This window comes from Ovis aries, chromosome 24 (genome assembly GCF_016772045.2).
Source record: "Ovis aries strain OAR_USU_Benz2616 breed Rambouillet chromosome 24, ARS-UI_Ramb_v3.0, whole genome shotgun sequence".
Classification (NCBI taxonomy): domain Eukaryota; kingdom Metazoa; phylum Chordata; class Mammalia; order Artiodactyla; family Bovidae; genus Ovis; species Ovis aries.
Window position 1 is genome coordinate 35,653,266 of NC_056077.1, and position 227,731 is coordinate 35,880,996.

Here is a 227,731-nt window from a genome sequence, read left to right on the forward strand (position 1 = left end):
GGCAGGAGCGTGGCAGGTATGGGTCTCTCTGCCCAGGGCCCAGCACCCTCCCCACGTCACTCGCTCCCACTAGCAGAGCTGGCCCAGGGCCCAGCCTAGACTGGAGGGGGGGGCGGCCTCTGAAGAGCGCCCCTCACTCTCCTAGCCCCCCTCATGGGGCTCCCAGGGGGCAGAACCAGGCCACCCTGTCTCGGTCCCCTTGACTCCCAGGGGCTCCCGTCAGATCCCCCCGGGGCTGGGCCTGGCCAAAGCTGGCCCGGCCTCCCCAACGGCCAGCTACCGTGTGACACCAGACCACAGGGTGAGAGCACCTTTATTGTGGGAGGGTTGCCGCCCCTCCGTGAAGACAGGCTTGCGAGAAGCCACATCCTGGCCCCCCACCCAGCCAGCCCTGCCTCCTGAGGGGCAGTCCAGGCCTCGAGGGCAGGGAGAGGTTACCAGGGCCCAGAGGGAGGGGGCACAGCCTCCCAGTAGCACCAAGGGCGGTGGGGACAAGTCACTCCTGCCACAAGGAGAGACCACGGGGGCGGCGCCAGCACCTGGGAGTGTCTGCGTTTGCTGCTGTGGCCGAGGTGGCAAGAGAGGAGCACCAGGGCGGGTCCAGGGCAGAGAGGACCTGACGCCCAAGAGGCCTTGAGGGCTGTGGTCTGAGCTGCTCTGGGGCACTGGGACCCGGGACCGGAGCCAGGCTGGGCCTGCAGGACCAAGTGCAGAGCGTCTGTCCCCAGCAGGGTCTGGGAATCAGGTGGCAACCCCTCCTTCTCCTTGGGACACAGGACTTGCCTTGTAACTCAAACTAACCCTAACCCTGCTGGTTCTCAGCAAGTCTGGGAGAGGCCAGGGCTGGAGGGACGCCCCCAGCAGGTGCACCATCCCATTCAATCCTCCTCCTCGCTGCTCAGTGATGGGAGGCCCTGGCAGGGTGGGTGGGGTCAGAGGGATTAGGATGCAGCGGGGGGCGATGCCAATTCAGTCTGAGGATCCTGGCACCCCAATGCTCCTCTCTCACAGTCTCCAAGTCCACTGACTGTCAGGGGTTTATTCAAGGTTTCCCGGGCCTCCAAGAGCAGCTACAGGCCAAGCTGCCCACTTCCCCACCTGTGAAGCAGACCCCCAAACCCAGGGAGGGGTGTGAAGGAAGGAGGCCGGAGGGTCCCCAGGGTCTCAAGCAGGGCAGGGCCTGCCCTCCTTCCCGGCTGGAGCCTCCAGGACCGCCCGGCCCAGCGCCTGCCCCGTCTGAGTGTCCCCGTGAAGAGGGGAGCTGGCAGATAGAGAGAACACAGGTTCAAATCCTGCCCTGGTCCTCCACAGTCCAGGGGCCTTGGGCAGGTGATCCTCTCCCAGCCTCTGCCCCCATGTAAAGTGGAGGGAACAAGCCTACGTCCTAAGGGTTAAATGAGACAATGTAGGGAAGTTCCTCAGATGGGCCCAGACGACTCAGGGACCCAGTAAATGACGAGTATTATGACGATTCCTGCACCCTGCCCAGCCACCAGACCCCGTCTCCAGCAGGGAGTGGGGGTGGGGAGGGCAGGGACCAGGGCAGGGCTCGGCCGGGGGCGCTGGGCCCCTCTGGCCCCTGCCTCTGGCGTTGCCATATGTCCCCAAGGCCCCTGGGAGCCAGTGTCCCTGACGGGCACCCAGGCCTGGAGCCCAGTCCCACTCGGGGCGTCCTCAGTGCCGACAGCAGCATCAGCCTCGGGGCGGGGTCTCTGGCGGAGCCGGGGCTCCTCTGGGAGAGCTGGCTTCTTACTTCCCGCCACTGGCCCGGCCAGCGCTCCTCTGCCCGGGGTCAGGCCCGAGCAGGGCGGCCAGGGAGCCATCAGATGGGGGGCCTCCGCGCTTCATCTTGAGGTTGGCTCTCAGGGCAGCGTCCTGGCCAGAGCCCCCCTCAGGGGTGGCCTGGGGATCTGGAAGGAAAGCAGGAGGGTGGGCTCATGCAGGGCCTCCGGAGCCCACCAAGCCCCTTCATTTCCAGTCCCGCTAGCCAGGGAAGCTCTGTGCCCAGTGAGGGGGCACAAAGCGGATGCCAGCATCTAGTCCTCACGCATTCATTCCCTCACTCATTTATTCATCCCCTCACTCATTTATTCATCCATGCACTCATTCATCCATTCACTCATTCATCCATTCATTCACCCATTCATTCATCCATTCACTTATTCACTCACCCATTCATTCACTCACCCATTCCTCCACTCATTCACCCATTCATTCACCCATTCACTCATTCACTCACCCATTCATTCACTCACCCATTCCTCCACTCATTCACCCATTCATTCACCCATTCACTCATTCCCTCACCCACTCATTCACTCACCCATTCATCCATCCATTCACCCATTCATTCCTCCATTCATTCATCCATTCACTCATTCATCATCCATTCACTCATTCATTCATTCTTCAAATAATGCTGACCAGGGCCAGGTTCCAGGCACTGCAGAGGTGCCAGAGATAAAGACACCCCACCCCGTAAGGGAACAGAAGGCTCAGCGGAGCACAGGGAGAAGACAGGAGGGCGGCTTCCCAGAGGAAGAGATCCTAGAGCAGGCCCTGAGGCTGCAGCTGGTGTTCAGGAGGCGGAGGGACCAGTCTGAGCAGAGGTGTGGAGGTGGGAGGGGCCCGGGGCGCCTGGATGACGGCTGAGTCACCGGACACCAGGCTGTGCTAGGGGCACCGGACGCCAGGCTGTGCTAGGGGAGGGACTTTGGAGCTGTATGTCAGTCTCGGGCAGCAGGGAGCCACGGAAGGTTCTTGAGCAGGGGTGGGACAGGGGCAGACTGGCAGCCAAGTGCAGGGCCATCAGGGCAGGGAGAGAGGGGACCAGAGGCAGCACGGCGAGGGCAGCAGGGGAGGCGGGGCGGAGGGAGATGCTGGACTCGGCGGCCCGGGTCACTGCTCACCGTGGATCCCAATCATGTGTTCCAGGATGAGCACTCTCTCGGCCAAAATCTTCAGGGCCTCCCGCAGCTGCTGCACCCCCTCGCCCTGGGGTGGAGGAAGCCGTGGGGTCAGGGCCGCCCTGCTCCAGAGTCCTGTCCCAGCCCTCCACTTCCCTCTTGTCACCATCATCAACACAACGGCCACCACATATAAGAGACACCCCGGCACCAGGGCTGGGGTTCGAGCTCCAGTTCACAGACAGGAACTTGAAGCCCAGATGGGGTGACCAGAGTCCTGCAGCCCCACAGCCCGGAAGCGGACAAGCCGGAAATGGCCAAGCCCGGGGCTTCACACAGGCCTGTCTGCCTCCAGCCTGAGCTCGCCTGCTCCCGTGGCTGCCAGCTGCCTCCCTGTGCGCCCTTCTTTCCAGAAAGTATCCTGCTGTGGGCAGAGCACCTCATACGGGCCCATGCCGGGGAGCCGCTTAGCTGGTCTCCTTCCCGGTCCCACCCACCCGAGGGCAGAGCCCAGGCTTCCAGAAGGCCCGTGGGAGGGCACAAAGATGGCACCTCGGCGTTCCTGGGGCCCGGCCTACACACGGCGAAGGGCCTCGTGTGTCAGGACACGTGAATAGGCTGATTAATGGAGGAGACAAGATGACAAGGTCACTTTGAAAAAAAAAAAAAAGTGATGGTAGAGAGGCAAAGCCCCGCCCTGGCGTCAGCAGCAAACAGGAACCTTTCTGGCTGGTGGAGCATGACAGCTCTGTCATGACACTCGGATTAATTGAGCTTAAAGCCGAAGAAAACCAGAAAGAGTGCTACTGAGTTACACAAGGGCGCTCTTCCCATCGAAGACCATGAGAAGCTGGGCTCTGCGGAGTGTCTGGGATGGGGGTGTCCCCAGTGAGCAGCAGCGGCCACAGGAGGCACGCTGATGAAACTGGGCCGGGGGACGTCGTGGGTGCCCTCCCAGCCTTCCATCACAAGTGACCCCAGCATTCAGTCCTCCCACTGCCTCTTGTGCCCACCATGGCGCCATGGTTCCAGCCTCTTCCCCCTTCTCTAATCCCATAAGGCCCTCTGGAAGGTCCTCTGATCCCAGCTTCAGCCCCTCCAGCCCAGCCTGCCTCAAACAGCTGCCCACCTCCAATGCCCACTGCCCATCCCTCCAGACACCCCCAATCCCAGCTTAGCATCTCCCCAAGCTCACTCAGGAGGTGCTGCATGCCTGCTGTGCTGGACGTCTGGCCGAGCCCTGTCACACCAGGTGACTCATTCTCAGCTTGCCCCACTGGCCTCGCTCCCTTCTCACCATCCTGAGAAGGATGGGAAGCCAGCCACCCTTCCCAGCCATCCTGGGAAGCCAGCCTCCCCTCCGCTTCCCAGAAGGTAAGGTCCCTACAGCCACACTCGCGCTCCATCCATGCCCCCACCCTGCCCTGTCTTGCTCTGGCCACTGTGTGCTCCCAGCCTTCCTCTTCCATCCATCCTCTCCCACATCCACCAGCCAGCTCTCCACCTGCCCATACACCCTTCAGTCCACCAGCACTGCGACCTTGGGCATGTCCGTGTGCCAGGCACTGTCATGGGAGGGTCCTATCCCTGGAGAGAGACCCCACAGCCTGAGGCCTCCTTCAAACAGAGGGTCTCATCAGCAGGTCCGTGGTTCCTCCACCCTCTCCAGCGGGGTCACCCCACCCTCAGGCCCTGGGCCAGTCATCCCATCTGTGCTCCCCAACTGCAGCTGACTTTACTCGGGGCTGCAGTCACTATTCACTCCACTGCCTCCCCCGCTGGGTGGGCCCCCACACGTCCTGGCTGATGCTCAGGAAGAGGTGTTGGTCCAGCTCTACTGGACTGTCCTGCAAGGACACAGCCAGGGGGCAGCAGGGAAGCACGGACCCAGGGGCACAGTTACCTCAGCGGCAGCTTTCTCCTCCTCTTCCCCCTTCCCGCCAGGTTCCCCCTGGGAAGAAAGTCACGCAGTCAATGATGGGTGCCCAGCTTCTCTACCCGGGACCTCTGCACAGGCCAGCATGGGCTTGACTTTAGGGGCTTAATTCTATTTCTAGGGAGGGAGGAGTCAGGAATTCAGGTTCTGGCGCTTTCAGGGATCAAGTGCCCTGCCCTTCCCCTCTGTTTCCCTGACTCTGAAATTGGGGCCAGGGACTTCCCTGGCTGGTCCATTGGTTGAGAATCCACCTTCCAGTGCAGGGGGACGTGGGTTCAGTTCTTGGTCAAGGAACTAAGATCTCAAAGGCGCACTGCAATCAGAGAACCTACGCATTGCAGCAAAGACCCAGAGCAGCCAAAATAAATAAATAAAATGTAAAAAATTTAAATTTAAATAAATAAAACGGGGCCAGTAATATCAGCCTCACAATAACACCTAGGAGGCCAGTTACTCTTATGTGACTTTACCTCTCTGTGCCTTAGTTTTTCCGTCTCCAAAATGGGGATAATAACAGTGCCTGCCTCACAGAGCTATTAGGAGGATTAAATAAATCACTCTCAATAACAAGCTTGGGGAAGGCCTGCCTTTGGAGGTTAACACTCCTGGGTTTAAATCTTGGCTCTACTTTGGTCTAGCTGTATGACCTTGGGCAAGTTGGTTAACCTCTCTGGGCCTCAGCCGCCAGTTCTGGCAAAGAGGGAAAATAAAGCACCATCTCGTGGGGGCACTGTGAAGCTTAAACCCACTATGGATGAAGAGGGCCTCCACATAGAAGACGCTCAGCAAAGAACTCACCTTCTCCCCCAGCCTCGTGCCTCTGACATAAGACGTGGGCATGTGCCCACTTCCTTAGCCCTAGAGTTAGGGGCTGAGTCTTGTGAATTCTTATTTTTAAGATGGGAATTGAGTGGTCAGCTGTCTATATCTATTCCTGGGAAGTTTAGAGAAAGCAAGGGACTCTACAGGTCACACAGCACATTAACCCAGGGGCCTGGGCTCCCCAGAAGAACCTCAGGACTCTCATCCGAGCCCTTCAATAGGAGGCTATTTCAGTCCTTACTTCATATGCCCGGGGGGTGTCCCACTTCCCAAAGTCACCCCTTCCCAACTTGGGCAGCTGGCACTGCACCCAGGTTGCCCGATTTTCTCCCTCTGCTCCATCCTGGCTGGGCTGGATCTGGCCATGCCCGGGGAGTCTGGGGGCCTGAGCTCAGCCAGGCTGCCTGGGGCAGACACCCACCCAGTTGGTACCCTGCGCCTGCACTCGAGCCCATCACCCTGGGGGTGGCCCACACACACGGCCCCACACTTACAGACGGCCCCATGGCGCCCCGCTCTCCAGCCAGGCCCTGCAGAAAATCAGACAAAGCAAATTAGGCTTTGCCCCTCACAACCCCTTAGTCCTCTGCATGCCCTCCCCCTGCACTGGGGTCCAGACAGCTGAAAAACAGGACAGGAGGAAGGTGGGCTGGAGGGGAAATGAGGGGAGCCCCAGCGGGGCCCGTCTGCTCCTGGAGCCCCCGCCACTGGCCAGTGGGTGACCGTGGGCCTCCACCGAGTCCTCCATCTTCTCGTCTGTGAAATGGGCCAATGCCAAGTATGGTCATCACTTGGAGAAGGCACGTGTGTGTGTGCGTGCTCAGTCATGTCCGACTCTCTGCGAGAGAGCCCCCCAGGCTCTGGACTGCAGCCCCCCAGGCTCCCCTGTCCATGGGATTCTCCAGGCAAGAACACTAGACGGGGTTGCCATCGCCTTCTCCAGGGATCAAACTCAAGTCTCCTGTGTCTCCTGCACTGGCAGGCAGGTTCTTCAGAGTCTGAGCCACCAGGGAGGCCCTTGGAGAAAGGGACCGGATGGCCATCCACACATCCCCCCAGCACTCGGAAACAGCCTCCGCGAATGAGCGACAGCAGTGGGGATCTCAGGTGGGTGGCTCAGACGGTAAAGAATCCACCTGCCAATGCAGGAGACCTGGGTTCGATCCCTGGGTCGGGAAGATCCTCTGGAGAAGGGAATGGCAACCCACTCCAGAATTCTTGCCTGGGAAATCCCAGGGACAGAGGAGCCTGGAGGAGCTGGGCAGACTACAGTCCATGGGGTCGCAAAGAATCAGACACAACTGAGCCACCAACGCCACTCCTACTAGTGGTGAAGGCGAGGGTCCCCGCATGGGCTCCCTGTCAGCACTGAGGCCCAGTCAGAAGGCTCCCTGGAGCCCCAGACCTGCGCATCGAGCCGTCCTCCAGCACCCCGACCTGGCTGCCCAGGAAGCACCCCCACTCAGCCTCTCCAGAGTGGAACTCCTGGTCTCCCCCCGGCCCAGCCGTGCGGCCCCCACCCTGCGGTCTCTCTTTTCCATGAAATGGCTCTGCGGTCCACAGCTGCTCCTGTAAGCACCTCGCAGTTAACCTTCCGCTTCCCGCCCTCACTGGATTTATTCCATCAGCCAGACCTGTCAGGTCCACTTTCTAGATACGTCTGTTTCCTCTGCGCTGCCCCAGCCTCCTCCCGGGTCTCCCTGCTCCACTCCCCCGCCCCCGCCTTCCACTCCTCAAGCCACAGCCAGAGGGGCCCTGGAAAGACGAAAATGGGGTCCCAAACGCTCCCTCCCTGACACTCGATAAGCCCCCCTTTCACTGTGACCCAGGTCTATGCATCAGCTCTGCAGGTAGCCCCCTGCCCACTTCCCTCCCACCTCGCCTCCCCCGACACCTTTGCCTTTGCTCAGGACCCGCCTGGCATTTCCTGGCCCCAGAACCTTTGCACTTACGCTTCCCTTTACCTGCAACGCTCTTGGCATCTTTGCGTGACTGCTCCTTTCTGGTTCCTTGGGTCTCAGTCGAATGAAGCCTCACCTTCTCCTGTCTGTCACCCCGCTCCGGCCACCCCCCTCCTGTCGCTGCAGGTCCTGCCCCAGTTACTCTCTATCACATCTGCCTCTCCCGTCAACTACCTGCTAGCAGAGGGCAGGGACCCTGAGAAAGCCAGAGTGGGACCTGGAGTGACCCTGGCCCTGCCGGGCCCCCGCTCTGCTCCCCTGCTGGATGACTCTGGCAAATGACAGAACCTCTCTGAGCCTCCACGTCCCCGTCACTGCTGGGATAACACGATGGGGACCCTGAAAGGAGTTGGCACGAGCAGGTAGGTGGAGGAAGGGTCGGGCACACCATCCTCTCTGACCTTGCCTGTCGCTGTGGGCTTGGGCCTCTGGAGGGGGTCCTGCTGCCCCCAGCTCTTCTCATGAGAGCCTCTGTCAGCCTCACACCCGCTCCTGCCCTTTTGTCAGGGGTGAGCTGTCTAGCCTTGCAGTGGGAGCCCCGCTTCTCAGTCACCCCCGCCCCCCAAGGAACCTGAAGCCCTCGGTCTGGATGAGCTGCAGGAAGCTCTGTGCGGACACCCCCAAATGAAACCCTTCCTGCCTTGGTGTCCAAAGTCCCCCCCTCCTCTGTGTGACATCCCCCACAGACCTCTGGGGCCCTGCAGCACAAAGCACTCCCCCTGGCACTTTATTTCTCTTTCACTCCCTGTAACAACCCACCGGGGAGGCCCCTTCTTAGCAGCCAAGGAGCCGGAGCCCAGAGAGGCTGCCTTTCTGTCCAAGGTCACACAGCTGAGGAGGCAAAGCAAGCTGGGGGTTGGGGCTGCACCATCAGGCTTCAGAGTGCCCCCCCACCACAGGCAATTCTCACAAAGATTGGCCTTGGCTGTGATCCTGGCCCAGCTCCACACACCGCCTGCATGGCCTCAGGTTAGCTCATCTATGAAATGGGAATGATGCTAACTTCTCTGGAGCTCAGGTAGGGTGGGCAGCAAAGGGCTGTTGTTGCTAAGAAAACCATGATCCCATGCCTGCCTTCCCCTGGGGCCCACCTGGACCCAGGTGGGGATCAGTCAGGTGGCCTGGTTCCTTCCTGAGCAACTGTGCTGGTAAGAAGCCCGGTTCCTCTCTTCCTGGGGAGACAGTGCCCTCACCCTCGCCAGAGATGGGCGAGACCTTACCTGGGATCCAGGCGCACCCGGGGGTCCAGGGGGGCCGTGTGGTCCAGGAGGCCCTGCCGGCAGAGTCACAGATGGTCACCTGGAGCTGGAGACGCCCCCTGCCCCCTCATCAGTTCTGGAGAGGGGCCCTCCCACCCTCCTACCCTGGGCCCTGCCCTGGGTCTGTCTCCTTGGGCAGCACAGAAAGGGGAGGTGAATAAATGGTGAGGGAGGGGGCATGGGTTCTGCGGCCCCCTGCCCACCCCCAGAGGGGAGAGCCCACTGCAAGCCCCTCTCCCTGCCGGCAACCCCTACACCACAACCTGATCCTATTCCCACAGCTTCATCCACAGGGTGGGAGTGGGGGTGGGGGCGCCCTGCAGCCCCTCCCCAGCCGGTCAGTCCTCTGGCAAATCTCCCTCGAGCCTGCCCCGCCTCAGGACCTCGGACCTCACCTCCCTGAGGCCGTCCTTGCCTGGGTTACTACAACTGCTGCCCATCATCCAGAGTGGTGGTCACCCATCCACAGAGCAGCCCCCACCAAGTGGCTTTTCAGACAGGTCTCTCTCAGCCCAGCCTCCTCCACCTTCATCGGTCAAACACCCTCCTGGAAAGTCCCTCTGGGTCCATGCCTTTGTGGTGGCTGTCCCTTCCTCCTGGAGTGTCCCCATCCCCTCCACATCCCAGCAAACTCCCACTAGTCTCAGGCTGAGCGTCACCTCTTCCAGGAAGCCTTCCAGGCACCTACCCCTGCCTCTTCTTTAGGCAAATCCCTGACAGTGACCAGCCGCTGCTTCTGGCCACTACTGGTTTGAATGCCAGCCTCCCCTCTGGGCCAGGGAGCCCCCAGAGGATCAGGCCAGGACTGATAGGTGCAGTGCAGGGTGTGGTGTTCGTGACTAAATGCCCCGAATATTTGGAAGAGTGAGGTCTCTGTGCCCCCTGGGCTGCTAGCCTGTACCAGAGTGCCCCCTGGCATGCCTAGGGAGGACCTACAGGAAAGTGACCCCTGGGTGGGGTGACGGCCTGGACGCGGTCTAGCTAAAAGGCAAACACCCTCCCAGCGCCCTCCTCAATGCTGCCTTTTACATGGGGCCACCCTGGCCCAGCCGTGATCCCAGCCCTGCTTTCTGGGACTCTACGGGATTCACTGAGGGTACCGCCCACTTTCTCCACTAGAATGTAAGTACCATGAGGACAGAAATCTTTTGTTTATCTAAGGATCCCAAGAACCCAGAACACGGGCCAGCTCGTAGGAGGTGCTCAGTGGGTATTTCCTGACTGCGTGAGACACTGAACAACAGGAAGGAGTGCCCGGCCTGGAGCCAAATCAAAGGCGCCCCCACCCCCGTGAGTGCCCAGGACCTCTGTTACTCATTCATTCAGGGGTAGAACCTGTCAGAGAAGACAGCCACACATCTGGGCTCTGGCTCCCCGCCTACACACCCCACCTCCCCCAGTGAGTCCCATCCCCTCTCCCAGGACGCTGCTTTCTGCCTGAAGGCCCGGGGCCTCCTATCTCTCCCAGGCACCTGTCCCAGCAGCTCCCTCCGTCTCCCCACCCACCATCACCTGTGCAGACCTCCTGGACCTAGGCCTCTGGCACCCAGAGACCCCTCCTCTGGCTCACTCGAGGGCGGCCCAGGGCTGCTTCATGTGGGTGTCAGGACACCCAGAAACACTGTGCCCAGTTCCAAGGGAGCTGCCACCGACAAGCAGCAGGCCCCCCACTCAAGCCACTGCTGGCTGGGGCAGACCCAATGCCCTGCCAAGGCCGTGAGCCCCCAACTGGCCCCCTCAAGACCGCCAGCCCAGGTGAAGCCCAGGAGTGGGTACCAGTGGAGACCAGCTGCTGTTGCTGCCCTCTGCACTCACCTGGGGGGCCAGGGGGACCCCGGGGCCCTGGGACACCTGCCAACACTGTGTCCACGGCCGCTGAGGCCAGCTGCACATCTCCACCTGCGGGAAGGGCAGAGTGGCCTGTGACCCACGGGACAGGGCCGGCGGGGCCTGGGGGGCTAGAGCTGAGTCCCCCAGAGCCTGGAAGAGCAGCCCCGACCCTGCTGGGCCTCACACAGCTACTGCTCCCTCGGCTCAGAGGAGTTCCTTCATGTGTAGTCACTCAGCCGTGTCCGACTCTTTGTGACCCCATAGACTGGGGCCTGCCAGGCTCCTCTGTCCATGGGATTCTCCAGGCAAGAGTATTGGAATGGGTTGCCATTTCCTTTTCCAGGCGATCTTCCCAACCCAGGGATTGAACCCAGGTCTCCTGCATTGCAGGTAGATTCTTTACTGTCGAGCCATTAACACGGAGGCCAAATCAGAGCACAGGGGAAACTCTGTGGGCTCTGTTTAAATTTCACACCTCTTCCTGAAAATTCCAGGTCCTGAGACTCCCGCCCCACCTTGCTCACCTCCCCGCTGTCCAGTCCGGACTCTATTCCAGGCTCCCCTCCACATGCCCATCCTGACACACCTGACTAGCTCACTCTTGTGGGGCCTCCTCCAGGAAGTCCTCCCTGACCACTTGTCTGAGCCGCAGGGCCCTGGGGCTGGGTGGGGTCTGTCTTGTGGCCTGGGCCCCTCCAGGGTGAGCCCCATGTGACCTCAGACCCAGAAGCAGACATCCAGGCTTGGAGACATCCGGGCTGGGGGTGGCTGCCTCTGCCTTTCCCCGCCTACCCCCATCACAGAAGCCTGGGCAGCCCTTCCATAGGCCTCCTGGCCAGTGGGCCTGCTACAGCTGCTCAGTGCTGGCTAACCAGGTGCCTCCACCGTGAAACCAATCCCCCCTACCACTCTTCCTAAACGTTCACATCTGCACCCTCCAGGCAGTCTGCCCTCTCTTGGGGACCCCAGGCCTGGGGAAGGAGGGTCCTGTCTGAGGGGGACTCTGAGCACTCGAGGCGGGCAGCGGCAGATGTGGGGCATCACGCCCAGGCTGGGCCGGCTGAGCTTTCAGTGGCCCAGGGATGCCGGGTGGTTGAACCCTTAGACACCCAAGCATCACCCATCCTCCTCCACCAAGGGGCACCACTGAGCCCACCACGAGAGTGAGACGTTTGGATTGCCAGTGACTTCTTTGCTCTGGCCCCTGCACACGGGGAAGGCCGACAAGGCACCCCGATCCCCTTGGGAATGAGTCCTTCCCTCGTGGCTGGGGGCTGGGCAACCCAGAGCAACTCCGTCAGGGTGTATTACCACTTTTGCTCTAGGGATGGGGAACCGGAGGCTCGGAGCGGGCCCCTGTGATTCAGACGTAGGTCTAACTGCGGCGCTGCCCGGGGAGCGGGGCGGACAGGGCGGAGGGGGGCGGGGGACGCGGAGCGGGAGAGGGCTCGGGTTTCTCTGACGGCTGACCAAGAGGCCCCTGTGCCCCCACGGTGCCCGGGGTGCCACCCACTCAGAATCCCAAGTCAATCTCATCACCCGCTTCTTAAAAGCTTTCTCAAAACCTTTCTCGTTTCCCAGGGCCCTTAAACAAAGCCACGCCCTCCATGGGCCGCAGGCCCCACCCCCGCCCCGTCTCTGGGGTGCCCTCCCTGGACCCTCCCTTCCCCCATGCTCCGGCGGCGGGTTCTGTGTGTGCTCAAGGGCGCCCTCTTGTGCTAGACTGTGGCCCCTGCAGGCAGGAGACTTGCTCACTGCTGTATCCCGGAGGTTAAAACACACAGTCCCACACGTGGGAGGTGCTCCATCCATCAGCGCCTGTTCAGGACATCATGGGGTCAGACCCCAGGGGCAGGAGCTGAGCACAGAGGCAGGGACAGGCCCCTGGGGCCAACCTGGGGTTGGGGGGGACCACCCCCCACCTAGGGTACCCTGTCCCCCCGCCTGGCCAAGCCGAGGCCCCACTCACGGACAGTCTGCTTCACAAGGTTCTTTTGGGGCAGTGGACCCTCCAAATTCTGGCCCTCCTTCCCACCCCAGCCCTCAAGCGTGACACTCACTGTCCTTGTCCGTCGGTGGCTGCAGGGAGTAGAGGACGCCTTGGGGGCCGTTTGGAGGGAGCCCCGGGCTGCCTGCTGGGCCAGGGGGGCCGGGGGGTCCAGGGCGCCCCATCTCTCCAGGAAGCCCACGGGGCCCTGGCGGCCCCAAGAGGCCTGTGGGGGGAAAAGAGGAGTCACAGGAGGGCCGGGCCTCGTGACTGACATTACAGAGATGAGAAATAGACCCGAGAGGGCAAGGTGGTGGCCCCTAGTCCCAGAGCCTCCCTGGAGGGCTCTCCTGGGATGTAATGAAATGACTTCCCCTCCGCAGCCAGTACAGAGGGGACTCGGGGCAGCCAGGCGGGAGGTCAGGGAGGTCAGGTCAGGTCAGTGAAGTCAGCGGGTGCTGTGGCCAGATGACCTCAGCCCTGGGGTAGGGGCAGCAAGGGTGGTTGCCAGCCTGGCCCAGCCCCGTACCTGACCCCGACAGGGTCCAGGAGCAGCCGCGTGACCTCTTGTCATTGTTTACATGGCGGAGCACAACCTCCAGCCCTCAGCAGCCCCACCCCCGCAGCTGGAGCCTTCTCTTCCCATAGTCCCGGGTGAGACCAGGCCCCAAAGTGCTTGGAAGGACGCTGCCCTGGGAGGTGGCGGTGGGAGGGAGGCAACCTGGAGCCCTGCTAGATGGCAGTCATCAGCCCCACCAAGAAAGAGGCTGTCTGGGATGCCTCACCTGCTCGGACAGGGGAGAAATCCCAACCCCCTTCCCCCACTGGACGAAGTCACATCAGGGTATGTATGTGGGTGGGTGTCCTTACCAGGAGGCCCCGCTGGGCCCTTTTCTCCTGCCTGACCCCGGTCACCTTTGGAGCCTGGGGGACCCGCAGGCCCTGGTGGTCCCGTCTGTCCAGGGGGCCCTGTGGATAGAATGAAATGAGGCCTGAGAACATTGTGGGCTGAGCTGCCTCCATTGGCTCCAGGCTAGATGACATTGCTGTCTGGTCAGATCTGCCCCCTCACCTGCCATGGGCAAAGGGACCACATCATTCATCACAGTATACAAACCAGTTTTGCTCCTGTTCACTTCTATGATCTCAAGAGGTACTTGTGTTCCCATTTGACAGGTGGGGTAAACTGAGGCTCAAAAAGATGTGGCCCCTTGCTGCAAGGTAGCAGCACCAGGCTGTAAATGAGTCAGAACCCTCTCTCCACGTCCTGCTGTCTCTTTGCTCAGGCTCGGGGACTGGGATTCAGGCAAAGATCGTCCCAATAAGGCCTCCTGAGAGGCCCCAGGAAGTCCTGGAGGGGTCGCCTGACCTCTGGGGATCTCCAGGTCCCAAGGGTGGGCAAGAGCAGATGGAGAGACAGGAGGCCCACTGTGTGGTCTGCAGACATGCCCCTTCTCCCTAGGGAAGGCCTAGGCCTGGGGAGGATGCTCAAAAAATGCTTCCTGAACAGATGGAGGGCTCTTTGGGGACCCCCCTGGGGCTGCCAGTTTCCAGAGATTCCCACTTGGTCTCTGGGATTCCAGGATGCACCCAGGTATAACCATTTGTAGGGTTTGTGCTCCACCTGGTGGCCATATTGGGAACTACATGCCCCCCATAAGAAGAAAGTTGCCTTGGGAGAACAGAAGCCCCTCCCAGCTTCCTCCCTCCCCTCCAGGGGACACTGAGGCCTGGGTCCTTCAGAAGAGGAGAAACCCCCTTACTTCCCCTTGACCTGTGCTCCCTCTTCAGTCCCAGAAGAAGGATTTGAAGAAGACAGGCCTTCTGGGAGTGAGACTTTGGGGAGAGTGGCTAGAGAGGTGGACCCAGGGCAAGTAAGATGCCCCTCCTCCCATAGCAGCCCGAGCTCACCCTCCGCACAGCCTCCAGGCCCTTCAGAAGCCTGCAGAGTATCTGCTGCTTCCCTGGCCTTGGGACTGGCCACTGGCGGTCAGTTCTTCCATTGCCTGGGCTCTGCAGGCAGCGGAGGGGTCAGAGTTGGGTCTGGGCGGGATTGCTAAGAAACTGGGGGCTCAACTGGGGGACAGCAGGAGGAAGGGCGTCCCCTGCAAAGAGCTCTGGTGGGGCTGTGAATTATTGAGTCAAAATGGCACTGGATCGCTGGGTAACCCCAGGGGTCACTTCTCTGAGCCTCAGTTCTCCTGTGACCTGAGCTTTATGAGCTCACTGGAATGATTAGCCATGATATCTGTACAGACTAGAGTGATATAAAAATCCTTAATAACTGGCACAACACAGATCCTGACCAGTCAGATGAGACCTCAGCCTTAAACCCTGGAGTTCAGCCACATGGACGGTGGCGGCTACACCGCCACTCAGGGTAAAGTCCCAGCACAGTGCCCAGCGTGCAGCAGGCATTCTAACAATCCTGACTATGGTATTAGAGTTACTATTACTGTTCTGCAGTCCCAGAGAGCAGAGCTCAGTCCAGCGGAGAGACTGCAGAGAGACTTCACAATGTGGTGGGAAGAGTGAGAGCAATAGGCCGGTGGGTGTCCTCCAACTCTGGCCAGAGAATTCAGAAGGAGTCCCCCAGAAGGCTAGGGGAGGCAGTAAGCCCCCACCGCTGGCGGTATGCAGGCAGGGGCTGCTGTAAATTGAGCCAGTCAAGGATGAGCTGGGCTGGGGGCCTACGTGTAGATGCTAAGCGGCAGCAGGGCAGCCAGTGCAGACAGTAGCTGGACTGCGAGACAGTAGGGAGTGGTGAGGACTGTGGCAGGCTGCAGAGTTTGAATGAGATCTGTGGGGGCAGCCGTGACTTAGCTGCAGCCAACTGTTCCTTTTTTTTTCCATTATTTTTTTGGCCACATCACAAGGCATGTGGGATCTTAGGGACTGAACCTCATCCCTTGCACTCGAAACATCAGGGACGTCCCAGCCAATTGTTTCTGTAAGGGACTGCCAACCCCAGTGGCCAGCTCTTCCATTTTTCTAAGAGAAATGAGAAATCCTGACTTTTATGTGAAACCCCCCAGGTTTCAGTTTTCTAAAATGCCCTTTGGGTGTGTATGACCTACTGGTGGAGACCCTGGGAGGCCTTCCCCCCAGCCAACTCCTTGCCCCCTGCAGGCCTCACTCACCGGCCGGGCCTGTGGGCCGTCTCTGGGGCCCGGGGTGGGCAAGCGGGATGGCGTCAGGGAGGAGACCCTCGTTCCAGGGCGGTGGGGTGTTCTGGGGCGTCGGCAGGTCATTGTCTGGGCCCGAGGGCCGCTCCGCTGCTTCCAGAAGGAGAACCTGGGCCGGAGAAGGGCAGAAGGTCAGGCCCGGGGCACGGGTGAGCAGGGACGTGAGCACCAGGGGACCAGCACCGCCCGCTGCTCGTGGGACCACCAACCCCCTACTGGGATGTTCTCCCACCCCCACCTCAGAAAGCCCTCCGACCCTCCGGCTCAGGCAGGGCCCCTGCGGACACATTCAGAGCCACCATACTTTGCTCCTGGAGTTGCCGTCACTGGGATTAGACTGTGCTTGTCTGAATAATGACCACGGTCACTCCCACTTCACTGGTTCTTCCCTAGAGAGGGACTGGGCAGGCTTGTCCCCCACACTGTCTGGCTCAGGGCACAAACAGTGTGGTCAGGGAATGTTTGTGGCTGGCTGGCTGGGTGCGAGCAGGGAGAGATGGACAGAGGGAAAGAAAGAAAAGGAAAGAGAAGGAAAGAAGAAGAGAAAAGAAAAAAAAGAGGAGAAAGAAAGAATAAGCGGGCCCAGCTCAGGGCCTGAGTTTAGCAGGAGCTCCAGGGAAACAAAGATGGCTACGGTCACTCAAGGTCCACCTGGAAAGCAGCCCATCTTCTCCCCCACAGGAAAGCAGGGGTTAAAACCCCAAAGGACAGAGCCTCAGTAGGGAGACACTTCCTAATTCACGGCACCTGGGGCCCAGGAGGGCTTCCCTGGAAGCTCAGCTGATAGAGAATCCACCTGCAGAGCAGACCACAGCTTGACTCCTGGGTCAGGAAGATCCTTTGGAGAAGAGATAGGCTACCCACTCCAGTACTCTTGGGCTTCCCTGGTGGCTCAAACGGTAAAGAATCTGCCTGTGATGCAGGAGCCACAGGAGACGTGTGTTCGATCCCTGTGTGGGGAGGGTCCCCTAGAGGAGGGCATGGCAACCAACTCTCCAGTATTCTTGCCTGGAGAATCCCACGGACAGAGGAGCCTGGCGGGCTACAGCCCACGGGGTCGCAAAGAGTCAGACATGACTGAGTGACTAACACTTTCACTTATCAAAACTGTACTTGGGGCTTCCCAGGCGGCACAGTGGTAAAGAATCCGCCTGCCAATGCAGGAGAGGTGAGTTCGATCTCTGGATTGGGAAGATTCCCTGGAGGAAGAAATATCAACCCACTCCAGTATTCTTTCCTGAAGAATCCCATGGACACAGGAATCTGGTGGGCTCCAGTCCATGGGGTCACAAAAAGCTGGACAGGACCGAAGCCACTTAGCGCACGGCACAGCACAGGGAGCCAGGAGGTCCGGCTGTTCCCAAAGATGCCAGCAGGGGGCGCCGCACACCGGGATCTGCACAGGGCCGGCGGGCAGGTGCTAACCCACGCGGACCCACCCACCCCAGAAAAGGGGGGCACTGGGGTTCCCCCGCCATATCAGATGGAGCCTGGTTTCCCGTCCCGATCTGCCAGACAGGAAGGAAGAAGTCCAGTGTCTCATGTCTCCCCCCACCCCTCCCTCCACCCTCCAACCCCCCGCCCGCCTTAGAAACCCGAACCCCACATCCAGCTAGACTCTCAGACTCAGCGCCGCCGAGAGATGAAAGCGCTCCAAGCCTGTCTGGGGGCCGCTGGGAGTGGAATCGCTGGCGTCTAATTCTGCAGATGCTGCTGCCTGAAGGCGTCCAAGCTCCAGCCCCGGTTTATACCCCACCCAACCCTACCTGCACCCACCCCAACCACCAGAGTCCTGGAGCACCTTAATTCCAGGAGGACCCGATGGGCTCCCGGGCCTCTCCCAGGGGCCTTCGGCCTGTCTGTGGTCCTCGCTAGCCCACCTGCCTAGAGCCCAATGCCCCTCCCCTCCACCTGCCCCCGTCCCCTCCTGCAGCCCCCCACAACGGCCATGGGTGAGGACCTCATGCAAGGTAAACCCAGCCGAGCTCCCCCAGCAAAAACCACCAGAGACGCCATGCAGTGCGTTCACAGGTGACCACCTCGGCCTCCACTGGCTTCCCCTGCGTCTCCTCCACCAGCTCTGCTCCAGCCGCCCTGAAGGCGCCAAGCCGCTGAGGCCGCGACCTCCCCACCCCTCCAAGCCGGGGCTCCAGCAGCACCCTCCACCAGCGCTGTCCCTGCCCCCAGCCCCTGGAAGATTCTGAGACTCCGGAGAGCTGTCCCCTCCTCCCTGAGTCTGTCTGACCCTCAGGGGAGAAGGGGTGTCCCCGCAGCCCCTGTACAGTCACTCTGGAGCAACAGCACCGGCCCTGCCTTTGGGTGTCAGGACCACCTGGGCAGGGGTGCCCTCCTTGCTCTCGGTCCCCAGGCCCCTGCACACATTAAGTACCATGTGATGGGGGAGGAGGCTCAGGCCCTGCCACCAGCCAAGCTGGTTCGAATTCCGGCTCTCCCACTAGATAGCCATGATATGCAAGCATCGTGACCTTTGTGGGCCTCAGTTTTCCCATCAGCAAAATGGGGGTGATAGCACTGACTCTGCAGGGCCACAGAAGATCAGGGGCACAGCACGTGGGCACCCAGTTACTCCTGCTGATGCTGGAGTGGTGTGCGGGGGCGGGGGGAGTCACGGGAACAAATGGCTGCCTTCATAGCGCCCACGCCTGGGCTGGGCTGTGGTTTCCTGGGTGCACAGAAAGGGTCCTTCTGAGCATCTCCTCCCACCAGCTCTGCAGCGTCCCCGGGGCCTGGGTCACAAAGTTCCCCAAGACCCTTGGGAACAAAGTGGCACCCCAGATCTCAGGCCCCCATCTGTACTGGGTGGGTGGGCTCGGGCCCCATGAGGCTCTGGCAACCCCCAGGGGCCCTGTCTCTCAGCCCCTCCCCCTCCTGGTCCTGACAAGCGCTCATGACACAGGAAGGACCACTGCAGCCATGCCAGAGGCGAGGTGGAAAGAGAGGCTCATAGACCGCAAGGGACTTGCCCAGGGTCACCCAGCCAGTCGTCGGTGGGGCCAGGGCCCCGTGTGGTGCCTCGTCCACCTCTCCACAGCTGGGCTGCAGCCCTGGCCTCGGTGGAGCTTCACGGAGGCCCTGAGAAGTGGAGCGGCGGGCTCAGGCCACACAGCGGCTTCGGGGTGGAACCTCCTCATGGAGGGGAGGGTTACAATTCCTGCCCAGCCCCTGAGGGGACGTCCACTGGGAAGCTGACCGGCCGTGGCCAAGGGGTGGAGCTGGGGGGACAGGCCAAGGAGACTTGGCTGTCCGTGTGGGGGATGGGAGCCCCGGGGCCATGCGCGAGGGGCTTGGGGTGGGAACTGTCAGGACCTGTGGCCAGGACTTGGGGGCAGGACGTGAAGACAGGGGTGGCCCTGTCTCGAGCCTGGCTCAGGGGATGGTAGGATCGCCACCATTCAAACAGCGGCACAGAAGAGGCCAGGTTTGGGGGTGAAGGTCACCAGTTGGGGGGACGAGTTGGATACAGCATCGTGGTGGGTTGGGGAGGACTCCTCCAGGTGAACAAATGTAACAGGAAGGAGCCAGGAGCAAGGGGAGTGTGACTTGGAGGTATCAGGGTGGGGTGCACCCAGACTGGGCTCCTGGGCTCCTTTCGTGGTAGGGTTCCGCCCCTTCAAAAAAGACCAAGCTCACTCCTTCCTGGGGCACCACCCTCACAGACACCAAGGCCCACAGAGCCCGTGGATCCAGGCAGAGGAGCCACGGGCACCGTCAAGTTAGAAGCAGCCCACTCCTGAGTTCAAGCCCTCATGGTCTGGCCATGGCAAACCTCCTGGAGAAACTGAGCCGTCTCTGCTGGGCTGAGCTCACCGGGGCCGGCAGCAGTGGGCGGTGTGGGGACTCAGCTGAGAAAACCAGACTCCAGCCAGCCTTCCATCTCAGGGGCTCTGATGACGTCACTGTGGCCTGGCTGATTGGCCAGGACACCACCCTCCTGCACCAGACACCAGTCGTCACCCAGGGAAATCCCCTCGGGCTCCCTCCCACTTGGTCTGGTCCTTGGAGTCAGAGTGTAAACTGAGGAGGAGGGGAGGAAGGAAGGCAGGAAACTTTTTTTCTGCTGGCTTTCTACCCCATGATCCCCCAACAGCTGCTCTAGCCTATCCCAGGAAGGGGGTGGGAGGAATCTAGATCAGATCCCAGGTTCGGATCCTTAGGCAACTCGGGCGCTGCAGGGAGTGAAAATGGGGCAGTCATTTGCAGTTGCCTGGCCTCCAGCCACTTTCTCTTCCTTGGCTCTAGAACCCTTACTGTGAGCCAGTGAGTATGCCCCAGAGAAGGAATCATCACTGGTCAATTACTCATTTTCCAAGCTCCCTTGTACCTAGGAGGTGGGCATATAGCCTAGTGTTGGCCAATGAGACATAGTGAATTTCTTAAGATACTTTGCTTCACCCTCTACTTCCTGCCTTTGAACAATGTATAAGGATGTGAGGCTTTGAGCTGCAGCAGCCACTTTGTAACCATGAGGCACTGACCATGAGGCACTCTGGTGGCTCAGACAGTAAAGAGTCTGTCTGCAGTGCAGGAGACCAGGGTTCAATCCCTGGGTCAGGAAGATCCCCTGGAGAAGGACATGGCAACCTACTCCAGTATTCTTGCCTGGAGAATTCCATGGACAGAGGAGCCTGGCAGGCTACAGTTCTTAGGGTCGCAAAGAGTTGGACACGACTGAGTGACTAACCCTTTAGCACTGACTGACAAGAGGACAAAAGCCAATTCACTAAGAAGGTGGAGAGGAAGGCTGTGGAGGGAGTCTGGTTTCTTGAGTCTCCAAGCCAATCCCAAGACCACTAAGTCTGGACTTCCTATTGAACTAACAATAAATGCTAAGAAATAAGCTGCCAATGGCTGGGTTCACATTGCTTGCCACTGAATGTATCCCTCTTGATATGTCAAAACAGGGTCTTGAGGAAGCAGAAGTCAAAGTTTCCAGGCCTTGGACTTACTGCTAGCTGCCCAGGTTCTAACTCCCCGTTGGGGATCTGCCTGCCCACTTCTGCCTTCACCCACCTGACCCCAGCCCCCAACCCCAGCTCCATGCTCTCCCTGACCCCTGTGGGCTCCCCTGACCTCACCCACCCCTGAGGCTGCAGGGCTGGCCTGGCTGCTAGCCTGGCCCGTGTCCCCCGCTCTCTGCAGGCTGCTGCCCATCGGGGCCCTCTGATGGGGTGGGTGAAGCTCCCAGGGGCCCTGCTTCTCCAGGGGACACTTGGGCACAAAGCAGTCAGGTGGGCAGCTGGAAGGTGACCCAAAGAGGACACAGGGGCTGAGACAGGAGTCTCCCATCACCATCCGGAAATCCAGAAGGGACCCCGCAGCTGCCACCTCTCTGGACACCTGTCTCAAGCTACCTCGTCTATCTCCCCACCAAAAGCCATCTGAGGTCATCTCTCTGTATGAGCCAGGGAGGGGCTGGGAAGTGACCCCTTCCGTTTCCACCTTATAGGGCAGCAGGCTGAGGCCCAGAGCTGAGAAGGGCCCTGTTGTCACTGGACTATTACTGGGACATCCTGACCCCCACAGAGTCTGCAGGGCTCTGAGGTCTGCGGAGGAGTCACGACCCTCACTCTCAGGGCCAGAGAGTAAGCCCACCTCCAGCCTGCTGCTCTGGCCAGGCTGGGGTGCGGCGTCCCCAGGCAGAGGGCGGCGCAGGGTGGGGGCATCAAGGGAGGAGTTGCTCATGGCGGGAGGGCACGGGTGAGGGCCGGGGGGGCGGGGGGCAGCTGGCATGGTGCTGGTCCTGCCTCAGAGCTGTGACTTGTAACACCCCGAGGTGCTGGGCCGGGGCCAGGCCAGGCCGTCAGCCGACGCTCTGCCAAACCACGTGGAGGTTTCAGGTGCCTGGAAAATGTCCGTCAGGCCAGTGAGCCTGAGGAGCCCGCCTTTTCTAGAGTCTCGGGTGCGACGAGTTCCTTCTAGCATCTTTCCCAGCATCTCTCATCCCTGCCAGGGCTGCCCCAGCTCCAGCTTGGCTCATGTGGCAGCATCTGCTCCCTGAAGCCTTCTGCCCCCACCCCGCAGAGCCGTGACCCAGGGAGCACACGGGTCTCCACCCCAGCCTGTGCCCAGGCACCTGGGCTGCTGGGGGGACCCTCCTGCCTGCCGGGACAAGGGAGGCCATTCACGCTTCTGCCATGAGGCTTCTCCCATGTACCTGTACCTCCATCAGGAAGACGCCACAGCGACAAGGCATAAGTGATAACAGAGCCTCACACCTGTCCAGCACGGGTTCCCCCACTGTGTCACCTGAGGCCCCGAGCGGTCCTATGAGGCTGGCACCTCAGCTCACTCCACAGAGGAGGAGGAAGTGGGGTCCGGTGAGTCACCCAGCCGGTGCGGGGTGGTCCCACACGTGCCTGCCTCCAGCTGCCCGTCAGCACAGCCCCCATCACACCGGGCAGGTGTCCCCACAGTCAGGCTTCCAAGGCAGGCGGCCCGGCCGAAGGGTGATAACAGCGTTGGCCAGGGCGGCGAGTGTCTGTGTGCGTCTGTGTGTAAGTATGTGTGTCTCTGTGATTTCGTGTGTGTTTATACATGTGTTCATGTATGTGTCTCTCTGTGTGTGCTTACAGGGAGGCCCTGTCTGTCAGGCTCCCCTGGGCTGGGGTCCAGCCTCTGGGTCTGCTCCGTGTTCTCGCGGTGGGGGTCTCGCAGCCCACCTCGGCGCTCTGTCCTCACTTCGGCCTCCCTGCCAGCCGGCCATGCTCACAGCGCCCTCCCAGGCAGCGCCCAGAGCCAGATGTTGTAGTCTGCCCTTGAGAGAGTGCTGCCTCCGCTCGGGTCAGTCCAGCCTCCCGGTGCTGGCTCTGCCCTGGGCCAGGAGCCCCCGGCAGTCCCGCTGCCCCCAGAGGCTCCTTGGAGGTTGGAAGTACAGCAGCCTCAGCCCTAAGCTTGCCTCCGCCAGACCCAGACCTTCCAGCCAATTGCTCTGCGCCTGCTTTCCAGGTGAAGGAGGTGGGGCTTGTCCGCAGAGCACGTGGTAACGGGGAGTGCGGCGCAGAAGCACATCCCAGCGAGCGCCAGGCCAGCTCTGAGGTGGGCTCTGCACTGTCTCCCAGGCGCCAGGTGGGACAGAGCCCCAGGTGTCCCCACAGGGCAGCTTCCCCGACACACTTGCACCTCACACATCCTCCCCTTCTCTGAGTCCTGTCCTCCTCCCCGCTGCTGCCTGGGGCCACTCCCAGATAAATGGCCAGGCTTTACTGAGCCCCTCTGCCTCTGGGGTGAGCTGCTCCACCCCTCTGCCCCCTGATGAAGACAGGGAGAAAGCTCGCAGGTGCCAGGCGGCTCCTCCTCCATCAGCTCCTGAGCCCAGCCCCGAGCAAGACCAGGAAGGGGGAGCCCGAGTCGGGGCCAGCAGCCCTGAGGGGACAGCGACTTCCCTCCTCTTTCCACCGAGGGGTCAGCATCTGGGCTTCCGGTCTCCCAGCCATCGAGGCCCACACCCAGACCAGCCTGCTGCCTGGGACCCTCGGGTTTCTTACTCATCCCACCCCCCTCTCCCACCCCAGGAGGCTGGCCCAGCCTAGAGAAAATTACCCAGAGCCACTGAGGCCCCAAACAGCACCCAGCCCTGGGGACCAGGCTGCTCAGGCCTGCTGGGCTCCCTGGGGCTGACGCCAGCTCCTCCGTCTCCAACTCCCTAGGCCCAGGATCCCCAGACCATCTGACCTTGGCCTCCAGCGTGGTCAGCCGCTCGCTCATGTCGCTGAGCCGGGTACAGTTCATGCATTCTGAAAGAGAAGAGGTGAGAGTGGAGTGGATCCTGGGGAGAGAGCAGCCTGGCCAGGCAGGATAGCCTCTGCTCAGGCAGGCAGGGCAATCTCTGAGTTGCTGCCTGGAGAACTCCTATGCATCCTTCAGAGCCTTATCTTTAGTGCCCCCTCCTCCAGGCAGCCTGCCTGGCCTCCGAGCCTCCTTTCTGGGCATCCACAGCAGAGTATTGTGAATCGTCTGAGCCAGCACCTGGGATGCCTCATCAGCCTGCGAGTGTTATATGCTCAGGGTCGTTGTCTATTTTGTTTGTTCTTGAATTTCACTGCCTGGCCACAGAGTAGTGGGTCAAAAAATATCTGAGGACTTCCCTGGTGGTGCAGTGGATGGGACTCCCCTTGACAGTACAGGGGGCCTGGTTCTATCCCTGGTCTGGGAGGACTCCACATGCCGCGAGCAACTAAGCCTGTACGCCCCAACTACTGAAGCCTGCACGCTCTAAGGCCCTCAAGCTGTAACTAATAAGCTCCTGTGCCAAAACTACCAAAGCCCGTCCCCTGGGGCCGGCAAGTCGCAACTACTGAGCCCGCACGCTGCAACTGCTGAAGCCTGTGCATCTAGAGCGTGTGCTCCACAGCAAGAGAAGCCGCTGCAATGAGAGGCCCATGCACCGCCACTAGAGTAGACCCTGCTTGCCACAACTAGAGACAAGCCCGCGCAGCAGCAAAAACCCAGAGCAGCCAAGGATAACTAGTAAATAAATAAATAGAGCAGTGTACACACGTCAAAAATTTTTTTAATAAACTCCACCATTTAAAAAAAATATCTGATAGTTAATGACTGGGTAGTAAATGAGACACACTCCTTGACTTTGAGAACTACAGTCCGAGGAAGGGGACAGGCAAAAAGACACAGGTTGGTAAGGGCTGTAAGACCAGAACATGCAAAAGAGCAACAGGAAAGTGAAAGTGAGAGTCACTCAGTCGTGTCTGACTCTTTGAGACCCCCTGGATATATAGTCCACGGGATTCTCCAGGCCAGAATACTGGAGTGGGTAGCCTTTCCCTTCTCCAAGGGATCTTTCCAACACAAGGATCGAACCCAGGTCTCCCGCATTGCAGGGGGATTCTTAACCAGCTGAGCCATCAGGGGAGTCCAAGAATACTGGAGTGAGTAGCCTACCTGGGGTTGCCAAAGCCCATCTGGGCTGGGAGTGGCCCAGGAGGGCTTCCTGGAGGCAGTGGCATCTAAGGTGACGACTGAGGGATGAACAGTGATTGGTCAGATTCCATAGAAGGAAGAATTAGTGCTGACACCAGAGGAGAACAGAACTGGGGAGGGTCTTCCAGCAGCCTAGAGGACAGGAGCACACCTGGGGACCACCAAGGCTGAAGCAGGAAGCCTACGGGGAGGAGCCCGGCAGTGTCCTGAGACCAATGGGCAGCTGCTGGAGGGGGTAAAAGCCAAGGTCAGATTTTCATTTTTAAAAGCACACTTTGGCAGCAGAGTGCACCGTGGGAGGCTATGGGAGGGCCCCGGAGCCGGAAGGCCAATTAGGAGACCAGTAATGTTTAACCTCCCAGGCACATATCTCCCTGGGCTGTAATCATCTATTTATGTCTGTCTCCTCCAGAGACCCGGAGCTTTAATGAGGAAATAGATGGTTCAAAGCTGTTCCTAAGAGCTTTTATTGCTCTGGAAGTCAAGAGATGCTTAGATTCCTCCCTCGGTTCAAAGCCTGACCCCAAAGGCACCGCATTCTGGTCAAGCAGACACACGAGAGGTATTAGGGTAACTTGGCACGTCCCGCTTGGTGTTCAGAGGCCCCCTGGCTGCAGCGAGGCCCCCCTGCTCACCAGCGGGGTCCCCATCCCCCATCATCAGCCTTGTCTGTCTTTGGAGAAGTCCTGTATCTTTGTCACTGAACACAAACCACCTTGGAAACATCCCTGTTTTAAAATAATGACCATCCTGTGAGAGATGCAACAAGACTCCCAGCATCTTAGGACCTTGGGAACAGGTGGTTCAGGCTGTGATTTCCCCAGGGGTGCCCAGCCTTGGGGCCACGGGGGCTGACAGCCCCTTACTTTCTGCTCACCAGCCCTTCCTGGGTTTCTGTGGGTTGGCAGGGGCCCCCTCATCCTCCTCGCCTTCCCCATCCACCCTGGGCTGTGCCCAGTCTGTGGTTTATAAGCCTTTTTTTTAGAAACAGAATTCTTTTTCTTCCCCCAATAAAACCTTGTCAGTAACCCTGATACATAAAAGAGATTAAAGACTGAGGTATAAACACTGGAACTTTAAAACAACTAGAAGAATGTATACAGTTGTCTGACTCGGGGATGGGGCAGGACTTCACAAAGGACCAGCAGGAAAGGAGGTGGTTTTCTGGTTAGACGCGGGGGATTGAACACACATGTTTCCCTCCAACTCCTCCCAGTAAAAGGGACAGTAAAGAAAGAAAGAGGTACAAAGCACAGAGCGGAGAGACGGGCAGGGGGGCTTCTCAGGGATGAGTCACCAGGGGAAAGCAGAGCGCGACCACGTCCCAGGCTGGCAGACACTGGAGGGCTTGGAGAGCAGCGAGGGCTGATTGTCCTCTCTGGGTTCTGGGATCCACCCCAGGGGGAAGGCCCATGGGGACTGAAATCTGGGGAGGCCCCCAGAACAATTTGGCAGGGAGAGGGCGGCTCTCTGGAATGGCTCTGCGGGTAAAGAATCCACCTGCCCGGCAATGCAGGAGATGCAGGTTCAATCCTATGTTGGGAAGAGGCCCTGCAGGAGGAAGCGGCAACTCGCTGGAGTATGCTTGCCTGAAACATCCCACGGACAGAGAAGCCTGGCGAGCTAGAGTCCAAAGGGTCGCAAAGAGTCGGACACAACTGAGCGCGCACACGTACCCTGTACAATGTTCAGGCGCCCAAAGGCCCCCAGTCAACAAGGCCAGACACACGGGAGGACTCCCAGGGGCCACTCACTGCCCCCTCCTAAATACTGCAGGATCCTGGTGCCTCTGAAAGCGGCCTTTCGTGGGAAAGACAGACAGTGAAACAAAACAAGGGTCCCAGGTGTCATGCCACCCACCCGCCTCCCCCCATCCACCCACCCACTCATCCGTACTCCACCCCGACATTCACACCCCACCCCGTCCCCTACCCACCCCCGGCCACCTCCTCCTCCACCTGGAGGCCCAGTGGGTGCCGGTGAGCCCCTTGGTGACCCTGTGCTTGTATAGTTTTGTTTTAGATGTGGATTATTTTTTAAAGTCTTCATCGAATCTGTTACATTTCTTCGCTTTTCATGTCTTGGCATTTCAGCCACAAGGCATGTGGGATCTTAGCCCCTCCACCAGGGATCGAACCGGCACCCCCTGCATGGGAAAACGAAGTCTTAACCAACCACCGGACCGGCAGGGGAGCCCCACCCTGTGCTAATACTGATGGGCAGGGGGTAGGGTGGCGGGAATGGGGTGCCTGCCCTTGCAGCAGAGGCCCGAGAGCATCTTATGGGGCAAAAACGGCGTTGACTCTGGAAGTGGGCTGGCCTGGAGAACTTTCCGGCTTGAGCTTCGTCACCTGCACACACAAGAGGGCGTCTCCCCACCCTGGGGACCCCCCTCCCAAAGGAAGACGGTGGGGCAGGATGGCCATGGGTGAGGTGTCAGTAGGGCCTCATCTCCACGCAGTGAATGTTCCCGAGGTGTTCGCGGCCCGTGAACATATTTCCAGGGTCTGAGGCAACACACAGGATGCCCTGCAGGGGGGACGGTCAGCAGAGCGAGGGGCAAGCCTGGGCTTGCACGGGAACCTGTTTCTGGAAAGCGGGCAGGGCCCCAGGCCTAGTCTGCGCTGGCACTGGGCATCCTGGTCGGCCGGCGGGGAGCGGCTTGGCTGTCAGCTGGCATGGGGAGGGCTGGGAAGGGGTCCGGCGCCCCAGCTGCAGAGAGAGTCCCAACTAGCGGGCAGGACCCTAGGCTGCCAGCCCGGCCTCCCGTGCCACCTGCCTGGGCAGGCGCTCTGAGGCCGGGCAGGTTTTATGGCTCCCCTAGCACCCTGTCATCGACAAGCAATTACATTATACATGTTTAACTTTCTCTAATTATTCCTCGGGGCAGTGGAACTATGGAAACGGGCCTGGCGGGGCAATGCTGGCTGTGTGACCAGCCGAGGCCCTGCCCGCCTGGCTCCAGGCCTCGGTTTCCCTCCCTGAGAGACAGACTCTTCACTTTCTGGGGTTCTGAGGATTCCCACGTTCCCAGCACACGCGGGCCCGCGAGCATTTCCTCGCAGCTAGGATACAGAGGCAGAACTTGAGCTTAGAGATCTTCGCCAGTATATGTGGGTTGGAAGTGAGGGGGTGTGTGGGTGAGAGAGAGACAGAGGAACTGACTGCTCAGTGTGGTCAGTAGAGAGAGAGCTAGAGAGGCAGCTAACTCACTGTGTGGCTTGAGGCCCACTTTCTCTCTGTACCTCAGTTTCTCCATCTGTAAAAGGGGTCTATATAATTTTTTAAGTTAGTTTTATTTCTGTATTTATTTTTGACTGTGCGGGGGTCTTCGTTGCTGCATGAGGGCTTTCTCCAGTCGCAGGAAGCGGGAGCTACTCTCACTGCAGTGCATGGGCTTCCCCTCACAGTGGCTTTTCTCATCGTGGAGCACAGGCTCTAGGCTGAGCGGGCTTCAGTAGCTGTGGTTCCCGGGCTCTCAAGCACAGGCTCACTAGTTGTAAGGCACGGGCTTAGTTGCTCCGAGGCATGTGGGATCTTCCTGGACCAGGGATCAAACCCATGTCTCCTGCATCAGCAGGCAGATTCTTTACCACCGAGTCACCAGGGAAGCCCCAGAGGGGTTTATGCTGACCAGCTCCAGGGGTCTCAGGCTCTTTGCTCCTGCCCTCTGCCCCCTCAGCCTCAGACCGCCCACTGCAGAGGGTGGTTGCCGGTCTACCCACCACGTGCCTTTGGCCAGCACTGCTTCCAGTCATGGCTCTGAATCTTGAAGTCAGGACCCTCCCCCTGAATGAGATCGGACTCCCAAGGTCTGGGCTTTGCTGACAGGGCAGGAGTTGGCTACTGCGGAGACTCCTGAAGAGGCAGAGTCGGTCCACTGTGCAGCTGAGATGCCGATAGCAGCAGCCAGGGTGGCCCTCCCCCAGAGGCCCATCTACCCTCTCAGAGGTGGTCTGCAGGCAGGGGGCATACACAGGGTGGGTGTCACCCGCAGCCCACCCAGTGGGGCCCGGCTGGAGGAGACCCCCCCATCCCCTGGGAGACCCTTGACCCCAGCCAAGACTCCAAGGGGAAGATGGTTCCAAGGAGGTCAATAGGGTAAGATGCTGCGGGGACAGGGGTGGGGCAGGCCAGCTAGACTAACCGTGAGTTACCCACAGGGCACCGCAGGAAAAGAGGGGTCCTGAGCTGCCTCAGTTTCCCTAATGTGATGAGAACGATGGAGGTAAGCTTTCCACTCCCACCCAAAAAAGCCAGACTATAGGGAATGGAAGCTGGTGGTAAAGAGGGGTACTGAGAACTCTTTCTCATGGTAAGCCTTGAAGGGCTATTGGCCTTTTTAAAACAATATACATATTGAATATATTGAATACATGCGTGCGTTCTCGTCACTTCAGTCGTGTCCGACTCTTTGCAAACCTATAGGTTGTAGCCCGCCAGCCTCCTCCATCCCTGGGATTCTCCAGGCAAGAATACTGGAGAGGGTTGCCCTGCCCTTCTCTAGAGGATCTTTAATTTAAATGTTTAACTGGGTAAAAACACAGAACGTGCTTATGATGCTGCGTGGAAAATATACAAAATTGTATCTCTTCATGAGCCGGCGGGAAACAGGCCAGCTGCAGGCTGGAGTTCCAGGGTCTCTAGGGACCCCCAGACTCCTGGGGCCACCAAGACATGATCATTCTAGATTTTTCCAATCCTAATGTTTCCAATCCTGCCTGAAGCTCTTAACCGCCCTCTGGTGCTCTGAGCCTAGCCTCGTGGGTCGCAGAGAGGCCCTGATGGGAATTTTGTAAAATATCAATACCTCCCCTGGGCCTGGGAAGTCACCTCTCCTGTTAACTTGTAGAGAGCTGCTTGTCCAGGTAACCGCAGACAGATGGGATTTTTCTAAGACACAGACCCCAAAAGGAAGAGTGAAAAGGGCGAGGCCAGGCTGAAGGTGGGGGCCCTGCCTTGGGTCTCCCCTGTGTTCCCTCACACATGCCAGAGCAATGAACCCCAGCGGGGCGGGGAGCCTGCTGGTCGGACAGAGCAGTGGCTGCATGCCAGGCCCAGCCGTGGGGCTCGTGGACAGGACAGAATAATTAAATTCCATCCTTTTCTATATCAGGGATCACAGAGAAGGCCAGAGTTTTTCAGGAACTTCTGCCAAGAGTTTTTATTGAAAAGTAATTTGAGTTCCTTCTTGAAGAGGGGCAACCTTGCATGGGTGTTCTTGCCGTGGAAATAAAAATCCCCAAAGGACCAGCTGCACTGAAGCTGCTCAGAGCACGGTGGGAGCTGGCCACCTACCCCACCTCACACCCTCCCCCACCAGCATCCTCTGGACTGCAGAGATTTCCAGCAACGTTCAGAAAACCCCCACGGGGAAAAGAGACAACACAGGTGAGCGAAAACTATTCACCAAGGTTCATCAGTCACCTGTGAGGTGAGAGGCAGAAATGCCCTGGCATGCGTCCCTCCTTTTGTGAGTGAGGAAGGTGAGACTCAAGAGAGGTTTAACAACATAGTCAAGGTCACCCAGCTTGCTGATTAAAGGCGGTCTTCCCTTCCCGTACAGCCATGGTGGGCTAGGCTAGGTGCCCTGGCTGGGGAAGAACTCTCCATGCGATGTGCAAACAGCGTCTGGACCGCGACTAGACATGGGGGAAGTCTGTGGGTTTTGCATCCCCCCAGTTTCCCAGGTGGTGCAAGAGGTAAAGAACTCACCCACCAATGCAGGAGACATAAAAGACGTGGGTTCGATCCTTGGAAAGATCCCCTGGAGGAGGGCAAGGCAACCCACTTCAGTATTCTTCCCTGGAGAATGCCGAGGACGGAGGAGCCTGGCGGGCTATAGACCATAGGGTCACAAAGAGTCAGACACGACTGGAGCGACTTAGCACGCGTGCGTGGCCCTACAGACTCTGCCAATCTGACTGGTCAAGTCCGTCTTCTTCCCTCTCAACCTCCAAATCCAGCCCAGAGTTCAAGATTGTTGAGTCTTGTACCACGGCTGGACCACACCCCAAAACATCTTTGCCCTAGAAAAATCTAAAGAGGAATTATTGGAATTACTAAACTAATTTAGCAAGGATTATAGAGTTTTCAAAAATCAACCATATTCCTATACATTGACAATGACCACGTAGAAAGTGAAATTTTAAAATACCATTCACACAGCATCAAATTATCTAGGAATAAGCCTACTAAAAATTATAAAAATCAGTGAGAGAAATTAAAGCAGATTCAAATAAATGAAAAGATATACTATACTCGTGGATTGGAAGGTACCATACTATGTACGTTAAGTCTCTCCCAATTGATCTATCCATTCAATGCAATCCCATTCAAAATCTCAGGTTTTTTTGTATGTTGTGTGTGTGTGAATTCTCAGGTTCTTTCTGAAATATATACAAAAACGCAAAGGTCCAAGAATAGCCAAATGCGAAGATGAAATAGAACAGAAGTGGAAGACTTACACAACCAGAACTGAGATCGCTTATAAAACTACAGTAATTAAGACGCTGTATTATTGGTGCAAAGACAGACAAATAGATTCACACTTACCACGGTCACCTGGTTTATAAAAGAGGTATATATGAGTACAAGAGAGAAAGGAAGGGCTTCAGTAAAGAGTACTGGGTCACCTGGATACCAAAATGGAAAAGTGAAATAAAAGAATCTGACCCCCAACCCACGCCACGCACGAAGGTCGATTCCAGGTACATTGTGGATCTAACTGTTAAAAGAGAAACAACAGTTTTTTGGAAATTCCCTAGTGGTCCAGCGGTTAGGACTCCTTGCTTTCACTGTGGAGGGCTCAGGTTCAATCCCTGGTTGGGGAAATAAGATCAGCAGCCACAACAAAAACACAAAACAAACAAAATAACACCCAATCCAGTTTTTATAAAATATAGGTAACTTACCTTCATGACCTCAGAATAGACAAAGATTTCTTCTAATACAAAAAGCACTAACATTAAGGAAAGCTTTGATAACATGAACTGCATTAAATGTAAGAATTTCTTTTCATTAGAAGACAGCATTAAGAGAATGAAAAAGCATATCATCAAGCAGAAAGGTCCTTGGAATACATAAAACCACAAAATAAGATGCCAAATGGCTGAGTCATACGTAGAGGGGCGCAACTCCTTAGCTCTATCAGGAAACGCAAATTAAACTACACCCAGGCAAGACTAACAATGCAAGTATCTGAGTATCCAAGAGGGTGTGGGGCACTGGAACTCTAAGACAGTATCAATGCAATGTCCATGGAATAACCACGTCTTAAAAATGTGGCTGTTTCTCCTAGGTATGAGCAATTTCATCTAATAGGAGCAATTCTACCTCTAAGTACAAAAATAATACATAATTTCACCAAAAGGCTTGTGTAAGAATAAGCAGTGTTGCTCAAAATAACCAAAAATTTTAATAATCCAAATTCCCATTGGTGGCTGATGGGATAAACTAAATATTCACAAAATGGAATATTACGCAGAAACCATATGCCACCCAGTGGATGAACTCACAGAGATGACAGACCCCAAAGAGCATACACTCATGTGAGTCCATTTCTTGAACGTTCCATCACAGGCAGGACAGCTCGAAGGCTGTGGCCTGTGCGTCAGTGGTTAGCTTGAGGAGGGCAGTTATCAGAAGGGCAGGGGGAGGACTTCTAAGATGATGAAAATGGTCTCTTTCTTGACGAGGATGCTGGTACACAGGTGTGGTCTGTGTAAAACATGTCTAACCCTGACCTTGCTCACCCTAAACCACCAATCTGACATGTCACCCTCCATGCTCCCCACCGCCCTGAGGAAAACCCCTGTCCCCCCTGAATGGGCTGCTTGCCATGATCTGAGCACCCCTCACTCTTCTAGTTCTTTGGCCTTTGCCTGTCTTGTTATCGTATCCAGAAAGAGATTCTAACCCACTCCAATGATTAGTAAATTCCTACTGAAGCACCACCTCCTCCAGGGAGCCTTCCTTGACCACTCCAGGTGGACCCAGGCAGCCACCTTCCTATTAATTGCCAAGAGTACAATATACACCTTGCTTAGAGCACTCAGCAGCCTGGCTGGGGAACATCTTGTGCACCCCTCTTCCCTGTGGGTCCATGTCTCATCCATTCTTGTATTCTGAAAAGTGGGGCAGCCATATCCCTCTGTCACACGGGGCTGCAAAGAAGCTCATGTGTCCTCTCGGACAGAGGCAGTGCCACCCTGGGGCAGGGGGTGAGCAGATCTAAAAGGAGACCCTCAGCTCATTGTCCAGGTGGCCCACCTTGGAGGATCTCAGGGAACTTGGGCAGGGGAGGGAAGGGACCGTCCTCCTCCTTCAGGGGGCAGAGGTCATGTGTCCCAAGCGAACCCTGGCAACTCTGTCCCTGGACCTTCCTTCCTGCCCCCCCCCCCCCCGAACAGCTGGTTTCCATTTCCACCAAGGCCAGGAGAAGTGGAAGGGGCTTAAGGTAGAGATAAGAAAGCCGTTTGGACGCTGAAGTTCATTACCTTCTGGCTCATGTCTCGGTGGGAGGGGAAGAAGGGAGGAAACGCTCTCTTCCGATTTCACAATAGCAGAGAGGGCCTGGCCTATGTGGAGCCACGCGGGCCATAATAACGATCAAAAGAAGAAAAAGCCACTCGCATTCATGGGGCACTCACTCTGTGCCAGGCGCTAACGGAAAGGCGAGACCCACTACACCCCTTTTCATGTATACTTGTCTGATTCCTACAACAGCCCAGCGAGGGAAGAACCTTTATTATCTCTGTGTTGCAGATGAAGCAACCCAGGCACAGAGAGGTTAGGTAATTTGCCCCAAAGTCACACAGCTACTAAGTGCCAACGGCTGGATTCAAAGCAGGCAGTCGGGTAGTGGCGGTGGGGGTGGGGGGACCACCGGCTCTTAGCCAGCCTAGTTGCTCCTCGTGTGCTGGATCTAAGTTCCCCAACCAGGGACTGAACCCACGTTTGTTTGATGCAATGTCTTTCTCATCAGCACTGTTTCCAGTCACTGCGGAGTGACTTCCCTTCAGACTGACTGGCACGGCCGGGAGAAGTCTCCAGAAATCCACGAGTATGCAGCAGCCAGAATTCTGGAAGATCAAGGACTTCTTGGTCCTTCTCAGAATTCTCCTGGAGCGGGGTCCCCACAGTTGGGGGTACTTGGATTAAAGAGGTTGTGTGCCCGTCTGCTCAGTGGAGGGATCTCCCAGACTCCTAGGACTGTCCCACAGGACTCGAGAGGGGGTTTATCCAGAAATAAGAGAGTCAGAGGCTTTCTTGATGGCTCAGTGGTAAAGAATCTGCCTGCCAGTGTGGAGACATGGGTTCGATCTCTGATCTGGGAAGATCCCATACGCCTCGGGGCAACTAAGCCCGTGCCCCACTACTGAGCCTGTGCTCTGGAGCCCGGGAGCCACAGCCGCTGAAGCCCTGTGTGCCCTGGAGCTTGTGCTCCGAAATAAGAGAAGCCGCTGCAATGAGAAGCCCCCACACTGCAAATTCAGAGCAGCCCTGACTCGCCCAGCCCTGACTGGGAACTCGACTAGAGAAAATCCCGAGTGGCGACGAAGGCCCAGGGCAGCCAAATAAATTTAAAACACACTTTTAAAGAAGTAAGAGATCCAGTCTCTGCAGCCATTTGGGGGGTTGAGAAAGGGGAGGACACCCCTGCATACATTTTATTGTTCAGGGTTCACCGATCCGGTTGCTTCTCTTGGGTAGATTTCTGAGGTTCGCGTTGTGAATCTGAAGTTATTGTTTGAAGTGCTCTCTCTCTTTTTTCCTCATCCAGAAATAAATCATAAATATCTTCAGGGTCCCAGGACTCTGGCAGGCGGCCCTGCCTGGGTCTGAAAGATGACACCAGGCACAGCCCAGGGAGACCAGCTCTGACTCCCCACCCCCGGACCTGGGGCGTCGCTACTATCGTCCTGTGTCAGTGGGAAAGGATCCTTTTTAACAGGGCTCCGAGCTCCAGGTCAACGTTCAGGAGTCCTAAAGCAAAGCGGGCTGACTGAGGGCCTCCAGAATATGGGAGAGGCTGCCTGATTCTGCTGGGCGCATCACCCACGGCATTGGACCCGAGGCAGGGCCTCCCCCTCCTGCATCACTGGTCCAGGCTCAGGCGGGTGCTGAGCTCTAATCTTAGGGAAATGGACGAGGTGCCCCAAAGACAGCCAGAAGTGGGCAGAGTCACTTGGGGTTTGGGGCTTTCAGAGGAAAACGGTGGTAGAGTTCAAAGTCCCCAGGCGGGAGGTCTAGGGGACCCCCAGGCATCGGAGGACCTCCTGGGAGCAGCTCTGATCTTTCCCTGCGTGCACTTGGGCAGACCCCTTCCCTTCTCAGGGTCTCTACTCCTCCAAAGGTATGGGAAGGCCCAAGGTGGCTTCAGCTTTAATTCATGGATCAGCTGGGCTCCAGGGAAGCCCTTGGTCTCCTAACAGCATCGTCTACCTCTTGAAGGTTGTTCAGAGGAGCTGGGATGTGAGTGTGGGGTGCTTCCTCTGACACCAGGTCTCCCAAGCTCTCTCTCTCTCTCTTTCGGTCACACCACATGGCTCGTGGAATCTTAGTTCCCCAACCAAGGACTGAACCTACACCCTCAGCAGTGAAAGCACTGAGTCCTAACCACTGGGCCACCAAGGACATCCCAAAGGCTCCCAAGTTCTTTATCAGAGGAAGAATCCCAGGCTAGAGAGATCACAGGCCTGACATCCTACCAAAGAAGGGCTCAGAGCAGCAGTTTTCAAATGCTCTTTTTATAAAATAATAATAATTTTCTTTAGTTTGGCTGTGCCAGGTCTTAGTTGCGGCATGTGGGATCTAGTTCCCTGACCAGGGATCGAACCCACGTCCCCTGCATTGGGAGTGTGGAGTCTTAGCCACTGGACCACCAGGGAAGTCCCTCAAATACCTTTTTAAAAAGAAGAGGTGTTTTTTTCCCCTATACACATGGCTTCTGGGGCCATCAAAGGATAACAAGTCAAAGAGACGCTGCTCTGACTGCATGGGGTGGGAGCCCAGAACCCCAATGTCAGGCACCACCTACCCATGGGCTCAAGGTGGGCAAGAGGGAGATGCGTCTTGGTGCCCCCACCCCCAATTCTCAGCCACTCAAGGGAACAGCACGTGATGAGGCCCATCCCATGTCCAGTGGGGGATATAGTGACCACACAGAAGTTTCCTGCCTCATGACATGGGGCAGTCTGGGCTCAGCCCCCCTAGGCAATGTCTGGGGTTTATATTCTTTCAGGTCTGACCTGCTCGCTCCATGCATACCCATCTCTCAGGGACCACCTTGCACTAGCCAGCTGTCCCCTCCTAGCCCAGGCCACCTGGCCTCCTGTCGAGACAGGGGGTGAGGGAAACCAGGAAGGAGGAGGAGTGGGCAGGTGACAAGACTCCGGATTCCCAGGGTCACACCTGGACTGCATCCTTCCCCACTGGAGGAGGTTGTCATGGCAACTAAAGGACCACTTGACAGAGCCAGTCCCCACATCAGACACAGACCTTCACTGAGGGTGGATTTTTCTGCTAATTGCCTGTATTTTCCAGCCTGGACAATTACTCAAACACAATCTGGCTCTTTCTTAGAGACATTTTCCCTCCCCCGACTGACCCGATAGTTTAAAACACATTCGAACAACCGAGAGGCATTTGTTCAGGATTTACGGTGTTTGCCTAATAGCTCAAGGCTTAGTCATCTCTCTGGGCCCTCCACCTCAACAAGCTGTGTGACCTTGGGGAAGTGACTTAACTCTCTGAACTTCAGCTACTTTGGCCCAGAGGATGAGGGTAATCAAGGCCACCTCCTCGGGCAGAGAAGGGGCAGCTATATTTGTACCCATACTAGAAAACAAACCTCCCATACAATTGTGAAGACCAGAAGGGTCTCAGGCCTACCTCAATGGGCCCTTTCTTTTAACAGCTGAGAAAATAGATCTGAGGTGGTATGAGGTGATGGTCCACCCAGGGCCAAAACTCAGTCCTGGGTATGCACCTTCTCACCATCCCAGGGCAGGCACCCCATGACTCCCCCTTAGTCATTTACGCTATAGTAAGAATGAATCCATACAGCCCTATTGGAAGCCCAACACCATGCAAAGAGTTCTGCCGTCCCTTTCTCCTGCCAGGAGAGCCTCCCAGGGAGATAAATGTTATCCCCATAATTAAGGAGAGGTGAGAGATGGTTCAGCCCCCAAAGGTAAAACGTGGCCCAAGATCTGGAAATGCCAAGCCTCCATGGTCACCTGCTCCACGTGCGTGCAGATTAGAGGAAGGGGCGAGAAACCTTCTGCTCAGGCACGAAGCGTGGCCCCTGGATCGGGCTCCTGCTGGCCCTGCATCCAGATGCTAGGCTAGAGCCGCAGGAGAAGCTTCTGTTCCATGAGCAGGGCTCTCGTCCACACTGGTCCTACCCCAGGCTCCTGGGAGCCCACCTGGACTAACCAAGTGGCAGATGCGAGAAGGCTCGGGCCACTGCAGGGGAGGTGAGGGGTCAGCCCTAGGAGGGCCTCGGAGTCTGATGCTTGCTCCCTGCTCACAGCTGGGCTGCCCTGTGCGGGGTTCAGAGAGCCCCGCCCTCCTCCCTCCAGCCCCTCCGAGCTTTAGGGATGCGGTGGTGGGGTCTGGGGTGCAGATTCTCTCGGTGGAGGGGTCAGTCCAAGTGCCAGGGAGGGGCGGTCTGACCCAGTTACCCCCAGTTCCTTTCTCCCTCTCTTCTTCCACCCAGCTCTGCATACCAGACCCGGGCGCTGCAGCCAGAGACACATCTGGCTGCCTGGGAAGGGGCCTTGACGCCAGCAGAGTCCAAGGAAACAGTCTTGGAGACCCCACGGGCCTGGGGTGGGGGCAGGGAGTCGGGGGAGGGGCTGGGGTAGGACCCAAACAGCTCAGGACCCCTTGGTGGCCAGCCTCAGCCAAGTCCTGAAGGACAACAGGAGTCCAGAAATGAGCCTCCCTATTAGTGGGGGCATCCGGTCCCCCTTCCTGCAACACCACCCTCTCAGCCCTGCACCCCGGAGCCCCGAGAGGCAGCGATCCAAGACTTCTGTAAGTCTGCCAGTCCCGTGGGCGTGAAACACCCTCGCACTGTGGTTTGGATTTGCATTTTCCACACTGCTAATGAGGCTGAACATCTTTTCCTAAGTTTTTGAGCCATTTGTCCCCACCACTTCCCCTCCAGCCTGTGAAAGTCCTGTCCATGTTCTTGACCCATTTCTCTGTTGGCTGTTTCTTATTGATTCAGAGGAGTTCTTTATTTCTGATGCCAACTTGTTGCCAGTTTTCTGCGCTGCAAATATCTCCTCCCAGTCGTGGCTTGTGCGGCTTTTTTTTTTTTTTTTTTTTTTGCGTTTGGTAACACTGCCTTTTCTCAGACAGAAGTTTCCCAAACCATTTGCTTTTAATTCCTTTAAAGGTATGGTGTGGAGTTGTGATAGGTATCTCCATATCCCACTCACAACTTTCAAAGGGGGGCAAGTTTACTGACTCACTCACACCAGCACGTGATGCTGGCCGTCGGATCGGTGGCGGAGGTCTATGAAGTCCTAAGTGTCTTCCTCTGTCTTGTTTGCCAGGAGTTTCCATCATGAAGAGGTGTTGAATTGTATCCTTAAACTGTTTGTGAGCTGAATCACATGAATAGATTTTCTAAATTCTCCTCGGTCACGATCTATTTCTTTTCGTGCATGGCTGGATTTAAAATAACTAATATTTGGGATTTTTCACTTGACTCATCTATAGTTTCAACCAACCTGGTGGTCCCAGACAGAGGGTAAATTTCAGTCCCGAATTTGGGGGAGGTTGAGGCCCAAGGCTTTGATTTCTCAGGCTTATTTTTTCCTTTCCTGAGTCCAGACACACAAGCTTGCTTGTTGTCCTGAGCCAGGGGTGGACTTTTCCGGTCTCCTCTTTCACCACGTCTCAGCTATCACTTAACACAGGAGCCCACCCCATCGCCCTCTTCTGGTTCAGGTATAAACCTTGGTCCACATCCCCACCTACCAAACGGCAACCACAGCCACAGGGTCAGAACCCTCTGCTTCTTTGGCTTACTGGCCACCGGAATTTCAGGGGGGTCACGGAGCCTGGATAAGTCCTGGGGGCCCCCACTTGGTCCCTGCCCTGGAGGGGAGGTACAGAAGGATTGACAACTTCTTCCCTGATTTTTTTCCAAGTTGAAGTTCAATTTAAAATGTAAAAGAAATGGTTCTTGAACATGCTGATGAAAAAGGCAAAAGGCTACCATCTTCCTACTGGTCCAAGCGCTGTTGCTGCTGCTGCTAAGTCGCTTCAGTCGTGTCCGACTCTGTGCGACCCCACAGACGGCAGCCCACCAGGCTCCCCCGGTCGCTGGGATTCTCCAGGCAAGAACACTGGAGTGGGTTGCCATTTCCTTCTCCAGTGCATGAAAGTGAAAAGTGAAAGTGAAGTCGCTCAGTCGTGTCCAACTCTTCGAGACCCCATGGACTGCAGCCCACCAGGCTCCGTGGGATTTTCCAGGCAAGAGTACTGGAGTGGGCTGCAATTGCCTTCTCCAGATCCAAGCACAGGGTAATAATAATACATGGTGCATAAATGCTGGTGGAACTCATAGTGTTCTAAGGCAGAGAGATCATCTGGGGGCTTCCTCAGCTGTTCAGTGGTTATGACTACACCTTCCAGTGAAGGGGGCACAGGTTCGATCCCCAGTCGGGGAACTAGATGCTGCATGCATGCTATGACAAAGGAGTCACAGGCTGCAACTGAGACTTAGCACGGCCAAAAGTGATTAATTATTTTTTAAAAAGATAGAGTCCCATAAAAAGACCCTCACTGAGTGGCCTCTGGACTGTCCAGTCCATCTCCCTCGCCTCTCTCCTCTCCACAGCCTCCCTCTGCACCACATCACATGGCCTGTGGTCCCCAAAACAGGCCTTGCCCTTCTCTGGCTCCTGAACTCTGCACATCATCTCTGTGACAGGGGCCTCCTTGTCCCCATTGACAGACTCCTCCATCGCAGCCAAGCAACGGGCATGGAAGGACTGGGGGCCCATGTGGGGAGGTTAGAGGTCCGGGGGGACTTCGAGGAAACCATTGTTCCTTGATGCTCTGGCCAGGGCTGGACTGTGCCCATGTTTAGCACCACTGTTCATAAGCCAACTGCAGCCCCACCCTGGGACAGGCCATGGGGACTGCAGGTTTGATCAAAGGCTACAGCACCCAGTGAGTGAGTGGAGTCGCTCAGTCGTGTCCAACTCTTTGCGACCCCATGAACTGTAGCCTACAAGGTTCCTCTGTCCATGGAATTTTCCAGGCAAGAGTACTGGAGTGGGTTGCCATTTCCTTCTCCAAGGGATCTTCCCAACCCAGGGACTGAACCCGGGTCTCCCACATTGCAGGCAGACGCTTTACCATCTGAGGCACCCCAGCCAAGAGCAAATGCCAGGACGGAGCAAAGCATCCTTTCCTTTGTGAAAAAGGACTGTTTATCTTGAATAAAGATAAAGAGATGGACTCAGATAGAAGGTGTATGTATCCATCATATATATGATGGGTAAATAACAACGTTCTACTGCATAGCCCTGGCTTCCCCGGTGGCTCAGCAGGTAAAGAATCCGCTTGCAATGCAAGAGACAGAGGAGACTCGGGTTCTATTCTTAGGTTGGGAAGATCCCTTGGAGGAGGAAATGGCAGTCCACACCAGTATTCTTGCCTGGAGAATCCCATGGACAGAGGAGCCTGGCAGGCTGCAGTCCATGGGGTCACAAAGAGTCGGACACGACTGAATGACTAAGCACGCACTGTATAGCCCAGGGAATGCTATTCAATATCCTGTGATAAACCATAATGGAAAAAAATATGAAAAGGAATACATATTCACGTACGTGTGCCCGAATCACTTTGCTGTACAGCAGACATTCACGCAACATCATAAATCAACTATATTTTAATAAAATAAGATTTAAAGAAAGAAATGGACACAGAGACTCAGACAGGAGATGGGAGTTAGACAAGATCACCTAAAAGGAGCCAGGGCAGGGTGGTGAAAAATAAATGAACTCATTTTTTAAAAGTTGCTGTTGGAAGGTGGTGCCGGGCTGAGTATGGGAGGTGGACGGGGTCCATTTTCTTAGAAGAGGATCCTGCCCGCTTTTTCTGGACACACAGTAGGGTATTCTGGGAAACCTTGCTAATGGAGTGAGAACTGCCCCTTCCCTTTGGGAAAACCTTTCCTGGCCTGCCCTGAGTGGGTTCCAAATGCTGAGGGCACTTCCTATGGAGAAGCAAGACTTCCATCACTTGTAGCCTCAGCACCACTTGTGGCCGGTGACCCTGACATCTCCCAGGCCCACACGTGACCCCCTGGGACGGGGCAGCTGCAGGGAGCTGGTGGCAGAGCCTGGCCTGGGAAGACCAATGGCATCTAATATTCAATCTGACATCATCTGGCCGCGGTTTCCAGAGACTAAAATTAGGCTGAGGAAATTTAGGATGCTGCTTCGAATTTCCAAAAAAAACAGGGGTGGGGGCCAGAAAATGGATCATAAAAGAATTTTTGTGACTCAGTCCCAGCTAGGGAAAACAGACATGAGCTCCACTTATGGGAAGAGGCAGAGGAACCTTTGATCCATTCACTATAAAGGGAGAAACCCAAACTCTCTGAGCTAGTACGCTCCCAGTAGGGGGTTCCTGGTTTAGCCCCCTTTCATCAGTGGCTTCCTTAGTGGCTCAGATGGTAAAGAATCTGCCTGCAATGCAGGAGACCTGGGTTCAATCCCTGGATTGGGACTATCCCCTGGAGAAGGGAATGGCTACCCATTCCAGTATTCTTGCCTGGAGAATCCATCCTATGGACAGAGGAGCCTAGCAGGCCACAGTCCATGGGGTCGCAAAGAGTCGGATACAACTGAGAGACTACACCTCCACTTTTTCTTCAACGGATCAGACAGACACCAGGCCCTGTCCCGGGTCAGCCAGCAGCTGGAAGGGCTCCATCTTGAGCCCAACTGCTTGATACAATTCTCTGTCCCCCAAGGACATTCGGTTTCTTCCCCAGTTATGAGGGATGAGGAGGGTCCCCAAAGTCCTGCTGCTCCATTAGAATGAAGTGTTTATGCCCAAGGATCCACTGAGAAAGGTCCAGGCCACTCTGGACCTGAGAATTTGAGAAGTGACCCCTGTCCCATGTGGAATTAGAGGGTGTCTCCTTGTTTTCCCACCGAAGCTGAAGGACCTTGGATACAGGTTTCTTACTGAGAGATGAGGGAACCCTTGGAAACTAGAAGCAGGATGATGGGTCCTGGGCATGTTTTAGGAGAAACTGTCTGAAGTTTTGTCCAGTTCTTAGAGTTGGGGATCCATGACTCCTCTAAATATCAAGACCACTGTCTTGATTGTGCAGTTCAGTTCCACCCCTGACAGATGAGGAGCGAGGGAAGACTGGCTGGAGATGCTGACACATACACGCAGTGCAGCAAGTCAGAAATGGGGGGAGAGGTGGAGGAGGGGAAATTCTTGGGCAGAAAGGTCAAGAAACCAGAGGTAGGCTTCTGTGATGGTCCAGAATCCACCTTGGTGGTTAAGAATCCACCTGCCAGTGTGGGGGACAAGGGTTCAATCCCTGGTTCAGGAAGATCCCACATGCCGCAGGGTCACTAAGCCTGTGCACCACAACTCCTGAGCCCCTGCTCTGCAACAAGGGATGCCACCTCCATGCAAAGCCCACTCACCACAACTAAAGAGTAGCCCCTGCTCAGCTACCGAGCACAGCCAAAAAAAAGAGAGAGAGAGAGAGAAAAAAATCAGGGGGGAGTGAGCGGATGAAGAAATGGAACTGGGAAGATTGCCACAATTGCCAACCATCCGATACAAATGGGGCGCTAGGCTTTTTAAAAGGAGAGGCAGAGAATCACATCCTTAGAAAAGAAACCACTAGCTGCTGGAGGGAAAATGGAATTTGCACTTCTGGCAAAAGTCTGAGGAGCTCCTTCAGGGGCCTCCTAAAAAGAAGGGTAAGTGGAAACGTGATGTTCCCAACACCTCCACAGCAGAAAACCACATCAGCGCACAAAGAGCCTCTCCCAGGGACTTCCCGAGGCTCCCAAGAGCAAGCCTGGGAGAGGCAGCGCCCTTACCTGTCCTGTGGGCCATTATACTGCCCTCACATGGCTGTGGTGGGAATTACAGGAGCAAGCTGGAATGAACCCCTGCTCCACCCTGCACAGAGCCAGGCCTAGAGTAGGCAGGAACCCTACACAGATGTGAATTTTCTTCCTTGAAATGAAAAGAACAGGACAGTGACCTGAAGGGATAGGAAATCCAAAAAAGAGGGGATATATGTATACAGATCGTTGATTCACTCTGCTGTACAGTAGAAACACAATGCTACAAAGCAACTATACTCCAATAAAAATTAATTTAAAAAAAGAAAGAAAATAACAGGACAAGTCACCATTAAGAACTGTTGAGAGGGAGGGAGATGCTGGGTGGGCACTGGTCACGAATTTTCTGGTATCTTCAGGATCGCGGTATTCTGAGTGTACCCCTGGCAACACAGCAAAGACTTGGGCCTGGTTTGGGGATTTCATTTCTGACGTGCTGGGCAAATGCTTTCAGAGCTGCAGAATAAATAAACAGGAATCTGGATGGGGAACTGGCATCTCCCAGTCACTGCCCCCTCCACCCTAAATAGAAGGTTGGAAGCCTGACTCCAGCTCGAGGGTGCTGGGAGGCTGTGCAGACCAGGAGGATTTGCAGCAGCTCCACTCACGGGCCAGAGAAGCCACAGAGAGATTGGCAAGGCACGGGGGCCAGGAGAGGGCGACCCCCGTGTGGCACAGGCAGAGCCAGCCAGAACCAGCCTGCCCACGGTGACTACAACTCAGAACACGGAGCCCCTGGGGCTGCCAGGCCACCTCAGGGCTGAGCAAACCCAGGGATTCATCTCACAAACAAGGAAACGGAGGCTCAGAGAGGGAGAGGCCCTCCCCACAGCACACACCGGGAAGTGGCAGAGCCAAGAACCCAGGCTTTTAAAAATGCTGAACTGGGACTTCCCTGTGGTCCGGTGGCTGAGCCTCCGCACTCCCAACGCAGGGGTAGGGGCGAGGTTCAATCCCTGGCCAGGGAACTAGATCCCACGCGCTGCAATGAAGAATTTGTGTGCCACACCGAAGCCTCCGCATGCAGTGACTGAGACCAGGTGCCGCCAAATAAATAATATTAAAAAAAAAAAAAGTCAGAAGATCATTCAATGGAGAGAGAAGAGTCTTTTCCACAAATGGTGCTGGGAACACTGGATATCCATACGCAAAGAATGAAGTTAGACCCCTACCCCACACTATATACAGAAGTTAACCTGAAATGAGTCAACAGCCTAAATGTGAAGCTGAAATCATAAGACTCATAGAAGAAAACACAGGATAAGCCTCTGTGACCTTCAGCTCAGTTTACTTCATTTCAGTTGTTCAGTCGTGTCCGACTCTTTGTGACCCCGTGAACTACAGTCCATGGAATTCTCCAGGCCAGAATGCTGGAGTGGGTAGCGTTTCCCTTCTCAAGGTGATCTTCCCAACCTGGGGATCGAACCCCAGTCTCCCACATTGCAGGTGGATTCTTTACCAGCTGAGCCACAAGGGAAGTCCCTTGTGACCTTAGATCTGGCAATTAATTAGAAAGTACACCAAAAGCATAAACAGCAGAAGAAAAATAGATAAACTGGATTTCATCACAATTAAAACTGTTTGTGCATCAAAGGGCATTATCAAGAAAATGAAAAGGCTACCGACAGAATGGGGAAAATATTTGCAAATCCTGTATCTGAAAAGGGTCTAGTGTCCAACATATCTTACAGAGCAACAACAAAAAGACAAATAACTCAGTTTGAAAAGAGCAAAGAACTTGAATAGACAATTCTCTCTTCTCTGTATAGAGAAGCGATACAAGGGAAGCCCAAGAATACTGGAGTGGGGTGCCTATCCTTTCTGTAGCATGTCTTCTCGAGCCAGGAATCAAACCAGGGTCTCCCGCATTGCAGGCAGATTCTTTACCAACTGAGCTATCAGGGAAGCCTATTTTCTGTATAAGAATGGCCAAAAAGTATGCGAAAAGATTCTCAGCGTCACAAGTTGTTAGGAAAATGTGCATCAAAACCACAGGGAGCTGCCTCTGCACACCCTCTATGACAGTTAACAAAAATGATTTTTTTGGAAAAAAAAAAAGAGCAAGTATGTATGAGGATGTGGAGAAATATGGAACCCTGTATATTGCTGCTGGGACTGAACAAATGGTCCAGTTGCTATGGAAAACAGTTTGGTGGTTATTCACTAAGGTAAACATTGAACTACCCTATGACTTCGCAATTCTACCCTTAGATAATGCCGAGAACTGAAAACAGGTCCTCAAACAACCACACATACATACTGGCGATTCAGAGCAGCACTACCTCCAAAAGGTAGGAATAGCTTAAGTATTCATCAACAGATGTGTGGATAAACAAAGGATGGAATACTATTCAGCAATAAAAAGGCTGGAATAATATGGACAAACTCCAAAACATTATGCTAAGTGAAAGAAGCCAGATAGAAAAGGTTACATATTGTGTGATTCTATTTATAGGAATAAATATGATAAACCCTCAGAGACAAAACATAGATTGGTGGTTGCCAGAGGCAGGTAGAAGGGGGCAGTGCAAGGTAGAAAATAATTGGTTAAGGGGGGACAGGTTCAATCCCTGATCAGCAAACTAAGATCTCACATCCCACATGCAACAGGTCATGGCCAAAACACAACACACACACACACACACACACACAAAACCCAGTATGGAATAGCAAAATGCTCAAAATGAGCTGGAAGTGATTTTCAGGAAAAACTCCGGGAAGTTCCTGCTCTGAAGCCAACACTGAGCTGGGACCTCAACATTCATGGCCTAGGAAGACCTCATTCCTGCTGGCAAGGAGCTCACAGCTCAGGGACATCTAAGGGATAAGGGCTATGCCTGAGGGTCACTCAGGGGCTGGGGGAGCCTGAAGCAGGGAAGGGAGGGGACTTGCCTGGCCTTGCTCAGGAAAGGCTTTCTAAGCCTTGAAGGATGAGTAGCTGAATGAAGGATGAGTAGCTGACCAAGCAAAGAAGGGCAGAGTGCGGTGGGAGAGAGGCCCTCTCCCAGCAGAGGAATGCATGAGAGGGACGGAGATGTGAGACAACCGTGACGCTGGGGATGATGACGACAAACGATACTAATAAAACATTTCCATGCACCAAGCCCTATTTTAAACATTTTACAAATATTAATTCACTTAGTCCTCCCCAAAACCCAATGATGACAGTCTTCCTCTTATCCCCATTTTCCAGACAAGGAAACTGATTGGATGCAGAGGTTAAGGAACTTGACAGCAGGTGCATGGTTGAGCTGCATCCTGTCTCCCTAATCATCTTTAACCACCTTGCATTTGGAGCCTGAGACAGCTCAGTCTCCTTGGAGGGTAGGATGTGAGAGGGTCAGAGGCATGGGACACAGGAAGGCCCTTAGATGTCTGGATTCAGGACACTGCATGCACAACCCTATGGGGTGCCGTCACTACCCACAACCCTATGGGGTGCCGCCACTACCCACAACCCTATGGGGTGCCGTCACTACCCACAACCCTATGGGGTGCCGTCACTACCCGGTCAGCCGAGATTTGTGTATTCATTACCACCATTTCCCAGCAGATGGCGGACAAGTGCCTTGAGAAAGAATCACCTTTTCCTAATCTGCACAGACACGTCTAGTGGTGGTGCCATTTGGCTTCTGTCCAGAAGGATTTCAAACAGGGAAGAGGGGAATGTTCAATTTCCATCTTGGACTGGAAGCTGCTGGGGCGGTCCAGGTGATAGGTGGGTGAGGTCTAACCAGGGGCCAGAGAAGAGAAGATGGGTTCAAGGGCTGTGAATACACAGGACTTGGGGATCCCTGGAACTGTTGCAAAAGAAAGTATTGGGGTTTTGAGGTTTCTGGACTCAACAGTCAATAGAGTAACATTCACCCTTAAGCCAAGAAGAATCTGGGATTTCCCTGGTGGTCCAGTGGTTGAGCCTCTGAGCTTCCAATCCAAGGGGGTTGGGTTTGATCCCTGGTTAGGAAACGAAGATCCCTCATGCTGTGCGGTGCAGCCAAGAAATTATATTTTTTTAAAAAAAGAGGAGAGAGAACCTGAAGTGGTTCTAGGGAGTGTTGATGAGTTGGGTTTTGGACATGCAGGGGGTGAGGGGATCGTGTGAATCTAAGCAGAATGTCTAGAGGGTGGTTGGATGAAAAGGAGCGAATCTCAGCGCTGCTGCTGCTGCTGCTCACTTCAGTCGTGTCCGACTCTGTGCGACCCCATAGATGGCAGCCCACCAGGGTCCCCCGTCCCTGGGATTCTCCAGGCAAGAACATTGGAGTGGGGTGCCATTTCCTTCTCCAATGCATGAAAGTGAAAAGTGAAAGTGAAGTCGCTCAGTCGTGTCCGACTCTTAGCGACCCCATGGACTGCAGCCTACCAGGCTCCTCCGTCCATAGGATTTTCCAGGCAAGAGTACTGGAGTAGGGTGCCGTTGCCTTCTCCGAATCTCAGCACACAACCCATCAATTTGAGATGCTAGCCCTCTGGCTGGGAATCCCATCTGGTCTTAACCATCTTGCAGAGTTATCGCGGGAAACCTGGCAGGCAGCGGGATCTTTCTGGGGTCTTGGAGCAAGTCAAGGTAAAGCCAGGGTTACACTTCTGTCCCACCCGAGTGGGACCCTGAGTCATTATCCCCCCTCCTGTGCCAAGAAGATCCTTAAACATACTCTCTCGATGAAGGCTGCAGAACCCACTTACTAATAGGAAGGAGTCCGTGTTTCTGGGAACACACAGAGTCCAGACACTCCTGCTGCAGCTGAACCGAAAGAACAAAGCGATCCAGAGACCCACAGCCTGGATGCAGCAGGCACAGGCTGGCACCGAGGACCCACCCCCAACGCCTGGCCTGCCCAAGGTCTGGGGTCCCCTTCTCAGGTCCCTTGGGCCTGAGCCACTGTCACTGTCTGTGGGGGCCGGGAGGGCAGGTCTGGCCTGGGATGGGTTTGGTTTCTGCTAAGAGGCCCCCACGGCTCTTTGATTAGCAGCCAAGACATGCTTCTTTCCAAGTCAAAAATAAAATAAAAGAAAGCATGTTACAAAGCGACTCCGTCTCCCCGGCTCATTTTAATGTGGTTTTCGGCACTGGCTTATTAGGGAACATGTGCGTGCAATATGGCTGTCACAGCCGCGATCCCGGGAGGCCGCCGGCCGCGCAATCAAGACGGGCAGGAAGGAAGTCGAAGGCATGTCTTTGAGGATCAGGTAATTGGTGACTCTCAACTATTTGTCCTCGAGGCTCTGAACGGGTCCGCCTTCACCGTGTCCTTTCCCCTTGTAAAACCAAGGCTTTCTGGAGCCTGGCAGAGGGGAGGGGAAAGACAGAGAGGTGGGGGGATGGTCCCGGGTCTGGCTCCTCCTGTCTTCGGGTCCTCAGATGAGGACAAGGTGGGGAGGGAAGAGCGCTCCAGCAGGCGATCAGGAGACGGAAGGTGTAGCCTCTAACGACGCTGTGTTATCTTGGACAAGTGCCTGTTCGACTCTGGGCTGCTGGGCCTCAGTCTCCTCATCTATTAAGAGAAGGCGGGACTTCCTGGTGGTCCAGTGGTTAAGAATCCGCCTGCTAATGCAGGGGACACAGGTTCGATCCCTGGTTTGGGAACTAAAATCCCACATGCCGAGAGGCAACCAAGCATGAGCGTCACAACTCCTGAGGCGGCACTCTAGAGCCCAGGAGCCAAAACCGCTGAAGCCCACGTGCCCTAGAGCCGGTGTTCTGCAGCAAGAGAAGCCCGCACTCGCTGCAAAGAGAGGAAGCCCGAGCACAGCAACAAAGACCTACAGCAGCCACAAGGAGATGTTATCAAGAGAAGGTGCCTGACCTAGCTGTCAAAAGGTGACTTCCATCTCTGACACTCCCCGGGTTCTCTTGGTTTGAAGGGGATGCAGGGAGGGAGGAGGGTGAAGCAGAGCTGGAGGTGTGGCCCCCATCCTGACTGGACCTTGGCGGGGGCGGGGGGAGTCCTTGGAATTCTGTAGAGTCAGAAGGTGACTTAAATACAATGGAACCCACCCTGTTGTGGCACATGACTTTCGCCTCAATGTCCCTCCACCAAGAGGAAGTCCACTGCCTCTCTGGGGACCTACCAGCGGGTCATCTCTCCCTCTCTGCCCCCTGGCCCCACATGTGCCCTCTGGTCCTCCTTCCCGATCCATGACGCAGCCCTTCAGATGTCAGGGGGGCAAGGACGAGTCTCCCCTGAACCCGTATCCTTGGCCCAGCAGCCCCCTCTCTCTGCCCTCCATCTGCAGGTCTGGTGCCCACCTGGGGCAGGCTCGTGCAGACAACAGCCTGTTCTGCTAACAGCTGCCCCACCTAGTGGGCGCATCCAGAGAGACGAGGCAGTGGAGGGCAGTGCATCCCTCGAGCACCTGGGATTTGCCAGGCATGCTTCCAGACCCCTGTTCTGTAGTCTCGTGACTTGCCCAAAGCCACCTGATCCGTCTGTAGTACTCAGAAGTCTCAGGCGGCAGTGGCGCCCAGTGGCTAGGACCCAAGTCCAAGTCCGGCCTCACTTCTATTCAGCTGGGTGAGTCCAGGCAGGTCGCTTAGCTTCTCTGAGCCTCAGTGGCCTCACGTGTAAAATAGGAGCCACTTCCTTGGGCTATGGTGGGATCCAGTTCATGTAAAGCACAGCATTGCACAGGGCATGTCAGTGCTGTGCTGAGGCACCACGTGACCCCGGCTCCATCAGACTCGACTAGATCGCTGGGGGACCACCAGCCACCTCGCAAAAGACCCCTCTGGGGGAGGGGGTGAAGGTTGCATTTGCTTCTCTGAGAAGTGACAGATCCCTACAGATTCTAGAAGGCTTCCAAGAATCGGAAGCACCGATTCATCATCAGAGCCCCTGTTCCCCCGGCTGTCAGCCACGCCCCACACTCCCCACCTGGCAGGCTCAGCCCAGCAGTGGGGCCCCATCACAGGTCCGGTCCTTTCTCCTTGCTCACCTCTTCTTTGTTCTCCCGATGCCCTGCCCCAGCTTAGAGGCCCTTTGGGGGCCTGGCTCCGAGGGAGCTGCACTTGCTGTGGCTGTCCAAAGGGTTCCAGGGTGGGATGCAAAGAAAAACAGCAAATACTGCACAGTTGGCGTTCCCGTGATTACCCCCTGTCCCCGGGCCATTTCTTCATGGCCGGAGAAGGACAATGCCACACACGCGCTGTGTACAAACACTCACACACACGCATGCACACACACACACACACGCATTCAGGCACACACACAGCAGACTCACACGCACGGCCACTTCCAGACCCACTCAGGCCCATCCACACAGGAGACTGGACACACAAGTACACACACAGGCCACACACACACAGTGGGCAGGGCTGGAGTCAGAGAATCTGAACAACAATTAAGAGCCCAGGCTGTGCCGCTTGGTGGAGGGGCTGCGCGCAAGTCGCTGAATTCCTCAGAGCTCTGGTGCCTCATGGGTGTAACATAAAAGATCATAAAAACCCTCTGTGCCCTGATGGCTTCTCAGGACCCAGGGAGAAGGCAGCAGACGGGGACGTTTTATGAATCACAGACTCTAGCACACACAGCAGAGCCCAGCATTGGCGTCGCCCAGACAGACAGACAGAAACATTGGCATCTCAGACGTGGAGGGGAGCATGGCGGAACCCCCCCTCCTCCACCAAATGAAGGAGGGCACACAGCCTGGATTCCTAAACCTTAAAGCGTGATGAGGGGCCATATGGAAACAAAGAAGGGGTCCTGGCTCAGTCGGGCTTCCCTGGTGGCTCAGACAGTAAAGAATCTCCCTGCAATGCAGGAGACCTGGGTTCGACCCCTGGGTCGGGAAGATCTGGTTCACGCCTGATTTTCCAGCCGCGGTTTCTGAGATACAAAAAGCGAGGAACAGGGAGACATCAGGGTGGTGACAGCTGTGCCGCCACCAGTGCCCTGCATCCCCGAGGCTGCAGGAAGGGAAGCGTTGCAGGAACAAAGCAGAAGGGGAGCCCCGCAGAGCCTCTGCTCCCAGGACCCTGGGCCCCGGGATGAAGTCCCATCGCTGATGAGAGAAGAAATAAAATAGGTGTGTGACAGGAGGGACCAAGGACATATAACCCAGGCCTGATTCTTTGGGGCTGATGGGCAAATTGGGGTAGTTCAAGGGGGGAGCAGGCAAGCGAGGTCCTAGGGAGCCACAGGAGGCACCGGGCCAGTTCACCCTGGGGGAACAAGACGGCACGGGCCAGCAGATGAGTTCTGGGGACAACCAGAGTGAGTGTGCAGACACCATGCAGGGTCCCAGCCCCATTGAGGAGATGCGCCCCTCAGAGGGCTGGGGCTGTGCCAGGAGGGAGGGGGGAGTGCCCATCCCTAGAAGTGCCCATGAAGAGGGTAGACAGCTATTGGAGGGCATGCCCAGAGGAGGACTGTTTTCCCAAGAATGCATGGGCTGAGCCACACCCCCACAGGGGGCCAGGGAAGAGGGCTTCCAGCCAAGCTGCCCTCCCAGGCTGCAGCTGCCAGGCCCTGTTCATGGGTCCCCATGGATGGTGGGGCTCCTGCTCAACTCCTTCCCAAACCCCATCTCCTCCCTGGCAGCCTCCAGCCCATTAGAAGGCTCAGCCTCCAGTTTTGAAGGCGTTTGGAATCAGGGCCAGTTCATGTAGAATGCCCAACCGCCTCCTCTGAACCTCGGTTTCTCCACCTGAACACAAAGTAGGTTGGGCCAAAGGACCTCTAAGGCTTTTCAGGCATAATACGTCGCATGTGTATTTTTCTAAAGAGCTGTTTGAACTAAGATTGCAGAACCAGGTACACACAGCTCACATACAAGCTCACACAGAGCTTGTATATGTACACACATCCCAAGGTCACACACCTCCCAAGCAGGCATACACTAGGCACACAGCCCAGGCTTGCACAAGAGGCGCGGGTACACACCTGGCTTATGCACACACATCTGCACACACACCTAGAGTCTGAGTACCAGTGTGGACCAGGGTCTGTGGCAGGCCCTGTGGGGATGAACCCAAGGACCACCTTGCCCAGATGGAGCGTGTGGCTGAGCAGGGATCCAGACCTGGGGCAGAAATAACAGGCAGAGAGTGAAAGAGCCAAAAAGAGGGGCAACTGCTAGGGAGAGCTGGGCTTCCACCTGGAGAGACCCAGGTAGGTGTCTTGCAGGAGGTGCCCAGTGAGTGTGAAAGAAAGAGAGGACGATCTGGGGCCCAAAGAGATGGGCCATCTCCAAGGGGAGTCACCTCTGAGCTCACAGCCCCTCCTGGCCTCACCCCCACCACCACTGCTACCTCCAGACCCTATGGGGCAGCAGTGGGGGATGGAGCAGGGCCGGCCATGAGGCCCGCAGCTCCAACGGCCACCAACCCATTTCCTCCCTAATACTGCAGGCTTATTTCAGTTGGCAAGTCCCTGCGTGATATTTAACGGCCGTGTTTAAATGATCAGGGCGATTTTCTTTTTAATAAGAATAAAAATAAAACACCTCCGGATACGAGCCCCGACTCCCAAGCCCTGCAGTGAGGGTCTGGTTCTAATGAAGCTGATGGCCCCACCCCAGAGGCCTGGCTTCATCCCAGAACCGATGCTGCTGGACCAGTGTGAGCAGATGGTCGGCTCACACAGAGGATGTTAAAGATGAGTGTCAGTGACACAGGATGACCCTGGACGCCTGTCACCATAGGGTTTGTCTGAAGACCCCTTCCACTCCAGACCAGGGGGTGTCTGCATAAGACCAGGTGCAGCACACTCCTTGGGCCTCACTGTGATCTGGAAGAGATGCCACCAGCTCACCAGGCCCGGTTCCATGCCCACGGGGCCGTCTATCTACTACGTGGTTCCTGGAACCTCTGATACCTAAGCCCTGACACCGGGCATGTCAGCCAGTGGAAAGAAAGCCCCCACTGGGCATTTTATTTTTGTACCCAAATGTTCACAACAGCTTCATTCACAATGACCCAAACCTGGAAAACCTGGAAATAACCCAAAGGTAAATGCCCATCATGGATAAACCGTGGTTCCTTTATACAGCGGAATGTCACTCAGTAATAACAAAAATAAACTTCTAAATGCACGCAGCAACGTGGACACGGACACCGAATGAATTAAGTCCTATATGAAAGACGACATATTGTAAAATTCCAATTATGTGTGATAGTTTAGAAATTGCAGTGGCAACCCACTCCAGTATTCTTGCCTGGAGAATCCCTTGGACAGCAGAGCCTGGCAGGTCGTGGTCCATAGCGTCGCAGAGAGTTGGACACGACCGAAGCGACTTAGCACTAGAACTTGCAAAGTCAATCTGTGGTTTTAGAAGTCAGGATAGTGATTCCCTTCGTGGGGTAGTGAGTGGAGAGGAGCACACGGAGGTCTTGTGGGAGGACCGGAAGCATCCTATCAATATTTCTTGAAGCGTTGTTGATTTGTCTGTCCTTTTATGTACGCGTGTGTGCCCAGTCACTCAGTCCTGTCAGACTTTTTGCGACCCCATGGACGTAGCCCGCCAGGGTCCTCTGTCCATGGGATTCTCCAGGCAAGAATATTGGAGTGGGTTGCCATTTCCTACTTCACCCACCGGGCATTTTCACACACCCTCCCAAACACACCAACTTCCAGCAGAGCCTGAGATGCTCAGATACTAAGGAGGGAAGAGAGAGGCTTGCAAGAACAGCCCTGCTCCTTCTGGCAAGGTGCAGGTCAGCCGCTCAGTTGTGCTAGAGTCTCCAGGCTGCCTCATGGGCATGAGCGGGTTCCTGCGTGTGAACTATGGAAAGAGGCAGATTTCCTCCTGGCCCTTACACCTGGATCGAGGCAGACAAGCCCGGTGGGTAAACAAAGGCCTGGCAGCGACTGGCCACAGGCTAGCTGTGTAGACTTTGGCAAGTTACTTGATTTCTCTGAGTCTCAGTTTTGTCATCAATAAATGGGGATAACAATTATATGACAGGGACTTCCCTGGCAGTCCAATGGTTAAGACTCTGTGCTTCCAGTACAGAGGGCATGGGTTTGATCCCTGGTTGGGAAACTAATGCCATATGCTGTGCGGTCTGGCCAAAAATCAATAGGCAAATAAAATGAAAGGTTTAAAAAATTTAATAATAAATAATAATATATATTGTTATGTTGGGGCTTCCCTGCTGGCTCAGATGGTAAAGAATCTGTCTGCGATGCAGGAGACTCAGGTTTGACCCCTGGCTTGGGAAGATCTCCTGGAGAAGGGAATGACTATGCCCTCCAGCATTCTTGCCTGGAGAATTCCATGGACAAAGGAGCCTGGCAGGCTACAGTCCATGGGGTCGCAAAGAGTCGGACAAGATTGAGCAACTAACACTTTCATTGTTAGGTTATGTAATTACCCATATATTAATGGGATGAAATGATATAACATACATAACATAGAATAGCCTGCTTCATGGCATTGTTGGGAGGGCTTCGTGAGAGAATCTCAGCAGAACGCTTTGCACGGTGGCTGGCAGTGAGAAAGAATTCACTCGCTGTGGTGATGTTTCCACTGTGAATATTCCCACTGGAAGTCCCACTAAACCACCAAGCTGTCAAACACCAAAGTGAATTTACAAACAAACAATCATGTACAACCCTCCAAGCGGGTGATGGAGAGCTTCTCAGCTTGCCTCCATCAGAGCTATCCAAGGGTTGAGAGGGTTTTTGAAGTTTCATTCAGAGAGGATGGGGCATGCCGGGGCCACCCAGAGGTGCTCACCTCTCACTCAAGACTGGTGAGTAGGCTTCCACAGGACCGCTGGTCCAGCCACGTGAAGAGTTCAAGGGGCGGTGGGGGGGGGTGGTTCCCTGTCATCACAGGACACTGAGGCTGTTGGATGGTCTTTGCCCTGGAAATCTAGAAGGCTGGTTGGCTGGTTGGTTGCTTTGGTGGTGGCACCAACAGGAATTGTAGGATCAGCCTGTGTGGGCATCATTTCAGCTCTTATCCATCCATTGTGGAGGACCAAACCTCAGCAGAAGTCAGCGGTGGCTTCCGAATGCCTGGCCTTTGCAAAAGGCAGCAGCAGCTGCCAGCAGAGAGTGGATCTGTCCAGGTGATGGAATGGAGGCACGCCCCTCCAAAGAGAGAGGCCACTCCAAGTACGGTGGCCCCACACGAAGAAGCCACAGGGCGTATCCCACAGGGAGCCACTCTCCTGCCCTTCTGGCTTCACCTCAACCCTGCACCCTTGTTTCCCCCCCACCCTGGAGAGGCTGAGAGAGGCGGGGGCATGGCAATGAGGCAGAGAAGGTGAGAATGCCCACTTCACTCTGAACTGGTCAAGAGACCAGACAGAACTCCCACTTTGAATACATTCTAAAGGGAGTATAGGGACTTCCTTGCAGTCTACCAGCTAAGACTTTACGCTTCCAATGCAGGGGAGGCGGGATCCATCCCTGGTCGGAGTACTAAGATCCCACATGCCTCGCTGTGTGGCCAATAAAATAAAAACAGCAAAAAACAAACAAAAAATTGTTATCTGTAAAAAACTTGAAAACATCAATGATGGAGTATGCATGCACGCTCAGTTGCTCAGTTGTGTCCAACTCTTTGCAACCCTATAGACTGTGTAGCCCTCCAGGCTCCTCAGTCCATGGGATTCTCCAGGCAAGAATATTGGAGTGAGTTGCCACGTCCTCCTCCAGGGATCTTCCCGACCCAGGAATCAACCTGGCATCTGCTGTGTCTCTTGCTTTACAGGCAGATTCTTTACCACTGAGTTCCCGGGGAAACCCAGGATGGAGCGTGGGAGACAATAATCAAGGCGCTCCCTGACCCAGAAGTCCTGCTTCTCATACCTTCCAGGATAAAGGCGTCTGCCCCATGGGAGGGCATGTCTACCGCTTGTTTTCCAGCATCCCTAGAGGGATGATCAACATTCCAGTGAAGAAAGAGAATTAGCAAGATAATTAATTGCTACTTAATTAATAATAGTCAATTATGTGGCACACAACATATGTTGGGGGTGATACACACCATGGGGAGAAATAAAGCAGAGTGAAACAGAAGGTGAGGTGGGGCAGGGGCCACTCTCATTAGATAGCTTAGATGCGAGAGTGTCCTGGCTAGAAGTAACTGTAAGTGCAAAAGCCCTGAGGTGGAAGGAGGCTTGTGGTGTTAAGGTAAAACCAGGGGGTCGGTGGGGCTGAGAGGGAGGGAGCAAGGCGGGCTGAGAGGTGGGGTGGGGGGTAGGGGGCAGACGCCAGAAGTTGCCCTGTTCCGTGGCTGATTCCCAGGGTAGGCGGAGGCCAATTGGAGAAAGGCCTCCACGTACCTGACAACAGATCACACAAGAGTTGGGCTCTGCGAGGCATTTCCTGAAGCATTTCTAGGGCCAGAAGTGAGGGGCCCGGGAGGAGACAGGAGCCCCCAGTCAGTCCCCACTCAGTCTGTGACTCGGACCCCCGCAAGGTCCATCACCACCATGGCTCAGCCATAAACCCAGTCCTAAATAAAGCCCACCTTCCAGGATGGCTGGGAGGGTGCAGAGACCACAGCTGGGGATGCCAGGTCTTGGGGTCAACCAGTGACCCTGCATCCATGCAGGGAGAGGGGCTCCCCCTCTCCAGCCCAACCTTCCCAGAAACAAGCATACCTCTGCTCCCCCAATCTGGAAAGCATTGAGACCTGTGGCTGCATTTCCAGTGCAATTATTGCAAACCCTTCAGGGAATGTGAGTTCCAAAATGAAATCTCTCTGTCAAAACTTTCATTAATGCGCCGTCGCCGTGCGCAGATCAGCTTACACCCGTGCCTGCGAGCGCTCGATGGAGACCAGATCCTCGGGGGTGCCACATGCAGGGAGCCAGCGCCCGGCCTCTCGGTCCCCCTTGAGTTTGCAAACCCCAGAGAACCCATCTCCAGTCTGTGTCTCTTAAATAGCCTTCGCCCTGGGAACATGTCCACCGGGGATTTCACCAAAGCCGGTGACAAGCAAGTCAAAGAAAACACGCTACTGCTCATTAGCCTCCAAGAGCCCTCAGTGAACTCAAACTGGCATCAGGAGGGAACTCGTGGGTGGGCAGTGTGTGGAGGACACCACGCATGTTGCAGGCACACACGTGAAGCTTCATGGTGTAGGATGCTTCCCAAGGCATGCCAGGTCCCTCAGAGCCAGTGTGAGAATCCAGAGCTCCCAACCCCATGCCCAGTTCTCACACCTGGATTTCCTCTCTCCATCACTCTGATGCAATGTGGACGGTCCCCGAGGATGGATGCCCAGGGAAGCACCAGGGAACCCAGCCCAGGAGGCAGCCCCGGGGTTTAGTTTTCCTATAAAGCAATCTGAGGGCTTTAGTTTGCAGCAATTTCTAGACTAGAAGCTTTCTTCCACTACATGGCTCTTTTCACATGGACGTGCTAAGGGAGGAAAAGAGCAGAGCAGTGACTCCCACTGTCCCTGAATCCCCTCCCCCATCTGGAATCCTCCTTTTGGAACTCCATGGCTTCTTTCTGAAACGTGGGTCTGAGTTCTGCTCAGTCCCTGCTCATTGGTCTTGAATGGCTCCACATCTCCGACAGTTAAAGTCAGCCTGGGCAGGCGGCATCCCGGTGTGTGGCCATGCCCTCCACACACCCAGAGAACCTCTCACTTCTCCTGGAATCTGCATCCATATTCCTGCATTCACTGTCCCCCCACCAAGAGGACTTTCCCAAAGCATCTCACCTGGCCAGTTCCTCCTCAGCTTTCCAGGTCCACCTCCTCAAGGAACCCCTGTCAGGTCCCTGGGGGAGCTGGCCGCCCCACCCCATGGCCTGTGTCCTCCTCTGTTACAGTACATATAAAGCTATAAAGGGCTTCTGTGATGGCTCAAGATGTAAAGAATCTGCTCCTGCAAAGCAGGAGACATAGTTTTGATGCCTGATTCAGGAAGATCCCCTGGAGAAGGAAATGGCAACCCACTCCAGTATTTTTGCCAGGGAAATCCCACAGACAGATGAGCCTGGTGGGCCACAGTCCAGGGGGTCGCAAGGAGTCGCACACGACTCAGCACTCACGCACGGAAAGCCGTGTGTAGTTTACCCGTCTCTGTGCCTGTCACCTTACTGACTGCCATGAGCTCCTCAAGGACAGGGACTGAGTCTTATTTTCCTAATTTTCTATTTACTACCTTCGTGCTTTGGGCCATATAGATCATGACAGGTTATGAGTTCAGGTCCTGGGCCTGGCCCTCGCTTAGGTGCTGGGTGAGCTCGAGCAAAACTATTCAGCTTCTCTTGGCCTTGAGAGATGAGCTTCCCTGGCTACAAAGTGGTGTCAGCCTCTCACGGTAGCTGCAGGATTCAGTGAAGATTCAATGTCTTCATAAGGCTGAGCCTGGTTCCTTGCATGCAAGGTGCTCGGGGACAGCCGGAATGAGAGGAACGTGAGACAGGATGAACTTCCCGCCGCCCTTGCCACCAAGCGCAGCTCAAAACCCTGGGAGTGCGGAGCGATCACCTGTCAACGCCCAACTTTGCTTCCCAAATGCTGCAGACCCATTTTCATAACAAACTAGATCAAGAAGAAGAGGAAAAAAAAAAAATGAAGGATAAAGATGATGAAAGTTTTCCAGACAGCCGAACAGCATGCTGTGAGCCATGAGCACCCACCCCCTGGGGGCATCTTACTCTGATGAGGCCACGCTGCCTCTGGTGCCCAGCAGGTGTACGTCGTGCGTGTGTGTGCTTACCCGCTCAGTCATGTCTGACTGCGACCCCGGGGACTGTAGTCCGCCAGGTGCCTCTGTCCTTGGGGATTCTCCAGGCAAGAATGCTGGGGTGGGTTGCCATGCCCTCCTCCAGGGGATCTTCCCAACCCAGAGACTGAACCCAGGTCTCCCGCACTGCAGGTGGATTCTTTACCGTCTGAGTCACCAGGGAAGCCTGAGAATACTGGAGTGGGTAGCCTATGCCTTCTCTAGGGGAACTTGCTGACCCAGGAGTTGACCGGCGTCTCCTGCATCGTAGGTGGGCTCTTTACCAGCTGAGCTACCGGCGTATATGTTCCTTCCCGCTAACCCCTGACAGAGGTCAACAGCCGAAGCCACTCTGCTCCTGAGACCTGAATGGCTCCTGCTGGACTGGACGTGGCCTGCCATGAGACCCACGGCCCTGGCTACAGCCTACGGGTCCAGGAGTCAGCTGGTTTAAGACCCTGCTCCATTCCAGACAGTAGCAAATGATCTTGGAAAGTGTAATGTCAATTCTGCCCAGAGACATAGGGCTGATGGGAGCCGGGTCACATCAAGGGACGTCAAGCCTCTTCTGGTTTATGCAGGGGACCTCGGAAGGCCCCGGGCCCAGAGTGTCTGGGTCGGGTGCTCAGCACCCCCGAGGCTGTCCACAGAGCCTGCTTGTGCCCTTGCGCCGAATCCCATGGCCAGAAGTCCTCTGGGAACTTGGAGAGCTGGACAGCTTCTCTTGGGGAAAAAGGGAAATTGAGGCCACGTGCTTTGCAACACCACGAACTGTGAGAGCTCGGGTAACATTACGGCCTGGTGCTGCGTGCCGGTGACAGCAAGGAGGGACGGCTCCTCTTTCCGGGCAGCTCCCTGACAGTCTGACATTCTCAGCAGATAGTGTAATGCCTCTTTAAGACAGCCCTCAAAATCTTTTCTTCGCTGGGCCAGAAGAGTATCAGGTCAATTAATTCTCCAACCATGGCAGCTCCTTCAGGCTGTGCTTGCCAGGGGGCAGGTTTAGAGGCAGCGGGGAAGCTGGGGCATGATAAGCGCAGCCCCCCTCCCCCAGAGATAAGATGAATCACAGCCAGTGCGGGGCAGCAAGTGACAAGTTCTGATTCAGAGAGGGGGTCTTGCTTGCAACCTGCGGTGATCCGGGCAGCCAGCGTATGCTCCCCATCAGGCAGCAGGGCCAAGCCAAGTCACGTTCACGCCATTAAACCAGTGCAGCTGGGGAACCAGAGCCTGGGGAGGAGCGAGGCCTGGCCCCCTGCCACGCCTCTCTTCGCTTAATTCGCTCACTCACTCATTCAACAAACCTGCCGTTTGCTAGGTTTGACTCGGGTGCACAGTCCAAATCAGGCACAACTCAACGTCCTGGAAATTACAGGCAATCTTGGCCCTCAAGGAACCCCGACTCTGGAGCACAGGTTCTTAGCCAGGGTCTAAGGATAGAAATCAGGAATTTGTGAACCATGATGGGAAATAGAATTACATCTTAAAAAAAAAATTTTTTTTTAATTTATTTTTGGCTGTGCTGGGTCTTCGTTTTTGCACGGGCTTTTCCCCACTTGCGGCGAGTGAGGGCTACTCCCTAGCTGTGTGGTCTGGCTTCTCACTGCCGTGGTCTCTCTTATAGGGGAGCATGGGATCTGGGTTGCGCGGGCTTCAGAAGTTGCAGCACATGGCTCAGTAGGTGCGGCTCCCTGGCTCTAGAGCACAGGCTCAGTAGTTGTGGCTCACAGGCTTAGTTGCTCTACGGCATGTGGGATCCCCCCGGATCAGGGGTCGAACCTGTGTCTCCTGCATCGCAGGCTGATTCTTTACCACTGAGCCACCAGGGGAGCCTTTTCACCAACCTCTAACTGAAATTCAGCATTTTGTTTCATGGTGATCACATCAACAGCAACATGAACCATGCAGAGTTGGAAATATCTGTATTTTATATAAATATATATATACTTACTTATTTGGCTGTGCCGGGTCTTAGTTGCGACATGTGGGATCTAGTTCCCTGACCGTGGATGGAACCGGGCCCCCTGCATTGGGAGCACGGAGGCTTGGCCATTGAACCACCAGGGAAGCCCTTGTTCTTGTTCTTAAGAAAAAACAAAGAAGGCTTTTCCTAGAAGGTCCCACTGTCTGAGCAAGAAAGGAGAGAGAAAGAAATGTCACTTCCACAAAAGTTCAGTTCTTATCCTCTCAAGGGCTTCCCTGGTGGCTCAGACGGTAAAGAATCTTCCCACAATGTAGGAGACCCAGGGTTCTGTCCCTGCGTCGGGAAGATCCCCTGGAGAAGGGAATGGCAGCAAGCTCGAGTATTCTTGCCTGGCGAACCCCCATGGACAGAGGAGCCTGGCGGGTTACCATCCACGGAGCTGCAAACAGCTGGACATGACCAAGTGATTGAGCTTGCACACACACGCACGCACACACGCATGTGGTGGAAATACTCCCCCTGTGCCCCAAGCCACCAAAACGGCATCACTGAATGCAAAGGCGGGAGGGGAAGTGAACAATCGGCCCTTTTGAGCAAGCAGGCAGGGGCTCCGGAACACAGCTGACAAGACCACAAGGGGGAAAAGCACAGCTGCCCCGTTTTACAGATGAGGAAACTGAGGCTCGAAGAGCTTCCCTGGAGATTTCCCTGAAATTGATGTCTTTCTCCTTTACCACTAGGCCTCCAGGAAAAGCGCATTCTTCTCAGAACCACCCTGGAGAGCTGGCAGAGGAGACTAACAGACTATGGGGGATGCTGTGACGGCCAGGAGCCAGCTGCAAGGGGGGCTCCACCATCCGCAGGCCCCTGGGCAGAGGGGCCAGCCCGCCACCACCCACACCGCCCCCTGCAGCCCTGGGCCCCAGGTGACCTGCCGGCTCACACAGCTGTGGAAGGGACCAGCCTGCAATTCCCCTCGGTACAGATACATTTTTTTAACCACATGAGCAGCCACCCAGCAGGCGGTATTTACATTTCCCCTGCAAATGCTTTTTATTGTTTTGGTTTCTTCTTTAACAACCGCCTTTCTTCTGAACCAAACAAAAGCTCTTTTGTCTGAGCAGTCCCAGTCACCCTGGAATGTTGTCTGCTCCCCTGGGGACCACATGGGTCCCTCTGCCTCTGGACAGTCAGCGGGAGGACAGAGCTGGAGGCTGGGACCTGACCGTCCTTGGGATGTTCATCCCCACACCTCATAGGGATGTCCAATGGTTAGCAAGACAGATGTGATGGGCTCAGAGTGGGCGCTGGCACACGGGGAAGAGCTCGGAGCCCGGCAGTGTCCAAAGTGGCCCTGGGGCCTTGGCAGGGACAGGAGCAAGTTGGCAGGTGACTTGGTCTCAGGGTCGTGTTGAGCTCTGGGTGGCTGACTGTGTAGTTACTGTCATTTTCTCCCAGGGTGACAAAGGATGGAATGTATCTGGCATCTCTTTCCCCAGCTCTGACAGCTGAGAAGACCCCTGGCCTCGCACTTCCTACAGCTGGGTCAAGCCTCACACCCCCCAGCACCCCCACCCCCACGTGACTTTCTCACCTGTCAGACCTGAGCTCAAAGGTTCCCAGTGAGGCTACAACAGAGAACATCCCCAGCCCAGCTGAGTGTCCACACATTCCAACTCCATGAGGAAACGTGACTTTGGCTGAGAAATTCCAGGGTTGAAACCACAGCGCCCGTGGCTCTGCAGACTAAAATCTTATTGCTAAAGGATCCATTCTAACAAAAGGGGGGAAAATATGGTTCTTGTACAAACATTAAATGAGCATGTGTCAAAGAGTTTATTTAACACATTAATTAAAGAGGGAACAAACCATTAAGACACTACAAGCAGTTCAAAGGAAAGCTCTTTAGAGCCATAAGCCCATATAGGCAAATAAGGGATGCTGGGATGAATTTACAAAGAAAGGCAAACTGGCCCATCCCGAGGGCGATAACCAGCTGCATTCCCCTGGACTCCATTAATTTACATTAATACGGAAAAGGACTGTTTGCGTTATTCCTGGTGTAGTACAGTTTCAAGGGCTGTAAAATACCTCAGAGACATTGAGAGGTGGAGATCACCCAGAAGAACACATTGGACAGGAGACATGGTCAACTTTTTCCCCCTTTCAAAGTCTGTAGCTTCACTGGGATGATGGAAAAGCTCTGGAGACCAATGCCGGGCGGTGGTTGCACAACAAGCGTGAACAGACTTAATACCCCTGCCCCGTGTGCTTAAAACTAGTCAAAATGGCCAATTTGTTCTGTACATTTTTGCCACAATTTTTTTTTTTAAAAGGCTTCCATGCAAAAGATATGGTACCCGTCGCATCGGTGACATGGTGGGTTCGCTTTGTGGCCAAAGAGACCAGAGTTGCAAAGGGCTTTGACCTGCCCTGGGGGCTCCCTTCTGCCCAGAACCCCTCCATACCCAGCTTTAGAGGGTAAGCATCCCTCACAGAGGGTGGGCAACTCAAGGGCTAGGGTGTGGGCTGGAGGCCTCAGGCCTGCACATGAATTTGACCATCCTGGAGGAGGGAGGGGACCCCTGGACTCCACTCTCCTTGAAGTCCCTCAAAGCATATCCCCAGGCAGGGCAGCTGGTCCTAGCCCCTCCCTTTCTTATCAAGTGCACCCAAGAAGGTGTCCACGTTGGTGGGGAAGAGCACTGAATGCTTGCTCAGAAGGGAAAAGGTGAAGGGTCATGTGGAGGACACGCCCCCATCCCACCCCCGGGCGCCAGGTCAACCTCTAGCCGCCAGGCTTGGCAGCAGGCAGAGGGGGCAGGCATGGCTGGGGAGCCCATCATGGGATCGGGGCACTCAGACTACAGCCCAGGCTGCCTGGTGAGGAGAGGGCTCAGGATGCAGACAGCTGCCTCCTCCTCAGCCTCCCAGGTACTAAATACCCTGGGGAAGGGAAAGCCCCTGAGATCTGGCGGGCTGTGTACCCCTGGGCTGAGAGTCTGGACTGCGTGTAGCCCTGAGGCACAGAGTACCAAAGAGACCTTTGGGTCTCCTCCACTCCCAGAGCCTGGAGGGAGAGAGGTCCCCAGAACCCATGCTCCTAGAGGCTCTTTCCCTGAGTCACAGAAGGCACCCTGGGCGCAGGGGACCTGGTAGAGCTGGGACAGGCTGCCCTGTGCCCTGGACACACTCTGCCTTCAGGATCGAGATCCACAGGCTTGTCCAGGTCTTGCACATGCCTGCAACACCTCTGCTGTCTCTCTAGAGCTCAGTGATGGTGCTGGGCAGAGAATGCCAGGCTCAGCGAGGAGCAGTCACCATCCCAGGGTCAGCCATGAGCAAGAGGACTCAGGTCACCAAGCTCAGCCTCAGGTCCAGGCCCAGTGGCTCCCAGGGCAGTGTTCCTGCTCATGTGGCCTTGCCCTCCTCCAGGAGACACCTCCTAGGGGCTTCATCCCTCCTGAATGTCCAGAGTCCAAGTTCTCTTCCCCAGGGGCTCAAAAATCAGGGTCCAGTGTCTGTGACCGGCCCCACAGAGATTCTGCTCATCTCTGGGTTTTTCGAACATCTGTACCTCCTCCTCCCAGCCCTGCATCCTTTCGGCTCCCTTCGTCTGTCTCCCGCAGCACCCTCTGGCCTCCTCTCCCACGCCTGCCTGGAATTCCCTTAATTGGGAGCTGTCGGCCTGGGCTCCCTCCCCCTCCAGCCCCTGGACTGTGTTGAATTCCCAGTGCCTGTCTGATGACCACGGGGGCAAACAGAGAACTCTGGCCTCCCTGGAGATTGCCCAAAGGCTTTAGAATTAATAGTACAGAGTCTGATTCCAAAATAGCATAAATTACATCCTGGAATCCATTACATTCTGATCTGTTAGGCAGGAGGAAACGTGGTCTGTAGCAAAATAAAAGACATCCTGGAACCCATTATGGACTCTGATAGAAGACAAAGGCAGCAAAAAAAAAGGGACATTATGGGATCGACGTGCCTTATAAACGACGTGTTGGCATCCCCCTTCCACTGGGACGTGGATTAACAACAGATGTACTACACTAATGTCGATTTGTATGCTAATCTAAAACAACCGCATGGCCTTTGCAGACAGAAATGCTATAAATGCAGCCGGGGTCTTGTCCCCCACAGCTGCTGGGGACAGAGGCAGCAGTCGGCTGGAGGGGTGGGGGTCTGGCTCCAGCTCTTCCCTGCAGAATCGCCTGTGGGGGACCCCCAGCTCAGGGTCAGAGCCCCCAGCCTCCTCCTATCTCAAGGTCTGCTGAGCCTGGTCTGGGAACCCCGAGGCCCAAAGCAAACCCCAAGACTGTGGTAAGGTAGATATTGGCAGGCTTGGGCTCTGGAGGAGACTCGGAATCAAGAATTCATTAAGGTCCTCTGCGGGGTTTGATCCCTGACCAAACCTTTTCCAAGTTCAAGCAGGCTGGAAGGTGAGGACAGATGCGAGAACCTCAGAGAATCTCAGATCTGCTGGGACGTCTTTGCTGCCCACACCACCATCCAGGATGGGAGTCAGAGGCTGAGCGAGAGCATGGAGCCATCCCAGAGCCACACGAACGCAGCGGCCAGGGGTGGACCTTAGCCTCCCCTGCCCGCTCTCTGACAGCCTAGGCAATACAGCTTTGTAACAGCCTGCTCGCAAGAGTGTCAGAACAGTCAGTTCTGTCCCACCAAAGAGCCTTTCCCGAGCCCTCTTCAAGGTCAGGCCCTGTCCTAGATACTGGGATAAACCAGAAGATGATACCAGCATCCTGGCCAAAGCAGTCATGAAAAAACAGGTCAGGGGACAGAGGCTGAGACCACAAGGACCACATCTGTGCTGGTCCATGAGCTCCTAAGTGTATGTCCCAGTGGAGTCTGGGCATCCTCTGATAGCACAGTAGCCTATGGCACAAAGGACCTGAACTCACACTTATCACAGAGCACTCACACCCAACTTTAGAATGTGTCTACAACTACACACATTTCTGGTACGGCATGACATGACTAGCCCTTGAAGCCAAGCGGAGTATCCCCCACACAGGGGCGCTGAAAGGCTAACCAGGCTCCTCTGCTGTTGGGGCTCCGCCAGAGGCAGCATCGCCTCTCAGGGCCAATGTGTCCAGAGCTGACCTCTGGCTGCCTCCCACCCCCCTGCGTGTCTCTCGCCCTTTTCCTCCCCTGGTAGAAACAGACAATATGGAGTCAGAAGGCAGAATCCAAATTTTGGCTCTACCAGATGAGAAGTGGCATCTCACATGAGTTCCTTAATCTCTCCAGCTCCTGTTTCTTCACATGCGATGCTACCTTGAAGCATTGCTGAGAACTGAGAAAGTAGGACAGGCTTCACAGTGACTCAGATGGTAAAGAATCTGCCTGCAAAGCAGGAGGCCCTGGTTAAACATCCCCTAGAGAAGGAAATGGCTATCTACTCCAGTATTCTTGCCTGGAGAATTCCATGAACAGAGGAGCCTGGTAGGCTACAGTCCATGGGGTTGCAAAGAGTCGGACACGACTGAGCAACCAACACTTTCTTTTTTTCAAGAAATAGGACAATTTCCTGGCATACTGCCAGACACTTAGAAGGTGTCTGAGAAAAGTTCCTACCTTTCTATTCTGCCTGAGGCAGAGACAGATGTAATCACCCCAAATCCCTCCATTTCTTTGACCCTTTGGAGTTGACCAGGGCCACACAACTAGCTTCGGACATTAAGTTGTAAGAGGTTGAGGCAGTGAAAAGTCCATGGCTTTTCAGTTCCCGACTTATACTGGGGGCAGGTGCAAGATGGTGGAACTTCTGTCAACCTGGAGCCTTTAGGAGCTCTGACATGCTGAGCCCTCCACTGCCCTGCACCAGACGTGCAGCTTGAGCAAGAAAGTAACTTTTGTTGGATCAACTCCCCTCTAAAATCATGGGGCTGTTTGTTACCAAGCGTAACCTGGTCTATCCTGACTGTCACAATATCCTATGTCATGGGGTTATTATATGGATGATATGAAATAATATATATTATTGTAACTAGCATACCTTTGAAAACAAAGATCTGTATAGTCAAAGCTATGATTTTTCCCCTAGTTATGTAAGAATGTGAGAGTTGGACCATAAAGAAGGCTGAGCACCAAAGAATGGATGTTTTCAAACTATGGTGCTGGAGAAGACCCTTGAGAGTCCCTTGGACAGCAAAGAGATCAAACCAATCAATCCTAAAGGAAACCAACCCTGAATATTCATTGGAAGGACTGATGCTGAAGCTGAAGCTCCAATACTTTGGCCACCTGATGCTAAGAGTTGACTCACTGGAAAAGACCCTGATGCTGGGAAAGATTGAAGGCAGGAGGAGAATGGGACAACAGAGGATGAGATGGTTGGATGGCATCACCGACTTGATGAACATGAGTTTGAGCAAGCTCCAGGAGATAGAGAAAGACAGGGAAGCCTGGCGTGCTGGAGTCCATGGGGTCACAAAGAGTCAGACAGGACTTAGCAACTGAACAACGAACAACTAGCAGACCATGTGAACACTAACTTTTAGTTTATTGTTTTTTCCTTAATTATTCCCTCTTAGAATAAATTTAGCAAAACTAAAGATTACAGTCTGCACTGGGAGAAAATTAGTTATTTTATTTTCAAAGACCTCCAACTAGGCTACCCACAAATATCAAAAAGAAAAAACCACATATGGTTTCAATGTAACAGTAATAATTACTGCTAGCATTTATTGAGCACTTACTCTATGGCTAGATCAATTATGTAAATCCTTACCTGATTCTGATTACTCTTTGTAGAAGGCAACATTATTCCTACGTTCTAAGTGGAGAAATTGAGACAAAAGGAAATTTGAATAGATTTCAGGTCTTAATAGATGGTGTATAAGAAAATCAGAAACACTTCTTTCTATAAACACTTAGAAATACTGGATTAAAGAAGAAATGCTGGATAAAATAATATGAAAATTATTTAAAATGCATAACTGAGTTCCAAAGAAAGAAAGGAAGTATTTACAAGAATGAAGCAGAAACTGAACATGGAGTAGATACTATACAAGCAGATGCTCTAACTGGACTTGGGGAACGAGGGAGGGGGTTATCACAACTGTAACACTGGCTGCCTCACTGTGATGCTTACATGCCATTCTGCTGTGAGTGTCCATGAAGGGGGAAAGGGCAGCATGCCCCATGAGAGGTTTCCTAGAAGACTATCTGTCAGTCAGCACAGGGAGGGAATAGTGAAGCTTCTCTCTTCTCCCTAGATTTAAACAGAAAATCTCTCCTGACGCAGCCAAATCTCAAGCCTGTGCCTTGTGTGGATCTGGGGTTTGAACTGAGATTATAAGCCCAGAACAATTTACCAGAAATCCGCAAACCAAGAAATTAACATAAAAATCTATTTCTAGCTAGTGATATTCTGGAGTGCCTTATAACACTCTGTGGTGAGAATGGTTCCACAAACCAGGCTACAGGGGATTCTTACAAACAAAAAAGCTGTAACAAAAAAGAGCTCACTATTAAAAAAAGATACATAAAAAAACAAGGAAAACAGCGACCATAAGTGAGAGAGCAAAGACAACAACCAGGAAGATTTAATCCCAACAACAGGAGAAAATAAAATTCCAATAATAAAGAAAATATGAAACAGCTGATTCATGTTGAAGATTTACAGAAAACAACAAAATTCTGTAAAGCAATTATCCTTCAATTGAAAAATAAGTAAAGAATATTAAAAAATAAATAAATAAAATTTTAATGTAAAAAAAGAAAAAATATAGATATATATGTTTTAAAATAGTATAGAGTGGGGACTTCCTTGGTGGTCCAGTGGTTAAAATTCTGCACTTCCAAAGCAAGGGGCGTGGGTCTGATCCCTGGTCAAAGAACTAAGATGCCCCATGATGCATTGTGCCCCAGCTAAAAATAAATAAGATTAAAATATATATATATTAGAGAGCTAAAAGGAAAACACTAAAAATTGGATAGAAATAGAAAAGAACAAAATATAACCTATGGAAATGTAAAAATATGCTATTAAAAATAAAAATGAAATGGACAGGTAAAAAGGCATATTGGATACTGCTGCTACTGCTAAGTCACTTCAGTCATGTCTGACTCTGTGCGACCCCATAGACGGCAGCCCACCAGGCTCCCCCATCCCTGGGATTCTCCAGGCAGGAACACTGGAGTGGGTTGCCATTTCCTTCTCCAATGCATGAAAGTGAAAAGTGAAAGTGAAGTTGCTCAGTCGTGTCCAACCCTCAGCAACCCCATGGACTGCAGCCTTCCAGGCTCCTCTGTCCATGGGATTTTCCAGGCAAGAGTACTGGAGTGGGGTGCCATTGCCTTCTCTGGGATACTGCTGAGGAGAATATTAATAAAAGTTGTATCTGAGGAAATTTTGTCCAAAGTGCAAAGGTGAAACACCACAAAGAATGAGTGGTTAAGAGACATGGAGGACAGAATGAGGATGTTATCTTTCTAAAGAGTTCCAGAAGCAACAGATAGAGAAAATGATAAAGAAGAAAAATCTGGAAAGATTATGACAGAATTTTCTAGAACTGATTTTGAAATATATTAATCCTCATATATCAAAGATTCAAGGATTACAAGGAGTCACAAACAGATAAATAAGCTGACCCATACCTAGACAAATCACAGTGAATCTGCAGACAAAATCTTATAACCAGCCAAAGCAAAAAGATGAACTATCTCCAAAGACATCTTCAGTAGACCTCTCAACAGCAACAATAGTCCAGAAAACAGTGGTATAGTATCTCCAAAGTGCAGGGGGAACATGATTATCAACCTAGAATTTTATATCCAACTAAACTATCATTCAAGAGTTGGGACAACATACAAACATTTTTGGACAAACAAAAACTGAAAGAAGCTGAAACTAAGATATACTAGGTGAATGAAGATCTTTAAATCAATATACAATTTCTCATCTACCAGAGTACCAAAAAAAAAAAATCACATTTGACAACACCAAATATTGGTAAAAATATAGAGCAATGGGGAACTTTCATACTGATGCTGTGGAGTGGAATAGAAAGAATGGGACTGGAGAGCAATTCAACACTATCTAGGGGCTTGCTCTAGTCTGAGCAAGCTCCAGGAGTTGGTGATGGAAAGGGAAGCCTGGTGTGCTTCAGTCCAGGGGGTTGCAAAGAGTTAGACTGAACTGAACTGAACTGAGGGGCTTCTCTGGTGGCTCAGATAGTAAAGAATCTGCCTGCAATGCAGGAGGCCCAGGTTCAAACTCTGGCTCAGGAACATCCACTGGAGAGGGAAAATGGCAAACCACCCTGTACTCTTGCCTGAGAAATCCTATGGACAGAGGAGCCTGGTAGGCTACAGTCCATGGGGTTGCACGAGTCGGACACAACTGAGCAACAAAACCAGCATCATCACAGAAGAGTTAAAGGTCAGCATTCTCAGGCTGGGCAAGCCCTTGCCTGTGTGCAGAAGGATCTGAGGGCATTCTCTGCAGTCCCATTTGCATTTGTGAAACAGTGAAAGCAATATGTCTTTCAGTGGAAGAATAATAAATAAACTGTAGTACATTCATGCAGGAGACCCCTAGGAAGTAACAAATGAACTAGAGGTTAAAAGGTCATCATGGGGACTTCCCTGGTGGTCCGGCAGATAAGAGTCCAAGCTCCCAATGCAGGGGGTATTGGTTCAATCCCTGGTCGGGGAACTAGATCCCACATACCGCAACTAAGAGTTTGCATGCAGCCACTAAAGATTTCACAGGCTACAACAAAGACCCAGTGCAGCCAAATAAATAAGTAAAGATCATTACAAACTGAGCTCACAGATATTCTAAGTGAAAAAGCAAACTGTAAAAGCATGTATTCAGCAGAACACCATGTATGCAAATTTTAAAACACACAATCATATATACTATGATACATATATACATATCACAGTCACCTAGTCATGTCTGACTCTTTGTGGCCCCATGGACTGTATAGCCCACCAGGCTCCTCTATCCATGGAATTCTCCAGGCAAGAATACTGGAGTGGGTAGCCATTCCCTTCTTCAAGGGATTTTTCTGACTCAGAGATCAAACCTGGGTCTCCTGCATTGCAGGCAGATTCTTTACCATCTGAGCCGGGAGGGAAGTATAAATACGCAAAATAATAATACAGAAATTTGCCTCAGAAGGGCACACACCAATTTGAGGTTAGTGTTTTGCCCAGGAAGGAAAAAGAGAAAAGGCATGGATGGTGGGACTTCAGTTGTACCTGGCTTTAGTCATACCTGTTAACATTTCATGTCTTTAAGACACTGTTTTGAATTATTTTAAAATAAAAAATTTTAAAGTTCAAAAAAATTGTTTTGAAGCAAATAGGACATAATGCTGACTGCCACTGTTAAATCTCAGTAGTGGGTACCTATGTCTCTTATGGGGTACTTTTTATGCACTTTTTAGTTAGTTTGAAACAGTTCCTATGTATAATTTTTAAATTAAGAGTTTAACTTGACTATTTGGATGGTAAGAGGTACTAAGGGTTACTGAGCCAAGTTCACCTGCCTCCACAGAGGAACAGTGTGCCATTTTCCTTGGCTTACGTGTTTTCTGCAGAGATGGAAGGTACACATTTATCAACACTCTCTGAGGACTTCTTTGGTGGTTTGGTGGCTAAGACTCCACGTTCCCAGTGCAGGGGGCCCAGGTTTGATCCTTGGTCAGGGAAGGAGATCCCACATGCTGCAACTAAGAGTTTGCCTGCCTCAACAAAAAGATGCCCTGTGCCACAACTAAGACCTGGCACAGCCGAAAAACAAACAAACAAACAAACACTCTCCCGAAACCCCACTGAAGTGACAGGAAGCATTCTGGGGGTTGGGTTTTTTAAAAAGATATAAATTGACAAGGATGAAGAAAATAGGAGAGAAAGCGACTGCAGCAGAAATGTGAAAACTGAAAAACAAATGCAGAAATGGGAGCTGCCTTTGCTGACCCAGGGGTTGCCTCCTGAGTCAGCAGCGAGACGGGCCGAGGAAAGCTCGTCTCCCTTCCACAGAGGGCGGTGCATCAGGTGCTGAGAAAAGGGATGTTCTACAGGGGTGCTAAAAACAGGACAGAAGTGAAGTCTGCAAGGAAGAAGACGTTTCAAGGTACTCACATCCTCTCAGGCAGAAAATTGGAAACTTACTCTCCGGAGAGGAGAGAAGAAGGATCTTGTGATGGAATGATACCAGGTGTGAAGGAGGGTGAGGGAGCCCTTCTGAAAGCCCGCGGGTTAAGTGCAAGTTAACACCGAAGGGTCAGACCTGTCCCACCCATCCCTCGCTCCCCACACCGCCTGGCCTCAGCTTCCACTGTGCAGGCGGCCAGACGCACACCCTCCAAGTCCAAGATTAGACAGATTATCTCACGGGAATCTAACCAGTCCACGAGAACATCACAGAGGGTTTATTACACACTCACTGCACATCTGCACACTCACACACAAACCTCACACACTAACACACACATGTGCACAGACTTTACACACATCACTACGCACACAGCACACATATACCACACAGATGCACAGTCCACTCACCAACACACATATCCCCCATGTGCTCACATGCATCACAGGCACCCACCATGCACAGACAGCGCAGCCACCCCTCACACACGCCTGCACTTGCACCAGTGCTACACATACACAGACCATATGATAGTCACCGCACACATCCCATACTCACGAGGCACACGCACGCATCATGAACACAACACAGATGCGAACAGCCCTGCTCTGTGAGCCCACCCTGTGACCTTGACCCTGGCCCTTGGTCTCTGAATGAGGCCTCTGGAGACCCATCCTTCTGCCAAACCAACCCAGCTGGCGACCTGCTTTTCTTCACCCTGCCCAGGGCTTCTCCCTCACAGCTCGGGGAGCCCAGAGCTGGCTACAGCCACGGAGCAACCCTGCATATAATCATTCATTCACTCATTCATTCATGCCTTACTGAGTGTGGAGGAAGTCCAAAGGCAGGACCTGGTTGTGATGTCCTCTTGGAGCAAAGTGACTTGCTCCAAGATCAATCACTTACTAACCGTGTGGCCTTCATCTACCCACTTAAGCATGTAGCCTCACCTTTCTCATCTGTAAAATGGGAGCACCGTGATGCCTGCCTGTTCCATGGGGTTACCAGGAAGGTAAAAGGAAATCATGTCCCAGGGCCAGGTGCCAGGCAGCACGTGTTTCTCGTGGGCCAGGCCCTGGTCTGGTTCCCTGGGTGCTCCCAGGAGCTGGGCACTTTTCAGGAGCCTCTAGAACCTCCTAAGACCCCTGCAGAGTAAGCCTCAATTTTCCCATTTCATTGATAGGGAAAGTGAGGCTCCAAGAAATCATTTGGTTGTCCAACATTTCGTAGCTAGGAAGTGGTGGGGCCAGATTTGACTGTAGGTGAAACCCCATTTTTTTCTCCTTAGGGGAGGCATCCTTGCAAACCAAAAAGCAGCAGAGAAAGATGCAACCCCCAGGCAGCTCAGAGAAAAGTTGGAAAGATGGAGATGTAGGCAACTGAGATGAGGAGAAGAAGGGTGGGAGGGAGACAGCGGGGATGAGCGGGAGGAGGAAACCCCGAGCCTGGGAGAGAAGCGCTGAAGGAGAGGCCCAGGCAATAAATAACTGTTCAAAGCAGAGTGAGGCATGGGGGTTCTGGAACATTCCAACCCAAGTCAGGAAATACAGCCCCCTCTGAGGGGAAGTTCAGGCAATGCTTGGCCCTAAAGAACATGTGAGAGGTTCTTGTGGGAACAGGGGACCCAGGGCCAAATGCACTCCCTCTGCAGAGCCCGAAGGTCCCAGGGAGGCCTCTCCTGCCCACGACACTTCAGTGGGAAAGAGTGAGGGTTTGCGCACGGACTCCAGTGTTCACGGGCTCCGCAGAGCAGGTGGGCACTTCATAAATGCAACAAGATGGTGAACCAGTTGGCTGGGGACAGACTGTCCTCCTCCCAGCTGCTCCGTGGCCCCTTGGGGGTCATTCTCCTGTGACATGAGGAACATGACCGTGGTCCACACATCCTGGGATCACAGAGCCTGTATCCTTCGCTCATGTGGTATATACTGTCCTATGGCACCGATGCCTTCCGAGACTGAATGGCTCCACCCACACGGCAAAGGCCTGAGCATCGTGCACTGGCAACCGCCCCATTCAAATGCTCGGTCATTCCTCTGCCTTGTGTGTGATTGCAGCGGAGCCCTCCTGCCGTGATGCACACTGGGGCATCTGGAAACAGACTCCTGCGTTGTGCCCCATGGCTGCTGGAGCCGTGGTATGTCATTCCACCAGATGCCAGGGCCTCCCCGCCTCAGATCTAGGGACCAAGGTAGGCATCCTCAGTGTACTCAGTACCACCAGCTTACAGAGGTGGTATTATAAAATGTTTATGTTTGACCTTCATCCCCAGTTCCTGGAATCCAGCTCCTAAAACCTTTGGAATTTCCAGAGTGATGGGAACCTGTTTTTTATTATTCATAAAGAGCTCCTTTCAAGCGCACCTGAGTTCATGCTAATCAGGTGACTCCAGGTGGGTCCCTAGAGGGCTTTAGGTTGGGCGCTGGTGACTGAAGGAACCAACCATTTGATCAGGAGGTTGGAATGTTCAGCCCCAGGCAAGCCCTCTGGGGAGGGGAGAGGGGCTAGAGACTGGCTTCAGTCACCAGGGGCCAAGATTAAATCAACTGTGTCTCTGTAATGGAACTTCCATAAAGATCCCAGAGGATGGGGTTTAGAGAGCTGGGTGGGTGAACAGACAGAGCTGGGAGGGCGGTGCACGCCAGAGGGTGCGGAAGCTTAGCACCCTCCCCATCCCTCAACCTGCGGCTGTTCCATTTGGCTGTTTCTGAGTTGTGTCTTTTATGATAAAACTGTAATGGTAAGTACAGTGCTCTCCTGAGTTCTGTGAGTCACTCTAGTGAATTATCGCACTTGAGGGGGTGTCATGGGAACCCACAGATTTGTAGTCAGCAGGGTGGCAGAGAAGGCCATGTAGCCTAGGGTCCTCAGTGCAGCTGGCAGCTGAAGTGGGCAGCAGCCTTGCGGGACTGAGCCCTTCACATGTGGGGTGTCCACTAACTCTGGGTAGTTGGTATCAGAACAGGAATTGGAGTGTCGAACCCCTAGTCACAGTCAGAGAACTGGAGAATTGGTGTTGGAACAATGTATTTGGTGTCAGAAAGAAAAAAACAAAAGCACAACAGTGTCCATCGTTTACAAAGACGTCCCCTCAACTTGTCATCGTTCAGTCGCTCAGTCGTGTCTGACTCTTTGTGACCCCATGGACTGCAGCACGCCAGGCCTCCCTGTCCGTCACCAACTCCCAGAGTTTGCTCAAACTCATGTCCATTGAGTCAGTGATGCCATCCAACCATCTCACCCTCTTTTGTCCCCTTCCCCTCAATTGCTACCGGCTTAACTTTCAGCCCTTTCCAGAGGAGACCCCAGGATCTCCAGGCCAGGCCCCCCTCTCGACAGCACGGCACTTCACAGCCTCTGAAGCTGCTCCTTTGCCTTGCCACATTTCTCATCACCAAAGCCACAGGAGGTAGGTCTTAAAATGCAAAAAGGCATTTCTTCTGCTCGACACACGTGTCTACTGCTTTGCTCTGCCAGGTCCTTAAGGATCAGGAGATGGAAACGTTTGTGCTGTGATGTTCTCTCCCTCTCTTGCACCCCCACTTTACAGATAAGGAAACTGAGGCCCTGTGAGGTTGAGATTTGCCCCGGGTCCACCCAGCTCAGCTACCAGGTCTCCGGAAACCAGCACTGGTCACTTCCTGCGCTGGAGGAAGCCGCCACCTGGGACCAGCGTCTCCATGAGTCCTGAGGGCCTTGCCCCAAGCACAGATGCCGGAAAGGAAGTGAAAAAGGAAGAAAGGGCCTCTCCTCCTTCTCCTCCTCCGAAAGCAGTCTTCCCCAGCACATGTTGGAGTCACAGAAATCTCTCGTTAAAGTTTTACAGTCTGACCACTGAACATGCTACTTTGTCTCCATAATTTATACCTGACCTGGGTGTCTAGACATGACATCATGGTAAGGTATGCCTCGTTCTGCGGGAAGTTTACAATAACCAGAGCTCAGCCTCGTTGTTACAACAGCCTTGCTTCTGCGGAGGAGAGCCCAGAACCACAGGCTCGCAGACCTCAAAGGCTCACCCCTCGCCAGCAGAGCAACCCCGTTTCCAGAGGAGAAACTGAGGGGCAGGTGGCTTAACGAAGGTCACATCCCCAGGAACAGTCTCGGCTTCTGGCCTCATGCTCCCAGCTCTGTCCACACCGCCTGTCACCTCCCAGCTTCCATTCCTAGCATCCTTGGTGCTGATCAGCTGCCTTGAAGCGGAATCTGGTTGGAGCCCAGCCCCTGGCTGCAGACCTCCTCTCCCTCAAGAACAGCACCTCGGCGGGTAAGATCATACGTGGCAGTTGACGCAGGAGGACTAAGGACCCTGAGGCCCTCTCCCTCTCGGGGCTGCTCAGCATCTCTGGCAGCTGAATGAACCCCACTTCCGTGGCCCCTGGTGCCTGGGAATCTATGGGTTAAATTTCACGCTGTGCTCAGACCTCAGTCACGTTCAAAAACAGCAAAGATTAAATCAACCTCCTCCCCCAACCTTTCTCTCTCTCACACACACACACACATGCACACACGCACACATAAGGCCCTAATAGAGATTTTCAGGTCCATTTCAGCCCTAAGCACCCATCTGCAGAAGGAAAAGACACCATGCTCAGTGGATGTATATTTCTGATACCTAGCACTTGGCATTGTACCCAACACTGGGCAAGTTGAGAGAACAATAATAGTAACAAGAGCCACTTATTAAGGGCTGCTGGTGCCCATCAGGTACTTTTTAATTCATCTCATTTGATGTGCAATAGAATTAATAAGTCTGTAAGACAAGTGTCATTGAGCCCACTTTACAGATGAGGAAACTGAGGTTCAGAGATAGGAAGTGACTTGCCCACAGAGCGAGGTGTGGAGACAGCATTTCAGCTCCTGGCCTAGGTTGACATCTGTGGTATTTCCACTGTACAGGAGAGTAAGAGATATGGAATCCTTCTACAGGGATAGACAGATTGTTTCACGGTGCTGGGCACCAAGCCCAGACCCCCTGTCTGTGAGCTCTAACTGGGAAATGGCCACCCTGGGCAAAGCAGGACCACAGCAAGCAGGGTGTGTGTGACCAAGCTTTCCTTTCCTCTGGTATGGGTGGAAAGTCATCGTCGCACACTGCCCAGGGTACCCTTGCCCTCAGCCAGCTGGCCTGGCTCACCCCACACTCCAGGGGATCATGGGTGGGCCCTTGGGGAGGTGAGACATTGTTCTCCACTCTGCTTGTCCTGTTGTAACATGACCACACTCTGCCCATGGGTTTCCGGTTACATGGGAAGGGTCCTGATGCTTTTATCACTGCAAGGCTCTTCCTCATATCTGTGTGGGCTGGGGCTCTCCCCTCCCCTCCCCAGCCCAAGCCCAGGAGCTAACTCTGTTAAAATGGTTCAGAGAGAACCTTCCTGAGCTCCCAGTGGACCCCAAGCTGGCCTTTGTTGGTCACATGGCACTGGAAGAAAAATATGTAAATGGAGCCCATAAAGCCCCACCCACTGATTCTAGTTTGGTTTATCCACCACCATCCCCAGGGACAGAAGAACCGGGCAGGGCAACGAGGATGGCGGCCAGGGTGGCCTGTATGATCTGGAGGAGGATTCGGGAAACCGAGTCTGCTCAGCAAGAGAGAGGCAGAGATACTGTATGATGGGAAACTGAAAGTACACAGCAGGGCTCACTCACACAGGCCCGGGATGAGACGCAGTATGTATGTATGCGTGCAAGCTCAGTCGTGCTAGACTCTTTGTGATCCCATGGACTGCAGCCCGGCTGGTTTCCCTGTCCATGGGATTCTCCAGGCATGAATACTGGAGTGGGTTCGCAAATCCCTGCTCCAGGGTATCTTTCTGATTCACGCATCAAACCTGAGTCTCTTGCATCTCCTGCACTGGCAGGCAGGTTCTTTATCACTGTGCCAGCTGGGAAACCTGGGGTGAGGTGCAGATGAGATACTAAAGAAGCTGCCTCTCAGGACTTCCCTGGTGGTCAGTGGTAAGACTCTGCATCCCCAGTGGAGGGGGCCCCGGTCTGATGCCTGGTCAAGGAACCAGATTCCACATGCCGCAACTAAGAGCTTACATGCCGAAAGTAAAGATACTGCACGCAGGATCCTGCTGCACCGAATAAATAAATAAATATTTTAAAAGAAGAAGCAGTTGTCTGTCTGAGCCCATCCACCCAGGACATGAGGACCCAGGTACCAAAAAGCAAGATGGAGAGAGGGATAGAGGAGTGGATAGATACATCACCAAGCAAATTTTGGGGGTGGGCCCCATGATGGGATTAGTGTGTGCCTTTACAAGAATAGGGGCTGGCTCAGATGGTAAAGAATCTGCCTTCAATGCAGGAGACCAGGTTCAATCCCTGGGTTGGGAAGATCCCTGGAGAAGGGAATGGCTACCCACTCCAGTATTCTTGCCTGGGAAATCCCATGGACAGAGAAGCCTGGCGGGCTACAGTCCATGGGGTCGCAAAAGAGGACACAACTGAGTAACTAATGAGTGAGTGAAGTCGCTCAGTCGTGTCCAACTCTTTGCGACCCCATGGACTGTAGCCTACAAGGCTCCTCTGTCCACGAAATTTTCCAGGCAAGAGTACTGGAGTGGGTTGCCATTTCCTTCTCCTGAGTAACTAATAACTTCCACCTAAAGAGACACCAGAGAGCTCTCTCCTTGTCCCTGTGTCGGACACAGCAAGGTGACAGCTTTCACTGAAAACCGAATCTGCCAGTATCTTTATCTTGGACTGCATGGCTTCCAGAACATTTGCAAAACAAATGTCTGTGGTTTAAGTCCCCTTGCTTCCCTGGTGGCTCAGACAGTGAATAATCCGCCTGCAATGCAGGAGACCTGGGCTCAATCCCTGGGTTGGGAAGATCCCCTGGAGAAGGGAATGGCTACCCACTCCAGTATTCTGGCCTGGAAAACTCCATGGACGGAGGAGTCAGGTGGGGTTCAGTCCATGGAGTTGCAAAGAGTCGGACCCGACTGAGAGACTTTCATTTTCACTAAGGCCCCCAGTCTGTGGAATTCTGTTACAATAGCCTGAGCTAAGCAAGCAGATGCAGTGAGCCCGTCATCGAGGACATGAGAATACAGTGTGCTGCCACCTCGTGCAGTCAAAGTGGGTCCAGCTTACCCCCAGGACACTAGTGCAGCCCAAGGGTGGCTGCCTGGAGGACAGCCTGGCCACAGCTCACAGAACAGTGCCTGGGGGGTGGGAAGAGTGAGCCTGGAGACGCCGGGCAGGACTCAGGCTTCCGCACCACCTCCTGGCATGGCTCCAGTGTGACCGGTGAGGATTACAGCAGGCACTGCGAGCACAGGCTCCTGCAAGCTCTGCCAGGTGATTTGCACAGCTGCTCCCGCGATCCCAGGAGTCTCAGCTCCCACCACCCCTTCCTCTCCAGGAAGGCTCTTAACCTCCCATCCTGAGAACTGGCCCCTCTCGGCCCCACCTTAGGAGCAACTGTAAGAAAATGTCCTGTCCAGTCTTCAGAAGGGCTGGGTCCCACCCACCTCCATTCTCTTTCAAGAAAAGACTGAGCTGAGAATCAGGATGGCAGCAGGTTTCAGCAGAGAAAGCCTAGTCCAGGGAACCCATTTCTGCCTGTCAATCCTGGTCTGTCCTTGCTGTCTGCTGAGATGTCCAGTCCACTCTTCTGGGGAAGGAGAGGATGGTAGCAGAGTCACGTCACTCCTTAAGCTCCTGGGTCACATGGGATGCCCTCCCTGGAAGCCCCTCCTCGGCGGGAGGCTCCTGGTTGGCTTGGCTCCATCTCACCCAGCAGACGCCTGTGTTCTCCAGTCCTCAGTACATCCAGGTTCTAGGACTGTCGTGATGGGTCCAGACTTCCCCCAGCCCTCCCCGTCTGTGACCTGGGGTCAAGACACAGAGGCCCCCGAAGAGAACATGAGGAGCTGTTGATGACACTGCAGTCCTGGGGGTCCCAGGAAGAGAAGCAGAAGCATCTAGAAGACGAGGCTGTCGAGTTGAAAAGGCTCCCTGAATGGGGCCTGTCCAGCACCACCCACCACGACAGGCCAAGGCTTCAAGAGCAGGCACGTCCCAAACAGTCAGCTGCATAGCCCTTGTGGGTCAGACTGGGGTAGACCAGTCGCCTCTGCCAGCCACTGGCTCCACCCAGTTTGAGACAGTATCATATGGATACTGTCTACTATGGTTGATGATATTGGCCAAGGCCCTCTTCCCCTCTCCTGGCCACAGCGTGGGTGTGATGTGCTCAGTCCCTGGGACCCTGGCCCCAGCTGGAAGGTTCTGGAAATGCTTCCCTGCAGCAGGCTGACGGCCCACCCAACTCCTCTCCAGTGCACCAGAGCCAACCCCAGCCACCCAAAGCCGACCCCAGCCACCGAAAGCCGAAGTATGTGACCTTGAGCCCTGGCGTGTGAACTTGGCCCCACAGAGGACCCTAACATGAAGCAGGAGGAAGAGGAAGACCAGCTCCCAGATCTGCTGAATTCATGAGACTCCTCCTCTCTTTATACTTTCCCCTCTTCTAACATCAGCACCCACCCCCACGGCCGACATCTCCCCGCCAACACGCAGGCCATGTGCCAGACAACCCTTCCACTCCTTTCCTGAGTGCTCTGGAGAGAAGCCCACTGGCATCTTGCAGGTCGCTTAGGGGATGAACGTGTTCTCCCTGGAGCCTCAGACACTAACTGAGGGACCAGGTCCTCCCCACACCCCCTGCCAAAGGCTGCGCTCGGCGGGTGGAACGCACATCTGCTGTCCTTTGCTCGGCCCCTCCTCCTCGCCCATGCACAGCCCTGTCTACCCCGACATCTCACCGCAGCGTGTTTGTGCCATTCCAGGCACACGTGGTCCGGCCCCTGGTCTCTGGGCTGGCTGATACTCACCTCTTGAGGAGGTGACTGACTACAGAGAGACAGAGCCTGACTGTCCTGGGCTCTACCAGCCTTTCCTAGATCTCAGCGGAGGCCCATCTCCCTCCTCGTGTTCAGCACATCACAGGGAGTGACAGGAGAGCCTTGTCTTGCACCTGGAGCCTCCGCCCTGGAGACACCCTGGATCCCAGCGGGAAACATCCGGTTCCCCCAGAGGTCATGTAACTCTGGCCAGGAGAGCCTCAGAAAATTAACCAGCTTCGCAACCATCTCCTGTGGCACCACGGCGGCCCCAGCCATGCCCTGAGAAATGCCCCTGAATGAAGCAGCAGTGGCCACAGGGAGTGCTGGGAGCCCTCTGGACGTGCAGACAGCCCAGCAGCTGAGCGCTGCGCCTGTGACCTGGGCCAGCCCCCGTGCAAGCTCTTTCCAGAAAAAGAACAGGCAGGTGACATCTGCGGATATTTACAGCCCCACACAGCATGACGGGAGGTGCCGAAAGATGCTCGCCTGACAGCAAAACCCATTTCGACGGCTGGAACCACTCCAGGCTGGGACGGAGTATCAAAGGGCCCAGAATCTCATCAGTGAGGCCACGCTGTCTGTTGAGGCTGTGAGCAGGAGCAGATGCTGAACAGAACAGATTCTCAGTTCACTCTCCCCAACAGGCCAGGGTCAGAAGTGTACCAAAGATGCCAGCAAAGAAGCAGGTGTTAGAAGCGGCCTAAGCAATTCTCTCCAGCTCAGCCAGTGAGAAAGCAATGGCCCTTTATTCTTCCCATCACTTGGTCTCCTGCTCCTCCATGGGCTCCAGCAAGGCCTCACATAGATAATAACGTTTCTCTAAGCCTCAGTTACTCGCCTCTACAATGGGGAGAATCAGCCATCTGAACCTCTTATCACACACCTGTGAAAACTGCCTTGGTAATCTTTCATTCATTCATTCAAGAAATGTATTGGGTTCCAGCTCTTGGCCAGTGAATAGTGAAAAGACGCTCTGAGTGGTAAGTGGGGCAAAGGCTTTATCTTGCAAGTTGCCAGAAGACCCTGGAAGCAAGGAAGCTGAGGCGGGGAAGGTAGTTCTCCCAAAAGGCTTGTCCAAGAAAGGAAGCCCAAAACGGGATGGTGGTAAAGGATGACGCAGAGTCAATAAGACTGTTTTCTCAAAGCTGAGAAACCAGCGGGTGAGAAGATGGAGCTTATGAGGGTGAAGGGATGGTCGGGGGAGTGCAGATCTGAGAAAGTGAGCTGAGCTGGACGTGGAGGGCGAGGTCATGAACTGGAGGAAGAGCCTTCCCAATCTCTGCCCTCTGTGGGCCACACAGCACCTCTAACTTGCGTTTTGTTGCTGTTCTTTAGTTGGGTTCCACTCTTCTGTGCCCTCATGGACTGTAGTCAGCCAGGCTCCTCTGTCCATGGGATTTCCCAGGCAAGGAAACTGGAGTGGGTTGTCCTTTCCTCCTCCAGGGGATCTTCCCAACCCAGGGATCGAACCAGCGGCTCCTACATTGGCAGATGGATTCTTTACCACTGAACCACCAGGGAAGTTCCTAACATGCCTTTAGCAAAGCCCTTTACTTGGCAGTATTCTGATTATCTGCTCACACCTCTATCCCCAGCACCCTCCAGCACACTCCTGCCCCTTCTGTTTAGGAGCTCCTAAGGTCTCCTTTTCGTCAGTGTGACCCAAGCATCTTGCACAGCATCCAGAACCTCCAGGCTAATTTGAATATATGGTTCTACTGGCTTGTCCCCCTCCCTTTAATGGCAGCCGTGGTAACAAGTCTCAGAAACATCATCAGATTCCCTAAAATGCTGAGCTCTGCAGATTACCCAGGAGGCTACAGCCTCCTCCCAGGAGAACTCCTTCTGGCTTTGAACACTCAGCCATTTAAAACACAAACACACTCATACACAGAGCTCTAGCCAGAGGTGAAATGTCAGCATCATCTTGGACTCAAATCAGTCAGTTCAGTGCTTGGATGCACTAGCTGAGCTACCTCGCCCCAGGCCTGCCCTTGCCCATATGGAGGCCCAGAGGATTCATTTCCTGTCCTGGCCAGGACTCCAGTGCACGCACGCGCACACACACAACACACAGGAAGTATCCCCTGGTTGAATGAAACTTATCATCTCCTGATGAGTTTGTGCAAAGCTCCTCCATGACACCAAAGCAACATGAGATCTCACTTCTAAGACACCAGGGACCAGACCACAGCAGGTATTCCATGAAGGTGCCAGGTGAGAGTCCAGCTGATCTGTCCTTTGTGCTGGGGAAACTTTGAGTGGGATTGCCCCAATACCTTAAAGGTTGCCGGTTATTTAGAATAAGGAGCATTTAATCAGGAGCAAGAGATTCAGGTTTCAGCTCTGTATCAGCAATTTCTCAGCTGGATGACCTTGGCCAAGTTCCTGGTTCACAGGCATCTGTCTTCCTCACATGGCAGAAAGGGTGAGGGAGCTCTCTGGAGTCTCTTATAAGGTCACTAACCCCTTTCACAGGGCGTCCCAGGTGGCTCAGCAGTAAAGAATCCTCCTGCCAATGCAGGAGACATGGGTTCAGTCTCTGGGTCAGGAAGATCCCCTGGAAAAGGAAATGGCAACCCACTCCAATATTCTTGCTTGGGAAATCCCATGGACAGAGGAGCCTGGTGAGCTACAGTCGGTGGAGATGCAAAAGAGTCAGGCACGACTTAGCAACTCAACAACAACCAACAACAATCCCATTCATAAGAGTTCTACCTTCATGACCTAATTACCTGCCATGTTAAGTTGCTCCAGTGGCGTCTGACTCTCTGCAACCCTATAGACTGAAGCCCACCAGGCTTCTCTCAATTACCTTCCAAAGGCCCCTAATATACCTATATCTTGAGGAATGGATTTCAACATATACGTCTGGGAGGTGGACACAGATAGTCTGTAGCAACATCTGTACTGTGGAAATATAAAATAACGTGACTGAAAGACCTCCTGAAAGTACAAAATTTCAGACATGAGGGATACCGACGTAATTATACGATGTTGATAAAGGTGTTGGTATCATCTCTGCTGCCAGCCAGCTGAACTCACTGAAGGGACATCTGCTGGCAGAAGGCGGCTGAAGGAACACTTTCAAATGTAGCTCTAGTGATGAAGTAGTGGTCCTGTCCCAGGATTAAAGCCGACTCCTTTGATCAGCACCGGCAGCAATCATATTCCAGGTACAGTCAATCAACAGCCTTCACAGATACTAAGTACCAGCACTGTGTCAGGTACCACAATGGGAAGTCAGTCATGACAACACTCTATCCTCCAGAATTTCTCAACCTGTCCACAACACTGTAACAAGCGACCTTTCTAGGGACTTGTTTGGCAGTATGATTCATAGTCCTTGATGTGGTGTATATGCTCCTTGACCCAATAATTCTGCTTAGGAATTTATTCTAAGGAAATCACTAAAGGTGCGGACAAAGATCTAACTAAAAAGATGGTCACAAAGTTCGAGTGCTAGTAGGATGGAGTAGCTTGTGTCAGACTAATTCCACTTAAGATAAAAATAACAAACTCTAGATAAAATTTTTAAACAACTATTTGGAGGCACTAAAGAATAACAAAAAGCCAGCAGAAACTGGTGGGAATTCAAAACTTGCAAAAAAAAAAAGAGAATAGCACTGAGTGAATACCACATTACATGGCTTTTCCCTCAAGGGCATACCCCAGTTCAGGCAATGCAGGGTTGGCCAGAATGCAAATCAAAAACTGCAGTTGTTTAGTCTTAAGGCTGCCAGGGAACCTGGAAACTGGGGAAAGAAATCTAATTAGAGAAGAACAATATGGAGCTGAGAGCCTTAAACTCTGTGTACAAACTACCCTGAAATCCTTGGCTGACCCCTGAACTGTGCATGTGCAGGGGAGATTCCAATGAGCTTAGCAGAGAACAACAGTGGGGAAGCTACAAAAGCTAAGCAGATGTATCAGCTGCTGTCTAATAAAAGGAAGATGACCGAGAGCTTGAGTCTGTCCAAGTTAGGGGGCTTAATAAACACCTTAGTTAGGTGTTTATTATTATAGTGTGCCTTTGAAACCACAGAAAGGCTACGCCTTAGGTAAAAAAGCTGTATCCCAGGTCTAAGAGCTTTACATATCCACCCCAATAAAGTATAAAAACCAAGCCTCCATAAATGTACAGTGATTTACCTGTTTGCTGCACAAAAGTCAACACTCTCCCCAAAAATCTGAATCTCTGGAGCATATCGTTTAAAGTGTCCAGTAGACAAGCAAAAGCTATTAACATGGAAGGAAGGAAAGGGAATGAAAGAGAGAGATAGAGAAAGAAGTAAGTGCTACCCAAGTCAAAAGTGTCAATACAAACAAACCATATGATGACCCAGATGTTGGAAATAGAAGACAAGGACTTAAAAGCAGCTATTACATACACATTCTTGGATACAAAATTAAGTTATGGTCACAATGAGTGAACAGATGGGGAGAGCTTATCAGGGAAATATAAACAAAACAAAAAACTACACATATATACCCACATGGAAATTTCAGAACTGAAAAGTATAATATCTGAAGTGAAAATTCCACTGGAGGGCTTGACAGCAGCTTGTAAAGTCATAAGAGTCAATGAACTGGACGACAGATCAATAGTAATTATCCAACCTGAAGAAAGAAGGGGAAAAAACACAGCTCCTCAATGACAATTTCAAGCAATCTAACATGGATGCAAATGGAATCTTAAGAGGAGGGGAGAGACTAAAGCAGAAAAATACATTTGAAGAAATAATGCACAAGATTTTCCACATATGCTCAAAAAACACTGACTCGCAGATTCAAGAGGTTCAAAGAAACCCAAGCAAGATTTTTAAAATCCCACTTGGTAACATCATAGTCAAACTGCTGAAAGGCAAAGATAAAGAAAAATCTTAAAAACAACCCAAGGAAACATTCCTAGTGGGGAAACAACATGATTCCAGCAGACTTCTCACCTGAAATAATGGATGCAGAAAGACAATAGAATGACCAACCTGTTTAAAATAACAGAAAGAAGAAAAAAAAATCAATCCGCAATTATAAACTCAATAAAAATATTCCACAAGTTACGCCAGTCTATGTCTGACGCAGGATACAGCATGCTTGGGGCTGGTGCATGGGGATAACCCAGAGAGATGTTATGGGGAGGGAGGTGGGAGGGGGGTTCATGTTTGGGAATGCATGTAAGAATTAAAGATATTAAAATTTAAAAGAAATTTAAAAAAAAAAGAAAAATCCTAAAAAAAAAAAGTAAAAAAAAAAATATTCCACAAGTTAATGGGAAATGAAGTATTGTAGACAAAGTGGAGAAACTACAGCCCTTGTACATTGCAGGTGGAAATGTGAAATGGGGCAGCCATTATGAAAACAGTCTTACAGTCCCTCAGCTAGTTAAACAGAAAATTACCATATGACTCAGAAACCCCAACCCTAAGTATACATCAAAAAGAATCGAAAACAGGTGTTCAAACAAAAACTTGTATGTGAATGTGCAAAGCAGCACTAATCACAATAGTCGAAAGGTGGAAACAACCCAAATTGTCCATCAACCGATGAATGAATAAACAAAAGGAGCGTATCCATCTAATGGAATAGCATTCATTATTCAGATACGTGCCACAACTTGGATGAAGCTTCAAAACATGATGTTAAGTAAAAGAAGCCAGACACAAAGGCCTCCTATTGAATGATTCCACTTATATGAAATATCTAGAGTAGGTAAATCAGTAGAGACAGAAAGCAGATTCGTGGTTGCCAAGCGCTAAGGGAAGGAGAGAATGAGAAATGACTGCTTAATGGGTATAGGGTTTCCCTTTGGGGTGATAAAAAATTCTGGAATTAGATAGCATGATGGTTGCAAAACACTGTGAATCTATTTACTACCACTGAATCACATGCTTTAAAGTGGCTGAAATGGTAAATTTTATGTTAAGTCATTGACTCAATGGACATGAATTTGAGCAAACTCTGGGAGATAGTGGAGGACAGAGGAACCTGGCATGCTACAGGCAATGGGGTCACAAAGAATCCAACATGGCTTAGCAACTAAACAACAAATGTATGTTTCTATAGATACAAATATCTGTAGATTTACAGACAGATAGATGATAGATAGATAAACATTAACACAAAGTAGATGCTAAAAAATTCTTTTTGAGTTCAGCGAATTCACTATAAGTAGATCTGTACTGTAAATAATGCTGGCGCAGAGGAAAAAGGAGTCTAGAAGAAAGGTTAGAGCTCCAGGAAGAAAAGAAAGATCACTGGAAATGATAACTACAGAAAAAAGGGAAGACTGTCTTTCCTTCTCTTCACTTCTTAAATAGTAATCTGACTGTTAATGCAAAAAGTATAATGTCGAATTGGAAAATGTCTAACACATTCATATTTAAAGCATATGGCAACAATGGCACGAAGAATGGAGGGAGCAGATAAATGAACTGTTAAAATGTTCTTTCATTTTACACGGAATAGCCCCATATTTAAGTTTGCTATGATAAGTTAAGGATACAGACTGTAGCCCTTTGGAGTACTAGTATATCATCCAGAGAAGTATAACTAAAAGGCCAATAAAGGAAAAGATGTAACTTCTGATTCCAGTCGTGGTAGACTAAATCATATTGAACTTGCCCTCCCATTATAAACAGCCAGAAAATGAGATGAAATTCATGAAACGAATGTTTACAGACATTGAACCATGTGGAGCAGTGATTCCTGAGAGAAGGAAAACAAACAGGGTGGTTCCTGGAAGCACTCTCCAGACTGGGGCACGTGGTGGTGGCACCAAGCAGAACACAGCCATCTGTCTGAACGGAAGAAAGAGAAATCAGAGTACAGGGAGGCTAAGGCAAATCTGGTGGGCGGAATACCAGAGAAAAGAGAATTACATAGAAAATTATTCATTCATGGGGTCAAAAGTTATTGAACTGTATACTTCTGCTGTATGTAAATTAAATACATGTAATGAGTTGTATGTAAATTACACTCCTATAAAGATTAAAAATGTGCAAATAATTATTAACATTAAGAAACAGAAAACATGCGTGGCCCTATATAGATGAAAGAGAATGAATTTGTTATCAAAAATTTCCCCACAAATGAAACTACAGGTCCAGATGGTTTCCCTGTGATTTCAAAGTTTTAATTAAACACTCAAGGAAAAAGCAATACAATCTTCAAAAAAAAAAAAAGAGTTTTCAGAAAACAGAGGAGGAAAAATTTCCCAGTTCTTTTTATGAGAACAGCTTAACCCACATAATTAAAAATTGATAGATAGTAGAAGGAAAGAAAACTACAGATAGACATCAAACATGGAAATATAAAAAAGAATAAAGTGTCCAAATGAACTTCATTCCAGTAATAATAAGGCTACTCCCAGGAACAAAGATTGGTTTAGTATTCCAAACCAATCAATGTGTTGCATTAACATAACAAAGGATAAAAGTATTATTACTTGAATATAGATGCAGAAAAAGCATTTGATAAGATTTAGCACCTATTCCTATTCCTGATGAATACTCTCAACCAACTTAGAAGTGACTGTCCTCATCTGATAAATAGCACACATAAAAAGTGTTAGTGGCTCAGTCGTGTCCAACTTTTTGTTGACCCCATGGATAGCCCGCCAGGCTCCTCCATCCATGGACGTCTCCAGGCAAGAGTACTAGAGTGTGTTGCCATTTCCTTCACCAATACATAGAAAACCTACTGCTAATAACATATTTAATAATAAATTTTGAAATATTGAGAACTTCTCCCCTATGATCAGGAACAAGTGTATCTGTTCTCACAACTTCTATTAAACATTTTACTAGACATTCTAGTCAGTCCAGTAAGGCAAGAAAAGGAAATTAAAAGCAAAATATTTGAAAAGAAAAAGCAAAAATGTTTTTAGTCACAGAAAACATGATAGTTTATGTAGAAAATCCAAACAAATCAATATATAAGCTATAATCAATATGTAAGAATTAAAAAATGGATTTAGCATGGGTTTCAGACACAAAGTCAATAATCAAAAATCAAATATATTTCTATATACTATCAACAAAATAATTATAACATGAAAACTTTAATCCCATTTTTTAGAAGCACCAAAAAAAAGAACTACTTATAAATACATCTAATAAAAGATAAGAAAGCTGTCTACTGTGAAAACTACAAAATATTGCTGAGAAAAATTAAAGCCTTATATAAATGCAGAGCAATATCATGTTCATGAATCGGAAGATTCACCATTAAGAGATCCATTCTCCCCAAACTGGGTCTGCATATTCATCACAATCCTAATCTCAACCCAATAAACATTTTTGTAGACATTAATAAATGGACTGTAAAATTTTTATGGAAATGCAAAAGAACTAGAGTGGTCAAACCAGACTTTAAAAAGAAGAAAACTAGATTTACATATCATTCCATCCTTACTAGAACAGTTCAAGTGAAAAAAACTAACAACACCAAATATTGGTGAGAATGGGGAACAGCTGGAACACACTATGCTCCTAGGAGTACAAAACGTTAACACTTCTTTGGAAACAGTTTGGCTGATTTTATTATTATTATTAAACAATTCAAAAATGAGCAGAAGTCTTGAACAGACACAAAAGAAGATATAAGAATGGTTAGTAAGCACTCAGATAGGCATACAGAAAGATGCTCAACATCTTAGGTCAACAGGCAAGAGCCAATTTGAAAGCATTTCATACCCATTGCTGCTGCGGCTTAGTCGCTTCAGTCGTGTCCAGCTCGGTGTGAACACATGGACTGTAGCCCGCCAGGCTCCTCTGTCCGTGGGGATTCTCCAGGCAAGAATACTGGAGTGGGTTGCCATGCCCTCCTCCAGGGGATCTTCCCAACACAGCAATAGAACCAGGGTCTCCTGCATTGTAGGTGGATTCTTTACCAGCTGAGCTACCAGGGAAGTCTCACTTCATACCCACTACAATGGCTACAATTAAACGCTGACAACACCAACTGTTGACAAGGATGTGGAGCAATTAGAACATACTTTGCTGATAAGAGTGTAACATGGTAAAAACCACTTTAGAAAACAGTTTGACTCTTAAAAAGTTAAACGTACATCACAACCTAGCAATTCCACTTCTAGGGATTTACCCAAGGGAAATAAAAACAGACATGTTGATAGAAAGACATAAACAAGACTGTTCACAGAAGCTTTCTTCATAAAGGCGAAAACTATAAACAACGCAAACATCTATCCACAGGAAAACGGGTGAATAAAACTGGTTATTTTTACAATTGGACGGGCTTCCCAGGCGGCAGTACTGGTAAAGAATCTGCCTGCCAGTGCAGGAGCCAGAAGAGACGTGGGTTCAATCCCTGGGTCAGAAAGATCCCCTGCAGAAGGGAGTGGCAACCCACTCCAGTATTCTTGCCTGGAGAATCCCATGGTCAGAGGAGCCTGATGGGCTACCGTTCACAGGGTTACAAAGAGTCGGACATGACTGAAGCGACTTAGCACATACGTATGCATACAGTGGAACAATTCTCAGTAACAAAGAAACTACTGATACACATATAAGGACATGAATAAATCTCAAAAACATCCTAAGTGAAAGAAAGCATGCACAAAAGAGTATATACTGTATGACTCCTTTTACGTGAAGTTCAAGCCTGGATAAAACTGATCTATGATGTTAGAAATCAGAATACAGGTTGTTAAGGGGTGGGGATTTTCTGCGAGGTGATATATGCATGTATCAAAATTCATCAAATTGTACACTTAAAATGGGTGTCCGCTGGTATACGCAAATTTTTTGTCAGTTAAAGAAAGACGTTTGCACCAAGATTATTAAAAAATTTTTAAGGGAAACAAGTTAAATATTTTCTAGTAGGGGGTTAGTTAATAAAGTGTGTACCCAAATTCTACAGCCATTGAAAATGATACTAGAGAAAGCAATCTATTGACAAGGAGAGGTGTTCATGACAGTCAACGTGAAAAAGAAAGTTATGAATGGTGTGCAGAGTGCAACAGACACGAAAGCACAGAGAAAGGTCTGTGGATCTCCCCTGGCGGTCCAGTGGCTGAGATCCGCCTTCCAATGCAGGGGGTGTGGGACCCAGGGTGTTCCCCTCATCGGGGAACTAAGATCTCACAAGCCACTGGGCAACTAAGCCCACACCACAACTAGAGAGCCCCGCTCCGCAATAAGTGAAGCCTATATGCCACAAAGAGAGAAAGCCTGCGTGCCACAGCACAGACCCAGGGCAGCCCTTCCCCAACTAAATAAAGGGTCTGGGGGTTTTTCTTCAACATAAGACTGGAGGTCACCTTGAGAGGTAAAATTCTGGATGTTTTCACTTTTCTACACCCAACACGTACTTGCTTGTGCAATAAGGAAAAAATATTTCTAGATAGATGCAGATATTACAGTTAATTCTCCTTATTCAGGGTAGCCACATTTCATCAAGTCCCCGGGAGAATCCTGAATCAGTGACTATTGAACCATCGCTTGTAGGGGAAATACAGGATTAGATTCCTGTGAGCCTCAGGTCACAGCATTTTCATCAACTGATCAATACGATCAGTACATAACCTTGTTTTATGTGGGCTTCCATCTGAGGACATCTTATTGAATATATATTGTAGACTCACTGACATTTAACCCACAGCCAATAGCAGCACTGTATACTCATGCCAAACAAAGCTTACTTAACACATGTTATTTTCTCAGGAAGTCACATCAGAGTCTTTTTGCACTAAGAGCATTGCCCGGCGCTATGCTTGAAGATATTTTAGACAAGGATATCACTCCCCCCGCCAAAAAAAAGAAAAGCACAAAAATACGAAAAACACGGCACTAAACAGACTGTGAAAAGGACGCTTGTTTGCATGAGAACTGAAACCAGGAAGCAGGGGAGCCATCCGGTTCAACCTCCTAACATGGGAACACACACGAGGCGACTCAAATTTTTTATCACTCTGCACACAGCTCTGAATGGCCACAGAAATGCTTCAGGTATTAATTTGGGTTACAAATAAATTTTAGTAAAATTCACAAATGCAGAATCCTCAAATAATTAGGATGGGGGACTTCCCCTGTGGTCCGGGTGGCTAAGGCTCCATGCTCCCAAAGAAGGGGGCCTGGGTTCAATTCTTGGTAAGGGAACTAGATCCCACATGCCACAAGTGAGAGTCTGCATGCTCCAACTAAAGATCCCGCATGCTGAAACTAAGATCCGGCACAGGCAAATAATTAAATAAAAACATATTTTTTAAGTAATTAGGATAGACGGTATATAGACGTGAGGCTTCCCTGGTGGTTCAGTTGGTAAAGACTCTGCCTGCAATGCAGGAGACCCGTCTATGAAGGAGAGCATTCCCAAGCCTCGGGCCAGCACTCCTGGGGCATCCAGGGAGGAAATAGAAGGGGAGACGGAGCAGAGGGAAACAGGTCCAGAGACAGGCTATCTGGGAGGCGGGAGCCACCTACCCAGGCAATCCCAGCCCAAGTTGTAAAACCAGAGACCTGACAACTTGGAAGGAAGGCCAGACACATCAGAAAAAATAAGGCACTTCTCCTGGGGAATCTCATCTGAGGCAAAGCGAAACCACGGAGGAGGGCACCTCTGACCTGCGGGCTTTCCAGAGAGGTCAGCCTGGGAACTGAGTGGGAGTTCACAGTCCAGGCCCCTCCACAACCATCTCAGGAATGTATCTGAAGTCACAGACACCGCTCTGACTTCACCTGACATTATGGGTTTATCCTTGGGAATGTAAAGTCATTACCAGGGCTTCCAGAAGCCAGTCCCAACCTCAGTCGAGGGCCTCCTGCTCCCAGGAATCCCTCGAGCCCATAGGATCCCAGGACCCTCATGCTCACAGCTGGATAGGGACTGCTCAACCCCAAGGCTCCCTGAAAGAGGCAAACCTCATCCCAAGCCCTAAGATGCACACACGTCCTCATCGAGGCGGGCAAGTCTGGAAGATCCTTCCAGAGCGGAGGGCTGGCAGAGGCTCTGAGGCTCTGAGAGTGTCTTGCGATGTGCTGACACCTCTCACTAATTAGCTCAGGATGCCCAGACACTTCTGGTGAGTGCGCTGATAACCCACATCAGTGCTGCTGACCAGGGATGACCTTTCTTCTGAAGGGGAGGTACCACGCACTCTCAAGGGCAGGTACCTCTGGGGGCATTTAACCAGGTCAGAGTTACCCCATCTCCTCTCCCAGGAAGGGTGCGCCTCCGGTCCTGCTTGAACCTACTGCTGTCCTGGTGGGCAGAACCCCCCTGAGAACAGAGCTTGACCCCCAAACACCCCTGGCCTGATGCTGCTTGCCAAATGCTGTGCTTTGTCCATGCAGTCTACAAGAATTACCCAAAACATGTGCGTGGGCCCAAAAGGTGATGGCCCAACCTTTCAATGTCATAGAGCCCACTTCAGGGCATGGGTTATCCTGGGAGAAGGTCACCTTGTTTCCTTGCCATTCATCACAGGTTACAGCTCAGGTTCTGTGAAGTTGAAGGTTAACTTGTACAAAACTGCAGAGATGTAAATGATTTCTCGGTAGAGAGGGCAACCCCAAAGGTTTTGTTTTTATTGTTCTGTAGGGTCTAACTTGAGCTTCCCAGATGGCTTGGTGGTAAAGAACCCACTTGCCAGTGGAGAGAGACAGAGGAACTTGGCAAGCTACAGTCCATGGGGTCACAAAGAGTCAGACACGACTTAGCGACTAAACAACAGCAAATAGTGTTTTAACATAAATATAACTAAAATCAGGCTTCCCGGTGGCTCAGTGGGTAAAGAATCCACCTACAATGCAAGAGATGCAAGAGGCTCGGGTTCAATCCCTGGGTCAGGAAGATCCTCTGGAGGAGGGCATGGCCATCCACTTCAGTATTCTTGCCTGGAGAATACCCAGGGACAGAGGAGCCTGGCGGGCTACAGTCCATGGGGTCACAAAGAGCCAGACATGACTGGAGGGACTGTGCATACACACATAAGTAAAATCAGCAAGTCAGGGAATAAAAAAAAAGAAGAGGAAGGATCATGTTGTCAGAAAGTCAAGGTTGGGGACAGCTACTGTTTCCAAATACAAAACCGACTCCTGAGCTGGGACGGCCCAGCTCTTCTGGAGAACCGGGCGAGCTGCAAACCTGTTCATCAGGCTGCACGTGAGCCGGGTAGCAGTGGACTCTGACACCCCCTCTGATTCCTGCCTGAGCACTGCTTTCTGGCCCCTTCGGGCTGCAGAGCCAGACTGAGCCCAGGGCCCGGGGCTTGGAAGGGATACCTGGCCCTGGGCCTCGCCCTCTCTCTGAGCACCAACTGGGCAGAGGAGCTGCTGGGGTGAGGCCCTCCTGCTCCTTCCACCTACCAGGCCCATCTGCCTTATTCTACAACAGGTGCGGCTTCTAGGCTCACAGGTCCTCATCTGCATCTACTCAGAGCCGATATACCCAGCTCTGCCTGCCGCAGCTCCTGCGCGAGTCGGAGCCAGAGCAGAAAAAATAGGCTGTGCGTTGAATCTCCTCCCCAGGCCCGGGCTTATGATTCTCCTCTAGGCCTGGCCTGAGCAGTGCACACACAGACCCCACCTCAGTGGCCCCCGGGCAGGGTGTCAGGCTCACCCCAGTTGGCCGGTCCTGAGCATTTAGTTCAGAGATGCTTGGGAGAAAGAAAGAATGTGAAAAAGAGAGGAACTCCTCCCAGAAGGAGGGCAGGTAGGAGAGGAGCATCCAGAGACTCTGAGGACCGGTCTGGCCAGCAGCCTCCCCGACCCCCTTATTTAAAATTAGTAAAATGATAAACACAGTTACAGGTAAAGGACAATTCAGTACATTTAGCTGGATAATATACAAATTTACATATTCACAAGCACATAGCTCCTTCATCAACATTGACCATTTTAATCCATGTAGTCAAAGTCTTCTGGCATCCCAGAATTTTTATCGATTTTATTTTCTCCAAATCGAAATTTTCCCCAGAGACTCACCCTCATCACAGTTGCTCCCGGTAAAGCCAGGGCAGCACCTCCATTCCAGCGCCGTCACCGTGCGGTAGGACACTCTGTATGTGGGTCTGATCAGAGTCCTGTAACTAACACAAGGGCAGCATCAGGACAGTGTGAGGGCCCCACTCCGCCCACCGCAGACCGCACTCCTGCAGAGACCACCCAGCCCAGCCAGACACAGAAACACAAATATCATATGATATCGCTTTTATATAGAATCTAACAAAAATGAACTTATTTATAAAACAGAAACAGACCCCACACGCATAGCAACTAAATTTATGGTTGGCTCAGATGGTAAAGAATCTGCCTGAAATGTGGGAGACCCAGGTTCCATTCCTGGGTCGGGAAGATCCCCTGGAGAAGGATCTGGCAACCCACTCTAGTATTCTTGCCTGGAGAACCCCAGGGACAGAGGAACCTGGTGGGCTACAATCCATGGGGTCACAAACAGCTGGACCTAACAAAGCAACTTAACACACACATACACACACACACACACACAAAGGGGATGGAGGGATAAATTAGGAGTTTAGGATTAACAGATACACACTACTACAAATAAAATAGATAACCAACAAGGAGCTACTGTATAGCGCAGGGAACTACACTCAGTATTTTGTAATAACTTCTAAGGGAAAAGAATCTGAAAGAGAATATTTGTACGGGCTTCCCAAGTGGCACAGTGGTAAAGACTTCGCCTGGCAATGGAGGAGACAAAGGAGACAGGGGGTTCAATCCCTGAGTTGGGAAGATCCCACAGAGCAGGAAATGGCAATCCACTCCAGTATTCCTGCCTGGGAAATCCTATGGACAAAGAAGCCTGGCGGGCTACAATGGGATCGCAGAGTCAGACACGACTGAGCACCCTCACGTACGTGTAAAACTGAACCACTTTGCTGCACACCTGAAACGGTGTAATTTACACACTGGAAATCAACTATACTTTAAAAAAAGAAAACATACATATGACTGATTATCACAAGGGGCAAAAGTCCAGCTTTATGATTCAATTTCCATCCCGGCTTGATGAAGTCTGCACAGCTTCCTCTTGAAAGCAAAACTGCGTGACTTCACAGAACTTGCATCTGCTGACACCAAGCAACTTAATCATGAATGGGAAAATTATGAATTAATTGAGAGCAGCAGGCGTGATGTTTTTAGGCACACTGTTGACAGGAAAACACATAAGTCATGTTTCGAATTTCAGAAATAGTGCGCTAAATCTGAAAAATCCTGTTACACGAATTTTTCTTTGGAAAAATAAAAAAAAAAATCCTCTCCCTTGTGTTTCATAAACATTCCAGCAAAGCCGCTTCCCCCTGGAGCTCTAAGTTGGGGATAGGGGAGGCGGAAGTGTTGGCAGGGCGCAGCCAGGCAGGGGCTGGAACCTTCAAAGTGAGGGGACGGGAGTCTGCAGGGAAAGGTGCCCAGGGGCAAACCCAGGCCTTGGGGACTCTCAGATCCATGGCAGGAAGATCTCAGGAAGCAGCTGGCATAGGCCACTGGGGTAGGGGGTGGGAGGGCAGAGGACCAGTCAATGTCACCACTCCTCACAGCAAGGGACCTGATGAGACACAGCGGGGTAGGTGAGCCTGGGTCCAAGGAGTCCAAATAGACTGTCTGCATAAGAAATATGGTATCACTGCCTCAACGGACATGAGTCTGATTAGACTCTGGGAGTCAGTGATGGACAAGGAGGCCTAGTGTGCTGCAGTCCATGGGGTTGCAAAGAGTCAGACACCACTGAGCGACTGAACTGAACTGAACTGATAAGAAACATACACCATTTCTCACCCACGCGTTCACTCACACGCTCACACACTCACACACACACACATACACACTCACACTCTCACAGCTGCTTCTTGCTGCAGATCTCCCAGCCAGAAACAGGCCCATCTGGGAAAAGGAAGATGCTTTAATTTCAATTTAAAATGTCATTTTTTTTTTTAGTTGGAATATATAGTTGCTTTGGGGCTTCCCTGATAGCTCAGTAGGTAAAGAATCTGCCTGCAATGCAGGAGACCCAGGTTTGATTCCTGGGTTGGGAAGATCCCTTGGAGAAGGAAATGGCAACCCACTCCAGTATTCTTGCCTGGAGAATCCCACGGACAGAGGAGCCTGGTGGGCTACAGTCCATGGGGTCACAAGAGTTGGACACGACTTAGCGACTAAACGACCACCATAACTGCTTCACAATGTACAGCAAAGTGAATCAGCCACACTGATTCATATATGTGTCAGCATACATCCCCTCTTGCTTGGATTTCCTTCCCATTTGGGTCATGACAGAACGTTGAGTAGAGTTCCCTGGGCTACACAATTGGTTCTCCCCTTTCTGGCCACACTGCATGGCGTATGGGATCTTAGTTCCCTGACCATGTCCCATCCATTGAAAGGGCAGAGTCTTAACCACTGAACTGCCCGGGAATCCCCTCAGTTCTCACCAGTTCTCCATTATACACATTAATAGTGTATTTATGCCAATGTCCCCAGGAGGAGGGCATGGTAACCCGCTCCAGTATTCTTGCCTGGAGAATCCCACAGACAGAGGAGCCTGGTGGGCTATGGTCCACAGGGTCCCAAAGAGTCAGACACGATTGGAGTGACTTGGCACACACCCCTGCATGCCAAGCCAAATCTCAGTTCTAAAATTAATTCTTAAAGGCAGATTGTTGCTCTGGCTAAGAGGGGCTGGGAAAGCGACGGAACTCCTCCCATAACCACAGCACCAAGGGGTAGATGGAGCCCCGGGCAGAGGGGGCACCAGCTGAGAATTTAGAGTCCTGACCCTAATTCACGATGGGAATGGCGCACGTTCCGGAACCTCCCTGAGCCTGTTTCCTGGTTTGCATGCTGAGGACCAGGATGCTGGGCGTGAGGCTCAATGGAAGGGCACATGTGACAGCAGAAAGGGATGTGTAGATGCCAGGTTTGCAAAATACAGACCTGACCTCATTCCTCCTGGCCCACACCCTTTGGTCATCCCCACTGTGGTCAGGAGACAGCCTGAGCGGTTCAGCCCCGGAGACCAGCCCTTCTGCAGCTGCCACGGCTGCCCCCAGGCCCCTTGTGCTGTAGGCTGCCCCTCGGCCTCCAGCCCGGGAGCCCTCCAAAGAGCTCTTCACTGTGTGCCTTGAGTGATGACGGTGACAAAGTGATGGCAGATACAATGAGAGCTTTGAGTGCTTGCCACGTACCAGGCACTGTTCTGACACATAACAACCCTAACAGGGGGATGCTATCACCATTCCTAATTCACAGATAAGGAAACCAAGGCATTGAGAGCTTCAGTAACTCTGCAAGGTCACACTGCTAGAAGGTGATGGAACTACATTCCAAACCCAGGCAGAACTGGCAGAACTTAGGAATGCTAACGTGTGCGTGCTGTACCAGGGCACCCTGTTCCTCTCTGCATCTGGTCAAGGTACTGAGGCGTGGCCCCTGAGCCAGAGGGAGAGCTCAGTCCCCAGAGAAGGTCTTGTTCTGCCCCTCATTCCCAGCGAGGGCCATGGGCTGGTCTGTCCCATGTGGGACCAGAAGCATCTGGGTGGCTGTCAAGTCCAGGAGCAGGGCCTGCCAGTAGGTGGCGCTGCTTCACCAGCCCAGCAGGCCAGGGCTCAGCCCCTCCACCCTCCCCTGAATGCCCAGGGCTGGTGCAAGTGTCCCTGGGCTTATTCCCATCACTTTGCCCTCCTACGTCCATGAAGAACTCCCAGCCCTTCCCACTGGGGTCCAGTTCACAGATCCACTGATCTTTATAAAATGATTCTGTTTTGTGGCTGAAGTGAAGTGAAGTGAAATCGCTCAGTCGTGTCCGACTCCTTGCGACCTCGTGGACTGTAGCCCACCAGGCTCCTCCGTCCATGAGATTCTCCAGGCAAGAATACTGGAGTGGGTTGCCATTTCCTTCTCCAGGGGATCTTCCCAACCCAGGGATCGAACCAGGCTGACCTCTCTCAAAACTTTCCACGGCTCCGATAGACCAAAGACCACACTCTCCAGGTCAGGGAATAAGGCCCCACCTAGCATCCTCCCCTCCCCTCCTTGCACAACCACCAGCCAAGGCTCCTCCCACCACAGCACGACAAGCAGCTCTTCCTGCCTCCTGGCCTTTGCACATGCAGGCTCCTCTGCCTAATGGCCCATCTTCCTGTACTCCGCAGAGAAAAGCTCCCAAGAGCCTTCAGGGTGTGACGCCAACGTCATCTTCCCTGTGAAACACCCCCAGTCCTGGCCAGAGCAGATGGGCTCCTTCCTCAGCACCCCCACACCCTGCACAGAGCTTGGCTTTACATGCGGGGTGCCTGCTGTATACCCAGCGCTGGGATTACAAGAATGAAGGAGGCAGCAAGAGCTCCCTGTGCGAGAGCTGGCGGCACAAATTCTGTATCATAGGTGTGAATATGTGCCTGTGCGTGGGGCTTCCCTGGTGGCTCAGATGGTAAAGAATCTGCCTGCAATTCAGGAGATCCAGGTTCGATCCTTGGGTAGGGAGGACCCCCCTGGAGAAGGAAATGGCAACTCGCTCCAGTATTCTCGCCCGGAGAATTCCACAGGCAGAAGAGCCTGGCAGGTACAGTCCATGGGGTCGCAAAGAGTCGGACACAGTTGAGCGACCAACACACACGATGGTAAGTGCCAGGGAAGAAAGCACTTAGCTCACTCCTCGCATTGCAATGGATTCGTTTTCTTTTTTTTTTTTTTTAATTAAAATATAATTTACAGGGACTTCCCTGGTGGTCCAGTGTGGGTAAGACTCCAAGCTCCCAAAGAAGGAGCCCAGGTTCCATCTCTAATCAGGCAACTAGTTCCCTTATGCTGCAACAAAGATCAAAGATACCGCACGATGCAACTAAGACCTGGCGCAGCCAAATAAACAAATGAATATTTAAAAAGGAAAGAAAGAAAACTATCTTGCCATGTGGATGGAAGACCAGGTTCAGAAGCTCATACCACTTAGCCAACTGACAATCCAGGCTAACGCAAGACGTCTTTCAATACACTAAAAAAGCATGCCCATGATCCTACAAGTAACGCACATGTTTATACCAAGTCATGGCTGGTTCCAACGCTTCAAAAGGTATCATAATTTTCATAATGTGAAAGTCAGCAGTGAGGCAGTGAGTGCCAATACTGAAGGTGCCAAAGCTTTTAAAGAAGAGCTGCAGAGGATAATTGTGGATGAGAAATATTTGCCAGAACAAATATTGAATGTTGATGAAATGAGCTTGTTCTGGAAGTGTGTGCCGGAGAGAACATACATTCATCAGGAGTCCAGGACAATGCCAGGATTCAAGGCTTTCAGAGACCGCGTGGAAGGCTGCTTTGGGGGTGGAAAAGTCACAGGGCTCGAATGAAAGTTTTTCCTAATCTACCAGTGGGAGAACCTCAGAGCATTCAAGTATGTGAACCAGGCATTCACTTCCCGTTTGTTATCGCCATAACAAGAAAGCCTGGATGACATTAACATTGTTTGAAGCCTGGCTTTTGAAGTATTTTATCCCTCAGGCAAGGGAATATTGGAGGCAAAACAACATCCCATTCAAGATTCAGCTGATCTCAGACAAGGCTCCGGGGCATCCACAGCATATCAGGACAGGCATCCTGATGTCAAGGTTGTGTAGTTGCCACTGAACACAAGTGTACTCATTCCACCCAAGGACCAAGGCACCACAGCTACATTCAAACCATACTCTTGACACCAAATGTCTGTGCAGGCCCTTGAAGCAATGGGAACTGGTCAAACGCTCTGAGAGTTTTGGAAAGGTTTTAACATTAAACATGCTACCCAGACCATCCATCACTGCCCATGGGAAGAAGTCACACAGCAATGAGTGAACAGTGAACTGCATTTTGCAGAGAGTTTTAAAGACATATGTGAACATGTTCAAAGGTTTTAACCAAGATTCTGTTGTGGATGAAACAGTCCCGAGATATGAGTGCTTGGGAAACACCTAGAATTGGACATTTGAGGAAGAGGATATTCGTGAGCTTGTTGGTACCGAGGGTGAAGAACTTGCCAGTGAGGAGCTGTTCAAACTGGAGAAAGAAAGAGGGAGAGAAGTTGAGGCAGAGGAAGAAGTTATGCCCGGGGCACCAGGAAAGTTCACAGCAAAGAAACTGGCAGAGACGTTTGCTGCCATCAGCAATGGTGGAAGGATGTTAGAAGAAATGGATGTCAATTACGGGAGGTCCACAGGAGCTGACAGGCAGATACAAGATGTTCTAGCTTGCTCTAGAGAAATATACAATGGAGAGAAGACACACACCATATAGTCAAAACTTGGTACCTTCCCCAAGAGCACTCCACCTGCTAAATCATCGAGTGTTGATGACCCGGTGCCTTCTCCCAAGCTATTCTGGAGCCTCATCCGAAGAGAGGAACGGACCACCCTGTCTCTGTAGCTTCCGCATCATCCAGCGATTAATCTTAGCTGAGTGCTGCCGTCATTCTTCAAAGTGCTTTCAGCGGTGTATGCTAACGGTGAGTACCCTCCATTCTATTTCTCACTTTTCACCTTCTCACTCTCATGTAATAAATTACATGAGATGGTCAACATTTCATTATAAAACAGGCTTTGTGTTAGGTGAGTTTGCCCAGCTGCAGGCTAGTGGAAGTGTCCTCAGCATGCTTAAGGTAGGCTAGGCAAAGCTACAACGTTCAATAGGTTAATGCATTTTTGACTTAAGGTATTTTCAACTTGCAGTGGGTCTGTGGTGATGTAACCCCATTGTGAGTCAAGGAAGATCTGTAGATAAATCTAGCGTTTAGCTCAATGAACTCTGAACCTATGTATACACCAACATTCCCATTGCTCCAAAGTCCTTTTGAACGCCTTCCAAGTTGATTCTCTAGCCCCCAGGCATAACCATTCTTCTGACTTCTCACTAGAGATTAGCTTTGCCTGTTGTAGAATTTCATATAAATGGAATCATACAGCATGCACTCATTTGTCTGCATTCTTTCAACCATCATGTCTGTGAGGTTCATCTGTATTGTTAAGGGTAGCATCTTTTGTTTCTTTTTATTCCTAAATAATATTTTATTACATAAACATACCACAGTGTATCTGTTCTCCTGTTCATGGACTCTGGGCTTATTTCCAGTTTCACTGGTGATGAATAAACATGTGATGAGTGTTTCTATACAAGTCTTTATGGACAAATTTCCACTTCTCTAAGGTATGTACCTAGAAATAGAATTGATGGGCCATAGGACGGATATATGTTTAACTTCAGTAGATGCTACAAACACCTGTCCCAAACCTATTTGGATGAACAAGGCCCAGCAACAGTGTATGAGTTCCAGTTTCTCCATAACCTTGCTAACATTCGATACCGTCAGTCATTTTCATTTCAGTCATTCTAAGGTGTGGCTCAGATGGTAAAGCGTCTATCTGCAATGCAGGAGACCTGGGTTCGATCCCTGGGTTGGGAAGATCCCCTGGAGAAGGAAATGGCAATCCACTCCAGTACTATCGCCTGGAAAATCCCATGGACAGAGGAGCCTGGTAGGCTACAGTCCATGGGGTCGCAAAGAGTTGGACACGACTGAGCGACCTCACTTCACTTCAAGGTGTACACAGAACTCTTTCATTATAGTTTTAACCAAAGTTGAACACTTTTTCATGTTTGCCACTTATTTATCTCCTTTTGTGAAGTACCTGCTCAGGTTTTTTGCCCACTTTTAAATTGGGTTTTGGGTCATTCTTATCAGTTTGTAAGATATATAAGAGAGACCTTTTTCAAACGTATGTATGCTGAATGTTTTTTCCCAACTGGTGGTTTGCCTTTTCATTTTCTTAAAGTATATCTTTACTGATCAGTTATAAGTTTTAATCAAGTTCAATTACCATTTTTAAAATTTTACTATCTGCTGGGCAGGAGTCAAAGTTCATTATTTTCCATTTGAATGTCCACTTGCTACAGCACCAATTGTTGAAAAGACCTTTTTGCCTAAATTTTCCCACTAAAATTAAATTATCTTAGTGCCTTGTTGTGGAGAAGGCAATGGCAACCCACTCCAGTACTCTTGCCTGGAAAATCTCATGGACGGAGGAGCCTGGTAGGCTGCAGTCCATGAGGTCGCAAAGAGTCGGACAAGACTGAGCGACTAAACTTTCACTTTTCACTTTCATGCATTGGAGAAGGAAATGGCAGCCTACTCCAGTGTTCTTGCCTGGAGAATCCCAGGGACAGCGGAGCCTGGTGGGCTGCCATCTATGGGGTCGCACAGAGTCAGACATGACTGAAGCGACTTTGCCGCAGCAGCAGTGCCTTGTTGAAAAAAAAACAAATGAGTGTTTAAATGTGAATCTATTTCTTGACTCTATTCTGTTCCACTGATCCATTTGTCCATTCTTACACCAAAACCACACTGTCTAAATTAATGTAGCTTACTAATAAGCCTTGAAATATGGTAATGTAAATCCTCCAATCTTATTCTCCTTCAAGGCTGTCTTGGCACCTAGGTCCTTTATATTCCCATTGCCTTTTTAAATTGTCTTTATCAATTTCTGCAAAAAACAAAAAAACAAAAAACAAACATCCACTATAATGTTGATAAGATTAGATGGAATCTATAGATCAATTTGTAGAGAATTGGCATCTTAATAACTCCAGGCTTCTTATCCATAAATATAGCAGATGCTGTGCTGCCCTTAGTCGATCAGTCATGTTTGACTCTTCGCAACCCCGTAGACTCTAGCCCCCCAGGCTCCTCTGTCCATGGAATTCTCCAGGCAAGAACACTGGAGTGGGTTGCCAGGTCCTCCTCCAGGGGATCTTCCCAACCCAGGGATCGAACCCAGGTCTCCTGCATTGCAGGTGGATTCTTCATCCAAGTCACAAGAAAAGCCCAAACACAGCATAAGTTTCCATTAATACGTCTTCTTATAATTTTTCTCAGCAGAGTGCCATCTTTTGTTAAATTTATCCCTAGGTATTTATACTCCTCTGCTCAGGCTGCCATACTGAAATATAGTAGACTGGATGGTTTAAAACATCCTCACCAACACTTGATCCCAATGCATCCCTGCCCATCTGTGAGCCACTGACTGAGCAAGTCCTGCCTCTCTGAGCCCCCTGTAAAGTCTGTCCTTACCTCTCTGAGCCCGCTGTGAAGTCTGGGCTAAGATGCAGCAGCATACAGATCTCTTGCTACCCTGGGACTCTCCAAATATGATGTGGAGTCTCTCGTCTATGTCTCACTAACCCTGGTTGTTGCTGTTGCTGTTTTTTCCCAAGACAGACTAATTCTAGGGACTTCTGATCTCTCTGTTTTGGCTCTCTCCATAGGGCAGATCCTGAGAGTTCCTTCACTGCCACTCGGCACATTCAGGGACATATATTCCCCAGTGGGTGGTTATTCACTCAACAAATATCCATGGAAACCTGGACCCTACCCTTCTCTGGCCCCTCCTATCAACGAGTCCAGGGAGATCAGTTCCACCAAGTAGATACTACCTGCCCACTGCACTCCCTCACCCTGCCCTGGTCCAGCCTCCATCAACACCCTCCCAGACAGCAGCAATGGGCCCTGACTGATGCCCCAATTTCCACCCCCACCCCTGGTATTCCATCCTCCACTCAGCAGCTGGCTCCAGTGATGTTTTCAAAGCAGAGGTCTCCTCCATGAACCCTTCCCAGCTTCCATTCAATCTCAGGACAAAAACCAAATCCTTAGTATGACCACTTAGACTTCTAAGATCTGGCCACTGTCCTTCCTGGCTGCCCACCCTTGCTCATGCCCACATTCACCACCTCCCCCGAACTCCAGCAGTCACTGGCTTTTGAATTTCTGAACCCACAGGGCTCCTTCCCATATCAGGGCTCATCATCCACTGTTCCCTCTGCCCAAGACACCCACTAACACCAATGCAGCCCCCAGTGCCGCCTCCTCCGAGAAGCCCTCCTTGATCAGCCCATCCCTCAGTTCCGCCCACTCCACCACAGTCTTTGACTTTCACTGTCATAGAACCTTCATAGAATCCTGACTTCTCTCTTAAACTCTTATCACCCTTATAAGTATACACCCACCTGGGCGATCATTTGTCTGACATCTGTCTCCTCCACTAACCCCCAGGCCTAGTTCAGGGTTTGGCATATCATACGTGCTCAGTAAAAATTGATGGAATGAATGAAACAATCCATGAATAATTTGCACCAGATGGAGTCCCAGGCTGGGAACTTCATTGCTAACTGACAGGGTAGCTCCCAGGAGGAGCTCAGGGTGACATTAGTGGAAACTGATGGATACAGGGATGGGGAGGTGGGCAAGGCCACTTCCACCCACCAGGAGGGCCCAGAAAAGACTGCCCACGTGAGGGGAGACTGGAGGGAGGCCTGCTGAGCTGACAAGGTGAGGAGGCAGCCAGCACCAGGAGAACTAGGAGATTTGGATGGTGTTCGGGGGCAGAATGCTTTAACAGGCAGACAGCACTCGGGGCGGCTGTGAAAACCTGGAGTGCAGGCAAAGAGTCTGGACTGCGTCCCTGGAGACTGGCCGTGCTCTCCAGGCATCCACGGATGCTGATCAGTAAAATATTTCTGAGCCTGCATGAGATCATATTAATTTATACATGTATATAAACACATATTATTTACCATCTTTGCATACATAAAAAATCAGTAAAGCTTAATTTCTCTCTTATTTTGTAGATTAAAAAATAAACAGGAGATTTGATGTGGTTTTTCCACCCCTCGACAAGAGAGTCTCGTGTACCCACTGGGAGACCACCCTTCCCAGCCATGGGGAAGCCACCCAGGCACTGTGGCTCAGAGGAACATCGTGATCAGATCTGCTATCAAGAGAGACCCCACTTACGTTGGCATGGAGGCTGGATGGGACAGAAGAGACAGGAGGTGGGGAGGCGAGCCAGGAGGGTGCTGGCCGAGAAAGGGTGTGGGGCGGGCAGGGATGAATGGCTGCAGGCGGCAGAGGGGAAACTGAGGCCAAAGAGGAGCACGGGGTCAGATTCCAGGTTATAAAGTGGCAGAGGTTGGACCGAACCTGATCTCCTGAAGGGACCCCATGTTCTCTCCCAGGAACTGGAGGAGGGCCTTGCCCTCTGCAGCCCCCTGGGACCCACTCAGTGAGCAGAGCTGTCATGAGGTCCTTGGAGACACCTGGCCACAGTCCTCCAGCAGCCGCTCAAAGACTGTCTTGGTAAGGGGGGGCAGATGAGTCCTGTGTGTCCCCAAAGGCGGCCCTGGGTGCCCAAGATCACATGAGAGGGAATATGAAGGAAGACCTCTGGAGAGAGATGAGATGCCCGTCACTGGAGGTATGCAAGCCAAGGTCATGGCTCTCTGGCCTCCAAAGGCGATGTCCCTACAGCACTGTGAGGCCCTTGAGTGGGTGCCATCGTCCTGGGCAGGGTCTGCTGGGGATGACTCTGCCAGGCCAATGACCTCATCTGGGGGAGGCAGGCGCCCCCGCCCTCACTGGGCACCGCGGCTCCTGCCCCGACCCCGCTTCGACACCGGGGACCACCACGAGGAGGACCAGACTGGGAGGTACCGAGACAGCCTGGAGACTCAACAGGAAACGGGAGTGGGGGTTTCAGAAAGGGAGGCAGGAGATTATTAATCTCTTGATTAATAGCAGCGGGCCGGCGGGGAGGGGGCGGGGCAGGGGCGGTCCCACCGCAGTTCTTCGGCAGGAGGCAGGGTCCTCCGGGCGCTGGCCTCCCCACAGTCCACGCCAAGGCGTTCCCAAGGAACAGCAGGCCCAGGGGGCAGTGTCCCCCACCCAGGTCGTCGCTCTCACTTAAGCCCGGGACCAGAGTCTACTGGTGGGGGACGGGAGATGATGGGGCGGGGGGTGGGGAGGGTTGCGGGGGAGGAGCGCCGAGGCGCGGGACCCACCCAGGCTGGCTGAGGAGGGGCAGGAAAGAAGGCCACGTTCTAAGAAAGCACTAAGTCCAGGACTTCCTGTGGCCTTGTGGGCTGCAGGCAACCCAGCCCGAGGTGGGAGGCTGGCTGGCAGGGGGCCGTCTGGCGGAGAGGAATGAAGAAGGCAGAAGTTCCGGCAAACCCCTCGGCTCAGCACATCTGGAAGAGGTTGGCTCTAATGCCATCAAAGAGCTCCGAGGGGCCGGGCAGAGAGCTGAGGGCAGGGAAACCAGGCCGAGGAAAACTTAACCCCCGCAGCCCCGGGGCTCCTCCTTCCGAATCTGTCTGGCCCTGCGATCACCGCGTCTAGCCGCTGACCAGGGGCTCTGGAGGGCGGAAGCGCGGTGGGTGACAATACGCCGACATCCGGCTGCAGGCCTGGGCTGTGGTTCCCACCCCGGAGCAAGATGGGGCCGTTTATCCCCATTTCCCAGGTAGGGAAACTGAGGCACGGGGAGCGGGCAGCACCCCTCATTCTCTGGACTGGTTCTGAGGGCCCTCCGGGCAAGGGTCGGGGTCCAGCCCCCTCACTACAAGCCAGAAGGAGAGGCCACCAAGGAGGAGACCGCCCCCTCCAGGGTCTTCGGTCCTGCTGTCCCCTCTCCCCATTCTGCTTCCCTAGATCTCAGCTCAAGTGTCCCCCAGGGAAGCCCCAGAACCAGGGCTCACAGCACAGACACCCTTCCCCCATTGGCTGTGAGTCTTGGATGGACATGGCCCTCTCGCCCCCGCCCCACCCCCATCTCTGAGAGGGAGGGGTCCTGATCTTTTTGCACACTAGTGCCTGGCACTTAAGTGCTCACTCAGAACTAAACAGCTAAACAGACCAAACACAGGCTCAGAGAAACCTGAGTCAGGGCTGCAGGTCCTGAAGCCAGAGTAGGCATCACAGGACCCGGCTCCACACTAGCGTGGACAGACTGGGCCCCAGGCTCAGTCCTCCAGGTCTCATGTTTGTCTGTGAACATTAGTTTTGGGTGCCATCACCCCTCACACACACACACACATTACAAAAATCCTACATAAAAAATTCATAGAATGGGAAAATCCACACGGGATACAGTTGTAATACATTTTTTTTTTCTTTATTTAAGAGGATGGATATGGTTCCGTAATGAACATTTGTTGAGCACCTTCAAGTGCCCAGGCTCTGGGATGAGGACACTGTGGTCCTGCCACAGTGATGTGTTCGTGGGTGGCTGGAGAGTCAGCACTGAAATCAGACCGCCTGGCTGTCCCGTGGTTGGACCTGCACGGGGGATGGGTGCCCCCGCCCCGGCCTTCTCTCCCAGTGCTGCTCTGACAAGGCGCCCCCACTCCCGTCTGGGGTCCAAACCCCAGTCGCCCCACTCCCTCGTTTCCCACCTCCCCTGCTGCCACCCACACCGAGCCCCGGGCTCCCCAGCCCTTTACTCCTATGGCTGGCCTCTGCCCATCTTCGCCAGCCACCTCCCCGCTCTCCCACCTCATTGCTGGCAGTTTACAAACATGCTCCTGTGTCTCCTGTCTTAAAAACCAACCAAAACACCTCCCTGGGCCTCGTGCTGCGCCTCCAGCATCCAAGCCCCATTTCTTGCTTCCCTCACAGCAAAACTTCTGGAAAGAGTGTTCTATTCTCCAGTTTTCATTCCCTCGCCCCTCATTTTTCTCCTCCACCCATGCCATCTCAGCATCCATCCTCACCACTCCCCAGAACTGCCCTTGCCAGGGTCCCCAGTGACTCCATGTTGCCAAACCCAATGGTCACTCCTTGGCCCTCCTCCCACTGGCCACCCAGAAGCCCTGAGAGACTCCTACTCTCCCTCCCAAAACTCTCCTCCCAGGACGCCAGGCTTTCTGATGCCCCTTCCGACCTGGCTGCTGCTTCTCATCTCCTTAGCTCTACCTCCCAGACTGTTCTGGGATCAGCAGCCCTTCTCAATCTACTCATCCCCAAGTTCACCTCCAGCCCCATAGCTTTAAATACCATCTGAATGCTTGTGATTCTCAATCATATCACGTTTACACAAACATACCATTGCACATGCGTGCCAAGTCGCTTCAGTCGTGTCCAACCAACTCTTTGCAACCCCATGGACCGTAGCCCCCCAGGCTCCTCTGTCCATGGGACTCTCCAGGCAAGAAAACTAGAGTGGGTTGCCATACCCTCCTCCAAGGGATCTTCCTGACCCAGAAGTTGAACCCACACCCACGTGTCCTGCAGCTCCTCCATTGGCAGGCAGATTCTTTACCACTGAGCCACAAGGGGGCTTGCACATACTGTTACATTTTAACATCTCTGATACTGAAATTCATGTAACAGTTGATGGTGTGCTATGGCTTAATTTGAAACATTCTTAGGGGCCACAGTATAATGCACTTCTTCCTACCAAGGGCATATGAGAATCCATGAAATTCAGTACGGCCCCAGAGTCTTCCTGGAACTCCAAACTTCCTTACTCAACCACCTACCTGATACCCAGCTCCCTATGGATCCCCCACAGGCATCTCAGACTTCACTTGGCCCAAGTAGAGCTGTTGGTTTCTACCTCCTGGGGATGATCCCTGGTCAGTGTCCCCAGTTCAATGAATGGCATGCCCAACCAGCAAGCCTCTCACACCAAAAATTTAGGGTTATCAGATCAGACACTCTGGTCATCTCAGCTTCTCTCACCCACTTTCATCTTGAGCCTGTGTCCTCTTTTCCCTCAGCAGCCAGTGATCTTTTCAAAACCTAAATTAGCCCATCTCAGGGACCTCCAAAAAGTAGAGAAACTATAAACCCAAAGCAAGCATAAGGAAAGGAAATAGTGACCGATTGTATTTTCTTGGGGCCCAAAGTCACTCAGACGTGAAATTAAAAGATGCTTGCTTCTCGGAAGGAAAGCTATGACAAATCTAGGCAGCCTATGAAAAAGCAGAAACATCACTGTGCCAACAAAGGTCCATATAGTTAAAGCTATGGTGGTTTTTCCCATAGTCACGTATGGATGTGAGAGTTGGACCATAAAGAAGGCTGAATGCATCAATGAAGAACTGATGCTTTCAAATTATGGTGCCAGAGAAGACTCTTGAGAGTCCCTTGGACAGTAAGGGGACCAAACCAGTCAGTCCTAAAGGAGATCAACCCTGAATATTCATTGGAAAGGCTGATGCTGAAGCTGAAGCTCCAATACTTTGGTCACCTGAAGCGAAGAGCCAACTCATTGAAAAAGACCCTGATGCTGGGAAAGACTGAAGACAAACGGAGAAGGGGACGACACAGGATGAGATGGTTGGATAGCATCACTGGCTCAGTGGATATGAGTTTGAACAAACTCTGGGAGACAGAAGGACAGGGAAGCCTGGCGTGCTGCAGTTCATGGGGTCGCAAAGAGCTAGACAAGACTGAGCAACTGGACAGCAAGCACAAGGAAGGACAAAGTATACAGAAGAGCAGGAGTCAAACTGAAAAGAGAAAAACAACAGAGAAAACTCAGTGAAACCAAAAAGCTGGTTTTCTGTAAAGATCACAAAAATGACAAGCCTCTAGCAAGACTGACAAAGAAAAAAGGAAAGAAGACACAAATTATCAATATCAGGAATGACATAGGGAAGCACACGACACACATCAATTTAGCAACTTAGAAGAAAGGGACCAATTCATCAAAAAACACAAATTACCCCAACTGACTCAATAGGAAATAGATCATTTGAATAGCCCCATAACTATTCAGGAAATTGAATTTGTAGCTGAAAAACTCCCCATAAAGAACTCTCCAGGCCCAGATGTTCACTGGAGACTTTTTCCAAATGTTTCAGAAGAATTAACAGCAATTGTACATAATCTCTTCCAGAAAATAAAAGAGGGAGCACTTCCCAACCTATCGTATGAGACCTTGATACCAATGTCAGACAAAGACAGTACAAAACCAGACACCTGCAGACCAATATCCATCGTGAAGACAGACACAAAGACCCTTAGCAAAATATTAGCAAACGGAATTTGTATCACATGTTTAAAAGTTACACATCACGGCCAACCGGAGTTTATTCCAGGGATGCGACACTGGTTCAGCATTCCAAAACCATTCAATGCAATCACCATATTCACGAGCTAAAGACATCCCATGACCGTGTCAATCAATGGGAAAAAAATTTTTTTTGACCAAACTCAGTGCCCATGATTAAAAACTCTGAGAAAAACAGTAATAGAGAGAACTCCCTCAATCTGATGAACATGGATAATACAAAAATTTCACAGTTGATATTATAGCTGAAGGTGAAATGCTTTTCCTCTATAATTGGGAACAAAGCATTCTCTCCACTCTTATTTATGAGTTCTGGAAGTTCTAGCCAGTGAAAGGTCAAGAAAAGGAAATAACAGACATACAGGTTAGAAAGGAATTTTCTATTTACAGATGGTATGATTGTCTTTGTAGAAAATCTCAAGGAATCTATACCCGAACTCCCAGAACTAATGCATGGGTTCAGCAAGGTCATAGGATCCTAGAAGATCAATTGTGTTTCTATGTACTAGTCATGAACACATGGATATCAAAATTAAAAACTCAATTTTACCAATTGTATTTTAAAAAAACCCTATTTACAATCATTCCAAAAAAAAATAAAGAAGAGAATTTATATGCCAAAAACTATAAGAAATCCAAGAAATCAATGAAGAAAGATGAAAGAAATAAAAAAATTATCTAAATAAGTGAAATCCATATTTCTGGGTTGGAACAGTCAACATAGTAAAGATATCAATTTTCCTCATGTAGATATACAGGCTTAATGCAATTTCTATTAAAATCTCATCAAGATTTTTGGTCGATAGAGACAAAATTAGTCTAAAGTTTATATGAAAAGACATAGGAACTACAGTAGCTAAAACAGTTCCAAAAGAGAAGAATGGGGACTTCCCTGGCGTCCAGTGGTTAAGACTACAAGCTTCCAATGCAAGGGGCGCAGGTTCCGTCCCTGGTAGGGGAACTAAGATTCTACAAGGCCCATGCTACAGGCCCCACAAAAAAAATGTAAAAAGAGAGAAGAAGAAAGTGGGAAAAACCAGTCAACCTGATTCCAAGTCTTACACAGCTACAGAAATCGAGACTGTGTCATATTGGCAGAACTATAGACACATGTATCAACAGAATAGAAGGGAGAACTTAGAAAGAGCCGGACGCGGCTGTGCCCAAATGATTTTTGACCAACATGCAAAAGCAATTCGATGAAGGAAGGATGTTTTCAACAAATGGTACCAAAATAGCTGGGGCATGACATCGACCAATAAAATGAACCTTGCCCTAAATTACACACCTCGTGCAAAAATCAACCTAACCTGGACCACAGACTTGTGTGCCAAATAAAAAAGCTATAAAAATTTTAGAAAAAAACATAGGGGAAAATCTTCTTAGACTTGACACCAAAAGCACAATCCATAAAATGAAAGACTGATCCACTGAACTTCGTTGAAATTAAAAACTTTAGCTCTGCAAAAGGCTCATAAGAGGATGAAAAGGCAAGTCACAGAGAGGGAGAAAATATTTGCAAACCATATACCTGACACTGGGTTGGCATCTACAATGTATAAAGACACCTCAAACCTCTACAGTAAAGGAAAAAATCCAACTAGAAAATGGGCCAGCGACATGAAGAGACAGTTAATGAAAAAAGATATACAGATGGCAAATAAGCACATGAAAAGATGTTCAACATTATTAGCCCCTAGGGAAACTCAAATTAAAACCACAGTGAAACAGACTACACAGAATGCCTAAAATAAAATATAGTGACAACACCAAATGCTGGCCAGGATACACGAAACTGGATCACTCAGACATTGCTGGTCGGAATGTAAAATGGTACAGTCACTCTGGAAACGGTCTGGCAGTTTCTTTAAAACCTAAACATGCAAGTACCATATGACCCAACAATTGCACTCCTGGGCATTTACCCAGAGAAATAAAAACCGATGTTCACACAAAAACTTGAATGTACACAAATGTTTATAGCAGCTTTATTCATTACAGCCCCAAGCTGGAAATGACCCCGTTGTTTTTAAATTAACAGACAAATGGTTAAACTAACTGTGGCACATCCATACTACAAAATACTACTGAGCTATAAAAAGGAAGAAGTCCTTTGTGTGTGTGTACTGAGCACAGCATGTGGGATCTTGACACAATAGTATAGATACTGTGTACAAATACTTCTGACTGTACACTTAAAATGGTTAAGATGGCAAACTTTATGTGTATCTTAACACAATGTGAATTTGCAATGGCCTTGAAATAAAGTTTAATTTTAAAAGAAATCCTAAAGCAAGGCATTTATCATCAGTACCTAAACCTTTCAATGGGGACTTCCCTGGTAGTTCAGTAGTTAAGAATCCATCTTCCAATGCACAGGATGCAGGTTCGATCCCAGGTCAGGGAACTAAAATCCCACGTGCCGCGGAGAATCTAAGCCTGTGCACTGCGACACTTGAGCCCAAGCATCACAAGTATAGAGTCCAGGCTGCAAGCAAAGAGCGTGCGTGACACGGCAAAGATCCTGCATGCCACAACTAAGACCAGACACAGCCAAATAAACACATATTTTCAAAATAAAACCTTCAATGGCTTCCCAACACTCTCTTACAATAAATTCCAAACTGACCCGTGCTGAGATCAGTCTCTGCCTCTGTACTGTCCTCACCTGCTCTGCTTCTGGACACGGACCTTTCTCTCTCAAGGTCCTTTATCCAGGACCTTGCTGCCTTAGGGCCTTTGCACCAACTGTCTCCACCCCATCTTCACACAGAGGCTCTTTCTCCCCATTCATGACTCAGCATCCAAGTCATCTCTTCAAAGAATCTCTCTCATGTTCTCTAAAGTTCCTGAGTCTTACTCAGTCACGTTACCCTTTTAAAATTTCCTGAACTCATTAGGAGGGCATATTTTCTTTTCGTGTTTTCATATTTAGGTGAACATAAACTCCACTGGGGGACTTCCCTGGTGGCTCAGACAGTAAAGAATCTGCCCTCAATGCAAGAGACCCAGGTTTGATCCCTGGGTTGGGAAGATCCCCTGGAGAAGGGCATGGCAACCCACTCGAATATTCTTGCTGGGAGAATTCCATGGACAGAGGAGCCTGGCAGCTACAGTCCGTGGGGTCACAAAGAGTCGGATATGACTGAGTGACTTTCGCTTTCACTTTTTCAAACTCCATCAGAGAGAAGATTTAGTCTTATTCACCATCATATTTCACTTCTGCCCCCATGGCACAAAGTAGGTTGCTTTATAAACATTTGCTGAGACCCTTGAGTTCATGAACAAACACAGAGAAAGAGGCCTACGTGGGGCTCCTGGGGGAGAGGGTGGGGGCACAGGGAGGGACTGGGGACACATGCCAGTCCCCCAGTGCATTCCAAATCGGCCTCACTGTGCCCAGATTCAGTTACACTCATGTTTTCACAACCACACCCTCCCTTCCCCCACCTGCACAGTTTTGTCATAAAAATGTCATCAGGGTGTAATGAAATAACGTGATGACTTCATAGTGCTCAGCAAAGAGAGGCCCCACCAAGGATTATGGCCCTGCTGATCCCCAAATCTCACTCTGCAGACGTGCAGAGACCCCTCCTCCCTGCCGTGGCCCCAGCCCAGACTTCACATGGAGCTGGGTGGGCGGCAGGAGCTAGCGCAGGTGCCCCGAGCGCTCGGCAGCAAAACAGCTTCGCATCAGCTCATGAGTCACTGGGTATTTACAGCTCTTCTCTGAGAGTCGGAGCCAATGTACCGAGGGCGTACCACCAGCAAGATACTGGCCTGGACGTGCCGTCACCCCAACGCCAAATCCCCCAGTAACTTCAGACAACGCATCGTTTTTACAGAAGAAACAAGCCAGACCCAACCCCCTTCCCTTCTCTTCCTCCCTGTGTGGGCCCAGCCCACGTGTACCAGTTCCATTCGTGCTCCAACCATGCTTCTCATTCCCACAAAGAGCCATCCTTCAGCACCACCCTAAAGCCTTGCAGTGCACCCACCATAGGCACGGTCCCCCAGATTCAAGGGAGAGGCCAGTGGATGCCTGGAAGCCAGTCAAGGCTATTTAGCCAGGTGCCCAGAGAATGGTCTAGGAGAAGGGGCATGGGCTCCAGATGACACATCCTCCTGGCCTCAAGGACTCTACTCCGTGAGGATGGGCATGGCTGGAGGACCAGAGTGGCCTTACTAAAGGGTCTCCTTGACCTGAGTGGAAAGGCCATCTTCCCTAGGCACTCTGCTCTGCAGGGTGGCGGAGGGGTGCAGGCAGGCCCCTCCTTCACGCCTGTCCATCTCTTATGGTTCCACAGATGCTAGAGAACATGGCGAGACTGCTGCTCTGAAAAAAACCAGAGCTCTGAGCCAGCAAGACACTCCCCAGGCACAAAGTGATGGGTGGAGGGCTCCTCAGCTCACCCTCCTTTCTGCCTCCCGCCTCCTGCTTTGGGTCCTCACTGCCCAAAGTGCTCCCATCAAAGAGAAAGAAATGCCTCAGCCAGTTGTCTTGGTGGGAAGGATAGGGGAGATAAATCTATTTAACTGAAGGCTCCTGGACTAGACGCTGCAAAATCTATGGAAGGACCAGCTAAACCCCAACTCCTCAGCTGTGTGACAGTGCAGAGGTCCCTTCTGTCATCACCCAGCCCCATGCAGGGGTCTGGAGCTTTTGAAATCTCCCCATCATGACCACTAGCTGTTACTGCTTCTTTGCTGTGAGTCCCTCCCTCAGCTCTGACGTCACCTCATCCCAGGAGACTTCCTGATCCCCCACCCCCGCCCCGCCATCAGGATGAGGTGCCCAGCAAAAAGAAAGTCAAAGGAGGCCAAGATCTTCAGCATATTGTCAGCCCCACGTGGAAGCACCTCTTCCAGATTGCTGTGAGGTTAACAGGCTCCCGTTATCGAAGACTCTTTTGGCAAATGCTACAAACGTTGTCTCCTGGGTTCGACCCAAGATGTCGTGAGACATGGGAGAACACACGCATAAGACACAGAGCCTGCCCCAAAGGGCCCCCAGGAACCTCCCAAGCTCCTCCTGCCCTGAGGCTCTCCTGAGGGTAACCAGCCCAGCAAACAAATTTTTGAAGCATGCAGACTCTTAAGAAAACTATAAAATGATGCTTTTCAGGACTTCCCTAGTGGTCCAGTGATTAAGAATCCACTTGCCAATGCAGGGGACACCGGTTCGATCCCTGGTCCGGGAAGATCCCTCGTGCCGAGGAGCAACTAAGTCCACATACCCCTGCTCCTGAAGCCCAAGCTCCACAACGGGAGAGGCCACCATAATGAAAGGCCCTTGCATCACAGCCTCCACTCACTGCAACCAGAGAAAGCCCACGCTGCAATGAAGACTCAGAGCAGCCAAAATGAATAAATAAATAAATAAAACTTGTAAGCTATTTAAAAATTATGCTTTAAAAAATTGGACTAAGAGGTAATAAGCACACTGAGACAGAACAATACAATCTGGAGCTTTTTCTTTTTTCTAATTTTTTGGCCACACTATGCAGCATGTGGGATCTTACCTCCCCAACCAGGGATTGAACACACACACACACACACACACCCCAAATTGGAAGCTCAGAGTCGTAACCACTGGGCCACCAGGGACATCCCTGGAGCTTTTTCTTACCTCAGTAAATGTCCCTTGCAGAAAGCCCCAGCTCAGGAAAGCCCTCCCCTTGGGTCTGGGCCCCCACACATATCCACACAGCATCAGTGACAGATGTAACTGCACTTGTTACTTATTACGGTGCTTTGACTAACATCCCCTCTTTCCACCTCACTGTCATCGCCCCAAGTCAAGGACTGGTCTGCGTTCTCACCTGCATTCTCCTGGGAGCTTTGGGGTGTGTACAAAGGAGGAGGTCCACAAATGTTCATTTGGGGGGAAAGGGGAGCTGGGCCTTGAAACCTCAGGAGCATCCCAATGGGGCCTGTTTGATGGGCTGGAGTCAAATCCATCCCAGCCCCTGTGACTCCCTGTGACCGTGGGCAAGTCCCTTTGCCTCTCTGAGCCTCCATCGCCTCATCGCAAGTTTGTAGACCAGTTTATCAGACAAGAACTTTGCTCCATAATGATGTGTTCACAGCTCACTATCACGAGCTCGCTGTGCATGAATTCTACGTGTCCTGACAACTCTGATCTCATTTCATCCTCCCGACATCGCATCATTGATTCAGTGATGTTTCCTGAGTCCCTGAACAGCAGGCACTGGGAGTCTAGAGGGACTGAGATAGCCTCCTCTCCTGTGGCCCCTAGGCTGGTAGGCCGGGCAGATGATGACCAGGCTGACCGTGGAATGAATGCTGTGGCTCACAGCAGCAAGTGCTAAGAATGAGATTAAGTGGGATAAAGGGCTGGAGAGTTACAGGGAGAGAGAGAGAAGAGAGACCATGGAACAAAGGATGGAATCCCGTAAGGCAACCCAGCATTTCCAGCTGCTGCAGCGTGAAAACAGTCCAGGTGAAAGGATGGCAAAGGTGATGCCCCGCGGAGAGTCTGAGCCTCTAGGACAGCCTGGTCCATGTGCCCAGAGCCCAGGGAGCGAGACCGTTCATGGGGTCAGGAAGAGAATGGTAAACCACAGAGAGAGGGATGGGCTTTTAAGTGAGATGGAAGCTCCTGGAAGATTTGGAGGAGGGCCATGCCATGATCAGCCAGAAGGAGCTAGAAGGGGACCGGAGGGATACGGGAAGACAAGCATGGCAGCTGCAGCCAGGACAAGGCCTCTTAGATGCAAAAACTGCAGAACTGGGACCTGAACGCAGGTTGCACTTGGTTCCCCAGGTCACCAGGCAGAGACCCGCCACCCCACCTGCCCGGCCAGCAGCCTGAGGTCACAGAGGGCATGCACCCCAGTTCTAACTCAGACATGAGTTACTGGCAAGGAAGAAAAGGGGTTAACCCCTCCCTCCTTAACAAACAACAGTAACAGAAGTAATGAGGACAGTTACATCAGAAATGCAGTATTCCTTGAAAGAATGGGGATTGAGTTTTACTTCACAAAGCTCCTGCTGGCTGAAGTTTTGAAGGCAAGAGGGCAAGCTCATGACAGATGCATGATTGAACATTCTGTTCTCGACTCCTGATGCCAAGGGGAGGGAGAGACCTCCCTGAAAGGACTGTAAACACCCATTCCAAAGACAAGGCCCCGATGCTCCTGAACCATTGTTCTCGTTATTTCTTCAGTCATAAAGCAAAGGGCCCTTGTGAAAATCAATGAACATTTGACATTTTTTCAGTTGAGGTCAGTGATTCAGTACTTAGCTCATTTGGCTTTTCTTAAAGGTGCCTTACTGTATTTAGAAAATATAAAAACCTCGAGCTGTAATTTTGGCATTAAGAAAGCCGGCCCACTGCTCCCTTCCTTCCAAGGTTTTCTAGTAAAGGGAATCCTGACAGTTCATTCTCTAAACCCAAATCCAACACAGTGGAGAGTGTGTGTGTGCCTGCGTGCAGGAGCTGTTTTTTCCACCTTCAGTGCTTTGTGTTTGTCCAGATTTCCTGATGTATAGCCCACTCATGCTCAGCCATGTCTGATTCTTTGAGACCCCAGGCTCCTCTGTCTGTGGAATTTTCCAGGCAAAAAATACTGGAGTGGGTTGCCATGTCCTACTCCGTGGGATCTTCCCGACCCAAGGATTGAACCTCTGTCTCCCGGGTCTCCTGCATTGGCAGGTGGATTCTGCACCACCAGTGCCACTTTGGAAGCCCTTGTTTCCTCCTTGGGAACTGACTGTGGAGTGTACCCAACACACAGGACTGCAGTTAAACCCCAATTTGGAAAAACAAAAATACCACTGCTCACGTTTATGCCTCAACTCCGAAGACATAGATATGAGTTTACTGAAGTCAAATCCTGTGTCTTGTAGAGAGCCGTTTCCGAGCTTGGCTCCCTACTTGCACAAATCGAGACTGGTGGGATTGGAACTGTGAGACAGATATAGCCTCACTCCTCATGGCCTGAATTCCAGCCCCAACCAGCAGCTTCCCTGTTGGAGCGGTCATTCCTCACACTGAGCAAGACCCACACTGTCAGGGTCACTTATAGACCCGACTCCAAAGACCCTTCTTCTCAGAAGATGCTCCCAGGATCAGATGATGGTGACCTGATCCTCTGATGACCCCTGATGATGAGAAAAGCAGAAGAGTCTTGGAATTTGGGTTCTGGGACATGAGGGAGGGAGGGAAAATGGGGTCTCTGTCCCTTCTGCTGAAAAGGAAAGGGAGTTAGGGGTAACTTCCCTGGTGGTCCAATGGGTAAGACTCTGCGCTCCCAATGCAGGGGGCGTGGGTTTGATCCCTGGTCAGGAAACTAGATCCCACATGCCACAGCTAAGACCCAGTGCAACCAAGTAAATAAATAATCATTTAAAAGAGGAAAGGGGGGCCAGCATCTTTTCTTCATCATCAATCCATTGGTCACCCTCTAGCACAACATTTAAAAGTAGCCTCTTGCCTTCAATTTTTAATGGATATATCCATTTACTTGGGCTTGCCAGGTGGCTCAGTGGTAAAGAATCTGCCTGCCAAGCAGCAGATGCAGGTTCGATCCTTGAGTCAGGAAGATTCCCCTTGAGAAGGAAAAGGCTACCCACTCCAGGATTCTTGCCTGGGAAATCCCATGGATAGAGGAGCCTGGTGGGATACAGTCCACTGGGTCGCAAAGAGTTGGACAAGACTGACCGACTAAGGAGCAGCAGCAGAATCCATTTACTTACCACTCCTCCTGCAGAATGAGTATATCAAAACACTTGTATACAACGCAGACCCCAACTAGAGAACACCTACTACTAAAAAAAAATGATGAAAATCAAAAGTCGCTATTTGGCAAACACCATAATAATAATTATGGCAAGCAAGAATCCTCAATGGATGCTAAAATTACTGGGAGAAAGGAGGAGGAGGAACAGCGTATCTGTCTAGACTCCAAATGTCTCCCCACAATATACTCATAAATGGCAAAGGGAGAAATAATGACACAACAGTGGAGAAACCTGGCTGAGACACCACCTTAACCAAGTGATCAAAGTCAACATCAGCAGTATTGATGCTATGTACCTCTTCATATGTGCCCCAAGAAAGGTACAACATGCCTTTCACAGTCTCCTCCCCCCAAATGCATAATCTCCATCAAATAACTGGCTAGTACTTTTACAAGTGCTGAGGTCATGAAAGACAAAGTAAGACCAAGAAATGGCCCCAGACTGGAGGAGACTAAGGAGACAACTTAAATGTAAAATGGGGAAAATAAAACCAGGAAAATGACATGAGTAGGATGGTTGGTAAAATTTAAATAATGTCTTAGTTTACAGTATTATGTCACTGTTAATTTCCTGGCCTGGACAATTGTACTATGGTTGCAGAAGATATTAACCTTAGGAAAAATGCTAAAGATTCAATGTCTGTGTTTCCCCCATCTCCCACCTCTAAATTCTTATGTTGAAACCTAATCCCCAGTGTGATGGTATTTGAAGGTGGGGCCTTCGGGAAGTGATTAGGTCATAAAGGTGGAGCCCTCATGAATGGGATTAGCACCCTTTTAAAGACCCCAGGGAAGATACATTGAGAAGAGGACTGTCTATGAACAAGGAAGAGAGCTCTCTCCAGATAATGAATTTGGCAGCACATTGACCTTGGACTTCTCAGCCTCCAGAACTGTGAGAAATAAACGTTTGTCATTTAAGCCCCCCAGTCTATGGTGGTTTGATACAACAGCCCCCAAAATGGACTAAGACAGGGAAGTTGATGAAAGGAAAAGCTACACAGAAACTCTGTTTACTAGTTTTTGCAACACTTATGTAAATATAAATTAAACTTTAAAAAAATTTGAGAAAACACTTGTAAAATTGTTAACATATATATATGATAATGTGATTGAAATATGGTCTGGAGTGGCTAAATTAGGCAACCACTTAAATACCCATCAATTGAGGGAATGGGAAATAACTGATGATGCTCTTCTACAGTGGAATACTACACAGCTGTTAAAAATGAGGTGTCTCTATGGGAATAGATTGCAAAATATTTTTCCTGGGGGAAAACCAAGTTATAGAACAAAATAACATCACTTAATATTTGTTTAAGAAAATATGTTTACAATCAGGGACAAAGAGAATAGATTGATAGCAGCCAAGGATGGGGAGCCTTGGGAGTTTGGGATTAGCAGATGCAAACTGGCATATACAGAAAGGATAAACAACAAGGTTCTACTGTTTAGCATAGGGAACTATATTCAATATCCTGTGATAAACCAAAATGCAAAAGAATATGAAAAAGAATATATGTATATGTACAACTGAGTCACTTTGCTGCACAGCAGTAATGAACACATTGCAATTCAACTATACTTCAATAAAACACAAATTTAAAAAGAAAAAAAATACATATGTTGTGGAGAAAAAATCTGGAATGACATTTTAACAATGGGATTATGGAAGTGACACTGGAAGAGGAGAGAATGTTCATTTTTTCCTTTACTCAGTTACTACCAAATGTTTGAACTTCTTTTTAGCAGTAAGGATATATCACTATCTTCATAATAAAAAAACAATAATAATTTTGGCCTAGGAGCATTCTCCTGTGGGTTCCATCAATTCATGCTGCAGGCTGATTCTGGGGTCAGCTCCATGCTGAGCCCTAGAGTGGGCAGCACTGTGCGGGCACAGGCCCCAACTCAGGGGCTCACTCTTCATCTTTGGTGATGAAAATATATCCAACTCATGGTGACTCTATGATGGTTAATTTTATGTGTCAACTTGGCCGAGCCACAGTACCTAGCTCTATGGTCAAATATGAATGGATGTTGCCAGGGAAGTATTTCTTTAGATGAGATTGAGGGAGTGAACTTTGAGTAAAGCAGATTCAGTTCAGTTCAGTTCAGTTGCTCAGTCGTGTCCGACTCTTTGCGACCCCATGAATCGCAGCAAGCCAGGCCTCCCTGTACGCCTCCATAATATGGTGGGCCTCATTCAATCAGGTGAAGACCTTCAGAAAAAGACTGCCCTCCCTTGAAGAGGAGGAAATTCTGCCAGTGGGTTGCCTTCTGACCCCAGCTACAACAGCAATTCTTTCCTGGGTCTCTGGAGCCTACCCTGTAGCTTTTGGAAGTGCCAACCCCCACCACCACATGAGCCAATTCCTTAAAAATCTGTCCATCTCCCATATATATATCTACTACCACACACTACTGGTTCTGCTTCTCTGAAGAACCTTGCTGAAAACAGACCCCTCACGCAAATGTCCTCTTAGTGGAGGGCACAAAGTGTTCTCTTAACACAGAAGGGAGAGGGGTTTGGAGTTTGAGGAGGGTGGTCGATGAGGAAGGGTCTTTGAAGCAGAAACCTAGAGCTGGAGATGAGTAGGGGTGACGGGGTAAGGAGTCCAGTTCCTGGAGCTGGAGCAAGACCTGAAGGGGAAGAGGACAAGGAGGCAGGCAAGGCTGGGTCTCAGAGTCCCTGGACGTCTAGTCACCCATTTAGACCTCGCTCTGTGAATGCCGAGGAGCTCCTGAGAGCTGGGAGTGGAGGACACTGCAGACAGAAGCAAGGCTGTGGAGGGGGCGGGGCTTGTGGGGGCGGGGCCATGAAAGGGGCAGGGCCGTGGTGGAGTGGGGCTGGGCAGAGGCGGGGCTTGGGTAGGTGTGGCTTGAAAGGAGGCGGGGGCTGTGGTGTGGCGGGACTTGAGGGGCGGGGCTGTGAGGCGGGCGGGGCTGGTGGTGGGTGGTGCTGTGAGGGGTGGGGCTTGAGGTGGGCAGCTCTTGAGAAGAGGGGCTTGTAGGGTTGTGTGTGTATGTGTGCGTGTGTGAATGGACTCGCCTGGCCCTTTTGCTCATCAAATATCCACTGGATTATGAGGATCTTTTAGCTGGGAAGCAAGTCCCTTTCATCTTTGCACACACATTGTCCTCATACTCCATACACAAAAGGTGCTCCATAAATGCGTGCCCTACTCTGTTTCCAGGCGTCAGCCCTCCTACCCCAGCAGCTCTGCTAGAGCTGGGTTCGCCCAGAGGAAGTGTAAGGAAAGGCAGAGCTGGCCAGCCCTGCGGCCGTTACCTCACGAGGTTGGCGCAGGGCCCAGGCCACCGGCAGCTCTGGTACACGCGCTGCACCACCGTCTCCGAGCCGTTCTGCACCTGGCAGGACACCGTCCGTGTCACCGTGTGATGGCACCAGTGCCTGTGGGGAAAGCGACAGTCACATCAGTCCCGCCCGTTGCTGGGGCATCTGACTGTGGATCAAGGCCGGCCGAGGCCAGAAGGGGCCCCTCCACAAGCCTGCAGCGCCACCGCTGCTGGCCAAGAGGACACTGAGACCCTCTGCCTCGGTCAAAGGGAGAGAGTAGCCACACCCCGTAGCCATCAAGCCCCCCCACATCATTCCAGTCTTCCAACAACTCCGTGTGAAATCAGGATGGGGCTGTACCCTTGCCAGGAAATCCCCCTCTGGAAGGGAAGACTGTCGGGGAGATGATCAGAACACACTGGAACGTGGGGTCATAGGGACAATCACAGGATGAGCATGGGGCTGTGAAACTGTGGGAACCCAGCAGAGCCCCCAACCCAGGTCCTAAGAAAGGGGAAAGATCAGAGTCAGCCAACCCAAAGTGTAGGGGCAAAGAGTGGACAGTCCGAAGAAGAGACAGCAGAGTGAGCAAAGGCAAGGAGCTGAGACCGACCGTCGTGGGTTCAGAGACCTGCCTGCGGCCAGCCAACTGGAGGAAGGGGAGGAGCCAGGAGACAGGAAGAGGCCTGGAACCTGCCAGGCTAGAAGTGGGTCTCATCCTGACTTTGGTGGGAGCCACTGAAAGACTCTGAGCTGTGGGCAATGACTCAGATGGCTCTGATTTCAGAAAAGCCCCTCTGGTGCAGTGTGTAAGAGCTGAGGAGGCCTGAGCTGGGACCCAGGGGGGGTGGGGGTGCAGAACATGTGCAAACAATATGGTGATTGGATCAAGATGGCAGGCACCTCCCCCCTCCCATCTCCAGATCCTAGAAATTGAAAATCTAAAAGTAAGTCCCCCATGAACTCATCAAGATGGTGGCAGAGGAGGTCCCTTACTCAATACCCCCCAGTAACAATAATTTGGCAGTAGTCCTCAGACAAAAATGTCTTTGTGGGAGCTTTGGGACTTTTGCAAACTATTTATTTGATAAGGACTGATATCAAAAAATATAAGGAACTCATAAAACTCCATAGTAAAATTTAATAATAATCCAATAAAAAATGGCCAATGAATCTGAACAGACATTTTCCTAAAGAATACATGTAGAGTACATACCGATGGCCAACAGACACACGAAAAGGTGCTCAACATCAGTGTGTGAAAGTCGCTCAGTCATGTCCGACTCTGTGAAACGACCCCATGGACTGGAATTCTCCAGGGAAGAATACTGGAGTCGGTAGCAGTTCCCTTCTCCAGGGGATCATCCCAACCCAGGTCTCCTGCATTGCAGGCAGATTCTTTACTAGGTGAGCCACCAGGGAAGTCAAAGAATACTGGAGTGGGCGGCCTATCCCTTTGCCAGGGTGTCTTCCCAACCCAGGAATCGAACCGGGGTCTCCTGCAGCTGATTCTTTACCAGCTGAGCTACCAGGGAAGCCTCATCAGGGAAACGCAAATCAAAATAAGATATCACGTCACACCTGTTAGGACGGCTATTATCAAAAAGACATGAGACAACAAGGGTTGTTGAAGGTGGAGAAAAAAGGGAACCACGGTACAGTATTGGTAGGAAGGTAAATTGGTGCACCCATTATGGCAGGTTCCTCAAAAAAATTAAAAATAGAATTATTATATGATCCAGGAATCTCACTTTTGGTTTATCTATCCAAAGGAAACAAAATCAGTATCCCTAAGAAATATCTGCACCTCCACGTTCATTGGAGCATTATTCACAATAGCCAAGATGGAAGCAACCAAACATCCATCGACAGATAAATGGATAAAGAAAATGCAGCGTATATACACAATGGAATGCAATTATTCAACCATAAAAAAGAAAGGAAACCTTACCATTTGTGACAACATGGATGAATCTAGAGGACATTATGCGAAGGGTATAAGTCAGACAGAGAAAGACAAATCTGTATGATCTCATTTATAAGAAGAATCTGAAAATGTCAAACTCATAGAACCAGAGAGGAGAACAGTGGTTGTCAGGGGAGAGGGGGATGGGAGAGATGGGGAGATGTTGGTCAAAGGATACAAAATTCCAGTTATAAGATGAATAAGTTCTGGGGATCTAATGTACAGTTTAGATCTGTACAGGGTGATTATGGTTCATAATACCATGTTGTACACTTGAAATTTGCTAAGAGAGTAGATCTTCAGTGTTCTTACTTGTGTTCTTCTACACATAAAGAAGGTAGCTATATGAAATGATAGAGGTGTTAATAATCCATGGTAATCATTTCACAATGTATATGCAATTAAATCATCATATTGTAAACAAAAAAAAATCAAGTTGTACAATCTAAATAAACACTTTTTAAATTTGTCAATCAGAATTCAATAAACAGATAATACAAATAAAAGAGTCCCTAGGAGCACTGGAAAACAAAAAGCAGTGGGACAGGTACTTTGAGGAATTTGAGGAGCTGAAAGCACCAGGGACTTAACTGAAGGAGGAAGCACAGTCCAAAACACACAGGGAAGACTGGGTTCAAGGTGGGTGCACTGTAGGAGCAGCAAATGTGGCTAATGGGATAGGGGAGGGGCACAGAGGACTGTCAGAGGGCCACAGTAGAAGGAGCCAGACGGGCAGGACCAGGATGCCTGTCCTTGCTGGTCTCAAGAGTCAGGCATTGGTGTCACACAGATGAAGTAAGTTAGAAAGAGAAAGACAAATATGTATATTAACACATATATGTGGAATCTAGAAAAATGGTATATAGATGATCTTATTTGCAAAGCAGAAAAAGAGACACAGACATGGAGAGCAAATATATGGATACTACCGGGGGGAAAGCGGGGGGCGGGGGTGGGGGAGGCATTGGGAGATTGGAATTGACACAAATACACTATTGCTGCTATGTATAAAATAGATAACCAATGAAAGCATACTGTAACTCACAGGGAACTCTAATGCACTGTGGCGACCTGAATGGGAAGGAAGTCCAGAAAGGAGGGGACAGACGTATAAATAAGGCTGATTCATTTTGCTGTACATTGTAAAGCAATACTTCAATAAAAAATTAACTAACAAAAAAAAAGAATCAGGCATTGAACTCTCCTGTTTCGTGGCAGTTGTGATCAGAATGGGTGCCTCAAAGGCAGATGACCTCCAGGAAAAACTGGGACTCTCTCAAGGTCAGACAGCTGAATTCTTGAACATTCTTTATCCTCTACCTATCCCACCGATCCACCAAGAGGCAAAGCAGCAATGAACAGAGAAACAAAAACAGCTAATGGAAAACCCCAAATGCCAAGAATTTAAAACTGTTTAAGAAAAAAAGGCCAATACCCTGAAAGGCACTGACTCAACAGAGAATACATCACGATTCAAGAAAAAACAAAGAGTAAAGCAATTGGAGATACTTCCTTATGGAGATGGTTGTCTCCAGTATAATTAATGTCCTCAAGGAGACATCATTTTTCACACATAAGAAATACTATGAAATGAAAAAGTTAGATACCTTGTAAATGAAATATGACTGGGAAAAAAAAAAAAAAGGCTCAACAGATGGGCTGAAAATTCAGAGCAGACAAATTAAGGAATGAGCTGATGAGTGGATGTGAGCCATGACCTCTCCAAGGATGCACTGCAAAGGGACACAGAGATGGAAAATGTGTGAGCAAAGGTGAGGTACCCAGAGGATAGACCGAGTTCCAACACCCATCTATTAGGGGAGACCAGAGAGAGCACAGGAATGTATAGGCTTGAAGCAATAACAAAGACTACTTCCCAGAGCTGAAGAAAGACATGAATTCTTTTGCGTGTGTGAATAATTTTTTCATTTTTAAATATTTTTATTGAAGTACAGTTGCTCTACAATGTTTCAGGTTTATAGCAAAGTGATTCAGTGTTTTAAATATATGTATACATACATATATATTCTTTTTCAGATTATTTTCCATGGATAGATCATTACAAGATATTGAATATAGTTCCCTGTGCTATACAGTAGGTCTTTATTGTTTGGTTCATTTATGTATAGTAGTGTGTATCTGTTAATTCAGATTCCTAATTTATCCCCCTCCCAACTTTCCCCTTTGATAACCACAAGTTTGTTTTCTATCTGTGTCAGTCTATTACTGTTTTGTTAAGAAGTTCATTTGTATATTTTTAGATTCTACATATGAGTGATATCCTATGATATTTGTAAGACATGAGTTTTTAATTCGAAAGGGCCCACTGAGTGCTAAGCAAGATGAACAAAGAAATGAATGAAAATAGAGTACATGCAAAAGTGAATCAACAAAATCAAACACAGGCTTTTAAAAAATCAAATAGACAAAATTTAGATAATTATTATTGAGAAACAACAAAATACATAAGTAGACACTGAGAACAAGAAAAAAAAATCCATATAGAGATTAGACATTGTAAGTAACTATTGTGTCTGATCGTGACATCAAAATTTTTCAAAATCTCGACAACTGGACAATTTTCTAGGAAAATATTTTGGCACCGTCAAAAATACCATGAAAGAACATGAAAAAGCAGTCAAAAGTCGATCCCTTTCCCCAAAGGCACCAAGCAACCTGGTTCTGTCACCAGTCTACTGCATGACTTGAAGCAAGCCTCAGTGAAATAGGAAAGTCTACCTCTCAGGGTTATTGTGAGGATTAAATGAGCAGGTCCAGGCTACTGGTGTGTGAACGACACGGCACTACCTACCCCAAGGTGTCATGACTGATTAGCTGGCCACTTGAACCCCACAATGTGCATAAAAGTGTAAAAATTGTCCTTCCTGTTTTTACAGATGGGAAAATAAGTAGTGGGAGATGAATTCCCACTGCCCATGACTCAAATCGGAGGCCGAGTTGGGAAAGGAATCCAGCTCTCCTGCCCAGGGTTGTACCTACGCAATACAAACCACTGTCTCTGCCAGTTACTCAGGGAAGCCGGGCCTGGACCCTTCCTCCATCTCTACCTGGGAGCATCAGCAAGAATCTTGAGGGTTGAACTGCTGCCCAATCCAAGGACCATGCTCCACCCTGAGAGTTGCCCCTGGCGATCTGGAACAAAGTCCAGCCACTCCTGGGTCAGCGCTTTCTATAGGGAAATGAGCTATGAATTGGAAAACATTTTCAAATGCCTCGATTCATCATCTCCAGACATTTGATCTTTTAATGGGCTGCAAATGGCTTCCCAAAATCAAAACCTGGCCAAAAACAACCAAGAAGGCAGGCAGAGACAAGGAAGGAGGGCTCCGGGTCTTTTCAGATGGAATTCTAAACCCTGTTCATCTCCAGGCTCCCGAGGTTCTGGGGAATCTTGGGAGGACACACTCTGCCTTCACACGGGGTCCCCCTTAGGATCCCCAGGTCCTGAGTATCACACCTATGTGGTGGGTGGCATCACACCACCACCCACCCTCACCCCCACCCCTGACCATGATGAGTGCGCGATGGTGGGTGAACAAGGCTGTATGGGCTACAGAATGACTCCACCCAGAGACCAGCTTGACAGCAGAAGTATAACTCAACTCGTGACTGCGCAGGAAGGACTGGCCCCGGGGCACAGAGTTTGGGAGTGGCAGGGCTGGTCTTCAAACTGCCTAGGAAGTGAGGGCGGCCTCAGCAGTCTCCATCAGGGTCGGGGGAGGGGGGATGACTGGCATTATTTGGGGACATCATCTCAGCAATATCCGTTCAGCATTGCCATCCACCCTCCGGTTGAGTTTTCATGGAGGGTCCAGGAAGGGAAACTGACTCCCAGCTTTGGGGACAAACCTGCTCTCCTCCAGGCTTATTTCCTTAGGAGAGGCCCAGGGCTACAGTCTATAGGGTCGCACAGAGTAGGACACAACTGAAGCGAATTAGCACACGCGTGCACACACACACACACACACACACACACATACCCCACCTCTGATGCGTGTTAGTCTCTCAGTCGTGTCTGACTCTTTGTGATCCCATGGACTCTAGCCCACCAGGCTCCTCTGTCCATGGGGATCCTCCAGGCAAGAATACTGGAGTGGGTTGCCATGCCCTCCTCCAGGGGATCTTCCCAACCCAGGGATCGAACCCAGGTCTCCCACATTGCAGGTGGATTCTTTACCATCTGTGCCACCAGAGAAGCCCAACCTACCCCTGACGGAGAAGAGCAATTGACTTGGCCCTGCTCCACCTGGCCCCCAGAGGGGCTGCTCCCAAGTAGCTTTCGCCACGCTAAGTGTCTGGCTCTCTTGATTTGGTGAATTGTGTAATCCTTCGTTGAGTCCTTTGGGAAAAACCAGTGCTAAATGGCTTTAGGAAACCATGTCATGATGAAACGGAGAGGTCTTTAGAATACCCCCAGCCCATGCCCTCCTCTTAACAGGACTAACCAACCCACCTCTGATGCTGCTTTACCCGGGAGATGCCACAGCAGCGCTCCCCGCCTTAGCCCTGGGACCCCCTCCCCGAGCAACCTCTGAGCCCCAGTCCTGTCTGAGCTTTGCTTTGGGACCTGATCTCACCTCCCCCACCGACCCCTGAGCCTGACCCAAGCCTGGGGGCATTGACAGTGCCCTCCTTCCCACAAGGACCACCCGGTCTGCCCCCATGTTCCTGCCCCCACACGCTGCTCCACCCCCATGTGACATCACCTCAATGCTTCCTCTTGAGCCCCCAACATATGTGCCCCACTCGCACGGACACACCTCGTCACAGCCCATGAAACACCTCAAGACACACCACTGCGATCCGTCCACACTGAGGCCATTGCCCTCCAGCCCCTTCTCGCTCCATCTTGGTGACCAGCTGCACTAAGCTTCCGGTCCCCTTACCCAGAATCCCCAGGGGGAAGCTGCCCCACCCTCCACCTTCTCCCTCCCTCATGCTCCATGGCTGACCAGCCCTACACCGGGAGAGTCCTGCCTGCACCCCGGCCCTGGGCGGAGGGTCCTGATTCCCACAGTCCAGCCCCTGCTGGTCTGCCAGTCTCCCTGCAGTCTCCCCAAAGTGCCACCAGAGGGCGCTCCCCAAATCACAAATCTGGCCCAGTCACCACCTCTTTGGAAATCCTTTCTTAGCTCCCCACCCCTACGGTTCCCACCCACCTCCAGGGTGTTACCTCCAAGCACGCTCCATCTTGCCATTTACCCTGTCACTCTGTCCTCCCTGGCATGCCTTCCCACCTTCTTTCATTCAGCCAACTCTTACGCTACCAGCCTGCAGTCAGGCTCCATCCCCTCGGGGAAGCCCTCTCTGATCCTCTGCCCCACAGGGCCCCTGCACGCCTCTGTCTTAGCCTTCATTGTACCTGAGGACCACAGACTCCCGAGGACAGTGGGCTCGGGGCAGGCCCTGTAAAGGTGTCCTCATCTGTGTGACTCCAAGCCCCACATCCCAGAAAGACCGTTTCCTGTCCACATTCGCTCACCCTGAGCTGCTTCTCCGGCTCAGCCCTGTGGGGTTTGCTCCCGTGGCTGCAGCCACTTACCTCGAGGCTGGGGGTGTCCTGTTTCAGGCCCTTCTCCAACTGGCCCTCACTGTTCTAATTACCTGACCACACCCTGCCTGATCAATTTCAGGAGGGACCAATGCTGGGGGGTGGGGTTGCCTGCCAGCTGGGCTCAAGAAACTCTGTGAGAACTGAAGTTTGTAACCTGAAGGCCACAGCCAGATGGATGGGTGATTTGGATGATGCTGAGGCCACATTCGTGACACAGAGCCCACAGAGCCTGGGCTGGTCCCCAGAGAGTTGCGGGCAGAGGAGCCAGCTCCCAGCCCCTCCCAGGGGCAGAAAGAACAACTCTGGCCCAAACAGAGTCAGCCCAAGGGTCCTGAGCACACGGAGACCTTCTCCTGTAGACAGAGTTGGGCCCAGCCCCTCAAAACTTGTTTCATGGCTGACAAAGCAGTTTCACACACTGTCGTAGGCTGACTTGTATCCCCACAAATTCGTATGCTGAAACCCTAACCCTAGTTATCTCAAAATCTGACTGTATTAGAGATAGGATCTTTTAAAGAGATAATTACATTAAAGTGAGGTCCTTACAGTGGGTTCTAATCCATATGACTGGTGCCTCTATAAAAAAGAGGAAATATGTGATATGAACAGAGGGGGGCTTCTCTGGTGACTCAGACGGTAAAGAATCTGCCTGCAATGCAGGAGACCCAGGTTCGATCCCTGGGTCAGGAAGACCCCCTGGAGAAGGGAACGGCAACCCACTCCAGCGTTCTTGCCTGGAGAACCCCATGGACAGAGGGGCCTGGCAGGCTACAGTCCACAGGATCTCAAAGAGTCAGACGTAACTGTTGACTTTCATGAACAGAGGGAAGATGACTGAAGACACAGGGAGAAGGTAGTCATATGCGAGGCCTCAGGAGAAAGCACCTTTGCCAGCACCTTGACCTTGGACTTCCAGCTTCCAGAACCATAAGGACAGTAATTTCTGTTGTTTTAGCGGCCCCCGTGCGGTACTTGGTTATGGCCATCAGGGTCAACTCACTCACATACATGACCTTGTTCAACTTCTCAACAAGTCTCAGGTAGGAATCCTAACAAGAAGGAACCCAGAGTGCAGGGGAGGTTCAAGGTCACACAGTGATAAGTGATCAGTGCAGGTTCTTTTTTTTTTAATTGAAATATAATTAACCTACAATACTATGTGTTTCTGGTGTACAACAGAGTAGTTCAGTATTCCTACACCTCACAAAATGATCACCATAATAAGTCTTGTGACCATCTGTCACCATGCAAAGTTTTCATGACATCATGGACTATATTCCCCGGACTGCACATTCTATCCCTGAGATTCATTTATTTGGTAGCTGTAAGTTTATCCCTTTTATCTTGGGTCTTGAAGGGCAGCTTTCTAATTCCAAACGTCAGGCGGTGTCCATGTGGCCATGCAGAACAGCGGAGAGTTAGCAAATACCGCATACTCCGGCAGGCCGTCAGGGGACCACCTCACACGCCAAACAGCAGGCAGAGGGGCTAGCCCCTGCCTCTTGTGTGAAACCATCGGGACAACTGCTGAGGGCGATTCAGGCCACAACAGGGCTCACGGGGTGGGCTCCAAGTGGGTCCTGTCCCCTGCCCCCTCCCCGCTGCGGTTACCTAATCAAGACCTCCTCACACAACCCTGGGCAGTCAGAACTTCTATCATGCCAGTTTTCCAGGTAAGAAAGCCAAGGCATATCCTAGGCCACCCAACAAGTCAACGGACAACCCAGATTCAAGCCCAGCCCTTTGCCACCTGGCTACCCTGCTGGCTTGACCTGAAGCTCACCCTGAGAGCCTGGGTCTCTTCATACAGGGGTCTGTCCACCTGGGGCTGTGCTGCCAGGAGGGGACGGGGCCGCAGACCATGATGGCCGGAGGCAGCAGGGTACGCGGGGGGCGGGGGTGGGCGTAGTGCTGCTGAAGGAAACTGCGAAAGCCCGGGAGTTGGCAGATGCAGAGGCCTAGGTCCTGGGAGGGAGTCAGGATCCAAGCTAGATCTCCCCAGCCCATAGCAAGGAGCCAAATCTAACAAGAGGAAACACGACCAGGCAAACATGGAGTCCGGCACTGCGGGCCCCAAAACCCAGCGGACGAGCCCCAGATGGGGTGCAATGGTTCTCGCCAACAATAAGTTCACTGTGAGTCAGCAGAGTGTGCGGTCTACAGGAAGCAAAGGCGATCTCAGGCCATCTGAACAGCAGAATAACGTCAAGAACATCCCTGCTTGCCTCTGCACCAGCCCAAATACAGTGGACCCTGGGCTGCGCCACCCAGAGCCCCTCAATGCAAGGCCTTTAGCCCCAGGTGCTAGAAACACTGCCAGGGGTCATTCAGCCTCGGCTGCCCAGAACCACCTTCCCCAGGTCCCAGGTCTTGCCGGGGCCCTGTCCAGTGTCTGCTCCCTGCACGAGATGAAAGGCCCAGCCATATGGACCGTGGGACAAGTGGGAGGGCCATTGGAGGCACAGGGTCCACATCACAGCTCAACTTCTCCCTCTAACTCCTGCTTCTGCCCCACCCCACGCCCCGCCCCAGCTTCCACAGGCATCAATCTTAAGAGCCACCCCCAATACACATCCTCCTTCTTGGACCCCGTCTCAGAATCTGCTTCCTGGGGACTCCACCTGGTGTCTGCTGGAGCCCCAACAGGAGAGGAACAGACTGAGAGGAGGTGTGCTGGGAGGAGAGGGCTGCAGGCCGCCGTCCTGTGAGCAGGGGACGACAGGGCTGGGAGCAGGGCAGGGCTGAGGACCAGTGAGCAGCCAAGGGAAGGCCACAGGTCAGAAGCCCACGATCTGGGGAGGGAGAGGGGAAGCCCCTGCCCCTCGGATTCCCACCTGCCCTCTCCAGTAGGTGAGACCTGTTGGCAACGGATCATTCAGACATATTCAGATATATGGGCTTCCCTGGTGGTTCAGTTGGTAAAGAATCTGCCTGCAATGCAGGAGACCCGGGTTCAATCCCTGGGTCGCAAAGATCTCCTGGAGAAGGGAATGGCAACCCACTCTAGTATTCTTGCCTGGAGAATCCCTTGGACAGAGGAGCCTGGCAGGCTATAGTCCATGGGGTTGCAAAGAGTCAGACTTGACTGAGCAACTAACACTTCAGATATATTGAGTAGAAATAAGCTGAGGGCCACAGTGGGGTGGGGCAGCTTGGGAGCCCAACTCTCCCCCCAGAGATAAGTACAGGGGAGCCAGATGACCCCTTGCTTGTGGGTCCACCAAGGGCCCAGAGCAGGGTCAGAATATGGAGACCATCAGAAGATAGACTTCCATGGAGGCTGGGGAGGTGTCTGCTCCCAGAAGGGTGGGCCACGGTGCAATGAGCTACCCATATGGTTGTAGTGGGTGCCCCGTCCTAGGAGGTGATGGGCGAGCAGAAGCAGGACACCCACTCAGTGGATGGAGGGTGAACATACACAGCTGGCCCTCAAAGAGCTTGGAGGAGACTCACCCTATTGGAAAAGAGGGGGTAAGACACAGAAGATTTTTAAATGAGATGGGAACCCGGTCAATGGGGTTCCAGGAGGACCAGCTGGTGGCAGAGGCCAGAGGCTGAGCCCATTCGGGATAAACAGGCACAGTCCTTGAAAGCATCAGCCAAGGCCCCACAGAAGCCCCCTGAAATGGCCTTTATCACCTAGGTCGAAACTGGACCCATCCATGGGCCACCACGTGGCGCCTCGCAACAAAGTTAATCGTCCAAGAAACTGGCTGACATTTCTCTCCATCTCTCATCTCTCATCCACCTAAACCACTGTCCGGAGTGAGGGCTTTGTTTATGTAAGGATCACTGAGTGTGTGTTACGCTAAGGCCTGATGGGTTTTCAGGGCAAAAAATCAATAGGAGTGTTTGGATAAGCAGATCAATTTGCCTGCATCTCCTCCCAATCGTTTTTACTGGAACTCTCCCTTTCAAGGCAACACTGGGGAGGAATTTAAGTACATGTGAGGTCACTGACTTTCAGAGGGAAAGGATGCTGATCGGAAAGCCCCGTGGCAACTGACCAAATGTTTCTGCAAGAAAGGAGCGCGCTGGCACAGACTCCAGGGTGCCGAATGGAGACTTCGAGGGGTAATTCGGATTCGTGGGCGGGTGGGGGGTGTGCTGGAGAGCCGGCAGACCCCAGGGATCTCGGCTGTGCTGCAGGCAGCCTCTGGGCTTCCTCCCACTTCATTATTGTCTGCACTCATCCTCTAGCACCTTCCACAGCGGGGAATTCTTGAGGCCGCCCCCACCAGAAAGGAGGCTGGAGAGAGCCCTGCACGGAACATCAGCTACTTAGGAGTTGAATTTCTCATTCAGAGGAGGGCAGCTAAGGGAGTATATGATTTGGCCGAGCTGACCGTGTGGTTTTTGAGCATTTATATCGATCCGCATCTACTCCCCTTAATGGGAGCGCCAGAGTCAGCGAGTTTGAGAAGATGGGGCCAAATGCGTTGTGTGGGATCAGCGTCCCTGCACACGTTTAGGGGGACCACATGCTGAGACGCTCTCTGGCCACAAAGGCCGCCCCTCCCATGACCAGCACTGGAACTGACCAGCACTTTCCTGAGTGCCAACAGTGCGTCAACAAGGTGCTATGCATTCCTTCTGGACCTCCCAATGGTCCTCGGTGTCCACAGGGGACCAGGATGCATTTGGTCAGTGAGTGATCCCTGTGGAAAGTGGAGCCTCCTTGTGTCCAAGATCAGGATGGATCCAGCAGTGTTTTTCTCAGAAGACACGGTTCTTTGTAGTCTTTCTCAAGTGCATCATCTCTCAGAACCACCTCCTGACTCAGATTCTGTGGGGACAGGCCCAGGAACAGGCAGGTGTAATGGGTTCCCAGGTGGTGCTGAGTAGGGAGGAGGGGCACCAATGAGAAAGTGTTCTTTCTCCCCCAGGTCTCTTTCCTGAGTTGCAGAGACAAGGATTGGCCCAGCTTCTTCACCCACACCAGGCCCCATTAGGTCTAGTTGCTTTGGGTCAGATGCTCACTCCTAGGTGGTTGTAGGGGAGGGGGAGTCACATGGTACAAAACAAGGGGGCCCAGGACCCCTGCAGCAGGTATTCTGGGGAACTGTGGCCTTTAGAACAGACTGTGAGACAGGCCAGCCCAAGCTGACCTCTCTTAGATGACATGTGTGTCCCCAGTAATCATCTCCTCCTCCTCCTCCTCCCTTAGGCATAGACCTCTGGGTTTCTTCAGACTCTGGGCATCAGTAAGAAAAGTAGGCAAAATCATAATCTCATTGGTTGAGGCACAGGCAAGTTCACCCAGTTCTGGTTGATGACAAGAGGAAGTTGGCTAAAGGACTTCTGGAAAACATTATCCCCCATGGGAGAAAGCAGGGAGTGCAAGAAAGGAAGCTCATCCTTATTTCTAGGCAGAGTTATATGACAGTGTGATGTCTGGAGCTGTGGCAGCCATGTTAGAGCCATGAGGAAAGACAGCCCGGGGAAGGTAGCGGGAAGGACAGGGCCCTTGAGCACGTGATGCCGTTGAATCAGCTAACCTTGGAGCCACCCACTTCCTAATATGCAAAATATGAAATCACCTTGTTATGTGAGCCCATACCAGTAGGTTTTTACAACCATCTATGGCTGGATGGCATCACTGACTCGATGGATGTGAGTCTGAGTGAACTCCGGGAGCTGGTGATGGACAGGGAGGCCTGGCGTGCTGCGATTCATGGGGTCGCAAAGAGTTGGACACGACTGAGCGACTGAACTGAACTGAAAATCAACCTGGAAATTGCTATCAGATGGAAACCTGCTATCATACAACACTGTTGAGACACAAGAATGTGAGACCAGGACGCCCAGTTTGTGTTCGACCTGCACCACTTACCACCTGCATGACCCTGGGCAAATCTCAACTTCAGAGTCTCAGTTTCTCATCTGCAAATGGGAGCCCACCTTCCAAGGACTGCCAGAAGTCTCAAGAGAAATAATATCTGTGTGAATGTAATCTGCAGACTGTAAACCTCTAGGGAGATAATAGGCGTTACTTTAAAACTATAAAGATTTACTTCATAAATCACGGTCCTGAACTAGCTTGATCTTTTCTGGGATGAAAGAGGACTTTGCTCTTTACCCAGTGGTATCTGCATTTTAAAAATATTTATGTACTTATTTTTTGGCTGTGCTGAGTTTTCGCTGTGGCACATGGACTTATTTCCCCGACCAAGGAGTGAACCCGTGTCCCCTGCATTGGAAGACAAATCCTTTTTGTCTTTTTAACTTCCTATTTTGTACTGAGGTATAGCCGATTAACAGACAATACTGTGATAGTTTCAGGTGAGCAGCGAAGGGACTCAGCCATACGTATACACGGATCCACTCTCCCCCAAACTCCTCTCCCATCGGAAGGTGAATTCTTACGGAAGTCCCTGGAATCTGCATCTTTTTTCCCCCACTAGATGACGAACAGTCTCAGAGGCTGTGTCTGGGGCTGTGAGGGTTACATTGCTCTGGCTTGACCAACCTTGGTTTGGAGTCCTAGGATCCCTGGGATATAAATGCTTCACTTCCATAAACATCAGCGTAGTATGTGCCCCAAGATTCCCACAGCTGAGTGCCAACCACAGCGCTGACTCTGCCTGGAGGGCCCAAGCGGGCATCACTCACTGATCCCACCAATGTCCATGGAGCCCCCTGCCTCATGCAAGTTCCCCCGATTAGCTGTGGGTGGCCCTGCACACTCCAGGATGCAGAAAATGCCCAGGTCCTGGGGAGTCAGGAGAGTCAGGCTACAGTCCTGGTTCTGCTCCACCTCGCTGAACGAGCTTCATGGCATCCGAGCCTCTGTGACTTCCTTTATACAATGGGAATAATAACATGCTAACCAGGATCCACAAAAATAAACAAATGTGAGAGCCATTTGTCACTTGCTAAGGAGCATCAGTGATAGTGACTGCCGTGGTTATTATCGCCATCAGGTATGGCCAGTGGCCATGCAGCAGACTGCTGGGGAGATGGGGGGTGCAGACTCACCGGAGCATTCCCTGACAGCCCAGCCCCTTGGAACTCAAGAGTGTTCGAGAATCCCTGAGAATCTCTGAGAATCCGTGCTGCGATGTTCAGGGGGAGGAATGGCACCCCACGAGGAAGGGGACACGTGGAACGCCCACCTCTCCTCAGCCCCCGCCACTGTAGATGTGCTGGAAGGTTCTCGCGCTTGGTGACGCAGTCGGGATGTGATTTAGGTGTGTTTTCTGGACAGCGTCTTGCTATGGACTTAGATGGAGGATTATGAAAGCTTTGTACCCCCAAGAAGTTTTGCAAAGATCATCCTGTCCCTACCCCGACTCTTTACAGGTGAGAAGAGAAGGGGAGGACCCAAGGTGGATGGCAAGCTGGTGGCAGAGTCCAGACGAAAGCCAGGACTCCTGTTTTTAATTTTCTCCCGTCCTCCTACAATCAGCCAGGCTAGTGGTTCCCAGTGTTCACTTGAGGGAAAAAAAAAAAAAAAGCTGATAAGAATCTGAAGAATGTGACGGCTAAAAGCGACTGACTGTGGAATCTGGCATTTGATACCCGCCGGAGGATCACACACAATCATGACCAAGCGACTCTCCCGGGAACCAAACACCTTCTGGACCTGCGTCCAGTTCCAAAGGAACAGGGTTCCAGCTCTCAACACCGGGCCCAGCTGGGTGGCCCATGACACCCCAGAATCCTGCAGCTGTCGGAGCCTCTAAGGGCTTCCTCAATTCCCCTGCAAAGGGCAGAATTCAGGAGAATGAACGTCGCCTTCCGAATTAAATCCTGCTGTTCGTGAACTCTGCCTTTCCTTTGGGATCCCCACTTCTCAAGCCTGTCTTTGCTTCCTAACCTCTTAGAGGCCTCTTGCCCTCAGCACCCTTCACTGGCAGCTCATCAGCCCCTCCAGCAGGTATCAGGGAAACATGGGTTAAAACCAATGGATCCTGCACTTTTCATCCAAGACGAGCCAGTGGGTTCCAAGGACCTTTCTCACAGGAGCTTCCAGAGCCCTGAACTGGGGGTCCAGCTGCAGGAATTGCCGTGTGACTTTGTTCGGACCCCATCCCTCTCTGGGCTGCCACCTCCTCCTCAGCAGCAGATGGAACAGACGAGACAGCATCAGAGCTGAGGGACTGTTATCGAGACCATCACCCTCCACCTCGGCAGAAGGGCCTGAGAAACACTGCCCCTCGCCTAGAGGTCAGACAGCCAGGAAACCAGACTGGCCCAGTGAGGTCCCACGTCCTCCAGCCGACCAGGGCCAGGCTTCTGCCGCCCACGGGGCTGGCAGCGTCGGGGAAAGCCCTGCCCTACACCCTCTCCGGGCAGGTAGTTCGGCAAACACCTGCATCTGCAGAATCGTCCCCCAGCCAGAGGCTCGGGGAGAATTTCCAGCAAAGCATGTGTGGGGCATGTTAGGTGAGCCGCTGTCCACCTGCCCCATCTAACAGGCACTCTGAGCTCCTGACGGTAGATCTAAGCCATTTGGTCCATTCACGTTTACTAAGCTCTCTCCTGGCATTAGCCCCTGGCATGGTCACTGGCTGACAGAGCAGGAACGGAGACTTGCAACCTGAGAGGAGGACACAGAAGAACCACAGAAATAGGAGGCAGGTGATGAGAACAGGTGAGGACCTGAGGAGGAGATGCCTGGCTCTGCCCGGGAGAGACGGGAAGGTCAACCCCCTCTCCTCACCCCACACCACCACTCTGATCCCCTCAAACCACGTCTACCTGGGTGGGGGCCCTCCTGCCGGTGGCAGTTCAGTCTTCCCTGGTTCCCCCCCACAAGATGTTCCGCTGGCTTCCCCTTCCCCTCCTCTCCTTTCCCCCCACCACAGGCTGCCCACCTCCCAATCCACGGAGAAGACTGAACCCCACCGTGTGCACTCCCTAGGATTCTCTCCCCGCCTCCTTCAGGCTTACCTGGCTCATCCTCCCCCTCCCACTCACCTGGAAGAGGTGGCCTCTCCGCCTGTCAGCTCACTGGGATCAGGAGGCCGTGCCAGCTGTCCCCCTGCCTCCCAAGCCCCATATAGTTCAGGCTTTCACATCCATCCTCCACTGGATCTTCGTCCAGCAACCCACACGCTCCAGGCTCTTGCATCAGATCCTGGTCCCCGCGCCCAGGCTCGCCCTTCTCTCTCCTCCACTTCTTCGGGGCCACAGTTCTCAAAAGAGGAGTCCACATGCCCCGGCCTCCCAAGTCTCCAGACCCTCTGAGCCCCATCAACACCTCCTCTTCCTCCTTCCTCTCTGAGCCTCATCTAGACGTTGGAGTCCCCCAGGTCCCATGAACCCTTCCCGCTCCCTCTATGCCCGCCTTGAGGGAGCTCGTCCACACCAGGTGTCTACAGGGAAGGCCCCCAGTCATCTTCTCCAGGCCGTCCGGGCACTGCACTGTCCCCAAGCTCAAAAACAAGCTCAGCGTCCTGCACTCCAAACCGGCTCCCCTTCCCCATGACTCGGCCCTCGGCCCTTTGCTCAGCAAACGTCCCCCAGCATCTCGGCCACCGCGCCTGCGCCGGGGCTCAGTGCTGTCTCCTTAGCACCCACTGGGTCTCCCCTTCTCACTCCTGCTGCCGTTGGTCCCCGCCTCATGATCCCTCCCAGGACACAGTTTGGCTTCCTCCAGTGCCCCCCACCTCCACACCAGGGTGGGAAATGATCCTTAGCATCCAGCATCAGCATCACTCAGGCCTGAGGGATGTTCGTGAGGAGGACTCTGGGCATTTGCAAAAGCCTGGAGGTTCTAGAACGGCCAGAGAAACGGCTGCGTGGGGCTGGAGGGGCCATGTGGTCCCAGCCTTGGCCTGAGGACAGGGGAGCCCTCGGAACAGTCTGTAAGCCAGGGCAGGATGTGAACACAGCTAAGTTCCAGAAGGTTTTCTCCAGCAGCCCCTGTGTGCACAACCCCAGGGCTGAGACCCCACCCCTAGGCGGCAGCCTCCGGAGAAGCTGGGTGGAAGGCAATCCCTTGGCCCTGCTTTGTTCTCCACTATGATTGAAGGCAGATGTCCCCCTCGTCATGCAGCCCACCTTCCCCTCACCTTTCCCCTCTCATGCTGCCTCTCTGCCCAAGTCCTCCAGGCACCGCGGGGTCGGCCACAAAAAAAGAGACAGGATCACCGGAGAAGAACTGCCCTGGCACCCGGCAGAGAGATGCTCTTTCAAGTTCTTGCTTTGTTTCTGCAGAGCCATTCCCCCAGTGTCCCGCTGACGAAAGGCCTTTCCTCCCAGGAACCTCTGCAGACAGGCGATTCCCACAGAGCGCCCCAGGAGGGCCCTTCCATCTGCACCTTGTCTGTCCCGGGAGCACGGGCGCAGGGCTGGCCCGGCTAATGCCCTCCTACAGGTGGGCTTCACCATGAGATCGCGACAGAAAATTAAAGCCATCACAAGCTGCAGGATGCTATGAAGCAGCCCACCCAACGGTCGGTCACACGAGACAAAGCTGAAAACTAATGACTTGCAGTCTTCCTGCTAGAAAGGTTTCTTTTCATCAGGTCTGTGGTGGGATGGCTGAGCTTTTGGTTAGAATTCCTGGGAATAAGGTTTTCTCCTCTCCAGAAGAGACCTCACAACAGGACACCGGGGATCAAATGACGGCGAGGCCTGCAGACCCACCACTTTCCTTTAACCCATTTTACTGAGGTATGATGGACACACGAAAAGCTGTACATATCTAATGGATACGACTTGATGAATTCAGAGACAAGTATACGCTAGGGAAACGATCACTACAACCTCTGCCACAAATACATCCATCACTTCTTCCTGTGCCTCAGTTTCCCTACCTAAACAATGGAGATAATACCAGCACCTAACCTGTGGGTCTTTCCAGGCAGCGCTGGTAGTAAAGAAGCCACCTGTCAATGCAGGAGACGTAAGAAGATACAGGCTTGGTTCCTGGGTCGGGAAGATCCCCTGGAAGAGGGCATGGCAACCCACTCCAGTATTGTTGCCTGGAGAATCCCCACGGACAAATAAGCCTGGTGCACTACAGTCCACAGGGTCGCAGAGAGTTGGACACAACTGAAGCAACTTAGCACAGCACACCCTGTAGGTCACTGTGGGGAATAAATGAGTTGATATATAGGTAGAAGATCAGCTGGCACAGAATAAGCACGAATGAAGGCTTTGCCGTTGTAACTGGTCGTCAAGGATGTTCCAGGAACCGCAGTGGGCAGGAGAGACTGTGTCTAAGCTCTCAGACCTCTAGAATTGGGTCCAAATGCAGAGACGGCTCCCTGCCCCAGAGAGCCTTAGAGGAGACCTACAGAGTACTACCGAGGAGGACGGCGAGGAAGACACAGACTCTCCTGTCCTCCAGTCTCCTGGGTCCATCTGTCACTCAACCGGATGGGTGGACACACACCCAGGATACGCAGGGCCTCGGGCGGGGGGTGTCACAGCCCCTGCCCTGGATGAGCTCATGGCTCAGACACAGTCAGCCCTTCAGGAAGGTAGGCAACAACCAGGATCCCCAGCAGGCCCCAGCACTTCCAGGACAAAGGGGGTGACCCACACACATATTCCCACATGGGCTTGTATGTAAGCAAACACCCAAGACTGCAGAAGCTCCCATCTTGTGCTGGAACTGGACGCCCCCGGCAAGGCAAACAAGCTTCTTTTCTTCGCCATCTGCTCCAGCTCCAAGGGCTGGGGCCCTCCCCCTCCCACTCCCTCTTTCCTTCCGCTGTCCCATCCCCCATGTGGCTTCTGTTACCACTTCCAGGCAGCGCTGACCTCCGCACAGAAGGCTTTGGTTAGCGGGTCAGGCAGGAGACCAAGGGCGGGGGGCAAAGGGCACAGGCCCAGGAGGAGACCTATGGAGGGGGATGCTGTGGGAGGGAACCCTGGAGCCGCAGGGGAGGAGAGAAGGGCGAGGAGCTCTGGGGGGTGTGGGGGGCCCCCAGCTGGCCAGGCCCTTCCCCCCAGCCCCATCAGTGCCCCCCTCCACCCCAGAACAGCCCCCTGCAGCTTCCCAGCCCTAGAGAAGCAGTTCCCAGTTCCGGAGACCTCACCAGATATTTATACTGAGGCTGCCACAAAGAATTTTCTAGAAAAGTCCTCCTCCGCCCACTCCCACTTCAAAGGAAGAAGCCAGACCCCTAAAGCTGGTGGCCTCTGTGGCTCCTTTAAAGTGGCTTCTGGAGAGCGGGTCTGGTGGCAACAAAGTGCAGAAGAGGCCCCTGCTCCAGGACCCCTCTGAATTACAGACCCGCCTTGGAGGAGAGGGAGGCCAGTGCCTCAGTTTCCTGCAAGAGGATGGATCAGGCGCTTGCTCGTGGGTTCACATTTGTCTCTTACTTTTGTCCCCAGTAACCTGCACCAGTGGGTGACTGGGCTGAAGTTTGGGTCTTTGTTCCCAGGGGATGTCTGACCCATATGAGCCCCCAGACCAGGCAAGGCTAACTTTGCCTCAGTCGACTGCACAGTTCCTGGCACTCACGGACCCTCTTAGAGCGTCTGAGTGTGAATTGTCCACAGTCTTCTCTCTGCGCTGGGGACTCTGGAGAAAGGCTCTGGTTCTCATCTTCCCTGAATGGTCCGCTTTCCCTTCCTCACCCGAGGACCTTCTTTTGCTCACAAAATCCTTTCCAGTTCAGGACAACTGATCAGACTGGCTAAAATATCAAAAATATGTATTATATTATTGACTGCAGAATGTGAAGTCAAGTCGGCCTTAGAAAGCATCACTACGAACAAAGCTAGTGGAGGTGATGGAATTCCAGTTTGAGCTATTTCAAATCCTGAAAGATGATGCTGTGAAAGTGCTGCACTCAATATGCCAGCAAATTTGGAAAACTCAGCAGTGGCCACAGGACTGGAAAAGGTCAGTTTTCATTCCAATCTCAAAGAAAAGCAATGCCAAAGAATGCTCAAACTACCACACAATTGCACTTATCTCACATGCTAGTAAAGTAACACTCAAAATTCTCCAAGCCAGGCTTCAGCAATACATGAACCACGAATTTCCAGATGTTCAAGCTGATTTTAGAAAAGGCAGAGGAACCAAAGATCAAATTGCCAACATCTGCTGGATCATTGAAAAAGCAAGAGAGTTCCAGAAAAACATCTATTTCTGCTTTATTGACTATACCAAAGCCTTTGACTGTGTGGATCACAATAAACTGTGGAAAATTCTGAAAGAGATGGGAATACCAGACCACCTGACCTGCCTCTTGAGAAACCTATATGCAGGTCAGGAAGCAGGAGTTCGAACTGGACATGGAACAACAGACTGGTTCCAAATAGGAAAAGGAGTACGTCAAGGCTGTATATTGTCACCCTGCTTATTTACCTTCTATGCAGAGTACATCATGAGAAACGCTGGGCTGGAAGAAGCACAAGCTGGAGTCAAGATTGCCGGGAGAAATAGGAAATGGCAATCCACTCCAGTATTCTTGCCTGGAGAATCCGACAGACGGAGAAGCCTAGTAGGTTACAGTCCACGGGGTCGCAAAGAGTCGGACACGACTGAGCGACTTCACCTTTACCACCTTTACCCTCAGATATGCAGAGGACACCACCCTTATGGCAGAAAGCGAAGAGGAACTAAAAGCCTCTAGATGAAAGTGAAAGAGGAGAGTGAAAAAGTTGGCTTAAAGCTCAACATTCAGAAAACGAAGATCATGGCATCCGGTTCCATCACTTCATGGGAAATAGATGGGGAAAACAGTGGAAACAGTGTCAGACTTTATTTTTTTGGGTTCCTAAATCATGGCAGATGGTGATTGCAGCCATGAAATTAAAAGATGCTTACTCCTTGGAAGGAGGGTTATTGACCAACCCAGATAGCATATTCAAAAGCAGAAACATTACTTTGCCAACTAAGGTCCATGTAGTCATGGCTATGGTTTTTCCAGTAGTCGTGTATGGATGTGAGAGTTGGACTGTGAAGAAAGCTGAGCGCCAAAGAATTGATGCTTTTGAACTGTGGTGTTGAAGAAGACTCTTGAGAGTCCCTTGGACTGCAAGGAGGTCCAACCAGTCCATTCTAAAGGAGATCGGTCCTGGGTGTTCTTTGGAAGGACTGATGCTAAAGCTGAAACTCCAGTACTTTGGCCACCTCATGCGAGGAGGTGACTCATTGGAAAAGACTCTGATGCTAGGAGGGATTGGGGGCAGGGGGAGAAGGGGACGACCGAGGATGAGATGGCTGGATGGCATCACTGACTCGATGGACATGAGTTTGAGTGAACTCCGGGAGTTGGTGATGGACAGAGAGGCCTGGCATGCTGCGATTCATGGGGTTGCAAAGAGTCGGACACGACTGAGCGACTGAACTGAACTGATGGCTAAGTTGGAGAGAAAGGAAAGGGATTTATCTAAGAGGTGAGAAACTACTCGCTGCAGATGGTGACTGCAGCCATGAAATGGAAAGACGCTTGCTCCTTGGAAGAAAAGCTATGACCAACCCTGACAGCATATGAAAAAGCAGAGATATTACTTTGCCGACAAAGGTCCATCTAGTCAAAGCTACGGTTTTTCCAGTAGTCATGTATGGATGTAAGAGTTGGCCTGTGAAGCAAGCTGAGCTGACTGTGAAGAATTGATGCTTTTGAACTGTGGTATTGGAGAAGACTCTTGAGAGTCCCTTGGACTGCAAGATCAGACCAGTCAATCCTACAGGAAATCAGTCCTGAATAGTCAATGGAAGGACTGGTGCTGAAGCTGAAACTCCAATACTTTGGCCATCTGATGCAAAGAACTCCTTAGAAAAGACCCTGATGCTGGGAAAGATTGAGGGCAGGAGGAGAAGGGGACGACAGAAGATAAGATGGTTGGATGGCGTCACCAACTCGACGGACATGAGTTTGAGGAAGCTCTGGGAGTTGGCGATAGCCAGGGAAGCCCCATGTGCTGCAGTCCATGGGGTCGCAAAGAGTCAGACCCTACTAAGTGACTGAACTGAACTGAACTGAGAAACTAATAGAAAGCACAAGCTTGCAAGGATAACAGATGACAGCGGGTCAGAGGTTCCAGGAGCGGCTGCTCCCAGAAGGTGAGAGTTGTGGAGCATCTCGTACAGCGTCAGGAGGAATCTGCCCAAAGTGGGAGAGAGTTTGGAGATGAATTGGTAAAAACTCAGAAAAGCTAAGGGAACAAAAATAACAGGGAGAAACATGATTCAAAATTGGGCAAAAGGGACTGCCCTGGTGGTCTAGTGGTTAAAACTCCATGCTCACCAGGCAGGGGGCTGAAATTGGGCCTCTGGTCAGGGAACTAGATCCCACAGGCATTTACTCAGAGTTCGCATGGTGCAACTAAGACCCAGCACAGGCAAATACATAAGTAAATATCTTTAAAAGAAAAAAATTTCTGCAAAGGACTTAGACATGTCTCTACAGTTGACAAACAAATGGACATTAAGCACATGAAAAGATGCTAACAATCACTAATCACTGGAGAAAGAAAAACTAAAACCACAATGAGATACTATTTCACACCCATTAGGATAACTATTATCCAAAAAAAAAAATTACAAAATAACAAGTGTTGGCGAGGGTGTGGAGAAATTGGAACCCTTTCACACTGTTGTTAGGAATGTAAAATGGAGCAGCCACGATGGAAAACAGTATATTTCCTCAGAAAAGTTAAAAATAGAACCACCATATGACCCAGCAGTTCTACTTTCAAGTATCTAGCCAAAAGAAATTTGTACACCCATGTCCCTTAACAGCGTTATTTACAACAGCCAGAAAGTTTGGAAGAAACCCAAGTGTCCATCAACAGGTAAATGGATACACAAAATATGGTCCATCTATACAATGGAATATTTTTCTGTCTTTAAAAAATGAAGAAATTTTGGCACTTGCTACAACATGGATGAGCTTTGAGGACATTAAAAATAATAATAATAACAGGGTCTCCTGCATTGCACGCAGATTCTCTACTGTCTGAGCCACGACAGGAGACTGAGTGAAGTAAGTCCGTCACCAAAGGAACAATTCTGTATAATTTCACTTACACAAGGAACCCGGAGTAGTCAAAACCATGGACACAGAAAGCAGAATGGCAGACACCAAGGGCTGGGGGTGCGGGCAGGAGGAAACAGGGAGTCAGTGTCTAGGGGGTGTACAGTCTTTGTCCTGCAAGAAGAAAAGGGTCTGGAGATGGATGGCGTCGATGGTTGCACAGCAATGAATACACTCAATGCCGCTGAACTGTACACTTAAACGTGGTTAAGGTGGTAAGTTTTAAGTTGTGTGAATTCCATCACAATACAAAGAATTAAAAATTCAAAACCTAGAAGAAAAAAAAGGGGCTATACATGATTTCTGTCTTTCTGCTTTTCCATATTTCCCAAATGATCTATGATAAATATAATCGGGGGGGAAAAAAAATAAACCTTTTTTGAAAGAAGATGTGTCAGGCTCCTTTCACCTAAACATCTGCATTGGCCACCAGAGCCCCAACCCCTGCTGCTCCCAGGCCTGCCAGGCCCTGGGCTTCCATCAGCTCCCTCTACCTGACACCAACATTTGGTTTCCATTCTCAACTCTTCACATAATTCTTGGAGATCAGCTCCTGCCGGTTTCAGGTCCAGCGGAAAGAAAGCGGCCCTTGGGAGGGTCGGCTTGCATCCCATGTGGGTGCATTTGGCTGGGCCAGCCCTGAGCTGTCTTGCCCAGACACCCCCTGAACCCCCAGAGCCCATCCATCCTGCCGGGCTACCCACCCACTGTCAGCGGGGCAGGCGAATTTCCTGGTGCGTGGTAACCCAAGCCCTTCTCTGCTCCCCACGGGCATGGCCCAGGCTCTGTTATTAATCTTGGGGCAGATCCTATGTCCAAAGCTGAGACAGCTGTCCCCACGTGCAGCTGCCCCAGGCCTGCAGGCAGACAACTTCCAGCCCTCCCACCTCCCTGCCAACAGCCAGGCAGGGAATTGATCTTTTTCCTGCCAAACCCCTTGCTCATGCAATGCCTGGACCCTCACACCGCATCAGAGTCCACCCGGCCCCCCTGTTCACTCCCTGGTTCATTCCAGGCTAGAATGTAACTCCAGGATCCTGAGTTCCAGAGCGACTTAAACTTCTCAGCCTGGAAAGTAAACACTGCAATGTCCAAGTTGGGCTTGCCACGGCTGAATCAATGCTCAGCCATGGGTTACTTGCTGGGGCAGACGAAGCCATCAGGGATGGGGCTCCTGACCCCAAGAGGCTCACAGCCCAGGTGCAGAACAAGAGCATGAAATAAGAATAAAGCAAGCCAGACAGGACCTGGGGAAAACAGCCCATGGCAGACTCGTGGCCAGGTGCTCCACTATCCAGAAGGCAGCACGACCCACCCCAGGGGCCACCGTTCACGCTAGATTCCAAGCGGAACACACGGCCCCAATTCAAACTCACTGAAAGCTTCCACAGGAACTGGTTAGGTCCCATTTCACAGATGTGTAAACTGACGCAAGGTAACTGGAACTTGCCCACAGCTAGATGAGGAGCCGAGGTTCTGACACCAATTTGCCTTTCTCCAAAGTACTGAGTATTAGGTCTATGCTTTTGGGACTATCCACCACAGTCCAGCTTAGCTGAAACTTTATAAACTGACCTGCCCAACTACTCACAGATGGCCTATGCCCACCCAGCCTGAACCTATTTGGCTTTATCACCTATTTCTGACTCTAAATGGACAGGTTCCAGGCATATTGTGATAACCAAGGCAGACAATCCCAGGCTCCAAGAAGCTTCCCTGCTAGAGCATGCCAAGATCTGAGGCACTGATGATTTGGCCTTCTGTATTACCTGAGACACAACTGTGACTCAGTCTTACATGTCCCTGTGATTTCATCACCAGTGGGCATGGAGGGACCAGAGCTGCCACACACAGCCAGTCCCCAGTCCTTATGAAGCAACTGGACAGGGACTAAAATGCAGCTGGCACCGGTCTGTAACAGGATGCCATGCCAGTCTGAAACACTGCTCTCTGGTCCTTGGGATGCTTTGGGACACCTGAGGTTTGGGGCGGGGGGAGTGGACACCATCTACCTGGGATATCTGTGTGGAAGGACATAGGTTCATGTTCTTGCCTCTGTTAATCCAGATGGCCTTTGGTTTTCCTTTTAACCAAACTTCCCAGCACAGGACAAGTTGGGCAGGGGAAGGGAGGAATTCACACACTCTCCACCCCCAGCTCAGCATTCACCTCCTCTCCCGTTTCAAACAGATACTGGCTTTGTTAGACAGAAAGAGATAGACCAAACAGAAGCTGACAGTTCACAGTCTAGGACCAGGGCGCTCTTCAGGAAGAGTAAGTGGTTGCTGATGGGGGAGGAAAGGACAGATGGGTGATTATGGCAGAATAATTTAGCCTCAAATCAGAATGATTGACCCTACGAGGAGTTGAGAAACCACAGTCCATTATTAGGCTGTTTGTTTAATAAATGGGGGGATGGAGGGGAGGGAGAGGTAGGTGGATCCTAGGTCCTCTGACTCCAAAAATATTCTACCTATAAACCGAGGGGTGAGGTGAACATATCATCATCTTTGCAGACAAGGAGAAGAAGAGGGAGCAGAGAAGATGATTCTGGGTGAGACCAAACCACACAGCCTGCTTTCTTTTCTCTCTCCTCAGAGCCCTCTACCTCATCATCCTTCGTGAGAAAGATGAAACCCCATTCTTCCAACTCAACCAAGATGCTGACTTACACAATGACAAACACACAAATACACACACATACACATTGGAAGACAACAGGGTTCTCTACCTCAAAAATCCTACAGAACCAGCTGAAGAACCATTAAAACATGTTTTAATACCTGAAGGTAGCAGTATATAAAACCAACCAGCTCCAAATCAAGTTTTCCTATTTGCCAGATATAAACATTTACAAGTGTCAGGGAACAAACAGAACACATTCATGACCGCAATAAAAACTACAAAATGCCTAGGAATAAATCTAACAAGGTCTGGATAAATGGAGCAGTGTTCCTTGTTCTTGAAAAACATGCAGTATTATAAACATTGAATTCTATTAATCCACTAAGTCAACACAGTCTAGATCAAAACCCCAACAGCAGGTTTTATAGAACTAGACAAGATGATTCTGAAATTCACCTAAAAGAAAAATGTACAACACATGCTAAGAATATTTTGATAAAGATGAACAGCGAAAGAAGAATTGCTCTATCAACTATCTAACAAAATTGCTAATTGCTCTATCTAATTGCTCTATCTAATTGCTCTAACAAAACAACGAATAAAGATACAGTAATTAAAATAGTGCGATTTCTGGCACCAGATCAGATTAAGAGTTCAGGAGAAAAAAAAAAAAGCTATGTATATAGCAAAATTTAGCATGCAACTAAAAAAAAAGCATTTCAAATTATTGGGAATAGATGGATTATTCAGTAGAAGTATAAGGGGAGATTTGGGGGAAAAAAAACTAAAGTTAAATCCCTACCTCACAACCTATGTAAAAACTTAGGTGGGAAGTCATGTCTTTATCACAACTCTTCCCATAAGACTGAGTCTTAACAGGCTTTCGAAGCTCAAAGACACTTTCAATCTTAATACTGTCTGAAATCTAGGATCAATACAACTCTCCAAGGCTCCAACTGTCTGTCGTATCATTCCCTTTGCATTTTCATTTGTGTGATGGGGGGCAAAATAATGCCCAGTCCCCAAAAATGTACTTATCTTAACCCTGGGAACCTGCAAATATGTTATCTCACATGATGAAAGAGACTTTGCAGTTGTGATGAAATTGAGGATCTTGAAGTGGGGAGCTGAGCCTCAGTTATCCAGGTGGGCCCAGCCTAATCACAAGGGTGTTATAAAATGGAGGCAGGAGAATCAGAACCAGAGATGGGGCTGGAGAATGCCCTTTGAAGATGGAGGAAGGAGCCAGAAGTCAAGGAATGCCAGAAGCCTCTAGAACTGAGGCAGGAGGCAGACCGGCCCCACCCCCACCACTACCACCCCCGTAAAGCCATTGGAGATTCACTTCCTGTGGCCTTAAACTCCCCTGGACTGGGGACTGGCTGTGTGTGGCAACTCTGGTCCCTCCATGCCTACTGGTGATGAGAAGAGCAGGACAGTTAAGGGAGGTGGCTGGGCCCCGCCCAGACCACGTGTTTCTCATTCTCCAAGTCAGGAGATCTCCCCAACCACACATATGCAGAAAAGGCTCCTTGGAGGTCAAAAGGGGAGTGATGCCAAGGCATGTCCTACCCAGACACCTTTTTGGTAAAATCCATCTTAGCTAACAGACGCATGCTCACACATGGTAGGATCCTGGGATGAACCAAATGTGGGCTGTGAACCAGGCAAATCAAAATGATTGGCCAAAGGAAAACCGGAAGAAATGCCCCATAACAGTAATTCAAACTGCCGTGAGGGCACAGCTCAGCAACTCTCTCTCTCTGAATCCACCCATGCATCCATGCACACGTGCTGTACCTGTTTTCCCTTTTAATAAATAATTTACTTGTTTCACTACTTTGTGTCTTTGTGGGAATTCTTTTCTGCAAAGTCCAAGAGCCAGGGCCCTTGTCACTGACCACTGGTCTAGTGGTTAAGATTTGGCATTCTCAGCACCTCAACCCAGCCTCAGTCTTTGGCTAGGAACTGGAGCCCTGCTCCAAGCTGCAGCAGGCTGAGGCCACCTGAGATCAGAAACTGGAAAAAGCAAGGAAATGGATTCTTTTCCAGAAGGACCAATCCTGCGAATACCTTTCATCCCAGTGAGACCCGCTTCAGACGTCTAACCTTGAGAACTGTAAGATAATACATTTGGGCTGTTTTAAGTCACAAAGTTCATGGTCATTGGTTACACCAACCGTAAGAAACTAGTACAGCTTGCAAAGCGGTTAGTCCTTTCCTGGATGCTCTCTGTAATCCAGGCACTCTGCAAGAACCTAGAGATACAGCAGGGACTCTTATCCTCAGAGGACTTGTAGTCTTGGACAGCTATTAACTAGTTATCAATCAATTAATTATAGGATTGACTTACAGTTATCATGAAATTCTAAGTATGAGAGTAAGCTCTGAGGGCATTTAACAAAGGACCTCTGTTGCAGGAAGGCGGACCCATTCCAGGGCCCGAAACTGGGCTCTTGTCTAACACTCGGAAGTGAATTGTCCGAGGAGACACATGTGCTGACAAAGCGAGAGATTTTATTGGGAAAGGACACCCGGGTGGAGAGCAGTAGGGTAAAAGAACCCAGGAGAACTGCTCTGCTGCAAGGCTCACAGTCTCAGGTTTTATGGTGATGGGTTCGTTTCCAGGTGGTCTTTGGCCAATCATTCTAATTCATTGTCTTTCCTGGTGGCGCACACATCGCTCAGCCAAGATGGATGCTAGCGAGAGGAATTCCGGGAAGTGGACGGACATGGCGGTGTCTCCTTTAGACCTTTCCCGAACTCTTCCGGTTGGTGGTGGCTTATTAGTTCCGTATTCCTTATCAGGATGTCCTGTCATAAAACAACTCATGCAAATGGTTGCTACGGTGCCTGGCCAGGGTGGGAGGTTTCAATCAGTGTGCTTCCCCTAACACCTTGAGGGGGTGGCAGCAAAAGGTTCCCTGAAGATGTGATGTTTAAGCCGATCTCTAAGCTTTGAGCAGGAACTAACTAGGCTAAGAGAAAGCAAAGACTGGTCAAGGCAGTGCAAAGGCCCTGGGGCAGGAAGCAGCTTGAGATTAAAGGGTAGCCAGAGATGAGCAGAGCACCCAGAGAGATAAGAAGCAAGCTAGGCAGGGTCAGACTGTGCTCCCTCCAAGCCCCTGATACAGGGGTCTCTCCCATTTGTTCGGCTGCCTCTCCAGGAAGGCACACTTTCGTACTTCTTACATGAAGACTTTCAGGATCTGAGCTAATTGTTATCATCACCCAAGGGACAAAAGAGAGAAGGAGCCTGGCAAAGCCTGAAGAGACCCAGGAACTCATGACCCCCCAAATAGAGGGTATCTGGGTAGGTTGAGACTTCTCAGAAGGGAGAATCAGCCACGTAGCCAAGTCCATCACAGAGGGACAGGAAGAGGTACCTTCGGACTCCCCAGATAAGCCCTTGCAGGAATGACAAAAATGTCAGATGCCAGAGGCAACTGGTGGGGGTGCAGACAGCTGGAGCCAAATCAGAAGGAAACTGCCACCCTTCTCCCCAAAGGCCCTGGGGCCTCCGGGGGGCCAGCAGCAGTGGCAGGGTCAGTGGGCAGCCTGTAGCCTGCAGCAGGGCCTGATTCCAGAAGCTACCTTCTGGGGAAGAGGAAAGCCTGAGCCTTCACGAGGGCTCCAAAGCACAGCAGCCCTTCAGCTGGGCCTCCCTGAGTGCTGGGAACTAGGGCGCTTCCCAGTAAATGCCACAGAGTCCCATACCTTCCAGAATGAGGAAAGGGGAGGGGACCATACCTTCAAAGACAAAAGATGTTTCCACTGCAAACCGCAGCCAGGCATGGCCGCAAACACCACGTGGGTGCGTGCGCGTGCGCGCGCGCGCGCGCACACACACACACACACACACACAGTAAACATCCAACCTTCTGCAAGTGTTGGTGCCCCTGGTCTTATTCAGAGGGTGGACTTGGGCCAAACAGAGCTGCAGAGCTGGGGCCCTCGGCCAGTAAGCAGGCCACACTGAGTAATAATTAGCCTGCATATTTCACAAACACGTTCCTCATTTGATCTCAGCCCAATCCTGTTAGTTTCACGTTACACGTGAGGCACTGAGTCCATGAAGGGAAGGGCTGGCTTGACTGTGGATCCCCTGGTCCCTTCTCCCCGATCCTGGGGCCACATGAGGCCCCCTCAGCTGTCACATTCCCAGGACATGAAGCTCCTCAGAACTCCTCTGCCTCTGACTCACCATGGGCACCTCCGGACTCCAGACCCTCCAACCTGCTCCCCAATCATATTCCAAGGGCGACCCTCAGTGCTCACTCCCCACCAGTGGCTGAGGTTCTGCTGGGAGTGAGGGTGGGCCCCGGTCCTTCACTCTTGGCCATGAAGACCTGAGCAAGGTCTAAGGGATTCAGAAAAACCAACTGGCCTCTCCCTTCTCTATTTCTCTGGCTCCACTACAGCACCAGTGGGGGCAACTGCAGCGTGAGGTTGCAAATGACTCCCAGAAAGAGGTCCTCTGCAAAAGGTGGAAGCTGCCATAACCACTGAGGCATTTAACCTTGACCCACTAGGCCAGCCTTCCCCAGAGCACAGCATCCGGGACCCCACCCAAATAGCATGCTCCCCCAAAAATGATCTGGTGGCCATAGACGTCTGCAAACCCCTGCTTCTTCCCAAGCTCTGCAAGGCCCAGCAGCCGCTGCCTGCTCTGGGAAAACCTTTATCACTTCATGGGGCTGCACAGAGTGTTTACTAGATATCGTTCCAAGCCCTTTGTGAATATAAACTCACTGAAGCCCCAGAATGACCAGATGGAGGAAAACACTGCGACTGTGCCCATTTTACAGATATGGAGACTGAGGCACAGAGAGGTCAGATGACTCAGTCAGGGCCGCCCAGAGCCGAAATTCAGAGCCAGGCTGCCTGGCTTCAGAGCCTGCTCTTCACTCCCTCCCTCATTCTGAAGGAAACTCTCAAGCTTGGTTCACGAGCATTTCCCAGGCTGCTTCTCATAACTTCCATTAACACCTGACAGAACAAGCTTGGCAACATTAGTCCGGGCGGCAGGGGAGCTGGCAGAGGTCAGCAGTCAGCGTGGCCAGCTCTGACCTTCCCACCTATCACTCTGGAGGTGGCTAGGGGTGGGGCAGACGGAGGCCCAGGAGGTGGGGGCCCCCCTGCCTCTCGCCCGAGTGTTACAAAATTAACCTGGACTGGATCCAGCTCCTCTCAAGGTGGTCTCGTCCAGGCCACCAAAGAACCATTTCGACCCTGGGATGTTTCTGGGAGGCAGAGCAAGGAAGAACCAGGCAAGGAGGCTGGGGACCCCCTGATTCTTCAGAGAAGAGAACAGTGTGCTGTGTGTCTCCTGCCCAAGGATCCACTGCAGGATTCCCGAAAATCCTCTAACAGTTAGTTATTGTTACTCGATTCCCCCGCCCCAGGCAGAGTTGGTCCGTGTCCAGCTCGCACACTCGAAGCGGCAATGAAGTGTCGGACCAGCTCAAGCCAAGAGAAGCCTGGAGTCGTGTTCTTATTGCCATAGGAATTGTTTCTCTGGGAATGGATTTTAAAATAACAGAGAGGCTGGTGGGGCGGGGGGTGGCGAGGGGTGCGGTGGGGAGAGGAGACAGCGAGATGAAGGGCAAGGAGGTGCAGAAAATCCGGGGCCCTGAGGGGAAGGCCTCACCAGATATTCACATTCAGGCCATTCTGTGTGATTTCCACCCACTCCTACTTCAAAGCTGGCTCAGATGGTAAAGAATCTGCCTGCAATGCAGGAGACCCAGGTTGGATCCCTGGGTTGGGAAGATCCCTTGGTGAAGAGACTGGCAACTCATTCCAGTATTCTTGCTGGAGAATCCCAGGGACAGAGGATCCAGGCGGGCTACTGTCCCTGAGGTCGCAAAGAGTTGCACACGACTGAGTGACTAACACTTTCACTTTTTCACTTTCCTACTTCAGAGGAAGAAGCAGGAGCCCTTAGAGCAGGATGACCTCTGTGGCCCCCCTAAACACGGCTTCTACAGCTGGTCGGTGGGGGCAAAGCGCAGACAAGGACCTCACGCCAGGACCTCTTAGAATGACAGAGCTGCACGGGAGCAGAGGCCACCCCCTCAGCTTCCCGGAGGTCGGAGATCAAGCCACTTGTTTATTCACTTGCTCAAAAAGCAACCGTGGAACACCTGATACGCACAAGCCTGCCCTAGATGTTAAAAATACAAGTATCTGACAAAAAGGTGTGTAACGCCATGCCGCGTTGCTTTTCAAAGCTGAGAAAACACTGTGGAGCCTCTGCCAGGTTCCCGGGAGCCAAAGAGCCAGCTACCCGCCCTCTCGGGCCCTGGGCAAGGCCAGGAGCTCGAGGCTACAATCTGCTCCTGCTGGTGCTCCATCCACCGAGGGGCTCGATGCTGCCAGCCGCACAGACTCTGGGCACTCCTGTCTCAACTGCATCCCTACCGCCCCAGCCCTGTTTCGGGGTTCCTGACACGGTCCGTTAGCTGCTCCTCTCCTCTGGCTCTTTCTTCTCTCCCATCTCCTACACACCAGTAAAGCTGGCATGGGACCCACTGTGGCCAAGTCTTGTTACAAAGCCCAGGTTCCTTGGGGTGGCAGAAAAGAGGCTTCGCCCTCAGATTCCGAAAGGCCCACCTGCTCCACACTCCCAGCCCTCAGGCAGATGTTTTGTTGCCCGATAATGTCCTTCCCAGTCACTGCAGAGAACACCTCCGCTCACCCTACAAGACCCACTTCAAAGGTGACTCTTCTAGAAAGACCTTGGCATATAGCCTTGGTCCACCAGGCCAGTGTCTCCTAAGGTATGGAGTCTGGAATGGGCTTCCCCGATGACTCAAGTAGTTAAGAATCTGACTGCATTGCAGGAGACACGGGTTCAATCCCTGGTTGGGGAAGATCCCCTGGAGGAGGGCATGGTATTCTTGCCTGGGAAATCCCACGGACAGAGAAACCTGGTGGGCCACAGTCCATGGGGTGGGAGCACACACACACAAGCAGAGTCTGGAACATCATCCCAGCCAAAGGATTCTGTGGCCTCCTAGGTTTGTGAAACCGCCCCCCTTCTTGGCACTCTTTGCAAGGTTAGCACACTACACATCACAAGCATGAACAGAATGTTTATGACATATTTCTCAAAGCACTTTTAATTTTCACTCACCTAAGCCTAACAGCCTGACAAAGTAGGTCTGATCACTCCCACTTTACAGAGGAGAAAACTTAGACATAAAGATGCCCAAACACCCATACACCTAGCTTCCCTAAATGGGCACTTGCTCACGTGCCCCTTGCCTACCTGATCCACTTTGCACCCATTTGTGTCACAGCAAATTCCGCTACTTGCTCTGGGGGCTTCCCCAACCCGCCTCTGAACTCATCAAGGGCAGAGGCCAAGTCTGAACCAACAGTCATCTCACTACCCCAGCACTAAGCATGCAGTAGGTGCTTGTTAGTGGCTTTTTGAAGGTAAGACTCCAGGCACCGTGGATCCAGTGGCAGGGACAGGGCCCATGAGTGGGCGGAAAGGACCATCCACTCCTGTGGAATCAGCAGAGAGCCTCTCCCATTCAAGGCTCAGGGCAGAGAGCCCCTGCCCCCAAGGCTCAGCCCCCAGCTCCAGCCTGCTGACTGACCCTGACCATGGGCTGAGAAGGCTGGGTGGTTAAACTCCCAGCTTGGATAAGTTCACGTGGGTGGGTGGCAGACAGCCCGGCTCGCGGCACAGGCTGGCTCATGCACTCAGCTCCCTGGTGGACCAGTCAGAGCCATGCTGAGGAAACAGGTAAGACAAAGGATTCTATCTTCAGGAAAGGAGAACGGGAAGTGAGTTCTTGGTACAAAGCCCACAGGCAACCACAGATACAGGAGGCATAGGAAACCGCCCAAAGAGAGGGAACAGAGCAATCCTGGAAGACTTCCTGAAGGAGGGGGGTTTGTGACCGCCCCAGAAGAGGGTGGAGCCGAGATATGGGGTAGGGAGTGGGCAGGACAAGCGCCTCAGCTCAGCAGAAACAAGAAAGAGACTTCAGAGTCAGAGATGAGCCTAGAGGATGAGGCATAGGAACTGGGAAGAGGGGGCTGGGAAGCCAAAAGACCCCTGCATTTCCCCAGAGCAAGGGGTCTCTCATTGCAGGAATCAGTTTTCTGAGTCTTGGCAAGCATTTTTTTATGAACTAGATAGAATACAATAAAAAAGAAAGGATCACATATGGTAACAGTAAGCACGATTTTGTGAAACTTATTTCAAGGGTGTGTGTGTGTGTGTGTGTCTCAAGCACCATATAAAAGGTATTTCCTACTATGGGTCATGATGAAAGAATCTAAAAAAAAACTCTGTTCGCCATGCAGTGCTCCTCAAACCTGGCTGCATCAAAGAAAAGAAAAGAAAAAAAATAAAAAAAACACTTGGGGAGGCCATTAGAATCAGCTCTCCAGGCCTTAGACTTCCTGAGTCTGCATGGGTCTGGTTATCCAGTTCTTCAGTCTCCCCAGTTCATCCTGATGAGCCAGTCAGTGCCCTGCTGTTTAGGGGATGCTGTATCGAAGAGCAGCTAAATAATCTGTGGGACGTAGTGCAAACTGAAGTTACGGGACCCCTCATTCAAAGAGCTGGGTCAGTAAAGATGGTAAATACTATCTACTATCTCTTTCTCAACCATTTGTTCAGTGTTTCACGTGCGTTCCTTTACGCACGGAGACCCTCGTGGTTAGCAAGGGCAGACCCCTCCCTGCAACTCCACGGGTGAAAGTGCACACGCACGCCACCTTTCCCAGTAACCAGCGGGCTGGAGCATCGCCCAGGTCAGGGGCAGGGGAGTCAAACCAGGCAACTCCCCTTCCCAAAGGCCCGTCATTATACAGCGCATGGGCACCCTTTCAGGGTATTACCATCTCTCCCCAGGACATGCCAGGATCAGGGTCTGCCCTGCTGAGTCGCCCCCTAAGCACACTATGGCACTGCCAGCCCAGGGCGGGGACTAAAGCTGCCATGCCCCACTCCAGGGTGCCACAGGGTGCATGCACCCAATCCCAGCCCTCTCGGAGTGCACATCCAGGCTCCAGCCAGAGGCAGAGGGTGGCAGTGGTCACTGGGCAGGGGTGTAGAGGGGGAGGCCAGGTGGACCTGTGATGCCAGAGGGTGGGGAGTGAGTAGCAGAGAACAAACACCAGGGAGGTGGTGGGAGGTGTTGAGAGGTGGCTCATGGTCAACACTGAGGATCAAGTCCCTGGTGCGTCACGGTCCCATCAGACTTCCCTTACAAAGCACGAATTCAAGGCTAATGAGCATTGAGAAGTGGGAGACAGCACTGGAGACAAAGCCCTGAGCTCCAAGTGTGGGCCCTGCGAAGCACTGCACCTTGGTCCCTGCACAGGTCCAAGGGTCCTGCCTGGGAAGCAGGGGGAGGGAGGCAGGTGGGAGGCCCGGAGGAAGAAGGAAGAAATAGCCCAGCTCCAGCACTGTCAGCATGTCAGGGATCAGACCCTTTCCAAAATCTTGACTGGCCAGAGAGTTTCTAAACGGAAAACCAAAAGCAGTCGCAAGTTCTGAACTCCATCCTGTCACTTCTTAGAACAGTGTGAAAATCAGTAAAAGCTCTGAAGGTCAGGCCAGAATACAGATGTGTTTCTAAAGGAGCCAGAACAAAATCCCTGTGAGCCACCTTGGACCCTCCTTCCCCAAAGCTCCCCGTCATCTCTGGAAGGGATCTCTGCATCCCCAGCTCCTGCGTGTCCCATGCCACTCGCCTGCAAAGTGACCCCGGGCAGGACCCGCATCCGCTCTGAATTCGCAGCCTCAGTGGGTCCTTGGTGGATACACTCTGGTTCACTCCACACAACTGGCAGAGCCTGACTCTATTCCTGGCCCTGGGCCAGGCCCCCAACAGGCAGGTGACGTCCCTCACAGTCTAACAGGGGACCAGGAAGAGCACGCGGGGTGGGACCACCTGGACGCAGACGGCTTAGCTCAGTCACCACGACCTTCTGTGGCAATGGTCTTCTGGGGAAAGGCCATCCAACTTTTGAGGATTTGGGGTACACGCATCCTTGCTCCATCCCCAAGACTCATTCCACATCCCCCCAAAAATGCTTTAAACCTGGGCAAGAGGAGCCCCATCCTAGGCAGTGAGCTACTGCAGCCCCCGTCTGGCCCCCTCTGGCCACATCCCACCCCACAGAGCAAGGAGACCATGGGGCTGAGGGGATATGACCCCCAGAGCCCAGCCCCACTGAGAGCAAGTGTGGGTACCCAGGGGCCCAGAACTCCCTCCCCGACACACTCAGGCAGGAGATGCGGCCAGGTGGCAGTGGCTGGGTGAGGAGCAGGTGGTGGGCTGGATGGGAGCATCCAGGCTGTGTGGGTGAGGCCGGACCAGGGCGAGCTGTCCGGGGCACAAGGAGGGAAGAGAAGGGGGGGTCTTCCTGCGCCGCCAAGTCCCCGCACAAAATTCACGGAGGCAAGATTTCTAAAAGTGAGCCTCAACCCCCCACCCTCAGGTCATTAGCAGGATGTGTTTGTCAAGATCAGTGACAGAATTTATTTTAATAGTTTATAGCAAAGAGTCAAACATGACTGAGTGACTGAACTGAACTGATAGTATTAGACCCTCAGTGTCCAACTCTTTGCAATCCCACGGACTGTAGCCTGCTAGGCTCCTCTGTCCATGGGATTCTCCAGGCAAGAATACTGGAGTGGGTAGCCCTTCCCTTCTCCAGGGGATCTTCCTGACCCAGGGATCAAACCCAGGTCTCTTGCATTGCAGGCAGATTCTTTACCATACATACATACACACATACAATGTTCAGCTTTCCATCTGTGACCTCACAAATGTGAGGGGTGGGCGGAACTGACTGGGGGCATTGGCCAGGGAAGGCTGTTTTCATCCCCTCCCCAAGGCCATTTTGACCCAGCATCACTGAAGTGTCATCTTCAAATACACCCCAAGAAAAACCTGCTGATGGGAATACAAAACAGTATAACTTCTAGGATACTATCTGGCAGAATTATGCCCGTATTTACCTTCTCACTCTGAAAGGCCACTTTTTAAAATGCATCTTAAAGAGGCATTGGCAAAAATGTGAAATGAGGGGCTTTCCTAGTGGCTCAATGGTAAGGAATCCACCTGTCTATGCAGGAGACACAGGTTCGATCCCTGGTCCGAGAAGATTCCACATGCCGAGGAGCTACTCAGCCCATGCCTCAGGGCTTGGGAGCCGCAACGACTGAGTCCACACACCCTAGAGTTTGTGCTCCGCATCTAGAGGCCACCATAATGAGAAGTCCTCGCCCTACAACTCAAGAGCAGCCTCCGCTCGCCACAAGTAGAGAAAAGCCTGTGCGGCAGTCAAGACCCAGCACAGCCAAACACAAAGGTTTTTAAAAAATTTAAAAACATGAAACGAACAACTCACAAGGCTATTTACCGTGGCATTACACGTGACACAAAAGGTTAGAGTAACACAATGTCTGTTAGTAGGGGCTCGCTGAAAAAAACTACAGTCGTTGGCACCACCAAGCTACAAACACGAATGCAGGCGAGATGAACAGTCTGGAGGTGGATGGGGCTGACAGGTAGGCCACACTCAATGTATTTAATACCACTGAACTCTATACTTAAAGATGGTTAAGACGGTAAATTTTATGGTTTATGTAGCTAAAAAAATTTTTAACCACAAATTTTTAGATTGTGAAAAACAAAATAAATGCAGAAAGCTACCTATGCCTTGATCTAGCGCAGTCTCGACAGTCCATCGTGAAACAACAAAGCTGAGCGCCGAACAGTATAGCTAGTACACCACCTCTGTATAAGACTTAATTGCTCGGTTGTGTCCTCTTCTTTGTCACCCCATGGACTATAGCCCACCAGGCTCCTCTGTCCAAGGGGATTTCCAGGCAAGAATACTGGAGTGGGTTGCCATTTTCTTCACCGGGGGATCTTCCTGACCCAGGGATCGAACCCTCGTCTCCCACAAGTCTCCTGCATTGCAGGCAGATATTTTTTACCGCTGAGCCAGGGGAAAGCCCTATAATCAACAAAACCTTAAACAAGGAGAATGCTATCAAGGCCTAGTTTCTTCAAAATGAATTGAGAAGAAAAGAGAGAGGAGGAAGTGAGAACCTGTGAACAGTGGTATTCTGGTGGAGGTTTAAAACCCAACGCTCCAGGAGAAAAAAAAAAGTCATGTCCGCCAGTACTAGTCAGCTTGGGCTGCCTTATCAAATGCCACAGACTGACTGGCTTAGACTCCAGACATTTATTTCTCAGATCGGGAGGCGGGGAAGTCCAAGATCAAGGTGCCGATTCAGTTCCTGATAAGGACTATCTTTTTGGCTTGCAGACAGCTGACTCTGGGGTCTACACATCGGAAGGGAGAGTGAGAGAGGACACTCTAGTCTCTCTTCCTCTTCTTATAAGGACACTATTCCCATCATGGGGACCTGACCCTCATGACCTCATCTAAATCTTCATCTTCATAATTATCTTCCAAAGGCCCCATCTCTAAATGCCATCACACTGAAAGTTAGGGCTTCAACATATGAATTAGGGGGTGGAGAGAACATAAGCATTCAATCCATAACACATGATCTTACAAGATCCACCGGAACAACTATGAAACATTCTTGCCCTCCCCCACTCTCCCAAATTAAAGATCTTAAATCTAATCAAACATTCACACCTAATCTCTAATATAGATGAGATACAGGGGATAGTGGATCAAGTTATTTACACCACTTGGGAGTAGCCAGCCAAATCTAGAACTTGGGATCCTACAGGACAACTGCCCTTCTTCACCAAGTTAATGGCAGAAGGGGAAAAGCCTCCTTTTAAAGAAGAGGATGATTTTGGTCACTGCCTCCTGTAAGAACCGGGCATGGAACAACTGACTGGTTCAAAACTGCAAAAAGAGTATATTGTCAGCCTGCTTATTTAACTTATATGCAGAGTAAATCATGTCAAATGCTGAGCTGGATGAATCACAAGCTGGAATCAAGACTGCCAGGAGAAATAACAAAAACTTCACATAGGCAAATGATCCCACTCTAACGGAAGAAAGTGAAGAGGCACTAAAGAGTCTCTTGATGACTGTGAAAGAGGAGAGTGAAAAAGCTTATTTGAAACTCAACATTAAAAAAACTAAGATCATGGTATTCAGTCCCATTACTTCATGACAAACAGAAGAGGGGAAAGGTGGAAGCAGTGACAGACTTTATTTTCTTGGGCTTCAAAATCACTGAGGATGGTGACTGCAGCCATGAAATTAAAAGATGCTTGCTCCTTGGAAGAAAAGCTATGACAAACCTAGACAGCATATTAAAAAGCAGAGACAGCACTTTGCTGACAAAGGCCCATCTAGTCAAAGCTATGTTTTTTCCAGTAGTCATGTACCGATATGAGAGTTGGTCCATAAAAAAGGCTCAATGCCGAAGAATTGATGCTTTTGAGTTATGGTGCTGGAGAAGACTCTTGAGAGTCCCTTGGACAGCAATGGAATCAAACAGGTCAATCCTAAAGGAAATTAACCCTGAATATTCATTGGAAAGACTGTTGCTGAAGTTGAAGCTCCAATACTTTGATCGCCCGATGTGAAGAGCCGATTCATTAGAAAAGACCCTGATGCTGGGAAAGATTGAACCAAAAGGAGAAGGGCATGGCAGAGCATCACTAACTCAATGGACATGAATTTGAGCAAACTCCGGGAGACAGTGGAAGACAGAGGAGTCTGGCATGCTGCAATCCATGACCTCGAAAACAGTTGGATATGACTTAGTAACTAAACAACAAAGAAGAGGTTGTTCTGTCTTACAGTCCTGTCCGACTCTCTCTGACCCCATGGACTGCCACACGCCAGGCTTCCCTGCCAAAAAAATTAAGACAAAAAAAGCAGTGAAGACAGCTGGTCCATGCGAAGCCTTCCTCCTCCTACCACCATTTTCCAGAGCAGCGAATTCTAAAGTATCTGAGAATTCTTCTTAGGACTTGGCTTTCCACATTGATTTCCTTCAGGATTACCTGGTTTGATCTCCTTGTAGACCAAGGAACTCTCAAGAGTTTTCTCCAGCACCACAATTCAAAAGCAGCAATTCTTCGGTGCTCAGCCTTCTTTATGGACCAACTCTCACATCTGTACATGACTACTGGAAAAACCACAGCTTTGACTATCCAGACCTTTGAGTATATGGAGCAATTACTCAAGGTTGGAAGATCAAACCTACTTATTTAACCATCCATTAGCTTACTGTATAACCTATAAACACCCAGCCCTGCAGCATGTGGTCTCCCTTTGTCCTCAAGCCTCACACCCTGTACAAGAGGAACAGGTTTACGGGACGCAAGCCATTCTTCAGGGCAAAAGCAAAAGCAACTCTGTCCCTCGCCCCTGCCCCATGACCCCACCCTGTGGGTATATTCATTCCTTCCTCTGCTTAAAATCTGGGCAGATCTTCACCACTCTTCTGGTTTCTCTTAGCAGAACATTCTCACTCCAAGAATTAATATTAAAACTCTTATTCAAATTAAAACCTCTCCCTCCCCAGCTGAGAACTGTGCACCCAGAATCTCTCTGGTCTTCACTCATGCTCTGGTCACTCACTGCTATGCTGGACCCTCTAGAGTTGGATACAGACATGAGGAGGTGATAACAGATGAGACGTCTAATCACCATCTACGAAAGGGAGGGAGGGAATGATCAGGGGAGGGAGACAGGAAGGAGACTGAAATACACAGGCTGGTGGTTCACATGGTAAAGAAACCGCCTGCCGTGCCAGAGACCTGGGTTCAATCCCTGAGTTGGGAAGATACCCTGGAGAAGGGAACAGGTACCCACTCCAGTATTCTGGCCTGGAAAATTCTTAAAACTGTATAGCCCATGGGGTCATGAAGAGGCAGACGTGACTGAATGACTTTCACTTTCACTTCAAAGAGCTTCACCAATGTGTTAGCCTTATTCAGGTCCAATGGAAGGACAAGGGTGTGGAGCTGGGGGCTCCATCCTTATGCAAGCCTCCTGGTCAATTAATGTTACATTTCTCTTTAGCTTTTACTTGGCATCTGAACCCTCTGTGGCTGACAAAAGTCATTAGTGGCCCAAACACAGGGCTGCAAGATTTTACTGGAAATGGGTCTCTAAGGAATTGATGTCCTCTTCTTTCTGCCAAACTAGCTTCATCCGAGAGGCCCACGCTGGGCTTGTAATGGAGGTGACCAGAGCAGAGCACCCCGGCATAAAAAGCAAGATGCACCCAGAACATGTCAGACCCAGACGCCCAGTCCAGGAGGGCAGGCACAGGCACATACACACACAGAGAAAAGAGAACATGGGACCAATAACCGTGAAATAAGAGAAGATCATTTGTCAAGAAACAGCCCTGTCACCCTGCCCATCAACTGAAACCAAGCCACTGTAAACATATGTATGGAGCCAAGCAGAGGCCAACGCTGTGAAGAGCCCGGTGCCAAACGCTGTCCCCAAGCCTTCTGCCGCTGGAGTGAATCAGATTCAGAAAGTGTGACACCCGCCCACAACTCGCCCAGACCCGACTCTAGTGCCTGCAGTGCCCACGCAGGCCTTCGGGTGGGAAGGCTCAGTCAGGCTCCAAAGCAACTATCTCAACATGCCCCAGGCCTCCTTAACACCTCCCAGGGACCCATTTGGAAACCCATTTTCCACAGTCATCCAGTTCCTCCATGAACGTAATATACCTTCTCCCTGCTCCCATCCTGGTGGAAAGAGTTCTGCGAGATGACATTTGTTTGGGACTCTTTTTATTGGTGCCAAAACCATCCTTTCCAAATTATCTCTGGAAGTCCCCGAGTTCCAATCTACCAAACGCCAGAACCCACATCCCCCATTCACTGGCTCCCTGCATGGACTTCCCATCTGGTCCCTCTCAGCATGCACAGTCCAGGCTGCAGGAGCCTTTTACACCTCCCCTCCCCAACCCCAATACACACACACACACACACACACACACACACACACACACACACACACACATTTGAATTACAAAAGTAATACATGGGTATATGCTCCTTGTAAAATATGCAAACAGGACACAAGCAGACAGAGCAGGGGTGGGGGTGGAGGGAATGGGAGTTCTCTTTCACTCTCTCCTCTGACCTGGTCAAGCCCAGGTCTCTCCATGCGGGAAACGGCCAAAAATGGTTTCCTACCAACTTGATACGCGCTCCCCAGGTGGCACAGTGGTAAAGAATCCACCTGCCAAAGCAGGAGACACAGGAGAAGTGGGTTCAATCCCTGGGTCGGGAAAATCCCCTGGAGGAGGAAATGAAAACCCACTCCAGGATCCTTGCCTGAAAAAATCCCATACACAGAGGAGCCTGACAGGCTACAGTCCATGGAGTCGCAAAGAGTCAGACATGACTGAGCACACACACTATTATTATTACCAACTGTATACATACATACATACATATATATATATATACACACCTACATATAGATTGAATTTTTCATAAGTGAGAGTTCTTAAAAATATCATTTTTCAACTTGAAAAACTTAGTTTTTAAAATATTCTCCTGTGGAAGTGTGCAGATTCCACACTACTCTGGGTGTTTGGAGAATAATACTAATAGAAGCCTTGGGTGAGCATTTCCAAGCAAAATGAAGGAAATTAAATTGCATGCAAAATTTTCCAGAAGTACTTTTATATGCTCTTCTGAGAACCGGCTTGAACCAGGCATGCAGTGTACCGACACAACACTTCCCGGTCTCCTCAACACAAGGCTCTGCCGGAATTCACCTTGGCAGCCCTGCCAGGCTTGGGAAACACCAAGGAGGACAAAAGAACCGGGACTTGTCGCTTCTTGCCTTGCTCCGTAAACAATAAGCCCCGTGGTACCCTAGAAAGCACAGGATTTGGAGAAAGAAGACAGGAGGTGAGTCCTGAGTTGCCACTGAACCTGGGGACCTCTCTCGGAGCCCATGTTTCCTCGGCTAAAGAAAAGACAGTATTATACTCTAATCGCTAACCCTGGGGTGGTTTTAGGATCAAAAGAGACGGCTGGCACCAACGCAGGATGTGTTCAAGAACGGTAACACAGCTGTGTGAGTCGTAATTACTATTAAATGGGAAAGGCTAAATTCGGGCGAGTTGCGCAAACTAAAAGACTTGGCAACTTCTACTCGCGGGCTCACGCGTTTTCTGGGGGGATCCAATCACGGATTGAGGAGACGCTGCCCGAACCGTCCTGGGGTGGCCAGCGCGCCACCTGCCGGCAGAGGAGGTGGCCGCGGGAGCGTCCCGGCACCGCGGGCTCGGGGACCCAGCTCCCTCTCCCAGGCCGCCGCGGACTCTTGCGATCCGAGCCGGGTCCCCGTTCCCCGGTGTCTGGGGAGTCGCAGCCCAGGCTGCTCCGCGGGCCCAGCCCCAAAGGCCGGACGGGAGTCGCCCCTCCGGTGTCTCTGGCGGCCGGCGTGTGAGTGGGGGGCCCGAATGCAAGGCCTTGGCGTCGCGGGAACCTGCTCCCCAACACAAAGCCGCGGCCGCGCAGGTGAGCGCGGCGGAGCCACGTGAGCCGGTGAACTTGCAGGAACTGGGCCACCGAGCCCCGGCCCGCCACGGTCGCCCGCCTCCGCGCACCGCCCCCCCCGCAGGTTTGAGCCGCCTCCGCTCGGATTCGGGAGCCGAAGGGGCGAAGGTTCGGAGAGCAAGGAAACGAAGGGGGTTGGATGCGGCCAGAGACCACCCCAGTCTCAGCCCCGCACCTCCGGTCCCGCGGCCCCGCGCCCTCAGCCCCCACAGTCGGTGCCCCTAGCACGCGATCACCCTTGTCCTCACCCCCCAGTCCTCGACCGTCCTGCGCCCCCAGCCCCCAATCCCACCCTCCCAAGCCCCAATCTCCACCTCCGCGCCCCCAGCCCCGGACCGCCCCGAGTCCCCAGGCCCCCAGTTCTCAACCACCCGGCGTTCCCTGCCCCGGCCGCCCGCGCCCCCAACCCCCAACCCCCTGATCTGCAGCCCCTAAGCCCCCACCCCCGCGCGCCTCCAGACCCCGGCTTCCCCGAGTCCCCCGGGCCCGCCGCCCGCCCCCCCCACCCCGCACCCCCGCGCCCGGCTACTCACCGGCGGCCCCCGTAGCCGCTGCCGGGGGAGCCGGCGCCCGGGTCAGGATAGCCGTGCTGCTGCAGGGCCGCGGCCGGGAAGGGGTAGAGGAAGCCGGTGGCCAGCGCCGACCCGCAGAGGCAGCAGCACGCCCAGGGCAAGAGCAGAGCCAGCTTCATCTTGCGCGGCCGCCCGCGGGGACCCGGAGTCCCGGGCGGGAGGACGGTCTGGAGCGCACCGGCGGCCCCCGCCGGAGCCGAGCGAGCGCGCCGACGAGAGAGCGGAGCCGGGGTCCGAGCTGGAAGTGCCTGGGGGGCGCCCACGCCTCTCAGGGCCGCCTTTTCAAATTCGGCGAGGTGGGCTCTGCGCCGTCAAAGGGGGCGTGGGGCTTTCTCATTAACCCTCGGCGGTCCGGGGCCGAGGAGGCGCCATGGAGGCCGAGCCGGGGGAGAGGGTGTTCCTGCTCCGCTGGGGGTCCCGGGAGCCGCGCGCCCTGAAAGCCAGACCTTGTGCCTGGGTCCCTGCACACAAGCTCTTTAGAAACCTCCCAACCAAACCTTCAGGTCGCAAACCTTCCGGAGCACCCACCCTGTTCCTCGCGTGCTCACCTGGGCAGTGTGGTTTAATCCCTACAGCATGGTGGTCTGTATTAGGTGGTGCCATTCCCATTTTTCAGAGGTACAAACTGATGCTCAAAAATGTTAAGCAGGAAAGATACACGCTCCTTGTCCAAGGCTCTTTGAACTAAATCTTTTCACATCCAGATGTCTGCAGAATCATCTCCCATTTTTACCTCCAGACTCTGTCACCTGCCAGCTATCTAAGCCAAGAAGATACTTTGGAGGAAGGAGGCATTCCGTATGGGGTGCAAAGTTGTCCCTAGACTCACAGATTTGTGAAGCATCATATCTGGGAAGGAGCTGGGGGAGGACATGATACAATCCCACCTTTTACAGGTGTGAGAACTGGGTCCCAGATCACACACTGAGCCCAAGGCCAACATGACCCCAAGTTGGTGTTTTCTGGACCCTGTTATCCCCTCGGGGCTTGTACCCAGCACAAAGGGCCAGTGGGAGCTGAAATCCAGCCTGTGCCCCACTCCCCAGGTTGACATATTTTTCCAGTTCTCCCCACAGCATCCTAGGGGCTGGCATCCTGAAGCTGGCTCTAAGCCTGCTAACAGTGGGAAGCTCCTAGTTCCTAAAATGCAGGTAGGAGTGGAGAGAAGCCATCAAGTATGTGACCCATTTTACAGAAGAACTGTGGGATTGTTGTTAGAAGAAGAACAGGAAGGTGCTGTTGAAAATGTGGAGGGAACACGCAGGTTCCATACTCTAACCCTCCTGTTACATATCTCAGTGTGTCTCCATATATACAATTCCTATATGTACCTTCTTGAGGGATTCCCCAACTCAGTCGGTAAAGAATCTGCCTGCAATGCAGGAGACCTGGGTTCAGTTCCTGGGTCGGGAAGATCCTCTGGAGAAGGAAATGGCAACCCACTCCAGTATTCTCGCCTAGAGAATCCCATGGACAGAGGAGCCTGGTGGGCTACAGCCCATGGGATGGCAAGAGGCAGACACAATTTAGTGACTAAATCACCACCACTCTCATGAGTACAAGCCCCAAGATTTTACATCCAGTCCTCTTCACCCTTTCCCTAAACTGCTCATCCTTATCCACTCAATTCCCTCAAATCCTGCCTGGGCTTTTTGTCTTATTTTTTTACTGTTTCGTTCAATTCAGTCACTCAGTCATGTCCAACTTTTGGCAACCCCATGGACTGCAGCACGCCAGGATTCCTGTCCATCTCCAACTCCTGGAATCTACTCAAACTCATGTCCATTGCGTCAGTGATGCCATCCAGCCATCTCATCCTCTGTCATCCCATTCTCCTCCTGCCTGCAATCTTTCCCAGCATCAGGGTCTTTTCCAATGAGTTGGTTCTTCGAATCAGGTGGCCACAGTATTGAAGTTTCAGCTTCAGCATCAGTCCTTTCAATGAATATGCAGGACTGATTTCCTTTAGGATGGACTGGTTGGATCTCCTTGCAGTCCAAGGGACTCTCAAGAGTCTTCTCCAACACCATAGTTCAAAAGCATCAATTCTTTGGTGCTCAGCTTTCTTTATAATCCAACTCTCACATCTGTACATGACTACTGGAAAAAACATAGCTTTGACTAGATGGACCTTTGTTGGTAAAGTGATGTCTCTGCTTTTTAATATGCTGTCTAGGTTGGTTATAGCTTTTCTTCCAAGGAGCAAACGTCTTTTAATTTTATGGCTGCAGTCACCATCTGTAGTGATTTTGGAGCCCCAAAAAATACAGAAGTTTTTTTTTTAAAGAAGATTTTAAATCTACTCTCACTGTTTCCATTGTTTCCCCATCTATTTGCCATGAAGTGATGGAACTGGATGCCATGATCTTAGTTTTCTGAATGTTGAGCTTTAAGCCAACTTTTTCACTCTCCTCTTTCACTTTCACCAAGAGGCTCTTTAGTTCTTCACCTTCTGCCATAAGGGTGGTGTCATCTGCATATCTGAGGTTATTGATATTTTTCCCAGCAATCTTGATTCCAGCTTGTGCTTCATCCACCCCAGCATTTCACATGATATACTCTGCATATAAGTTTAAAAAGCAGGGTGACAATATATAGCCTTGACGTACTCCTTTCCCGATTTGGAACTAGTCTGTTGTTTCATGCCCAGTTCTAACTGTTGCTTCCTGACCTACACACAGATCTGTTTTTTATTTCCTTGGCTGCATCAGGTCTTACTTGTGGCACATGAGCTTCTCTAGTTGTGGCACATGGGCTTGGTTGCCCCGCACTTGTGGGGTCTTAGTTCCCTGACTAGGGATCAAACAAATGTCCCCTGTATTGGAAGGCGGATTCTTAACACTGGGCCACCAGGAAAGTCCTGTGCCTCAGCCTTTCAAATGGGACTTCCACACTTCCCAAGTCCAGAGTTTCCAGCTAGGAATAAGGATGCACAGAGTCCATCTCTGAGTGGACAGCCCCCTAATGGGAAACATCACTTGGACAGAGGACCACTTTCTTCATCTTGCCTTCCATCCTTTTCTCAAGGCTTAAAAGATTTGGAGAATTTGGGTTATCAGGGAATGTTCAGTGCCTCCCCCAAATGGAATCTGAACTGTGTTCCTTGGGCTGTTTTCCAACACCCAATAAATGATGAGGTCATCCCTCCCCCCCACCAGGAATTTGTGAGCATCTGTCTTCTTCCTCTCTCTCCTTCACTTGCATAATGAGACCTTAAAGACCAGAGGAATTCCACGTTGCTATAAATTGGCTTTATGCTGTAGGCATCGCAGCAGAGGAACAAGAGTACACTTTTTATCTTAAACTCACTGTTCCGGTGCCATGGGCGGCACCCAAGCTAGAGGGACCAAGGAGAGAAAGCGATAACACTCTTCCATAGCTGCATGATTCTTTTAGGATGAAAAGCTTTAGGGAAAGGATTAATACATCCCAGAAACCTCAGGACTAAGCGGTTGGTTGAGTTTGGTCCTCTGTTTCACCTCTAAGACAAAAAGTTCACTCTGGCCCCATGAATGTGTATTGAGAAACTTCTGCATGCCCAGCACTCTGCTGGGTGCAGTGAATGCTCTAAGAGAAGCAAGTACCCTCAGGGTGCTTACGTTAGTTTTTAGGAAGAGTTAAAATAACTGGGTTTTTTTTTTTTGTTTTATTTTTTCCTTCAACAGCATGGACTTCCCCGGTGGTCTAGTGGTTGATAATCTGCCTGCTAAAGCAGAGGGCACAGATGCAATTCCTAGTCCAGGAAGACCCCACAAGCCGTGGAGCAGCGAAGCCCATGTGCCCCAGAGCCCGTGCTCCGCAACAAGAGAAGCCACCACGATGAGAAGCCTGTGCACCGCAGCTGGAGAGGAGCCCGCACCCGCAGCAACTAATGAAAGCCCACGAGCAGCAACGAAGATCCAGCACAGCCATGAGTAAAGAGAGAACTTTTTTTAAACCAGCTGGAAGTCGGGACAAATGCTCTGATAATAAGAGAAGATTCCATTTAGACGGCAAGGGATAAAAATGCAAAGACGCTGAAAATCAAGAAAAGAAATGTGATATCACACAGGTCACTCAGACCCAGAAGCCCCAGGTCTGCTCCTGGTGCCCCTGATGACTTGCTGGGTGACCTAGAGTAAACCCGTTCCCTCTCTGGTCCTTCATTTGGAAAATGAAGAGTGGACTGGCTTGTCTCTAAAGTCTTTTCCAGTACCCACTCCCCCCCTCCTCCAAAGAGGCCATGGGAGCCAAGAAGAATGGAGAAGAATTCTCCATTCTTAGAATGTGTGGTATCACATGGAATGCGTGGTATCACATTCTAACCCCTCCCTCACCTCCAGAGGACACCAGGTAATAGGGTTCAGTTCCAAAGGGTACCAGCTTTGTGACCTTGGACAAGTTACTTAACCTCTCTGAGCTTCTACATCTGTAAAATCAGAATAACAGTACCCAATGTATGGATTTGCTAAAAGAATTCAGTGAATTATTCACACAAAGTTCTTGGAATCATGTGCCTGATGCATTGTAATGTTCAATAAATCTTAATGGTTATTATTTGCAGAGCTTTGGTGAGGGATTAAAATTAAACTGTGCCCCCCTCTTCCCTTCTCAAACCCCCAAACGGGCTCATAACCCAGGAGTGCTGGGAGCTTTCTTAAAAGAATCTGGAGCCTGGGATAAATCTGGTGTATCTTTCTCTGTGGTCAACAATTTAAAGCAAAACTTCATTTTAAAACAAATACGGGAACATCATTGAGTAGAATGTGCCATTTGCATTATTTTTCAAGATTAAACATAATTGGGGGTGGCAGCAAGAATGGGGAAGTTTGAGCAGCCTTGAAATAAAGGGCCTTCTGGTGTCCTCAGAAAGATCCAGGGACTCCTCAGAGTCTAGCCACCCCAGCGGGTCTCTGGTTCACGCTCCACACAAGTACTCATCTCTGTATTTCTAAACTATGCCCACGGCACTCACCGAATACGTGTTAAAGCCTCACGAGAGGCAGAAGGCACTGCTCCCAAGAGTCCGAGAAGTCAAGCATTAAAGCCTTGGAGTTGGTATACAGCTCGTACTGCTGGCTCCCTCTCCCTAGTTCCGTGGCAATCTTGGGGCATCACCTAGCCCCTTGCCCCAGGATCTCAATAAAATGGAAACTGGACAGATAAGGGTCATCAGGGTGCCACTGAGCCCTTAACTCCTTGACCACTCACCACAACTCTGACACAGACCATCAGGCTTCTCATAATCTCCCCATTTTTCATATGAGGAAACGAGAGAAGTGATTTGTCTGTGATTTTGTGCTTTCTCGCCGGTCTGTAAGTTCAAAAGAGCCTTAGAAACAGGCATGTTTGTACAAAGAGGGATCAGATTTCTTGGTGGAAATAGACAAGCCCCCCAACAAACACACACACACACACACACACACACACACACCCTTGAGAAGTGGGCTCCTCTGCAACTGTTTCCAGGCCTTTCTGATAAGAAAATATCAGTCAGCATCCTCTTGGACAGACAAAAAGCAGATCTTCGCTTCTGCTGAAGTCAGCAAAGAGAACAACTGAACAGAGAAGTAAATACTCATCAAGCTGAAGCCAAGGTAAATATTGACCTTCTGGCATGATAAATCCTCCTGTTAATCTAAAACAGAAATCTCCCCTCCCCCACCAGTCCCCTTCTAGGACACAGATCCTGTAATTCTCCCAGAAGTTCAGGGAAGCAATGGTAGAGACCGGCTGGTTTTCATACTGATTGCTCCAACAGCCCTCCTTCCCAGCTGTTCCAGATCCCAGACCGGCACAGGAGCGAGCTGGATTGACTCAAGGTGGCTTTACGGTCGCAACAAAGGGGCTTCTTTGTTTTGTTCCAAGCTCTCTGTACTTGGCCAGGGGCAAAATACGAGCAGAGCATGGGTAGAATGGAAGATGCTGACTCTGTTTTCTTCTTTACCTGGACACCCGTAAAATTCCACCCACTCCCATAAAAGGGAACCCCTCCTTGCTCAGCATACGTACAAGTGCAAGCTTACCGGTTTCCCTAGTGAAACAGACGTTTAGGAGACAACTGCAGGCATCTAGATCTTTTCAGCATTGTTAACATTCACATATGGCTTTAGCAAGTCAATTCTCTCTGTGTTCTCTTATAAGGAATGAAAAAAATAATCAAACACACAAAGACAACAGCAAATCAGACGGCTACCACAGTAGCCCAGGATCTTAAACAAACATGAGTTTGAAAGGGGAAAAAGTAGTATCAAAAGTGAAAGTTAGGTCTTCCCTGATGGTCCAGTGGTTAAGACTCCACACTTCCACTGCAAGGAAGCGCGGGTCCCATCCCTGGTCCACACGCCACCGTGCAATGCGGCCAAAAAAAAAAAGCAAAACCTAAAATACACTTCCCTAGTGAGCAACTAACACAAGAGCAATGACAAAACATTTAAAAACATGGAGTCTGCCCAGCTGCCAACACCAAAGGCCCAACTCAAATATGGTGATAAGAAGAAACTGCGGACTAAGATAGATACAGCTAAATAAATGCTCCCCTAAAAACTTAACGAGATTGTGCATGTGTGTGTGTGTCTGTGTGTGTGCTCAGTCATGTCCAACTCTTTGCGACTCCATGGACTCTAGCCCTCCAGGCTCCTCTGTCCATAAGGATTCTCCAGGCAAGAATACTGGAGTGGGTTGCCATGCCCTCCTCCAGGGGATCTTCCCAACTCAGGGATCAAACCTGAGTCTCCCACATTGCAGGCAGATTCTTTACCATCTGAGCCACCAGGGAAGCCCCTTTTAATGAGATTACTAGGTGAAAAAATGAAGAAAGGGAATGTCTTAGTTTGTCTCCAGTCAGTCCTAATGGAAATCAGCCCTGACTATTCATTGGAAAGACTGTTGCTGAAGCTGAAACTCCAATACTTTGGCCACCTGATGCAAAGAGCCAGCTCATTGGGAAAGACTCTAATGCTGGGAAAGACTGATGGCAAGAGAAGAACAGGGCAACAGAGGATAAGATGTTGGATGGCATCACCAACTCAATGAACCTGAATTTGAGCAAACTCCAGGAGATAGTGAAGGACAGGGAAGCCTGGCATGCAGCAGTCCACGGGGTCGTAAAGAGTCAGACATGACTGAGCAACTGGACATCAGCAATGTGATGGTATTTAGAGGTGGAGACTTTGGGAGATGATTAGGTCATGAGGATGGAGCCCTCATGAATGCGATTAGTGCCCTAATAAAGAGACCCCAGAGAGTTCCCTCCCCTCTTTGGCCATATGAGGATGCAGCAAGAAGATGACCCTCTATGAATCAAGAATCAGGCCCTCACCAGACACCAAATCTGCTGGCTCCTAGATCTTGGACTTCCCAGCCTCCAGAAACCATGAGAAACACGCTTCTGCTGCTTGTAAACCTCCCCAATTCATGGTATTATCTCAGCACAAATGAACAAAGACACTCTTCCCTCCCCACCCAGTCTCCTCCTGGTGAGAGTTCTTCAGGACACAGCCCTTCACCAAATCCCCCAACTAGGATTGATACCCATGCTGTGCTCCCAGAGATCCTTCTATGTCCACACACTTCCACCTGCCGTGCTTACCTCTTAGCCTGTTTTTTATTTCCCACACCACACACTCTAAGAACAAGGGGAGTTTCCCACCCATTTCTGTCTCCCTGGACCTAACAGCATCACACTCAGTCTGAGCTTAATAAATATTGGCTGGACTTCCGAGTAAATCAGTGAACCGCTTGGTTCATTCTCCAAAGTCCCCAGGAAGAGAACAGAGAACAGAGCTGCCCTCCAAGGGATGGTTTCTGGAGGACATTCATCAAAGTTGGGGACCTGAGCAACACAACTGTTTACTCTGTATTCTTCCTTCCTTGTAGGTGACAAAGCAAAGGAGAGAACCACAAATAGGGGCTTTTCTGGTGGTCCAGTGGCTAGCACTCCATACTTCCAATGCAGGGGAAGCATTGATCGATGCTTGGTCAGGGAACTAGATCTCACATGCTGTAACAAAGGTTGAAGATCTCACATGCCACAGCTGTGAGACCCAGCACAGTCCAATACTTTTTTTTTTTTTAAGAAAAGTTGAAAAGAAAAAGAGAGAACCATAAATGAAAATGCCAGGTGGGCCCTATAGATGGCCAGACCAAAGAAGGAATTTGACATTCATTTCAAGAGAGATTGATACCTTTCCTACTCATATCTCTATCCAAAATTGAGTTTAGTACTTCAGAAAGGGCTGTCAGGTGCAAGCTTCTAACCAAAAGGCCCCAGATAACCCCATAAACACCAGCCTGCCAACATCTTATAAGGATTTACCAACATCTTATAAGGTCTTTGTTGTACATAATCAAAAACACCTTCCCCATGCTTCTTGGAAGGCATGCTTTGCTGAAAAGCAGACAGCAAGGCAGACCATGTGCCCTAAAGGAGGTTTTGCACCAATACCAAGACCCAAAAGAAAGAGAATGAAAAGGCTGTTCCACTTGATAAAACTTCATTGCAATTTACTATCATGAAGTGTCTGTTTGAAGTCGGGACAAGTTCTAGATAAGCTCTTCATTGAGAAACCAGGATAAAGGGGGGAGTGGGGAGAGAAGGCAACTGGAGTGGAATTCTGATTACAGAGCCATTAATTAAGACCATGAAAGGCCATGGAGTTGCCTTTGATTGGAAAAATAGATGAGTGCAGAATTAAAGGCTTTGGGGGAAAATCTTTTCATGCTTAAGGAGAGCCAAAAATTATTTCAAGGGTTTTAACATTAAGACACTATTAAAGTTAAGGCGTTGGTGGTGACCAGATGACCCTGTCAATTTAATCAAAATCTTATGGGGAGGAGGGGGACAAAGTAAGTGACCCGTTTTGTTTCAAAGCCTGCGTGGCTGTCTGATTCCATGCATGGGCATTTCTCAGGCTGGCCTGGGCCCCCTCACAGAGCCACCCAGAGGGGCTCTGCCATGGGGAAGCAGCCCCCGAGTCTAGTATACATCCCTCAGTGCTCCCCAGTTGGTGTGGGGGTGGGGCTCAGGATGCCCCCCCCCCCAAGTCTGGCCTCACTGGAATCTCTCGCTGATGTTCCCACTGCTGCCTCCCGACCCTCCAGCGAGCATCCAGGCCCAACAGAACCCCAGCTCACACACTGACTACAGGGTGCCTCAGGCAACTTTCTTCACCTCCCTGAACTTCAGTTTCCTTCTCTGTCTGTGAGGCAGAAAGCATATTCCCATCGAGGGTCAATAGGAACATATATACCTATTTACATTTAAACATATAATACGATGGCTCAGCAGGTAAAGAATCTGACTGCAATGCAGGAGACACAGGAGATGCAGATTCAGTCCCTGGGTTGGGAAGATCCTCTAGAGTAGGAAATATCGACCCACTCCAGTATTCTTGCCTGGAGAATCCCATGCAGAGAGGAGACTGGTGGCCTACAGTTCATGGGGTTGCAAAGAATCGGACACAACGGAGCACACACGTACACACAGGTCTACAGAAGCTTCATGTCTGTTGGTTCTCTTCCTCACTTCGTCTCCAATTCTTCCCTAAGTGACCTTCAGTAAAGATGGTTCTAGAATGCAGATCATATCATTGCCCTCCAGGACTTTGCAGAGAGTGTCAAGGATTTAGATTGGACCTCACTTTGAGCCTGACACTCAGCGCTAAAGGCCCTCTTGGCCTCAGCCCTTGCCCTGGCTGCTCTCCTTCAAACACCTGCTGTGGCTCCCCACTGCCTACGGAACAAAGTCTGAACTCTCTTTGAACTGGCATTCAAAGCCCTTCATGAACTGGCCTCACTACCCTTCTGGAATCATCTCTCACTGCTTACTTCCTTACATGCACATATCCCAGAGCAAGCCATATATACACAGTGTTGGGAAATTGCATGAGCTAAGATGGATTGTGCATGGTTTGGTGCCCAGGACCCAGAAGACTTGAGTAGACAAATAAGTGAACCCATAGGTACAAGCAGTGTGACACCTTCAAGGGGTGTATAGGGAGTCCCAAGAGAGGGACTGATGGCCAGACCAGCCTGTGGGAGTTAAAGATGTCACAGGTCACAAAAGAGCCCTTTGAGAGCTAAGACCAAGAGATGAGTAGGAGTTTGCCAGAGAGAAAGCGGGGGCAGTGTCCAAAAGGGGAAAGAAGGAAAAGGAGCAGAAGTGGGCTGAACAGAGAGGATGTGGGCGAGGGCAGATGAGGCCAGTACAGCTGGACTGCCACAGACGCATCATGAAGGCTTTGAATGCCAATTCAGAGGGCCTTCTTGCCGTTGACAGCGTGTGTGCTCAGTTGCATCTGACTCTGTGACCGCACGGACGTAGCCTGCCAGGCTCCTCTGTCCATGGAATTTTCCAGGCAAGGATAATGGAGTGGGTTGCCAGTTCCTCCTCCGGGGGATCTTCCTGACCCAGGGATCGAACTTGCATCTCCTGCATTGGCAGGCGGATTCTTTACCACTGAGCCACCTGGGAAGTCCATTGACAATGAGGAGAACCTTAAGGGTAGAATGACTAGCATTGATACTCTGCCTCTGGTGAGAGCTGGTTAGAAAAACATCTTAAGAAGACAGTGTGAAAAAAAGAAAGAAAGAGAGAAAATCTGTCTAGGAATTTCCCAGGTGGTCCAGTGGTTAAGACTTCACCTTCCAATGCAGGGGATATGGGTTTGACCCCTGGTCGGGGGCTAAGATCCCACATGCCTTTCAGCCAAAAAAAAAACCAAAACATAAAACAGAAGCAATATTGTAATTAATTCAATAAAGACTTAAAAAAGAAGAAGAAGAAACTCTGTCTAACGCAAATGATGCTAATCCAAAGAGAGCAAATGGGCTTTTTGGAAAAAGTGCGTTGGAAAATAAATATGCTAGGCAGGTTCAAAAAGCTCCTCCAAAAATCACCAAAAGTGGGACCTCCAGTCATTATGTGCCTCATAAGATGATGCAATGGGAAATAAACACAGCATCATCCACGAAGAAGCCCTGTCTTGAAAAGACATGGAACCTCAGTCTAACGAAGACTTAACGTCTAATCATGAATTTATAGGAAATATGGGAAACAGAGGAACATGTTAACAATACGAGAGCAGGACCTCCCTGGTGCTCCAGTGGCTAAGACTCTGGCACTCTCAATCCAGGGTGCCCAGGTTCGATCCTTGGTCAGGGAGCAAGATTCTACATGCTGCAACTAAGACTGAAGACTCTGCGCATCACAACTAAGACTCACCACAGCTAAACAAATAAATAAAAAGCAATATGTTTTTTAAAAGGGGTGGATTTCACTTGATGTAAATTACAGCTCAGTTCAACTGCCTTCAATATAAAGAAATATGGAAAAAAAATCATTTGTGGACTTCTCTGGTGATCCAGCACCAGTTAAGACTCTTCTACTGCAGGGAGCCTGAGTTTGATCCCTGGTCAGGGAACTAGATCCTGCATACCACAACTAAGTGACATAAATAAATTAAATTAAAATAAATATTTTTTTAAAACACCAGAGGCAATCAGTCAAGTACAAATGCAGGACATTCCCCAGGTCAATTAACCTGCTTTCTTCCCAATATAATTGGCAGGAGAAGGGGAAAAAAAATGAGGTGATTAAATTATATCAAAATTTAGATTAGATTAAAGAGACTTGCCAGACGCAATATGGTATCTTGGATTGGATCCTGGGGCAGACAAAAAAAAAAAAAAGATGTTGGAGGGGGGAAATGATGAAATCTCAATTAACTCTGAGATCTAGTTAATAGTAATGTATTCACGTTAATTTACTTTCAACAAATGCACCATGGTTGCCTAAGAGATTAACATTAAGCAAAATGATGTGAGGGATATATAGGAACTCTTATACAAGCTTTTTAACTTCGTTATAAACCTAAAATTTTTCCAAAATAAAAAGGTTAGGACGTCCCTGGCAGTCCAGTGGTTTAGAATCCACCTTGCAAGGCAGAGGGTGTAGGGTCGATCCCTGGTCGGGGAACTAGGATCCTTGGAGCAGGGCAGACAAATAAACAAATAAATTTTAAAAAGAGAGAGAGGCTTTGAAAGTTCAAGAGCCAAATACAATGGATGGCCCTTGTTTGGATCCTGGTTTGAACAAATCCATTGTAAAAAAAGAAAAAGTCTTTAAGATAATAGAGGAAAATTGAATATGGACTGGAGATTAGATGATGTTTTCAGGATTAATTGTTCATTTTATTAGGTGTGATAATGACATAGTGGTTATGCTTTTTAAAAAGCCCCTATCTGTTAAACATATGTATGTACTGGTGAAATGATATGATTTCTGGGATTTAGTGTAAAATACCCCAGGAAAAAAAAAGTGATGATGGTAGATAAAATGAGGCCGAAAATGGTTGATAATGGTTAAAGCAGATGACGAGTATGCATTTTAAGTTGTCCATACTGACAAGTTAAGAAGAGGAAGGAGGGGGGAAGGAGGGGCGGGGAAGGAAGACACATGGGTTGGAGGAGGCGGGGGGAGGATGTCTGTACCCTCTCTTCCCTGTTAATGGGTTTAGAGGCATCCCCCTGAAATGCAAGTCTGGTCACCAACTTGCTTTGTTTCCCTGATCAAGGGAAATAATCAAGAAATGGTCAATGATCACGATTCCTCACCAAGAGACTTCCCTGGTGGCCCAGTGGCTAAGACTCTGAACCTCCAACGCAGGGGGCCCAGGTTCGATCCCTGGTCAGGGAACTAGATCCCACATGCCACAACTAAGAGTTCGCATGCAGTGACTAAAAGATCATATAGATCCCAAAAGCTGCAATGAAGATCGAGGATCCTGCGTGCTGCAACTAAGACCTGGCACGTCCAAATAAATAAATACTACAAAAAAGACTCATTGCGAAGCCACCAAGCAACACACGTCCCACCATAATGATGGCACCAGCAAGGTAGCAGGCCAGGGTAGTGGCAGGGAGTTGGGTCCCAGTCTCACACAACCTTCATTCAAATCCTGGATGACTCCTAACAGGTCAGTCTCTGTGTCTTAGAAATGAAGGTAGAAGTAGTACCCACCTATGAGGTTGTTGTTAGTGGCTCCCCAGGTGGTGCTAGTGGTAAAGAACTCACCTGCCAGTGCAGGAGAGTCATAAGAGACCCAGGTTTGATCCCTAGGTGGGGAAGATCCCCTGAAGGAGAGCATGGCAACCCACTCCAATATTCCCGCCTGGAGAATCCCATGGACAGAGGAGTCTGGTGGGTTACAGTCCATAGAGTTGCAAAGAGTCAGACATGAATAAAGCAACTTAGCATGCACATACCTATGAGGTTGTTGAGAATTTTTTGAAAGGAGCTGATATGTGTAAAATGCTTCAGGTTGCATGTGACACTCAGTATGGGCTTCCCTGATAGCTCAGTTGGTAAAGAATCCGCCTGCAATGCAGGAAACCCTGGTTTGATTCCTGGGTTGGGAAGATCCCCTGGAGAAGGGATAGGCTACCCACTCCAGTATTTTGGGGCTTCCCCTGTGGCACTTTGTAAGGACTCAGCACACATTAGGTGATTTCATTGCCATTAATATGCATTCCCCAGCCATGATAACTTGGTGACCATCATGTTCCTGCCTCCTGCTCCCTAGCCTCTCCTGGACTTCGTAACGTAATCCATATGAATGCTGAGAATCGCCTCAAATTGTTTGGCTCGAACTGTGCCTTTTAGTGTTCACATGCTCCTAATTTTCAAATTAAATTCTCTTGTTTTCATGGTCTTTGTCAGAAACAATTTGATTAATCCCCGTCACCATTTTGAGAGTCTTCAGATGGGCCAAAGAGATCTCTTTTCAAGTAAGAATTTGCCAAACTCTCTGACCTTTCCTTATAACTAGCTGATGACAGAAGTGATGTGATGGTTGATCCCTGATACTTCATTTTCCTGGGGGAACGGGGACTTCACGTCCTGTGGCACCAGGCCCTCCTGCCGTCTGTGTAGGAGGGAGCATGCCTTTGATTTATGATCTGCTCTGCTATCCTACAGCCCAGCTTCCTGTCCAGCCTTTGCATGACTGCTGTGCTGTGAGCTAAAAGCCCATGAAAGACATTGAAAGGAGTCTTCTGCTGACCCATTGGTCCTCATCTGCGCATACCAGTTCTTTGCAGGACAGATATATAACTAGCTGGTTTACATTTGATGGCATTACACAACACAGTCAAGCCTCTTCCTGGCTCTTCTTGTGGTCCTAATTCGTAGTAATCTTAACTGCCTTTCTTAGCAATTTTTCATGCTATGAATAAAGACCAGTCCATGAAACAGCATTACCCTGGAGCTGGGCCAACTTTGCACAGTTCTAAAATCGGATGGTGATGGAGCTCAGCAAGGGCAGGTACCAGGAACTGAGCTGAGTGCCTGGGATGAGTTAGCACATTTATCCTCACAAGAGTCCTACAAAGCAGGTCACTATTATTATGGCCATTTTACAGGCAAAGAAACTGGAGCACAAAGCAGTTAAGTAACTTTTCCAAGGACACCCACCCAGGAAGTGGTGGAGCCAAGCTTTGAACTCAGAGCAGCCAGCTGCAGAGCCCAAACTCCTTGTATCCCTGCTTCGCACAGTGACTCACCCAATAGGGACAGCCAGGGACTATAAAGGTCCCATCTGATTGGCTGGGATGTTTTTCTGAGGGCTACTGAACTGATTGGACCAAATCATTTTGTTGTTGATGATGAAAATGATGGTGTTTGCTTATTTGGCTGGTTGGTCAGTTATTTTCCCTGACAACGAATCCTGGCTATGATATGTCAAGCAGCTTCATGTGCATGATCTCATTTTTTCCTCCCAATTATCCCATGACATGCAGATTACTATTCCTATCTAACAGAGCCTCAAAGACTTATGCTTACCCAAAGTCATCTTACTAGCATTTAGACAGAATTCACAAGGTTGAGTTGCCAACGCCAGTGGGAGAGGGGCTTCAGTTCATGGAGTAGGTCAGGGGTTCCCAATCCCCAGGCCACAGACTGCTACCGGTCCACGGCCTGTTAGGAACCAGGCCACAGCAGATAAGCAGCAGGCCAGTGAGAGAAGCTTCATCTGTATTTGCAGCCACTCCCCATCACTCGAATTACCACCTGAGCTTCTCCTCTTTGTCAGAACAGTGGCGGCATTAGATTCTCATAGGAGCACAAACCCTACTGTGAACTGTGCGTGCGAGGATCTCAGTTGCCTGTTCGTTATGAGAATCATCCTGAACCATTCCCCGCCCCTACCCCCAGTTCACGGAAAAACAGTTTCCCACAAAACTGCTCCCTCGTGCCAAAAAGGTTGGGGACCACTTGACTAGAGAACACGTCTGAGCCCCAAACATCCACCTAGAGACAGAGAAGGTAGAAGTCGACACAGAACAGGACTCTCCCAGAGGCCCCAAAGGGAGGACAGTTACAGGAAACCTGCCTTCTTCTCCTCCTGCTTCCGGACTTGCAGTCCCCATGACAGGAGGAAAACCATCTTCCTTTCCAAAACCTGCTATGAAGATTGATTAGATAATAGGAGCAAAGAACTTTGAAGTGAAGCAAAGGAGGAAACATCCTAGATTTGTGTTTGGGTTGATTCCCAAAGGACTTTAGACAGTGTTTAAGGCCAGTGAATGGATCTGCTCTGGGCAGTGAATGGCTGGGCTGTTTCTTGTAGGAAAGAAATTGTTTCCCCAAACACATCTCCTGGAGGGACTGCCAAAATCACCCGGCTCCGCTCCACACCCAGGCAAGTCTTCCTCCAGCCTGGCCGTCACCCGAGGAAAAGGAAACTCATATGGTCAGGTCCACCATGGGCTTGTATGTGAAATGTTGATGCGTACTTAAGATATCACAGTACGCCTTTGGAGGAAACAATTACCAAATGTTTTTAGAACATGACTCCAATATGTAAGTTTTATTGGGAGGAAAGAAGATGAGATCAATGGATGAGACAGAGCATCAGACCAGATAATTAGGATGGAAGGAGCATCTCAGGACATTAGTCCAACCCCGTGCTTGGGCTCAGTCGCTTCAGTCATGTCGACTCTTTGTGACCCGCTAGGCTCTTATGTCCATGGGATTCTCCAGGCAAGAATCCTGGAATGAGTTCCCATGCCCTCCTCTAGGGAGTCTTCCTGACCCTGAGATGGAACCCGCGTCTCCTATGTCTCCTGCATTGCAGGCAATTCTTTACTGCTGAGCCACCGGTGAAGCCCTAGTCCAACCCCATCCAGGGTCTATTCCCCTCTTTCATGTCAAGTAATCACCAGCCCACTGAACACCTTGCCCACTGAGCAGGTGGTATATGAATTACTACCTGATGATAAGTAAGAGAAGAAACACATCATAGAAATCAGCTGATGTTTTCAACATAAATATCCCTATTCCCAAGCCACAGGCATCATTAATGTGGGAACTTGGAAAACTAACTTTATAATATACTCTGTGGTTGACACTGCAGGAAAACAGAGGCTGTTATACATTGCTGGTGGGAATACAAAGTGGCACAGTCTAGGTAAAGGTCAAATTAGCTCTATTTATTCAATTCAAAAGTGCATATACCCTTTGAGCAGTAATCACACTTCTGGGAATTTATCCTCGGGCATGTTTCAGAAATGAGATGCACACCGTGTTAGTCATTGCAGCTCAGTTTGCAATAATGTCCTACTGGAAACCTCCAGGTATACATCAAAATGGATCTGGTTAATCAAAGTACGGTACATCCATATGGCAGAATACTATGCAGCCATGAAAAGGAGATGAAAGCTCTCACTACACTGATACAGAAAGCTCTCCAGGCTATTCTGCTAAGTGAAGAAGAGGAAGGAATAGAGGAGGATATACAGAGCTTAATGCCTTTTTGCAATAAAGGGAGAAATAAGGCCACATGCTATTGATAATATTTGCTTATACAATACATGAAAAACCATGAAAGGTGGTTCTTTATCTGGGGGAGGAGGCACAGAATGGGGTGGATGAGAACAGGTGGAAGAGAGACTTTCTCAGGAATTTTCTTTTTTTGACATTCTTATTTTTAACCATGTGAATTTGTTACCTGTTGAAACACACAAATAAGCACATATAAAACAAAAGCTGGCCTTGAGTTTTTTTGGAAGAAAGTTGGTGAGCAGGTAGCAGAGTATCCCATTTAACACAAGGTCTCCCGAGCTTTCTCTTCTCCATCCCCCTCCACCCGCCAGCCTTTAGAATGAACAGTAGCCTTCATTTTTCAGAAAACATACAGAATTTGGAACAAAAAAGCAGGAAACTAGCTAAGTTCAGCAAGAGTGAAGTAACTGTCTAAGAAGAAATTTTAACAGAAGTATATCTGAAGGTTAAGCATATGAATGCTCTTTCCTCCAAAATACAGGGGCAGAGGGGGGCTCAGCAAAGGAAGATCAATCTTCAAAAGGTACAATCGGTGTAGTGGGAAAACTCTTGTGATCAATGGGGATGGAAAGAGTGCATCAAAAGTATCACAAGGGACTTTCTCAGTGGTCCATGGCTAAGACTCTGGTGCTCCCAAAGCTGGGGGCCCAGGTTCGCTCCCTGGTCAGGGAACTAGAGCCTACATTCCCAAACTAAAATATCTCATATGCCCCAACTAAGACCCAGCACAATTCTGAAAGAGATGGGAATACCAGACCACCTAACCTGCCTCTTAAGAAATCTGTATGCAGGTCAGGAAGCAACAGTTAGAAGTGGACATGGAACAACAGACTGGTTCCAAATAGGAAAAGGAGTACGTCAAGGCTGTATACTGTCACCCTGCTTATTTAACTTATATGCAGAGTACATCATGAGAAATGCTGGACTGGAAGAAGCACAAGCTGGAATCAAGATTGCTGGGAGAAATATCAATAACCTCAGATATGCAGATGACACCACCCTTATGGCAGAAAGTGAAGAGGAGCTAAAAAGTCTCCTGATGAAAGTGATAGAGGAGAGCAAAAAAGTTGGCTTAAAGCTCAACATTCAGAAAATGAAGATCATGGCATCCGGTCCTATCACTTCATGGGAAATAGATGGGAAACAGTAGAAACAGTGTCAGACTTTATTTTTGGGGGCTCCAAAATCACTGCAGATGGTGACTGCAGCCATGAAATTAAAAGACGCTTACTCCTTGGAAGAAAAGTTATGACCAACCTAGATAGTTATTCAAAAGCAGAGATATTACTTTGCTGACTAAGGCCCATCTAGTCAAGGCTATGGTTTTTCCAGTAGTCGTGTATGGATGTGAGAGTTGGACTGTGAAGAAGGCTGAGCGCCGAAGGATTGATGCTTTTGAACTGCGGTGTTGGAGAAGACTCTTGAGAGTCCCTTGGACTGCAAGGAGGTCCAACCAGTCCATTCTGAAGGAGATCAACCCTGGGATTTCTTTGGAAGGACTGATGCTAAAGCTGAAGCTCCAGTACTTTGGCCACCTCATGTGAAGAGTTGACTCATTGGAAAAGACTCTGATGCTGGGAGGGATTGGGGGCAGGAGGAGAAGGGGACGACCGAGGATGAGATGGCTGGATGGCATCACGGACTCGATGGATGTGAGTCTGAGTGAACTCCAGGAGATGGTGATGGACAGGGAGGCCTGGCGTGCTGCGATTCATGGGGTCGCAAAGAGTCGGACACGACTGAGTGACTGAACTGAACTGAACTGAAAAAGCATCACACGTGTTACAAAGATTTGAAAGTATTACAAGTGATGGTAATTGTCCGATATCAACCATCTAACGTACCAGGAACTGGACTGGATTGCTTGTATGTCTCATCTCATTCAATCCTAACAACCTTATCAGGGCTTCCCTGATAGTTCAGTTGGTAAAGAATCCACCTGCAACACAGGCGACCCCGGTTTGATTCCTGGGCCGGGAAGATCCCCTGGAGAAGGGATAGGCTACCCACTCCAGTATTCTTGGGCTTCCCTTGTGGCTCAGCTGGTAAAGAATCTGCCTGCAATGCAGGAGACCCCAGTTCGATTCCTGGGTCGGGAAGATCCCTTGGAGAAGGGAAAGGTTACCCACTCTAGTATTCTGGCCTGGAGAATTCCATGGACTATATAATCCATGGGGTCGCAAAGAGTCAGACACAAGTGAGCGACTTTCACTTTCAACAACCCTACAGGATTGGTCTAGAATCCTTTCACTGGGTGAGACTCTAAGGTTCCCTGTTATCTATTGCTACATGACAAATTACCCCAAAACTTTAGCACCTTAGAACAACAATAAACACTTGCTATCTAGGTTTCTGCGGGTTGGGAATTTGAGAATAGCTTAGCTGGGTGGTTCTGGTTCAGAATCTCTCAGGAGGTTGTAGGCAAGATGTTGGCCAGGTTGCAAGTCATCTGAAGGCTTGATCGGAGCTGGGGGACCCACCCAGGATGGTGGGTCACTCACAGTGGCTGGCAGGTTGATGCCAGTCGGTAGACAGGAGGCTTCAGTTTCTTACCCCATGAGGTTCTGCATAGGGTGGCTTGTGTCCTTAGGACATGGCAGCTGATCTGCCCCAGAATGACCGATCAACAAGAGTGGAGGGCAGAAGTTACGATGTCTCTTTTTATGACCCAGTTTCAGAGAGTCACATATCCGTCACTATCCTGTTGGTTACATAGGTCAGCCCTCTTCAGTGCCAGAGGAACTACACAAGAGTATGAAAACCAAGAAGTGAAAGTCATGGGGCCATCTTGAATGTTGGCTCCCACTAAGCCCAAGAGTATAAGTAATCTTCTTAAGATCGGTCAGCTAATTTCAAATTCCGCCCTACTTCAAAATCAGCGCTCTTTCCACCACACAACTGCCTCCCCAAAGCCTGCATGCAGGACATTGCCAAATGAAGACAAAAGGTCCTAGTTAAGCCACATCCTTGTTTCATTGTTTTTGCCAAAAGTTTTATCTTCAACCCGCTGGGAAATACTTTTTTATATTGAAAGCACAGCTCAGGCTTTCTAATGGGGATTGATGAAAAATAATTTTATTTTATTGATCTTGCCCTAAACCAAACTTGCTGAACCTTATCCTTGGCTAGAGCTTTTTAAAAGACAATAATAAAAATAAGGGATGCCTGCATTCATAGAAGACAAAATACTTCCAGATTACAATCCATTTTGTGATCATTCCTATCTTTTAGAGTTGAACCGAACATGTTCAGATCTCTGTGTTGTAGGAGGAGGTGATTGAAGGGCATTTTTATTCCCTCGAATAACAGGAAATCCATCATTTACTCTTTAGTAATAAAAACTGCATGTGTAAGAATTGGGACCATGGAAGGTCAAGTCAAATTAAAGATTTTATGACTGGCGGTTATATTAAATCTTTTCAACAATTTATAGAAAGGATTTGAAGTATGTCAAGTGTATTTCTTTAAGTTTTTTCAACTGAGAGGTTTTATTGCATCAAGTCACAGAATCAGGAGAAAAATTACTCTTAGGTCATCCAGGCCTGGCCCCTGCCAATGTCATATTGCTCCCTTCAGGACCAAAGACCAGATATTAAGCCGTCTGAAGTCAACCTCCCCTAATTAAAATGAAAGTCATAAAGCAAAGTATTTCAATAATCTACCATAATAATAATAATCCCAAATTTATATAGTACTTATACCCAAGAAATGTAAAGCAGTTCACATTTTTTATTTCTCTCACCTGGAAACAGAAACTAAAGCCCCCAAGGCAAGTATAAGGGAACTTTCATTAACTTACTTATTTATAGAGTAAATGAACGTGTGTTTGCATGCGTGTCTGCAGGCATGTGCCAGGAGAGAGGGAGACAGAGCTGAAATTTATTGAGTACCTACTGGGTACCAGACTTTGAACTGGGTCCAGTGGACCCACATGTGAAGAAGACTCTTCAGAGAAGTCACGGGCTGTAAAGGGATGGAGCACCTCCCAGAGAGGCTCAGGAAACACAGAGGCTGAGGAAGCCCTGGCTCAGGACCCGACACAGCTGGTGCAGATGGAGAGGCAAGGCCATTTCTGCACACAGAGGAGGCATAGAGTCTCTTCACACAGAAAGGAGAACTGCTGTAAAGCCTCGTGGTTCCTGCCTCCTCCCTGACATCAGTTTAGGGTATGGACTCACCACTTGCCTTTTAATACTGGCTCCAGTCGTGAATTAAAATGAGATGATTATATTTGCTAAAGAATAGATAAAAAGCACTAGACAGGACGGTCTCCGTACCTAGACTGGAGCTCCCTGGGTGGGGAGGTACGGTACAGCGGCATCCCTGAAACTCAGCGCCTACCCAAGTGCTGGGCATTGATTCTCCCAAAGCCCCACCCAGAGATCTAAGGCCCCAAAAGCCAGGAGGGTGGTCCAATATTGCCCTCAGTTTTTCAGGTGCAAAAAGAAACAACTTTTTTGAGGTTCCCTGGACTTTTAATTTTTTTTTAATACACACAAAAGAATGTGTGTAATATTTGATGGTTATGAAGTAGTATTAGCAAAATAAGCACTAGGGAACATGTCATGGTGCTAAAATAGTAAGGCAGAGCTCAGAGAAGGAGAGAGGTAGTCCAAAGGGCCTGTTTCATGCGGCCCCCAGTGACCAAATGAAGGACAACTGGAACATCAAAATTAAACAATAATAATAACAGAGTATAACCAACTGAATAAAACAGGAAATCAGCAATGTTGTGTGACAGCCTGGATGGGAAGGGAGTTTGGGGGTGAATGGATACGTAGATACTGTATGGCTGAGTCCCTATGCTGTACACCTGAAATTGTCACAACACTGTTAATTGGCTATTCTCCAATATAAGAGAAAAAGTTAAAAAAGAGAAAAACAGGAAACCAGGAACCAAGAGAGGCTATGTGTGTGCGAGATGTAGACACAGGCACCGATACAGACATAGATACAGACATATAAATACAAATATATATCCATATTACACAGCAATTCCACTCCTAAGTATTCACCCAACATATATATAAACATGTGTCCACACAAAGTTCTATTTCTAGCAGTTCTGTTTATAATAGGCTCAAATTAGAAACAGCCCAACCCAAATTCACCATCAACAGGTGAACAGATTCAGAAGTCCTGGTATAATTATACATGAAATGCAACTCAGCAATAAAAAAGGGATGAACTATTCATACTCACAATATGGATAAATATAAAAAATATTATCCTAAGTGAAAGAAACCAGACACAAAAGAGTAAATGTTCTGTGATTTTGTTTGCATAAAATTCTAGAACAGGCAAACTAATTTATAGCGACAAAAAGTATAACAGTTTTCTGGGGACCAGGGGTAGGAAAAAGTCAACTTCAGAGAACCATGAGGGGACTTTCGGGGTAATGGAAATGCTCAGTAACTTGAGTAAGGTGGTAGGATGGTAAATGTATTTGAGTCTATGCATTGCCCAAAACTCAAAAGACTTACAATCTATTATAGTTAAATTATAATCAAATAATATTAACTTTTTTAAAGAGTGCAGACTCAACGAGAAAACCACCATCATCTTGCTACCTGAATACCTTCCTAATTGCCATTTGTTCTTCCTTCTTCTTTCTTTAATTGCGAGCATAATGCCTGGAGGCACAGCAGCCACCTTGCGACTATGAGGTAACAAGCCTGAGGACAAAGACTAAACCTTAGGAAAGCAGAGACACAAAGGTATAAAGATCCTGGTCCATGAGGCCATTTTTCAGCCACCATACCATCACTAGACTGTCAACTTTCATACTGTCTTGTTGCCATTAGAATAGGATTTTGTTATTTCAGTCAAATTAATTCGCACCCAGAATACAAAGTCCTTCCATCCAGGTTATTTCCACTTCATCTTCATTTTTTCATCAACTGAGAATACATCCCTCCTCCTCCTCCAGAACCCCAAACTAAGAATTCAAGCACATCATCTCCAAAGGTGCACTTGGAAAATGAGGGCTGGACTTGTCTGGTGGTCTAGTGGTTGAGAGTCTGCCTGCCAATGCAGGGAACAGGGAGGGGTTCAATCCCTGGTCCAGAAAGATTCCACATGCCTTGGGGCAACTAAGCCCACATGCCACAACTACTGACACCCAAGAGCCCAGAGCAATGAGAAGCCCTCGCACAGCATCTAGATAGAGTTGCTCATCGCGACTGGAGAAAGTCCGCACACAGCAACAAAGGCAGTGTTGCCAAAAATAAATAAATAAATAATTTTTAAAAGGAAAGAAAACAAGGGCTGTCCAAATGCCAGGGAACAAGTTCTCTGCAGCCCCATCTCTCACTTGACCCGAGATGAGCAAACAGCACGCTCTCCAAAGAAATTCTCTCTCTCTCCCTCTGCAACCTCATGACACTTTGATAACTTCCAGGTAACATAAGTTCTATAGAATGGACTAGACTCTGGGAGACACTCAACACCTGCTGTCAGACTTTAAAGCCTCAGCCAAAATTGGAGTCACCTTTTAGCAACCTGTTATGGGTCTCTATGTACTTAGAGTCTTGTAGAATGGGGATGTATGAGATGTATGGAGAAAACCAGTGAAGGATACACCCCAGGGTGCAATCACAGCCTCTCCACTGGGAGTTTACTCTTTGTCTATCTCTTCACTAGAATGAAAACTTCAAGAGGAATGGAGGGAAAAGGGGAGGTCAAAGGTGAGGTAAGGGAGCCAAAGTATTTGTAGCTCAGTTGTGTCCAACTCTTTTTGACTCCATGGACTACAGCCCGCCAGGCTCCCCCTGTCCATGGGATTTCCCAGGCAAGAATACTGGAGTGGGTTGCCATTTCCTTCTCTAGGGGATCTTCCCGACCCAGGGATCAAATCCAGGTCTCCTGCATTGCAGGCAGATTCTTTACCATCTGAGCCACCAGGGAAGCTCAAGGGAGCCAAACAAAGAAAAAAAAGGTTACCTCAAATGAAAGGAAATACATGATCACATTTAGCCATTTTGATAAAAGTATGTGTGTGTGTGTTCATATGTTCAAAGATATTAAGTGAAAAGTAGCTTTAAAAAGTGATCCATGACTGTCACTACATCTAATGGCCAATTCTTCACCTTCCTTGACTTCCCTGGATCTCTCGCCAGCACCAGACAAAATGGATCACTCCCTGTCTTGCAATACAGTCCTGACGTGGCTTGCACTATGTCATGCCCTCCTAGTTTTCTTCCTGCCTCTCTGGACATTCTTTTTCAGCTTTCTTTACTAGAGTCTCCTCTAAACAGCAGAGTGTCCCAGGGAACTCTCCGTCTACCCTTATCTTCTCTGCCGACACTTACCCTCTACTTGTTCTCATCCAGCCCGTGGCTTCAATGGCATTCCACATGCTGACTGATATCTCATCAGATTCAAGCTCCAGTCCTCATCTTACCCATTGGGTACAGAATCTTATCTCCCATTTTTCCCTCAACAACTAATGGCCATCTCAAAACTAACACAACCAAAACAGAACTTTTAATCTCCCACCACAAATCCTCCCCCAGCCTTCCCAAGTCTGGAAATGGCACATTATTCACGCAACCACATGAATAAATGTCTTGGGACTCATTCTGAACTCCTCTTTCCCTGACACGTAATCTGTCAGCAGCTCCTGTTAGTTCTACCTTCAAACCGTGTCGCAGATTCAACCACTGCTACCCTAGCCAAACCACCATCATCTCACTCTTAAGCTACCTGAATACCCTCCTAATTGTCATCTGTGCAGTCATACTTGACCCCTTTGCTCAACACGGCAGCCAGTGATCACTTTTAAAACATAAATCAGATCATGTCAATCCACTGCTCAGAATCCTCCATGATGACTTTTTTGGCTGGCCAGTTTCCTAGCCAATACCAACCCCACATCCTCATGCCCACCCTCACTCCCATCCTGTGCCCCACTTCTTGGGAAGAGATATAGGCAAAGCTACAACCTCTATTTCCCAGATTCCTCTGCAGTGAGGGAGGCCACATGACACACAGTTCTGACCAATGAGACATATGAAATTACTGGATAGGGATTCTAAGGAAGCCACTATTTTCCTTAGAAAAGTAGAGTCTGTTGTCCTCTGTATCGTTTTTTTTTTTTTTACGTTCATTTGGCTTTATTTGATATGTACACACTACTGCATCTATTTACTATTTATTTATTCTAGCTGCACTGGGTCTTCGATGCTGCGCGTGGGCTTTCTCTAGTTGCAGAGAGCAGGGTCTGCAACTTGATGGCTCCAGGGCACATGGGTTTCAGTCCTTGCGGCATAGGGGCTCAGCAGTTGCAGAACACAGGCTCTAGAGCATGGGCTCAGTAGTTGGGGCTCTAGGGCCTAGTTGCTCCAAGGCATGTGGGATCCTCCTGGACCAGAGAGTGGTCCTGTGTCCCCCGCACTGCAGGCGGATTCCCGTCCACTGCTTTACAGGAAAGCCCCACTCTGTATCTTTCGACCTTTGCTCTTCTTTGTTCCTGCCTAGAAAGCAAATATACAACAGGAGAGCAGCCATAACAAAGATGTCAGGAAAGGAATGAGAAGGCAGCTGCCTCAGCCCCTGTATGCCCATCCTTGGACTCCTGGTTATGTGAGAAAATAATAAATCCCTTATTTGGTTAAGTCGCTGTGGTGAAGTTTCTATGACATGGAGCCAAACACAACCCTGGCACAGGCTTCCAATCACCCTTAGAATGAATTCCCAAAGTCTGACACGGTCTCTCCAAAAGCTTCTCCTACCACTCTCCCCCTATTTCTTCCTGCACCGGGGTCCTGGCCAGGTTCCTGGCTATTTTTGGAACATGCCAAATGTGTTTCCACCTTAGTGGCTTTGCCCTTGTTCTTCTGCTGGAGTGTTCTTACCCTAGATCTTTCACATGCTTCATTTGAGACATCTCTTCACCTAGTTTTCTGTTCTAATGTCACCTCTGCACCAAGGTCTTGCCTTGACTACTCCATCCAAAATTGGCTCCTTCACACCCTTTAACTCCTTTGTTGTTGCTGTGGAGTTGCTACATCTTGTCCAATTGTTTGCAATCCCAGGACTGTGGCCTGCCAGGCTTCTCTGTCCATGGTAAGAATACTGGAGTGAGTTGCCATTTCCCCCTCCAGGGGGTCTTCCCAACCCAGGGATTGAATCCATGTCTCCTGCACCTCCTGCTTGGCAGGCAGATTCTTTATCACTGAGCCACACTTGGAAAGTTTAACTCTTTAGTGATTTATTTTTATTCATAGCACTTGTCAATATCTACAATTGTCTCTGCCTGAGAGTAGACAGTTTGTTTTACTTAATATCCATCTACTCCACTAGAATCAAAGCTTCAAGAGGTACAGGCACATCCCCAATATCTAGAAGACAGCAGGCATTCAAAAGGTATTTATTGAATGACATCTTTTTGAGTTTTTTTTTTTTTCTTTCCAGTTGTAGCACTTGGGATCTTCAGTCTTCCTGGCCGCATGTGGAATCTTTAGCTGATCCTTAGTTGCAGCATGTGGGATCCAACTGTTGGACCAGGGATGGAACCCAGCCCCTGCCTTGAGAGCATGGAGTCTTAGCCACTGGACCGCCAAGGAAGACCTGTACCACATCTTAAAGTTAAGGTAGACTCTTCTTTACATTTCACCCTGTATTACAAAAGAAGGCAGTTTGGTATTGGACTTATTTTGGCTTTATTGTTGTTGTTGTCATACTATCAACAGCACTTTCGGGGGACTAACATATTTTGTGTTGGCGCTCTCCCCATATAGACACAATTTCATGGCCTCACTCAAAATTCTGGAGGGTTCTGTAATTTAAAACTGCCCTAAGGGGCTTCCCTAGTAGCTAAGTGTAAAGACTTCACCTGCCAATGCAGGAGATGTGGGTTCAATCCCTGGACTGAGAAGATCCCACATGCAGCCAAGCAACTAAGCCCTGAGCTCCACAACTATTGAGCCTGTGCTCTGGAGTCTTGGAGCTGAAACTACTGAAGTGGAGACCCTAGAGCCTATGTTTCATGATAAGAGAAGCCACCCCAATGAGACGCTATCCCACTGCAAGAAAGAGTAAATAGCCCCTGCTCACAGCAATGAGAGGAAAGATCGCGCAGGAACAAAGACCCAGCACAGACAAAAATACACTGACCTAAAATAAACCTCACCAAAAATAAACTGAATGTGGCAGCCATGCCTTCAGACCCCTGCACTATCAGTTAGTCAGGCCAGGGCCTTTTGGTTTCTTCCAGATCATCCAAATGACAGTGAGTGATGGGACCCCTAGAGATTCGTTGTTGTTGTTGTTGTTTTTTTCCCCTGACCTTTCCTAGATTGGGTTAGGGATATGATAAATCCGTTCTCAATATGGACAGTATCATGCCAGAGCGATACAGGCGTCAGATACCTGGTTCCAATCCCACCTCACCAGCTACTTGACCCGTTTGAGCTCGGGGAGTTACAGGGAGGAATAAAGGAGATCGGGGACCTGCAGTCAACCTCCTCCCCACAAGCAGAGGTCAGACTCGCAAGCTCTACGGGATTCCCCACTCCGAAGCCAACCTGCATCCGGGTTTTCTGCTTCTCTCCTACCTTCTTGCCTTGTTGCCCTCTTCCAACCCAAAGCCCACGCCTCGCATCAGCCCGGCGTAGGACCACCCCAGAGCCCTCTGGGAGCCCCGCCCCCGGCAAGAACCCGCCCACTCCCGTCGGCCCCCGCGGCCGCTCCCGTCTCCATGGGAACGAAAGTAGCCAACCCGCGCAGTGACTTCCGCTCCGCCCAGACTACGACGCGGGCTCGAGCGGCGCCTGAATGGGCCCCAGACAGAGATGCTGAAGGCCAAGATCCTCTTTGTGGGGCCCTGCGAGGTGAGGCCGGGGCCGGCGGGGCGGCAAGCAGGGCCTGTGGGGGCACAAGATCGCCCCTGGGGTTGTGCCTGGCACCCGGAACCCCCCAGGAGCTAGGAGCCCGTTCCCACCGCGCCCACCCTGTTGTGTGACGCTGGCGTCACCAGGATCTCGGCGTTCCCAGACCCTGACCCTGTTGGACTGAGGCTCAAAGGCCCATGGTCGTGAGTGGCGTTTGTGATCAGAGCCTAGATCTCACGACTTTCCTTTGCACCTGTGGCTTTCCCTAATGAAATACATCAACAGAGCAAGAAAACCCGGAGGAAGGATTGAACTATTACCTGGTCTTGGAACAACTAGCCTTTAACGTGGGTGGTGGTGGCGGGGGATTAAATCTATCTGTGTAGGTCACATCGTACACAAGAATAAAATTAAGATGGACTGAAAAGCTAAATGCGTAAAACAACTGTGGATGTTGTAAATAAATAACTCTCCAACTTCAGCACCCATCAGAATTGCCTGGTAGGCCCGTTACAAGTACAACTTGCGGGACCTATCCCAGAGTTTTGATTCAGTAGGTCTGGGAGGGACCTGAGAATTTGCATTTTGTGGATGCTGGTTGTCAAGGGACCACTCGCTGGGAACATGGTTCCCAGATGAATATAGGGAAAGACCTGTTTTTAATCTGGAGTCAGGGAAGGTCGTCTTAAACACAATACAAACATGAAGAAATTGAAGAAATGACGGCAAAGGTAAAGCCAGGGGAATATATTAGCAAAATGCTTGACCAAAGAAGGATTCCTAGGCAGAACATACAGGAAAGTTTAAGAATCGGTGAAGAAAGTAAGAAGCAACTCAAGAGATCTAGCAAAGTCTGTATATAAGAAATGCAACTGGCTGAGAAGTATGACAAGACTTGAGTCACAAGAACACAAAACAAAAAGATGACACTTGTTTGCCCGTCAGGCTCCTTAGGTAGTGCTAGTGGTAAAGAACCTGCCTGCTAATGCAGGTTCAATCCCTGGGTCAGGAAGATCCCCTGGAGGAGGGCTTGACAACCCACTCCAGGATTCTTATGGGGTGAATCACCATGGACAGAGGAGCCTGGTGGGTTCCAGTCCATGGGGTCGCAGGGAGTCGGACATAACTGAAGCGACCCAGCATGCAGGCACGCAACATGCAGTCTTAGGGCACTTTGAAGGAAAGGAGTATTCTAGCATTTTGTAGATGGGACTATAAATTGATAACACATTTTTCTCTGAGATCAAATGATTAAGGTTTAAAATGTGCATAGCTTATAGTTTAGTAGTTATATTTCTCAAACCCTGAAGCTAAAGATCCATCCACATTCCCCATGAATCTATACAATATTGAACAGGTGGAAACACCCCAGGTGCCCATCAATCAGAGAATGTCTAAATAAACTAAGGTACATTCTTACTTCGGAAGATACTGCAAGAGTGAAACAAAATAAGGCAAATAAACTGACAAAGAGAACGCTCCAAGACGTCAACTATTAAATAGACAAGTCACAACAATATGCTCAGAATTATGAAAAACAAAACAAGCATAGATGTATCTTTTTTTTAAAGGAAATTCCCAAACATATACAAGGGGAGAAAGAATGACGAGTCCTAGTACCCATCATCTTGCTTCAACCACAAAATATATTTCTGCTTTTATGTATCTCCCTTTCCCTTGCTGCTCTTCAAATTTACCAGTCTTTCTATTACTTAAACATGTCACATCCATTCCTGCCCTGGTACCTTTAAACCAGCTATTCCCCCTGCTTGGGAGTGAGTAAAGTCACCCAGCAGCAGAGCCAGTACTGAAATCTGTTCTCCCCACAATCCAGAGTGGGCCATGCCCGCCCAATCAGAGAGAGCCTGTTGCCCTGGGTGATCTCAGAGTGGCCGTGGCCTCTACTCCATCCCACCTGCGTCCAAGCTGGCTATTGGAGGCCTTATTTATGGTTGACTTTTCTGCTCTTCTTTTAGTGGCTGAGATCTTTTACTGTCTTTGTTTTCATAGAGTGGAAAAACTGTTTTGGCCAACTTTCTGACAGAATCTTCTGACATCACTGAATACAACCCAACCCAAGGAGTGAGGTGAGCCCTGAAAAACCCGTGTCCCACACAGTCCCTGCTCCTTGCCCACCTCCTGACTTTGGTGCCAGTGGCATCCCCAAAGCACAGTGTTGCTAAGGAGAGGTGCTGCTCTTATCTTATCTCTAGGATCCTGGAGTTCGAGAACCCACATGTTACCAGCAACAACAAAGGCACAGGGTGTGAATTTGAGCTCTGGGATTGTGGCGGCGATCCAAAGTACGTTTCCTTTAGAGCACTAGCTCCATCAAATGATTCAAAAGTCAGCTGGCCACCAGGCACCTTGGACTCAGGCCTAGCGCCCTTCCTAGCATGTGTCTGGGGCTTGATCAATGACTGGTGACATGCATTGCTCTTGAAATGTCAGTGACTGGGTTATGATACAGTGAGAGGTCATTTATCCATGATTAGTGCTTAGACATTATTTTCAAAGTCCATGATTAGAAACTCAAACTGTCGTTTATATATGGAATCTTACCAAAAAAAGGTACAAATGAACTTATTTACAAAATAGAATCACATATGTAAAAAAGCAAACTTATGGTTACCAGGTGGGGAAAGAGGGGTGGATAAGTTGAGAGATGGGAATTGACATACACACACTAAAATGGGGCTTCTCAGGTGGCACTAGTAGTAAAGAACCCTCCTGCCAATGCAGGAGACAAGAGACTCGGGTTCCATCCCTAGTCGTGAAGATCCCCTGGAGGAGGGCATGGCAATGTACTTCACTATTCTTGCCTGGAGAATCCCAGGCAAGTTACAGTCCATAGGGTCGCAGAGTCGGACACAACTAAAGCGACTTAACATGCATATATAAAATAGATCAACTAATAAGGACCTACTGTATTAGCACAGGGAACTCAATATTCTGTAATGACCTATATGGGAAAAGAATCTTAAAAAAGTGGACATACGTATATGTATTACTGATTCACTTCGCTGTACGGCAGAAACTTAAGTGTAAATTAACTAGATTCCAATATAAAATTAAAAATAAGACACAGAAACCAGAGCCACCTACCCTTCACGCCATGCAGGTTCGAGTCTTGCTGGCCAGCCCTGATGAAGGACTCTCACGGAGTGGTGATCGTCTTCAACGCCGACATCCCAAGTCACCTGAAGGAAATTGAGATGTGGTATTCCTGCTTCGTCCAGCAGCAGTTCTTACAGAATACTCAGTGTCTGTTAATTGCACACCACAAACCAGGCTCCGGAAGTGACAAAGAAAACCCAGCTTTGGGTAAGGAGCCAGGAGTTCTGGCTCTTGTCTGAAATGCTCTGGGCATTTGTATGTTGCTCTGTGCCTTAGAAGCCAACAGCTCTGTGCAGCTTGTGAGCACCTGCTGTTTCCTCACCATTTGTTTTCCTCACCACGTAAATCAGAATTGCCGGGTTAGTAGATCCACCCAGGCTAGGCTTCAGACCCTGTAAAAGTTAGTTAGTACCACCCAGGCCAGGATGCAGACACTGTAAAAGCAGACAGACACTAAGAGGGGGAAAAAAAAACCCTGGTTTTAACCTCTCATCCATACTATTAGGGACACTCTTTCCTGACTTGCCTTTAAGCTCCAATCTGCATGCGATAGATCATGAGAGAGGTGTCAAAGTAATCATGGAAAACAACTCAGAAAATTCAGAAATGCCTTCCTCTCTGGTGTAAGAACCTAGAAGGCCTGAACTTGCAGAGCTGTGAGCCTATTGCCGGAGGTAGTGAAAACTTTCTCTGTGAAAATGTGTCACGGAGGCCCCACTTTATTTTTGGACTTGGGAAAGTTAAATAAATTGGCTCCTGGAAGAGTCAGGTCCTCTGGAGCTAGAGATAGCCCCTCATTTAAAGCTCATGGCCTAGGGACTTCCCTGGTGGTCCAGTGGCTAAGACTCCATGCTCCCAATGCAGAGGGCCCAGGTTCAATGCCTGGTCAGGGCACTAGAGATCCCACATGCCGCAAGAAAGATCAAAGATCCCCCATGCTGCAACTAAGACCTGGTGTGGCTAAATTAATTCATTTTTTAAAAGTTCGTGCCTAATTACATTATTTTCCTTTTTAAGCACCACCCTTGAACAAGCTGAAGCTGGTGCACTCGAATCTCGAGGACGACCCGGAAGAGATCAGGATGGAATTCATAAAGTACTTAAGAAGCATAGTCAACTCAGTGTCCGAGAGCAGAGACCGGGAAGAGATGTCCATTATTACCTGACCGGCCTTCATCTGGAAGCTTCCACATCCCCAAAGAAGTTAATGTCAGTGCAGAGCCTGAAGTCCATCCACCAAAGAAGGTTCTCATCGCCCTTTGGCTGTAGAAGGCATTTTCCTTGTTTGCCCCAAAGACCAGTCAGCCAGGTAGTTGCCTCCATACCATCTGTTCTCCATCCTTAGTTCAGCTGAGGAAATCCTGTTGTTGAATTCTGATTCCTTTGCCCCAGATCTCTCCAAAGAGCTGAAAAACTGAGGTGGTTTCTTCTTTTTTTTTTTTTGGCCTCCTTCCATATGTCATGTCATTAAAGTTGTGGAATTGTACCTGTCATAGTCCAATGGTATGACCATAGTTTAATTCACGTGGATTGGTTTAAATATGATTTTCACTCCTTAATCTGCACAATTGCCTAGGACATTTTAGAAAAATACTAGCATTTAACCTCTCCAAGATTATTTTTACTTTGATGTCCTTGCTATCTGGACACCATATCACATTGGATGGTAGAATACATATACAGTCTCTAAAAAGTTTTTTATTTTCTTAGGGGAATTTACTTCTTAAATATTACTTTGTGTAATACAGGGGAAAACTACGTTATACTGTCATAACACCTAATCTATAAAAATGGTTAAAAGAGTTATGCTCAGAATAACCAAATACGGCGAGTTTACAGTTTATTGTACCAGTGAGTGTGTTTTAGTGATCTTGGGAATTACTGTTCTTTCATAATTTTTACTTCCTGAATTTTTTAATATAGCCAACCTAAAAACAAGTAGATCAAAAGTGAAATCTATGTCATTTCAACTCAAAGTGGAAGAAAAGTAGAGACACTTAAAAGAGATGAATAAATACGCTTGGCTGCATTTCACTCTTACAATGAAGAGGGATAAAATGTAGCCGTGTGGGCAGTCTGGTTGAGAGAGTGGTATTGGCAGATAGTGACAGTTCCGGTAAATCAGGGCTTCCCTAGTGGCTCCGTGGTAAAAATTCCACCTACCAAGGCAGGAGATGTGGGTTTGCTCTCTGGATGGGGAAGATCCCCTGGAGAAAGAAATGGCAACTCACTTCAATATTTTTGCCTGGGAAATCCATGGACAGAGGTGCCTGGCGGGCTACAGTCCATGGGGTCACAAAAGAGTCAGACAAGACTTAGTGGCTAAACAACAACAAAACTTTTGAGTAAACTGCCTGGATCATCCATGAGCACATTTTAAGCCTAGCTTGAATTTCTTCTTCCTGGCCTGCTCTCAGTTGGAACTTTTGCAAGAAACACAAACAGGGGATTGCACTAACTCAAACTGTAGTAAATCTTTACATAACAGCTGCAATAATACTAATTGATCAGAACTTCTCTGAAGGTCCAGTGGTTAAGAATCCACCTCCCAGTGCGGGGGATGCAGGATTGATCCCTGGTCAGGGAACTAAGCCCCAGGTGCCGCCACTCAGCCCCACATGCAGCAATGAAAGATCCTGCAAGTAAGACCTGACATGGCCAAAAATAAATAAATACTGTTAAAGAAAGATCCCTTTCTCTGTATCACAGATGTGAGGAGCCACAGATGCGTGAAACAGCCTAGACGTGTGGGAGCATCACTCCATGGATGGAGAAGGGAGTGTGTGAGTGAGGTGGAGTGTGTGAGTGAGGTGGAGTGCATGGAGATGGCTGGGTGTACGTGTGTGGGTGAGCAGACAAGGGGTCAGATGGGGAAGGGATTCTCAGACCCGACCAAGGAGTCAGGCTTTGAGGCACCACTGAAGGATGATCACTGCAGATGGATGTAGGATCTCCATGGTAGAAAAGCCCCTCTGACTGCAGCATGAGGGCTGGATCAGAAGGCAGACAAGTGTAGAGGTGGCTGCCGTCGTTCTTTGGTTTGTAGCTGCCGTCACTCCAGTCTTTAAGGCCAGCATCTTCAAATCTCTCTCGGCTCCTTCTTCACATCGCCTAATCCCCTGTGTACCTGACTCAGAGCTCCCTCTTCTGTACTCTTATTAGGACACTTCTAATTGCGTTTCGTGCGTGGCCCACCCACGAAATCCAGGATAATCTCCCCACCTAAAGATCCTTAATTTAGTCACATCTACAAAGATGCTTTTTCTAAGGAAAGTATCATTTACAGGATACGTGCATTACAGGGAGTCACGTCCGATATTTTGGGGGCCATTACTCAGACTACCACCTATGCTGTTCACTGAGGCATTATGGGGGCTTCCCTGGTGGTTCAGATGGTAAAGAATCGCCTGCAATACCGGAGACCTGGCATCCCTAGGCCTGGAAGATTCCCTGGAGAAGAGCATGGCAACCCACTCCACTTATCTGGAAAAATCCCATGGACAGAGGAGCCTGCTGGACTACAGTCCATGGGTTCACACAGAGTTGGACTTGACTGAGCGACTAAAGAGGAGGCATTATGGAAGAAAAGGAGTAGGTTTGAGGGGAGTGACAAATGACTAGGTCAAGGTGACTTAGCAAGTGGCTCAGAACTGGACCCCATGCCCCCGCTCTTTCCACTGTCCCATGTAACTGGGCAGATGAGTTCCACAAGTGGACCTAGCCAAGAGTGCCACCCTTTGAGACGGAACTTGGTAAAGCAACAACAACTACAGCAACAACAGCAGGGCAAATAGCCACTTTTGAAGCTAAACCACCCAGAAAATGGTTTGCAAGTATGTGGCACATGGATAGATCTAGCATCATATTTCTTGAAACCAATCAAATGACCGAGTTGCATTCTGAAGCTTTCTTGGTTGTAAAGAAAACTACAACTCACATTATAACTTGAATGTCCATATCTTGAAATTGTTCAGGAATGTTCCTGGACATTATATGTTTTCTGGAACACCAGCAGATCCTTATATCCATAGTGTAGGCTAAATTGCTATAACAACAGGTAGAATTTTGCTGGCAACTGAGAACATGTAAAAGTTCATAAGAGAGCAGTGCTCCAATATCCATGGAAAAGGTAACTAACTGCATTTGCACCACTCAAAATTATTCTGAATTATGGTTCTTTTAGATCTTGACTTCAGCCTTCCCCATCTGATTCCTGAGAAGTACACGAACATCTTGGCCTTGTTGCTGTTTAGTCGCTAAGTCGTGTCCGACTCTTAGTGACCCAGTGATCTGCAGCATGCCAGGCTTCCCTGTCCTTCACTCTCTCTCAGAGTTTGCTCAAACTTATGTCCATTGAGCCAGCGATGCCATCCAACTGTCTCATCTTCTGTCACCCCGTTCTCCTTCTGCCCTCAATCTTTCCCAGCATCATTCTGGCCTTGGCTGATGCTTTTGCAACAAATGTACTTTCCTCAGGCGAAAAATGAAGGCATCTATGTTTTAAAAACCAAAACCAAAGAAATTAAATAAATGAGGAAGGAGGAACCTCTCTGCTTTCGAATGTTAAGGAGAGATTACATATTATTGACTGTGACTTCTAAATTGCTTTATCAGGTAAATAGTTCTCTACATTTCTGATCTGAGCCATTCTTCCTACCAAAGTTAAAAGCTAATGGAAATATTGTGTCTGCCAAGTATTCCCACTTCAAAAGGCAAGTTCTTGGTGCTTTGATGTGAGCAACACCTCATCTGTCATTTTACACCACAGAGTTCATTCCTATCTAGGCTTTCTGATAGCCTTTAAAAGTATGCCTCCTTCCTCTAAAGCTTCAGGCAGATTTACTCCACATTTACAGCTCTTTGGATCAAGCGTAAATATAGAACCTAAGACTTTCAAAATGTTGTGGGGAAAAAAAAAATAAAACTCATCTATTTTATATTTAGAGTCTTATCAGAGCTTTGTAATAAGTAATTTATGTAAGAACCGTCGTGTTTTCTTTCTTTCTTTTTTTAAATAAATCTTTCAGGTGACTTTACAAGACTTGGAAAAACATCTAGGTGTGAGTTAATCAGATTATGTAATAAAATATTTTGTTCGGAAAAATAAAATTCTAATTTTATCAAAGTATGAGGAACTTGGTTTCTACTGATAGAAACCTACTCAAGTACTTTTTTCAAGAATATTTTGCAAATCCAGCTACTCTTGGAATTTATCACCCTGTTTGGGAGGGCAACTGTTAAAAGCAAGAAGTTGCGCTCTGCATTAAAAAAAAAAAAAGTGGCAATGGCGTTAAGATATCAACACAAATGAGACGAACAATCTAAAGAGAAGAGTTCTTATCTATGAGGAAACTTGCGGGAAACAATAGGTGAGACGTCAAATATATCATGCCAGCCGGTTAACATGGACTTGATTGTATTAGCTCTGTAAGAGCCCTAAGCAGAGCAGGGACAATTACTTTGGTGGCCGCGCGGAGAAGAGACTTAAGGGTGTGTCTAAAATACAGCACTGAGGGTTCGCACGTAGAGAAAGGGAAAGATTCTGTAGGTACTGAGCAGACTGAGCGGAAACGGGAGAGGCAGGGAGGATTCAATCCCATACCCTCGACTGTAGGCGCTCCAGGTAGTGGCTGTTAATTAATTACTACGTTTCCCATAGTCCTTAGGCAGCATCGCCTACATTTCCCAGAGGGCTGTGCGACGCTCGCGTTGACCCTGAGCATCCGTGGACACTAAAAAGGTAAACAGGACGGAGTGTACTTTATGTTGCTTTATAACCAACTTTCCCATCCTCGTCCTTTCTTTTGTCCTTCTTTGTCTCCAGCTCCTCTGTCCACCGACTTCAGAGGCCCAAATATCCCCGGACCGGTCTCCTTGTTATCTTTTCGGCAGCCCGCGACCGGAAGCGGGGTGTGCCCGGAGACTCCTGGGAAATGTAGTTCGGCCTGCCGATGGCCCGGCCCAGCCAAATGGCTCGGCCTTCTCGGGCACCAGAACCAAGGGGTGGGGGGGCGTGACTGGTCCGTTTGGAAGCCACGGGGAGTGGAGGCTCATCTGCCCACGATCACCGCAGGCCCAGGCCCCCGACGGTTGCGGAACCGACGAGCCCAGCCTGTCTCCGTGGTAACCGGCTGGCCGCAGAGGACTGTGGGAAGTGTAACTGGGCAGGACCCGCCAGTGCTCGAGGTCCGAGGGGTTGCCGTTATACCGCCAGCCACCCGGGGCAGAACGATTTTGCGGCGTCCGGGCGTCGTCGTCCTGCCGTCACTTTGGCCTCTGATCACCCAGGCAGGTGGGCGGCCGCCCCCTGGGAATAAGTTGGCTGAGATTTGCGTAGACTCACACAGTGGACCATAGTGATGAGAGGGGGGATCCGAGTGGATCAGATTGGAGCCTTTAGAAAGCATCTAGTCCCGTCCTCTTTACTGTTAGAGAAGGGGGTACTCGAGTCCAGACAGTGTCAAGTGATTTGCCCCAGATCTGCTCACGCGTTTATTTCCAGCACAAGCACAGTGCCTGGCACAGAGTTGGTGCTCGAGCGTTTGTTAAGTGTCGCTTCGTACTAAGGACAAACTGCTGGAATGCTTCAACAAATTACAAGATAAAAGGGGGGAAAAATTATGAGGGAAGTGAACCTGAAGAGACTGTCAACTAAATGCAACCTGTAGACTTTATTTGGGTCATGATTCTAACAACCAATTGAGGATTTTTTTTTAAAATCAAGGAAATGTGAACATTAATGATATTAAGGAATTACTGTTTAAAAATTTTAGTTGTGATAATGCTATTGGGGTTTATGCTTTACAAAGAAAAAGACACATACAGCAGATCTTATGAGTGAAATGATGCCTGAGATTTGCTTGAAAAACATCCAATGTGGTGGGGTAGGGAACAGTAGATGAAAGGAGATTGGCATGGTTACTTCCCTTCTAGCTCAGTTGGTTAAGAACCTGCCTGCAGTGCAGGAGACCGGGATTCAGTTCATGGGTGGGGAAGATCCCCTGGAGAAAGAAGTGGCTACCCACCCCAGTATTCTTGCTTGGAGAATTCCATGGACAGAGGAGCCTCGCAGGCTCTATGTAGTCCATGGAGTCACAAGAGGCAGATGCGACTTCGAGACTAAACCACCATATAATTACTGGAGATGGAAATGGGTCCAGGAGATTACTATTCTGTTATCACATATACTCCCCAAAACATCAAGTGTAATTTAATTCGAATCTACTAGAGATGCATACTGAGTTATATATCAGGGGAAAAAAAGATATACTGTCTAAGATTTATTTTTAAAATACTCCATAGGGACTTACCAGTGGCCCAGTAGCTAAAACCAGGATCCCAATGCAAGGGGCCCAAGTTCAATCCCTGGTCAGGGAAGTAGATCCTTAAGTTCAAATGCTGCAACTAAAACAAATCTCTCATGCTGCAGTCAAGATCAAAGATCCTGCATGCTGCAGCTAAGACCCGGCACAGCCAAATAAACAAATATTGAAAGGGAAAAAAAATACTACACACACCCACAAAAGTATGGTGGGGCGAGCTAGAAACAGGAATGGCAGGAAATGAATAGCTACGGGGGTTGGGTGATGGGGACATGAGAGTTTGCTGTATTGTATTCTTTCTAGTGGGATTGAAATTTTCCATAATCAAGGGACTTTGATTTTTTTCAAAAAACTTGTGTATTTCAGAACATTTCTGAAATTAAAGAAGCTCATGAAGAATTTATCTGAAACATAACTCTCTCACAGCACAAGTTAAGGCTCCCTGGGGACTTCTCCAGTCAAGAATGACCCCAGCAATGGTGGGGGCTGTGTCCTTGGCCCCCACCCAGATCCAGTCCCATAGACTGGCATGCAGGGAACCTCCCAGAGGGGAAGTTGAGCAGCTGGCCTGCCCCAGAGAAGAGTTTGGAGCAGGAGAGAGAAGAGAGGAGCCAGGAAGGTGACCAGAGTGACCAGAACTGCCAGCCAGGTGAGCTCCTTGCCCCCGGCGGGAAAGGGCATCCTAGCACAGGCCCTGTGGATGGAACAGGTGTGGCTCTGTAGTTTCTGAGCAAACCCAGCCCTCATCCTGCGTCAGAGCTCACGCAGTAGAGAATCATCTAGGGTGAGCCTGTGGAATATGCTTCCGGGTCACCCAGAAGCTGGCAGTTGGGGAGACCAGGCTGGAAGGGTGCCACCCTGATGGGAGAAGGGCGAGCACATGAGACAAAGACAGAGGGGCAGGGACCCCGAGCCCAGGTCTGTGTGAGCTGAAGGGCTCAGCTAGACAGAAACCGCCGGGAGGGCAGCTCCCAGGCAGCCTGGTCCCCGCGTGGCTCTGTGAGCAGCCACATTGGCGCTTTGCAGCTGCGGAAAGACACAGGGCTGCCGGGGCGGTGGCTCATCACCAGGCCAGTCGGCTCTCACATCAGCCACCTGGCCTCCACTTCAGCCCCCCGCTTAGGGCACTTTTCTGTCACTTCTGCTCTTTTTAAAAACAACAAAACATTTTTTCCCCCTCTTATCAACAAAAGTAGTACACGTCCAAGTTTTAAAATACACATAAACACATTGAAAAATTCTTAGTCACGTATTCCAGAATCACTGATAATGCTGTCCTTCTAGCGTTTTCTTTCTAAGCATATATATATATGCACATTTTAAGCATATATAAGCATATATATATATATATATATATACATTTTCTCCACCGTTCAGGTTTCTCATTTAAAAAACAAAACAGAAACAAACAAAAAAAGGTTTCAGGTGGGAAACCTCCCGGAGTCCGCAGCTCGGTGCAGCCGCCGCGGCCTCATTTCCAGGGCTTCCCCAGGGAGAGCCTAGAGGCGGGCCTGTATGGGAACACGAGTGCAGTACCCACTTCGGCCACAAGAGGGGAGTGCCCACCCACGCACGTCTGCCCGGAAGATCCTGTGGGACCTTCAGGTCCGCCCTTCACGCGCCAAAGGTTTCCTCCTTGGGATCAAGGCACCAGCACTTAGTCCGAGCTTTATCGCTCACTCTGCTAGCGGCGCCTCTTGGAAAACCTCCTTAGTTAGGAAAAGGACAGAACTCACACACCGATTATATCTGCCCTGGCGTGACGAATTCTTGGACAGCCCTCTCCGGGCTTCCAGGGAAGGGATGGACTAAGACTGCGCAGGGCCTCTCCAAGATGAACATTCTCCGCGGCTTCCTCTTGTTCGCAGGGTGCAGTCTGAGCTCCTTCTAGGAGCCGCGATGACCTGGCCCCTCCTTCCCGCCCTCCTCGCCTCCCTCCCTCCACGTCAGGCACAGTTCTCCTCACATACACAGCGCTCCTTCCCGCTCTGCTCTGCTCCTCACCCACAGACCTGCCATCGTGGTTCTCTGGAAGGCTCTCGCCAGCACACACCAGGTCTTCCCTGACATGTCGCCCCTTCCCAGAAGTCAGCCTCAGTGATGCGAGGCAGGGTCAAGATTCTCCTCTGTGCTCCCCCTTTCAAAACAGGGAGGCTGTTGGATCGCCTGCCTCCTTCTAGAAGCCCCATGAGAGCAGGACTGTGTCCATCCTGCTCTTCTCGTCCCCAGCGCCAAAGCACAGCACCTGGCCCTCCACAGGACTCAGTGAAGATTTTCCTAATGGGTGAACAGAGGAGTGAATGAATGAATGTCTTCCCCTGCCCAGAAGAGTCTGCAAAAGCCAATCCCCTTCTCCCCTTCAGTCCTCTTTTTTCCTGTTTCACCAGGGGCCTCTCACTCTCCTGGAAGCCTCTGGAAACATTACCCAAGGAACAGTGGTGCTAAAAGACCCTTTCTCTCCCAGTGCTGATGGAAAGACAGTGGCATCAGGAGCGAGACAGACCTAGACCGGCTGTGCCTCTTGCTAGCTGTACACTCATCTGTTTTCTTTACAAAGTAAGGATCATGGGTGCCACACAGGCAGGGGGCTGAGAAAGCTCATGCTGACCTGTCGTGTGGGCGGCAGTCATTAGATCAGAGTTCTTCCTCCCTGCCTCCCCAGCCCTCTCTCCAAAGCCCTGTCTGAAACCCAGGACACAGACACCCCTGCAGTCTCGAAGGTGCTCCTGTTTTCCTCATTCCCCTCTTTCCCTGGGTAGCCCAAGCCCCTTGTGACTGACACTTCCTTCTCCCCTGTCCTTGATCCCAGCACAAACAATGTGCCAACTACAGAGTTGAGGAGATGCTCAAAAGATTGTTGGATGGATGGATGAATGGTCCAGTCATAGCAGTATCCCTGAGGCATATTCGTGAGTTGTCAAAGGTAATGGTGGTCACCGGCCTCTGCATGGGCAGGTGGCCTCCTGTCCCCTGGGCAACACCAAAGTCAGGTGGGCACATGGCAGACACAAGGACAGGACTTGCCTGCCTGCCGGAAGAGGCAGGAGGTGGGACCGTGAAGAAATGTGGACATGGAGGCCCTGTGGAAAAGTGTACTGCTGAGAGCTCGGGAGCCCCTGTGCTTGTCTCCTGCAAGGCCCCAGGTCCCTCAAGCGCAAGTGGATCCCAGGGGCGGCAGGTGCATGACCTTGTCACCGAACCGGACTCCCCCACAGGGTGTTTGCGTTCCTTCCAGCCCAAGCCTGTCGGCATTACAGGTGCTGAAAGTCCAAGTTCCAACAAAATCGTTATCTAAATTGGCCCTTTCACCGTGTTTTTCTCTTCCATGTCCATTTTATACGACTTGTGCTCTGAGGTCTTTCTGACTGTCCTCCCAGGGGCCCCGCCTGGCTCCCAGTTTCCCGAGGCCAGAGGACTCCCAAGAGTCCCCCTCAATCACAATGAGCATCTGCCCTCTCTCCAGCCCGAACCCTCAGGTGATGAATGAGGGCTGATTTCTCCTGAAAGGATCATCACCCCCGATTCAGCACCTGTGAAAGACAGCTCCAGAATGGCTCAGCCAAGTTGTGCTTTCTCAAAGCGCCACTGCGCTAATGAAGATGCAGATTTTTCGGTGTGTTGGGCTCCAGGCTGAGCTCTTTGTTAACTGTCCGAGTCCGGTGCCCCCGACCCTCCCCCATGAGTTCTCTGATAGCTGCTGCCTCGCTCGGAGGATTTTCCTGCATTGATGCCATTCATGGGGGAATCTCTCTAGTAAGAATTATGAGATGAATGGAAATTTCCCCGTATTCAGAATGTTCAAAGATTTCCTCTGCCGTATGAATTCTTTGATCTTCTGCCAGAATAGGATGCAAGTGTTTGGCCACGTGTGTTGTGCCAGGCTTAGAGTCTGTGGCGCCCCAGAGTGCTACCCTCCATGTAAAGGCTCCAGATCCTGGCCTCTGAGGAGCGGCGGTCCCCCCAGGACAGCCCTCACCATGCTGCTCTGGCAGAATGGCTGGGCATAGCGTGCCCGTGGCCCTGGCCTCACGCTGTGATGTCGCCATCAGAACGAAGAGTATCACAGGCAGCCCTGTTCAGGCAAGCCAAGCTCCGAGGCTCTGTGCCTGCACGAACGCTTGAGCTCTGGCTGTTGGGGTTTCAGCAGCCAGAAGAGGCACTGCCGGTTGGACCCTGTTTCCCAAGGGGCAATAAAGGCACCGTGTTTGGAGCACTCAACGGTCCTGGCTCACGAGAAGCTCCGCCAGGAGTGCTTCCCACCCGCCAGACATGGCCCAAAGCCCACCTCTTCCCTGAAGGCTTCATGGGACCCTGCGGGCCTGCAGTTGGGCTCCCAGCCTGCCCTCTGCTCACTGGGTCCACTGCCCCTGAGCCCCATCTCGCACCCGCAAATCCCTGGTCCTTCCTGACCTTCTCATGCATTTTTCTCCTCCGACAGATGTAAAACTCTTTGAGGAAGAACCACCCCATGTCCCTTGGACTCACAGCACCTCTGAGCATCGAGGGACTCGGGATGACATGGGGATCGGTGACTGTATACAGCTGTGGATGCAGACAGATGGATTTGTGACTCAGGGTCATCACGCATGGAGGCACGCTTACCCCTGCCTGAAGACATGACCTGCCTTCTCGGGGATGGTTGTCGGCCATTCTCTTCCGGGTCACACAGGAAGAAGGTGATCTCATCTTTATTGCCACCTCTTCCCCCACCCCGACCTGAAAGCTGGATTAGCCCTGATGTCCATAAGGTGGCAGAGGCCCTTGGCTCTGCCTGGGAGGCATTGCTGGCTATCATGTGTTGCGCTAACCTTGGGAGTGACCTTGATTGGGGAGGCAGGGAACAAGCAAGAAATTAGTATGTTGGAGAGCTGGCCAGTGTCCCGGTTAAGGATGGCTGGCTCAGGTTCCACCCCCAAGATGAACTTGGAGCTCTTTGAGAGCAAGACCTATGTCTGAAGCATCTCTGTATTCATAGTGCCTCGATTAACACCTGGCATGTAGCAGGTGTTCGTCTGACACTGGGCGCTCCTGTAGTTGCCAGCAACCAAAGTTACCAGCAAGGAGGTAACAGGCAAACAGATGTTAATGGCTGTGCTGGAAAGTCCCACCTGTGCTGGCCGCCACAAATGCATCATCCTTTGCTATACAGCAGAGTTCTGGGTCCTGAGCACAAAATGCAGGAACAGCTCTTGTCTTTTGTTAACTGCAAAATATCTTATCTCCCCTACCAAAAAAAAAAAAAGGACAGACTCTATGTATATATCCATGAATTTATATAGCCATGGCGTGCTCTTCTAAATGTCTTTAAAACCTATTAAGTTAGAAATGTTGGAGGTGGGGATGATAAGAGCTAGTCCCTAGATCTGGCATTGCCCATCAGAACTGCATTTCCTAGAAAGCCAAGGCTGCTTCTGAACAGCTGAACCTTGAACCCAGTAAAGCCTTGAACCCGGTGAAAGGATGAGTAGATCGTTGAGCGTTGAGGAGAAAAAGGGAGGGTCCTTGCCAGCCGCCTCTTTGCCTGCTTACCACAGGCTTATGAGCTCACATGGCGGTCTCTGGGCAGGAGGACAGCTGGTCACTGGGTTTCTGTGCTCCTGGGAGTTTAGAGCTGGAACGTCACTTACAGTGGATCTCCAGATTCCCTCTCAGATCACTCCTCGAAGGGTCTATCCCAGGAACAAATCGAGTAGGAAGTGATAGAAACAGGCAGAGGAGTTTGAAATGGCTAAACCAGGGAAGGCTTTTAGGGCAGAGGGGATTGGAGGGACAGGGACTGTAAGCTCAGCGAGGTTAGAGACTCTTTAACTCCTGGGAGGCTGGGTGAAGGCTGTTCCAGAGGCCTCTAGGAAATCGCTCAAGAAACTAGAAGGAAAGCTGTCAAGTGCTTCATGGGGTGCAAAGTCACCCCCAGCCCCACTCACCACCGTGGGGGGCTCCAGTGGAGCTCCTCATCAGAACTGCCACGCCACGCCAGCTCTTCCAATGGGCGCCGGCCAGCGGGCTCTCACCTGGGGCTCAGCCCCACCTGAGCGTGTGATATGCTCTGATGACCAGTCACTCACATGCGTTTAGTGCCTCACGCACAGGGTCTCATTTAATCCTCCCAACAACGCTTGAAATGGGGTGTTTCTATCCTCACGTTACAAATGAAGAAACTAAGGCCTGGAGAGGTGCAGTGACTTGCCCAAAGTCATGCAACTAAGTAGAGCAGCGAGGCTTAGAATCCAGGTCTTGCATGTTCTCATTTTCGCGCTGTGGGATTTTTCATTCCCTTTGCTGGAATCACCAGTCTGTTTTCTGTCCCCGTTTCATGGTATCATGTTGAGTTAGTCCCGCTTCTCCAGTCTCTTCTGTGGCCTGCCAAAGCCACAAAATGGTTTCTAAGTTCCAAGTCCAGTGGGTACCCGATGCTGCCAGGCCCTATTAAAGCCATGTTCGTGAGAAAGCCCGGCTTCCTACTAGCAGTCCCTGGAATTTCTCCTGTGGGAATTCGGGGGATATTCCGAGTCAGGGCAGACTCAAGAAACTGATTATGCTCTTTATTCTGTAAGTCAATTAACAGGCCCTCAGAGCGAGTGACTGAAGAGCTGGATCCGGCGGGGCAGGGCCAGCTGCAGCCACAGGTCAAGGGCCTTGGTTCATCTGCCAGCCAGATTCCTCTCTTCTCCACTTGGCATCCACTGAAACGGGACTGAAGTGTGCAAAATGGCCTTTTCCCTCCTGTGTCCACCTGGCGTGTCTCTAGTAGACTGGCCTAATTTCCTTATCTTGTGGCCCTGGGCTCCAGGAGCCACCTTCCACACCCTCTGTCCTGCCCCACCCCCATACCCCTCCCCCTCATTCAGCCCAGGTGGCTGTGTTGTATCACACGACTCTGCCTCTGTCCTCCTCGCACCACACACACACACACACACACACACACACACACACACACACACACACTCACACACTCATGCAGGTCAGTGATCCAGGATCTGTGTACACTGGCCAACAACTTTTGAAGTCCCCTGGCTCAGGGAATATTTGGAAAGCCAGTCGGGCCAGGCAGATTCCTCTTTTAGGAAATTTGAACCTGCAAATCAGACTGCATGGGCAGTGTGTGACAGGAGGTCGTGAGGGCAAGTAGGGCCAGGTGCTGGCCGGAAGTACGCTGACGTGGACGCTTGGAAATTGAAGAAAGGCAAAACAACACTTATCGTTGGGGGATTAATGAGCCTCTTTGGGAAGAAGGTAAAGGATGTCGAGATTAGAGGCAGAACTCCAGGAAAGGCAGAGAGAAGAGCCAGCCCTGGCGCCTCCCCAGGGCTCGCCAGGCCTGCCTCGCCCGTGTGTCACTGCGGCAGGCTCCTTACTTCGTCCCTCTGCTGTCTGTCGGCTCTGAATTGGGCATGCGACAGTTCTGCCTGCATAACTTATGGGGAAATGGCTGGGGGACCTTCTGGGAAGATTTTGCTTTCTGATTAAAGGAGAATGAAGAGGCCCATTTCTTCCTCCTGCTTTGAACAAGGATGTTTGAGATGTGATACTTGGAGCTGTGGCAGCCATTTTGAGACCAGGTGGCAACAAAACCAAGGGAGAAAGCCAGCATACCAAGGTTGGGCGAGTAGACAGACAGACAAAGCCTAGGTCCTCGATGATACCGTTGAGCCACCATACATATCCTGGAACCACCTACTTCCAGTCTCACTGATCTTTAAATTGAACTGTCTTTATTTCTGCTATTTGCAGCCTAAGGCATTCTTAGCCAGCCAATACAGCACTCCTCCACGGATGCAGCTTGGTACAGCTCCAAATGGAATATCAGCCCAATTTAGACACTGGAGACCTTAATTGTATGGTAGGAAGTACAGGTCAAGATTGGTCATAGCCCACATAGGGAAGCAGCTTGAGCACTTGGTTCCGATTCCTGGAGCCTACAGGGCACTGATGAGGAAAGAAAGATTCAGGACAGTTCCAGATGCATGAGCCTGGGCGTCTAAACTGGGGCTCCATGAGGAGCTTTAGAACAAATCAGTGTGGAATGGGTGGGGGCTAGGTGTTAGTCCCTGGATGCAGAGCCTGAGCATGGGCCAGAAGGCTGTGGCACAAGGAGAAGCAAGTTGGAGTCGGCCAATGGTGAGCTAGGTTGGATGAATTCTGGAGGAAGCCAGTGTCACACAGCAGGGTTTTATGAGCCCCATACACTAGATGAAGGAAACGTATGGCAGCTAGAACTTAACTGATGGGAAACTAGGCTTTTTAGTTACTCTCCAGCCAGCCTAAGTGACAGTTCATATCCTTCGGGGAACAGGGTGCCCTGACCTGAGGCCACTTCCCGCTTTCTCCATGCTTTGTCCCTTTACCCCCTGGCCCTTCTCTCTTTACCTTTCCTTCCCACTTCTCTAAGCAAAGCCAGGAGCCAGAAACACACAGGACCTGAATCTCTTCTTCCTCAACTGGGGAATGGATATAGTGGCAAGCAAGGATGTCTCCTAGAAGACTTAGAACCCCAGGCTAGGGATAAGGAGTTCGGTTGGGAGGTGAAAATGCAGTCGGTGGATAGGACAAGATGAAGCTTTCTTCTGATCCAATTTTCATCACATAATGTGGTTTTTGTGTTACTTCAACAGAAGAAAATGTGCCTGACCCTTGCTTCATGAAAAGAGGAATTGAACTTAGGAACTCTGGCCCTTCCTCTTTAAATGTCTCGTTTTAAATATAAAACAAAGTGAAACTGGTATCCTTCTCATGTAGCTGTCAGATGCATTCAAAACTGGAGAAAACTTGCCCCCCGCTTTTCCCAACTCAAAATAGTCTTCAACAGTAAAGAGACGTGGCCCATAGAAGTTCCGCAAGCTAATGGAGGCCGAAGACGAATGTGTTGCAATTAGGGTAGAATTTGCAACCTCCAGATCCTGCCAGTAAGCCTCGCCCCCTCAACACAGTCCTTTCACACCCTCCACAATTTATGGAGTCCTGCGCTTGAAGGTTCAGACTAGGCTGACTCTGTTTGCCTGTTGTATTACTTCATTCATTCAGCAAAATTGGACTGAATACCTACCGGGAATAGAAGTTAAGCTTATAAAAGCAAGTTTGTAAGCTTATCTTCCTAAGTCATTAGAGATAAATATATATATATATTCTATGAGACAGAGAAAGAAATGGAAATCTTGGTTGCAGTGGAAGAAGCAATAAAGTTTAAGCCCCTACTTAAATGCAATTCATGCTTTAATTGACAATAAACCCTGAACCCCCTCCCCTCCTCAAAGTTACCCCATATATCACTGAAGATTCTCTGAAATCCAGTAAGGAAAACAACTGAATGGTGTTCCTCCTTCTCTACAATCAAGGCTTTTCTCCAGAATGAATTAGCCTGATTACTGGCTAAAAGCTCTCCCACAATCTTTCCAATGAGAGTGTTTCTTTCCTGTAAATTCTCCAAAGATGATGCTCCACGTTGGTTCCACTCACAGGCTGCTCTCCAGTGTGAATGAGTTCAGTGTGCCCCACGCCTCCCCCGGACGGCCTCCCCCATTCAGCACACGCGCCTGCTTCCTGTCCTGGTGAATCAGCCCACATTGTCCGAGGCTGGAACTCTGATTGAAGGTTCTTCCTCATCCCGTCTGCTCCCAGGGCTCCTAGCCACTCTGAAATCCCAGATGTCTAATTAGCTCTCAGCACCGACTAAAAGCGCTTTCACAGCTATGACGCGCATGTGGTTTTTCTCCAGTGTGAATTCTCTGACGTTGAATGAGCTTTGCTTTTCCCGAAAGCCCGTACAGTTACGGCATTTGTAGAGTTTCTCCTGCATGCGAATTAGCTGGTATCAGGATGCTGCCGGATGCCTCCTGCAAACGGATTCTCTCCAAGATGAACGTTAAGGAGGCGGGGTGCCCGGAGAAAAGTGGCCTCTGTTTCATAACAAAGATGTTTTCTCCAAGATGTATACTATAATAAGGAATAAATTCTGAATTCTGTTCTAAGATTTGGCCACACCTATCTTACTTGTGGGTTTTCTCACCTCTTAAAAAATGCGTATGAATTGCGAATGTTCTCACGTTCATCCCATTCACGGGACGGGTTCTCCAGGATGCCTCTGTATTCATGGATACCTCAAAACTCAGACCTGCTCAGTGTACCCCAGGGACCATCTCAATGCAGCTGCCTATGAATCTACTACTGCAGAAAGTTCCCATTTAGACCAGGTGTTCCTGGTCCCAGGCTCACATTATGAAATTACAGGAAATGTAAATTTCAGCCATTGTCTCTTAAAATATAAAATTTCTCAGACTGAGAATGAAAGATTTGAGCAAATCGATAAGAGTGCCTTTGGGGTGAATATATAAAGTGAAGGGTGTAACAGCCTGCTGGTCTCTGATATTCTCTTGTTCTTTCTTAACCCAATTTTGGCCACAGTGAGAAGGTGCCCATTAAAAATGCTCGCATTCTCTAGTGACTGGGAAAGAGCATGTGGGCAGTTGCAAGGAGCCACTGTTTCTTGATCTGGGTGCTGGTCAGACAGGCGTGTTCACCTAGTGAAAATCCCTAAGTGGTATACTTTTTAGTATAAAATTTTAAAAAAAAAAATCACTTTCCCATCCTTCTAGGCAGCCCCAGGACAGTTCTAGCAAAGGAGATGGGATCAGAATTGGGCTTCCAAGAAAAATATGTGACAGGGAGCAGACTCTGGAGCAAGAACCTTTGGCCTTTTCCCTACCTGCCCCCTTGTTTCTGCTGGATCCTGGTCGTGATGCCTGGAGGTACAGCAGCCATTCTGTAAGCACGTGGAGGAAGATTGCCACATGCAAAAGAGGGCACAGTGAACCTAAAGCAGCTGCCTGGTCCTGGTGGCCTTGAACTTCTCACCTCCAGAATTGCATTGTTTTTAGCCTGCTGCTGCTAAATCGCTTCAGTCGTGTCCGACTCTGTGCGACCCCATAGACGGCAGCCCACCAGGTTCCTCCATCCCTGGGTTTTTAGCCTAGTGGGACAGAAACGATTTACATTTGATTGTGAGTAAGGTTAGGCATCTTCTCCTATGCTTTTTGCCTTTTGTTTTATTTTCCCCACTCAAAGAACATCTGTACTCTGAAAATGTTAGCCCTTCAAGTATGAAGCGGTTGCAGAGTCTTTCAGATTTGGCATTGGTCTTTTGAGTTGGTGTGTGTGCATGTATGTGTGTGTGTCTTTAAATCAAACAGAGGTTACTGCACTTTTGTTCTTTAGCTTCTAAATTTTGCATAATTTTATACTTTTTCCATTCTGGAACTGTTAAAATGCTAACTCTTTATAATAGTACCTTATGGCTTAATTTTATTAAGTTTAAATTTTGGATCCAAGTGGAATTCAATACAATGTAAGGAATTAGGTCAAGATCCAGGTTTCTCCTTCCCACAACCTCTCAGCACTGTCTAGTGAATAACTGTCTTTCCCCAGCTATTTTGAAATGCTACCTTTATCATGTGTCAAATTCCATTTGAATTGGAGTTCTTTCTTGAATCTCTATTTATCGGTCTGTATCTCCACCAATACATCATTATCTTAATTATTTTGCTTTATAAGTTGTTTCAATATCTGATAAGGTTACTCCCCTCATTACTCTTCTTTTTCAAAATGCTCATGGGTAAAAATAAGCTGGGTAAGTTGGAGCTGGTGAGAGTCACTCAGAGATAGAACACTGTCCTCAAGAGATGTTGGACTCAATGTGGCCAGTCGTGTATATGACTGTGGCATTCGATCAAAGGGAAAAGGGCAAAAGGAGAATAATGGAACTTCCTCACAAACTGTCCTATTTACTATGAAGTCAGGAACTGCACAAAGGTTTCTCAACACAGGGAGCATTTTAACAATATATTTTAAACACTTATCCTTTTCCCCTACAGTGTATTCCTGGAACTATTTTGTTAAAAAAAGAAAGTCATATTTTCTCTTAATAACTACTCATGTCCAGAAACTCAGCATCAAACAAGTCATGGTTCTAATAAGTAGGTCATAAGAGCAAAAATAGAAAACATCAGATGGTCTTCAGTACTACACAAGGGTAACATCGTGTTTCAAGTCCTATTACATGGCCACGTGTGCACTCAGGGTGATTCTTCCACAGCCCTCAATGTACTGTGAAGTCGGCACAAAGCACAGATCATTCTATCTAGTCTGAAAATAGCCCTGTCTATGACAAAGGGACAAATATAACATTAACAATCATGCTTCCCTTTTTGGAACTTCAGAGAGTCGTGAGGAAATTATATTTAAGATCCAAGACTCTTCTTAAAATAAGCTTTCTAAAGAGAACTGAACTGATCCTATTTCTTCTAATAACTTTCCTTGAGACAAAGGGAAGCATTCAGAATAATTCTGTTGGTCTTACAGCTGCATATGGTTTTAAGTTTTTCCTAAAAATGGCTATTATGGCATTTAAAGGCCTTCTTAGGACATTAGTTTTGAGTTCTCGGAAGTATTAAGAGAACTAGTCTCTCAAATAATGCCTTTTTTTATTCATCTTTGCTATATAAATGCTTGGTATTGGTGTAAAGAACATTAAAATTAAGTGTTTGGAAAACTATGGACTCAGTAGAAATTAATGCCTCTACTAAGTGAGAATTTATAAGAGGAAAAGCAAGATCTAATGTGTTAAAAAGGATACTATATTGGCTGCACATCATGACTTCCTTCCCAAAAGCACAGTATGGAAATGGGACAGGTTGGGGGACTTCATAGTGGAGAAGCTGGACATATATGACCTCAGCCAACTGACGGCCAACATCACCAGTGATTCAACATGTTGAGAGTAGATATGCCCTGGATATGATGTGATGGCAGCGGTACTTTGCCTCTGTCTGTGGCCTTTATCCCCCAAGGCCATAGCCCCATTCTTATCATGAGAAAAATTTCAGACAAACCCCAGGTGAGGACATTCTACCAAGTGTCTTGAGTCCTCAGCTGTCAAGGTCATCAAAAACAAGAAAAGTCTGAGAAACTGTCATATCTAAGAGCCTGAGAAACATGAAGGAAGGTAATTACTCTGGATGGCATCTTAGAACATAGGGTAAAAACTAAGGAAGTCTAGATGAAGTATGGACTTTATTTAATAATGTGCTAGTATTGGTTCATCGGAGTTTGCCAGGTGGCGCTAGTGGTAAAGAACCTGCCTGCCGATACAGAAGGCATAAGAGATGTGGGTTTGATCCTTGGGTTGGGAAGATGCCCTGGAGAAGGGCATGGCAACCCACTCCAGGAGTCTTGTCTGGAGAATCCCGTGGACAGAGGAGCCTGGCGGGCTATAGTCCACAAGTCACAAAGAGTTGGACATGACTGAAGTGACTTAGCACAGCACAGCACATTGTTTCATTAACATGACAAGTGTACCATAAAATGTTAATAATAGGGGAAACTACGTGTGGATATATGGGAATTCTCTTTGTAACTTTTCTATAAACCTACAACTGTTATTAAAAAATTTATTTAAAAAGAAGCTAGGGAGGGACTTCCTTGGTGGTCCAGTGGTTAAGAATTCACCTTGCAGTGTAGGGGACATGGGTTCCATCCCTGGTCAGGAAACTAGATCCCACATGCTGCAGCAAGAGTTTGCATGCCACAACTGAAAAAAAAAAGATCCCATGCCCCAACTAAGACCTGGCACAGTCAAATAAATAGATAGACATAAATATTTTTTAAAATAAAGAATAAAACATTGGGGACTTCCTTGACAATCCAGGGGTTAAGACTCCACTCTTGCGCTGTAGGGGGCATGGGTTCAATCCCATATGCCACGCAGCATGGCCAAAAACTTTTTTTTTTTAATAAAAGAACAAGATATTGGATGGATGGTGGATCCTGGACAAACCAGCAGGCATGTGAGGGTCCAGGCAGGAAGACTCACACTGACTCTCTTCCAGGCTCTATGATGTTTCTAAGTTCCTATGTCAAGGCCTACCCACCAGGGAACCAGAAATCCTCATCAGAGAAGAGACTGATGAATGGGGAGATTGATGAACCACATCCAACGCTGGCCTACCATCTGCCAAAAGAGATGGCTGAATGTGTAGCCAGAGAAGCAGCAGATTGGGACCTACAACTAGATGGTGTCAAGCTAATGGCCCCCTGACGATACACACAACAAGCCATACAGCACCCTGGTAAGAATGCCTGCAGGGTAGTAGTGGAAACTTTGTTAGGTCACATGTCCCACTTCCAGCAATTTCAGAAGAATTAGCCCAATTCTCCCAGAGCCAGGATTCCAGCAAAATGGTCTCACTCAGTTCTTTGGTAGAGAAAACCTAAAATAAAATAACACTTGTCAGCACTGGAGTGATGGTCTTAGGGCTGCCGTTCACCTTGTGTGGAAAAGAAGATCCACAAATCTTTTCTGAACAACCTACCTACTTACTTCTACCCCTCAAGAGAATTTCCTGATTAATTCTCATCACCAGTCTACCCTGGTGGTCCAGTGGTTAAGAATCTGCCTGCCAAAGTAAATAAAATAACGACAACAAAGAATCTGCCTGCCAATGCAGGGGACACAGGTTCGATCTATGGTCCGGGAAGATTCCACATGTTGAGGGGCAATTAATCTCGTGTACCACAACTACTGAAGCCCAGGCACCCTAGAATCTGAAAGCAAAGCCACTGCAATGAGAAGCCCAGCATACAGCCGTTAGAGAGTAGCCCTCGCTCGCTGCAACTATAGAAAGCCCGCACAAGGCAATGAAGACCCAGTAGAGCCAAAACTTTTAATTAAAAAATTCTTATCATTTCACCAGGGCCAAGATCGGGAAATCAATGCCCCACACTTCTGGGCACCCACGCCAAACTCAGCACAGAGCTGACCACAGTGTGGAGGAAAGCGGAAGACATCTGTATAGACAGTTCAGCCATCGTCACCCTGGTCAGTCATCATCTCATCCAAGTTGTACCGAACCAGGTCATTTGCAAAGCACACACATGAGAATCACAGCCACAAAACCCAGCAGTAAAAACATAAGCACCAGGGAGCCGATGCTGGACCAGCAGTAGACTGCCAGTATGCGGGGAAAGAAACCATCCCCACCATCATCATGACGCCTGTCACTCCAGCACTCCACTGAAGCCTCAGGCCAGCATGTGGGCGAGGCTGTGACCCACCCAGGCTGTTGGGTTTGACATCCCACACTGAGATCCTGGCAACTATAATTCAGTCTCCGTGGAATTCTAAAGAGGTTCAAAGCCCTATCCTTTGGCTGTGTGGCGGGAAGCCACTCCCCTCCATGTAGCCCACAGAGCCGTGGACTGCCAAGGCATTCAAGTCGCTCACTGCAAATCCAAAGCAACACAGCCTTGACTGGCCTGGCACAACTGCTCTGACTACAAAGAGCTGGTCAGGACTCAGACGCGGCCTCCCCGGTATAGGCTTAAGGTAGGGCTGCTTCACTTTGGCACTGCTGACACTGTGGCTGGATAATTCCCTCTCATGGAGGGCTGATTTGTGCATGGTAGGATATTTAACAGCACCTCTGGCCTCTTCCCATTAAATGCCAATAGTAACTCTCAGTTATGACAGTCAAAAATGCCACGGACTTCTCTGCTGGTCCAGCAGTTAAGACTCTGAGCTTTCAATGCGGGGGGGCATGGGTTTGATCCCTGGTCGGGGAACTAGGATCCCACATGCCACTCAAGTAGCCAAAAAGATATTTTTTAAAATGTCTCCAAGCACTGCCCAGTATCCCTTGAGCGGGACAAATCTCCCCCTGTTGAGAACCACTGGGTTAGACATTAGTACGCTGGGATCTCTAAAAAGAGCAAGTTATGATTTGACCTAGAGAGAGGAGAGGGCCAGGAGTAAGAAGGTCTGGAAAAGAATAAGGAAAAGATCCCTAAGACAGGGTTTGGTTTAAAAAAGAAGAAGAAGAAAAGCATGACATAGCAAGTTAGGTGGAGAATAAGACAGCCAGTTAAGCAAGAGCTGAGAGGTCGGTATGGAAGGAAACAGAACTCCCTGGGAGTGATATCTGGACCTTATTATCAACAGAGAAAGTTGGAGACAGGAACCCTGGGCTCTAACATTAACTCTGCAATTCCCTATCCACACAGTCTTCCTACAGGAACAGACCCATAGACACAGAGGACAAACTGGTGGTTGTCCACAGAAAGGAGGGTGCAGGGCTGGGCAAAATAGGTGAAGGGGATTAGGAGATACCAACTTCCAGTTTTAAAATAGTCACAGGGAGGGAATACATAACATAAGGAATATAATCAAGAATACTACAGTAACTGTATAGTGACAGATGGTTCCTAGGCTTATCGTGGTAACCACTTTTATAATATTTAAATGTTGAATCATTATGTTTTACACCTAAAACTAACATAATGTTGTATGTCAACTATATTTCAGTTTTGTTTTTTTTCCAAGTATATTTCTTGCACTTCCCTGGTGGCTCAGTGGAGAAGAATCTGTCTGCCAATGCCGGGAACATGGGTTCAATCCCTGGTTCAGGAAGATTCCACATGCCTCAGAGCAACTAAGCCTGTGCGGCACAACTGCTGAGCTCACACTCTGAAGCCCGCATGAGACACCTACCAAAGCCCACAGGCCTAGAGCCCATGCTCCGCGACAAGAGACGCCACCACAGCGAGGATTCTGTGCACCGCAGCTAGAGAGGAGCCCCCGGTCACCAAACTAGAGGAAGCCTGTGTGCAGCAACGAAGACCCAGTGCAGCCACAGATAAATGATTTTTTAAAAACCTTGTTAACAATTTAAAAAATTGAATTTGTAGTTTAAAAAAAAAAAAAGCAGCTTCCTGTCTCAGTGCCCCCACAACTAGTTTGGTTACTCATTGACCAGATTCCCAGGATGCCATATAAAGTTATATTCAAGGTGAAGATTCATTATGGCAAAGGATGCAATGCAGGAACAGTAGGAAAATGATGTTCGGAGGCAAAAACGGGGGCTACAGTCCATGGGGCTGCAAAGAGTTGGACACGACTGAGCAACTAACACTTTCACTTTCATCTATGTGTATATATATATATATATATGTATATATGTGTGTGTGTGTGTATATATATATATATATAGCAGAAATTAACACAACATTGAAATCAACTATACTTCAATTTTAAAAATTTAATCTACCACATTAACAGGCTAAAGAAGAAAAGCCATATGATCATATCAACCAATGTAGAAAAGTGTTTGACAAAATTCAACATCTATTCACGATTTGAAAAAATAACCTCTCCACAAACTAGAAATAGAAGGGAACTTCTTCAACCCAAAAAGCAGCATCTACTAAAGACCTACAGTTAACATTATACTAAGTAGTGAAATGTTGAATGCTTTCCTCCTCATACTGGGAACAAAGCAAAGATTTCTGCTTTCACCACTCTTATTCAATATTCTATAAGCCATAACCAATGCAATAAGGCAAGAAAAGGAAATTAAAAGCGTACAGATTGGAAAAGAAGAAATTATACCTATTTTTAGACGACATGACTGTCTACCAAAAAAAAAAAAAATCTTAAAAAATCAACAATTTAAAAAAATTTCTAGAATAGTGACTTCAACAAGATCTCAGGATACAAGATCAACATACAAAATTATAATACATGTATGCAATAATATCAAATAATATCTATTAGAATGACTAAAATGAAAAGTACTGATATAGCAAATACTGGCGAGAATGCAAAGAAACTAGATTTCTCCTACTTTTCCAATAGAACATTCCCTTTTGCCAGATATCTGGGGCACTATCAAAACCAGAACCACTTTCAGCTAAATTTCCTGCTTGAGTTTTCTTGTACCATCTCTGAAATGCAAATTTAGTCTACTATTTCTCAGAGGGGCTAGGTTTGGTTTATCATCTCACAAGAATCTTACCCCTGTGTTGAAAGAACATAGGTTTACATCTCCTCTGGCTAACCTGACCTTGAGCTGGATTAGGGAGAGTTGGCTTTTTCTTATCTCTCACCTTAGATGTCCCTTGGACTTTCACTTCTGTCCCTCTCGAGCCATGAGGTAATCGAAACTGTAATCAGTTTCATAACAGTTCCCTGCTGAGTTGGTAAATGGCTTCAGGGCAAAAGCAGTTTTAAGAGCTCATTCACACACTAAAGCAAAGGCAGTGAGAGCAAAAATAAACAAGACTACATCAAAGTAAAAAGTTGCTGCACAACAACAGAAATCATTATCAAAATGAAAAGGCAACCTATGGAACGGAAGAAAATATTTGCAAATCATATATCTTATAAGGGGTTAATGTCCAAAATATATAAATTACTTATACACCTCAATCGCAAAAAGCAAACAATCTGATCAAAAAATGGGCAAAGGACCTGATCAGACATTTTCCCAAACAAGGGAACAATGGCCAACGGGTACATGAAAAACCTCTCAATATTACTAATCATCTGGAAAATGCAAATCAAAACTGCAATGAGATATTATCTGACACCTGTCAGAATAGTTATGATTAAAAAGATGAGAGACAACAAGTGCTGGCAAGGATGTGGAGAAAAGTGAACAGTCATGCACCATTATGGAGAATGTAAATGGTGCAGCCACTATGGAAAACAGTACGGTGGTTCCTCAAAAAATTAAAAAGAAAGCTACCATATTATCCAGCAGTTCCACTTCTGGGTCTTTCTTTATCTGGAAAAAAAAAAAAACAAAACACTAACCTGAAAATATGTCTACACCCCCATGTTCATTGCAGCATTATTTACAACAGCCAAGACGTGGAAACAACCAAAGCGTCTCTTGATGGATGAATGGATAAAGAAGCTGTGATACGTGTGTGCATGCGAGCGCTTAGTCACTCAGTTGTATCCAACTCTTTGAAACCCCATGGACAATAACCTGCCAGGCTCCTCTGTCCATAGGATTCTCCCAGCAAGAATACTGGCGTGGGTTGCCATTTCCTTCTCCAAGGGATCCTCTCGACTCAGGGATCAAACCCATGTCTTCCTAAGAAGAGTTCCCAAAGCACTGCACACACTGCACCATTAGAGGCTTTGTCTTTATTGTCTTTACTGTCTTTATTGAGTCTCAAGAAGTGCAGTCTGTGTCTTCTTCATTCACAAAATATTTCTTGTGCGCCGGCATACATCAGGCACTGGGTTTGGTCAAGGACATATAAATGTGAGCTTTAGTCCCCGACCTCAAAGAAGTCACAACTTTTAAGGGAGAAATAGGTTTATAATTATACACAATAAGAGCCAGGAGGGTTGAGAGCAGAAGAGGCTGCCAAAATCCACAGGAGAGACACTTCACTGAAACCAAAAGGGTCTAGGAGAAGGTGCTTGAGCTGAATCTAGGAAGACGTCTATGAGTTAACAGGCTAAAGAGGGAATCGAGCATTTTCAGCAATGGGAGCCATCCATGCAAAGGTCCAGAAGATCTTGGTGTAAGAAGCATAGCTGTGAGAGGTGAGACAGGACCAAGAAAATCTTAAACTGCTTTGTGTCAGGAACTGGTCTGCCATGGAGACTTTTCTGATAGCAGGGAGCAGACAGCCCAAGGTACGGCGGGAAGGGATCCAAGACAAAGACCAAGTTGATAGCAGAAGTGCCGTGGAAGTTATTAATCATTTCTGTCCTGTATGCCACTCTCACCTCTGCTGCCACCTTCCCAGCTGGGACTTAACTGTGTGCAGGTCTCCTCAATTACTTATTAATGATATTAATCAACTACCTATAATAAATACATACACAAACCTATAACCACGTGTCCTTCCACCTATCTCATTTCTCCTATCTCGTTTGTCACCTATCTCATTTCTCCACAGCGTGTGATAATATAGACCCTTCCCTTCTTTTTACTTGTTTATTTACTTGGCTGAGCCAGGTCTTAGTTGCAGTACGTGGGATCTAGTTCCCCGACCAGGGATCAAAACAGGGCTCCCTGAACTGGGAGTAGCCACTGGACCTCCAGGGAAGTCCTCTGCCCTTCTTCTTAAAACTCTCTTTCCTTGGCATAGGCATACATCTTCCTTGTTCTCCTCCCACCTCTTGGGCTATTCTTCAACCTTCCCTTAAATGGGTATTTAAGGGAAGGGTATTTAATATTTACCCATATTAAATGGGTATTTAATATTTCTGAGTATTTCCCTAAGCTCACCTTTTCCTCACTCTCCAGTCCAAGGGAGCAACTGCTTTCTCACCCATCCTGATGCTGATGCCCCTCAGATCCCCACACCCTGCACAGCACATCCTCCTGACCTCTAAGCCTATCATCCCCAGCACGTGGGCCTCTTGCTCTTCTTCCTCTGTACATTCTCCTCCCTAGCTCTCTGCATCCATTCTATTTAGCAGGCCTGGTGATCCTATCATCAAATATCCCTGGCATCCATTCTTCATCCCCTGCTTAATCTAGACCCTCCCTAAATCATGCCTCACCAAGATCAAAGCATCTCCTGGTCTTTCCCTCAATATCATTCTCCCTTGTGCTGCCAGAGTGAGACTGTTAAGACATATATCTGATCATGCTATTCTCCTGCTTAAAACTTTCAACAGTTCCCCATCGCCCATGGGATGAAGGCCTAGCTCCTTTAACTTAGCACACAAGCCCTGCATCCTCTGGACCTTGCTGCCTTTTAGCTTCATCCCTCATCCCCTGCCATACCCCTATAACAGTCCTTTATGGAAACCCTTTATGATTTATTGAGCACCTTTTTTTTTCTCAGGCTTTCTTGGTGGGTCAGATGATAAAGAATCTCCTTGCAATGTGGGAGACCTGGGTTCAAACCCTGGGTTGGGAAGATCCCCTGGAGAAGGGAATAGCAATCCACTCCAGTATTCTTGCTTGGAGAATTCCATGGACAGAGGAACCTGGTGGGCTATAGTCCATGGGATTACAAAGAGTGGGACAAAACTGAGCAACTAACACTTTCACTTTATTTTTTTTTTTTTTTAGGCAGAACTCATTATTTCATTTGATCTTCAGAACAACAGTATCAACTGGTTATTATTATTATTTTCACCTTAAATATGATTTAAAAAGAGGTAGAGATGTTGAGAAACTTGATCAAGGTCTTTCAATTATTAGGTACTGGACCCGCATTCAAGTAGGGGCAGGACTCCAAAGACATATTCTTAGCTTTTGCCCTAAACTCTGTTTCATCCTTTTCTCTGCGAGGCCAGCTACTCCTCAGCTTTCAAAACTCAGTTCTGCCATCACTTCTTCAAAACTTGTCTTTAACTTTGCAGTCTTGCCTTCAAGATTCCCCTCCTCTGTGCTCTCATTGTCAGCATAATTGAATGAGAATACCCTGCTCATCATATCGCAATAATTTCTTTCCCATTTTCCCTCATAAATCAATGACTTTCCCATGAGAAGGGTCTGGATTTTTCTTTATCTTTGTAGTTCTCCCACCTGACATTGTACCAGGCATGTGGTGGATCCTGACTCTGCTACTTGCTAGCTTGCGGAGACCTAGCAGAGTTATTCTCTCTGTGCCTCAGTTTTCTCATCTGAGTTTGTGTCCTCATCTGGAAAATGGGTATTTAAGAGCCGCCATGGAGAGTTGCTGGAAGGATGCAGGGAGAATTTATCTCTAGGCTGGCACACAGTACGTGCTCATTACATGGTGCCTGTTATTAGACTGTAATAGTTCACAGAGGTTGATCTCTCTACCCCGCCCTTAGGGCTAAACATTTTTATTAGCATTTCATCTGAATCAACGGGGACCTGGCTCCTGCCCCACCAGCCCTGTGAGGCTGCAGGCTGTGTGGTCAGAAGAAAGACCCCTCCCTACACCCAGAGCTCCCTGGAGGGCTGGAAGGGCCAGTTGAGGGGGAGTAGGATGACCGAGGTCTGGTCAGAGCAGGGGAGGAAAGTGTGTTGGGGCTCACAGGTCCCCAAGTCTAGCCCCTCACTGAGCACGAGCTCTGCCGCCCCACCTGCTTCAGGAAGGGCACTGAAGCCCAGCTTTGTGCTCCTCCCTCCAGACTCACCAAGTGAGAGACATCTCCCATGCTGCAAATCCGCGCAGCAGAATACCAAGTAGGGTTATGGGAATGGTGCAAGCCAGGAGTCCCCTGGCAATCACAGGAGGTATGCAAAGACTTTTATCTCAGTGCCTTTTGGAGTTAAGCTCCAGTATCTGAAAAACTGGGCTTTCCCAATGGCTCAGTGGTAAAGAATCCACCTGCCAATGCAGGAGACACAGACTCAATCCCTGGGTCAAGAAGATCCCCTGGAGGAGGAAATGGCAACCCACTCCAGTATTCTTGCCTGGGAAATTCCATGGACAGAGAAGCCTGGCGGGCTACCATCCATAGGATCCCAAAGAGTCAGACATGACTTAGTGTCTGAACAACAATATCTGGAAAACTCTCTCTGCATTCCAGACTCAGAGCAAATGGCAGAAGCAGTCAGAGAGGCCAGGAAGGCATAAGGCTTGCCTGGGAGTCTGATCCAGAAAGTTCTGGAACAGAACCCAAGGGAGGATTGCATTGTGCATTTACCAAGACTTTGTAAAGAATATTTCTGTAGGATTGGAAAAAAGAAATGAGTTTTCTCACATGTTGTATTATTTTTCTAGGGCTGCCCTAACAAAGCATCAGAAACTAGGGGAGCGCAATGAGGTGGGAGGAGGGGGGAGCCTTAAACAACAATACTTTATTCTCTCCTAGTTCTAGAGGCTGGAAGTCCAAGATCAAGGGGTCCCAGGTGTCTGAGGCTTCTCGTCTTGAATTGTTGGTGGGTGTCCTCTCCCTGCGTTCTCACACAACCTTCCCCCTGTGTGTCTGTGTCCTAACTTCCTTGTCTTTTGAGGACACCAGCCATACTGGCTAATGGCCTCATTTTAAATTAATTACCTCTTTAAAGAGCTTGTCTCCATTTATTCTTTGAGCCTGGAGTTTAGGCTTTCAACACATGAATTTGGGGGCTCACCCTTCAGGCCATAAAGCTCAGGCAATTCAACACTGAACCAAAAAAACTTTCCAAGCACATACAGATTTATCTAAACTTCCAGTTTCTTTGGGCTCTTCCACTGCTT

The 227,731-nt window shown here is 50.2% G+C and overlaps 2 protein-coding genes, 3 long non-coding RNA genes and 1 other non-coding gene across 11 annotated transcripts; 4 read left to right on the forward strand and 2 right to left on the reverse strand.

The window, feature by feature from the left end:
* Window positions 1-295: 295 nt before the first annotated feature.
* On the reverse strand, window positions 296-166,936 carry COL26A1 (collagen type XXVI alpha 1 chain). Of its 4 annotated transcripts, none has more exons than XM_027961592.3 (13): window positions 166,641-166,936; window positions 122,452-122,574; window positions 94,487-94,584; window positions 23,579-23,640; window positions 15,842-15,995; window positions 13,572-13,670; window positions 12,775-12,927; window positions 10,700-10,783; window positions 8,846-8,898; window positions 6,159-6,194; window positions 4,810-4,857; window positions 2,910-2,994; window positions 296-1,910 (listed from the first exon to the last, which is right to left on the reverse strand). In XM_027961592.3, exons 1-13 carry the CDS (start codon window positions 166,796-166,798, stop codon window positions 1,750-1,752), a joined length of 1,314 nt encoding a protein of 437 aa, XP_027817393.1. In that variant the 5' UTR covers window positions 166,799-166,936; the 3' UTR covers window positions 296-1,749. The 4 variants fall into 4 exon arrangements, with proteins under 4 accessions (XP_027817393.1, XP_027817392.1, XP_042095742.1 ...); XM_027961591.3 differs by having other exon boundaries at window positions 94,487-94,590; XM_042239808.2 differs by lacking the exon at window positions 12,775-12,927 and having other exon boundaries at window positions 94,487-94,590.
* TRNAE-UUC (transfer RNA glutamic acid (anticodon UUC)) lies at window positions 31,602-31,674 on the forward strand. Its single transcript has one exon. It is a non-coding gene; the product is annotated as a tRNA-Glu (tRNA).
* LOC105604782 (uncharacterized) lies at window positions 165,293-171,221 on the forward strand. Of its 2 annotated transcripts, none has more exons than XR_001024362.4 (2): window positions 165,293-165,453; window positions 170,345-171,221. It is a non-coding gene; the product is annotated as an uncharacterized LOC105604782 (long non-coding RNA). The 2 variants fall into 2 exon arrangements; XR_009598418.1 differs by lacking the exon at window positions 165,293-165,453 and adding an exon at window positions 165,795-166,068.
* Window positions 171,222-192,687: 21,466 nt separating this feature from the next.
* Window positions 192,688-194,126, reverse strand: LOC105607855 (uncharacterized). The gene is made up of 2 exons (XR_001436676.3): window positions 194,058-194,126; window positions 192,688-193,118 (listed from the first exon to the last, which is right to left on the reverse strand). It is a non-coding gene; the product is annotated as an uncharacterized LOC105607855 (long non-coding RNA).
* Window positions 194,127-194,246: 120 nt separating this feature from the next.
* On the forward strand, window positions 194,247-198,936 carry IFT22 (intraflagellar transport 22). 2 transcript variants are annotated; one of them, XM_004020991.6, is made up of 5 exons: window positions 194,247-194,333; window positions 196,344-196,420; window positions 196,547-196,636; window positions 197,455-197,657; window positions 198,468-198,936. In XM_004020991.6, the coding sequence occupies exons 1-5, from the start codon at window positions 194,295-194,297 to the stop codon at window positions 198,614-198,616; spliced, it is 558 nt and encodes a 185-aa protein (XP_004021040.1). In that variant the 5' UTR covers window positions 194,247-194,294; the 3' UTR covers window positions 198,617-198,936. The 2 variants fall into 2 exon arrangements, with proteins under 2 accessions (XP_004021040.1, XP_004021041.1); XM_004020992.6 differs by lacking the exon at window positions 196,547-196,636.
* Window positions 198,937-203,589: 4,653 nt separating this feature from the next.
* LOC121817817 (uncharacterized) lies at window positions 203,590-214,737 on the forward strand. Its single transcript, XR_006057866.1, has 4 exons — window positions 203,590-203,742; window positions 205,139-205,421; window positions 207,160-207,328; window positions 209,211-214,737. It is a non-coding gene; the product is annotated as an uncharacterized LOC121817817 (long non-coding RNA).
* Window positions 214,738-227,731: the final 12,994 nt, after the last annotated feature.

Bases quoted from the DNA above. Each gene is read 5' to 3' on its own strand.
- COL26A1 (XM_027961591.3), bottom strand. From the start codon at position 166,798: ATGAAGCTGGCTCTGCTCTTGCCCTGGGCGTGCTGCTGCCTCTGCGGG. The intron at 15,996-23,578 runs GTCAGATGGTCT...TCTCCGGCCCAG, and splicing joins TGACCACGCTGGAGGCCAAG to GTTCTCCTTCTGGAAGCAGC. The intron at 12,928-13,571 runs GTAAGGACACCC...TTCCCCCCACAG, and splicing joins GGGCCCAGCGGGGCCTCCTG to GCCTCTTGGGGCCGCCAGGG.
- IFT22 (XM_004020991.6), top strand. From the start codon at position 194,295: ATGCTGAAGGCCAAGATCCTCTTTGTGGGGCCCTGCGAG. The intron at 194,334-196,343 runs GTGAGGCCGGGG...TTGTTTTCATAG, and splicing joins TCTTTGTGGGGCCCTGCGAG to AGTGGAAAAACTGTTTTGGC. The intron at 196,637-197,454 runs GTACGTTTCCTT...CACGCCATGCAG, and splicing joins GATTGTGGCGGCGATCCAAA to GTTCGAGTCTTGCTGGCCAG.